At 41.6% G+C, this 288,358-nt stretch overlaps 3 protein-coding genes, 1 long non-coding RNA gene and 2 pseudogenes across 10 annotated transcripts; 4 read left to right on the forward strand and 2 right to left on the reverse strand.

The window, feature by feature from the left end:
• Nucleotides 1–16,403: 16,403 nt before the first annotated feature.
• ATOX1 (antioxidant 1 copper chaperone) lies at nt 16,404–32,194 on the reverse strand. The gene is made up of 4 exons (XM_033180668.1): nt 31,804–32,194; nt 25,268–25,343; nt 19,826–19,996; nt 16,404–16,540 (listed from the first exon to the last, which is right to left on the reverse strand). The coding sequence occupies exons 1-3, from the start codon at nt 31,807–31,809 to the stop codon at nt 19,872–19,874; spliced, it is 207 nt and encodes a 68-aa protein (XP_033036559.1). The 5' UTR covers nt 31,810–32,194; the 3' UTR covers nt 16,404–16,540; nt 19,826–19,871.
• Nucleotides 32,195–50,355: 18,161 nt separating this feature from the next.
• G3BP1 (G3BP stress granule assembly factor 1) lies at nt 50,356–91,823 on the forward strand. Of its 5 annotated transcripts, none has more exons than XM_033180669.1 (12): nt 50,356–50,512; nt 66,297–66,439; nt 70,880–70,961; nt 71,433–71,606; nt 74,727–74,817; nt 76,028–76,124; nt 77,765–77,966; nt 79,753–79,854; nt 80,428–80,539; nt 80,757–80,885; nt 81,302–81,411; nt 84,338–91,823. In XM_033180669.1, the coding sequence occupies exons 2-12, from the start codon at nt 66,345–66,347 to the stop codon at nt 84,542–84,544; spliced, it is 1,401 nt and encodes a 466-aa protein (XP_033036560.1). In that variant the 5' UTR covers nt 50,356–50,512; nt 66,297–66,344; the 3' UTR covers nt 84,545–91,823. The 5 variants fall into 5 exon arrangements, with proteins under 5 accessions (XP_033036560.1, XP_033036561.1, XP_033036562.1 ...); XM_033180670.1 differs by having other exon boundaries at nt 50,362–50,512; nt 66,327–66,439; XM_033180671.1 differs by lacking the exon at nt 50,356–50,512 and adding an exon at nt 50,761–51,155.
• A 4,707-nt stretch (nt 91,824–96,530) lies between these two features.
• Nucleotides 96,531–137,161, forward strand: LOC117065631. Its single transcript, XR_004430006.1, has 3 exons — nt 96,531–96,645; nt 96,925–97,039; nt 137,002–137,161. It is a non-coding gene; the product is annotated as an uncharacterized LOC117065631 (long non-coding RNA).
• Nucleotides 102,958–202,489, reverse strand: GLRA1 (glycine receptor alpha 1). Of its 3 annotated transcripts, none has more exons than XM_033180676.1 (9): nt 202,132–202,489; nt 170,067–170,194; nt 164,492–164,559; nt 139,077–139,300; nt 135,598–135,680; nt 134,340–134,477; nt 130,639–130,853; nt 109,404–109,550; nt 102,958–103,409 (listed from the first exon to the last, which is right to left on the reverse strand). In XM_033180676.1, the coding sequence occupies exons 1-9, from the start codon at nt 202,185–202,187 to the stop codon at nt 103,119–103,121; spliced, it is 1,350 nt and encodes a 449-aa protein (XP_033036567.1). In that variant the 5' UTR covers nt 202,188–202,489; the 3' UTR covers nt 102,958–103,118. The 3 variants fall into 3 exon arrangements, with proteins under 3 accessions (XP_033036567.1, XP_033036566.1, XP_033036568.1); XM_033180675.1 differs by having other exon boundaries at nt 102,958–103,433; XM_033180677.1 differs by lacking the exon at nt 170,067–170,194.
• Nucleotides 128,191–130,161, forward strand: LOC117065630 (annotated as a pseudogene).
• Nucleotides 202,490–249,020: 46,531 nt separating the features above from the next.
• Nucleotides 249,021–249,093, forward strand: LOC117066314 (annotated as a pseudogene).
• Nucleotides 249,094–288,358: the final 39,265 nt, after the last annotated feature.

The raw sequence follows: 288,358 nt of genomic DNA on the forward strand, positions 1-288,358 counted from the left end.
GAGACTCCGTCTCAAAAAAAAAAAAAAAAAAAAAAAGAACGTATTTTTTATTATGCATCCTTTTGAGTTAGCAATATTTTCCATGTTTATATATCAAGTCCTTTTTAAAAAAATCATAAAATATTTTAAACATACAAAGAAACTATAGAAAGAACAAAGTTAATACCCCCTGCCTTTGACAAATCTTAACATTTTGCAATAAATAGTTCAGACAGACCTCTCTCTGTTAATAAACAAAATGTGTGTGTGTGTGTGTATATATATATATATATATATATAATTGAATTGTGTGTATATATATAAAATTGAATTATATATATAATTGAAACCCAGTCCTATTCCTCATTTTCCCATACAAAAAGAAGTAAACAATACCTTACATTTGGAGTTTATCATTCCTATACATATTTTTGTACTTTTAACAAATATGTATGCCTCCCCTAAATGATATATTTAGATTTTAGATTCTGACTGCTGTATTGCCTGATGTATAAATATAGTGTGATATAATTACTGCTTTTATCTTTTCAGTCTCCTTTGGATGGATATTTAGGTTTTTTTTTTTTTTTTTTTACAATTTTATATGTATGCTTTTTTTTTTTTTTTTTGAGACAGAGGCTTGCTGTGTCACCCAGGCTGGAGTGCAATGGCACAGTCTTGGCTCACTGCAGCCTCTCCCTCTCAGGTTCAAGAGATTCTTGTGCCTCAGCCTCTCGAGTAGCTAGGATTACAGGTGTGTGCCACTACACCCAGCTAATATTTGTATTTTTAGTAGAGATGGGGTTTCACCATGTTGACCAGGCTGGTCTCGAACTCCCGACCTCAAGTGATCCATCCATCTCAGCCTCCCAAAGTGCTGGGATTAAAGGTGTGAGCCACCATGCTCGGCCTACATGTATGACTTTTGTGATTAAAAAAATAATGGGTGCTGGCCGGGCGCGGTGGCTCACGCCTGTAATCCCAGCACTTTGGGAGGCCGAGGCGGGCGGATCACAAGGTCAGGAGATCGAGACCATGGTGAAACCCCGTCTCTACCAAAAATACAAAAAATTAGCCGGGCGCGGTGGCGGGCGCTTGTAGTCCCAGCTACTCGGGAGGCTGAGGCAGGAGAATGGCGTGAACCCGGGAGGCGGAGCTTGCAGTGAGCCGAGATCGCGCCACTGCACTCCAGCCTGGGCGACAGAGCCAGACTCTGCCTCAAAAAAAAAAAAAAAAAAAAAATAATGGGTGCAACAATAATCATCAATATCTGCTAAAACCATGAGTTGAAAGCTGATGGGGAGTTTATAATGGATGGACTAGGCTGACAACATCTGAATCCATCCATCCATCTTGATATTACACACAGAAAGACAAGCAGATGTTATGTGCTGCCTGATGTGATATAAAAGGATTTCACAGCACCATCTATGAAAGATTGTCGGCAAAAATCAAAGGTGGTTCTGATGAAGCATAAACCTAACCACCATTTTACAGAAACTTCAGGGGACTGAGGAACACATTGCACTATGGGGTGCACTCAGTAAAATCTAGAATTACAGAAGACCCTCCTGCACAGAAGACCCAACTTCCTCAACAGATAATTTGCAAGGAGAAAAACAAAAAAGGGCAGGAGTAGGGTTGCTACAGACTAAAAGACTTAAGAAACATCAACCAAATGCAATGTATGGACTTTGTTTGCATCCTGATTTGAACAAACCAAGGGCTTAAGAAAAGAATAAATAAATAACAATAGAGGAAATTTGAACACTGGATATTTTATGATATTAAGAGATTTGTATTAACTTTTAGGTGTCATGATGAATAGTTTTTTTGGTTTTTTTAATCCTATCTCTTAGAAGAAATACAATAATACAAAAATTAGCCAGGTGTGGTGGTGCACACCAGTAGCCCCAGCTACTCAGGAGGTTGAGGCAGGAGAATTGCTTGAACCTGGGAGGCAGAGGTTGCAGTGAGCCAAGATCACGCCACTGCACTCCAGTCTGAGCAACAGAGCGAGACTCCGTCTCAAAAAAAAAGAAAAGAAAAAAGAAATACAATAATAAAATGAAATGATGCTGGTGTTTGTTTCAGAATAACCCTGTGGAGGATGGAGGCAGGCAGTGGAAGATGTACCAAAACCGGCTATGAGTTGGTAATTCTTGAAGCTGGGAGATGAGTGTATGGGGCTCATGATATTATTCACTTTCAGATATTTTTGGAAACTTCTATAATAAAATGTTTAAATAAAATGCAGCTAGTTAATTTCTTTTTTTTTTGTTTCTTTGTTGCCCAGGCTGGAGTGCAGTGGTGCGATCTTGGCTCACTGCATCCTCTGCCCTCCCGGGTTCAAGTTATTGTCCTGTCTCAGCCTCTGGAGTAGCTGGGATTACAGGTGCATGCCACCGTGTCTGGCTAATTTTTGTATTTTTAATAGGGACGGGGTTTCATCATGTTGGCCAGGCTTGTCTTGAACTCTTGACCTCAGGTGATCCGCCGCCTTGGCCTCCCAAAGTGCTGGAATTACAGGCGTGGGCCACCGCAACTGGCTTCACCTAGTTAATTTTGACAAATAAGAGGTGTAGTCTTGGTAGGAAGATGCCAGGGGTTGGAGCCCCACTCTCAGTTCCTCCCTTTTCCCTGAGGTACCTTCACAGAACCTTAGGTCTCTGTAGAACAGTTTGAGATCACTGATCTAGACCATGGATTATTGGGGGAACCCGCCCCCAATATTTCAACGTAGGTTTTTTCTATTTTCTCTAAGGGTCAGCCGGTCTTAGAAATAAAGAGAAAGAGTACAAAGAGAGAAATTTTACAGCTGGGCCTCCGGGGGTGCCATCACATATTGGTAGGACTGTGATGGCGACCCTGAGCCACAAAACCAGAAAGTTTTTATTAGGGATTTTAGAAGGGGAGGGGATGTACAAACAAGGAGTAGGTCACAAAGATCACATGCTTCAAAGGGCAATAAAAGAACACAAGGCAAGGGCAAAATTCGAATTACTGATGAGGGTCCGTGTCCCACTGTGCACACATTGTCTTGATAAAAATCTTAACAGGAAACAGGGCTTGAGAGCAGACAACCGGTCCGACTAGAATTCACCAGGCTGAAATTTCCCAATCCTAGGAAGCCTAAGGGCACTGCGGGAGACCAGGGCATAGTTCAGTCCTTATCTCAACCACATAAGACAGACACTCCCAGAGCGGCTGTTCATAGACCTCCTCCTAGGAATGCATTCCTTCCCCAGGGCTATCAATTATTAATATTCCTTGCTGGGGAAAGAATTCAGCAGTATTTCTTCTACTCGCACATCCATCTCTAGGCTTTCTGTGAGAAGAAAAATATGGCTCTATTCTGCCCGACCCTGCAGGCAGTCAGACCTTATGGTTATCTCACTTGTTCCCTGAAAATCGCTGTTATTCTGTTCTTTTTCAGGGTGCACTGATTTCATATTGTTCAAACACACGTTTTATAAACAATTTGTACAGTTAACACAATCATCACAGGGTCCTGAGGTGACGTACATTCTCAGCTTACGAAGATGACAGCATGAAGAGATTAAAGACAGGCATAAGACATTATAAGAGTATTGATTGGGGAAGTGATAAATGTCCATGAAATCTTCAAAACTTATGTTCAGAGACTGCAGTAAAGACAGGCGTAAGAAATTATAAAAGTATTAATTTTGGGAACTGATAAATGTCCATTAAATCTTCACAATTTATGTTCTTCTGCAGTGGCTTCATCCGATCTCTCCGTTCAGGCTCCCTGACTTCCCACAACAATGGATAGACAATTTTCTTCTGAAAAGGGCAAAATAGTAAACATTGCAAGCTAAGTGGGCCATTCTCCAACTCAGCTGTTATAGTGTGGAAGCAGCCACAGATAATACATAAATGAGTATGACTGTGTTTCAATAAAACTTTATTTACAAAAACAGATGGTGGCTTGATTTGGCCTGCAGGCTGTTGTATGTCAATCTTTGATGTAGACCAACCCCTTTCTTTTATTTGTTTTATTATTATTATTATTGTTATTATTAAGAAAAGATCTCACCCTGTCATCCAGGCTGAGTGCAGTGGTGCGATCATAACTTCCCGCAGCCTCAATCTCCTGGGTTCAAGCAATCCTCTCACCTCAGCCTCCTGAGTAGCTAGGACTACAGGCAAGTGCCACCACCTGGCTAATTTTTAAAATTTTTTTAGAGTTGTGGGGGGTCCCACTATGTTGCCCAGGCTGATCTTGAACTCCTGGCCTCAAGCAATCCTTCTGCCTTGGCCTCCCAAAGTGTTGGGATTACAGGTATCAGCCATCATGTCCAGCCTAACCCCTTCCTTTTAAAGTTGTGGAAACTGAGACCCAGAGGGTTAAAGTGGCTCAAGATTGCACGCGCGCACACACACACACACACACACCAAAAAAAAAAAAAAAAAAACAGGACCTTGTGAGAGCAACTGCTGCAGATCCCAGTCTTGACTTTAGGCCTGCGTATCTTGGTACTATGGGCAAATGAAAGCAAGCATATGGCAGGTGGGCAGAAGAAATCAGGGAAGCACAAGTTTATGTATCAGTTAGTGTTAGGTTCAGCTGTATGTATATACCAGTAAGCTCAAAATAACAGTAGCTGTAACAAAAATGAAGGTTATTTCATTCTCACATAGAAACAAAGTCTGGAAATAGACAGTTTAAGGCTCATGTATAGAATCCATCATCTTCTAGCTATGCATGCCTGTAATCTCAGCTACTCTAAAGGCTGAGGCAGGAGGATCGCTTGAGCCCAAGAGTTTGAGGCACTGCACTTTGGCCTGGACAACAGAGTGAGACCCCCACCTCTAAAAAATAATAAATTAATAATAATAATCTTTGGAGACCCAGGTACTATCCTTAGCTCATGGCTTCAAGCGCTAAGGAAAGTGACATCATGGCCCGATATGGCTACTAGATTACATCCTTCTTTCAGGCAGGAGGAAGAATAAAGAATGGTGAGGGCCTTCTAATTGCATCAGCTCATTTTAAGGAGTCTTTCTGGAATTTCTTTGCATCTCGTTAGCCAGAACTTAGTTATATGTCATACTTAGCAGCAAAGGAACCTAGGGAATGTCATCTTTATTTTAGGTTGCAACGTGCCCAGCCATAAATTGGGTTCTATTACTAAGGAAAAGGGGATGAAAGGTTTTTTTTGGTTTTTGTTTTTTGAGATGGAGTCTCGCTCTTGTTGCCCAGGCTGGAGTGCAATGGCGCGATCACGGTTCACCACAACTTCCGCCTCCCAGGTTCAAGCAATTTTCCTGCCTCACCTCCCAAGTAGCGGGGATTATAGGCATGCACCACCACACACAGCTAATTTTGTATTTTTAGTAGAAACGGGGTTTCTCCATGTTGGTCAGACTGGTCTCGAACTCCCAACCTCAGGTGATCTGCCCACCTCAGCTTCCCAAAGTGCTAGGATTACAGGCATGAGCCACAGTGCCCGGCCAAAAGACTTTTGAATAGAAAATTAGCAGTCTCTGTCACAAGTTATTTGAATAGACGTGAGTTGCTCCTTTTCACCTGAAAAACTCCAGGCCCAGGGTGTTTAATGACCATGACAAAGCAGCCTGAATTAATGGAAAGAGCATCCCAAGCTGCTCCCATTTCCCTATGTGAACTCAGACAAGTACTTGCACTTCTCTGTTGTTTCACTTTAGCCATATGCACAATGAAAGGACTCTAACATTCCACTTGTAGGATTTTATTCCTAGGAAATAATGAGTTACCTGATACCAGACAATATACACGTTAATAAGTTCTGGAAACAACCTATTAATAGATCATTCTATCCACCTGAGTTCCGTTGTGGGGCACAGCCACCACCAGAGCTCAGAAAGGGACTTCATCAGGTGCTTACAAAAGGATTGGAAGGGCTGGAGGAAGGGGCTGACTCTCAGAGCAGTGCAGGTGAACTGGCTACCAGAGGGGCAGCCACATTGCCCCATCAGGAGGGCAGGGAAGCAGAGGGTGGCTGCTGGACTATGAAGTTCAAGTATGTACTGCCATGGCTATGATCCAAGGGGTCAGGAAGCCACAGCCACCAGTATCTCTCAACACCTGCGAAACTAGTGACTAGACACAGGAACACTGCTGCCAAATAACCCAATGTCTCCATGCTAGGCTGGAATAGCCAAAATCTGTGGGACAATGGCTCTTCCTGATTTCCACCTTCCAAATGGAGCAGGAGTGAACCTAATCAATGAAACCTAATTTTTTTTTTTTTGGGATGAAGTTCCGCTCCGCGTGCCAGGCTGGAGTGCAGTGGCACGATCTCGGCTCGCTGCAACCTCCATCTCCTGGGTTCAAGTGATTCTCCTGTCTCAGCCTCCCGAGTAGCTGGGATTACAGGCTCATGCCCCCATGCCCAGCTAATTTTTCGTATTTTAGTAGAGATGGGTTACACCATGTTGCCCAGGCTGGTCTCGAACTCCTGAACTCAAGCAATCCACCCTCCTCGGCCTCCCAAAGTGCTAGGATTACAGGCGTGAGCCACGGCGCCTGGCCAGTGAAATCTAATTTTCAATGAGAAACGTAACTACCAGGAAATTAGGTTCACGTGGGGCTTGGCCTTCCAGCCTCACATGTGGGAAAGCACACAGGAAAGAGGTTGGAATTGACGTGTAGTGCCGGTGAACTATATGCATGCACCACTCTGTATAACTTAGCTAAACAAATTAAGGTGCATTCGCACAGTGGAATGCTTTCCAGCCACGAAAATCAGTATTTTTTTTAGCCAATAAATACTTTCCAGTCACTTAAATGGGCAAGAAGGGACAAATCTTAGAATTCCAGACAACGTATTTGTCCCTTCAGGGAGTGGAGTTTATTTCCATATGCACCCTTGAATGTGGCTAGACTTAATTCCTGAGAACAGAGAATGAAAAGGTCAAAATCGTAACTTTCTGGACACAGATCCAATCCAGTGTACCACATCAGGTTTAGTCATCAGGTCTTCTTAATCTTCTCTGATCTTTGAGAGTTTTCCAGGAACCTCACGGCCAGGAGTTTGCCAGGAACCCTAATATCATCAGTAATAGATCATGTCGATATCTATGCACCCCCTGAGATAATGAAATAAGATGGAGACTGTACCTCTGTGTACATTCTTCCCCCAACTGCAGTTTAATCATGAGAAAAATCCCAGACAAACCAAATTAGAGGGACAGGCTATATCATTCTTGGCCAATAGCCTTCACAACTATTAAAGTCATGAAAAACAAGAAATGATTGCTAAACTCTTAAAGATCAGAGGAGATGAAGGAGACCTGATGACTAAAGGCAATGTGGTACACTGGATTGGATCTGTGTCCAGAAAGAGAGCACTTATGAGAAAGCTGGTGAAATCCAAATAACAGCTGGAGTCCAGTTAACACTGTACCAGCCAAACAGTGGCTCATACCTGTCATCCCAGCACTTTGGGAGGCCGAGATGGGCGGATCACCTGAGGTCAGGAGTTTGAGACAAGCCTGGCAAACATGGCAAAGCCCCATCTCTACTAAAAATACAAAAATTAGGTCGGGGCGCGGTGGCTCATGCCTGTAATCCCAGCACTTTGGGAGGCTGAGGTGAGCAGATCACGAGGTCAGGAGATCAAGACCATCCTGACCAACATGGTGAAACCTTGTCTCTACTAAAAATACAAAAATTAGCTGAGCGTGGTGAAGTGTGCCTACAATCCCATCTACTCGGGAAGCTGAGGCAGGAGAATAGCCTGAACCCGGGGGGCGGAGGTTGCAGTGAGCCGAGATGGCGCCACTGCACTCTAGCCTGGCGACAAAGCAAGACCCAGTCTCAAAAAAAAAAAAAAAAAAAAAAAAAAATTAGCCAGGCAGGCTGAGGCAGGAGAATTGCTTGAACCTGGGAGGCAGAGGTTGCAGTGAGCCACAATCACTGTACTGCACCCCAGCCTGGGCAACACAGTGAGACTCCATCTCAAAAAAAAAATGTGCCAAGGAGCTTTGGTACCAATGTACCAGTTAGATCTTAGTTTTGACAAATGTGTCATAGTTATGTAAGACATTAACATCAGAGGAAGCTAAGTGAAGGATATATGGAAACTCTCTGTACTATCTTTCCAAGTTTTCTATAAATCTAAAATTATTCCAAAATAAAATTTGCTGGGTGCAGTGGCTCACACCTGTAATCTCAGCACTTTGCGGGGACATGGAGGGAGGATTGCCTGAGCCCAGGAGCTCAAGACTGGCCTAGGCAACATGGTGAGAGACCCCTTATTGCTACAAAAAAAAAAAAAAAAATTATTAAAAGTTATTTTGTTAAGAAAAGGGGATCGGCCGGGCGCGGTGGCTCAAGCCTGTAATCCCAGCACTTTGGGAGGCCGAGACGGGCGGATCACGAGGTCAGGAGATCGAGACCATCCTGGCTAACACGGTGAAACCCCGTCTCTACTAAAAAAATACAAAAAACTAGCCGGGCGAGGTAGCGGGCGCCTGTAGTCCCAGCTACTCGGGAGGCTGAGGCAGGAGAATGGCGTAAACCCCGGAGGCGGAGCTTGCAGTGAGCTGAGATCCGGCCACTGCACTCCAGCCCGGGTGACAGAGCGAGACTCCGTCTCAAAAAAAGAAAAGGGGATCAATGTTGCTCTGAAATGAAAATAAAACTTGATATGAAAATGCTCCCATTAACTATTCAGTTAGTGAAAGAAGCAGGTAATAAAACATCAATACTAATAAAATGGTTAGTTAGCACTTATTGAGTGCTTACAGCATGCCACCCTCTGTGCAAAATGATTTCTGTGGATTATCTCATTTAATTCTGAGAATCACCCTATGATGTCAATGCTATTATCCTCAATTTACTGTTAGGGAAACAACGGGCTAGATGGTTTACATAACTTGTCAATAAAATATGGTTTTAGTCTAACTCTGGAACCTGAGTTATATGAAACACTACCATATATCACCATTTAGCTTTACTTATGTTGTATATATTTACAGAAGCCTAAAAAGGATATACTCCAAACTGTAAGAGAGAATTTTCTTTGTCATATGGAGACTATGGGGGAGGGTGTCACATAAATAAAATTATTTTAGTTTTTTACAGTTATCCTGTAATATCATAGTAAATTAGGTATTTGCATTAATAACAACAAAAAATGAGGCAGTAGGACTTTTGATTTCAAAAGGACTGTCCAGTTCTAACACTTTAGAATATCCAAGGCCCCTGACATCTCTGGAGGTTTGGTCTGAGGCAGAGGTAGAGGCTTGAGATGGCAGTAGGGGGATTTCTCAGCTCTCAGGGTGGTGGGTGGTGGGGCGTGGTAAATTTGAGATTTTGGAGACTCTGGGCTGTGCTTCTAGCCTTAACCTTCCACCTCCAGCCCTCCTTGCCATCTCAACAGCTTTAGTGACCTCTCTAATTACTAGGAACACAGGGAGAAGCACAGCTTCTGTTTTGGTAAAAAAAGAAGTCATATACCCACAAACCAGTGCTTCAGTGAGGGTTGTCACCAAATTGGACTCTGGAAGTGGTCTGAGGAAAGTGTAGGGGACAGGCTTGATGTTGGAAGTAGCCTGACCTAGCAGGCTCAGTCCTTTTACGAAGTTGTAAGATCCAGGGACCCGTTTTCAAAGGTGTAAAATGGAGAAGCCAGCCCAGGTACGGTGGCTGATGCCTATAATCCTAGCACTTTGAAAAGCTGAGGTGGGATGATTGCTTGAGCCCAGGAGTCTGAGATCAGCCTAGATAACATAAGTAAGACTCCATATCTATAAACAAATTTTAAAATTAGCTAGGTGTGATGGCATGCAGCTATGGTCCCAGCTATTTGGGAGGTTGAGATAGGAAGATCACTTGAGCCCAGGAGGTCAAGGATGTAATGAGTGAGCCATGATCACACCACTGCACTCCAGCCTGGGTGACAGGGTGGGACCCTGTCTCAAAACAAAAACACAACAGAGAAGCCAGGCTTCATTGAGCCCCTACCACGCTGGGTGCTTTATATGCATTACTTCCAATGTAGGTACCATCCAGAGCCACATTCCCCAGATAAGAACAGAGGGAGCAGCCCACCTGGGTTCCTTCTGTGTGATTCCAGGCTGTGCTCCCAGCCTTAACCTTTCACCTCCAGCCATCCTTCAGTAACTTCCCCCAGTAAGCTCTCTCCTTAGGAGTCAGGAACCCTGTGAGCTGGCAGAGGATCAGTGGAGGCCCAGAATGGTTTGGCTTTTCCATGTTTTCTCAGCTTCTACTCTCAAAAAGGCATCAACAAAGGGACTAGTGACCAGGCGGTCATGCTCTTTCAAAACTCTTTCTCCAAGGAATGGCTGAGGAGGGAATTTGGGATTTCCCTTGGGAGGTGGAGCAGAAAGGGAGTAGTAGGGAGGACAAAGGAAAGACCTGCTTCTGAGGAATGACCACAGGGAAGGGCTAGGCTGATGCCCCACATATCAAGACAAACCCAGTTCCAGTCCAGAGAACTGCCAGGGATATAGATAAGGGTGGGTTCAACATCAGAACTTCCCCTAGCAGAGCTGTCCAGAGCAGAGCCAGCAGCTCACAGTGTTCCCTTTCAGGGGCAGGGCTGCCGTGCAGGTGAAGGAAGGCTCATGAACCACCCATCAGAAGGAGGGCATGTGGACATCTGTTCCTAGGATCCTACAATGATAATAAAAACAGCAAAACTGAGCTCCTTCTATGTGCACGTGTCATCTCACTTCACCCTAAGAAGGTATTACTCTCACCTTACAGGTGTGAAAACCGAGGTCCTGGACAGTTCTATTTATTTATTTTTCAGAGATGGTGTCTAGCTCTGTCACACAGGCTGGAATGCAGTGACGTGATCATAGTTCACTGCAGCTATGACCTCCTGGGCTCAAGTGATTCTCCTGCCTCAGCCTCCCAAGCAGCTGAGACTAGAGGCACTTACCACCATGCCCAGCTCATTTGTCCTGGACAGTTAAGCTATTTGCTCAAGCTTACACATCTGGTAAACAGTCTGTTTATCTGCAGAGCCAGCATTCTTATCCAAGATACAGCTTACTTCTAGGCATCAAGGGATTTATGATTCTAAAAGGATTAAGATCCTTGGAGCCCATGATACACAGACCAATGGGAGGTAACATCCTTATTTTTAGAGGCTTTGATTTTATTGCAAAGCCCTGGTTAGTAGTCATGAGATTTACCTAGGGACATGAAGACTTTCCTTCTCTGAGGAAGCAGATTAGAAAACTTGTCTTCTTAAACTAAGTGGACACAGCCCTTAAAGACATGGAAATCTAAAAGAAGCTCTGATGGACACTCCCAAGAAATTACAGACTTGAGTCTTTTAGAGACTGGCACTAATTAAAGGCGAATGTCATGGAGAGGGCGGTGACCTGAACAACCATTCATCTCCCACATGGCACAATCTTGAGGTTCCATTTTACTTTTCGTAATCTGCCAAAGTTGAAATAATCTAGATCTGAAATTTTTCAGACTTCAGTTTTCAAACTTCAAGTCGTATAATTGTGAAACTTTTTGGCCAGACAGAAAGTTTTATTTGTGGAATGCCATTATCAAGAATGAGGCACATGAAGATCTTTAATTCTCACAATGGTCAGAGTAGTTATGACCCCCATTTTCCAGAATAGGCAACTGAGTTGCACAAAAGAATCAGGAACTTTCCCAAGGTCACACAGTTTTTAAGTGGTGAAGGAATTTAAATCCGGATCTGCTGAAGTCCAGAACATGGCTTAGTACCACTGGGGCTGTAGGCGGAAGCCCAGTAGATAAAATTGTGAGTTGGGGCTGGCACAGTGGCTCATGTCTGTAATCCCAGCACTTTGGGAGGCCAACGTGGGATGATCACTTCAACCCAGGAGTTCAAGGCTGCAGCGAGCCGTAATTGCACTGCTGCATTCCAGCCTGGGCCACACAGCAAGGCCCCATCTCTAAACAATAAAAATAAATTAAAAGATACAAATAAAATTATGAGTTGAGCTGCTCTGGTTTGGGTTTGGGTGTGTTGGGTTGGAAGAGGCCAGCTCACTGAGACTTTCCCTTGTGCCCTGTAGGACCCTTGGAAACGTTGATAGCACAAAAGCAGTTAAAAAAAAAAACTGGAAACAAATGTCCTTCAACAGAGGAATGAATCACACCTTCTGGTATATTCATTCAGTGGAATACTTACTACTCAGTGATAAAAAGATAACATTTCAAAATAATTATGCTGAATGAAAAAGCTAGACAAAAATGAGAGCATACTGTGTGACTGCATTTATATAAAACTCTAAAAAATGCAAACTAATCAATAGTGACAGTAAGCAGATCAGTGGTTACTTTGCCTTGTTGACCTACCCATTTGCCTGGTGTTCCCAGTAACCAACCCTTGTTTCTGGGCTTGATGGGGTGAAGCTCCCACCAACTTTGCCTTGTTGACCTACCCATTTGCCTGGTGACCAGAGCCTTGGCTTATCCAGTACCCACGTTACCATGACTGGAGAGAAACCAGTCGTGTGGGGGCAAGGAGAGGGTGGGAGGGATTACCAAGAGGTGCCAGGAAACTTTTTAGGTGATTAATATGGTCACTATCTTGATTGTGGTGATGGTTTCATGAGTGTGTGTGTATGTATGTGTATGTGTTAGATATATATGTATCTTAATTATACACTTTATTCCTTAGGTAGGAGATAGCAAAAAAAGTTTACACTTTAAATATGTGCAGTTTATTGAATGAAATTATACCTCAAAAAAGCAGTTAAAAAAAACTTCAGCTGGGTGTGGTGGCTCATGCCTGTAATCCCAACACTTTGGGAGGCTGAGGCGGACAGATTGCTTGAGCCCAGGAGTTCGAGACCAGCCTGGCAACATGGTGAAACCTTGTCTCTAAAAAAAATATATATATAAAAATTAGTCAGGCATGGTGGTGTGTGCCTGTGGTCCCAGTTACTTGGGAGGCTAAGGTGGGAGGATTGCTTGAGCCTGGGAGATGGAGGTTGCAGTGAGCGGAGACTGTGCCACTGCACTCCAGCCTGAGTAACAGAGATCCTGTCTCAGAAAAAGAAAAACAACGACACACACACACACAAAAGAAAAACAACACACACACACACACACACACCACTTCAAAATTCAAAAGACTTGCTCAAGCTCACTCAGCATGCTGATGGGGAGCCAGGCCAGGCCAGAGCTCCCCCTGTGACTCACACCTATGTGAGGAAGGGAGCCTCCCCCAAATACAGCCCCCAGGCTTCACCCCATACTGAGGGCCAGGGTGGTTTCTCTCCAGTCATGGTAACGTGGGTACTGGACAAGCCAAGGCTCTGGTCACCAGGCAAATGGGTAGGTCAACAAGGCAAAGTTGGTGGGAGCTTCACCCCATCAAGCCCAGAAACAAGGGTTGGTTACTGGGAACACCCTAGGGGAGGCTGTACTCACAACCAGGGATCTTTGACAAAAATAGAAACCTGATAGAAGGATTACAAGAGACAATCTCTTCCTCTGTCAAATTACCTGGGCCAACACCTACTGAGCACCTACCACATGTGAGGGTCTGCCTTAGCTCGCTATCTTATGGAATCTAGGTAAGGATGGAATGATATCAATGCAAGGGCATGACACATTAAACAGGCATCCCCCAAATGGTAGCCGTGACTCATCAAATATTCCCTAAGTGCTTGCTCTGGGTGCAGAGGGAACAGATGCTTGGGCTGATCCTCGAGGCCAGGAAAGATACGTGGACAGAAAGCTTTGCCACAACACCGAAGTTTGTGAGATAAATGCTTTGAGGGCCAAGAGGAGAAATAAATTACTTCCAGCTGTGGAGAGCTTTCATGGAGGCTGTGGTATGTAAAGGAGGGAAAGGAATTTGTATATGGGGACAAGGGAGGCTAGTAGAGATCATTCCACTTACAGGGGGCAGCATGAACAAAAGCAAGGCACCTGAGAAGCGGGCTGGCTGGCTGCAGTGAGGAGTGAGAAAGCCTAGAAGGGTGGGCTAGGGCCAAGTGCACAGGGAAGCCCCAGAGAAATATGTGGACACATCTGCTCCCCACCCCCATTCCTGCAGAAGCCTGAGCTCCGCTGTGTGATTCATTGATTCCGTGGACAGCCAGCTGGGCTGCTGGTAGGCGTGGAAGCTTCCCTAATGCCTCTGTGGCCTTGGAAGAACAGAGCCAAGTGCCTCAGCTAGAAACTTGGATTTCAGCTGGGGATGCTGGTGTAGAGAGAACTCAAAGGAAATGAACCCCTCTGAGAAGCACTCACTCTAAGAAGCACCAGTGTCTCAACTCTTGGGCGTTCCCAATGGGCCAGCCAGTCTGCACCAGACCTCCCAGGGCAATTGAAAATGGAAAAAATCCTCAAGTTTGTTCTCTCAGAGCCCAGAGAAACTTTTCTTTAAAAAGAAACTGTCTTAAACTTCTCTGTGGATGGTCAAGTCCAGGAGACACTGCCATCTGGTGGTCAAGAAACACATTTACCTTATGGGCTGGGAAGGAGTCCCTGAACCCGAGGGGCCACAAAGGCAGAAATGGCCCTGAGATTTGTTTAGTACTTTCATTATGGGATGGAAATTATGCTTGCAATCAGTTTAGAGTTGAAATAAAGTGTTACTTCTGGCTACTAAGTTCCCCGAGGTGCAGGCATTATGCATTGCGCAGATGAGGAAACTGCCCATGAGATAGATGAGGTGGCTGGTCCCATGTCTGAGCTGGTCAAGTGCAGAGCCAGGTCTTATTCCAGTCTCCAGCAGCCCTGGGTCCCCAGTAAGTGCCCAATAAATGGTTAAAGTGGTGATTCTCAACATGTGACCCCCAAGAGCCTTTCAGAAGGCACCTGAGGTTAAATTTAAAAGCTTCTGTAAGATGCCTTTTCCTCCTTAACAATTGTACGGTAAAGTTTTCCAGAGTCTAAATGAATGCAATGACTTCATCTAGTCCCAATGGCTAATGGGATGTGTGCCTGGGTATTTTTGTTTTAAAAATTCCTGTTGTAATTTCTAATGTAGTATAACCCACATAACCAAAACTGTTTGATACATTTTTAATTTTTTTTTTTTTGAGACGGAGTTTCGCTCTTTCGCCCAGGCTGGAGTGAAGTGATGCAGTATCAGTTCACTGCAACCTCCGCCCCCTGGGTTCAAGCGATTCTCCTGTCTCACCCTCCAGAATACATGGGATTACAGGCATGTGCCACCACGCCCGACTAATTTTTGTATTTTTAGTAGAGACGGGGTTTCACCATATTGGCCAGGCTGGTCCCAAACTCTTGACCTGAAGTGATCCACCCGCCTCAGTCTCCCAAAGTGCTAGGATTACAGGTGTGAGCCACTGCACCCGGCCAAGATCCTCAATAATTTTTAAGAGTATATAACATCTACTCAGGAGGCTGTAGCAGGAGGATAGCTTGACCCCAGAAATTAGAGGTTACAGTAAGCTATGATCATGCCACTGCACTCCAACCTGACTAGTTTCAACCTGACTCAGCCTGACTGGAATTCAAATTGCCATTGTGACAGATTTTTGACTAATGAAATATTTTAAAAATGAGTGGCAGCCAGGTGCAGTGGTTCATACCCGTAATCCCAGCACTAAGGGAGGCTGAGGCAGGTGCATCACCTGAGGGCAGGTGTTCAAGGCCACTTTGGGAGGCCAAGGCAGGAGGATTGCTTGAGCTCAGGAGTTCAAGATCAACCTGGGCAACATAGCAACACCCCATTTCTAGAAAAAAACTAAAAAAAAAAAAAAAAAAAAGGTGAACTGGGCATGATGACATGTGCCTGTAGTCCCAGCTACTTGGGAGGCAAGAGTGGGAGTATTGCTTGAGCCCGGGAGGTCAAAGCTGCAGTTAGCCCTGATTGCACCACTGCACTCCAGCCTGGGTGACAGAGTGAAACCCCATCTCAAAACAAACAAACAAAAAGCCAAAAATGAATCACTAATATTTTCTGAATGATTTTTAACCAGCAATCACTGCTCTAATTGATTTACATGTATCACTTCATTTAATCCCCATAACCACCATTTGCAGTAGATGCTATCATCACATTTTATGTCTGTGGACACTGAGAGGTTAAGTGGCCCAGCTGGGAGGTAGTGGAGCTTGAACTCTATCCCAGGCAGTTTGTCTCCACAGCCTCTTCCCACTATTCCACTTGCCTTAACATTTGATAACCTTTTGTGCAATTCACTTGATAGACAAAAGTTTTTCAAAATATGAAATCTACGAAACTTGTGAAAAGAAAGGGGATCACTGTTCTGGGTCAATGCCTCTACTTTATAGGTGAGGAAAAAATGAGGCCCAGAGAGGGGAAGTGATTTGCTAAAGATCACACGGCAAAGAATCAGAATCTACAGGGTGTCTGACTCCCAGGTGGGAACTCTCAAAACTCCAACCCGAGTAAGTGTTAACCACCTACATGTGAGCAAGCAACACCAAGACCAGGCAAGACAACATCTCCAACAAAAGCAGCTTGATTTTATTGCGGGGAAGCTAGGAAGGAATAGGACAACTGAGGGTCTCCACAGGAACACCATTGCCCAGCATAACTGCCAAGTCCCAGGTCTGTCTGGAAGCCAAGGGAGGATCAGCAGCCTAGGAAAGATGGAAAGTTAGGTGGAACAAAGGCGCCATCTGCTGTGGACATAGCGATATTGCAAAGGCAATAAATGCACAAAGAGGCATGGGTGAGGTGGAAAACCCAGGGTGCAGATGCAGGGGCAGGACTAGATCCCCAATGTCCAGCCCTGCACACTGCTCCCATGAAGTCTGTTACACTCCCATGAACCTATTATACTCAGGTTGGCTGGAACGCATTAACCTTGCTAAGCCAATCACTGCCAAAGCCCTCTTCTGGGGAATTTCCAGGACTGCCAGGATACTCAGTCAACAGTTGTTACAGTTTATGTTGGAAAGGCAATGAACAAAATCATGAGCAAATAAATCTGCCAAGAGTCAGATGATTAAGGTGACTTCAAAACCAATAAACACTCTATCTTTGAGGTTCCCAAGCCTGGCTTCAAGTGGGTCACTGAGGAGCCTCAAAGCAGACTTCAAAGACATGTTGCCTGAGCACATGGACTAAAGCTGGCTTATTTGGGTGATTCTTACTGAGTACTGTGCATCTGAATTTCCAGGAGCCTTTCCATACAATACATGGTTACTGAAATACGTACAGATAAGATTGTATGATGTCTAGAAGTTGCTTCAAAATAATCTGGGCAGGAGGGAGTGGGCATGATGTCTGGAATTTGCTTCAAAATAATCTGGGTGTTTCGTCACCCAGATGAAACAATGAGGACAGTGGAGTTTCTAATTCAAGATGTGTGCATTAGGGCTCCCCTACATGGATATAGATAGCTCCAGAAGAGTTTTTTTCCTTCTCTCCCTTCATTCCTTCTTATCACAGAGTGCTTTTATCAAAAAATAACAGGCCTTGGTGAAATAAACACTAATTGTTGGATCTGGGTGACGGGTACTTGGGGATTCATTCTATCACTCTACTTACATATGTTTGAAACTTCCTACCATAAAACATCTAAAATAAATAAAAAGTACCATGAAAATTACTAAGCCATAGGAAGGAATGATTTACAGACATGTGCTATGACTTGAATGAATCTTGAAAACATTACACTACATGGAAAAAGGCAGACACAAAAAGGTCACATATGATGTAATTCCTTGTATATGACCTGTCCAGGGTAGGCAAATCCAGAGTAGTAGAAAGCAAATTAGTGGCTGCCAGGGGATGGAGAAATGGGTAGTGGGGAGTGACTTCTTAATGGATATAGGGTGTGTTTCTGAGATGATGAATAAGTTTTGAAACTAGAGGTGGTGGTCGTACAACATTGTGAATGCAACAAATGCCACTAAATGATAGACTTTAGCCCATTTATGCCTAGTGTTCCATTATTGGAATGCTAAGCTTGTGGGAGTTATTTATATCCTACTGCTCAAGGTCATCACCAAGGTTTGATTTTTCACATAAAAAACTTTGCAATATTCAGCATAAATGGGTTAAAATAGTTAATTATGTCTTGTGAATTTCATCTCAATAAAATAACATGAGAAAACATGTTTTCTATGAGAAAAACACATTAAACTACACATGGTTTACATCCAACAGATATTACTTTTTTAGTTAAAAAAATTCATACGCCCAGGCCTAGAGTTTCTAATCCAAGATGTGTGCATTAGGGCTCCCCCATGTATATAGCTAGTTCAGGAAGAGCTTTTTCTTTTCCTTCTCTCCCTCCATTCCTTCTTGTTACAGAGCATTTTCATAAAATACAATCTTACAGGAAGCCCAATATGGCACAGGGCTGTTTGGGAGCTATGGAGGGTCCAGAGCCCCATCCACTCACCCTCCCTACGAAACCCTGGGTGAGGAATGATGTAAGAAACACTGTTCTTCAACATGATGGAAACAGCTGATGTTTTACTTCCCTAGAGGATAAGCCTTCATATGTGGAGAGATTGCACACCAATCCCCACAAGGCAGAAAAGCAGGTTGGAGGTTTTAGCCCCATTTTACTGATGGGAAGACCAAATCTCTGTAATGTAAAAAGTCCCCAAAGTCAGTGTGAAATGAGGACAGAGTTGGAATCAGAATCCCAGATTCCTCGTTATTCATCCTGGGCTCATTCCTGAATATGCGTTCTATCTATGGATGGAAAGTGCATGACGAAAACAGATGCATCTGACATCTTGTGACTTGCATGTGATGTTACCACATACACAGAACACTGCCATGGCTCAGGTTCCAAATGTATGCCTTTGGGAAGGAGGCTATCCTCAAAGAGGACCTACCAGTCAGTTGTGGCTGGCCTCTGTCTGCGGGGTCTCCGTGGGCCCATTCACAGGGACAATGCCACCAGTAACAGTTACAGAACTCCGATTCAGGATATCTGACTTTCTTCGTGCCTCTGCCACTCACCTCGGTGGACTTTGGTTGAATCACTTCCCCTCTCTTGGCCTCATTTTTCTCAGTCACAGTCAGGGCACCAAACCACATCAGAGATGTGGCGATCATTGTAATTCACGAGTCAAATGTGCTACATGGGCAGTGGCAGCCAGAAGTGCCTTCTGAGACTGGCTGGATCAATGAGTAAGGTCTGCCTGGTTCCAGAATGAAGACTGCTGGCACAGTGCCCCTTACTGCCTCACTGGATTACATAAAAGTGAAGGGAACATCTAGCTCAAACATGCTATTGTTTTTGTACCAGTCTGGACAAAGGGCATGCTCAGGAAGCTGACAACAGTTTCAAGTAAAGAGGGCGGCACAGTCTGAATTAACTCACTTGGTCAGGGCGCAGGAGAATAAGGCCCAAGGCATAAGTGTCAACTCTGATGAGACAGTCAGTTTATCAAAGCCAGAGCCATGCGTGGTGATATGTGCCTATAGCTCCAGCTACTTAGAAGGCTGAGGCAGGAGGATCACTTGAGCCCAGGAGTTAAAGGCTATAGTGCACTATGATCACACCTATGAAGAGTTACTACCCTCCAGCCTGGGCCACACTGTGAAACACCGTCTCAAACAAATGAACAAACAAAGGAGCTAAAATGCACTGCTTAGGGTCATAGACTGTAAACTTAAACCCTGCTATCCATGAACTGCAACCCCTAAGTCCGAAAGAGGCCTCTGGGAGACTTCACAGTGCTCTGTCCACTCACAGGGGCTGTAAGAATTCCCTGAACTTGTGATTTGCATTAGACAATAATAAAATATTTGTAACCACTTCAAAGAAGGTAGACAGTGGATTGAAAAGAACCCAGGGGGCTCTTCTGCTCCACTCAAGCTCTCAAAGGCCAAGGTGTTAGCTCTGATGAGAGGCGTGAGCAGTAGGTTTGTTCAGCAAGTGCTGGGGCCTTACCCACCTGCTCCCTTTGGCCCATCCTGCGGGCTGGGGGGACCAGGTCCCTACTACTCGAGGCCAAGGTAGGAAACAGTCTTTCCTGTTTTCTTCAGGGTTGCAAGCAGAGTGTCCATGCTGTGCTCAGATTCAATGCAGATCTTCTTGTTGGGCAGGTCAATGTCATACTTAACTCCTGCAGGAAGAGGAAATGGGGTATGGGGAAAGGAAGCACAGACCCTCCCAGTTACAGCAAGAAAGAGTTCAGGCTCTAAATTACTATTCACAACCACCCTTGCCCTTTCCTCTAGAGGAGGGATTGGCGAACTTCTTCTGTAATGGGCCAGAAAGTAAATGTTTTAGGCATTGTGGACCACATATGGACTCTGTTGCATATTCTGCGTATTTTTTTATAACTCTATTCTTGAACATACAAAAATAGGCTGTGAGCAGGATTTGGTCCATGGGCTGTAGTGTGCCGATCCCTGCTCTATACTAGGGCTTTTTGAGACAGAGACTCACTCTGTCGCCCAGGCTGGAGTGAAGTGGCACAATCTCAGCTCACTGCAACCTCCACCTCCTGGGTTCAAGTGATTCTCATGCCTCAGCCTCTGGAGTAGCTGGGATTACAGCCATACACCACCACATCTGGCTAATTTTTGTATTTTTAGTAGAGACAGGGTTTTGACATGTTGGCCAGGTTGGTCTCAAACTCCTAATCTCAAGTGATCTGCCCGCCTTGGCCTCCCAAAGTGCTGGGATTACAGGCATGAGCCACCACGCCCAGTCATTTTTTTTTTTTTTTAAATTGCAAAAGTAGTATAGACACTTCTTTGTTTTTCAAAAAAGCGAACATTTCTAAATAAAAGTAGAAGCGGTAAGGCCCCCTAGTGATCCTACCCCTTGAGATCATTGTGAACAGTCCAGCTTCTATCCAGACTTTGTCCCAGATAGACAAATGAAAAATAATTCCTCCAAATGGCATCACACTACATAAACAGGTCTTGCTAATATTTTACTTTTTTCTTTATTTATTACATTTATTTATTTATTTATTTATTTAGAGACAGGGTCTCATTGTGTTATCCAGGCTGGAGTACAGTGGCACAATCACAAATCACTGTATCCCTGAACACCCAGGCTCAAGTGATCCTCCCATCTCAGCCTCCCATGTTGCTGTGACTCCAGGCACATGCCACCATGCCTGGTTAAGTTTTGTATTTTATGCAGAGACAGGGTTTTGCATATTGCATTTGCAGGCTGGTCTTGAACTTCTGGGCTCAAGCTATCTGCCTGCCTTGGCCTCCTGAAGTGCTAGGACTACAGGTGTGAGCGACCGCACCCAGCCCATTTTTTTTTTTTTGAGACAGAGCGCCCAGGCTGGAGTGCAGTGATGTGATCTCAGCTCACTGTAGCCTCTGCCTCCTGGGTTCAAGCGATTCTTCTGCCTCAGCCTCCCGAGTAGCTTGGATTACAGGCATAAGCCACCATGCCTGGCTAATTTTTGTATTTTTAGTAGAGATGGGGTCTTGCCGTGTTGGCCAGGTTGGTCAGTGAATTCACAGAATGGAAATTGTGGGGTGACAGATGTTTGACACATTTTGAATGTTTAATAGACATTGCAAAATCGCCCTCCTAGATGGCTATGCCAATTTATAGCTCCCCAGCAGCACATGAGAGGACCCAGAGTTTTACTCTGACGAAAGAGCACACAGAAAGAAAGGAAAAATCTTGAGAGGTTCTAGGCCTGGCCTCACCATTGACTTGCTAGGTGACCATGGGTGGCAGGGGTGGGGTCCTGCTTCTCACAGGCCTCAGTTACCTCATCTGTACATGAAGGATTCAGGGCTGGCCAGCTCCTGTGGTCTTTCCAGCTCAAGAATGCCATTAATCTGTGATTCCTCAGCCCTAGCACTCTTCTTTTAGGGCCCTAAGCAACTCAAAAAACCCTCCTGACTTTCTCAAGAGGCCATCCAAGTAGGGATAGTAGGAAAAGATGGGGAGAAACCTGCTGAAGCTCAAAGGCAGATCCCCCAGCAAGGGGCCTTAAAAATCATATGGTTGGCTGGGTGTGGTGGCTCATGCCTGTAATCCCAGCACTTTGGGAGTCTGAGGCGAGTGGATCACTTGAGGTCAGGAGTTCGAGACCAGCCTGGCTAACACAGTGAAACCCCATCTCTACTAAAAAGATGAAAATTAGCTCAGTGTGGTGGCGTGTGCCTGTAATTCTAACTACTAGGGAGGCTAGGGCAGGAGAACTGCTTGAACCTGGGAGGCAGAGGTTGCAGTGAGCCGAGATCACGCCACTGCACTCCAGCCTGGGAGACAGAGTGAGACTCCTTCTCAAAAACAAAAACAGGCCGGGCGCGGTGGCTCAAGCCTGTAATCCCAGCACTTTGGGAGGCCGAGACGGGCGGATCACGATGTCAGGAGATCGAGACCATCCTGGCTAACACGGTGAAACCCCGCCTCTACTAAAAAATACAAAAAACTAGCCGGGCGAGGTGGCAGGCGCCTGTAGTCCCAGCTACTCGGGAGGCTGAGGCAGGAGAATGGCATGAACCCAGGAGGCGGAGCTTGCAGTGAGCTGAGATCTGGCCACTACGCTCCAGCCTGGGCAACAGTCCAGCCTGGGCAAAAGAACAAGACTCCGTCTCAAAAAAACCAAAACCAAAACCAAGAACAAAAATCATATGGTTTCCCAGCCTGGGCAACAAAGTGAGATCTTGTCTCTACAAAAAAAAAAAAAATAGCCGGGTGTGATCCTGTAGTCTCAGCTACTCAGAAGGCTGAGGTAGGAGGATCACTTGAGCCTGGGAGGTTGAGGCTGCAGTGAGCTGAGGTCGTGCCACTACACTCCGGCCTGGATGAAGTTCCTGGGGTGGGTAGGTGTCCTTGAGCTGTCAAACAAAATTAGGCCCGTTCCCACTTCATCCAGAGCCTGCTGCTTTGTTTGAGGGGCTCCTGTGCAGTTTCATTTTTAAAGCGTCAACAGGCCGGGCGCAGTGGCTCCTGCCTGTAATCCCAGCATTCTGGGGGGCCAAGGAGAGAGGATCATCTGAGGTCAGGAGTTTGAGACCAGTCTGTCCAACATGGAGAAACCCCGTCTCTACTAAAAACACAAAATTAGCTGGGCGTGGTGGCCCGCGCCTGTAATCCCAGCTACTCGGGAGACTGAGGCAGGAGAACTGCTGGAACCCGGGAGGTGGAGGTTGCGGTGAGCTGAGATCACGACATTGCATTCTGGCCTGGGCAACAAGAGTGAAACTCCATCTCAGAAAAAAAAAAAAAAAAAAATCAGCCAGGCGCGGCGGCAGGCACCTATAATCCCAGCTACTCGGGAGGCTAAGGCAGGAGAATCGCTTGAATCCAGCGGAGGGCGGGTGAAGCAGGTTGTAGCGAGCAGAGATCATGCCACTTCACTCCAGCCTGGGCAAAAGAGGGAAACCCCATCTCAAAAAAAAAAAAGCATCAACAGCAGAAGTTGATACAGATACACAAGATATACATTCCTATACCACAGCTGGGGAAACCCAGGCCTGAGAAACAAGGGCCCACAGTTATGTGGAAAGTCAGCAGCCAGGTTCTTTCCACTGTTTCAGTTTCTTTCAGATTAAGATCCCAGTTTACAGGGCCAGAGATCAGCCACTGACTTGCTGTGGGACTCTGGGCAAGTCACTTAACCTCCTGGGTACTGGCATCAACATCCTCACTCCAAAGATGGAAAGTACAGCTCAGAGGACTGCTAACGAGATCACATCCATGTGGAAGCCATTTGAAAACTTAATGTCATTATTATTTAGGGTTTTAAAAGAGAAAATTTTAGAAGATTGTGTGACAGTTCATGTAGGGGAACAAGAAAAGTCTTAGAAGGCTGACTGAGCACTGGCGTTGCCAAAACTCTGATCACAACTCAGTTATTACCCCATTCAGTCCCAGGACCAGATCCCAGCCCTCTCTGGGCCTCAGTTTCCCCAGCTGTGAAATGACAAGGCTGGATGAGACTGATTGTTGAAAAGAGGTGCTTTAAGGATAGCTGCATGTGGCCAGGTGCAGTGGCTCATGCCTGTAACCCTATCACGTTGGGAGGCCAAAGTGGGCAGATTACTTGAGGTCAGGCGTTCAAGACCAGCCTGGCCAACATGGTGAGACCCCCATCTCTATGAAATATACAAAAAATTTGACAGAAATCGCTTGAACCCAGTAGGCAGAGGTTGCAGCGAGCTAAGATCATGTGCCACTGCACTCTAGCCTGAGCAACACAGCGAGACTCCATCTCAAAAAACAAAACAAACAAAAAAAAGCCTGCATGTGAGCGATTCAAAATTACTTAAAAAATTTTTTTGAAGCAAAGAAATAGAAAAAGACAAAATTTTTAAAAAATTGTTACTTTAAAAAAATGTTTCCTTTTTATTTATTTATTTATTTTGAGACAGGGTGTTGCTCTGTTGCCCCCACTGCAGTGCAGTGGCATGATCTAGGCTCACTGCAGCCTCAACCTCCTGGGCTCAAACGATCTTCCTACCTCAGTCCCCCAAAGTGGCTAGGAGTACAGGCATGTGCCACCATGCCTGGCTAATTTTTCTGGTATTTTTTGTAGAGATAGGGTTTTACCATGTCGCCCAGGCTGGTCTCAAGAACTCCTGAGCTCAGGCAATCCGCCTGCCTCAGCCTTCCAAAATGCTGGGAACACAGGTGTGAGCCACCGTGCCCAGCTCCATTTAAAAAATCTTAATAGCGGCTGGGCAGGGTGGCTCACACCTGTAATCCCAGCACTTTGGGGGGCCGAGGCAGGCAGATCACCTGAGGTCAGGGGTTTGAGACCAGCCGACCAATATGGAGAAACCATATTAAAAATACAAAATAAGCCGGGAATGGTGGCACATGCCTGTAATCCCAGCTACTCGGGAGACTCAGGCAAGAGAATTGCTTGAACCTAGGCGGCAGAGGTTGCGATGAGCCAAGATCACACCACTGCACTCCAGGCTGAGCAAGAAGAGCAAAACTCCACCTCAAAAAAAAAAAAAAATTTTTTTTTTAGCAGAAAATGACACTCAGATGTGTCATGCAGTACACACTGGAGATGACCAACATATTCACGAGTACTGCCATGGTTCCAGAGCTAGTCCTGGCAGTTCTAGTTAATTTGGCTAAATCCCAGCTCTGCCATTTACTGACCATGTGATCCCAGATAAGTTAACGTCTCTGAATTTCAGCTGTCTCCTATTTAACATGGAGCTAGTCAAACAAGCTGTCTGAAATGGCTGTGGTGAGGATTAAATGATGTGATGCACATAATAAACTAACAAGAGTAGTTGGCACGTGCTAAGCCCTCAATACATTTTAGTTTTACTGTTATGATCAGCTTAACCCTAAGCCTCTCCTGCAAACATCTGCATGTATCTGAACATGGCATAAGTGCGTCTGTCTCCTCTATCCCACCCCCAACTGAGGGCCACTCACTCACCTCCAAGCTTATCAAGGACCCGAGAGACAGCTTCAGCACAGCTTCCACAGGTCATGTCCACGGAGAACATGTGCTTCTGAAACAAACAAAGGGGGAGCATGACCCGAGCCCTGCAGAGTGACCCACACACAGTGCCAGCAGACAGGCCCACTCAGGGTCGAGAGAGAAGGCAGAGAGACTGGGTAGGACCTGGTTGGCATCAGACTCATCTGGAGCCTGTTTCTGAGCCCCAGTCTCTTCAACTATAGAGTAGCTAAGAGTTTCTACCTCACAGGTGGTATTCAATGGAATCATCCCCATAAATCCTTTAGCAGTGTCTGGCACATAGTGAATAGAATCACCTGGAGATCTAGTTTAAAATGCTTTTTCCCAGTCCTACCTTCAAAGCACTGATTCTTGAGCTATGAGCTTTGTCTCAGGGCCACCAATAACTCTGACAGGGATGGGCCCCCATACTTCTAACAATGCTGTTCTGGTGGGCCCACTTATGAACCAGAAAATTATTTTCTGCACTAGAGTCACCTGTAGCTTGCAAGAATTACAGGTTCTGGTCAGCAGGTCTGGGCTGGGGAATCTGTTATGTCTAGTCATTATCCCAGGTGATTCTGCTTTCATCCAAGGGCTGCATTCTCAGTGGCAGCATCTGGGTCCAGGGAAGAGAAAGGATTGCCTGGGTTCCCCAGTGGGTTGGAGGCCAGGCAGGAAGGGATCCCCAGCTCCTAGTCTTCATGTAAGCTCTACATTCTACAGTCTCCAGGATATCTAACAGATCAAGGGTCTGAAGGTAAGCACCCAGAAGACAGAGGTTTTGTTCAATTCACTGCTGGATTCCTAATACTTGGAACAGTGCCTGGACACAGTAGGTGCTTAAAACATATTTTTGAGTCAATGGATAATTGACATGGCTGGTTTGAACTTCTGGGTCTTTTGCTTTGCTTTCACACAAGGATTATGTAAACCAATACTTCATTTTAAAATCTCTGGAAATGAGACAATCTGAAATTAGATAAATCTGGCTTCAGATACCAGTTCTGACACTACTAATTGCATGATCATCAATAAGTTACTTCTCTGTGCCTTAGTTTCCACATCTGAACATTGGGGGTAAGAGTCCCTCTCTAGATTTGTGAATGGGATGAATACAGGATTTTAAGTGTGGTAGCCAGCATCCAAGATGGCCTCAATGATCTCTGCCTCTGGTATTTATGTCCTTGAGTAATCCCATTCCAAATGTCTTGGGTTGGTCTGTGTGTCTTATAGAATATGGCTTGAAGTGAGGTTATGTGGCTTCTGAAGATACCACAAATGTCATAAAAGACACTGTGACTTCTGTCTTGTTCTCTTTCAGGGGTCACTTGCACTAGAGGAAGTCAGCTACCAAATCATAAAGATATTCAAGTAACCATAAGGAGAGGTCCACAAAGTGAGAGACCCAACCCTTGAGCTAACAAGCATGTGAGTGAGCCATCTCGAAAGTGGATTCTCCAGCTCCAGTCAAGCCTTCAGATGAATGCAGCTCCAGCCAACATCTCACTCCAACTTTATGAGAGCCTCTGAGCCGGAGCCACTAGGCCAGCCAAGCTGTTCCCAAATTCCTGAGTCTCAGAAACTGTGCGAGTTACTATAAATATATTTGTTGTTTACTACAAAGTTTTGGGATAATTACTAAGGAGCAATAGATAACTAATACATTAAGGAAATTAGAGCCTAGTACTAGGTTCCATTGGGTAAAAAATTAGCTATTGGGTTATTATTAATTTCTTCCATTTGTCTCTCCTGTTTCCCTTCAAAAAAAATGGCTACATTTTTCATGGAGCACTTCAAAATATTTCAAGCCTATTACCTCAATTGGAATTCTGGGTGTAGCGATATATCTTGCTGGAAAACCACAGGCAAAATCTCTGCTCCAGAAGGGCTCCAGTTCCCTAATCTATACCAAAAGGGTATTAGCTAACTCAGTTTTTTTTTCAACTTCAGTGTGCATAGGAAGAATCTGGGGACCTTGTATAAAGTGCGGCTCCCAGACACCTGCCTCAACTGGCTCTGTGGATGTGGAGCAGGTCCTGCCACTCCTCATTTTTAACCTACTGGGGAGAGACAGGGAGGCAAAACTATAGACCTGAAAATAAAGTGGCTAAGTGGCTTCTCAAACTCTTTCCAAGTCTCTAAACACCTCTGAGTCTGGATTGTTATTGTGCTCTACAGAGGAAACCAAGACCAAGAGTTAAACAGCTCGATTTTCCAGTGTAGACTGTATGACCTTTGTGACTAGTAAACTACTACTTTTATTAAGGCCAAATCTGCAAAATCTGCCTTAAAGAAAATGGTCAGTCTTTCCTTTCTTCTAAACATCTCTGATTCTTTCATCTTGTTTCATGACTATTCAAAGACAGCAACAATAACAAATTCTGGAAAGAAGGATTTGCAGTAGGTATTACAAAATCTTGTCTTTAAAATGTGGTCCTCAACTGAACAATATGAGCATCACCTGAGAGCCTGCCAGAAATGCAGAATCTCAGGTCCCTTCCCAGAAGTCCGGAATCAGAATCCTCATTTTAACAAGACACCCAAGTCATTCCTGCCCACATTACAGTCTGAGATGATGCTCTCCTCTATTAAAGAATTTTTTAGGCAGGGCAATGTGGCTCATGCCTATAATCTCAACACTTTGGGAGGTTGAGGCAGGCGCATCACCTGAGGTCAGGAGTTCGAGACCAGTCTGGCCAACATGGTGAAACCTGTCTCTCTACTAAAAATAGAAAAAAATTAGCCAGGCATAGTGGCAGGTGCCTGTAATCCCAGCTACTTGGGAGGCTGAGGCAGGAGAATAGCTTGAACCCAGAAGGCGGAGGCTGCAGTGAGCCAAGATCATGCCACTGCACTCCAGCCTGGGCAACAGAGCAGGACTCTGTCTCAAAAAAAAAAAAAAAAAAAAAATCTAAAGGCTGGGTGCAGTGGCTTGCACCTGTAATCCCAACACTTTGGGAGGCTGAAATGGGAGGATCACCCAGGATTTTGAGACTAGCCTGGGCAATACAGTGAGATCATGGCTTCATTTAATTTAAAACAAAAATATTATTTCAGAAAAAAAAAATGATGATGCTCTAGAACATGGATTGGCACACTACAAGCTACCTGTTTTACAAGGGAAAAGGTTTTGTTAAAACATAGCCAAACTCGGGCCACATGTGGTGGCTCATGCCTGTAATCCCAGCACTTTGGGAGGCAGAGGCAGGAGGATCATGAGGTCAAGAGATTGAGACCATTCTGGCCAACATGGTGAAACTCCGTCTCTACTAAAAATACAAAAATTAGCTGGTAGTGGTGGCGTGCGCCTGTAATCCCAGCTACTCAGGAGGCTGAGGCAGGAGAATCACTTGACCTGGGAGGTGGAGGTTACAGTGAGCTGAGATCATGCCACTGCACTCCAGCCTGCCGAGAGAGCAACACTCCGTCTCAAAAAAAAAAAAAAAAAAAAAAAAAAAAAAAAAAAAAACCAAAACCATAGCCAAGCTCATTTGTTCACTTTTGCACTAGAATGGCAGGGTTGAGTAGTTGTACCAGAGACCCTGTGGTTTGTGAAAACTAAAATGTTTACTATTTGGGCCTTGTAAAAAAAAGTTTGCTGAGTCTTGCTCTAGGATAACCAGTAGAAAATTGATTAATCAGGCCGGGCGCGGTGGCTCAAGCCTGTAATCCCAGCACTTTGGGAGGCCGAGACGGGCGGATCACGAGGTCAGGAGATCGAGACCATCCTGGCTAACACAGTGAAACCCCGTCTCTACTAAAAACACACAAAAAAACTAGCCGGGCGAGGTGGCGGGCGCCTGTAGTCCCAGCTACTCGGGAGGCTGAGGCAGGAGAATGGCGGAAACCCAGGAGGGGGAGCTTGCAGTGAGCTGAGATCTGGCCACTGCACTCCAGTCCGGGCGACAGAGCGAGACTCCGCCTCAAAAAAAAAAAAAAAAAAAAAAAGAAAATTGATTAATCAATGGTTTGCACTTATATACTGAGCCAAAGTTTGGAAGGGTTTGCAAGCTCAACCTAAGAGCTAAATCTACTGATTGTCTATTATATGTCAAATTGTCTTTATGCAGTACCTAAGTTAGTCCTCACTAAGCCTGGAAAGAAAGCTATTTATCTTATCTCACTCAGGAGGAAAGTGAAGTTCCCAAGAGTTCACTAAGTGGCCTGCAGTCATGTGGCAAATACCTACTGAGTATGGAATATGAACCTAGGCTTTCTTCGCTCCAGGGAAACCCTGCTCATTCTGAATAGCAAAGCACACCACCAGCTCTCAGAACCGTGACTCTCAGCAGAAGCTCCGAAACTAGAAATACATTTTTAGGGAGCACAGTTTTTTGCTGCCCAAGGACCTAAAGTCAACAAATACCTGAAACTTTCAGTTGCTGATTACAGGGAGTAGGTCCCATCCCCCACAGTATAAAGGTCAGAAGTGAGAAATCAGCTTCTGGGTATAAAGATTACAGTTCAGTGCTCTCCTCCTCCACCTCTGAGGGGCAAAAATAAATTTGAGGGTGATGGAAAAACTATTTCATGGACAGAGTAATCACTTCTTTATAGGAGAAGCTCAAGATTGGCTCTACTACCGGATGCATAACTAGGTAGTTCTGGTTCCTCATGGCCTCCGGGGTCTTTCATAAAGACTTATAAAATGGGTAGATTTTAAAAGCCAGTAGGTTTAAAGTAGGTTTTAAAAGTCAGTAAGTGGTGGCCGGGCACGGTGGCTCATGCCTGTAATCCCAGCACTTTGGGAGGCCAAGGCAGGCGGATCACAAGGTCAGGAGATCAAGACCATCCTGGCTAACACGGTGAAACCCGTCTGTACCAAAAATACAAAAAAAAAAAAAAAAAAAAAAAAAAATTAGCTGGGCGTGGTGGCAGGCACCTGTAGTCCCAGCTACTCAGGAGGCTGAGGCAGCATGACATGAACCCGGGAGGCGGAGCTTGCAGTGAGCCAAGATCACGCCACTGCACTCCAGCATGGGCGAAGTAAGTGGGACGATTTTTTTTTCTTTTTTTGAGACGGAGTCTCGCACTGCCACCCAGTATATATATATATATAAACATATATATATGTTTTTTTCTTCCCTTTCCAGTTTTAAGGCAGTCCCTTGACTAACACCCTCCTTCCTTCAGCTGCTCATCTTGTGGTACATGGTGCCAGGCGCCCTCCTCATTCCCATCATTTGCTCCAGAGGGTCTTTTGTCAAAATCCCCAGAAGATACAGAATACACTGATGATCAAGCTGGCCTTTTCCTCATTGCCACCCCCCACAAAAAATCCTGGTGACCTTCGCTCTTCAAGTCCCAGGGAGATTAATACTGTCTTTTACCATTGCCACAGGCTGACTTGTTCAACTGGTAGGGCTGATTCTATTAGATTCCTTATCCATACTTTGTTGTTGGAGGATTTGTCTCAAGGCACCTGGCAAGGTCCAAGGAAAATGACACCTGAGATGTTAGTGGCTCTGCCTAGGGGGCGTCAGGCTCACCTCTCAGCTCCCAAAGGACAGGCTGCTAAGACACATGGCATCTGTGGGATACCTCTTGATATCCACCTGGCCCAGAGCCATGAATTACGCACCTCGAAGACAATGCTAAACACCACATGACCCTAACCAAGATGCAATTGAGATCAGACCATCTTCCCAAGCCGGTATGACTGCTTTTGCCAGGCACCTGCGATGTGGTCAGGCCTGGAGAGATGGGGAGCCTGAGGACAAGGAGCTGAATCCTGGCTCTGCCAACTTCAACACGACCTGGAATAAGTTACTGGGTTTTTTACATTTTTATCTGCCAAAGCCCTCAATTCTTTATATAAAAAACGAGGCCACGAGCAACAATATACTGAGTGATCTGCAAAGGCAGGCTAAGACTGACTTCCCAGACTCTGCCAGTGAGCAACTGGTGACTTTGAGGGGGGTTCCTGAATCTCTCTGGGGCTTATGGGTTCAGGCTGACAAAGTGTCTCCATTCAGAGTCGCCCAGAGCTGATTTGAAAAGTAAGCCCTGGTGGGCAGGAAAATTAAGAAAAGCATGAACCTCTGAAAACCTGCCCGGTCCGTGAGGGAATAACCCGGTCCATCCCCTTGCCCAGAGCCTCCCCACCGCCCTCCTTCAGGCCAGCTCCGCGGGCAGGGCAGCCAGGAGGAAGGCTCAGGGACTAGCCGTCTCAGTTCCCGCTGGCCACCAACTCCCCGCGTCCTGCTGAGCGACCCCCTGCTCTCTCTGGGTCTATTTCTCCGTGTACGCAGGAAAGGTGTGGGCTTGTCGCCCCTGGAGGCCTTCCAGCTCCGACGTTTTGAAGCCTAGCTCCTAGATTAAACTCCCTTCGGATCTCATTTTCTGAAGGGTCGCAAAAGCTGGGGGCTGGGTGGGGTAAGCTGGGGGACAACAGCGGCTCCGGCCGCGGCCTGAGCCCTTCAAGAGAAGCATCCGGTCAAGCTGCTGTGCAGCCGAGGAGGAACCCGGGGACTGCAAGTCTGCGTGGCGGGGACGGCGCAACCACTCACCGGCATAACTGAGGCTGCGGCGTGGCGGCGGTGGCGGCAGCAGTGGCAGCAGCGCCTCTCTGGGCTCGGAGGGCGGGTTCGGCTGCGCTTCCGAGAGTGCGCGCTAGAGGCCCCTTCCCGGAAGCCCCACCGCCTCCGGGCCAGGCCGCGAGGGAGGCCCCGCCCCCTCCGGGCCTCCAACCCTGCCGGCCGCACCGCCCCGTTTCCGCTGGCCCAGCTTTTGGTCACCCGGCCTGGACGGAGGGAGGAGGTGAGAGGAGCGCTGCGTTGGCCCCCATCCACTGTCGGCCTTTTTCAGAACGCCTACTTCGGGTCAAGCTTGTGTTAGGGAATACCAGAGAAGGGCACCGCCTTGAATAGGACAGATTCATCCATCCCTAAAAGGACAGTTTCACTCATTTATTCACCGAGTCAATGTTTATTGAGCGCCAGCCAACGAGGACGCAGCGGTTGAAAAGATGTAGCAGGAGGCTGCGAAGGACGCAGGCAGTGATAGTGCAGGGTTAGCAGAGCTGTCGTGGCAGAGGAGGAAGGGCCCTGACTGGAGTGGGGTGGGGGCGGTTGTGGAAGAGAGGCTGCCTAGGGAGGAGGCAATAATCTGGACCTCAGTTAGCCTTTTTCGCCCTATTACAGGCTCTGTCTCTAAATGCAGTCGCATTGGGGGTTAGGGTATCAACATAGGAATTTTGGGGGACACCATTCATGTCCACGTCAGAGTTCAGTCCCTAACAGAGCCATACTGACTAGAGTTTTAATCTCAGCTCTATCATTTACCAGCCGTGTGACCCTGGGCAGATGAACTTACCTAAGCCTCAATATCCTCACGTGTAAGATGGGGACAGTTAAGGTGACTATACAATTTTTTATCTAAACCTTTTGCTAGAGAAAGGAGATGCTATTAATAATTTTGCCAGGACAACAGGCAAACACCATGACTGTTTCAGGCAAACAAGGACACATGGTTCCCTCCAAGAAACCTACTTTGTGGTATTGTTGGAATACATGTAATGTATGCAGACTTCGTAGCACATTGCTTGGCACATGGTAGGCACCAAAATATATAAGTATTCTCTAATTGCTAGGCCCTCGGTTGGCCTCCCTGGCACTGGGTCTTCCCCTGCTCACAAAATACTCCTTAACCATTCATCCCCTACCCAACCTGCCAGGAATTCCCTAAAGATGGAAGGGAAGGGGGCGAGGAGGAGTGGGAAAGAGGGTGCTGGCACATTAGGTCCTGTAGAGGCAAGGCTTAGCATCTTGGTAGTCCTGGGTGCAACTTTGCAGTGGGGCTAGGGATAGCTAGATTGCCATGAGGGAAGGTGGAGGGTAGCCATGAGGGAACGAAATCCTTCCCAAAGGCAACAGTGTACAGGACGAGCCACCCACGGCATGTTTTAGAGAATTAGGGGTAGGAGTTGGGGGTATGGCTAAGCCTAGAGACAGCAATTTAAAGAGAAGACAGCTTTATGACGATCTGTTAAAGATCGCAAATAAAGGCCTATTAAAGAGGAGAAGAAAATGTGCCAGACTGTAGTTCCTGCATAAATATATACATACATTCTGTGTACTTACATAAAAATAAGCCTGAAATCAACTACAGCCAGTGTTACTAGAAGTTATCTTGGATAAGTGTAGGATTTGCAGGTGGAATCCCAATGCGCCTACTGTTTAATTTTCAAATAACACAAAGTAGCATACAGTGAAAAGTAGGTCTCCCTCCTACCCTGACCTCTCCTTCTTAAACAAAAGGCATACTATATACAGTTTTGCACCCTGCTTTTCTCACTTTATAAAATATCTTAGAGATTATTCCTGGGCCAGGTGCAGTGGCTCATACCTGCAATCCCATTGCTTTAAGAGGCCCAGGTGGGAAGATCACTGAACCCCAGGAGTTTAAGACCAGACTGAGCAACATGGTGAAACCCCAGCTCTACAAAAAATACAAAAATTAGCCAGGTGTGGTGGCATATGCCTGTGGTCCCAACTACTCAGGAGACTGAGGTGGGAGCATCACTTGAGCTTAGGAGGTCAAGGCTGCACTAAGCCTGGGTGACAGAATGTGACCCTGCACTCCAGCCTGGGTGACAGAATGTGACCCTGCACTCCAGCCTGGGTGACAGAATGTGACCCTGCACTCCAGCCTGGGTGACAGAATGTGACCCTGTATTTAAAAAAAAAAAAAAGAAAAGAAAAAGAAAAAAAAATTATTCCTTAATAGTACATATCAATCCTTTTCTTTCCTTTTTTTTTTTTTTTCTCTTCGACATGGAGTCTTGCTCTGTCGCCCAGGCTGGAGTGCAGTGACGCCATCTTTGCTCACTGAAACGTCTGCCTCCTGGGTTCAAGCAATTCTCCTGCCTCAGCCTCCCAAGTAGCTGGGATTATAGGCGTGCACCACCCTGCCCGACTAATTTTTGTATTTTTAGTAGAGACGAGGTTTCACCATGTTGGCCAGGCTGGTCTCGAACCAGCCTGACCTTGTTGGCCAGACCTTGTGATCCGCCCACCTTGGCCTCCCAAAGTGCTGGGATTATAGGCAATGAGCCATCTCTAAGCCAGTGAGCCTGGGAAGTGGGCACATAGAATCCCTGCCCTTTCTGGCTGACAATGTTGTTGTGAGGATAGGAATGTACGCGCTGTAGGCATGTATAGATGGTGGGTTCCTCCTGGTATCATCTACCTCTAGACCCAGCCTCCTGGGATGACCCTTTCTTTGACAGATGCTGGGGAGTTTAATTATTTGCAAAGAAAGGTTTTGTAGCTGCTTGTCTGCTCCCTGCTATCCCCACCGCAGGAAACCAAGTGTCTGTTTGTTGTATCATAACACAGGTATACACTATTTGCCTCACTGCTTTATCCATCAAGGAACCCTTTATCTAGGACCAAAGATTGTGAGCTGAAAGGGCCCTCAGAGCAGCCAAGTCATGCATGAGAAGAGAAGGGCTATGAAGTGGAAGCTGAGGGAGCATGGTGTCCTGCAGAGCCGCATGCTGGCAGAACTGGGTCTACAGACACATTTCATTCAGTTCCTAAAGTATTCAAAATATTTTTTGATTAGTTGACAACAGTTAAGAACCCTGAGTATGCTTGTACAACATTGTGAATATACTTAATGCCACTGAATTATACACTTAAAAATGGTTAGAAAGAGGAATTTTATGTTCTGTATGTTTTACCACAATTAAAAAATAGGGCATGGTGGCTCACGCCTGTAATCCCAACACTTTGGGAGTCCCAGGCAGGAGAATTGCTTGAGCCCAGGGGTTCAAGACCAGCCTGGCAACATGGTGAGACTCCGTCTCCACGAAAAATTTAAAATTTAGCCGGACATGGTGTTGTGTGCCTGTAGTCCCAGCTACTTGTGAGGCTGAGGTGGGAGGATCACTTGAGCCCAGGAGGTCAAGGCTGCACTGAGCTGTGACCATGCCACTATACTCTAGCCTATGCGACAGAGCAAGACCCTGTCTCAATATAAAAATAAATAAATTTACTTCTAGACTGACATGTAAAATTAGTTGCTTTCTTATTACAAGCCTAGGAAAAGCATTTTTAAAAATAAAAATTCTAGTTTTTAATTTTTATTTTTTGAGACAGGGTCTTGCTGTGTCACCTAGGCTAGAGTGTGGTAGCGTGAACATGGCACACTGCAGCTGTGACCTCCTGGGCTCAAGCGATCCCCCGACCTCAGCCTCCTGAGTAGCTGGGACCACAGGTGCATGCCACCACACCCAGCTAATTTTTTTTTTTTTTTTTGTATTTTTGTAGAGATGGGGGTCTTGGCATGTTGACCAAGTTGGTCTCATAAGCAATCCTCCTGCTTTGGCCTTCCCAAAGTGTTGGGATTACAGGCGTGAGCCACTGCACCTGGCCTAAAGAAGTTTTTAAAAAGGGTGATGGCCAGGTGCGGTGGGTGGCTCATACCTGTAATCTCAGCACTTTGAGAGGCAGAGGCAGGCAGATCACTTGAGGTCAGGAGTTCAAGACCAGCCTGGCCAACATGGCAAAACCCCATCTCTGCTAAAAGTACAAAAATTAGCTGGGAGTTGTGGTGGGCGCCTGTAATCCCAGCTACTTGGGAGGCTGAGGCAGGAGAATCACTTGAACCCTGGAGGTAGAGGTTGCAGTGAGCTGAGATCGCGCCACTGCATTCAAGCCTGGGCAACAGAGGGAGACTCCATCTCAATAATAATAATATTAATAAAAAGGGTGAAACCTATTCAACTAAAGTCCTCAGAATATTTACATTGTATTTTTTAAGTGAGACCAAAAAGTTTTTGTACTATTAGTAAATGTTTTTTAAAAAAGAACACTGAGTCACATAACCTAGATTTTTAATATCTCCTGAAAAACTGAAAGATCTGGAAACATGTCTATAACTGGCAGGATAGGCCAAGTAATATTATAGTAACAAACAATCCCCAAACCTCAATGGCTTAAAACAACAAAGATTTATTTCTCATGTGATATGCCCATAACTGGCTAAGTGGGTTGAAGTTGGAGGAGTGGCTCTGTGCAAATTGCTTTTGCTCAAGGACCTGGTTTGAGAGAGTCACCATATAGAATGGCACTGATCTGAAAGTGTCCCGCCAAAATTCATATGTTGAAACCTAACTGCCAATGTGATAGTATTAAGAAGTGGGGCCTTTGGGAAGTGATTAAGTAATGAGGGAAGAACCCTCATGGATGGGATTAGAGAATTTATAAAAGACGTTGAACGGAGTACTGTAAGCCCTTTTTGCCCTTCTGCCATGTGAGGGGACAGTGATCATGATAGAAGCCACCATAGTCCCCAGCACTCTTTATGGACTCCCAAAATAGCAGTCAATGGTCAGGGAACATTTGCCATGCTGTCCTCTTCCTCCTTTGTTCTCTGTACCCCTGGGGCTTCAGGTTTCTAAAGATGTGTTTAATGAGACAACCCAGACAAACCTGTGTTCAGTTCCTTGCTGTTTCAGGCATTTAATCTCTCTGACCCTGTCTCTTCTCTTGTAAAATAAAGATAATAATTAGATGTAGCTCATCGTGCTGTGGTGAGCAATAAGAAAACACTCAAAATATTCAGCTCAGGGATATCCCTATCTGTTGAAATGAGCCGTTTGAACATTAGATGAGTTTTTTTTGTTTTTGTTTTTGTTTGTATGGTTTTTCTTTTTAAGACAGTCTCATTCACTCTGTCACCCAGGCTGTAGTGCAGTGGCACAATCTCAGCTCACTGCAACTTTCACCCCTTGGGTTCAAGCGATTCTCCTGCCTCAGCCTCCTGAGTAGCTGGGATTATAGGCATGCGTCACTGCATCGGGCTGTTTTTTGTATTTTTAGTAGAGACGGGGTTTTACCATGTTGGCCAGGCTGGTGTCGAACTCCTGGCCTCAAGTATCTGCCCAACTCAGCCTCCCAAAGTGCTGGGATTACAGGCCTGAACCACTGGGCCTGGCTTCGATTAGGTCTTATGTATATTTTATTCTTGTTTCTTTTTTCCTTATTGGGCTTTGAATTTCAAGTGATAGAAACCTGAGTCTGATTCTGAGCTCTGCCCCTTTCCAGCTATGGGCCAGTCATTTAGCCTTTCTGAGTCATAGTTTCTACATCTGTAAAAGAGTTAATACTTCATAGAGTTTTTGTAAGGATGACTTGAAAAACTGTAACTAGCACTGCGACTGTCACATAATAGGTGCTTGATATATATGCTATGTTAGTTATTCCTCTTCTAAGCCACAGGAGGTGAGGACTTCTAGTATGTGGTACCAGAGTGTGCAGCAAAGAACCTTTTGCAAAGAGCTCTGGCTGCAGATGATCAGGATTTGCCATGGACTCCAGAACTCTCAAATCACTTGGAAATTTGTCTATGCAGCATTATCTGGTGTCATGCCTGAGATATTGAAGAAAAAGCCCCAGCCTTTCAGGGGTATCTGAGAAGACTATGCCCCTTTTCTGTATTTGTAACTGTATCTTCCTTCTCTGGGCAGTATCGACAGTGGGTAAGAGAACATGGACTTGAAGTCAGAGTCCTAGCTTCTAGCCCTAGCTTTGTGACCAAGGGCAAGTTGTTTACCTCTCTGAGCCTGTTTTCGTACTTGAGAAACAGGAAATAGGGATGTTGTGAATATTAAATGAGATCGTTCTTGGAAAGAATATTAGCAAGTTACCTGGCGCATGGTCAGTGCTCCACAGAGTCTGAGGAGGTGAGGTACTTGTCAAGATACAATGTCAAAGAAGGGAGGAATGCAATTAGACATGCCTTTCTAAGCCAGTAAAGGGCCTATTTGGATCTCTGTATGATCTTTTTTTTTTTATTTTTTTGATCCGGAGTCTTGCTGTGTCATCCAGGCTGGAGTGCAGTGGCATGATCTTGGCTCACTGCAACCTCTGCCTCCCGGGTTCCAGCGATTCTCCTGCCTCAGCCTCCCGAATAGCTGTGATTACAGGCACCTGGCTAATTTTTGTATTTTTAGTAGAGGTGGGGTTTCACCATATTGGGCAGGCTGGTCTCACTCCTGGCCTCAAGTGATCCATCCACATCAGCCTCCCAAAGTGCTGGGATTACAGGCATGAGCCAACACACCTGGTCTGGATCTTTGTATGATCTTTGCATGGTAAGGAGCAAGAGGCAAAGAGGTTAGCAGTTTTTGGGGAGGTGAATTAAAACGTGGATGCCTCATTTTCAAAACCTCTTGTAAGGCTGGGTGAAGTGGCTCACGCCTGTAATCCCAGCACTTTGGGAGGCTGAGGTGGGAGGATTGCTTGAGCCCAGGAGTTCAAGACCAGTCTGGACAACACAGTGATACCTTATCTCTACAAAAATTTAAAAAAATTAGCTGGGCTTGGTGATACATACCTGTGGTCCTGGCTACTTGGGAAGCCAAGGTAGGAGGATCACTTGCACTCAGGAGGTTGAGACTGAAGTAAGCTGTGATCTTGCTAGTGCACTTCAGCCTGGGTGACAGAGCGAGACCTTGTCTCAAAAACAAGAAACCAGCCCCCCAAAACACCCCTCTCATATACCTACCTACAAGGGCTAATGTATTACATCCCTTTTGTTTTAAAGATCAAAATTTCTGTATTATAGTTCCTCATATCACTATTAAAATCTATACCTAACACTAATTAAAATAATAATACAGGCTTTTTTTTTTTTTTTTAAATCACACAGCCAGGCATGGTGGCTCACACCTGTAATCCCAGCACTTTTGGAGGCTGAGGCAGGAGCACTACTTGAGGCCAGGAGTTTGACATCAACCTGGGCAACAAACTGAGACCCTGTCTCTACAAAAAAATTAGCTATGTACAATGATGCATACCTGTAGCTACTGGGGAGGCCGAAGCGAGAGAATTGCTTGAGCCCAGCAGTTGGGGGTCACAGCGAGCTATGATTGTGCCACTGAACTCCTGCTGTGTGATGGAGTGAGACCCTGTCTCAAAAAAAAAAAAAAAAAAAAAATCACACAGTACTATAGGGTACACAGAGAAAACTAAGACTCTCTGCTGCCCTAGACAATGTTCGTCTCCCTTAGCAATCATTAATATTCATTAACATTTTCTCGTGACTCCTTCCAGACATAACCTGTGCATGTATAACAGCAAAAACATATGGGAACAAATGTGTAGTGCAGATAACTAAAGCAATACATATGTCTTAATGGACATAATCACCCCATGCTATCCCTCTTCCTTTATTATACCAACCCAAGCATACTTTTCCCATTATTCTGCACTTTGCTTCCTTCACTTACTGATATCTCTTGATGACTGCTCTGTAACTATACAAGTAGATCTACCCCATTTTCTGTATGGCTGCATGACAGTCTACTGTAAGTATACTGTTTTGTAGTACTGTAACCAGTATCATACCTCCAGATATTTCGGTTGTTTTCTGCCTCTTTCTACTACAAACAATTCTGCAATGACTATTAGTAACTCTTCGTTTGCAGAGTATTTTTTTTTTTTTTTTAAAGAAGAAATTCTTTTTGTTTTCCTTTTTTTGAGACAGTCTTACTTTGGTGACCAAGCTGGAGTGCAGATCTCCACTCGCTGCAACCTCTGCCTTCTGAGCTCAAGTGATTTTCCCACCTCAGCTTCCCAAAGTGCTGGGATCACAGGCGTGTACCACCACATCCGGCTAGTTTTTGAATTTTTTTTGTAGAGATGGGGTTTCGCATGTTGCTCAGGCTGGTCGCGCAAACTCCTGACCTCAGGTGATCCACCCACCTCGGCCTCCCAAAATGCTGGGATTACAGGCGTGAGCCACCGCATCCGGCATGCTGCATAACATTCTGTATTACGTGTATATCACTGTTAAGCATCTTATCAGTTGACGAACATTAAGCGTTCGGGTTTTAAATATTCCAGCAATGCTGACAAACCTGCAGTGAAAATCTTGGCACATACCTTTGTAACCAAACATGGCTATCAACCAAGAAGTGACATTGTTTTGGGGGATACACACAATTTTATTCGATCTTTAAATTGCTGCTGGGCACGGTGGCTCACACCTGTTAATCTCAGCACTTTGCAAGGTCGAGGCAGGCGGATCACCTGAGGTCAGGAGTTCAAGACCAGCCTGGCCAACACAGTGAAACCCCATCTCTACTAAAAATACAAAAAAATTAGCCGGGCCTGGTGGCGCACGCCTGTAATCCTGTAGCAGGAAGAGCAGCAGACAAAACTCCTCAGACACCAAGTTAAAGAAGTAAGGGGTTTATTTGGCCGGGGGCACTGGCAAGACTTCTGTCTCAAGAGCCAAGCTCCCCGAGTGAGCAATTCCTGTCCCTTTTAAGGGCTCACAACTCCAAGGGGGTGCACGTGAGAGGGTCGTGATTGATTGAGCAAGCAGGGGGTGTGACTAGCAGCTGCATGCACTGGTAATTAGATGGGAACAAAACAAGATAGGGATTTTCACAGTGTATTCCTATACAATGTCTGTAATCTATAGATAACAGAACCAATTAGGTCAGAGGGTCCATCTTTAACTACCAGGCCCAGGGTGCAGTGCCTGGCTGTCTGCCTGTGGATTTCATTTCTGCCTTTTGGTTTTTACTTCTTTCTTTGGAGGCAGAAATTGGGCATAAGATGATATGAGGGGTAGTCTCCTCCCTTAATCCCCCCTTTTGAGACTCTCATTCATTTTATTAGTGGGAGTTCTCACTTTCATTTTCACTACCCATGTCTTCTTGCAAGACAGATTGATAGTGATTCATATAGCACACTTGTGCATTATAGTGAACTAAGGTAGCGATGAAGCTTTTATCATTCGAAGAAGTACAGGTAGCAAACAAGGGAGCAGTAAGTAGGTTCCTATTACTATTATCACTCTTATTATAAGGGTTTTAAATCCTCCTAGCGCTGGGAGTCATTTTCTAAACATGGCCTCAGGATCAAATCTATGCCACACTCACATGGGCACATGTGCCAGTTTTGTCATATCTCTATGTTTTCAACTACTTGCCCTTGATTATCTATGTGTAGGCAGCAATTAGTAAGGTTAAATTTCCTACAGATCTCTCCTTCAGCTGCTAGCAAGTAGTCGAGAGCTAATCTATTTTGATAGATAGCATTTTTCATCTGGGTTTCTTGCTGGACCAGAATAGTCAAGGTTCTGCCGGTTTTATTAGTGATTATTTTAAGACAGCTTGTAACCGTATGATTCAGTTGATCATGTAAATGGGGGTCCAATATCCCCACGAGCCATCTTGTGCCTAAGTAGCAGGCCTATAATATTGTATGATTCTCTCAGGGGGCCATTTATCATTTTTTTTTTTTCAATTTCTTATAGCTATGCTTCTCTTTTTGCGGGAAGCTAGACAGGGAAGCCCAGGAGTTCACCTGTTTTTATGGGCAATAGGAAGAAAGATGGTTTAATAGTGCCAATAACACAACTACCTGCCCACTGGTCAGGTAATTTGGCATGAGCTCTATGCCCACATACCCAGTATAATCCAGTGGGGACTGTCCAGTCCCTGTGGGACTCCGGGTGGGTCCACACGGTTTGCAACTTTGGGAATTTACTAAATTGATTTCTCTCTGTGTGATTTTTAACTCCACCAAGTGACTGTTTTTGTGGTACCATTATATGGTTTCTGTCTTGGACAACTAAGTCATCCTACAGGGTGAGTTAATTCTTTTTCTTCTTTAGCTATGCAATATTGTCCCATAATTGAGGATTTTAGGACCCAGAAATTATCAGGGTGATTCTTTTGAGCTGGGAATTCATCAGGAACTGGGTCTGTAGGTACTAATTCTCAGGCTTCCTATGGCCATTGATCTCTTATTACAGTTCCTCCACATGCATAACATGAAGTGACATTGAGAGACTGTGCTACATGCTTGGCTAATTGCAAAAACAAATTTCTTGTTTTTCCTGGAATTTCTGGTACTGGCAAATTTAGTTCATCATAGAAAGTTTGAAACACTGGCTCAGGAGAGCATTTGTAAACCTCTCCTTGAACCAAGATATTTACTGGAGGACCCTATCTGGCCCCGTCAATTCCTAAGGTCACACGCTCCTCTTTTTTTCCAGTGAGGATCAAGGGGATTGGTTATTACTAGCTCTAAGGGGTTACATTGACCCTTAGTACAGGAAGGGTCATTTTTTCCTTTCTGAAGGTGGACTGGATCCTTTTCATTATCATTTTTTTTTTAAATCCAAGTGGCCTAAATGACACAAGACCAGTATTTACATTTATTTCCACACAGTCCTAATTTATAACAGATGTACTTATTTTCTGCCATATAGCCTCTTTTCTAATTAAGAGAACCACACCTTATTCCTAACTTATTACTATTAATGACAGCACAGGCATCAAATTTTCAGGTGACTTGTTTGGGCACTTTTTTTTTTTTTTCTCTGTTTTGGCTAACACTGTACTCATATTGTTTATGAGCCCCTACCAGTCTTCAGTTCTTAATCTTATTTTAAAAACTGTGGTCATGGGAGGCTCAGATGGGTCATAACACACATCAGGTTGGTCATTTCCTGGGTTACATACCTTGTATAGAATAATATTATACAAACAAGTTCTTTTTAGAGTTCCAGTACACTTATAACCATAAAATAATAGGACCATAGCAACCTTTTGTCCTACCCTCAGTGACTTGACGTATACACTGGGAACAGCCCTCAGTCTGAGGAAGGACAGTTGAAGTCCTTACTGTACAAGTCCAAATTTTAAGGAAAATGAGTCCCGTGATGAGTTTCCTCATGCTTTGGCCATGCGTGGACCAGTAAGCTTCTGCGTGTGACTGAAGCAGGGCTTGTCGTCTTCTTTAGAGTCACTTTGCAGGGGTTGGTGAAGCTGCTCCCGTCCACATACCACTCACAGTCTACTGATGTTTAAGGATGGTGTTGGAGGTTGGGCCTGCTAGAATAAACTGAGTCCAACACCTCTATACAGTTATGTTCAACTGGGCTCTCTGATACTGGGAGCAAGGTGGTGGGGTTTAGGGTGTTGCAAACTTCAGTGGTTATGTTGGAATTTTCACATAGCAAGCTTTGGTACTTGGTTAATCTAGCATTTGTTAACCAATGATGTCCTTTGGTATTTATTAAAGTTACCACAGCATGGGAGGTCTTTATATTCAGGTTTTGCCTAAGGGTTAGTTTATCTGCTTCTTGTGCTAACAGGGCCTTTGCTGCTAGGGCCCTTACACCTGGGGGCCAGCCTTTGGAAACCTTGTCTAGTTGTTTTTGAAAGATAGGCCACTGGCCTTGGCCAGGACCCCACAGTCTGGGTTAAAACTCCAACTGCCATTTTTTCTCTTTCTGACACAGAGTGTAAAGAGTTTTGTCGGGTCTCAGGGCTGGGGCCGACATGAGTTTTTCTTTTAACTCATGAAAAGCTCATTGCTGTTGGTTGTAAATAGATATAGTTTATCTAATCTACATTTTTGTTAACTGTCACCTACTAAAATATTGACTCAAATCCTGCAGCTATTTGATTTCAAGCTTTAAATTGATCTGGTATTCCTCGTGGGATTCCAGTTGCATCTAAATAGACATGAGAGTCGAAAGACCCATAAGGGGCTTCCCTCACTTTATGATATCTTTTTTTTTTTTTCCTTCTGGTTGATGAAATGCCAGGGTGAAAGGGAGAGCCAACTGGACTAAAGTACAAGTGCCACTACAGTTATTCAGCAGAGTGCCCAGTAAAGGTCCACCACAATACCACCACATATCTGCTCAGGGATGAACAGATGAACAAGGGCTGACTGATTGATAAGCTCTTGAAAATTCTTAAGCTCACTGCATCCTTTCAGGTCTCCAAGGAATGCTAAGTTTCCTCCCTGTCGTGAGAGACACGAAGTGAACTTAATATTGGGAGACGGAAGCTGGATGGCCCTCAGGGGCTGAAACGCTGTGTGCTGGACTTTGAGATATAGCAGAGAGAGAGCTTGGCATGACTTATTACCCCAGGCTGTAGAATCCTGGAAAAGAGCTACCATGCAGCCCACACCTGGTCAACTGGAGGACCACCTTAGTGGAAAGGGGACAATCTGGGCCTCTGGCCTGCCATGTGCACAAGCATAACAATTGCTTTTGTTTAACATGCAGATGGAATATTTGATCCATTTTAACCAGGCATTTACATCTTGGTATCCTGTCTTAATTGCTAAAGTTTAAGTCTTTAACTTCTATGATCCTCTAGTAAAATGAATGTATGGTTTTAGGGAAATTACAAAAACCAGTCAGGGCAGTCCATCCTTGCTCTTTAGTGGTCCACAGAATGTTGGACCAACTATGGCATGAAAGCTCTACATCGGGGGGCAACACTCACGGTTGGCACTGGGGTCTTTATCGAAATCTCCTCAGATTAAATAGTCCTAGTTTACTAATGCCTAGTCTGAGGAGAGTCAGAAGGGACAGAAGTACTTTTCTGAAGTAGAAAGCTGTCTTTCACTTGGCAAGTCCTCACAGGGTATAACAAGGCAAGCATTAAATGCAATAGTTCGTGGCAAAATTGACTTGGTTATATTAATAACCAGATGGTCAGCAACAGAATGAGGAAAGAAGAAAGAGTAATAGAATACACTAAAATAATTAAATTTTTCTTAGCTTTAGTTTGGTAGGGTTTTCCCCTGGGACTATGGCCCACAACTCTGGAGGGGTAGGTGCTTTCTTGACTCGGGTGTGACGAGTCCATCCTTTTTTTGCTGTACGAACAGCAGTCTTGGTGGTTAGCAGCACAAGGTAGGGTCCTTCCCAGGCTGGCTCGAGTTTTTCTTCTTTCCACCTTTCGATGAGAATGTGATCTTCAGGCTGGTGCTGGTTTCCCAGAAATTCTAGGGGTGGTACATGTGCTAAAAGACTTTTAGTTTTTTTTTTTTTTTGCAAGAAAGGAAAGTGGAAGATAAACCAAGTATATAATTTTTGAGAAACTGACCCTTTGTTTTAAATGTGGGGACCTTGGGAGTGGACTTTATAGTCCTTAGTGCCTTTTTACTGAGAAATTTCCTATTTTATTTTAGGTCCTATTTTAGCACCTATTTTTATTAGTTTTTAAACCAAAGAAAGCCAAATACCATTTTACATTTAACAATGCTTCTTGTATGATTTTTACACCAGATAAGCTAAAGGTTATCTTTATATTAGCATGCTATTAATGTTAAACCTAATTTTAATAAAACATTGTAGACATATTTATCTAATTTTTAATGTTTGACCATAAGGTAAGATTTTATAGACTCTTTTTAACCTTTTATAATTTTTACTAAAGAGCAGGTTGGTGCTTTAAGAAAAACCTGTTATGCTTTTACTTTAATGTCCAGTTCACAGAAAAACTGGATGATACTTCTTTAACTTTAGCTAATATGTTTACACACAGAATGTTCTTTACAATTAACGTTTTCAAACTTGCTTAAACCTTCAAAACAAAAAAAATTTTTAAAAACTTTTTAATGTAGGTAAAAATGTACAGTCTTATGCCTCCTTATAATCCTTTTACCAAAGGTATATTTTGCTTTTCTTATACACCTTGCACATAAACTGTTTTTTTTTTCCCCAATAGTTTTACATTCAGGAGGCCTAGTTACTTTTAAATTATAAAACATTTTTTGCATAAATTATTTTTTAACACACTTTTTAAAATAACCTTTTTTCTCCTTCACGACTTTTACAGGCAATTTTTCGACATGCCTTAACTTACTGACTTATTACAAACATTTATTTCTTTAAATAACCAGTTAATTTATTTCAGGACAAGAATTTACCATAAAACACTCCTTTTATATAAATTCCGCCCCCACCCCCCTTTTTCCCCCTTTTTTTCCAAGATGATAACCATTCTTTTCCAAAGCGAACCTTTTTTTATGTCTGTGGACTAGACTGTCTAAGGCCACAAGAGTATAAGTTACTATAATACATGTTACACTGTTAACTTTTAGCAAACTTTACTTTTGTTGAAAACCTTGTAAGTTTGGGATTTTAATTATCCTTTGCTATTCATAAGACCTTGTTTTGTCCAAATTAGAATTGGTATGATGGCTTTTAAAGGAATAGGGTACTTTTTTTTTCTTTTTTCTTAACTACTTATTTCTCTCCTTCTTTCTTTCTTTGACTTTCCTTTTGCCTCTGTCTCTTCCTCTCTCTCTTTGCCTCTGTCTTTCTCCCTCTCTCCTTGACTCCCTCTTTGTCTGTCTCTTCCTCTCTCTGTCTTTGCCTCTTTTCCTCTTTCCTTTCTCTCTGCTGGTCTTTCCCTGCCTCTGCCAGCCGCTTATGCTGCTGTTCTCTCAACCACTGTGCGTTGGGGGTGGGGGTCTAAAACCAGCTGTAACAAAGTGTCTATGTACAAGAACTGGTCTGGGTTCCCTGGCTTACATGTTACCTTGTGCTATACCTTTGAAACAAGGGACCTGTCCAGGCTTCCTTCTAATGGCCAACCTACCTCTAATGCTGGCCAGTCTATCTTACACAAAGTTTTTTTTTTTTTTTTTTTTTGAGACGGAGTCTCGCTCTGTCACCCGGGCTGGAGTGCAGTGGCCGGATCTCAGCTCACTGCAAACTCCGCCTCCGGGGTTTACGCCATTCTCCTGCCTCAGCCTCCCGAATAGCTGGGACTACAGGCGCCCGCTACCTCGCCCGGCTAGTTTTTTGTATTTTTTAGTAGAGACGGGGTTTCACCGTGTTAGCCAGGATGGTCTCGATCTCCTGACCTCGTGATCCGCCCGTCTCGGCCTCCCAATCTTACACAAAGTTTTAAGTTTTCCTGGTGTCATAGTACTCTATAATCTCCCTTAAATCCTTTTTTTTTTGTTGAAATTTTTCAACATAGTTCCTAGTGGGGTGGGCTTACCTTGTGCCTTACCCATGTTTCCTCTAGACAAAACACCACACCAACACCACAGGCACACCACAAAACAAAGAACGGGTAAAAAGGGCACACACACACTTTTGTAGTTTACACCAAACCAAAATAAAAACCAAAATCAGAGTATCCAGGAATCCAAGCCAGGTCAAAACCAAAACCAAAGTATTTGGGAGGCCGAGACGGGCGGATCACGAGGTCAGGAGATCGAGACCATCCTGGCTAATACGGTGAAACCCCGTCTCTACTAAAAATACAAAAACTAGCCGGGCGAGGTGGCGGGCGCCTGTAGTCCCAGCTACTTGGGAGGCTGAGGCAGGAGAATGGCGGAAACCCGGGAGGCGGAGCTTGCAGTGAGCTGAGATCCGGCCACTGCACTCCAGTCCGGGCGACAGAGCGAGACTCCGCCTCAAAAAAAAAAAAAAAAAAAAAAAAAAAACAAAAACCAAAGTGCCGGTACAGGCACACCGTCGGTGATCAGCCCATGCTTCCCCTCAAATGGAGTGGGCAAGTTCCTAAGACTGGTCCTGTCAAGCAATTCAAATCAAAATCAAAACCAAAGTGCCAATAAAAGCACGCCATGGGTGAACAGGCCACACTTCCACTCAAAGGGAGTGGGCAAGTTTCAAAGACTACTCTTACCAAGTTTTAGATGTCGAGACTCCAAGTGCCCGTTCCTTCCTGGTGTTCAGCCACTGTGTTGATCCTCCACGGGGGCCTGCCCCACACTGCTCTGGCGAAGCATACCACCAGGGCAAATGCCTACCCGGGAGCGCTCTCAGCTCTCCTGCTGGTTGGAGTCCCCTGCAGGGATGTTCCACGGGGCAGGCTTAAGCCGCCTAAGAAGCTGCCTTGACCATCCACCATTCACCTCGCTTCCCGGTCAGGGAACCGAGAAATGTAACAGGACGAGCGGCAGACAAAACTCCTCAGACACCGAACTAAAGAAGGAAAGGGTTTATTCGGCCAGGGGCATCAGCAAGACTTCTGTCTCAAGAGCCAAGCTCCCCGAGTGAGCAATTCCTATCCCTTTTAAGGGCTCACAACTCTAAGGGGGTGCACGTGAGAGGGTCGTGATTGATTAGGCAAGCAGGGGGTATGTGATTGGGGGCTGCATTCACTGGTAATTAGATGGGAACAAAACGAGGGATTTTCACAGTGTATTCCTATACAATGTCTGTAATCTATAAATAACAAAATCAATTAGGTCAGGGGTCAAGCTTTACCAGGCTCAGGGTGCTGCGCCGGGCTGGCTGCCTGTGGATTTCTTTCTGCCTTTTAGTTTTTACTTCTTCTTTCTTTGGAGGCAGAAATTGGGCATAAGACGATATGAGGGGTAGTCTCCTCCCTTAATCCCAGCTACTCGGGAGGCTGAGGCAGCAGAATCGCTTGAACTCCGGAGGCGGAGGTCGCAGAGAGCCGAGACCACATCATTGCGCTCCAGCCTGGGCTACAGAGTGAGAATCCATCTCAAAAAAAAAAAAAAAATTGCTTGGCAAAAAGATCTGTATCACTTAAAATTCCCTCCAAAAATGAAGGGTAGCCATGTCCCTCATCGCGGGTCACCTGGGTTAAATTACTAATCTGTAAATGTTAAGTTTTGCCAATCTTCTTAGTATTTCAATTTGAAGAGTCATGTTGTGAAATGCCAATCTCTTAGTCCACCTTTTAAAAAACTTTGCAGGGGTTCTCCACAGCCCTCAGAATGTCCAGATTCCTTTGCAGAACTAACAGGATCTTGGAGATTCCCTGCTCCAGGAAACTTCAGGGGCTTCTCTCCTGGGGCCTGTTCCCTGGTTTTGGGAGCGCCCGGGCAACCGCGAGCCAGGGCAGCGTCTTGCTCAACTCAGACCCAGGCCTGGGGCTCCACTGACTCCGACGGAGCTGGGCTGCTGCAGGAGTGGAGCCCTGAGAGACCAGAAAGGGCTTTCACTTCGCTCCTGGGCGTCCCGAGTTCCAGGCTCGGGCTAGCCAGGCGCACGGAGGCGAGCCGGCCGGCTCCCCACAGGCTGAGGCCAGCGCCCGGCTCCTTTCAGCTTGGCCTCTCTACCCCTACGTAGGCGCTCCACGTGCTTCATTTCCAAAATTCTCAGCGAAACTCCGCGGGAGACCCTCCCGTCTGGTCACCTGCCTGAACGAAAACAAACCCGGGCGTGTCTTTGCCTGACGGCTGGGAAACAAAGCTATTTCCATAGAAAATGCCCACGGCGACGCACGCAGGGCCGGCCAGCCATGAGTTACAGCCCCGCCAGTGCCTTAGACGCCAGGAGGAGGGGATGAGTTGCCCTTTAAAGGCGTAGCGACGAGAATAAGCCCTCATCCACGGCAATTGGAGGCTGAACAATAGTGGCGCGGCTCGGGACGTGGTGCGACGGCCCAAACTACACTGGAGCACGCGCGGACCACCGTGCCTCAGCCGCCACAAAGGTAGTCTCGCCACACGCCCGCGGCCGCCTCGCAGCACCCGCCCGGAAGCGCCTGGCGGAAGGGCGCGCTCCCAGGCGCTTCCACTGGCGACCTTCCGGCGGGAGCCCGCAGGCGGCGCAGGAGCGACTTTCCTTCCTCTGCCCCACAACAGTGCTGAGTAATGATGAGGGCAGCAAGGCCCTTGGCCGTCCTATGTAAGAAAAAAGTTGTAATAAAAAGAAAACAACCCGGGAAACTTTGCCACTTGGTTCCCCACAGGTACCAAACTGTGCAGAAAAGGCGGTGTACACACCTCAGAGCCAGGACCCAGCAAGTCAGGGAAAGAAAGGAAACAGGGCAGAAGCCGCAGCCTGCATAGCCTCACAACCACCCAGAGGGCACCGTCGCCCTGGGGCTCGGTCTCTTCCGAGCAGCGCAACCTCCGTGTCTATCAGCTCCTTCCGGCATTGCGATTGGCCACAGGCTGTCTTGGCCTCTGGGGCGCCCGCCTCCTAGTTGCTAGGGGTTTACTTCCCCAAAGTACACGGGCCCCACCTTGTGGCGCAACCGCTCCTGCATGGAAAACGGATCTCCGCCCAGGAGAAGACGTGTTAACGAATAAGAGCAGCCCCGCATATTTATTGGCTACTCTGGGTATCAGTCAAAGAACTGCTCACCCGCATTTCTATTGTACTTTTCGGTTATTGGTCGCTCTTAGTGCCGATCTGTTACTAGGGAAACGAGATCCTCACAGTCTCATAGGCATGAGTCAAAGCCAATCAAGAGCCACGCCTTCATCCCGAGTAAGTGCCCAATTGCTGTTCGAAGAGCCCAGAGGACGCGGTCGGGATTGGTCATCCCGTCGCCCGACCTGGCCGCAACAAGTTAGGGTGAGTGGCAGCTATATAGACCGGCGGCGGAGCACGCGTGTGTGCGGACGCAGTTGCGTGAGGGGTTCCTGCTATCCTTGGTGCTGCGGGGCAGAGCTAGTTCCTCTCCAGCTCAACCAGGTAGGTACGCAGGGGTGTGGGCGGGGCAGGGCAGCCAGAAGACTAAACCGAGCCGCGGCAGTTGTGAGAGGGAGAAGTCTGAGTGGCGCTCGCCGCGGCCGCGCTAGGCGCGTCCCCTACCCCCACCCCCACCCCCACCCCAACCCCAACGGCCGCAGGCGCGCGCGGCGGACGGGCGGGAGCGCGGCGGCTCCCCGCTCCCCCTCCTCTCCCGACTGGGGCGCGTGGCCGTGTCCGCCGCGTGCGCGTGCTGCATCCAACGGCCACGCGGGGCGGGAGTGAGCCTCGGCCGCCGCCCGGGCCCCAGGGCGGTCTCGGGGGCTAGGGGCTCTGCGCCCAGCGTTTCCCCCCCGCCACCCTCTCCGCCACGCGCCTGCGGAATTTTTTCGTCCCCTGGCCAAGAGATCCAGTGGGTTCGGACCAGAAGGAGGCTTTCATTTAAGGGTGGGTGCAGTACTAAAGTCTGGAATCTTGTGATCCGCGCGCCGCAGAAGTGCCTTCAGTTTTGCTGGGAGGAAAGGGAGCTGCGAGTGCACGGAGTGATAGTAACAACCAATGTTCTTTCCACGCTCTGGGTGTGTGCCCGGCACTGTGCGGAGCCGCTTTTCTGCCTTTCGTTCGATTGTCGCAGTGAACCGGCGAGGTGGGTACGGCTGTCCTCTTTCCGTAGCGGCCCAAGGCAAGGGTCTGGAGAGCGGGGTCACAGGCACGCACGGGAAGGGCGGGGATTTGCTGACGCCGGGCCCTCTGACTCCGAGTTCCCCGCTTCCCAAGCCTGTTTTATTCTTTGCCCCCAGAGCACTTGTCCCTCGGGGCAGCATCAGCCTCAAAAGGCCACCTGCCGAGCAGGCTGCAGCAGCATTTGTACTTGGGCTAGTTCTGGGCTTCCAGGGAGACAAGGGTTGGTAGTGGGAATGTGACAAAGGAAAAGGGTTTGGGCTTCTTTTCTACGTGTATTCGTACAGGCCGTGGGTAGACGTGCCGCCACAGTAACTTCTGGAAAAAAGTAGGGAAAACGATGAGTAAGTGCAAATGAACATGGACTGTGTTCCTCATCGGGTTTGAAACTCAGATTGCTGATGGGAAATTCCCGCCAGCGGGAAGTTAGGCTCCGGTTTTAGACGTTGAATTTTTTTTCTCAATTTTTTTTTTTTTTTTAATTAGAGGAGGCTTTTGGAGAAAGACCTTGAGAAGATTAACTTTATAGTTGAAGGAAGTGAGGTGCAAAGCAACGAGTTTCAGATTTCACTAGCATCTGTGGGTTAAAATACGGAATTGTAATGGAAAGGATGGCGCCCAGTTACGATATACATTTGATCTCTGTGGCGCTTGTCACCCTGGATGAATTACTGGTGTTGGAGATGTCTTCGAAAAAACAACTGTGACAGTCTAGATCAGTGGATGAAAGTTTGTGTACACACTCCGTTTATTTAGCATTTACTCCTGGGTTCCTGTGTATATGCAGAAACAGGATGCTTTTCTTTAGACACTTGAGATTATATTTTTCTAGTAGAGTTACCATATTTTAGATTATTTAAAAGCCAGCAGACTCCTTGGCTTAGTGAAATAAATCTTCCTATGTTATAGAAACGCTTCTATAAACATAAACATTTCCATAAACATGTTCTAGAAACTCTATGTAGAGAAGCTGTTATGCGTTGTAATATAACAATGTTCCAAGTAACATTTACTTGGAACTTTCCTGGTGTAGCAATTCCGGTTACCTGCCCTTACAGACTGGTTAACTATTGAATTAGCATTTTAACTTAGACTTAAAGACGAGCAATCTAAGTTTTCAAATGGAAAAACACTAGAATGATCTGCATTTAAACTGTTAAAGCTTGAGTCCAGCTAATTTTATTACTGCTTGAGGCAAAATAGAATGAAATTACCTTACGCATTATTGAGGGAAAATTTTGTTAGTTTCTACTTAAAATATTAAAAAAAAAATACAGTTCCTGGCCTCAGGCAAATGGTTCACTTGGGCAGGAATATGCAAATTACGTGATTATTTCACAAACTGGTGCTCCAGCTGATCACTTGTGCATTCCTTTATCAGGAACAAGTGAGTTGAAGCAAACTGTGGTAATGTAAGGCTTGGCAAGGCCGCCCTACATCCCTACCAAGTCATACGTCAGTTTTGTTGGAGCTGCTTACCGGTAGAAAAGTCTAAGCTTTTGTATCTCTTACAGGTAGAAAAGTAGACAGTTCTTTGTTTAACTCAGTTTGCTGTTCTCAGCTGACAATCCACCAGGGAACATTAGGAGATTTTGGTAATGTTGATTTGTGACCTACTTAGAGCAGTTTTTCTTTTGTAACTTATGGTTTTTCTTTTTTTCCCACTCGTTGTAGTATTTTGCATAGAAAGTGAACGGCAGAAGGCAGTTTTAAGTTTTTGTAACAGTTTGTGAATTTTATATCCTCCTTAGGACTGATGGGGTTAGTGTTAAAATATAAAATTTAACATAAAGCTTACATTTGTGACTAAAGCCAATTTTATAATTTTTTATTTTTGTCAGTCTGATAAAAGTGCCCACTTGGTCTTTTAACAGTTTGCAAATTGATTTTTTTTTAAGTTTCAGAATTCAAATAGGCATTGTATGTTGTTTGTTTAATTATATTGTGCTTTGGCGTCCTTGGACAAAACTATTACTGACTTTAGGAAGAAGATTGAATAATTGTGGAAGTAGGTAGGTCAAAAAAAAAAAAAAAAAAAGGAAGCCTCGTCCACCCCCCAATAATTTGTCAACAGCAAGTGGGAAAAATCTTTGGTAGTGCAGTACTGCCCTTCCAAGCCCTGGAGTTAAATTTAGATTCAGCAACTGTTATCTTACATGTAGTTGGTGATCACAATGTGGTGGCAAACTAGGTTTATAATTTTACATCTCAGAAATCAGCTATTTACTTTTTTTTTTTTTTAAGTATTCTTGGACATCCTGTCTGTCTTTAGTTGGGAAGGCCAAATTGCAAACCAGGTGATAGGGTTAAGAGTAGGAATAATTCATCCACATGAATAGTGTATTAACACATGAATAGTGTCTTAATATTTTATCTTACAAGGTGGAAAGCAATTTCAAAAAAATTGCCCTCACAGCCTGTAGCTTAGTAAATAAGGTCTTCAGGCGACTTTGTGATAGAGTCCCTCTTCTGTCAGATGGCCAGTCTGTCGTGTAATACGTTTTTGGTATGTGTGTTGTATCTTAGGTACTTAATAAAAAGTAAAGATTAAAGATGATTGAGATAAATTTGGCTTCCTGGATGGTATACACATCTACTTTGTCGGGATGTAATGTTTGGTGGCCATTAACTTCGTTGGCTATATAAAGCATCATTATGTATTTGTGTAACCCTTTGCGTATTTTGAAAGTGCTCTCACACATCTTTGGTATTACCATACTTGTACTAAGAAGTGAATTGGCGCTCTGAAACCGAATTGTCAAAACTGTTTTGAAAAGCATGTGGTACCTAATAGGGTACTATAGCCAACTTATTTCCTTAATTAAAAAAACTTAGAGGGATTTTGAATCTGGAATGTATGAATGTGACACCTACCTGCTCTTGCAGGCTTCTCCCATATGCTGTTTATGCAAAGCTGTAGGCTGTGCCTTAAGTATACCCTTGTTTCTGCACTCTGAGGTTGCCTAGATTTCCCTGGAGTGTATCTACCTGTCTTGATCATCGGTTTAAGAATTTTGCTGATGAGCATTAGTATTAACTGTAACATATATTTTCACTTGATGAGAAAGAATGAAGATTTTTCTTTATGAACCTGAGTAGGTTTTAACTTCAGAGTGGGGAGGGGATACACTAAGATAAAAGATAGTTGTTAAGTATTCTGATTCCTGACGTTTTTTTTCTTTCAGGAAAATGGTATTTTTGAGATAAAATAAGATTTCTGGAAGAGTTGTAATAGAGAGGTCTTACATACCCATTATCCAGTGTTAACATCTTACATAATCAAGGTACATTCAGCAGAACTGAGAAATCGACATCAATAAAATACTGTTAATGAAAGACTTTATTTGGGTTTCCTTAGTTTTTCTAGTAATGTCCTTTTTCTGTTCTAGGATCCAGTTCAAGATGCCACATTGTATGTAGTCTCCTGATCTGTGTCAGTTTGTCTTGCCTCTTGTCTTTCGTGACCATGACACTTGATCTCATTTGGATTTGATGTTATGATTAGACTGAAGTTACGGATTTTTGGGGGAAGAATACCACAGAAATTACCCTTATCACATCATATTGGGTGTCCATAATATATAACTGGTTGAATGAATTTAACGTGATGATTTGGTTAATCTGTCAGGTTAGTATTTTTTCCCCTTTACATACTATTCCTTAGATGCTAGTCACCAAGTCCAGCTCACACTCAAGGAGAGAGGGGAATTAGGCTCTACTTTCTAGAGGGAGGAGAATGTGAATTGGTGGACATATATTGAAGTTACTGTTAGTATTTTGGGGGAGATGCTTTGAAGCCATGCAAATAAAGTTCCCCTCATTAATTTTACCATTTTAATGGATCTTAGACAAGATCCATTATTATTACTGCTATTATTATTGTTGAGTTCTAATAGTGATTTTTTTTTATTTCCCTCATTCCTTCTACAGTATAAATTTCCTGTAAGGAAGATTTGTGTATTCTTCATATTTTTTCACTTTTTCATTTATATCACTATAGACCATCGATATTAATTTTATTCTTTGGGTTGTAATCCACAATTATCCTTGCTGATATTTACTTATTTTTGATTATTTATTTTATATTTTTATAAAATATCGTCCAGGCTGGTTTGGAATTTCTGGGCTCAAGCAATCCTCTTGTCTTGGCCTCTAAAGTGCTGGGATTACAGGTGTGAGCCACTGTGTGGGCCACAGATTATTTTGTTGTTCATGTTGTTCCAGCTTTTTTTTTTTGGCTCTTTTGTCCTTTTGACACTTCCTTGTCTTTTCTGTTTTTTGAAAGCATGTTTTTTTCTTTCATTGATTACCAGGTATTTCAGGCTTATCTTGTATTTTGCATATCTCAGGTCCAGAATTAACCATTTCTTCAGGGAGCTGTCAGGAAGAATTTTGAAGGACGGTGACAGGTGGTAAATGCGAAGAGTTTGGAAAAATAGATTGACAGTAGGCCCAGTGATGTTGATACTTCTCTCACTCTAAGCACAGACATTGGCTTCTGTATTCAGATTACTCTGGTTCTGGGAAAATATTTTGTTTCTAAATTCCTACGATTTAGAGAACCAAATATCAAATTTTTGAATACATAGCATAATCCTGAAACAAAATTTAGAAAAATTTAATATATGCTCAAGTTGGTACACACAAACACTTGCTGTTTTCCTTGATGTTTTTGACAACTTCATTAAAGTAAAAAGACCACTTAAATACTATTGTACTCAGAATTAACATTTGACATTTGCGTTGCCCTTTAAGACTCCTTTTTTTTCTTTTTTTCTTTTTTTTTTTTTTTTTTTTTTGAGACAGAGTCTCGCTCTGTCCCCCTGGCTGGAGGGTCTGTCCCCCTGGCTGGAGGGCAGTGGCGCCATCTTGGCTCACTGCAAGCTCCGCCTCCCGGGTTCCAGCCATTCTCCTGCCTCAGCCTCCTGAGTAGCTGGGACTACAGGCGCCTGCAACCGCACCCGGCTAATTTTTTTGTATTTTTAGTAGAGACGGGTTTTCACCTTAGTCTGGATCTCCTGACCTTGTGATCCGCCCGCCTCGGCCTCCCAAAGTGCTGGGATTACAGGCGTGAGCCACCGCGCCCGGTCGACTCCTTTTTTTTCTATATGGGTTTCCATTCCCTTCCTTCCAGGGATCTTTTTCACATCTTTCCAGGCTGTTTTATTGATGGGGTAATTTTTAAAAATAGCTTTATTGAAGTATAATTGACATAAACTGCATGTTTTTAAAATGTACTGCCTGATAATTTCAGACATCTTTTGTAATCCCAGCCTCTCGAAAGACTGAGGAGGCAGAGAGGATTACTTGAGCCCAGATGTTTGAGGCTGCAGTGACCTATGGTCTTGCCACTGCACTCCAGCCTGGGTGACATAGCAGACTCTTACAAAAACGTATACCCATGAAATGGTCACCACAATCAAGATTGTGAACCTATCCATTACCCCCAGAAGTTTTCTCATATTCCTTTTCCCTCTTTCTTGCTTGTTGCTCCCACCCTTCTTTCTCCTTGCAGGAAATCCTTGATCTTTCTATCACTGTAGATTACTTTGCATTTTTTAGAATTTTTGTGTAAATACATTATGTTCTTTTTTTAATTGCTCAGTGCTAGTCTGTTGTGTAGGTATATCACAATTTTTTGGTTTACTTGTTGGTGGGCATTGAAACACAAAAGCTGTATTTCCAGCTTTTTGACTATTACGAATAAAGCTTCTGAACTTTGTGTACAAGTCTTTGTATGGGTATATGCCTTTATTTCTCTTGGGTAAATGCTTGATAGGGGAATGTTTAGATCATGTAGTAGATGTATGCCCAACTTTTAAAGAAACTCCCTGTTTTCTAAAGTGGTTGTACCATTTTACATTGCCGCCAGCAATGTTTGGAGGGTTTCCGTTCTGCCAGTATGTTGGCTAACAGTGTGTATAGTCAGTCTTTTTAATTTTAGTCATTGTGACAGGTGTTTAGTGGTACCTCACAGGTTTTAATTTGCATTTCTGTAATTGCTAGTGATCAGCATTTTTCATTTGGCATTCATATAATTTCTTTGGCGAAATATCTTTAAGTCTTTTGCTCATATTTTATGGGACTGGTTACTTAATTATTAACTAATTTTTTTTGAGACAGACTTTCGCTCTTGTTGCTTGGGCTGGAGTGCAATGGTGCCATCTCTGCCCACTGCATCCTCTGCCTCCTGGGTTCAGGTGATTCTTCTGTCTCAGCCTCCTGAGTTAGCTGGGATTACAGACATCCCACCACCACTCCCGGCTAAGTTTTGTATTTTTAGTAGAGATGGGGTTTCACCATGTTGGCCAGGCTAGTCTCGAACTGCTGACTTCAGGTGATCTGCCTGCCTTAGCCTCCCAAAGTGCTGGGATTACAGTCATGAGAGTACTTTATATATTCTGGATAGGAGTTTTTTAAAAATTAGAGATAGGGGTTGGGTGCGGTGGTTCACACCTGTAATTCCAGCACTTTGGGAGGCTGAGGCAGGTGGATCTCTTGAGGCCAGGGGTTCGAGACCAGCCTGAGCAACATGGTGAACCCTCATCTCTACTAAAAATACAAAAATTAGTTGGGCGTGGTAGTGGGTGCCTGTAATCCCAGCTGCTTGAGAAGCTGAGGCATGAGAATTGCTTGAATCTGGGAGTGGAGGTTGCAGTGAGCACCACTGCACTCCAGCCCAGGTGACAGTGGAAGATTCCCTCTTAAATAAATAAATAAATAAATAAATCAGATAAATGCTTTGCAAATATTTATTCCTAATTTGTGGCTTGCCTGCTTGCCATTTCATTCTTTTAATGGGGTCTTTGCAGAGCAAATGGTTTTAATTTTGAGTAAGTCTATATGATCAATTTGCTTTCTTCATTTGCTTTTAGTGTGTCTAAAATCTTTGCTTAGTGTCTTGCAAGTTTTCCCTAGAAGTTTAGTTTTGGGTTTTACACTTTTATTACACTGAATCATTTTGAGTTAAATTTTGTATGTGGTGTGAGGCATGAATTGAGGTTCTGGTTTTTGTTTTTGTTTTTTCATATGATATCTAATTGTTTCAATACCAGTTGTTGAAAAGAGTATACTTTTTCCACTGAATTGTCTTTGCAGTTTTTGAAATACAGTTGTCCGTGTGGATATGTTAGTGAACTCCATTCTGTTTCATGGATCCATTTGTCTCTTTATGTCCAGCCTGTGTATCTGTATACGATATCTGGTATTTGCGTATACTAAAAACACTTTTAAATATATGTAATGTTATCACACAGTACATATTTGGGAACTGATTTTTTTTTTTAATAATGTTTTTGAGTTCTGTGCTCACTTTCTGGCAGGCATAAATAGGGTGACATATGTCTTAGTTTGCCAGGGACTCTCCTGATTCACTTCAGTTAACCTGACACAATTAAGAGGAGTTGTTTTCTTTCTTTTTTTTTTTTTTGTTTGAGACGGAGTCTTGCTCTGTCGCCCAGGCTGGAGTGCAGTGGCCGGATCTCGGCTCACTGCAAGCTCCGCCTCCCAGGTTCACGCCATTCTCCTGCCTCAGCCTCCCGAGTAGCTGGGACGACAGGCGCCCGCCACCATGCCCGGCTAATTTTTTTGTATTTTTTAGTAGAGACGGGGTTTCACCGTGTTAGCCAGGATGGTCTCGATCTCCTGACCTCGTGATCCGCCCGTCTCGGCCTCCCAAAGTGCTGGGATTACAGGCTTGAGCCACCGCGCCCGGCTAAAAGGAGTTGTTTTCAATCTTAAAAGTGCCCTCATATGGTTGTCTTAGATATAGAGGTTTCCCTAATGCCAATAAACCACAACTTAATATCCATTCCTTATTTGATGGACATGTAGATTGTTACCAATGTTGTATTTTAGAAATAAGGTGACAGTTACTTGTTTTTGTCTTGTGTGTCTTTGTTTTGTCTTGGGTGAGTTTCTTTTGTATATGTACCTAGAAGAGAACTGCAAGATTTTCATCAGAGTGTTTTTGATTTTTATTAAATAACGGCAAAATTGTTCTCCACTGTGGTTGTACCATTTGAGACTTCATCATCAGCAGTCCTGCAGGCTCTTTTTTTACTTAGTTGCTAATGTTTGGTGTTGACTGAGATTTTAATACTTTGGTGCATGTCTTGTAAGGTATCTCCTGTGAGAAGTGAGAGAATTTATTAATAGCATTTTCCTGGTTACTTACTCTGTTTAGTTTGCTGTCCATTTAGTACTTTCCTGAGAATTGGCAACTCCATTTCATTTACCTATTTTTCTCTTGGGTTATTCTTTTAGTGATTTGTATGCAGTTTTATATACATTTTATATACATACTAATCTCTTATTATATATTTTCTTATTATAAAACTGGCACTAAAAATGGGCTATGAAGGCATTTGGCTACTTTATAGAGTGAGCTTTGCCATTAAAAATGCAGGTGGAGTATTGTCTGCCTTCATGTTTCCCTGCCCATTTGTCTGTTAAAAATTGGAAGATAATGCTCATAGTCCCCCTCTCCCCCCGCCCGCCCAGCTCTTTGTCACCCAGGCTGGAGTGCAGTGGCGCGGTCTTGGCTCACTGCAAGCTCCGCCTCCCAGGTTCATGCCATTCTCCTGCCTCAGCCTCCTGAGTAGCTAGTACTACAGGTGCCCGCCACCATGCCCAGCCAGTTTTTTTGTATTTTTAGTAGAGATGGGGTTTCACTGTGTTAGCCAGGATGGTCTCTATCTCCTGGCCTCATGATCGCCTGCCTCTGCCTCCCAAAGTGATGGGATTACAGGTGTGAGCCACCACGCTTGACTGATAATAATGCTCATAGTTCTTTAGACCCTTAACGTGTTTATGTTAACTTCAGCACAATTATTGATGGGGAGTTTCTTTAAAGTTACTATGCAATCTGGAAACTTGGAATCAAGTGGAAAATTTGAAAGTTCATGTAGTACAGTTGAACCATGAACAAACATGGGTATGAACTGCTCAGGTCCACTTAAGCAGATTTTTTTCAGTGAATATTTTGGAAATTGTTTTTTGGAGATTTGTAACAATTTGAAAAAGCTCACAAACTGAATAGCCTAGAAATAATAAAAAAAATTGAGAGAAAGCTTTGTCATGAATGCATAAAATATATGTGGATGCTGTTATTTACTACCATAAAATATACACAAGTCTATTACAGATCTATTACAGAGTTAAAATGTATCAAAATGAACCCACACAAACACTTGGAGACCATTCAGGGCACCATTTGCAGTCAAGAGAAATGTCAACAAATGTAAAGATACAGTATTAAGTTATAACTGCATAAAATTAACCTTAGTATATACTGTACTATAATTTTTTTCCCTAGCCACCTCCTGTAAATATTGCAATCTGCTTACAGCACTGTGTGATGCTAATCATCTTTATGCGAGCAGTTCTTCTCTCCGGTAAATTTGGATGCAGTGAAAAGTGATTTCTTTTCGTTGAGTATTTCTCATCATGTCTAATACAATACTGAAAGCCTTGAATAACACCATGGGACCCATACGAAGTATCACTAATGATTCTGAAAGCACTCCCAAGAAACAGAAAAATTATGACATTACAGGGAAATATTAAATTGCTTGATTTGTACCATAGGTTGAGGTCTGCAGCTGTGGTTACCTGCCATTTCAGAGAGGTGATTTGTCTTTTAAACAGACAACATAAACATATACAGTACTGTAAATGTATTTTGCATATGATTTTCTTATTTTCTTTAGCTTCATTATAAGAATACAGTATATAATGTAACCTACAAATAGTTAAATGACTCGTTATGTTATTGGTAAGGCTTCTGGTCACCAACGTGCCATTAGTAGTTAAAATTTTGAGGAGTCAGGTCATACACAGATTTTCTTTTTTTTTTTTTTGAGACGGAGTCTCGCTCTGTCGCCCAGGCTGGAGTGCAGTGGCCGGATCTCAGCTCACTGCAAGCTCCGCCTCCCGGCTTTACGCCATTCTCTCGCCTCAGCCTCCCGAGTAGCTGGGACTACAGGCACCCGCCATCTCGCCCGGCTAATTTTTTGTATTTTTTTAGTAGAGACGGGGTTTCACCGTGTTAGCCAGGATGGTCTCGATCTCCTGACCTCGTGATCCGCCCGTCTCGGCCTCCCAAAGTGCTGGGATTACAGGCTTGAGCCACCGCGCCCGGCCCAGATTTTCAATTCTGGGCTATCCATGCCCCTAATTCTCACCTTGTTGAAGGATCAGCTGTAGTTCACCCAAAAGGTAGGTAAAGTTTTATGTTAGATGCTTGGGATTTTTTTTTTTTTTTTGAGACGGAGTCTCGCTCTGCCGCCCAGGCTGGAGTGCAGTGGCCGGATCTCAGCTCACTGCAAGCTCCGCCTCCCGGGTTCACGCCATTCTCCTGCCTCAGCCTCCCGAGTAGCTGGGACTACAGGCGCCCGCCACGTCGCCCGGCTAGTTTTTTGTATTTTTAGTAGAGACGGGGTTTCGCCGTGTTAGCCAGAATGGTCTCGATCTCCTGACCTGGTGATCCGCCCGTCTCGGCCTCCCAAAGTGCTGGGATTACAGGCTTGAGCCACCGCGCCCGGCCGATTTTTTTTTTTTTTTAACTCCTTTAGGAAATACTCTTCTATTTTAATCTCTAGGAGAATAAGGAAAATACCCATCCAGGTGACACAAGAGAGTGGGATATAGAAATGGTTTTCTTCATTATAGTTAATAATTTTAATACTGATAGTAATAATAGCTAACATTTCCTGCTTACTGTCAGACACTTAATTGCTATAATTCTGATTATAATTTTACAGACGTTAGAATTGAGGTGCAGAGAGACTAAGTTACTACCTCAAGGTCACAGCAAGTGAATGGTGTTGGAGAATTTTCCCTAGTGAGAATTGGTTAAATAAATATTGGGGGTTTCCTTTTGTTGTCTTTGAAATGTTTATTCACTATTTAAAAATAATACTCAGTTTCAAAGTTCTTTTGTCATATTTTACTCATGTTAAAGGTGGCCTTTGATAACTCTTAAACTTTGTCTTAAATTTGGATGGTTCAGTTAGAACTGGTAAACTCAAGGTCATGATCTTTGTAGATGTTAATGGTATCAGTGTATATCATTCTTAAGAATATTATTTATATTTCAACATGCATTGGTGTATGCTGTTATATTAGGAACAGCCAAAGTCCATAATTGTAGAAATTTTCAAAACCTCTGTAGAAAAGGACTTAGTATGCTTAGAGTATTTATAAATGAGGGAGAATCTTGGAAATTTTTAGCGTATATTTTCTTTTTTCCCCCTCTGATACTAGCATGTGCTTTCGTTGATAATGCATACATTTTTATTTAAAAATTATTCCCCCCAGAGGTAATTCACAGATTTCATAACATGTCTGTAACAGCGGATTAGTCACTGGCATAACTTTCTTTTCTGTGACTAATCTTTTTTTTTTTTTTAAATGGAGTCTCGTTCTGTCGCCCAGGCTGGAGTGTAGTGGTGTGATCTCGGCTCACTGCAGCCTCTGTCTGCTGGATTCAAGTGATTCTCCTGCATCAGCCTCCCAAGTAGCTGAGATTACGGACGCACGCCACCATGTTTGGCTAATTTTTTGTATTTTTAGTAGAGGCAGCGTTTCGCCATGTTGGTCAGGCTGGTCTCGAACTCCTGACCTTGTGATCTGCCTGCATTGGTCTCCCAAAGTGCTGGTGTTGCAGGTGTGAGCCACCTCGCCTGGCCTTTCTGTGACTTATCTGTTTAAATTTGCTTAATTATTTTTAGATTTGATAGAATTGAGAGTTGATGAACAAGAGTGAGAATTCTTTCTCAAGAGATATTATGTTCACATTTCTCATAGCTTGTGTTTTATTTTTGGGCCAGAAAAGATGAAGATTTCAGAGAGATGGTTTACAATTTTTTAGGATTTATTACACTATATAGATTCAAATTGCCAAAATTTACATTTTCCTTCTTTTTTTTTTTTTTTTTTGCTGTGAATGATCAAATAAACAGATTTTTTTTTTTTTTAAAGGCAGAGTCTTGCTCTGTCACCCAGGCTGGAGTGCAGTGGTGTGATCTTGGCTCACTGCAACCTCTGCCTCACAGGTTCAAGTGATTCTTGTGCTTCAGCCTCCTGAGTTTGCCACCATGCCTGGTTAATTTTTGTATTTTTAGGAGAGGGTCTCACTATGTTGGCCAGGCTCATCTCGAACTCCTGGCCTCGAGTGATCTGTCCGTGTTGGCCTCCCATAGTGCTGGGATTATAGGCGTGAGCCACTAAGTCCAGCCCAGATTTTTTTAAACTGAGAATAACAAAATTATTCACTAAACTTTCAGTGTGTGGTCTTTGATCAGTGAAGAACTTACCTAAACATTCTTTTTTTTTTGATATGGAATCACGCTCTGTCGCCCAGGCTGGAGTGCAGTAGGCAGTAGTGCGATCTCGGCTCACTGCAGCCTCCGCCTCCTGGGTTCAAGCAGTTTTCCTGCCTCAGCCACCCGAATAGCTGGAATTATAGGTACATGCCACCACGGCCGACTAATTTTTGTATTTTTAGTAGAAATGGTGCTTCACCATGTTGGCCAGGATGGTCTCGATCTCTTGATTCTGTGATCCGCTCACTTCGGCCTCTGAAAGTGCTGGAATTACAGGCATGAGCCACCGTGTCTGGCCAGTGTTCTTATATTTATGTTTCTTTTTATACTTTATTTTTTTGAGATGGGGTGTTGCTCTGGCACCCAGGCCGAATTGCAGTGGCGTGATGATAGCTCATTGCAGCCTCAAACTTCTGGGCCCTAGCATTCCTCCTGCCCCAGCCACCTGAGTAGCTGAGACTTACAGTAATGTGCCACTACACTTAACTATTATTTTTTTCTTCATTTTTTCAGAGATAGGGTCTTGCTTTGTTGTTGCCCAGACTCATCTCAAACAACATTTTTTAATAATTAAAGAAACAGTGTTATGTTATCTAAATGCTGGAAAATCTGATAAGTCAGTTTTGTTAGTTAGATGGTCAGAAATCAACTCTGCTAGTATAAAATTCTAACCTGTTCTCTTTGTATGAGAAAGTTGAATAAAAAAATTGTGTCTATTATGTGTCAGACATTAAGTTTTGGGGCCAAAAAGTTGGGTAAGAAATGGTCTCTGCTCTTAAAAAACTTAATATTTGGGAAAAAGTTTGTATTCTTTATTCAGTATGTTTTATCTGACCATGACTAATGTAGAGTTTGTGAAACCTTTGACTATTTTAATTTAGGACTTAGATTTTTTTAAAGCAGTGAAGCAATATAGTTTAATTTTTTTACTAAAAGGAAGTACATATTAAGTCATGTGGAATTAAAAAAAATTCTGCTACTGTTTCCCTTGAGCTCTTTGGTGGATATTTATTATCAATAGATAATATATTTATTTTCATCAAAGGAGTGACTTTAGGAGCCAGCTGCCACTCAAATGGAACTGTTTACAGTGTAAATGGGAAACTGTAAGGGTATTTGAGGCAAATCTAATGTTGAAACTTCAGTACGAGAGTATTGAAAATTTGGTTTGACTAACAGCTGTTGCATGTTTCTGAAGTTGACAGTCTCAACTCAAAGTAGAATCTGTTTGGAAAATTAAATGCTAATTGAGACCCTAGTTTGCAGAATGATGTAAACTGTTAAAATGTTAAGCTAATGACAAAGTGATCCGCCTGCCTCAGCCTCCCAAGGTGCTGGGATTACAGGCGTGAGCCACCGTGGCCAGCCAACTTTTAAAGTACATTAGCCTAAGACTTAGGATCCAGATTCTTCTTACTGATACCCTCAATACACATGCCTGAAGGCGAAATACTCCTAGTATGACTGGGAACCTTCTTCATATTGATATTAGTGGCTGTAGTTTTGGGGACAATAACAGGCATTGGTGAAATAAATACTAATTGGAATAGATATACAAGAATAATGCAAAGATGAACTAGATGAGAGTAAATGTATCTTCACAAATTGCTCGTTTAGAAATGGATCAGTCTATTTTGTCTACCTTGTTTTAAAAAAAGCAGCTAAAATTTTTCTTTTCTGTGGTAATTAAATCTGTACATTATCTCTGTTTGCCTTTATGTTTAAGTTTGGGATAATTTTATCTCTTCTCCCATGAATGAAAAGCTGGGATGATCTCATTTCAGGGTTTTAACTCAAAAAGTGTTTTTTGGTAAGAGCTGACAATAATTGGACTTCTTATGGGACAGGTGCCTTTCTTGGTACTCAAAGGTGTTAGCTTTAAATTATCACAATTTTGATATAGTAGGTATTATTTTGAGTGTAAACATCTTGTTTGCTAACTTCCCCATTTTATTTTGAAAATTTTTTTTATTACATTATAGAATGAAGTAGTAAGCGTATTTAGAATTTTTAGTTTTGTAGTTTCTTTTTAAAAGATGCTGTTCTAAAAGTTTATCTGATTTAGATGGGCCAGAAAATGTGATCGTTTGTCTCTGGATGTCAAAGGAGTGTTGTTTAAGATTATTGCCTTTGAGTCTAATATTGCCTCAAGTAAGAATGTGCTTATAACTTTATAACTGGAACACTGTTATTTGGGTTTAATAACTTAAGAAAATTGCCAGGTGCTGTGGCTCACATCTGTAATCCCAGCACTTTGGGAGGCTGAGGCAGGCAGATCATGCGGTCAGGAGTTTGAGACCAGCCTGGCTAACATAGTGAAACCCCGTCTCTACTGAAAATACAAAAATTAGCTGGGCATGGTGGCATGCACCCGTAGTCCCAGCTACTCGGGAGGCTGAGGCAGGAGAATCACTTGAACCTGGGATGTGGAGGTTGTGGTGAGCTGAGATCAAGCCACTGCACTCCAGCCTGGGCAAACAGAGTGAGACTCTGTCTCAAAAACAAAACAAGAAAATTATAGTGGGATGTAGATTGGAAATACATACCTTTGAGGTTCTTGTATATTGAATATTAGGGATAATGATGAATTTTTCATAATGGTTTCCCCCTTTTGTATTTATATGATTGCAATACCTTTGTATAAAATCTCAACTGGTCTATGGGTTCTGTTTGTTTTTATGATGTTTGTTTGTGTTTTAAACGACTTGCTGAAGTGATCTTGTCTCTGAGTTGGTTTCAGCTAAATGATTAGGTCTTTTCCCCTGTGTTTGATCCTTCAGGTTTGGACATACTTGACTCTTTCCCCCCAGGTTGAATTGACCAAAGCAATGGTGATGGAGAAGCCTAGTCCCCTGCTGGTCGGGCGGGAATTTGTGAGACAATATTACACACTGCTGAACCAGGCCCCAGACATGCTGCATAGGTAAGTAAGACATTTTTCTCCTGCATCATCTAATGCTGTCTTTTAGTATGTGGTACTTATCTTTGAGATTCTCCCACTCATCATCGTATACTTTGTAGGGTTGTTGCATAATACTTATTTGCATATAAATGTCCCCCAATTTTTTTTTTTTTGAGACAGAATCTCACTCTGTTGCCTATACTGGAGTGCAGTGGTACAATCTCGACTGACTGCAACCTTCACCTCCCTAGTTTAAGTGATTCTTCTGCCCCAGCCTCCTGAGTAGCTGGGACTGCAGGCACCCACAACCACGTCCGGCTAATTTTTTTTTTTTTTTTTAGGAGCAATGGGGTTTCACCATGTTGGCCAGGCTGGTCTTGAACTCCTAACCTCAGGTGATTGATCCGCCTCGGCCTCAGAAAGTCCTGGGATTACAGGCATGAGCCACTGCTCCTAGCCCCAAAAATTAATTTTTAAAAGTTAAACTAAGTTACCCAAACTTGTACATTATTGGAAAATAACAGTTGAAATGTAAAGGTATAGTTATGCATTATTGGCTAAGAAAGTATAAAGATTGCTGGAGCTGAGGTGGATGTAAAAAATAAGAATGTATTGAAGACAATCCGTGACTGTTTCTGTAATACCATACTTTTGTGTTGATGTGCTTTAAAAAATTACAGTGTCGGCCGGGCGCGGTGGCTGAAGCCTGTAATCCCAGCTCTTTGGGAGGCCGAGACGGGCGGATCACGAGGTCAGGAGATTGAGACCATCCTGGCTAATACGGTGAAACCCCGTCTCTACTAAAAAATACAAAAAACTAGCCGGGCGAGGTGGCGGGCGCCTGTAGTCCCAGCTACTCGGGAGGCTGAGGCAGGAGAATGGCGTAAACCCGGGGGGCGGAGCTTGCAGTGAGCTGAGATCTGGCCACTGCACTCCAGCCTGGGCGACAGAGCAAGACTCCATCTCCAAAAAAAAAAAAAATTACAGTGTCTTTAGTAGAAATGATGCATGCTTATTGAAAATTAAAACAGGCCGGGCGCGGTGGCTTAAGCCTGTAATCCCAGCACTTTGGGAGGCCGAGATGGGCGGATCACGAGGTCAGGAGATCGAGACCATCCTGGCTAACACAGTGAAACCCCGTCTCTACTAAAAATACAAAAAACTAGCCGGGCGAGATGGCGGGCGCCTGTAGTCCCAGCTACTCGGGAGGCTGAGGCAGGAGAATGCTGTGAACCCGAGAGGCGGAGCTTGCAGTGAGCCAAGACCGCGCCACTGCACTCCAGCCCGGGCGACAGAGCGAGACTCCGCCTCAAAAAAAAAAAAAAAAAAGAAAAGAAAATTAAAACAAATTATGAAAGCAGTAAAACCACAGAAACAATTTTTCTATATATAGAAACATGTTTTAATATACTGTCTTAACTTTCTTACTTGATAATCTGGAATCATCTTTTCAGGGTAATATTTGTATCCCATTAATTTTAGTGGCTACAAAGTTTTTTATGGAGATGTGGTGTACTTTAATCTCCTAGTTGATGGATCTATAGATTGCTTCTATTATTTTCTCTTACAATGTCACTTTATACAAAACTGTCTATTTATGTGGCCTTGTTAGAATAATTTCATAGAAGTTTCAAAATGTGTATTTGCTGGACCAGAACTGTTTTTCCCTTATACCTTGACCAGCTTACATATTGGATACTACATGATTATCAGGTATAAAATAAAATTTATGAATGTTTTCAATGCTGGTTTTGACAGTGCTCTGACAGTGAAATGTGTCTTGTGTGTGTGTGTGTGAGTGTGTGTGTCTTGTGTGAGAGAGAGAGTGAGAGAGTCAATCTCATCTGTCTCCTGGGCTGGAGTGCAGCGGCAAGGTCACAGCTCACTGCAGCCTTGAACTCTCGGGCTCAGACCGTCCTCCCACCTCAGCCTCCTGAGTAGCTGGGACTGAGGTACAATCCACCACAGTCAGCTAATTGTTTTGTAGAGGCAGTTTTACCATGTTGCCCAAGCTGATCTCGAACTCCTGGACTCAAGCAATTAGCTTGCTTCAGCCTTCCAAAATCCTGGGATTACAGGTGTGAGCCACCACCCTTGGGTTTTTTGTTAAGTCTTTCAAATTTCCAGAACATTTTTTCTCATTTCCTCCTGATCATTACAAAAATCTTTAGTGAAGGGTAAGGCATTGTAAGAGAGTTAACTTCATTTTGCAGGTACACTCAGAGGGTTTAAAAATTTGCTAGTACATATGCACGTGACTATTAAGTGGTAGAACAAGTCTCTAAGCTGTTTTTACCCTTCCATCCTTTTCTTTTCTTTTTTTGAGACAGTCTTACTCTGTTGCCCAGGCTGAAGTGCAGTGGTGGCGATCATAGCTTACTGCAGCCGTGACCTCTTGGGCTCAAGTGATCCTCTTGCCTCAGTTTCCTACATAGCTAGGACTACAGGCATGCACTACCATGCCCAGCTAAGTTTGTGTGTGTGTGTGTGTGTGTGTGTATATATATATATATATTTTTTTTTTTTTGGTGGAGTCTCACTCTGTCACCCAGCCTGGAATGCCATGGTGAGATCTCAGCTCACTGTAGCCTCTGCCTCCCAGGTTCCAGTGATCCTCCTGCCTCCACCTCCCAAGTAGTTGGGACCAGGTTGGAGTGCAATGGCGCTATCTTGGCTCACCACAACCTGTGTCTCCCAGGTTTAAGTGGTACTCCTGCCTTAGCCTCCTGAGTAGCTGGGATTACAGGCATGCGCCACCACGCCTGGCTAATTTTGTATTTTTGGTGGACACAGGGTTTCCCTATGTTGGTCAGGCTGGTCTAGAACTTCTGACTTTAGGTGATCCGCCCACCTTGGCCTCCCAAAGTGTTGGGATTACAGGCGTGAGCCATTGTGTCCAGCCTTTTTTTTAAAGTGTTTTTACATTTGGTTAATTTATTTCAACCCCATAGAATAAAACTGACATAAAACATGACAACAAGAAAAAAGTATAGGGCAGGCATGGTGGCTCATGCCTGTAATCCCAGCACTTTGAGAAGCTGAGGTGTGCTAAGAGGCTGAGGTGGACTGAGAGGCTGAGGTGGGCGGATCACTTGAGGTCAAGAGTTCAAAACCAGCCTGGCCAATATGGCGAAACCCTCTCTCTGTACTAAAAATACAAAAAAAGGTGGAGGTTGCAGTGAGCTGAGATTGCGCCATGGCACTCCAGCCTGAGCGACAGCATGAGACTCTGTCTCAAAAAAAAAAAAAAGGCGTTTATCTGGAAGATGGAAGACAAATGTCAAATCTTAATAGTGGTTATCCCTGGGTTAGAGCATTTTGGTGTGTTGCTTTCCTGATGGAATATTGTTTTAATGAAAATGGATCAAAGGAGGACATAGATGGGTGAAAACTATGAGGAATTGACTTTGACATTCTTTTTTTTTTTTTTTTTTGAGATGGAGTCTCGCTCTGTTGCCCAGGCTGGAGTGCAGTGGCTGGATCTCAGCTCACTGCAAGCTCCACCTCCCAGGTTTACACCATTCTCCTGCCTCAGCCTCCTGAGTAGCTGGGACTACAGGCGCCCGCCACCTCGCCCGGCTACTTATTTGTATTTTTTAGTAGAGACGGGGTTTCACTGGGTTAGCCGGGATGGTCTCGATCCCCGACCTCGTGATCCACCCGTCTCGGCCTCCCAAAGTGCTGGGATTACAGGCTTGAGCCACCGCGCCCGGCCCGACTTTGACATTCTTAATTGCATCAGCAAAAGTGATTAAAAAGTACTTCTAAAACCACTTGCATGAACTAGGTGTTTAAGGGAAACTGCTCACATTTATTCTCAGATACATTAATTAAAGGACACTTGAAGTCTGTGGAGAATATAGCTGTTCCAGCCTTACTGCTTATTTTCTTCCTGAGTGAAAATAGGAACTTACGTATTGGTGGCCATCTTGACATGAAACTACAAGATCCTTCCCAACATTATCATCCTGCGCTGAAACCTGGAACCAGATCCATTCCCATTCAGCAGATGTTGATCAAGTGGCATGTAGGGGATAGAGAGATGATTGCATACAAAGATGAAAAAGAAAACACATTTCTGCCAGGGCCAGGTGCGGTGACTGACGCCTATAATTCCAGCACTTTGGAAAGCCAAGGCAGGTAGGATTGTTTGAGTTCGTGAGTTCGAGACCAGCCTGGGCAACATAGTGAGACCTTATTTTTACTTAAATAAAAATAATCAGCCAGGCATGGTGGCATGTGCCTGTAGTTCCAGATACTTGGGGAAGCTGAGGCTAGAGGATCACTTGGCCCTGGCACATAGAAGCTACAGTGAGCTATGATCGCATCACTGCACTCCAGCCTGGGTGACAGAATGAGACCCCATCTCCAAAAAAAGAAATTTGCCAGTATCAAACATGAAAAAAAAAAAAAAAACAAGATATTTGAAGATGACAAGTAAATCATCTTCCCATTTTACAGATTTTATGGAAAGAACTCTTCTTATGTCCATGGGGGATTGGATTCAAATGGAAAGCCAGCAGATGCAGTCTACGGACAGAAAGTAAGCATTTCAAGCCTTATTTAGGCTGTTAAGCAGGTAGAAAATAACTCACAAAAATGAAGTGGATCATACTTAATAGGTTTTGGTGATGAGGATCAAATTTCTCAACTTTTTAGTAAAAGTTGATGTGTTTTATTACTATTTGATTAATATATTTGTTGAAATATTTATGTGATGTCAGATTTGTTAATTTTGCATGATATAAAGCTTGTGTGTGTTGGAAGATAATTGGCTTTAGCATGGGGGTCATGTTTTTTAAACTTTGAAAAGTGTTAATTCAGAACAGTTATTTAAAAAACTCAAGTGTGGTCACTGGGAATAGAGTATACAAAGAAACATCAAAATACAGTCTGCGTTTCCTGTAATTTAAATATGTACATTCTCTTTACCTGTGTTGTGTTGAAAGTATTTTTTTAGTTGGAGGTTATTTAAATTTTAAGGCATTCACAGTTGATTTTTTTTTTTTTTAAGGAAATCCACAGGAAAGTGATGTCACAAAACTTCACCAACTGCCACACCAAGATTCGCCATGTTGACGCTCATGCCACACTAAATGATGGTGTGGTAGTCCAGGTGATGGGGCTTCTCTCTAACAACAACCAGGCTTTGAGGAGATTCATGCAAACGTTTGTCCTTGCTCCTGAGGTATGTATAGGAATGATTATTTTGTAATGATCCAATATATGAAAAAAGAAACAATGAACAGTTGTACATATCTTTAATAACACTTGAAATTTCAGACTTACAGAAAACTTGGAATAATGGTACAATAACTCCTATACACTCCTTACCTAGAGCAGCTGTCACCACTTGCCCCCATGTGTGTAATTCTTTCTCTAAAATACTCAAGTGGGCATTTCCTAAGAATAAAGAATTCTCTTCCATTCTGTAGTACAGTTATCAAATTCAGGAAATGTTGATGCAGTATAATTATTCTATAATCCATATTTAAAATTTGGAAATTATCCCAATAATGTCTTAGAGTTATTTTTTTTCCTTGTCCAACATGGAATCTATAATTGCACATTGCATTTAGCTATCATGTCTCTAGTCTCTTCTAATCTGCAATTGTTCCTTAATCTTTTGGTTTTTTTTTTATTGCATCGACATTTTTGAAGAGCATAATCACTTTTTTTTGTAGGATGCTTTACGTGTGTCATTCATTGCCTCACGTTATAGAGGCACATTATGTCATTAAGTTGTGATATGAATTTTGATTAGTTAGGTTTTGCCACTGTAAAGTTAAATATGTTTTCTCTCTCTCTCTCTTTTGTTTTGGAGACAGAGTCTCACTCTGTCGTCCAGGCTGGAGTTCAGTGGCTCCATCTCTGCTCACTGCAACCTGTGCCTCCTGGGTTCAGGCTATTCTCCTGCCTCAGCCTCCCGAGTAGCTGGGACTAGGAGCGTGCCATCACACTTGACTGATTTTGGTATTTTCAGTAGAAGATGGGGTTTCACCATGTTTGTCAGGCTGGTCTCTAACTCCTGACCTCAAGTGATCCACCTGTCTCAGCCTCCCAAAGTACAGGGATTACAGGTGTGAGCCACTGTGCCCAGCCTTATTTTTTCTCTTTTTGATTTGTAAATAAAGGATGGGAGATTCTCTATCTTTTTATCTTTTTTGAACACTTACGGCATAAGATGTTTCAGGTTCATCTTGCACTGTTCCTCGCCCAGCCCCTATTCTTGAATCACCTGTTCCTTCAAGGAGGCCTGTTTCTTTTTAGTTATACTTTGAAAAGGGTGACGAGTTTATATTGAATGATTGCATTTGTGTTTTCTTCCGGATTGGTCTAGACTGAACAAGGTTAGGAATCCAGTCTGCTTAAGCATGTATATAGAAATGGCATAGTATGAACTTGCTGATTAAATCATTGTTTCTTCTAGCATTAATCTTAAATTTTCTTTTTAGGATAGCAAACCTAAAACGCCTAAAATCTTTTAACCTTTGAATATGAGATAACTTTTTGTCTGTGCAAAATTACACGAAGCCATTACAGTCATAATTTTTAGAGGAAGGCTTAGATTAAAATGTAAAGATGTGGTAGACTTCTAAATATGCGAAGAATCACATGGAGTATGATTGTCAATTATAGGTTTAATTACAGTTTTTTTTTCTTTTAAAGGAAGTATCTAACCTCTCGTTAGTATAATACACTATTATGTAAACTGTCTCATTTAATACACAGAGTATTGAGGCATATGTTTATATCTTTCTTTTCTGTTTTTTGAGATAAGAATCTCACTGTGTTACCCAGGCTGGAGTGCAGTGGTAGGATCATGATGTACTGTAGCCTTGACTGCCTGGGCTGAAATGATAATCCCTCCTGAGCTTCCCAAATAGCTGGGACCGCAAGCACAGGCCACTATTCCTGGCTAATTTTTGTTTTTGTTTTTGTAGAGACACACTCTACAAAAAGTATGTTGCCCAGGCTAGTCTCAAACTCCTGGGCTTAAGCAGTTCTCCTACCTCAGCCATCCAAAGTGTTGGGATTTCAGGAGTTGAGCGAGCCACTGTGCCTAGCTGATACCTCTCTTTTCACAGAGGAGTAACAGCCTTAGAAACTGAATAACTCATAAATTATATAATTGGATCTGCACTCAGGTGTGTCTTATACCTAGTGTGAACAGTCTTTTTCAGACTACACTACTCTTGAGTGTTTATATCAATATTTTTGGATACAGACTTAGGGGAAATACCTGCTGAAGTTAGGAATATGATTGCCTTTTTTTTGTTTTTTTGAGACAAGGTCTCGCTCTGTTGCCCAGGCTGGAGTGCAGAGGTGCAGTCTGGGTTCACTGCACCCTCCACTTCCCGGGTTCAAGTGATCCTCCCACCTCAGCCTCCCTAGCAGCTGAGACTACAGGCGTGGCCCTTTATGTCTGTCTCATTTTTGTATTTTTAGTAGAGATGGGATTTCACCATATTGACCAGAGTGGTCTTGAACTCCTGACCTTAGGTGATCTGCCCGCCTTGGCCTCCCAAAGTGCTGGGATTACAGGCATGAGCCACTGCGCCCATCCAGAATATGATTGCCTTATAATGATTTGAGGTGTGAACTGTGGCATCTTACATACTTAGAACTTTGTCAGTTTCTGCATATTTATCTTGTGGTGAGGTAAAGTGTTTTGAGCAAACAAAATATATGTGAGTGTAGTCTTGTTACTAGCTATTGTAGAGTGGGCATTTTCAGTCTTGGCACTGTTGACATTTTGGATCAACTAATTCTTTGTTGTTGGAGCCTGTCGTGCATTGCAGGAATTTAGCAGCATCCCTAACCTTATAAGTTGTCAGTAGCATTCCCTGTAGTGAATACTGAAATGTCGGCAGGGCATGCTGGCTCATACCCATAATTAAGAACTTTGGGAGACTGAGGCAGGAGGACCACTTGAGCCCAGGAATTAAAGACCAATCAGGGCAGTTTAACAAGATCTCGTCTCTACTCAAAAAAGAAAAAAAAAAAAGAGAAATTAACTTTTCAAGGTGGCACGCCACTATAGTCCTAGCTACTTAGGAGGCTGAGGCAGGAGGATCCCTTGAGCCTGGGATGTCAAGGCTGCAGTGAGCTGTGATGGCCCACTGCACCCCCACCTGGGTGACAGCAAGACCCTGTCTGAAAACCCCACAACAACAAAAACTGAAATGTCTGCAGACATTGCCAGATGTCTCATGGAAGCAGGTGTGTCTCAGTCACCAATGGTGTGGAGTGATTTGACTTTCTAAAAGTCTGTTGAATAAATTAAAACTTTCTGTTGGCATTGCAGGGGTCTGTTGCAAATAAGTTCTATGTTCACAATGATATCTTCAGATACCAAGATGAGGTCTTTGGTGGGTTTGTCACTGAGCCTCAGGAGGGTAAGTAGTGAAATATTTTAAATTACTTGTCTAAGTGTTTTTTAATGGCATCAGATTGCCCTTAAAAGACTATGCGTTTCTTTACTGTTTTCATTACACTCTGTTCTTCATTAATAACTAATTATCATGGCATATGAAGAGTCTAAGGTTTTACTCTACTTGAAGCTGCTAACAGGTTAGCTTATATCGTGGATGTTAGTAGAAGACATAAGACTCTTAGGTCAGAAGGAGACAGGTTAACTCACAGCAAAGGTAGTAGCATTTTTGCCACATTTACCAACAGGATGTCATGAAGAAGGCTAGATGATACTTCTACTGCAGTGGGTTGTGTTAAAGGCATGGGACACTGAGTTTAGGGAACACAGATCTATTACAACAGGCAGTAAACATGCCTACTCTTTGTGCTGGGGGGAGATACTCTTTCAAAGCTGTTTGCTCTATAAATGTTCTTGAAAGACAGTCTAGAAGAAAGGGTAGGCATGAAAGATGTGTAGACACAGAGACTCATGGAAAATTTTCTCCAAAATAATAGAATTTGCATGTTGTTTATTTGGCTGAGAGTATATTTATTTTGTAATATAGTTTTACAGATAAGCAGTTATTTGCCTAGCTAGTAAAGTGGTAGAGCCTGCATTAGATAACTGCCTAATGTAATTTGGCTAATGTAATGTAGCCAGTAAGGTGAAAGCCTGCATTAGGCTCTGTGCTCTTAAAAACCAAGACACTACAGTAGCCTTAAAGTCTATCCTTAAGGCCGGGCGTGGTGGCTTATGCCTGTAATCCCAGCACTTTGGGAGGCCAAGGCAGGTGAATCACGAGGTCAGGAGATCGAGACCATCCTCACTAACATGGTGAAACCTTGTCTCTACTAAAAATAGAAAAAATTAGGCATGGTGGCGGACGCCTAGCTACTCGGGAGACTGAGGCAGGAGAATGGTGTGAACCCAGGAGGTGAAACTTTCAGTGAGCTGAGATTGCGCCACTGCACTCTAGCCTGGGCGACAGAGCGAGACTCCGTCTCAAAAAAAAAAAAGTCTATCCTTAAAAGCCTTAGTTCTGTCCTTAAAGTCAATGCCATGAGTTTTACCAAATTGCCCTGCTTTATTTATATGTGTTTTTCTTCACTGTTGTTTTGTGAACATTGTGAAAGTGAATGTATATGTGAATTCAGTAAGTACAAATAACTTTAAATATCTTTTTCTCACTTAAGAGTCTGAAGAAGAAGTAGAGGAACCTGAAGAAAGACAGCAAACACCTGAGGTGGTACCTGATGATTCTGGAACTTTCTATGATCAGGCAGTTGTCAGGTAAGAAAATTTTGTTCACACGTCCGGGGCTGCATAAGAACTTGCATTGTCTAGTCTTTCCCTTTCTTGGAGGGCATTTACATATTCTGAGAATTACCTCAAAATAATAATTTCTCAGAAGAATGGTTTTGTTTATGGTAATTTTGACTAAACAAAAATATGTAACTTGTTGTTAATAGTAAATTGTACTATGAAGGCAATCTACTATTGCTTAGTTTAAATAATACCGGTTTCTTTTTGGTTTAGTTTTTTCTTGGTGTTAAGTGAAAACTTGCATATTGTTGATCAAGAGTTGAATGTATTGAGGTATTAAATGCTTTGAGGGAATATGAAGTGGACAGACACCTATTAGAGATCGGGCATAAATTGATATAAATACCAGTATGTGAGTTAAGTAGCAATAAAGAATTTCATTACCTTCGTAAGTACATCATTGTACCTTTGGGTTTTTTCCCCCCGTTGTGATTGGAACAGAAATGTGTTTGATAGCAAAAGAAATCCATATTTACTTGTTACCATGTGACACTGAATGTTAATATTCAGTGCCTGAAGGGTGTTTCCAAGTGTTTTTCAAGGTGCGATGAACTAATCAGGTTACTCACTTGGGTTGCTGGTTGAAAATGAAGATTCATGGTCCCACTGCAAACCTACTGAATTAGACTTTCAGGAGGCAAAACATCTGCAATTTTGTTTTTGTTCTTTTGAGACAGTCTCGCTCTCTTACCCAGGCTGGAGTGCAGTGGCATGATCTTGGCTGACTGCAACCTCCGCTTCCTGGATTCAAGCAATCCCCTTGCCTCAGCCTCCTGAGTAGCTGGGACTACAGGCGCATACCACCATGCCCGGCTAATTTTTGTATTTTTGTAGAGATGGGGTTTCGCCATATTGGCCAGGCTGGTCTGGAACTCCTAATCTCAGGTGATCCGCCCACCTTGGCCTCGAAAAGTGCTAGGATTACAGGTGTGTGCCTAGCCCCTCTGCAGTTTTAACAGCATTCCTGGTTTGATTTATGTGGAATTTTAAGAATTGTATTCTGAATCATAACTAATGTATTTTCTCCCCCAAATTCCTTACGTGTTTGAAAGTTTTTGTGTGTTTGTGTTAAAAGCCACATATCATAAAATTTGCCATCTTAACCTTTTTTTCATCTTAACCATTTTTAAGTATAAAGTATAGTAGTGTTAACTGTATAGACACGGTTGTATGACAGATCTCTAGGACTTTTCACCTTACAAATCTTATTGAAGATAACTTTATATACCTTACAGACAGACTGTACCCATTGAATGGCAACCTTCTTTCCCCCCCTCCCCCAGCCTATTTTGAGAGTTTTTCTGATGTTGTATGCTAAATGAATTGTAATGATTGTGGGATTCCAGCCATAAAGTGGTTTGGTTCATTTTGATGTCCTGAATCATTTGCTCATCAGAATTTGTCAAATGGATTCCAATGAAGTTATTGAGTGGCATTTTAAAAATTACTTTTTAAAAACTCAGGTATACGATTCTTAGATTTTTTTTTTTTTTTTTTTTTTTTGATGGAGCTAACTCTGTGTTCTGGTTTCCGGTTAATAAGTGATGGGGAATTTTTTGCGAAATAAATGGTGGCAGAATGATATTTCTCAAATTTTTCCATCAAAGTAATGACATGGAAGAACATTTAGAGGAGCCTGTTGCTGAACCAGAGCCTGATCCTGAACCAGAACCAGAACAAGAACCTGTATCTGAAATCCAAGAGGAAAAGCCTGAGCCAGTATTAGAAGAAACTGCTCCTGAGGATACTCAGAAGAGTTCTTCTCCAGCACCTGCAGACATAGCTCAGACAGTACAGGAAGACTTGAGGGTATGAAACATGTCTTCATTTTTATTCTATTTCTAGTTATTTTTTAAAAAAGAAAAATCTCTGTTCTGTATTGCTGTTTGGTTGACTTTTGTAGATACATTTTCATATTGGTGGTTCATTTCAGGGAAATTTCTTAGATATTGAGCCATGCCTTTGATAAGAGAGAGGTAAGATGTGTATTAGTTTATTTCATCAAAATAAACCACTCCCTTCCCCTAGGTAACTTGAATGCCTGTTAGATTAGAAATTTTAGGTGCCACTGTAGCACCATGTCAGTGATTCCTTATCTTTTTAATATTTAATCTTTTACACTATAAATTATTACATGCTTGTTACTACAAGTGCATAACATCTTTTTAAGAAAAACAACATGGCAGAATATACTTTTCTTTTTCTGTGAAATTTTTTTGAAGATAACTTTATAGTGGAAGTAGAAATGAACTGCTGAAGTAAAATTTCTTTTCTAGTTGGCATACCTGATTTCGGAAGTTTTCAGTTTGTCCTCCTGAGTCTTATTAGGGTGTTGTTAACTGAACTCATGAAACCTTTACATTTGGCGCTCTGGGAAGGAATATAATTTTTAGTGCTGTATTTACAGGCTCAGGGTTATGTCATTTGTTTGTTCAACAATTAATTCAAATTCCTGCTGTGTGTTAGGCATTGTTCAAAGTGTAGGTATTGGCAAAACAGATAGGGGGTGTTGCTCTCTGGCAGCTAATAGGTGAGTAGGAAAGAGCAATGTTGAAATGACTTTAGCTTGCAAGTGCAAAAAATTAGCTGTGCATGGTGATGCCTATGTGTGGTCCCAGCTGCTTGGGAGGCTGAGGTAGGAGGATTGCTTAGCCTGGGAAGTCAAGGCTGCAGTGAGCTATGATTATGTCACTGCATTCCAGCTTGGGAGACAGAGTAAGACCTTGTCACAATAAGAAAACGTTAAGAAGCAAGTGGAAAAGTAGTTTGACTGGACCAGATGACCACTTAGTTGGTTAATATAGTAAACCTAGTGAGAGAGAATGATGGCTTGAATTAGAGTTGTGGCAGTGGAAATGGAAAAGAAATAATTAGGTAGAATAACAGGTTGTGACAATTTTTAAATGTGTGAGAAAAGTGTTGATGATGATTCTACAGTTGATGTAATTGAGTCGATGTTTGTACCATGGATTGGATTGAATCACAGCAGGAAGAGCTGAGCTGATTTTAGAGGAGAGGGAATTTTGTTTGATTCACAAATTTGAATGGAAGTAGCTTTCCTTGGGCCAGGCGTTGTGGCTCACGCACTTAATCCCAGCACTTTGTGAGGCAGAGGGCAGGAGGATTGCTCGAGTTCAGGAGTTAAAGACCAGCTTGGTCAATATAGTGAGACTTCATCTCTGCTAAAAAGAAAAAATAGCTGGATATGGTGGCACATGCCTGTAGTTTCAACTGCTTGGGAAACAGGTGGGAGGATCACTTGAGCGCAGGAGATGGAGGCTGCAGTGAGCTGTGTACATGCCGTTGCATTCCAGCCTGGGCAACAGCTAGATTCTGTCTCAAAAAAAAAAAAAAAAGTGAGTAGTTTCTTGAACCTAAGCCTCTCAGATTTGCCTGGTACTTGATCATCAGTCCCAAGGAATTTCAGTACTAAATTTTGAATAGCTGAAAGAGAGGAATCTTAATATATGTATAAACTCCATCCTGCCTGTGAGAATGTGTTACCATTTGTTGTGTACAGGCAATCAAGAGTTAGTAGCTTTTATATTGTTTTGATACATGGTATAATTATGTAATGTTGGTATTGCTCCCTTAGACGTTTTCTTGGGCATCTGTGACCAGTAAGAACCTTCCACCCAGTGGAGCTGTTCCAGTTACTGGGATACCACCTCATGTTGTTAAAGTACCAGCTTCACAGGTAAGGTCTTAATAAAACTTGTACATTAGGCAAGTGTACTTATATTTTGGTAATTTGATTCAACAGAGGTTTAGAGAATGTGAAAACTGGTCAGGTGCAGTGTGGCTCATGCCTGCAATCCCAGCACTTTAGGAGGCTGAAGCCAGCTGATCACTGGAGCCTAGGAGTTTGAAACCAATTCAGGCAACATAGTGAGACCCTGTCTCTACAAAAAAATAAGAAATTAGCCGGGCATTGTGGCATGCATCTGTAGTCCTAGTTAATTAGGAAGCTGAAGTGGGAGGATTGCTTGAATCCAGGAGGTTGAGGCTGCGGTGAGTCATGATTGTGCCACTGCGCTGCATCGTGGGCGACACATTGAGAATCTGGCTCAAAAAAAAACAACCCCAAATCAATGTAGACACAAAACTGATACATAGGACAGAAGAAAAGGGTATAAGGTGGTTTTTAATGATTTTTCTTGTAAGGGAATTGTCCATTTTCTAGTTTAAAACTTGTTAGCTAAGAAACTTCATTAAGAAAAAGGATAAGCCTGCTTTGTTTTAACACAAAAGTTAACTTAAATTTTTTCAGCCCCGTCCAGAGTCTAAGCCTGAATCTCAGATTCCACCACAGAGACCTCAAAGGGATCAAAGAGTGCGAGAACAGCGAATAAATATTCCTCCCCAAAGGGGACCCAGACCAAGTAAGAGCTCAGAAGGGCGATTTCTCGTTTGGGGGATTTTGAGGTGAGAGCTTATTTTGGGAGGGCAGTTGATATTTATATACTTTAAAATAAAAATATTGTAGGGTTGATGGAATTGCCTGTTTTTAGGGTAGAGGGAAAACTATTGAATGTGAGCAGTCACTGAAAGATGTCTTCTTTCTCTTGCCTTTCATTGATGTTTTTGTCTCCTTTTAAGTCCGTGAGGCTGGAGAGCAAGGTGACATTGAACCCCGAAGAATGGTGAGACACCCTGACAGTCACCAACTCTTCATTGGCAACCTGCCTCATGAAGTGGACAAATCAGAGCTTAAAGATTTCTTTCAAAGTAGGTTATTGAGTTTTGAACACTAAATTCATCCAGTGTCTCTAGCACTGTACAGCAGAAATAGAAAATGAGCCACATGCGTAATTATAAATTTTCTAGTAGTCATGGTAAAAAAAAAAAAAGTAAAAAGAAACTGGATAATTTTAATAACATTTAACTCTTAAGGCATTGTCATTTCAACATGTAAGAATATGGTGAGAGATATTTTACACTTTTCATAATAAATCTTTGAAATCCAAATGTGCCTCCCATAATTTTACACTTATGAGAGGCACATCTCAATTCAGACCAGCTGTATTTATAGTTCAAGTGCTCAGTAGTCATATGCTTCCAGTGGCTACTGTATTGGACTGTGTACATGGAATATTTAAAGGGAATGGTCTAAGTAGTTATCTGAGAATCTGTTTCACTTGCAGATTATGGGAACGTGGTGGAGTTGCGCATTAACAGTGGTGGGAAATTACCCAATTTTGGTTTTGTTGTGTTTGATGATTCTGAGCCTGTTCAGAAGGTCCTTAGCAACAGGGTAAGCAGCTTTTCATCTTGATTTTTTTTTTTTAAAAGGGTTTTGGTTCTTTAGAATATATTTATCTTTACAGCTGGGTCTTTATGTAAAGTGCAGTTTATTCCAACATATTCAGGTAATTTATTCCATTATTTTCAACCATTGTTAAAAGACCTGCCTGGGGGTTTAGAAAAACGAAACTTATGTTTAAATAACTTAGTTTTTGAAAACATGAATTATGAGAATGAGAAAATGAATAGTTATCAGTGCACTGAGATTTATGTAACTACCTTTCCTTGGTGTTGGCTTTTGGTGTACAGGAGTTGAAATACAAACCTACTTTTAACTATTAGATAAGAGCCAGTTTGCCCAGGGCAGTTTTGGTGTACTGCTGTTTTGTAGAGAATAACTATTAAGAACTTCTCCTATAAGTCAATAAGTTGGGTTTGGAAGATAAATTATATAGTCAGAATACTTGGAACCACCCTTACTAACAGCACTCTTACCCTGTAAATTCTAATATTAGAAGAATTTGTAGAATGGAAATCTTACTGTCGTAGCCCCAAAGAAAGCTTCCCCTCCCCTAGCAAAAAACTGCTTTTTGTAGTAGTCGAGAAGAACAAGGGTATAAATAATATTAATTTACTAAGCTATACTTTTTTATTGAGGTGAAATTTACATAACACTTAACCATTTAAAAATGTACAACTTAATTTAGAACACATATTGTGCAACCATTACTTTTAATTCCAAAAGTTTTTTACTAATAGCCATAAGCTCTTTACTCACTAAGTAGTCATTCCTTGTACCTGTCTCCCCAGCCCCTTGCAGCCACTAATCCGCTTTCTGTCCCTGTGGATTAAAATTGTGTACTTTAAACCATGTAATAGAAATATTGCAGATCAGTGATATTCTCCAGAATGCTAATGGGCATACTGCAAGGTTTTTTTTTTATTTGAGACAGAGTCTCGCTCTGCTGCCCAGGCTGGGGTACAATGGTGTGATCTCGGCTCACTGCAACCTCCACCTCCCGGGTTCAAGCAGTTCTCCTGCCTCAGCCTCCTGAGTAGCTGGGATTACAGGTGTCCCTCACCGTGCCCAGCTGATTTTTTTGTATTTTTAGTAGACATGGGGTTTCCCCATATTGGCCAGGCTGGTCTCGAACTCCTGACCTCAGGTGATCCACTGACCTTGGCCTCCCAAAGTGCTGGGATTATAGGTGTGAGCCAGTGCACCTGGCCATACTGCATAGTTTAATGTTGTGGTCATAACATTATGTCAACCTGAGTATGCACATACACATTATCTTTCAAATTATTTTACCACATATTTTTGTGAAGCATCTCCTGCAAAATACTGTTTGAGAAATGAGAGAACAGTGGTTCATCTCACCAAAGCCACTGAAGAACCCAGAAATGTCCAGTAGGCTTTGTAGATAAATCCATCATTCAGCACGTTATTAGGCCTAGTGGCCACCCTTCATTTCATGGTATTGATAGAAGTCTGCTATGCTTCCTTCAGTAATTTTTTGTGTGAGCAGAAATAGCTTATGTAAGACTGACTGCCCTGGTGTATGACATACTGTAGTGTAGCTTAGTGGTTCGAAGCTTATTTTTCCCAGTTTGGAGGTCTTGGTTTACATTTTCCTTTCATCACTCATTAGTGTTGTGACCCATGGGACAAGTTACTTAACCTCCCCAGTCCTTAGTTTGCTAGTCCTTAAAGTATCTACCGTCAGAGGGTTGTTATAAAGGTTAAGTGAGTTAATAAATTTGAATAGAACACTTCCCTGACACATAGTACTGTTAGATGCTCATTTTAAGAAATTAGAAAATTATATTGCTGGTGAAGAGCATAATTGAATATATTGAAATGTTTGGTAACTTTGGCTCTGTTAGGAAACGAAGCCCAAGACTATCCAAACTTCTCAGGAGGTGAAGAACAAGTTAAAGTTTATGTCAGATTAATGAAGTTTTTATTTTAAATATATACGTACTTTGCATAAATATGTACAGTACCATCTTTTCACATTGGCGATGATGAGGTTTTATTCTAAGCCTCCAAATCTATGGGGACGGTGGCAATTCTTTATTCAGTTTATATAATTATATGAGAAAAAATAAGTACGATGAGAGTTAACTTGTGCTGCTGTGCTATTTAAAATGGCTTTTTAAAACTGGTCTGCCTACCTAATCACCTTTCCATGTATTTGTTAATGGTAAATTGTATGTTCTCAGTTAAAAATTGAACTGTTGTAATCCCAGCACTTTGGGAGGCTGAGGCGGGCGGATCACTTGAGGTCAGGAGTTTGAGACCAGCCTAGCCAACATGGCGAAGCCCTGTCTCTACTAAAAATACAAAAATTAGCCAGGTGTGGTGGCGGGTGCCTCTAATCTCAGCTACTCTGGAGGCTGGGGCAGGGAAAATCGCTTGAACCTGGGAGGCAGAAGTTGCCGTGAGCCAAGATCATGCCATTGCACTCCAGTCTGGGTGACAAGTGAAACTGTGTTGCATTAAAAAAACAAACAAAAAACTGAACTGTGAGAATTTAGCTGATTTATAATCTGCTGGTTTTTTTTTTTTTTCTGAGACGGTGTCTCGCTCTGTTTCCCAGACTGGAGTGCAATGGTGCGATCTTGGCTCACTGCAACCTCTGCCTCCCAGATTCAAGTGATTCTCCTGCCTCAGCCTCCTGAGTAGCTGGGACTACAGGCGTGTGCCATCATGCCTGGCTAATTTTTGTATTTTTGTAGTAGAGATGGTGTTTCACCGTGTTGGTCAGGCTGGTCTTGAACTCCTGACCTCGTGATCCACCTGCCTCAGCCTCCCAAAGTGCTGGGATTACAGGTGTGAGCCATTGCCCAGCCTCTGCTGGTTCATTATTATAGCTTTCTTTGATAGTGATAGCTCATCACTACTCTGAGTCTGGTCACCTTGATTCTTACAGCCCATCATGTTCAGAGGTGAGGTCCGTCTGAATGTCGAAGAGAAGAAGACTCGAGCTGCCAGGGAAGGCGACCGACGAGATAATCGCCTTCGGGGACCTGGAGGCCCTCGAGGTGGGCTGGGTGGTGGAATGAGAGGCCCTCCCCGTGGAGGCATGGTGCAGAAACCAGGATTTGGAGTGGGAAGGGGGCTTGCGCCACGGCAGTGAATCTTCATGGATCTTCACGCAGCCATACAAACCCTAGTTCCAGCAGAATGGTGAATTTCTTCAACCAGCCTTTGGTATCTTGGAGTATGACCCCAGTCTGTTATAAACTGCTTAAGTTTGTATAATTTTACTTTTTTTGTGTGTTAATGGTGTGTGCTCCCTCTCCCTCTCTTCCCTTTCCTGACCTTTAGTCTTTCACTTCCAATTTTGTGGAATGATATTTTAGGAATAATGGACTTTTAAAGAAGAAAAAAAAAAAAGACTGAATTTCCTTGCTTACTTTGCATATACAGACTGGATTTTTTTTTTTAACAGCCATTTCCCCAAAGGAATGTCTTGTGTATTACTGACATTTGGTATGTTTCATTCATTGGAATATTTCTTATTTTCTACGTGTTTCAAAAGCCTGTAAGAAATACAGGATTTGGTAATATTTTGAAGGCAGGAAAAACCCAAATTGTTTCTTCTTTGAGAGTCATAACTACCTTCTAGTGTGGAGAAATTGCCATTGGAAAATTTGACAATTTTGATTCTCACTGGTATGTTTAAAAACTGAATAAAAGGAATAGAAATTTTCTTTTGATAAAGGATCACAAAACAATTCTAAAACCTACTGTTTTTACCATTGAAATTTAAATTGTGATAATAGGTTTTAAATGTCTAGAATGCAACTGATAGGCTTTTCTTGAACTGTTGTTTTTTAAAGTAGTTTTTTCATGTTTAATTTGTATTTGTAAAAAAACAAAAAGCAAAAAAATTCCCAAAACTCAGATAACAACCAGAGCAAAACTGTTGTGCCTTCTATTTATCTTTGATTTCAGTCTTGGCAATTGTTTAAACAAAAATAATTTTAAAAAAATCTAGATTTGTTTTATTAGGTCCAGAGTATGTGGGGAGTTACAGAATCCCTCTTTCATCACTTTGTGTATGTCTTTTGTTAACTCGTTATGCCTTATTCTAAAATTGAGTCTCAAACTGGAATGCCTTCGAAGACAGATGCTTCTATAGAGGTTCTTTGACCTAAATAGTTCAGCATTTGTGTTTTTATTCTGGTATCTAATCAGATTCCTAATCATAGCCCGTAAGAAGGAATGTTACTTTAATATTGGACTTTGCTCATGTGCTCGTGTCCGCATTTTTTTTCTTAAAATTATAGCCATATGGTAAATTTTCTATTTTGTTATGGTTCTCTTTTATTGATTGGCATGCAGTGGGTGTTACTTGGAAATGGCCAATTTTTATTAAAATATTTCTGGAAGAAAATTTAATCTGGCAATATAGACTAATACTCGTTTCACATATGTGTTATTTGTTGAGTGCTGTGTGTGAGATGGGTGAAGGTTTTGTTTACACGTGTGAAACAAATTTTGTGTGATTATTTATCATTACTAATTGAAGGGCAACCAGGTTGTAAAATTCAGCGTATTTATTTTCTTAACAGTATTCATCTTTAGGACTGTTGTTTGAAGATAGCATAGGAATATTTGGTTTGTGTTACTGAGAAACTCTAGGTTTGCTGTGATGGTTAAGACCACAGTGAAGTTGGTATTACCAGTTTGGTTTCAGTTCCTCAAATATTTGAAAATTGGCAGCATCTCCTTTACATAAACTTAATGTAACTGAATCACATGGGTTTTTTGTAGGGTTAGTTTTAAGTAACTTTGGTAACCACTTTTGGCCCAGATCAGTGATAACAGGAAGAAATACGACTTATACTTGTGTAGCTTATATTAAGCATATGGTGGGTGGAAAGAAAAGTTTAGTCTGAGTTACTTTGAAAAAACAAATTACTTTGTGGTAACTTCAAGGTAATAAATTATGGATAGCCTAGAAATTATCCTTCACAGGTGAATACTAAATTACACATTTCAAAACAGGAGTTCTTCCTACTTGGAGACTTAACGGCATTAACTAGATGCAGCAGTCCTCAGCTTGGCGTTATCACATCCTAGAGGACATTTAGAAATGTGTGAAATTTGGAAGGTTTGTTGGAGAGACACGCATCTGGCATTTATTGGGTGGGGTCTAAGGATACCAAATGTGTAAAAATGAAGCAACCCCACTGAGAATACTGATAGTCCGTATTCCTGTGGGTGGGTGGAGAGCTGTGGGATTAGAAGAACTGGAATGAAGACTCATTCTTTTGAAACTCAGCCTCAGATAAATAACAAACTAGGAAATGGAAATCTGTTTCAAGAATTACAGTAACGTCTACTCTAAGGAATTAGTAATTTCACTTTTTATTGTCTGTACCAAATGTATGTGTGTGTTGTGTATGTGTGTGTAAATGTGGAGAGGTGGTAGCAATACATGCTGATGCTGCTTGCAATTTGTTGCAGGGAATTACTGCACAATCAGAAAATACAAGGCTTCCCCAGTACTTTCAGTCATCAGAGTTGGGATGATTGTGAGGTTTTGAATGATGGTATTGGACCTAAGAAATAGGATTAGCATGATCAGCACTGTTGAGAATCCTTGTACAATTATGTACATTATTGCATGTAGAGTAAACATGAGAGCTCAGAGATGTATACATTTCCACTACTGGAAAATGATTATGTTAGGGCAACATTTTCTATAGGTGGCAGCAGTAGGAGCTCATCACACTGAACATTTTCAGATTTTAAAATGAAAATTTTCATCCATAGGAATGGCCCAATGTATAGTTATTAGCTACTGAACTTAGAACTCTTGACCCATGAGGTTTTTGTTTTTTAATTTTTATTTTTATAGAGGCAAGGTCTTGCTATGTTGTCAGGCTGGTCTGAAGCTCCTGGCCTTGTCAGTCCTCCTGCCTTCCAAGTAGCCGAAACTACGGGTGTGCACCATTGCACCTGGCCTCATGAGTATTTTAGCTAGATAAGATTTGTTTGGTTCAGTGGGTCTTAGTTTTTTAAGACTTGTTGATGTATAATTAGAGATCTTGGGCCTTAAATTGTATTTTTGTGTTAGTGGTGAGGTTGGGCTTTACTTTGTATATTCCAGTGTTCTCAACTTTGTCAGATATTGCTAGGGACCAGTGAGATCGATAATCCAAAAATAATAATTTGACTTTGGATGAGTATGTCATTACCACAGTGTTAGTTGATTTGCACTTTAGGTTAGAAAAGTTAATTTTCACATCTGTGCTGCGGATTAGGTGATACTGTCCTCAGCACAATAGATGAGGAAGAAACTGAATCAGAGCAGTTAAATGACAGGCTTCCAAGTCATCCATGTAGCAAGGAGCGCATTTGCCTCCCAAACTGATGATTTTTGTCTGGAACCATCATGCCCCCCTAATTACATTTCAGTAACATAGACCGCAATGAACTTCCTACTGTAGGGAGACTTGAGTCTGGAATACATTCAGAACAAGGTTAACATTACAGTTCTTAATTTCCTTTAGGGCAAACAAGATAATTAAAGTTAGATTTTGTGAGTCTTTTTGATTTGCAGATTATATATGGTAACACAATAGTAGTGGTTTTTAAGTTTTTTCTCATCTGATTTGATAATTTAGTGCAAACTTCAAATCTGGATGTGGATAACAATATTGTTATTAGAGCATAATCCAGGTGAGTTTATAGAATTTGTGTTTTGTGCTTATAAACTGTCACCTTCTGATACTTTTCTTCATCCCTCTGTTTGAAAAACCCTCGTAGAACTTAACAATTTAATGGAAAATGTTGCACTTCATAGAAAGCCATTTTAGAACTTACAGGTAACCTTTCTGAAGAGCTTAGATTTGTAGACCACTGTTTTTGCTGAGTGACATTTCTTTTAAATGGTTGCATTTGTCAAATCTATAAAGATGTCTTTTATATTGCAGTTTTCTTTTTGTGCTGCTTAAAGGAATCTTTGCAGTACTGCATACAGATAAGATAATTGTTGACCTTTTTAGTTGAGCCGTTTTTAAACTTGCAAAAGAAGTATCATCAACATTTATTTGAATATCAGGTTTTTTAGCTAACTGCCTAGTGTACCAAAAAAACTTTGCAATGTCTTATGTAGGCTGAGGGGTTGAGTTAAAGTTGCTAATCAAGTAATGGCCATGTGGCACAAGATTCTGGTTCTAAGGGGATTTATATTTGGGATTTATATTTGTTTAATGTTGAGGTTCTGGGGACCATAGGTGGGCCTGTCAACTCTTAACAGACTATAGTAAAGGAGAGATGGTGGCACATGTGAGATAAAACTTGTTTATATTTACATTCTTACTAGTGGATAGATACCACCTCAGAACAACACTGAAATTAAACTGCCTTGTTCATGCTCTCATGTCTCAAATCAAGGCCTGAATGAGTAAAAAGATGATTAGAGGTTACCTAAAACCCTTAACCAGTTTTGGTTTTTGATTATGCGTATGCGTTGACTTGGAATTATTAGGTTTTTAGTTTCTGTTTATGTGACTTAGTTTGAGAACATTGGATTCATCTTCTCTCCACAGTTTCTACTTAAACCTAGTAGCTTATTTTAATTCCCTATAAGTAAGAGGAAAATAATATAGGGAATCTGATCAACTATTTCTTTAATAAATCATGTGACCTGGGCAATTACAGAAATTCATATTTGTTTAGTATTTTGAAATGTGGCCAGTGTCCCAGATTTGTCAGCTACAGTGTGCATACAGTGCATTTTTTTTTAAGTGAATTAAGGATGTTTTGGGATTTTTTTTTTTAAGTGAATTAAGGATGTTTACCAGAAATTATTGATTTACTGAACCAAGTATTTCTTTTCAAGAACTCACTTATGGGGAAAGTTGCCTATATTGGTAGTAATTAGAGGGAAGATTAAATCCTGTTTAACCTGAATAGAAACAGTTTTAACTATTGCTGAAGTTAAAATCACTTTGGGGTGGGTTGGGGTGGCTCATGCCTGTAATCCCAGTGCTTTGAGAGACTGAGGCCAGAGGATTGCTTGAGGCCAGGGATTTGAGACCAGCTTGGGCAACACAGCAAGACCCTGTCTCTACAGATAATTGAAAAGTGAGCCAGACGTGGTGGCGCATTCCTGTAGTCTCGGTCTCTCAGGAGGCTGAGGCAGGATATTGCCTGAGCCCAGGAGTTGGAGACTATAGTGAGTTATGATCGTGCCACTGCACTCTAACCTGGGTGACAGAGTGAGACCCTGTCTCTAAAAAACAAAAAATTAGAAAACAAAAACCACTTTGGTTACTCATTGTCCTTATGTTTTGATGTCAGTTGTTCTCCTAAATTTTAAAATTTTGTTAGGAAGATTGGATGTACACTGATTTGGCCCTTTAAATGACATTATACCAAGAAGTTGGTATAAGGAAGTAGGAGAGGAGAAAACTTTTTGAAAAACCATTTGGTGCATGCTGAGGTAGCTTGTAGGACATGTGGTTTTAAAAAATTCATGAATTTTGAAGAAGGATAGGGTGGAAGTAAAATTTAGCTGATAGCATAGGGATCATTTGTCATTTATATAGAAAATAATTATATTTTTGAGTGAGAAGCATCAGACTTAAATTTTTTTTCTTCTATTTTGATTATTACCACAAAGAACAAAGAAACTCTCAGAATTCTTTGAATCGTAGAATGTTAGTACTGGAAAGGACTAGTAAGTGACCTGTACAACCCCTTCATTTTACAAATGATCAGATAATTGGCTAGTAGAGTCCCAGATCTGCTTCTAGAAGTAATACGGTGATCATCAGTTTAGATTCACTATAGGAAGGCCAGCACTGTTAAAGTTTGTCAGGAGAAAAAGGGAAGGTAATCACTTTTTGTATGTTCGCCCAGTTGCTTCTGTAGTTTTCATACCCCTGTTTTCTCTATTTTCTTAGAACTGTCTTTAATGGCTCAGCTCTACCAGGGCTTGTTGTCTAAGGACATTAACTTGTGCTCCCCTCAGGGATGAGTTTACTACTAGCTGTCAGAAAGCTATTGGGTATCCTAATGTGTTAATAGCTGAAACTCAGCTGTAATTTCTCCTAAATATTTCAGCATTTTGCATTCTGTACATTGTGGTGCTTTTTCCACCTTGTATTGTTGTAATTGTAAGCTCCTAGGGGGCAGCAATTTGGTCTTAGGCGTGTACCCTGTTTAGTGCCTGGCAATGCCATGTTTATATCAAGGTCTTAATATTACTTTTCAGTTATTTTTCCCACTCTTCATGGAAGTGATGCTCCAGCCTTGCTAAAACACTTAGGGTCCTCACGATAAGCCAGGCATTGTGATTCCTTGGCTTCAAGTGCCTTCTCTCTTCCCTGAAGGTCCACTGAGATCTACAGTCTCCCCTTTCCTCCGATCTCTTGCCGTGTAATTTTTTTAAAAAAGATCAGTACAAGAGCTATGTTTTTTCCTAAGAAAACATTGGCAACAGGAATGGGGAGTAGCCCTTTTTGGGGTTGATCTGTCCGAGGAACAAATCCATTCTCATCTACTTTCCACATTGTCCCTCTTGTTTGAGATCCTGTTCCGACCTTCATTTCTAAAACTGTTCTAGAGCACTTTGTCTTTCTCATAGTTCATAACTTACCCCTTCAATCTAGAATTAGAATTACATTATCTATTTTACTACTTTACTAGACTGTAAGCTCCTAGAAGACAAGGACTAGGGAGTTAATCTCTATATTCCACCAGAAGGTACAGTGACTCACAACTAGAGTCTTTAGATGATAACTTACTGAGTTGAATAACTTAATATATTTCTGTTTTCATTCCTAAGGGAGGCATGTCTGGAGATAGACCTTGAATTTAATAAATGTTAGGCACTACACCATTTTAGTGGAGGAAATTGTTGGGAAATTTGGGGGGATGGGTATAGAAGGGGGAGGAAGTCACTGGCCATTTTGAGGTGCTTCCATTGGTCTGGGTAACTAGCCATTCTTCCTGATTATGCCTGGTATATCCCAGGCAGTTTGTTTCTGTGCAGAAGAATTTTATATGAAATTTTCATTTCTTTGCCAAAACTTGTTCCTTCTTTCAGTTCATGACATCATCCATGCTAAAGTCTGAGTCATCTGCTTCCATTTTTGTTATTCCCAATATCCATTCTTCAGCTAAGTCCTGTCAGTTCTACCTCAAGTCTTCCACGTCTGTCTTCCTCACCTATGTAATTTCAGTACTCTCTCACCTTCACTTAACCTCTTCTTACTCCCGCCTACTTTATACACAATGTTAGATTCATCTTACTGAAACATAGCTCTGACCATGTATCCCATGTATGTGTTCTCTCTCCCCTATTAGACTGTAAGCTCCTTATGGGCAGGATCTGTGTCTGAGTCATCTTTGTATCTTGCCTAGCACCTATCAATAAATACTTCTTGAATGAACCAGTGAATTCTCATTTCTCGGCATAAAACCTTGTCTAAAGTGAGATATTTTCTAGGTTATACGTAGGTTTCTCCCTGGGGTAAGTGAAAGTTCTTGCATATAAAGTTGGTTAAATAGTAGTAATTACGAGTTAACCACAGAAAATTTCAGAAAACTTTAATTTTTTTCCATTGGAATCAGCATGGATATGTGTATATGGATGGTTCAATAAATATACTGTTATATACATGTTTCACAGAAATTTTACATTCCATCTTCAGACTGCAGAAATAGATTTTTTTTTTTACAAGCCAAAAAATAACTGCCGTAACTTTTATGACTTCATGCAAAAAAAAAAAAGGGGAAGAGTAAGGGGCAAAAGGGAATTAGTTGTTGAAGGTTGAGTGTCCAGTAAGAAGTAAAAATGTTACATTAAGGAAGCGATTGCTTAATACGCTGCTTAAGGTGGTAGCCAAACAAATCCTTAACTGCAGCATTAAGGCCATACCAAGTTTATACATATATACAAAGAAATTTCCATATAAAAGACATACTATCACATTTTCTTCATGAAGATGAGGAACTTTGTAATTCTGACCTAATTTTCCAGGCCAATTAATTAAATGTCCCCAGGCTGCTTGTTAGAAATACTTTCTACTTTGGCTAGCTGTCAAGAGTTGCTGCTATGTGGGCTTGTGACTTCTGGTCTGGCATGAAAGTATGAATCATCTTGAACCTCTTCCATCATAGCACTGTGTTGCTTAGCTAATTCACGCTGCTCAGCTAATAAGCACATTTTCTGCATCCCCAAAGTATTTGGAATCACAGAATTGTAACTTGTGGTTGTCTTACCTGTAACAGACTCCACAGTCGTGCTGGCATTGTGACCTGAAGAATTACACAGTGCCCTTCTAGATTCTTTGGGGTTACGGTAACTTCTTGAATAATGTACTAGTGAACCTAATGAACCATCTAGTGTTTCAGGAAACATGCCCTAGCTATTGGAAGGTCGTATCTAACTTTTACCCCTTGTAGGTCATGATACATTTAACTTAGTAGCTACATTTTTGGAATAAAGGAAATGTACAATTATTTGCAGAATAATAACCTAGGATTTGCTCTTCTGCCTAAACATCAAACTAGGGAACTTTCAAGACAAAGGGTACACCTTTTGTGCAAGTAAGTGGGCAAAATGGGGAAAACATGAAGGGCAAGTCCTTTGGGGATGACTTCCAGTTAATGCAGAAGTCATTTGCTTTGGCAAGGTTGGGTGGGACTCTACGATTGCACACTATTGCCCTGTTGGCAGAAACTAGCCCATCTTAAGTTAGTCAATGAATCCTGACTCAAAACTAAAAGTTGCTAAATCTAAGATCGAGTGTATAAATAAAGTAACCCCTTCCTCCAGTGACTGCATTTATTTTGTAATCTTAAACTCATTTTGGAATGTTTTAAATTAAAGACAACTTTGCCATTAATGTTGTCTTAGCAATGAATTCTCTCTGTTGTCCTGTTTATCGCCAGTTTTCAAGTATGGCTCCAATGTGTTCACAACTATGGCTGCAAGGTAATTTGGTCTCTTTCTGTAGCTTCCCTAGGCCAGTCAAGTTTGTGAATGAGGTCTCCCTAAATGGCCTCTCCTGGGGGAGAGGACCAAGTGATTTGTGATTTGGAAGCACTATGGTATGTCTGAACACTTGACAAGTTAACGGTCACTGAGTATTCTAATCATGCACCAACCACTCTTCACCCTAAATGCACTACAAATTATTCATTGCAGTAACTTGCATCAGTTCTAGATAGGGTGATTTTTAATGAACAGGTCTACTGTGATGCTGATCTAGACAATGAGAGTGGAATACCCTTTGGCAGTCTTGGAATATCAAGAGGGCTTAAAAAGTATTAGGTTTTTGTATTGGTCACTTTGTGGTTCACTTTGTCCATTTCAAGTCCAAAGCAGTTGAAGACATGTTTTATCCAGTTTGTCAGACATACTTGGAGGCCTCTGAGGTCCCTGCTATGTTTGTTTTGAATTGAAGGTAAAACTCAAGCTGTTTTTCCTTTTTTTAAACATTGCACTAACCTTTTGTCTAATAAGCACAAGGATCACATTGAGTAGGTATTTTATCTATATCCATTCAATATACTAAGCAGGTGGTACCCCCTTGGGATTTAATTTACTCATACCATTTTAACCGTTGTTAGTGCTGAAAATATAATGGCTTAAGTATTGGAAGATTGAGCCATTAAAATATGAAGTAGTATGAATTTAAAATGCTCTGAAGTACCTAGTAGGAACTCAATTTTTTAGCCTTTTCTATACCATTCAGGCTAAATTGACATGTTGAGTATGGTATGCTTTTAGATGAGGTAGAGATACATCTAATGTGGAAAAAGTTGAGTTTAGCAAACTGCTTATTTGATATATAAACACCAATTTTAAAAAAGATTTGAGACAATCTTGTTCTAAAGAATTTGCTTAAGAAATGTAGCTTTGTGAAAGAAACTTCCTTTTCTGTACTTGGACTAGCAATGACTTAATACTAGCAATGACTTAATACCAGCAATGACTTAATACCAGTCAATTACATGTTTGTCTTTATTTTTTCTACTCATATTTGGCTTCTTTTCCCCTCTATACCTTTTTTCTTTGTGGACCTGATTTTCATGCTTTGAATAGAGATGTTCGTTGGGAGAAGTAATTTCAGATGCAACTGAGGGTGTAAAAAAGGACATGCTAGACTATGTTTTCTTCAGGTCTGTTTACTATTTCAGTTAGATCAATAAAAGGTAATAATTTGGATCAAAAACTCTCCTTTAGAAACACCTTCATTGTACTAAGTATTGCCTTGATAATGCATAGAAATAACTTGTTGAGAATCAGTATAGTGAGCTCATAGTAAAACCATGACTTTACCATACCTATCTATCCCCTTTCTAGTGGGTACCTAGCACAAACTAAATGCATAGTACTTACTGGTTCAAACTGACACTCTTGAAGATGTGAATTTCTAGTGGGTACTCTACTTCTGAGACAAAGGAAAAGTTAAGTTCGCTCAAAATAAGTACAGGAAAATCTGAGCTGGACTAAAGGTGTCAGCTAATGGAAAGAAGATAGAAAGCCGCTTTGTTTGTAAAGGAGTACCATTTTGGTTTGCCTTTGAGAACTGCTATACTAAATGAATCCTGACCCTTTAAGCTTTCGATGTACTCTAAATCTATCTTCCCAAACGTGTCTCCCATTGATTACACTTTATCCAAATGGATAATAACCTGGAATGTGCTGTCTATTTTTAATCTCCATATTTTTGCTCATACTGTTCCCTCTCCCTGGAATCTTGTCCTTATCTCTCAAAATCTCATCTATTTAGATTACTGCTCACATTCCGTGATTTAATTTTTGCCCTCTCCATGGGACTTTCCTCCTCCTCTTGTTACTACATCCCACTTTAGTAGTGATATTGGTGCTTTTATTATCCCCTTCTATATTGTAGGAAAAGGGGCTGTGTTTTTACTCTGATGCCCTGCTTTCATGGCATACCGATTTTCCATAATTTAATATATAGCAGGTGGAAAGACATGTATAGGGAAGTTAAAAATCTGAATAGAAAAACTGGAGATTATATATGCATATGATGTTTTATGTAATAAAATATATTCTAGTTCTTCCTGAGCCCATTCTAACACTTTGAAAGAAGATTAAAATGCTTTCTCCTAGCTAAGGAAACATTTCAAAAGTCATCCAAAGACATGTACTTGGACCTGGAGACCCACTAAACCAGACAGACCTGGGGTCACTAAATAGGGACCATTCAAAGAGTGCCACTTTACTGAACAACATCCAGAGCCGACCAGAAGAGGTACTGTGCTGGCCCTTAGAGCAGTAGCTAAGACATTCCTGACATCACTACTGTAGCTCATGGTCCTGTTGTGCCAAAGACCAAGCTAGATGCAACTGAAGAGACAGGTGAGGCCAAGTGGATTCTATGAAGCACAGTCATGGAGGCCTTGTCCAATGAACTCATCTGGCTAGTTTGCACAGACAAAAGGACTTCAACACAAGCAGGACCATCTTTTTGGAGAGGGGCAGCTCTGTTGACACGCTTCCCTTGTAATTTCATTTTCCTACTTAATGTCCAGAGCTTGGGTGGGAGTAAAGAGCCATTAGAAACTCCTCTGCTGGAATGAGACCACAATTACATAAATCCAGATAGTAAACTGCTATGGAAAATAACTTTTGTTTAGAATCTGAGCTCAAATGTCCCATCCTCCAAGAGACTTTGGATTGATTGTCTCGGATTCCATTGATATAAAGCATACATAATATCCCTGTTGAGAAAGAGAGTGTTTTCTGATTATAAGAAGTGTTGAAACCATAGGAGTGCAGAAGCATTTCAGAAACGTTTCCAGTGTGAGGTCTTGTTTGAGGGTGAATATGGAGAGAGCTGGCTCAACTCCAGTCACGTCTGCTATAAATTGCTTTTTATTAGTGTAGTTAATGGTATGAATTTAGACAAACTCTCCAATGGTCTGGAATGGTCCCATCTTTTCTGCTTTAGCTGCACTTAGAGTAACAGGAACACACCAGGGAATACATTGTTCAAATCTTGCTGGAAGTTTCTCACTATGATTACATTGGTGGTGGGGGAGGGGGGAGCAGGGAGGAGTCATTACAGTTATTTCTCTAAGGATATTTCACAAGTTCTGATCTGATTTCTGATTCTTGCAGAGGCTTTGGCAGAGAATTCAGACAACTGCCATGGGAAGTGGGTTACAGCCTTCATAGGATACACGTGCTAAAACATCAGAGTGGAATGTCCTGATGAGTGATGGGATTCTCAGGTGAGAAGCTAGTCTTAGAGGCAAGTCATCCAGTGTTGTGAAATACGTTGACTTTCACGGAAAATGATTAAGATTATAATCTCTTCGAGGGCCAAGACTCACTCTTCTTTTTTTAAATGTTTCCCTACCTACTCACCAGAAGGCCTGAGATGGGGTGCCAAGCCTGATTCTAGAATACAATGAAACATTTTACAACACACCGTATAGCTCTTCTTTTCTTCAACCCATCAAAATATTGTTTGGTTTTGAAGAATCTCCTGCAACTCTCTCTTTTTACAGGAGAGTAAATAGGCCAAGAAAGTGAAACAGCTTATCTATATTCCCATGATGAACCTGAGGTTATACCAGAAGAAGGACCCACACCGCTCCCTGACCTGTCTACTTCAAATGGCAGGTGTGTTTAAATAAGATACTGGGTTTCTGGAGTTGCATAAGGAAACAAGTTAAGTCTGAAGAGGAGGAGGTTAAAAGACAATGCAGGGAATTGTGGAGCCAGGTGGAGGTGGGAATGGGAGACCCATTATGCTTGGAATCAGTATGCAGCCAGCAGATGTCTTTTATCCCCAGGTTGGTTAGCTGCTACTGCTTTGTAGCTGGTTAATGGCCTATGTAGTATATAATTGCCATCACTGGGCTCTCTGAAGAGTATATTCTTGGTTTGCTATTCTCTACATTTTGACTTCTCGACCCAATGTTCCAGTGGAAACTTGGCAGAGCAGTGAAATTTCAAAGTACATGGGCAAGACAATGAACAGAAATTGCAGCCTTAAAGCAAATAAGACAGGAGTTGTTATGTCCATTCTAGTCTACCCTATTTCTCTTGGAAATAAATCAGCATCTTTTAATAGTTCAGTTTCATAAAATAAGAGGCATAAACTGATGAAACGGGATGCTGACAGAAGAGAGGCAGTGGGAGGAGTAGGGGGAAAGCAAAGGAAGGAGAAGTAATGGTCTGTTAGCTGAAGGAGCCTTAGTATTAAAAATTATTGGGCAGTTTCTACTGCCCAATACTTTTCTACTTTGGAACTCATTTTGCTGTTCTAATGAATGACAAAGCACCTTAATTACTGCTTTAAATAGCCACATAGCTCCATCAAAACAACATGAAATAGCACCAACGTATGAGCAAACCTATTTACTGTCTCTACAACTTGAGAAATCCTTAGGAAACAACAGGATGATAATTGGTAGAGGTGTCATCTAGTATGGGCCCTTGCGAATCTAGGTTACTCAGACCTGGGTGAGATGTTTGTAGGAAACCTTTGACATTCTGGGATCCTCAGCTAAGACAATCAGAAAAAAGTTATTGGTTTCATTCTCTTAACACTGGGCTTGGTTGAGGAGGGCTTCATTTCAGGATTTTTTTTTTTTTTAAGTTATTTATTTCTATAGGGATTTCAGCTTACCAAGGATGTTCTCCCTCTGCATTAGGATTTCAGGATACAATAAGGCCAAAGCCTTACCAACATACATGATTTCCCTTACACTGGTGCAAGTAGTTCTCAAGAGCAAGGCAGCTCAATTAAAACAAGTCGTATTTCTCCTACGCCTCCCTTTGGTTAGGATTAGCACTTGTCTCTGGCTTCATAGAACTGCAAGAAAATAGGGAGGTTTTTTTTTTTTTAATTTTTTAATTTTTATTTTTTAAGACAGAGTCTCTTTTCACCCAGCCTGGAGTACAATGGTGCAATCTCGACTCACTGCAACCTCTGCCTCCTGGGTTCATGTGATTCTCCTGCATCAGCCTTCCGAATAGCTGGGATTACAGGCATCCGCCACCACGCCTGGCTAATTTTTGTATTTTTAGTAGAGATGGGACTTCACCATGTTGGCCAGGGTGGTCTCGAACTCCTGACCTCGGGTAATCTGCCCACCTTAGCCTCCCAAAGTGCTGGGATTACAGGCATGAGCTACCTCACCCAGCCAGGGAAGGTTCTTAATTCAAATTTCTGGAGTTGATTTCTGAGAGAAGGAGCTCAGTGGTAGAAAAGAAGCTAAATTATATTTTAAAAACACGCTGTCTGCTTGCCTATTTAGAGAATTTTTGGGTGGGTTGGTTCAAGAAGGAATGATGTCATATATCAAGGGTAGAGGTCGATTCACTCTTTCTCAACATACTTTACCAGCCCCCCAGAGTGCAAGCCACCTAGCCAACCCAGGAAACATAGCCCACAGAGAAAATCTTGTCTGCCTTTTCAGAGTCGGCGTGGAGGGTGGGTAGAATATGCAAAAGGTGCTTGTTGAATAAGATGCTTTCTAGAGTGGTATTCATGGCTCCTTAACTGGGATTCCAGCCAGACTAGGAAACAGCTACAAATCTTAGATCTTGACTTCTGTCCTAAAACTGATACAGATTGTACCACCACCAAGCCTTGTGCTTCCCAGATTCTTCTAGTAAGGAGGCAGTTACTCCAGACATAATAATCACCCCTTCCATTTCAGTGTGTTGCAATTAACTAAGGAATCTAATTTTCACAGAAGACTGTTATCAGTGATGGTACCAGTTTAGGTGGGGCATCAGCCCACTCTATAATCTAATGCAGCCTCACAAAACACCATCTCTATATTTTATGATGCTCATAAAGATGTGTACTTTGAGGGAAAGGAACCATCTCTCATATTTATTTTTCTCCCCAGTATGAACAAAATAGCCTATGAAAAAGATTGGTGAGCTTTTGAGAGGGATTCATTTCTTATTTATTGACAGTTTAGAAGGAATAAATTGGGTCAAAAGACCAATCCTCTTGTTTTTTAGACTCAAACTAAAAATAGAATTAAAATCAAGATATGATATACCCATATACACACAGACATACATTTTTTTTTCCTTTCTATTCATGCCTGTTCTTGTTCATTCCCTAGAGTCTTAGCCAACAATGTTTGAAAGGACTAGAGGGTGTCAAAGTTTAGCCATTTATTTTGACTGTTCTTGAAATGAATGAGATACATTATATAAGCTAATAAGTGAGAATCAATTAAGCAGAAATTTGGTCTGCTTAATTGGTATCTCCTAGATTTGGCTCCTAGGATTGGCTGTAGTTTTGGAGGGTGAAATCACCAATCCTCTATGCCAGTGTCCAATTCTGACCATGTGTAAATACTGGTGTGGTCTAGATAAGCAAAGAGTTTGAAAACTGGTAAACCATTCATTGTACCTAAATCAGTTTTTTTGGCCACCATACCACTTGGCATCTGTAATCCCAAAGCATAGTATCCCCTGTGCTCAAACTGAAGAGGAAATTAAGAAAGTATTGCCCTGTTCATTGGAGCCACTTAAAGTAATTGGCTTAGGCTTATCTGTTTTGATTTTTCCATAAAGATGAAATTCATGTAATTTGTTAAATCCTTACTACATTATACGTTGATGATAATGTCTTTTCCTTGGATATGTTTCCATTCTTAATGCATGATGATGTTTTTGACTTTGTAATGATTCATGTCCTTTCCTCACCACCGTTCACCAAGAGGGGCAAAGAAAAAAGAAATCTGCAAATTTTCCAAAGGCAATAATGTGTGGGTCCATGTGTTTATGCATGTGTATCCACACATTCACCTTGAAGGGTTTAGAAATCAAAGTGACATTAAATTTTTGGTTGTGTGAATTTCCTGTAGACTAGCTTAAACACAGAATCATAGAGCACTTAGAGCTAAGAGGGAGTTTAGATACTATACTACTCTTCATATTGTGTATTTAGAGAAACTAAAGCCTAGTCCTTTACCCAAGGTCACTCAGCCTATTGTAGTGGCAGGACTAAAATCCAGGTTCTTTTCATTGCTATAGTCACTCCACTCATGTTGATTTTCCATAAGGGACACTAGTTTGAAATAGTCTGAAAGAAGATTTCAGTGACATTCCCCCTCTGTGTCTCAAAGAGGTTTTTCAATTGTTTGTTGGCTACTGTCAACCTGGCAGCTCCCAGTGGGCCCACAAGCTATTGAATATGGTGGCAGAAGTTCAAGGACCCAGCAGAGGTTGGGCAAATGGCCCAGTGATTTCTCTCTCTCAGATGGATTCCAGACACTACTTATAAGGAGGCTGGTTTGGAATCTGCAGATTTATCTGTTTTGATTGGAGGCTGAATGTCTTAGAACAACGGCGTTGTCTTTAGTTTCTGCTGGAGCTCTAGCATGATTGTTGCCTGATTCACCAAGACTTCAGACATTCTGAATTTAGTCCAGTAAAGAGTAAAGTAGGAAGAAGGGCTTAATTTTTTTAGATTAAAAAATGATTTTCCCTAAATAAAGTGAATAAAGTGCTAGTGAAAGGGCCTCTCCAAAGACTCATGCACCACTTGAGAATATAGTGCTAATGAAAGGTGCTGACAGCAGCTCCAAGACTGATGTTCTCATCTTGAAGTGTAGTCGTTCAAGTCCCTCTTTTAAACTTTTCCTCCGTTGGACACATGTTTGTGATGGGGGAAAGGGTGGTCTTCGATGAGAGACTTCTACCCACTTGGCTCCCATCTCTCAAGTTTTCTTAGAAAAATAAGATTACAGGTTCTATCATATCATCCAAAGCTGTAATACAGTTTAGCTTTTTGGTCTACACAGGCCAAGAGAAGGGAAGGCAATAATTTATTTTCCCTGGACCTGGATGTAAACACCTTTACCATTCAAGCCTCAAAGCCAAATCCTTTTTTGACTGCATAGTGCATTTTCCTTATGTAAATCTTTTTAGATCTTTGTCTTGACCTGCTGCTTTAGGACTGTATTAGTTATTGTGCCTGGGGGAAGGTGCTTTAGGGAAAAGTTAGGCTTCCAGTGTGTCTTCTCTGCTTACCACTCTTCCTCCATCCTGCCTCAAGTTGGAGATTTTTAAAAGACACATTTGAAACCCCAGGCCTCAGGACATACTGATTGTCAGCTATCTCAACATTCTACCTACACCTTTGATCCAAAGCTCAGACACTAAAGTGCAAAGAAAGAAATGGAACCCCGGTACTCTGGCCATGGGCCAAAGCAGGGAAAATGCTTCAGACAATGATGCCATTATTTCAGGCATAGTGCTGTTGACAGTGGACAGAGGCCTGCTGTCTCCACCTTGCAGACCTCCCATCTGTGATATCCATTTCTGTCAGCAGGACCATGCCCACCCCATCCCCCAAACTAAATTCATCTCCTGGTCCTTCTTTTTTCTGGAGCGCCCTAGCTGTCCCAGGACAATTCTGGCACTTCAGAATTGAAAGAAAAATATTTGTCTAACTTTCCTAAATGTTAAAGCACCTAAAAGGAAAAAAAGAGACTTACAAAAATATAACGGGGTCAGCCCCCAAACTTTGCACATTGTGATATATGATATGTCAAAATATAAAAAACATTTTCTAAACATTACTATCTCTCCCCACCCGTTTATATCTAATCGGCAGCAGACTCAACACTGCCGTTTCACCTCTTAAAACTTTACTCTGTAGGACCACTAGAGAATAATTGTATTTCACACCACTGACCCCACCTTCCCAAACATGCACTGAGTTGCAATTCCAAAGAGACTCTCCAAAAAAATAGACATTTGAAAAAAGTACCTGTTTACACTCAGTCTATCTGCATATTATTTTTCAAGATTTTTTTTTAACCATAAAAAAAGGTTGCATATTGGCAATATAATGAGAAAACCACGTTGGCCATTTCTGGGTGGTGGTGGAGGGTGAGTGGGACATTGTTGAAGCAAAGAAGCAAGAGGGCTCAGAGAGGGACAGTTGTGGCCTTGAGATGTGAGGGCTGAGCTGAGGTTACCTACATTCTCAATCCTTGGCCTCTGAAATGTCTGTCTCTTTAGTCACTCCCTTCTCGTCTCTCTACCTGTCCCTGTTTCCACTACCCTTTCCCATACCACACAGCCTTCTTGAAGCAGAGGCAAAATGGCTTTTTGGCATGTGTCTGCCTGGGTCAGTTTGAAGACGGGTATGGCATTTGGAGGGGTATGATGTGGGACATACACCAGAGCAAGCTTATTTGTGACTGTTTCCACTCTGGGAAAATTTGTCCATTACTTCTGTGACTTTAAAAATTTAAGCAGTTACTAGGCTGATAGGTTAAGAAACAAATATTTTGTTTTTGTGGTTTTGCATTAATATTAAGCATGAATATATATCATATATTACATTGCTTTCTTTCTGCTCTGGGGCAGACTGTGCTCTCCTTCCCAACAGGAAAACTGCACAGCCATGGACTGAGATTTTTGAAAACTTATTTCCCCAATCCCTACCCCTGCCTTTACCCCCTCCCTTCCTCCCAGCCCTCAGTTCCTATATTAGAAAAGTCCCTCCTGACCCCCCGCCCACAGCCCACCCGAGGTTAAATAGTGCCACATTGTAAAATTCATGCATCACTGCATTTTGCTATTGCACATATTATAGAGAGAGTTGTGTTAAGTGTGTCCCCTCCCTCTCTTCCCCTTCTCTTCCTTAGTCTCTCAGATTCCTGTGCTATTCCCATGTTCCCCTCTCCCAGCCTCCCCCAACCTTTCAGACCCTTCACTGGTTGTGGACGTCCTCTCTACGGACAATCTTGTAGATGATCCAGTAGAACATGTTGAAAATTAGAAAGGCCATGGGGAAGCCAATGCGGGATATTTTGTCGATCTTCTTGGCCCTCTGGATGAAGAGTTTTCGCATCTCCTCTGGGGACTTAGATGGTACAGGAGGGGGGTTGGTGGTGTTATTGTTGTTGGCACCCTTGACTGAGATGCCATCCTTGGCCTGCAGACAGGCTGGGCCCATCCCATAGGCAGAGAAGTTAAAGCGGCCTTCTCCAGCTTCATCCTCCTGGAATAGATTCAACATGGGGCTCTACTTAAAATAAGACAGGGGCTAGGCACCCTCCCTGCAAGGCACTCCTTTGGGGGCCAGGCCATGCCCATCTGGTTCTCCTTGCTTTCCAGACTGCATCACTCTAGGTTTTTGGAGGCTTTTTGGCTGGCTGGGGAGTTCTGCCTTATAGAGGGGCGCCACTTGCCTGCTGAAACAGGTGCAAAACAGGGGATAGGAATGTGATTCAGAGTCTGGAGACTTGTGTTCAAGTCCCAGCTGTATAAATTGCTGGCTGTATGACCATAGGCAAGTAATTTCCTTCTGTGAGTCTCGGGAATTTTTATTTCATTTTTTCTTCTACCTGGGGGATAAGATTCTCCCCACTACTCCACAAGTTTCTTTTGACCATCGGAGGTTATAATTGAGAACATATTCAAGGTTGTACTGGGTTTTACTTAGAAATTCGGAGGACAATTTGGAGAGATCCCCTGCTTTGCCTCTGTTGCTTCCTTGCCCTCTTCCCCATCCCATTCCCCAATTAATAGCTTCCAGGAGTGGGTGGTAAGGGGGATGGCTATGGGCCAGGATGGAGCAGGAGCTCTGGGCCTCACTTCCATTCTAGAAGCCAGGGAAGCCACAGCTTCTTCCTGCCTCCACGTTCCCACATCCCTGGCAGTTGTAACTTCAGACAGACCTCTGGATTTTTACTAAGTTTTCTTTCAAGACCTTTCATCATTTGGCTCCAACTTACCTTTGTAGGCCTTCCTTCTCCCCCACCAGATACTTTGCACCCCTCCAGCTTTGTTTGTACATTTTCTCTTGTGCATTCTCATGTCCCTTCCTTATGCTCACTACCAAAATGCCTGCTGCCCTGATCCTTCTAGTTCATCCCTTTCCCAGGTCATGGTGGTCTTGCCCTGGTCTGAATCATGGAGGCCCTATTGTCTGCTCTCCTCATGTCCAGCTTTGTTATCTTTGCATGTGAGCTCTGAGGAGGAATTGAGAGTCTAATGTTTTGGTCTCAACTGAGCTGTTGATTCAGTGTTGGCACTGGGAAGTTTTATCAGCTCACATTGCCCACCTAGATAATGCTTTAAGGAAAGGAACACCATCTTCTGCTTGTTCCCGTGTAGGACCTGGCCAACAGAGAACAAGAAACTCAGTATAGGATCCACTGGTACCTCTCCATCTCTACTGTAGGACAGGCCACCTTCCAGTTTGTTTTGTTTTATTTTGTTTGTAGAGATGGGGGTCTCGCTATGTTACCCAGTCTGGTCTTGAACTCTTGGCGTCAAGAGATCCTCCTACCTCAGCTTCCCAAAGTTCTGGGATTACAGGTGTGAGCCACTGTGTCCAGCCCACCATTGCAACAGCCTCCAATCTGCCCCCACCACCCAACCCATCTGAGTCGTTACAACACAGATCTTGGTCATCTTTTGCTTAGAACCTTTTAATAGGCTGCCACTGACTTCAGGTTAATTACAATCCTGAACATGATAAACAAGGCCTTAGAATCTGGACCCTGCCTGCTTTTCCAGTCTCATCTTGTGCCATTTCTATCTGGTGTCTTTAGTCACTGAAGTATTTCCTTATATTTGAAAATGTCATGGTTCTTTTATTGAGTTCCTTTCTTGCCTTTGTGCAAGTTGTTCTCCCTGCCTAGAACACACTCTCAACCCCATCTCTTGGCTCCAACTCCTCTTTCACCTAATTTTTCCTCAGAAGCCTTCTCTGAGCTCCCAAGTATAGGCTAGCCGTTCCTGCTGTGTGCTCTATAAGTTCTCTGTACATATCTCCGTCTTTTTTTAAAGCTCTTATCACATTGTATGGTAATTTCTTCATTAACATCTGTCTCTTATTAGATTATAAGCTCCATGAAAGTAGAGGCAAAGTCTATCATGTTCACTGCACTCTCAACACTGAACATATGAACATAGTCCCTGGTTCATAAGCTCAAAATTTGGTATATGTTTGTTGAGCAAATGTTTACTTGTATATCTTAACCAGCTTTAGCTTCCTTTTTTGTTGTTGTTTGTTTAAATGGAGTTGTATTTTTAGCACCAGAAGGGTTTGAGACATATGGTAAATGCTTAAGAAATCCTTGGAAAATGAATGAATCTTGTCCAACACCACTGCAGAAGTGAGGAGGAAGAGGATATGCTACATACAGTGCCTGGCAAACAGGTGTTCAGTAAGTACTTGTCTATGAATAGGGCAACAGTAGAAGGTTCAATGCCAGGGCCAAGGAGAGGAGCTGGGGGGAGCTGGCCAAATTGCTGGACCTAGTACTTAGAAGGGGGTCTAAGTCTGACACTATTGCATTTCAATGAAAATCTCCCCTTGCTGGAGCTGGGGTGTTGTTTTTTTTTTATTTTTTATTTTAAACTGGGACCTAGTTAGGTAGGAGGAAGCACCAAATTAACTTTCTATGCTGCTTTAGGTGAATTATTCTTTGCCTTTCATCTGTTAAACATGGGAATGGAAGGAGTAGAGGTTTGGATTGAAGGCCCCATCTAGCTAGAGGATTATCAATTTCATACTGTGTCTGGGAGAAAAATTTCCTAGGAATGACTGGTAAAAGGCTTGCTATTCTTATTGGAACCAGCAGGTGGCAGGAAATGCATGCCCAACTGCATCTAGAGCCGCTTGGAGCTGGAGCAGGGGAAATCTGGTAGTGTACTCTGGAACTCAGGGAGGTTGCTAGTAGTATGCCTGCTGAGTCTGGTGCTCACAGATATGGTTTCCTAATAATTTGCCTAAGGAGGCCAGCCAGAGAATTCGAGAACCAGATGCTTTCTGCACAATAAATGAGGCAACATGGGAAGATGGTGGGAGTTGGGAAAGCTGGCCAAGATCACAGGCTCTGAGAAATTCAGGCATGTAGCTAGTTCTTCTCCAGTCACCATCTGGGACTTAAAATCCTGTCTGCAAACTTCCTGTTAAAGAGAGGTTTCTGCAGAAGAAACTTGTACACTTCTAGTGTACAAATCACTTCCAGAGCGACTTACTCTAAAGGAAACTCTTCTTTATAGTGAGCTTAATTCTGTATCATTGTAATTTCTGGTATTTGGGCCAACTTAAGAGCCCTTATGAATGAGATTACGTTAATTCAAATGCATACAAGGAGGCAGGCAGGAGAAATGTGAGTGGTAAAGTGAGTTGGAGCTGAAAAATGTCCCTGGTTAGAAGGGATAGTATTAACTGGAAAATGCATTCCCTACCTAAAGGCAGTTCCAGTGCACCAGTACCTTATGGGAAGCATACCCAGTGTGGCTGGATGCTGTGATTTTTTTCTAGTGAAGCCAGAAGTGTGATTTTTAAATGCTGACCCCTTAGTCCAGATTTTGAAAACACTCCAGGCCAAAGTAAAGATATTTGCACACCAAATTTGGCCTTCTGGCTACTAGTTTTTGACCTCTGCCTTGGGATGAGGCTTAGTTTTTATTTCAGATCTAGTAAATGCAGGGCCATTTTTATCTGCTTCAGGATGGACACACTGATGAACAGATGAGAACTCATGGTGGTATGGTTAATGTTTGGAGGAGAGTCTCGGGTCTTTCAGCACCTCTCCTGTCTTTGCCAGCAGTGCCTCATGATACTGGTGACTTGGCCTTGCTATTGTGGGTCTCCCTCATCAGCTGCATGGAAGGAGTGGATGGGGTGATTGCTGAGGTATCTTCCAGGAGGGAACTGAGCAGGAGAATCTGATCAAATCTAGCTAGTGGCCTTATTCACACTTTATCTGGCCAGAGAGATAGTGTTTGTTTTCTTCTAGTGTGTCAAACTGGTAGATATTTGGGGAAGGTAGAAGCAGCCTTTGAAAGTACCATAGGCCCACCATACTATATATCTTTAGGAGGCTCCATTCTCATTTTAGTCCATGCAAACAGCATCTACTGGAGCTGTGCAGTGCCCAATCAAAAGGGCTGGTGCTAGTAAAATATCTTGGACATGGTCTTTTCAAATTAGTGTTTTTAACAACTATCTCTAGCAGACAAAATTACAAAAAGCAGCTAGTCTATGGGGGCGGTGGGAGAAAAGGAAAAATAAAATCCCAGAGATAGTTATGTTTGGTCAGTTTCTTTCGTTCTTTCTTTTTTTTCTTTCTTTTCTTTTCTTTTTCTTTCTCTCTCTCTTTTTTTTTTGACAAAGTCACTATGTTGCCCTCATTGGTTTGGAACTCCTGGGCTAAAGCAATCCTCTCACCTCAGCCTTCCTAATAGTTGGGATTATAGGCACAAGCCATCGTGCCAGTTTCTTAATTAGACTTTTTTTTTTTTTTTTAAGCATCAGAGGCTAGGTATTAAATGGACGATATAGAGTAACTAAAACTAGGGGTCATTTAAGAAGTTCTATCTGGCTTGCTGAACCCAAGACAATTTCCTCCTTAATGTAGTTTAGAAGGATGGTGATATCTTAATTCCCATGGACGTCTTCTGTCTTGGAATGTCGGCCTCCTCCCTGTGGTAAACTGCCAGAAGTTAATTGAATCAGATTGCTGATGTTTAAGAAACATACTGATAGAAATGTGTGTATATGTAATCATTTTAATCCTTGGCACTTGTGTGGCAGGAACAAAACTTAAAGCTACTTTGGCATCCCCTGATTTAATTCTCACCAGAGTTTCCCTTTATATGCACTTTGCACATGGAGAACCTGGGCCCAAGAATAGGCTAGCTCGAAGTCACATGCTAAAGAAAACTAAGAGGCAGGGTCCTTTGTCACAGCACATTGCGCTTGGGCAGGCAACTATTTTGTTTTGTTTTATTTTATTTTTGAGCTTTATTGACTAATAGACAATGATTTTAAATAGGTCAGTCTAAAGCTTGTGGGACCTGGCACATTGCAGGTACGTGCTGTGACCTGCAACACTATGACAGGTCATAGTGTGTGGGTCCCTGGTTGCCCTAATCTGTCACTGGAAAAACTTCAGACTCTGTCTGGAGGCTTCTTCTTTATTGCTTTTAATGGCCAAAACTGCAATTATTTTTGCATCAACCTAATCGTTTGTTTATCCCTTTGTTCATTTGTTTAACAAATACTTATTGCATGCTCACTGTATGTTAGGCATTGTGTTAGGCACCAGAGATAGAGCATGGAGCAAAAACAAACACGGTCTCTGCTTTTATGGTGCTTGCGATTTGGTGGAAGAGATTGGCTTTAAAAAATCACATCATTGAATTTATGCTTTTAAATCAGAATACATTTTTAGAAGTTTAGAAATTGAGTTCAATTAGAACATGGCATTTGCTAGGACACACAGTGTACTGGAAGAGCAGTACAGGGAAAGAGAACAAGATATTAAAAGTCCTGTGTGTATGTTTGAAGAACTAAGGAAAAAGCCAGGGTGGTTGGATCTTCTGGTAACTAGTTATGGACCCAGGGTATGGAGCAGTTTGCTCCAGCAGACTGCACGCTCCCCATTAGCATTCTTTGGTCAGTGCACAACCTTGTGAACAGAGGTTGGTAACTTTTCAGAGGTGCCCTGTCAAATATTCCTTTTTTCAATCCCTCATATGGAGAGAGAACCCACTCTGGCGGAGATCTTGCTTGTTGCCTCTTTCCTGGAGGCAGGAAGCAAAGGCCTGAACCTGGGCATTCTACTTTAAGATCTCACCTTTTGTGGTGCAATTGTCTTCTGGAATCAAGCCTATTAAAACAATGTAGGCTTGCAGAAAAAAGCCAACGGACATCTCCCAATCTTTTAGGTTTATAGTTAGTTATTTTCTTGACCCCATCAGCTTCTAATTAATTAGTTCTGCCTTTAGGTATAACTTGATAATTTCTGTAGTGTTGCTGTTACGATTCGAAGAGTGACTGCCTATAGACCCAACTCTAGGGCATTATTTATGGGAGGAAAAGCTGAGACCTCTAGGTCTTTAATTCCTATTTCTAACCTGCCTTGCACATTGAGAAGGGTGGACCATTGAAACAAATAAGACAAGACTGCTTAGAAATCTTTTGTTCACTACCAGCTGTCCCTCCTTAGGCAGTGACCCAAAGGCCTACCTTGTGATGTCTCCGCTTCCTCCTGAATCGGAGCAGCTCTTTATGTTGCCGAGACACAAAGTTAACGGCAGCATATTCTAGTAGGGCTGAGAACACAAAGAGCAGGCAAACTGCCATCCAAATGTCAATGGCTTTCACATAGGACACCTAGAGTGGGGGTGGAGGAGAAACACAGGGAGGTGAGAGCAGGGGAGTGTAAAACATTAAGCTCTTCAGTAATTCCCCACATCACCCACTGCTGTCTGCTCCTCAGCTAGGTTATTAGGGTGGAAGTAGAGAGGAAAACAGAAGAGAAATGCATCAAACAGACTGGAAAGAATATTGGGGTAAATAGATTATGGTACCTATGAGAGTACTAAAGAGAGGACGGTGGTATATTTAGCATTATCACTTAGAACAGAATGCTGTGTTTTGTTTAAGGGTGATCGGAACAAACTGTTGTACTGAGCATTAAAAGTGAATGAAGGATGTCAGCAAAAATCACATCGTAAGGACCTGAAAATTCCTCCAAAAAATTAATGAGAACACTGGAAAAAAATTGTCAGTGCCAACTTTTCAGACCTCCACTAATTACCAAAGGCTTGTATCAGTCCTGTCAACATTTATTCAAGAAAATCAGCTGAATCTTAATAAGAACAGCAAGTTTTGTGGCATTGTCTAAAAGTGTTATTGAGATATAATTCACATACCATACAATTCTCACATTTAAAGTGTACAGTTTAATGATTTTTAGAATATTCACACATGTGTGCAACTATCATCATCAGTCAATTTTAGAACATTTTCATTACCTCAAAAATCTGTTACCGGCCGGGCGCGGTGGCTCAAGCCTGTAATCCCAGCACTTTGGGAGGCCGAGACGGGCGGATCATGAGGTCAGGATATCGAGACCATCCTGGCTAACACGGTGAAACCCCGTCTCTACTAAAAATACAAAAAATTAGCCGGGCGAGGTGGTGGGCGCCTGTGGTCCCAGCTACTCGGGAGGCTGAGGCAGGAAAATGGCATGAACCTGGGAGGCGGAGGTTGCAGTGAGCTGAGATCCGGCCACTGCACTCCAGCCTGGGCGACAGAGCAAGACTCCGTCTCAAAAAAAAAAAAAAAACTGTTACCTTTTAGCTATCACCTCTCTATTCCCCTAGCCATAAACAACCACTAATCCATATCTTATATGAATGAAATAATACAATATGTGGCCTTTTATGATCGGCTTCTTTCACTTAGCATAATATTTTCAAGATTCATTCACATTGTAACATGTATCAGTATTTCATTCCTTTTTATGGCTGAATAATACCCTGTTTTATGGATATACAACATTTTGTTTATCCGTTAATCAGTTAATGGATATTTAAGTTTTCTACCTTTTAGCTACCGTGAGTAATGCTGCTATAAACAACCAAGTACAAGTTTCTGCACTGACATGTATTTTCATTTCCCTTGGAGCTTTGTGGTGTTTTTGCCCTATTCCTATCCTAATCTATCCAGCTCCATGGTAGCCTTGAAAACCAACAGCTGTCTGGAAGCCACTGGATGGAGCAGAACACAGTTGGAGCTTCTTCAATGCCTCATTCCCAGAGAGTTATCATCATTTGATAACCTCATGGTTCCCTGAAAGATGCCACTCATAAGGCTGTCTTTATTTGACCTGATTTGGAGCTGTCCCCGTGTGAACAACCTTTTCTTTGAGGGCATTCATCAAAAGCAATCAATAGTAATTGCTACCTGAGGCAGTTGGGGCAAAATAATACATTAATCAAAAAGCTGAAAAGGAAAAGCTGGGTAATGAGATGTTTATAGGGGGCTCTGGAAAGCTCTGACATATTCTTGGGAAACTGTGTGCAAGCTTAGAGCTGTGTGCATTCCCGGGAAGACCTGAGATGGCTCTAGGCACTCACCTTTGGCTAACCTTGATAGTCTGAGCAAGCAGGAAGTGCAGCCTGAGTCAAAGTTATAAACTGCCTTGCAGAATGTTTAAAATAGAGAGCCCCTTGGCGAAGGCTAGGAGACTTATAGGTTCCAGCTATTTAAGAAACCTTTGTCTGATTTTTAACCTAACTGAGCAGAGACTTCAGTGGTCCTACAAAAATAATACAAACTTTATGGAATTAGTTCAGAAAAGTTACTGAATAACAACAGCAACAAATCCTGAAGAGAGGGGCGAATTGGATTTTCAGAGTTGCCACATTATATTATTAAAATGTCTAAACTTGGCTGGCAAGATGGCCAAATAGGAACAGCTCTGGTCTGCAGCTCCCAGCAAGATCAATGCAGAAGGCTGGTGATTTCTGCATTTCCAACTGAGGTACCCAGCTTATCTCACTGGAACTGGTTAGACAGTGGGTGCAGCCCACAGAAGGTGAGCCGAAGCAGAGTGGGGTGTCGCCTCACCCAGAAAGCGCAAGGGGTTGGGGATCTCCCTCCCCTAGCCAAGGAAAGCCTTGAGGGACTGTGTCGTGAGGGATGGTGCACTCTGGCCCCAGATACTACTCTTTTCCCAGGGTCTTTGCAACCTGCAGACAAGCAGATTCCCTCGGGTGCCTATGCCACCAGGGCCCTGGTTTTCAAGCAGAAAACTGGGCGGCCGTTTGGACAGACACCGAACTAGCTGCGGGAGTTTTATTTTTTCATACCCCAGTGGCACCTGGAACCCCAGCAAGACAGAACCGTTCACTCCCCTGGAAAGGGAGCTGAAGCCAGCGAGCCAAGTGGTTTAGCTCAGCAGATCCCATCCCCACGGAGCCCAGCAAGCTAAGATCCACTGGCTTGAAATTCTCGCTGCCAGCACAGCAGTCTGAAGTCGACCTGGAACCCTTGAGCTTGGTGAGGGGAGGAGTATCCACCATTACTGAGGATTGAGTAGGTGGTTTTCCCCTCACAGTGTAAACAAAGCTGTCGGGAAGTTCAAACTGGGTGGAGCACCCACAGCTCAGCAAAGCCTCTAGCCAGGCTGCCTCTCTAAATCCCTCCTCTCTGGGCAGGGCATCTCTGAAAGAAAAGGAGCAGCCCCAGTCAGGGGCTTATAGATAAAACTACCATCTCCCTGGGACAAAGCACCTGGGGGAAGGGGCGGCTGTGGGAGCAGCTTCAGCAGACTTAATTGTTCCTGTCTGCCAGTTCTGAAGAGAGTAGTGGATCTCCCAGCACAGCACTCGAGGTCTGCTAAGGGACAGACTGCCTCCTCAAGTGGGTCCCTGACCCCCATGCCTCCTGACAGAGAAACACCTCTCAGCAGGGGTTGAAAGACACCTCATAGAGGAGAGCTTCAGCTGGCATCTGGCAGGTGCCCCTCTGGGATGAAGCTTCCAGAGGAAGGAACAGGCAGCAATCTTTGCTGTTCTGCAGTCTCCACTGGTGATAACCAGGAAAACAGGGTCTGGAGTGGACCTCCAGCAAACTCCAGCAGACCTGCAGCTGAGGGGCCTGACTGTTAGAAGGAAAACTAACAAACAGAAAGGAATAGCATCAAAATCAACAAAAAGGACAGCCATACAGAAATCCCATCTGAAGGTCACCAGCATCAAAGACTGAAGGTAGATAAATCCACAAAGAAGAGGAAAAACCAGCACAAAAAGGCTGAAAATTCCAAAAACTGGAATGCCTTTTCTCCTCCAAAGGATCACAACTCCTTGCCAGCAAGGGAACAAAACTGGACAGAGAACGAGTTTGACAAAGTCACAGAAGTAGGCTTCAGAAGGTGGAGAATAACAAACTCCTCTGAGCGAAAGGAGCGTGTTCTAATACAAGACAAGGAAGCTAAGAACCTTGAAAAGAGGTTAGAAGAATTGCTAACTGGAATAACAAGTTTAGAGAAGAACATAAATGACCTGATGGAACTGAAAAACACAGCACAAGAACGTCGTGAAGCATACACAAGTATCAATAGCTGAATTGATCAAGTGGAAGAAAGGATATCAGAGATTGAAGATCAATTTGGTGAAACAAAGCATGAAGACAAGATTAGAGAAAAAAGAATGAAAAGGAACAAAGAAAACCTCCAAGAATTATGGGACTATGTGAAAAGACCAAACCTACGTTCAATTGGTGTACCTGAAAGTGACGGGGAGAATGGAACCAAGTTGGAAAACACTCTTCAGGTATCCAGAACTTCCCCAACCTAGCAAGACAGGCCAACATTCAAATTCAGGAAATACAGAGAATGCCACAAAGATACTCCTTGAGAAGAGCAACCCCAATACACATAATTGTCAGATTCACAAAGGTTGAAATGAAGGAAAAAATGTTAGGGGCAGCCAGAGGGAAAGGTTGGGTTACCCACAAAGGGAAGCCCATCAGACTAACAGCAGATCTCTTGGCAGAAACCCTATAAGCCAGAAGAGACTAGGGGCCAATATTCAACAATCTTAAAGAAAAAAATTTTCAACCCAGAATTTCATATCCAGCCAAACTAAGCTTCATAAGCAAAGGAGAGCTTCATAAACAAAGGAGAACTAAAATCCTTTATAGACAAGCAAATGCTGAGAGATTTCGTCTCCACCAGGCCTGTCTTACAAGAGCTCCTGAAGGAAGCACTAAACATGGAAAGGAACAACTGGTACCAGCCACTGCAAAAACATAACAAATTGTAAAGACCATTGACACTATGAAGAAACCACATCAACTAACGGGCACAATAACCAGCTAGCATCATAATGACAGGATCAAATTCACACATAACAACGTTAATCTTAAATGTAAACAGGCTAAATGCCCCAGTTAAAAGACACAGACTGGCAAATTGGATAAAGAGTCAAGACTCATCAGTGTGCTGTATTTAGAAGACCAGTCTCACCTGCAAAGACACACATAGGCTCAAAATAAAGGGATGGAGGAATGTATGTGTGTGTTTGTGTGAGTGTGTGTGTGTGTGTGTGTGTATGTATAATATATATATTTTTTATTGAGACAGTGTTTTGCTCTTGTTGCCCAAGGTGGAGTGCAATGGCACGATCTCAGCTCACCACATCCTCCGCCTCCTGGGTTCAAGCCATTCTTCTGCCTCAGCCTCCCAAGTAACTGGGATTACAGGCATGCACCACCATGCATGGCTAATTTTGTATTTTTAGTAGAGATGGGGTTTCTTCATGTTGGTCAGGCTGGTCTCGAACTCCTGACCTCAGGTGATCCACCTGCCTCCACGTCCGAAAGTGCTGGGATTACAGGCATGAGCAATCGTGTCTGGCGGGATGGAGGGATATTTACCAAGGAAATGGAAAGAAAAAAAAAATAGCAGGGGTTGCAATCCTAGTTTCTGATAAAACAGACTTTAAACCAACAAAGATCAAAAAAGACAAAGAAGGGCATTACATAATGGTAAAGGGATCAATGAAACAAGAAGACCTAACTATCCTAAATATATATGCACCCCATACAGACCCAGATTCATAAGGCAAGTTCTTAGAGACCTACAAAGAGACATAGACTCCCAAACAATAATAGTGGGAGACTTTAGCACCCCACTGTCAATATTAGATCAACGAGACAGAAATTAACAAGGATATTCACGACGTGAACTCAGCTCTGGACCAAGCAGACCTAAATAGAAATCTACAGAACTCTCCACTCAAAATCAACAAAATATACGTTCTTCTCAGCAACACATCACACTTACTCTAAAACTGACCACATAATTGGAAGTAAAACATTCCTCAGCAAATGCAAAATAATGGAAATCATAACAAACAGTCTCTTAGACCACAGTGCAATCAAACTGGAACTCGGGATTAAGAAATTCACTCAAAACCACACAATTCCATGGAAACTAAACAACCTGCTCCTGAATAACTACTGGGTAAATAACAAAATTAAGGCAGAAATAAGTAATTTATTTGAAACCAATGAGAACAAAGACACAACATACCAGAATCTCTGGGACACATCTAAAGCAGTGTTTAGAGGAAAATTTATAGCACTAAATGCCCACAGAAGAAAGCAGAAAAGATCTAAAATCGACCCCCTAACATCAGAATTAAAAGAACTAGAAAAATAAGAGCAAACAAATTCAAAAGCTAGCAGAAGACAAATAACTAAGATCAGAGCAAAACTGAAGGAGATAGAGACATGAAAAACCTTTCAAAAAATCAATGAATCCAGGGGCTGGCTTTTTGAAGAGTAAGAAAATATATAGACTGCTAGCCAGAATAATAAGAGAGAAGAAGGAAATAGACACAATAAAAACGATAAAAGGGATATCACCACTGATCCCACAGAAATACAAACTACCATCAGAGAATATTATAAACACCTGTATGCAAAAAACTAGAAGATCTAGAAGAAATGGATAAATTCCTGGACACATACACCCTCTCAAGACTAAACCAGGAAGAAGTTGAATCCTGGAACAGGCCAATAACAAGTTCTGAAATTGAGACAGTAATTAATAGCCTACCAACCATAAAAAGCCCAGGACCAGACGGATTCACAGCCAAATTCTACCAGAGGTACAAAAAGGAGCTGGTGCCATTCATCTGAAACTATTCCAAACAATAGAAAAGGAAGGACACCTCCCTAACTCATTTTATGAGGCCAGCATCATCTTGATACCAAAACTCATTTTACGAGGTCAACATCATCCTGATACCAAAACCTGGCAGAGATACAACAAAAAAAAGAGATTTTCAGGCCAATATCCCTGATGAACATTGATGTGAAAATCCTCAATAAAATACTGGCAAACCGAATCCAGCAGCACATCAAAAAGCTTATCCATGACCATCAATTCAGCTTCATCCCTGGGATGCAAGGCTGGTTCAACATATGCAAATCAATAAACATAATCCATCACAAAAACAGAACCAATGACAAAAAACCATGATTAGCTCAAAAGATGTAGAAAAAGCCTTCGATAAAATTCAACGCCCCTTCATGCTAAAAACTCTCAATAAACTGGGTATTGATGGAATGCATCTCAAAATAATAAGAGCTACTTATGACAAACCTACAGCCAATGTCATACGGAATGGGCAAAAGCTGGAAGCATTCCCCTGGAAAGCCGGCACAAGACGAGGATGTCCTCTCTCACCACTCCTATTCAACATAGTGTTAGAAGTGCCGGTCAGGGCAGTTAGGCAAGAGAAAGAAATAAAGCGTATTCAAATAGGAAGAGAGGAAGTCAAATTATCTCTGTTTGCAGATGACATGATTGTATATTTAGAAAACCCCATTGTCTCAGCCCCAAATCTCTTTAAGCTGATAAGCAACTTCAGCAAAGTCTCAGGATACAAAATCAATGTGCAAAAATCACAAGTATTCCTGTACACCAATAATAGACAAACAGAGACCTAAGTAATGAGTGAACTCCCATTCACAACTGCTACAAAATGAATAAAATACTTAGGAATACAACTTACAAAGGATGTGAAGGAACTCTTTAAGGAGAACTACAAACCACTGCTCAAGGAAATAGGAGAAGACACAAACAAATGGAAGAACATTCCATGCTCATGGATAGGAAGAATCAATATTGTGAAAATGGCTATACTTCCCAAAGTAATTTATAGATTCAGTGCTATCCCTATCAAGTTACCACTGACTTTCTTCACAGAAGTAGAAAAAAACTACTTCAAATTTCATATGTAACCAAAAAAGAGCCTGCATAGCCAAGACAATCTTAAGCAAAAAGAACAAAGCTGGAGGCATCATACTACCTGACTTCAAGCTATACTACAAGGCTACAGTAACCAAAACAGCATGGTACTGGTACCAAAACTGATATATAGACCAATGGAACAGAACAGAGGCTTCAGAAATAACGCCATATATCTACAACCATCTGATCTTGACAAAAACAAGCAATGGGGAAAGGAGTCCCTATTTAATAAATGGTGTTGGGAAAATTTGCTAGCCATATGCAGAAAACTGAAACTGCACCCCTTCCTTACACCTTATACAAAAATTAAGATGGATTGAGGACTTAAATGTAAGACCTAAAACCATAAAATCCCTAGAAGAAAACCGAGGCAATACCATTCAGGACATACGCCTGAGCAAAGACTTCATGACTAAAACACCAAAAGCAGTGGCAACAAAAGCCAAAATTGACAAGTGGGATCTAATTAAACTAAAGAGCTTCTGCACAGCAAAAAAAACCCAAACAAACAAACAAAAAAACCAAAAAAACACAACAACAAAAACTATCATCAGAGTGAACAGGCAACCTACAGAATGGGAGAAAATTTTTGCTATCTTTCCATCTGACAAAGTGCTAATATCCAGAATCTGTAAAGAACTTAAACAAATTTATAAGAAAAAGCCCCATCAAAAAGTGGGTGAAGGATATGAACAGACACTTCTCAAAAGAAGACATTTATATGGCCAACAAACATATGAAAAAAAGCTCATCATCACTGGTCATTAGGGAAATGCAAATCAAAACCACAGTGAGACACCATGTCACACCAGTTAGAATGGCCATCATTAAAAAGTCAGGAAATAATGGATGCTGGAGAGGATGTGGAGAAATAGAAATGCTTTTACACTGTTGGTGAGAAAGTAAATTAGTTCAACCATTGTGGAAGACTGTGTGGCAATTCCTCCAGGATCTAGAACTAGAATTTGACCAACAATCCCATTATTGGGTATATAACCAAAGGATTATAAATCATTCTACTATAAAGACACATGTACACATATGTTTATTGCAGTACTGTTCACGATAGCAAAGCCTTGGAGCCAACCCAAATGTCCATCAGTGATAGACTGGATAAAGAAAATGTGTCACATATACACTATGGAATATGATGCAGCCATAAAAAGGATGAGTTCGTATCCTTTGCAGGGACATGGATGAAACTGGAAACCATTATTCTCAACAAACTAACACAAGAACAGAAAACCAAACACTGCATGTTCTCACTTATAAGTGGGAGTTCAACAGTGAGAATACATGGACACAGGGCAGGGAACATCACACACCAGGGCCGATTGGGTGGTGGGGTGCTAGTGGAGGGATAGCATTAGGAGAAATACCTAATGTAGATGATGAGTTGATGGGTGCTGCAAACCACCATGACATATTTATACCTATGTAACAAACCTGCATGTTCTGCACATGTATCCCAGAACTTAAAGTTAAAAAAAAAAAGTCCAGTTTTAACAAAAATTCTAAGACATGCAAAAAAGGGGAAAGTATGACTCATACATAGGGAGAAAAGTAGTCAAAAGAAGCTGACCCTGAGGAAGCCCAGATGCTGGACTTAGTAGACAAAGACTTTAAATCAGTTACTTTAAGTATGTTCAACAAACTAAAGGAAACTATGTCTAAACAGCTAAAGGAAAATATGAGAGCAGTGTCTCACAAATTATAGCATATTAGTAAAGAGAAATGATAGCCTGTAATCCCAACACTTTGCAAGGCTGAGGCGGGTGTATCACCTCAGGTCAGGAGTTTGAGACCAGCCCGGCCAACATGGTGAAATCTCGTCTCTACTAAAAATACAAAAATTATCCAGGCATGGTAGTGGTTGCCTGTAATCCCAGCTTACTCGGGAGGCTGAGATTGGAGAATTGCTTGAACACAGGAGGCAGAGGTTGCAGTGAGCTGAGATCGTATCACCACACTCTAGCCTGGGCAACAGAGCGAGAGTCCATCTCAAGAAAAGAAATGATGAAATAGAAATTCTGGAGTTGAAAAGTAAAATAACTGAAATGAAAACTTCACGAGATGGAATCAACAGTAGATTTAAGAAGACAGAAGAATCAGGAAACTTAAAGAAGAATCAGTGAATTTTAGATTATGTGGTCTGAGGAACAGAATGAAGAAAAATAAACAGCCCCAGAAACCTGTGGGAAACCATGTAATGTACCAACATAATGTTTAATAGGAATCTGCAGTGGAGACAGAAAGAGAAAGAATATTTTAAAAAATAGTGCCTGAAAACTTATCAAATTTGTTGAAAAATAGTAATCTATACATCTAAGAAGCACAGGGAAATCCAAGTAAGATAAACTTAAAGAGCTCCACACCTAGACACATCCTAATCAAAATGTCAGAAGACAAGGTCAGAATCTTTTTTTTTTTTCCAGATGGAGTCTTGCTCTGTCGCCCAAGCTAGAGTGCAATGGCTAGATCTCTTCTCACTGCAATCTCCACCTCCCAGGTTCAAGAAATTATCCTGCAAAGGCAGAATCTTAAAACAGCAAAAGAGAAGCAACTTCTTTTGTACAAGGGATTCTTGATTAACAGTTGTATTCTCATTAATACCATGGGGTACAGAAGACAGTGGGATAACATTTTCAAAGTGCTGAAAGGAAAAGACTGCCAATTTTTCTCAAGAATTCTGTATCCCTTAAAAATGAAAAATATATTTTTAGGTAAACAAAAGCTGAGATACTTCCATTAGCAGATCTGTCCTACAAGAAATACTAAAGGACGTCCTTTAGGCTGAAATAAAAGGATGCTAGACAATAACTCAAATTCATATGAAGAAATAAGGAATATTAGTAAAGGTAACTGCATAGGTAAATATTCAAGACAATATGAAAAAATGTAGTTTTTGTTTGTAACTTTTTTCTCCTATCTGATTTAAAGGACAACTGAGTAAAGCAATGATTATAAACCAGTATGAATCAACATATAATGAAGATGTAATTTGTATGATAATAGCAGTGTAAAGAAAGCTATATAGGAGCAAAGTTTTTTGTGTACTGTTATGAACTGGATGTTTGTGTGCCCCTAAAATTCATATGTTGACGTCCTTACCCCCAATATGACTGTATTTGGAGACAGGGCCTATAAGGAAGTGATTAGGTTAGAGTTAGGGTTGGGGTTAGGGTTAGATCTTAGAGGTGAGATCTTTAGGGTGAGATCTTATAGGTGGGGCCTTAATTCAGTAGGAATTAGAGAGGAAGAGATACTAGAACTCTTTCTCTACCATGTTAGGACAAAGCAAGAAAGTGGTCATCAGCAAACCGGAAAGAGAACCTTCACCAGCAACTGAATTAGCTGCTACCTTGATTTTGGACTTCCCAGGTTTTAGAACTATGAAAAATAATTTTTTATTGTTTAAACCACCAAATCTGTGGCATTTGTTTTAGCAGTCCAAGTAAACTAAGACACTGTTGTGATTAAGTTAGTATTAATAATCTGATTTAGATGTTTCTGAAATAAGATGAAATTATAATCCCCAGGGCAGTCATGAAAAAAATAACTAAAAAAAAAAAAAAAAAAAAATAGTAAAAGAAATGACCAGGGAATTAAGATGACACACTAGAAAATAGTGTTTTTTTTTGTTTGTTTGTTTGTTTGTTTTTGAGACAAGGTCTTGCTTTGTTACCCAGGCTGGAGTGCAGTGTTGCAAGCATGGCTCACTGCAGTCTCAATTTCCAAGGTTCAAGCAATCCTGCCACTTCAGCCTCCTAAGTAGCTAGGACTACAGCTGTATAGCATTCCATCCAGCTATTTTTTAAAAGTATCTTTTGTAAAGGCGGGGTTTCACCATGTTGGCCAGGCTGGTCTTGGACTCCTGAACTCAAGCAACCTACCTGCCTGAGCTTCCCAAAGTGCTGGGATTATAGGCATGAGCAACGGCACTTACAAAAACACATATTTAATGCAAAAAGGCAGTAACGGAGGAACAAAGACACAAAAAGACAAGATATATATAGAAAACAACACAATGGCAGATGTAAATGATACCAAATTGCATTTTTTATTACATTAATTAAATTAAGTGGAAATAGGCTAAACTAATTGAAAGAGATTGTCAGACTCGATTAAAAAATAAAATGCAACTACATACTGTCTATAAAAGACACACTTTAGATTCAAAGACACAAGTAGGATAAAAGTAGAAGAATGGAAAAAAATGTACCATGTAAACACTAACCAAAAGAGGCCTGTAGGTGATTATACCAACATCAGAAAAAAAAAGCCCACAAACAAACCAGTCTTTAGGAAAACAAAATTGTTATTAAGAGATGAAGAGCATTTGATAATAAGAGAGTCAATCCATCAAGAAATATAACAATTATAAACATCTGTGCATCTAACAACAGAGTCCCAAAATGTATGAAGCAAAACTGCCTGAATTGAAGCGATAAATAGATAATTCAGCAATAATACTTGGAGTCTTCAAAACCTTGCTTTTTATAATGAATAGAACAATTAGAAGATTGCCAAGGAAATGAAAAATTTAAATGACACTGTAAACCAACTAGACCTAAGAAACACCTATAGAACACTCCACCCAATAACAGAAGAATATACATTCTTCTGAAGTGCACATGGAATATTTTCAGAATAAACCATATATTATGCATAGAACAAGTCTCAGACTTAAAATAGTTGAAATCATACCAAATATGTTTTCTGATTTCAATGAAATATTAGAAATAAATAACCAAAAGTAAGTTGGAAAACTTACAAAAATGAATTAATGCATCAAAGAATAAATAAAACATAAATTAAGGAATACTCTGAGACGAACTAAAAACACAACATACCAAAACTAATAAGATGCAGCTAAAATCATTTTTAGAGGGAATTGTATAGCTGTAAACACCTGTTTTAAAGAGAGGAAAGGTCCCAAATCAATAACCTAACTTTGCACCTTAAGAAACTAGGAGGGCAAACTAAAGTCAAAGCAAGCAGAAGGAAGAAAATAATAAAGATTAGAATGGCAATAAGTAAAATAGTAGAAAAAGAATAGAGAAAATCAGTGAAATCAAATCTTGATTCTTTGAAAAAATTAGCAAAATTGAATAACTTCTAACTATACCGTTCAAGAAAAAAATGAGAGAAGAATCAAATTACTAAAATAAAGAGTGAAAGAGGGGACATTATCATTGACTTTACAGAAATAAAAAGGATTATAAGGGAATACTTTGAACAACTGTATGCCAATAAATATGATAACCTAAATGAGGTGGTCAAGTTCCTAAAAGAAAAAAAGACACTGACTCAAAAAGAAATAGAGGCCAGGGATGGTGGCTCTTGCCTGTAATCCCAGCACTTTGGGAGGCCAAGATGGGTGGATCACCTGAGGCCAGGAGTTTGAGACCAGCCTGGCCAACATGGCGAAACCCCATCTCTACTAAAAATACAAAAATTAGCCAACCGTGGTGGCGTGCACCTGTAAACCTAGCTACTTGGGAGGCTGAGGCAGGAGAATTGCTTGAACCCAGGAGGCAGAGGTTGCCGTGAGCCAAGATCGTGCCACTGCACTCCAGCCTGGGTGACAACAGCAAAACTCCATCTTAAAAAAGAAAAAGAAAATTTGAATACGCACATAACATGTAACGAGATTAAATTAGTAATAAAAATTCGACAAAGAATTGTCCAGGACCAGATGGCTTCCTTCATTAATTCTACCAAACACTTAAAGAATTAACACAAATCCTTCTTATACTCTCTCAGAGAAGTGGAAGTGGATAGAACATTTCCCAACTCATTCTAAGAAGCTAGTATTATTACCCTGACAACAAAACCAAAGACATCACAATAAAGAAAACTAAATATCAATATTTCTGATGAATATAGACAAAAAAAAAAAAAAACCTCAAGAAAACACTAGCAAACCAAATCCAGTGACATATGAAAAAGGATTACACATTATGAGTGAGTGGGATGTATCCCAGGAATGCAATGTTGGTTGAACATACAAAAATCAGTCACCATATGAATAAAATAAAGGAAAAATATCACATGATCCTCTAAATAGATGCAGAAACAGGATTTGACAAAATTCAACACCTTTCATGGTAAAAATACTCAACAAATTAATAATTGAAAACTTCCTCAAACTGTAAAGGGCATCTATGTAAAACCCACAGCTAAACTCATGCTTAATAGTGAAAAATTGAAAGCTTTCTATGTAAGATCAGGAATGAGACAGGAATATCTGTTCTTACCAGTTCTGTTCTTCATTGTACTGGAAGATCTAGCCAGGGAAATTAGGTGAGAAAAAGAAATAAATGACATCTAGGTGAGAAAGGAAAAAGTAAAGCCATCTCTATTTGTACATCACATGGTCTTGTATAAAGAAAATCCTAAGGATGTATAAAAGACTTAGAGTTAATAAATGAGTTCAGCAAAGTTATTGGATACAAGATGAACATACAAAAATCAATTGTATTTCTATGGACTAGAATTTAAAAATTAAACTTAAAAACAATTCAATTTATATAGCTTAAAAGAATATATCTGTACAACACCTATTATATAATTTAACAAAATAGGTGCAAGACTTGTACACTGAAAACTAGAAATCTTTCTTGAAAGAAATTAAAGATGACCTAAATAAATGGGAAGAAATCCCATGTTGATGGATTGGAAGACATAGTATTGTTAAGATGGCAATACTCCCCTGATGAGTTCATGGATTCAATGCATTCTTTATTAAAACTCCAGCTATTTTTTTCATTTCAAAAATTGACAAGCTGCTTCTAAAATTTATATTTGTGTGCAAATGCAAAAGACAGAGAGTAGCCAAAACAATCTTGAAAAAGTAGAACAAAGTTGGAGGACTCACACTTCCAGATTTTAAAAGTTACTCCAAAGCTACTGTAATCAAAACAGTGTAGTACTGACAAAAGGACCAACATATAGATCAATGGAATAGAATTGAGAGTCCAGAAGTAAGCCAGTCCATTTATGGGTTAATTGATTTTTTTGAGAAGGGTATCAATTCAACAGGGAAAATAATACTCTTCTCAAAAAACGGTGTTGGGACAACTGGATATTCACATGTGAAAGAATGAAGTTGGACTGGTCATGGTGGCTCACACCTGTAATCCTAGTAGTTTGGGAGACCGAGGCAGGCGGATCACCTGGGGTCAGGAGTTTGAGACCAGTCTGACCAACATGGTGAAACCCCATCTCTAGTAAAAATACAAAACTTAGCCAGGTGTGGTGGCACATGCCTGTAATCCCAGCTACTCGGGAGGCTGAGGCAGAAGAATTGCTTGAACCCAGTAGGTGGAGGTTGCAGTGAGTCAAGATCATGCCACTGCACTCTAGCCTGGGTGACAGAGTGAGACTATGTCTCAAAAAAAAAAAAAAAAAAAAAAATGAGGTTGGACCTCTTCCCTCACATCACATATATAAATAAATCTAAATGTGCCAAAGACCTAAACATAAGAGCTAAAGTATGAAACTCTTAGAAGAAAATATAGGTATGAATCTTCATGACCTTGGATTAGGCAATAGTTTCTAAAAAATGATACCAAGGCCAAGAGCAGTGACTCACGCCTGTAATGCCAGCACTTTGGGAGGCTGAGGCAGGCAGATCACTTGAGGTCAGGAGTTTGAGACCAGGCTGGCCAACATGACAAAATCCCATCTCTACTAAAAATATAAACATTAGCCAGGCGTTGTGGCTGGGCGCGGTGGCTCATGCCTGTAATCCCCCAGCACTTTTGGGAGGCTGAGGCGGGCAGATCATGAGGTCAGGAGATCAAGACCATCCTGTGTAACACGGTGAAACCCCGTCTTTACTAAAAATACAAAAATTAGCCGGGCGTGGTGGCGGGTGCCTGTAGTCCCAGCTACTTGGGAGGCTGAGGCAGGAGAATGGCATGAACCTGGGAGGCGGAGCTTGCAGTGAGCCGAGATCGTGCCACTGCACTCCAGCCTGGGCGACAGACAGAGTGAGACTCTGTCTCTAAAAAAAAATAAAAAAATAAAAAAAAAATCAGCCAGGCGTGGTAGTGCATGGCTATAATTTCAGCTACTCGGGAGGCTGAGGCTGGAGAATCGCTTGCACCTGGGAGGGAGAGGTTACAGTGAGCAGCGACTGTGTCACTGCACTCCAGCCTGGGTGATAGGGTGACAGAGCAATACTCCATCTCAAAAAAAAAAAAAAAAAAAAAAGACACCAAAAGCATAAGCAACAAAAGAAAAAAGAGATAAATTAGAATTTATCAAAATTAAAAACCTTTGTGCATAAATGATACTATCAATCAAGTGAAAAGAAAACCCATAGAGTCTTAGTCCATTTTGTGTTACTTCAAAAGAATATCTAAGATGGGATAATTTATAAAGAAAAAACGGTTTATTTGGCTCACAATTCTGATGTCTGGAAAAGTTCAAGATTGGGCATCTGGTGAGGGCCTCAGGCTGCTTCCACTCATGGTAGAAAGTGAAGGGAAGCCATGTACAGAGATCACATGGTGAGAGAGGAAGTAAGAAGTGGATGGGAGATGCCAAGCTCTTGTTTAAAATCATTTTTAAAATTTTTATTTATTTTTTAATTTTACTTTAAGTTTTGGGATACATGTGCAGAACATGCAGGTTTGTTACATAGGTGTATTACCTGTGGCCAGGCTCTTTTTAACAATGAATATAGTGAGAACTCATCCCTGAAAGAAGGCATTAATCTACTCATGAGGAATCCACTCCTATGATACAAACACCTCCATTAGGACCCACCTCCAATGTTAGGGATTAAATTTGAATATATGGTTTGGAAGAGACAAGAATCTAAACCACAGCACATAGAATGAGAGAAAATATGCGCAAATCATCTATCTAACAAAGGTCTAAAATCCAGAATACATAAAGAACTGTTACAACTCAATAATAAGATAAATAACAAAAGTGACCAAAAGATTTTAATGGTGAGTGGAGCAGAAATGCAGACATTTCACCAAAGAAGATATAGAAGTGATCACTAAGCACATGAAATGATGCTCAGCATTATTATTCATTAGCAAAATGCAAATCAAAATCACAATGCAATACCATTTCACATGCACTAAATGGCTACAGTTAAAAAAAAACAGATAATAATATATGTTTGTGAAGATGTGGAGACATTGGAACCCTGGTGGGATCATAAAATGGTATAGCTGCTTTGGAAAACAGTTTGGCAGTTCCTCAAAAAGTTAAGCATGTAGTACATGTGACACAACAGTTTCACTTCTAGTTATATACCTTTAAGAATTAAAAAGAGGTCCACACAAAAACTTGTACACAGATGTTCACAGCAGCGTTATTTATAATAGCCAAAGTGAAAATAAACCAAATGCCTAACTGCTGAATGGATAACAAAATGTGATATCTCTATACTATGGAATATTATTCAGCCATATAAAGGTATGAAGTACTGATGCATTCTACAGCATGGATGAACCTTGAAACACTAAATGAAAAAAGCCAATCATAAAAGGCGACATACTGTATGATTACATTTATACGAGACGTCCAGAAAAGGCAGATTTATACAGGTAGTAAGTATCCATTTATCGTTACCAGAGGCTCTTGGGAGTGGAGAATGAGGAGTGACTGTTGGAGGGTATGGATTTTCTTTCCGGGTGATAAAAATGTTCTGGAATTAGATACTATCTATAGGCAGTTGTATAGATAGGGTTGTACAACTTTGTGAATATACTAAAAGGAACTAAATCTAATACTTAAAAAGGCAAATAAATAAAAAGTATGAATGAAGGGGAAGGTGGAGTTGAGTGTTAATAACATATGGAGCCAAATATTGTTAACCACGAGTGCAGCAGAATGTTGAGTCTAGTGTAAACCATAAGTAGAGAAGAATGTGGCATCAACTATTAATAGTGAGTGGAGCAGAATGTTGAATCTAGCATAAGGAAAAGAAAGCAGAACATTAAGTCTGCTGTTACAATAGCACACAGCAGAATGTGTTGTCAGGTGTTAATAGTGATCAGAGAATGTGGATTCAAGCATTTGTGGTGAATGTAGCAGAATTTGAGGTCTAGTGTGAATGCTGGAGAGAGCATATTGTCAAGTTTTGTTGTAAGGGTGAATAGAGGAGAGTGTGGTGTCTACTGCTGATGGCAGATGAAACAGAATGTTGTGTCTCACATTAAAAGTTAATGGAACAGTCAGTGTCATGAAAAACAAAAAACAGCTAGGAGACTGTTCTAGGTTAAAAGAGACAAAATAGAGCAACCGTGTGCAATATGAATTGGATCCTTGATTGGATCCCTCATCATATTTTCTGATGACTTTTTTGACAACTGGGAGAATTTAAATAAAGGTCCTGTATTAGATGACATTATTGAATTATTTCAAATTGAATTATTTCTAATTCAATAATAACCATTGAATTAATGTTAATTTTTAAAGATGTGATAATGTAATTGTGATTCTCCTTCCTTATTTTGAGGTGAATTGCCATGTCTTTGTTGAATCAGCAAAAATTGCATCTACATACCTACCTGCCTATCTGTCTATCTATTTATCCGTCTGTCTACCTATACTGAGAAAGTGTATGTGGGAAAAGATGACTGGTGAACCTGGGTAAAGGGTGTGAGGGTGTTTATTGTATATTCTTGCAACTTTTCTATGTCAAAACAGAATGTTAAGCAGCATTAATTGGAAATGGTGCAAAACATTATTTCTAGCAGAAGGCTAAAGGAAGCAGAACGTGGTGTCTGGCATTAATAGTAGAGCAGAATATCATGTCTATTTTTGAGTGAGTAGAACAGAATGCGACTGAAACAATAGTAGTGAATGTGGTAGAATGCAGCATGTAACATTAAAAGAGAGTGAAGTAGAATGAAGCATCAATCATTAACAGTGAAAAGCACAGAATGTTGTACCTCAACTAGGGGTGAATGTAGGAGTATATGGTGTCTAGCATTAATAGTAAGTGAAATGGAACATTATGTTTAGCATTAGAACTGAATTAAGTAATCCCAGCACTTTGGGAGGCTAAGGTGGGCGGATCACGAGGTCAGGAGTTCAAGACCAGCCTGGCCAACATAGTGAAACCCCATCTCTACTAAAAATACAAACATTAGCCAGGCATGGCAGCGCATGTCTGTAGTCCCAGCTACCCGGGAGGCTGAGGCGGGAGAATTGCTTGAACCCCCTGATGAGTTAGCCATATCTTCTGAATATGTTGCTGTAATAAATATTAGCTGTGGAGAGCTGAGAATGGGAGAAGAGCGGAGTGTGTGAGCAGCACGTGGCCTCCTCTTCTCTCCTCACTTCACTCTTGTGGCCTACCTTTACCCGCTCGCCTGCTCGGCGCCCAGAACACCTTCCACCATGACCGCCTCAGCACGCTGCCACTTAAACAAAATGCTTAAGCATGTGTACATGTCCCTGTGTCAGGGCGAGAAAGTCCAGGCCATGTATATCTGGATCGATGTTACTAGAGAAGGACTGCGCCGCAAGACCCGGACCTGGGACAGTGAGCCCAAGTGTGTGGAAGAGTTGCCTGAGTGGAATTTCTTCTTTCTCTGTCTTGTCTTGTCTTTTTTCTTCCTTTTCTTTTCTTCTTTCTTTCTTTCTTTCTCCTTCTTTCTTTTTCTTTTCTTTTTTCTCTTTCTTGCCTTTCTTTCTCTCTCTCTCCTTCCTTCCTTCCTTCCTTCCTTCCTTCTCTTTCTCTCTCTTCCTTCCTTCCTTCCCTTCCTTCCTTCCTTTCTCCTTCCTTTCTTTCTTCCCTCCTCTTTCTTTCTTTTCCTTCTTTCTTTGTTTCTCTCTTTCTTTTCTTTCTGACAGAGTTTTCACTCTTGTTGCCCAGGCTGGAGTGCAATGGCACGATTTCAGCTCGCTGCAACCTCGGCCTCCCAGGTTCAAGCGATTCTCCCGCCTCAGCCTCCCAAGTAGCTAGGTTACAGGTGTGTGCGACTACCCCCAGCTAATTTTTTGTATTTTTAGTAGAGATGGGGTTTTACTATGTTGGCCAGGCTGGTCTCCAACTCCTGACCTCAGGTGATCCACCTGCCTCGGCCTCCCAAAGTGCTGGGATTACAGGCATGAGCCACCATGCCTGGCCTGGCATTTTGATGGCTCTAGTATTTTACAGTCTGAAGGCGCCAACAGTGACATGCATTTCATGCCTGCTGCCATGTTTTTGGGATACCTTCAGTAAAGACCCTACAAGCTGGTGTTCTGTGAAGTTTTCAAGTACAACCAAAAGGCTGCAGAGACCAATTTGAGGTGCACCTGTAAGTGGATAACGGACATGGTGAGCAACCAGCTCCCCTGGTTTGGCATGGACCAGGAATATCCCCTCATGGGGACAGATGGGCACCCCTTTGGTTGGCCTTCCAATGGCTTCCCAGGACCGCAGGTCCATATTACTGCAGTGTGGGAGCAGACAAAGCCTATGGTATGGACATTGTGGAGGCCCATTACCAGGCCTGCTTGTATGCTGGAGTCAAGATGGTGGGGACTAATGCTGAGGTCATACCTGCCCAGTGGGAATTTCAAATCAGATGCTGTGAAGGAATCAGCATGGGAGATCATTTCTGAGTGGTCTGTTTCATTTTGCATCATGTATGTGAAGACTTTGGAGTGATAGCAACCTTTGATCCTAAGTCCATTCCTGGGAACTGGAAGGGTACAGGCTGCCATACCAACTTTAGCACCAAGGCCATGTGGGAGGAGAATGGTCTGAAGTACATTGAGGAGGCCATTGAGAAACTAAGCAAGTGGCACCAGTACCACATCCGCACCTATGATCCCAAGGGAGGCCTGGACAAAGCCCAGCACCTAGCTGGATTCCATGAAACCTCCAACATCAACAACTTTTCTGCTGGTGTAGCCAATTGTAGTGCCAACATATGCATTCCCTGGACTGTTGGCCAGCAGAAGAAGGGTTACTTTGAAGACCGTCACCACTCTGCCAACTGCGAACCCTTTTCGGTGACAGAAGCCCTCATCCACATGTGTCTTCCCAATGAAACCGGCAGTGAGCTCTTCCAGTACAAAAACTAAGTGGACTAGGCCTCCAGCCATTGAGCCCCTCCTAGTTCTTCATCCCACTCCAACTCTTCCCCATCTCCCAGTTGTCCCAACTGCAACTCAAAGGGTGGAATATAAAGGCCTTTTTTTATTCAAAAAATTAAAAAATAAATAAATCTTAGCTGCGAATACAACTTTATGCTGAGTCCTGTGAATCTTTCTATCACATCTCTAGATATGGGATTAGTGTTGGAGATCCCTGACACACAGTATTTACTACTAATGGTGAAAAGAGCAGAATGTTGTACTTAGCTCTGAAAGTGAATGGAGGAGAATGTGAAGTTGAGTGTTAACAGTAAATGAAGCAGAATGTGTGTCTGGTGTTGGTAGACAGTGGAGCAGAATGTGATGTCTGGCAACTCGTATTGAACATAATGTTGAGTCTGGTGGAAGGTTTGATGGATCAGAAAAGTGTAGAACCTGTAAAGATCTGCAGGATCTTGCAAAGTATAGTAGATAAATAAGTAGTGAATAATTCCTTTGCTCCCCATGTTTTAGGCAGAACAAGGAAGTAGATGCTGTCCTTATTTGTCCAGATGCTCTGTGCTCTTGAGCAATGGGACTTACCTTGGGCAGAGATGCTCGAGAGCCAGAGCTCTGGGTGGTCATGGTGAGCACCGTGGTGATGCCTAGGCCCACACGAGCAGGTGCAGCATCCATGTTGATCCAGAAGGAGATCCATGAGAGGATGACAATGAGCAGACTGGGAATATACATCTGAATCAGGTAGTAACCCATCTGCCGCTCCAGGTGGAACCGGGCCTCAATGCAGGTGAATTTACCTGCAAGAAATTGCAGTGAGAAGGCAGTGTAGCCTGGTGAATAGGACAAAAGGCTCTAGGGTTAGAACAGCCTCGACTGGAGTCCTGGTTCAGTCTCATACTACCTGTGTCCTTAGACAAGTATTTGAATTGTTCTGTGTATGTTTCCTCATGTATAGTAAACTGGGGATAATAATAATAATACCTGCATCATATAGTTACTTATATGATTAATGTGAGGATAAAATGAGATGATGCCTATGAAAAACTTAGCACAGTCCTCATACATTGTAAATGTTCAGGATGGTCAATTGCCATCATCACCACCACCATCATCATCATCATCATCATCATCATCATCATCAGTATTTTGTTGCTAAGAATGGGCCTGACTAAGTGGCAGTTTCTCTACCTTTCTGCCAGTTATCTTCCCAAAACATGACTTGATCCTGTTATTTTCTCTTTTAAAACCTTTGGTCTCATCCTTCTTTCCTCATACAAGGCAGTTCCCATTACCTACAGGAAAAAGTTCAAACTCTTTAGCCTGCCCTTTATAATCAAGCTCTAACCAGTCTTTCTATCCCCTTCCCCATCTTTCTTCACCCTAATCATGACTCCCTACATGCCACCCCTTGCCTTGAGCATTCCCTGAACTTTCATGTTTCTGAGCTTTTGATCTTGCTCATCCCTTTGCCCAGAATGCCCTTATTCCTTCCCACAACCAGCTAAAGAAATCTTCCTTCTCCTCCATGGCAGTGTAAATGTGAAGATTCTCCCAGGCAGAATGCTGCTTTTTCTGTGTTCCCTGAGCCCTGTTCACATGATCATCAGAGCCTTCAAGACATAATACAGTGAGTGAGGGGGCAAGTCAGTCTCTCTCTCTGTCTTCTGCACTAGACTAGGCAGCTTGTCTCCTCCCTGTCTATGTATCCCTGGAACTGGGATGGGGCCAGTCTTATGGTAGGGCCTTAGTTCCTATCTACTGAAGCACAATAGGGAATTTCCTGGAGTTCCCTGGACTATAAGCTATAGGCAGGGCCTTGTCAGTCTTTTCTTCTTGCATCCATAGGGTCTAGCACGGAGTTCAGCTCTCACTTAAATGAAAATGGTGAAGAGCAAGTCAAATGAATGAGAATATGCTGTGTACATTTAGGTTGTTTCCATATCTTGGCTATTGTGAATATTACTGCAGTGAACGTGGGAGTGCAGATATGCCTTTGAGATACTGGTTTTATTTTCTTTGGCTATGTATCTAGAAGTGGGATTGCTGGACCATGATATATTTCTCAATGGATGAATAGATAAAGAAAATGAAACATTATTCAGCCTTAAAAAAGAAGGAAATTCTGCCATTTGTGACAATGTGGATGAAGCTGAAGGACATTTTTATATTAAGTGAAATAAGCCAGACACAGAAAGACATATATTGTGTGATCTCACTTATATGTGGAATCTAAAATAGTCATACTTATAGAAGCCAAAAGTAGAATGGTGGTTGCTAGAGGCTAAGGGATGGGGGAAATTGGGAGATGTTGGCCAAAGGGTACAGAATTTCAGTTATGCAAGATGAATAAGTTCTGGGGATCTAATGTACAGCAATGTGACTAGAATTAACAGTGGTGTCCTGTGTGCTTGAAATTTGCTAAGAGGGTAGATCTCCTTTTTACTTTTTTTTCTTTTTCTTTTTTGAGATAGAGTCTCACTCTGTCACTCAGGCTGGAGTGCAGTGGCACGATCTCAGCTCACTGCAGCCTCCGTCTCCTGGGTTCAAGGGATCAGGATCCTGTCTCAGCCTCCAGAGTAGTTAGGATTACAGGTATGTGCCACCACGCCCAACTAATTTTTTTTTTTTTTTTGTATTTTTAGTAGAGACAGGGTTTTACCGTGCTAATCAGGCTGGTCTCAAACTCCTGGCCTCAAGTGATCCCCCCGCCTTGGCCTCCCAAAGTCCTGGGATTACAGGCATGAGCCATCGTGCCTGGCCTTTTTTTTTTTTTTCCTCACATTTTAAGAGTTTTAAAATATATTTTGAATATTTGACCCCTATCAGATTTATGATTTGCAAATATTTTCTCCCATTCTGTGGGTTCTTTATCTCCACTATCTTGATAGTGTCCTTTGATGCACTTTTAATATTTATGAAGTCAAATCTATCTATTGTTCTTTCATTATTGCTTGTGTTTTTGGTGTTATATCTAAGAATCTATTGCCAAATCTAAGATTAGGAAGATTTGTCCTCATGTCTTTCTAGAAGTTTTATCATTTTAGCTTAATCTTAAATTTAGGTCTTTAAGAGGGTAGATCTTAAGTGTTCTTACTAGACACACAGACACACATACACACACAATGAGAAGTGTGTGAGTTGATGGATATGTTATTTAGCTTGAGTGTGGTAATTATTTCACAATGCATATTTATATCAGAACATCACGTTGCATATCTTCCATATATACAATTGTTATTGGTCAGTTATACCTTAAGAAAGCTAAAAAGAAAAAAGAAAAGAAAATGCTGCATGAAGAATAAAAGACTTGGTATGTGAGGGTCAGTTGTGGTGATTTGACTTGGGAGTCATTGCTTTCATGGCTGCTATGGGAATGCCATTATGGCTCAAGGGATGAAGAGAGTATCTTTGGAGGTTCTGAAACATCTCTGAGGTGACTCAGAAAGAGGCAGCTGCCCAAGACAGACTGCAGCCCAGGCTGCCTGTACCTTCACTGGGCTTTCTAATTATACCAGAGCCTATGATGGTTTCTCTCAATCCCTCTCTTTCACCTCCTCCTCTTGCTGGCCTGCCATGCCTCTCTACTGTGTGCTTCTGGGTTCAGACCCTAGCTTCCTACCCATCCTTTCAGCTGCTATACCAATTGACTGATTTTCTTCTCCCATGCTTTTATGAGCTTGTTCTCAGCGTGAGACAGGACACGCAAAGCCAGTCTTGAGCTGGCCCCAGTCAGTCATCCAGATATTCAGTCTTCTGACAAAGGCATGGGAGACAGAGAGCTGAGCTACACCATTGTGGCTTCTCTGCCCTCTCATAGCTCACAGGCTAGTGAACCCTTTCTAACTATTTACTAACCTTCAATGACACCTCTCAGCTCCCTCTTGCTGAGGTCTATTGTGAACATTCTCTCTACTTTTGCTCTATTGGAAATGCCAGTTCATCTGTGACAGAGACTACTAGGTGTCTTCCCAATATCAGTTCTTCACTTCTGCCTTAGAAATAGGATCCATTCTGCTACCTGGAATAATGACTGTATTTACCAGCTTCCCTGGTAATTAGGTAGGGCCCAAGCTTAAGTCACTCACTCCAGGACTCACAGGAAGAAAATGTCGGAGCCACTTTTTTGTTTCAAAACCTATTCTTTTAACCAGTAGGTAATAAATAGAGCTGTGCCCATCATGGGTACTTCGTAAGATCTGTTGAATCATTGATTGAATGTGTTTGAAATGACCTCTGGTCCTGGCTGGGGGGTGGGATCTGAGGAGGATGGCCCTTGTACCTACCTGTGTTGTAGTGCTTGGTGCAGTATCTCAAGTCCTTCTCTTCCTTCAAGATAAACTGGGGCAGAGTTAGTCCATCTGCCACCTGCACAGCTCCCTGTTCCTGCCACTCAAAGATGAGGTCATTCATGGTATATCCAACTGGGATGGGATCAGAAGAAGGAGCAGTCACCACTCAGAAGCACTTGTTTGAAGCATGTCAGGGTTGGTTAGGGTTAGAGACTGAGAGAAACATCAGACACTTGATGGAACTTGTGAGACCAGGCTGCTTTTTATTTTCGTCTCAAAAGAGGTAAAAAACAGGTTAATTATTTATATCTACATCAGAGCCCTTCTACCTCTCTTCCCAACCTTCTGCATTAGCTTGTCCTGTTGTTCCCCCTCTTACTCCCATGGTGAAATGCTGTTGACATCTGCTGTTTTCACCTGCACACCATCCTTGTCAGCCTCCTCCTTTGCTCACAGCAGATATTCCTCTGTGGAACAACTCTATTGCATGCTCTCTTGGTGGTACTAACCACTGGCTGGGGTAGAGAGTAGAAAAGTGTGAAATGGTGACTCAAACTAGGCCAGACTGTGCCCCAGCACTTCAGCAACTATTGAGTGAAGTAACAGGAGGTTCAGAGTTGGTTTGTGCTGATTCCCTTCACGGGTAGAACTCCAAGGAAATGGTCCATTAGTTCCTGTTGCCTAAGTGCTCTGCCTTGGTTTCTGTATTTTTAAGTTAGTCAGATTGGTTTCTCTGTTTGCAATCACAGGAGTCAGCTTTCCAATCTGTTAAAATCCCGGTCCTCCATAAAGTCTACTCCAATACCCTCTCTCTTTCTCCATCAGAAGGAAGCACTCTTTCTGCCATGAGGCCACAGTGCTTTGTACTTCTAACAACACACCAATCACTTGCCACCCTTTATTAGAGTTATTTGTGCAGTCAGTTGTTTACTTCCCCTGCTGGAGTGAACATCTTGTGGGTTCAAGGACCATGACTCATTCAAGTCATTTCTCCTCCATTCACATTAACCATAGACATGGGACAATGACCCTTTGGAGAATGCTGCTGGCTCCAAAACATGGTCCTCAGGCAATGTAAGGGGAGTTATATTTCTAATGCATTTTCTAAAAGCAAAGTCCTTCATGGAATATTTTGAATTATTATAGTAATCCTGGGCTCTAGTGGTTAGGACCAGCTATGTGGGAATTTCTGCCTGTCCCATGGGTAAAAGGGAGCCTGGTTCTTTCTAGAGGACTCATGCAAGAGACTCACAGCTTTCCAGTTGCATGATACATGTCTGGACATCCATGGGGAAATTCTTCAAGTCCATGGGGCAGGCCAGTGTCAGGGTGATTCTGGAAAGAGAAGGGAGTTGAATGATGCAGGATCCACACATCAGGGAGGCTGTGCCTCTATTGTAGTTATTGTTAGGAAATCAGTTGTCCAGGGTAGGGAAAGAAGGTCAGGGAACTTGTGTTTTTTGTTTGTTTATTTATTTTTGAGAGATGAGATCTCCCTTTGTGGCCCAGGCTGGAGTGCAATGGTGCAATAATGGCTCACTACAGCCTCAACTTTCTAGGCTCAAGCAGTTCTCCTGCCTCAGCCTCTAGAGTAGATGCGACCATAGGCACGTGCCACCACGCCTGCTAATTTTAAAATTTTTTTTTGTAGAGACAGGGGTCTCGCCATGTTGCCCAAGTTAGTCTCGAACTCCCAGGCTCAAGCAATCCTCTCACATCAGACTCCAAAAGTGCTGGGATTACAGGCGTGAGCCACTGTGCCTGGCCGTGACAAGATTTATATATATAGAAAGCCCTGAAAATTACACACACACACACATACAAACTGTTAATGCAAATTAGAGAATTTAGCAAAACTGAAGGATAAAAAATCCACAAGGAGTTCTGGCAAGAAGCACGGTGGGAAGCAGAGTGCAGCCAGATGCTTTGGGGACCTGCAGGCCCTCTGACCTTGGAGGTGCAGATGAGCTGGGGGCTCGGGCCTGGCGGCAGGCTCTGTCCTCCAGGCTCCCACAGCCCTTGCTGTGGCTCCCACCAGCTGGGCCCAGGCCTGAAGTAGTGACAAACCTCTTTTCCCACCCCACCTCCGGGACCTGGTGGCCATCTGGTCTCCCAGCCAACTTTGCCAAGCCAAGACAAAGCCCCCAATGGCTACTGGGATGCAGCACCTTTGGGTGGTGGCGAGTGTGGATAACTTGTGTGTATTAAATAAGTATGTGTGTTTTTCCAAGTTACTGATTGAAAAATGGAGGCTTAGAGAGGTAAAAGTAGGTTGCCTAAAGTGACACAGAGTCAGGGAACTTCTGGGTGTTTTGGAGTCTATCTGGCCTCTGGAGACCTGTCTTTAGCAAGTTGGCTGGAGGCCAGGGGCTGCCCCCATTCCATACTCTTCTGCATAGCCCTCAAGTAGGGACAGAGCTCAAATTTTAAGTTGAGCAGCACCCATGTGCACCTGCAGCAGGTGTTGCAAGTGGTTCTTGGCTACCTTCTTCACACACAGGGTTCATCAAAGGTTATTTCAAAGAGGCCCTCTGCCTTCTGGGTGTCCAAACACAGTTGACCCACATCAGTAGGCTCATGCTGGGGTCGACTGGAAAGGGGTGGGCTCCTCAGGATTCTGGGCTAGCTGTTTATTTTGGTTGTTCAACCCTCACAGAGGCCACAGACTCAGAACCAGAGGGAGTCCCCTTAACAGAATTTGAGGACTGCAGCTCAAGCTGAGATACAAGACTCCAGCTTGAAAGGCTTTTCCAACATCTGAGTCCCTGCTGCAGGGGACAGAGAAGAAAGGCTTTCAGAGCCCAAAGAGCCTTAGATCATCAAGCCAACTTCCTCATGTGACAGGTGAGAAACCCAGGGTACAGAAAGGGATAGGCTGAGAGTCATCCAAGGTCACACAGCAAGCTGATACATCAGCCAGGACTCAAAACCATGTGTCCTGACCTTTGGATTCTAAGTCCCAGGGTGGGGTTGACTTACGTGTTTGCTGGCAGCACTGCTCTCCTGAAAAGCCAACCCCAATACCCTAAGACACATAATTGGTGGTGTTCTAGTGGAAATGAACTGGCACTTTGGCTACATGTGATGAGGTACACAGCCCTTTGTGAACTTTCTTCCTCCAGCTCACACCCACAGCTCTGGATCTGGGCCCCTTTAAGCATAAGGTTGAAGCAAGTGGGGAAAAATGGAAGGGAGAGGGAGAGGAAGAAGAGGGAAAAGAAGGGAGTGGAAGGAGGGAGACAGTGAAGAGAAAGTGAATGCAGTTGAATTTTTGCAGATAAAAGCTCCAAAGTGGGGCAGCTGTCACATTGGGTTAATTTCCTGAAGTCGAATGACCTTGGAAACATCACTTTCTGCTGATTTGTCCTTCTATCATGCTGTACCATGACTTAGTTTCCTAGAGATAGGAAACTAGCTTGGCAGCAGCAAAATCCAAGCAGGCTGACCTTACCATCCCCCTAGCCAGCCGGACCTGAGTGGCCATTTCCTAAGCCTGTCACTCCTCCAGTCTGGATGTTTACTTGGGGAGATAGGAAGGTGGGCTCCTGAGGGAGGAAGACCACATGAGCAGCGGGTTCCTCCAAGCCTTCTCTTGATGGTGAAGTTCCTAAGCTTCCTCCCCTACCCAGCCTGCTCCTGGGAGAGACTGAGTTTGGTCAAACCTGAGGGTTAGGATCTATACAGCCTTTCCCACAGGCTGGGACAGTTAAGGCTCATCACTCAAAGGAAAGAAAACGTGTTTCCCTGAAGGACTGGAGCAGGAGGGGGAGACATTTAGGACCAGTGCCCTTTGAAGTTCTTTGAAATAAAAACATATTCATATATTGATTAAATATTTGAGTGCCTATTGAATGCCATGCACTGCTGTAGGACTTTGAGAGGGCATCAGATTCACACTAATACAGATTAGAATCTAGGCTCTGCTACTAACAAACTGGAAACTTTGGCAGGTTACTTACATTTTTCTGATTCTCATTTGTCTAATCTGTAAAATGGGCATAGTAAAACCTGCTTCATAGGGTTATTAGGAGGGCTAGATATAACACATGAAAAGTACCCAGCATAGTTAATGAATTCTCATGAATGGTAACTGTTATTATTACATGTGTAAGGTCATTTTTTTTCACCTCTTTGACCTTGGTCATTTTCCTTATGCCTTAGGAGAGGAGATCAGGGACTTGGTGCGGAGGGGTGGCAGCAGACTCTGAAGGCTTTGCCCCTAACCAATATCTCAAGGATACTCCACATCTGGAGAAGGAAATCTAAACTCCTAGACCCAGTGCAAAGTTTGGGGGATAGATTTTGTAGAAGGGATGGAGTAGCCCTGGCCTTGAACGTGAGCAACACCATCCACCTGGCAGGCTCATTTACTTTGAAGTTGCTGTGATTTTCTAGGCTTAGCTCTTGCTATTGGTAATCATGCTTGAATACTCTTTCCTATCTTGTTTGATTGAAATGCTGGGTAACTTAAACCCCACCTTCTCTAGGATGCCTTTCTTGGTCTCCTTGGTTATAATAAATCATTGGCTCCTAGAATAAAATACCCCGTTGTATTTTATTGTTACTTGCTGAGTATAAGTTACAGAGCTGGATCTGCCTATTCTGCAAAGGTGTTGGGTTACCAGGGCCTGTTCACCTCTGTTTAGGCCCCTCTTTTAAGGTCTGTGCCCAGAAGGTAGTGGAGTAAGGCACATTCTGAAGAGGGAGTGGGTGAACCTGGTCAGAACTCACCTGATGCTGTAGAGGACATTCCCATTCCGGGAGATCCTTAACAATTTGTTGTCTGTGGTGATTTCATGGAAGTGGGCCCCCTTCTCGTTGGCAAAGAACAGGTCAGGTTTCCAGATGGAGTCCAGCATGGATGGGTCCAGGTCCAGAGAGTCGTCAGGGTATTCGTTATAGGCCAGGCGGGGGTCGTTCCATTGCTGACGCAGAAAGATGTTGACCCTATAGTCCTACAGCCAGGAAACAACAAGGTGAAGGCAGTGTCAGGCCCAAGGACATCAACTTTTGGAGGACCTGGGTATTTCTGGTTAGTAAAACCTTTTCTGGAGGATGTTATTAAGTGTGGTTGCATCTTATATGGGGGTGAGACATAAAAGGTGTGTATCAGGCAAAAACCATGGGAGTCATAATTACCCCTGAAAATCCTCTAAATTCCCCATGAGGTATATTCAACCCCGAAATGAGATTATGTAAATGTTATTCTTTATTTTGAAAAAAAAAAAACTAAAGAAAAGTTCAAAGACGGATGTAATAAACACTTGTTTTCATCATCCTGTCAATATTTTTTCATGTTTGCTTCATTTTTTTTAAATAAGAGAAAAAATACATTGCATATAAATTGAAGTCCCCCTTTTCCCCTCAACCCCAATAGTACAGTACTTCTTAGGCACACCAAGATTTGAGAGTCATTGGTCTAGACAAATTGAAGGAATGAAAGGATATAATCAAAGCTGATGTCTGAGCATTCAAACTATTCTGCCTAAAGAGAATAATTAATTCTCAAGAAGTGAAGGAGGGATGAGCAGAAGAATTCTGTATCGTTGCTGCTGGTCCTAGGGTTCATCCCATCCTGTTTTAATCCCAGCCTTCTATAACTTACTGTGACATATGTTGATTTGTTTGGAAAGGTTTAATAGATGTCATAGAGTCACATCTTACTAGCTTCTAAACTCAGTGCTTAGTTAATATTTCTCTGATGGGACTGCGGTGTAGTTATTCCACTGAAAGGAAATTCATGAGTCAAATCAATTAGGGAAATGTTAGACCAGATGAAATACAACAGGTTTCTTTATTGCAGGACTTCTCAGAGACCTTAATATGCTGATGAGTTGTGTGCATCTCAAGAAGGGAATAGAACATGGTTTATTTTGGCCATGGAATTCTTATGTTTGTGCATGATGAGTATCTTCTATAGAATATAGGTTAGGAATGGCTGTCCTAGTCAAAACTCCATCCCCACCTCCCACCTTTTTTTTTTTTCCAGATGAAGAAACTAAAGTCCAGGGAGAATTGAGACTGGCTCATTGTCACTCTGAAAATGTAGGTCCAGAGCTGATTCTAGAACCCAAGTGTTCTGACTCCTAGCTAAGAGTTTGCTCAATTGCCTCAGCTGTTCCTAGAGGAAGTGAAAGAGTCCATTCAGTTTCTATTCACAATGTGAGGAGCTGTTATGGTATGGGTAGATCTCAATAGCAGAAAACTGGGTCATGCAGTTAAGAAATATTTCCATTAAGAAAGTTTTCAGTCAGGAGCGATGGCTTATGCCTGTAATCCCAGCACTTTGGGAGGCCAAGTTGGGAGGATTGCTTGAGCCCAGGAGTTTGAGACCAGCCTGGCCAACATGATGAGACCTTGTTTCTACCAGAAAATACAAACGGTAGCCGGGTGTGGTGGCGCATGTAATGGCCTATACAGTAGCCTGTAGTCCCAGTTACTCAGGAGGCTGAGGTCGGAGGATCACCTGAACCCAGGGAGGTCCAGGCTGCAGTGAACCATGATCATGCCAGTGCACTCCAGCCTGGGTGACAGAGTGAGACCCTGTCTCAAACAAACAAACAAACAGAAAAAGAAAGTTTTAAATTTTGTTACAGAGACATTGTAAACCTGGAGTTCATGAATAGATAGCATGACACTACCAGTAGAGTTTAGGGTATATTTGTGTTTCCCAAGCAGGAAGGGCATAGCTCTCTGTGTCGAATCTCCCAAAGGGTCTATAGTTCCCCAAATGATTAATATCCTCAGTTCAAGTCCAGCTTTAAATGCTTTCCTCCAAGGAATAATCTCCACACATGAGGACCTGCTATTGCTTTTTCCCTGAGGGTGCTGGATAAACGAGGTCATGCAATATTTTCTTTTGAAATGCTGCTTGTAAATCCTCATCAGTCTTGATCTGTTATCAGCAGGGATAAACTAAAACAAACAAGCTTCCTCCCCACTCTCACCCTTACCCCTGCTCAATTCCTCCTACCGTGCATGACTTGGTCTGTTTGCCTATAGAAATATCAATAGCTTCATAAAATGTTCTAAGGTATTTTATAGGATTGTTCTATAATTTAATTTCAGCCTCTCTCTCCAGCCCCATAGAAAGTGACATTTGGCCTCATAATCTCACATCTTGTAAGTCCCATGGTGGTGGGAGAACTCCAGGCCCGGCCTCAGTGTTAGCTGTTTGTCCTGATGATGGTAATGGACAGCTCCCAATCTGGTTCCATCTGATCAGGGGATTGGAAATAGTCTCTCCTTCTCCTTCTCCCTTGGATTTTGCATGAAGTGTGTGTGTGTATGTGTGTGTGTGTGTGTGTGTGTGTGTGTGTGTGTGTTATGATGAGGCACTGGGCAAGTCACATCAGAGTGAACAGACTATGAATGGTTGGGCAGAAAAAGCCTTCAGTCCCCAGGCCCCAGCTGTACTCTTGATGTTCTTGCCAGTGACATGTCAAGTCCATTTATGTGGCTAGCAGGAAGAAAAGAAAGTGGCATTTCTTAAAATGGTCTGTTAGGCAGCAGGCACCATTCTAGATACTGTCACATACATTTAATCCTCACAAAACCCCTGCAAGCTAGACATTCAGATTCCCATAGTGAGGGTAAGAAAACAGGTCTGAGAAATGTGTCCAAGGCACAGGGCCAGTGAGTGGCAGAGCTAGGACTGGAATCAGCATCACCCTGAGCCTCTAGTGAGCACTTGTGATTTACGTCACATGGTGTGGACAGCCAACCCTGTGTGAGGGACACTCTCTGTCAGCCTCATTGCTCAGGCAAATTCTGCCTTCTCAGCTTAAGGCTTATCTCTTGCAGGAGCCTTGATGCCCCAGGCTTCCCTGACCTCTTCTTTTTTGATCTCCTAGCAAGACCGAATCACCTGGAACGTTTAATTGAGCACTTCTTCACTGTATATGTCTTATGTCCTCAACTTGATTGGGAGCAATTTGACCGGATGAACCAGACCTTATATTTTCCTGCACCATCTCACCTAGTCACCCAGTCAGTGCATCTATGAGCTACCTAGTACCTATGAGAAGGAAGAGGAGACAAAGTCAGAAAAAGCTGGAACAGAATGTGCTTTTCTTATTTTATATCTGGAAAGACTGAGACCCAGAGGGGAAAGGTACTTCCTAAGATTGCACAGCAATTCAGTAAAGAATCTGGAATTAGAACTTGACTCTGCTTCTCTGAGCCTTACTGTTAAAAGAAGTTAGGCTAGATGGTCTCTAAGAACTTTTCCAAATCTAACAGCTAATTGTGGTTAGTTTTATTTTTTCCAACAATATTTTACTGAACTCTCTTAAGTGCCAGATATTATTCTAGGCACTGAGGAATCCACTGAGGACAAGAAAGATATATTTATTCAGCTCCAGAGCCTCCAGTGTAACATTTGCACCACACTGAGATAAGGGCTGTGATAGGGGTTAAGCGCAGGGTGCTGGGGAATATAGAAGACAGGTTCCCACCTGGACTTGGGGGTGCTGATCAGGGAAGTCTCCAGGTAGAAGTGATATTTAAGGTGAGACTAAATATGGTTGAGCCAAAGAGGAAAAGCATTTTTGGGCAGCTGGAAGTGCATATGTGAAGGCCTAGAGGCAAAGCAAGAGTGGGGCACTTTGGAAAGAAGAGCAAGTGAATGAATAGAGGAGTAGAAGGACACACGCACGGTCTTGCAAGCTGTACTGAGAAATTTGAACTTTTTCCTGATAATAATGTGGAGAGTTTGAAGAATTTTAAGTAAAGATGAACATTATTACATTTGCATTTTATTACTAATATTTAAAAATGTTTTAACTGTTATTTCAGAAGCAATGCAAGTTGACATTTAAAAAATATAAACGTACATCATCTAAAAGGAGAAAAACAAAATAAAACCCATCTCTTTGTATTTCATAATGAGTCTCTCATTATGAAATGACTAATGAAAAGTTTGAGCAGGAGACAGAGAATGTATCTTGGTGTCCTCAGGCAGCTTGACTCCTACTGGCAGCGCCTGCCCTAGCAGCTGCTACCCAAACAAGTTGCTGCCATTGATTTCCTCCCTTAAATTGGCAAACAGCAGTGAGAAATGCAGTTCAGAAAAGATCAATGTAATTGGTGTAATAGGCCGAAAGCTAAAGGCTGTTTTGCTTATTTGGCCATAGCTATACATATGTGGGTTGGTGTTCGTCATGCTGGGGGCCATGTTCAAGTTCAGGGACTGGAGGAGCAGCAATTGAATTCTCCACCCTAGAACCTGAGGTTCCACCTCTGGGAGCTGGTTTCTTGGTCTCAAACTCTCAAGGGTAGCTCACAAACCTGAAGAAGAAGGGGTTTCTCCTTCTGGTTCTGTTGAACCAGAGCTCTGGTTCAACAGTGTTCAGCATCAACTCACCCATCCTGCCTCTCTGATTCCTTGATGATCTAATTTCTGGTAACTGGGCAACTAGCTGCCCTGCTTATGAGACTAAGGTAGAGCATTAACTCATTCATTTATTCATTCATTCATTCCACAGACATTTATTGAGGGCTTCCTATGTGCCACCTGAAGTTGGATCTGTCCCCCACCTCTACCCACACTGTGCCTCATTTCATATTCTAACCTCTCCTAATAAACTCCTCTAAACTCAGTATGGTGGTGAAGTAGGAAGCATGAAGTGTTTTAGTAGGATAGAGCTAAGAGCTTATGCAAGAGTGTTGGTGGCAAGGGTATGTGGAATGCAAGAGGTGGGCCCATTGCAGTCAGAACCAAGAGACATTGCATCAAGAGGTAAACAAAAGAACCAGATTCTTACACCTTTTACAGCCTCATCATTCCAGTTCCCAAGGGGTTATCTCAACTCTAAACTCAATCCAACTCTATTAACGTTTATGAGGCTGATTGGGAGTACAGTGAGGATGGAGGCACAGGGTCTTCATTTCTGTACTTAAAGAACTCAGTTTATCTAGCAAGCAAGATAAGGCATGGACACAAATATCTACCACACAGAATTAAAAGTGAGAGGGTCATAAGAAGTTCTAACAGGCTGCATGTGGTGGCTCATGCCTATAATACCAGCACTTTGGGAGGCCAAAATGGGCAGATTGCTTGAGCCCAGGAGTTTGAGATAAGACTGGGCAATGTGGAAAACTCCATCTCTACAAAAAAAGTAAAAATAAAAAAATTAGCTGGGCATGGTGGTGCATGACTGTAGTCCCAGCTACCTGAGAGGCTGAGGTGGGAGGATCAATTGAGTCCATGAGGTTTAGGCTGTAGTGAGCCATGATTGTGCCGCTGCACTCAGGCCTGGGTGACAGAGCAACACCCTGTCTCCAAAATAAATAAATAAAAATAAATAAATAAATATTTTTAACAAATTGCCATTAGAGATGATTTCCAGCCAAGTTGGGCAAATCTGGAAAAGCTTTTGAGGAGAAGGTAGCATTTGAGGTGGCCCCTTTCAGTTTGTTCCATCCTCCAGAAGTTAGCATCTCTAGATCTAGTATTGTTCTGAGATGTGAACAGTATCTGGTTTCACCTGGAACAAGGCCAGTGATATGCTCTAAGCCTATATTTCTCACATCTGTGAGATAAGGGTAAGACATTAGGACTAGGGCTGCAGCCTCAGAGTATTTGGAAAAAAAATATGTATAATTGGGGGTGAAAGGAATCTCACGTAGAAGGGATAGCACAAGCAGAGGTGTGTAGGCAGGGGCATTCAAACAGTTCAGTTTAGCTCAACCATTAGCAGCATAAATAGTAACAATTGCCCCTTATTCGAGGCCCTATTATACACCAGGCATTATGTCTTAAACATGCCATACATGTCAGCTTATTTTATCTTTAAAACAATCCTATGACTTGGGCATTTTCAACCTAATTTTATAGATGAAGAAGGTACAGGGAGATTAAGTGCTTTGTCTGGATTTATACAGTTAGGAAATAGTGGGGCTGGAGTTCAAATCTGGTTTGTCTGATTACATGAAGTTCATGTTCTTAACTACACTACTGTGATAAGGCTGCAAAATGAATTAATCTGAGACTGTGGATATCTTTAACTGCCAAACCAAGGTGTTTGGATTTTATTTGGTAGCCAATTTAGCACCATTGAAGACTTAAGCAGTGGGGTAATGTCACAGTTTCATTTCAGGAAGATCAGTATGGTAGGAACCACTGTAGACAATTGGAAGCAGGAGAAAACAGGTACAGAAAGACCTGTTTTAAGGCTGTTGTGACAATCCAGTTGGGAGGTAATAAAGGTTCTCAACCAAGATAGCAGGAATGGAGATTGGAGCTAGATGAGAGAATCATTGTTCTTATCATCACTATTTTTATCATCAAATATTACAGCTAGAAAGAACCCACCACTAAGGTGGGACCTGCATGCAGAAATCCTATTGGACAGATGTGAAAACTGGAGCCCTAAAAGCTCAAGTTCCTGCTGCTAGTTACTCGTCATCAGAATTGATAATAACAATGCAAATAATACTAATACACTGAGACTTTATCACATGCAAGAAACTGTGTGAAGACCTTTATGTGTGTTATCTTCACAATAACCCTGTGATGTAGGTTCTATTGTTATTCTCATTTTGCAGGGAAATCAAGGTACAGAGAGATTAATGTTCCACTCATGACATTGCACAACTAGTAAGTGACAAAGCTGGGATTTGAACCCAGGATGTTAAAGTCAGAGCCCAAGCATTTAACCAGTAGACTACACTACCCGTGATATCCCAGATACGCATTGAGTGACAGTTTGATGACACCTCAGTGTCATCAGTACTGCCTCTGGCTGCTAGGATGTACCTGTGGGATTTTAGATGCCCACAACTAACAGGAACTATTGAAAAGGGCAAAGGACAGAAAGCTTCTGCCCTAGATTTAGCAGTCCGCTAGTGCTTTATTTCTGCCTCAAGCCATGGAATTGATCTGCTCTCTGCTGTACACTCAAGTCCAGTGCTTGTGGACTGCCGAGATCCCTGTCTGTAGCCTGCTTGGCCCCAGATGCTTTGTGTCTTGAACTTCTCCTAAGTCACCATGCTGCCTGGTGCATTCTCATTTAGATATCACACAATCAAAGCTACATTTGTTGTAAAGAACTGTAGATTGTTTGGACCAGTGGAGTTTAGCATCTTTATTTGTCTTTAGGGGATCACTAAAGATCAATGTGCATTTAATAATTACATAAAAATATGAATAGCAGTTCTGTTTATTGGGTGTATTGGGTGTCTAACATTTGCTAAAACTTTTTTTTTTTTTTGAGATGGTGTCTCGCTCTGTCGCCCAGGCTGGAGTGCAGTGAGGGGATCTCTGCTCACTACAACCTCCACCTCGCAGGTTCAAGGGGTTCTCCTGCCCTAGCCTTCTGAGTAGCTGGGATTATAGGCATCTACCACCATGCCTGGCTAATTTTTGTATTGTTAGTAGAGACACGGTTTCACCATGTTGGCCAGGCTTGTCTCAAACTCCTGACCTCAAGTGATCCATCCACTTTGGCGTCCCAAAGTGCTGGGATTATAGGCATAAGCCACCGCATAGAACTTGCTAAATTTTTTGGCTGGGTGCAGTGGCTCACACCTGTAATCCCAGCACTTTGGGAGGCCGAAGTGGGTGGATCACCTGAGGTCAGGAGTTTGAGACCAACCTGGCCAATGTGGCGAAACCCCGTCTCTACTAAAAATATAAAAATTATCAAGGCATGGTGGCAAGCGCCTGTAATCCCAGCTACTTGGGAAGCTGAGGCGGGAGAATTGCTTGAACCTGGAAGGTGGTGGTTGCAGTGAGCCAAGATCATGCCACTGCACTCCAGCCTGGGCGACAGAGCGAGATTCTGCCTCAAAAAACAAACAAACAAACAAACAAAAACAATGAACAACAACAAAAAACTTTTCATCAACCTAGCGTACTGGGTATTATTATACTCATTTCACAGGAGAGGAAACCGAAATTTAGAGAGGTTAAATGGAGGTTACGTTTCTTGCCCAAGATCACATAGCTAGTAGGTGCTAGAAACAGAGATATGAATCCAGGACTTCTGGTTTCCAATTTCACACTCTTTTGACAATTATAGGCTATATCTTCCCTTTTAAAAAAAATTTTTAAACCAAGTTCAATTTACTTTATTTTAAACCATAAATGTTTACTTTTAAAATATTTTAAAAGTAAACATTTATTATTAAAATTATTAAATATGTTAAACATATATTTAAACTTTTTATTAAATATTAAATACCATATTTTAGACTATCTATTGGGTAGATCAAGGAAATATAGTAGACGTAGAATACCAGGCCCCCGCTGAGCCCACCTATGTGATGGGTTGGTGCATAAATAACCTTATAATCAGTATCAGGTGAAGAATTTTGGATTGGGATATTAAGCAGTGAAGTAGATTTATGACTGGTTGCCAAAGGGTGCAAATGGAAGGAAGGGTGGATGTTAACCTGGAAAGAGGAAAGCTGATATAGTCGGCAGTGCAGGGCACAATGCTGAGACATGCCACTAACAAACTTGGAAATACGGAAATTAGGGTCACCCTCTGAGAGTGAAAAAAAAAAAAAAAAAAAAAAGAGATGAATATGCAATGGAGGGATTTGCATGTTCAAATCTGAGGCCCAGCATCAATCTGAATGACCTGTGTGTAATCTCAATGACTTAGGATGGGCATGTGCTTGTAATGTAATGAGAAGAACCCTAATTTATTGTATTGCATCTGTTTTGTAAACATATGTGGGATATTCATTCTGTAGCATAAGAAAGGGCAGTTCAAGTAGCAGGAATTTGGCAATTGGTAATCTAACATCCTCCATCACTATATTTGTGGGAACACCAACTTTCTTGCCACTAGAAGGAGGGCTTCTGTGTGGTGACACAGGGATGGCTTCTTAGAACTCTCTCTGGCCTGGATGAAATTTCCCTCAAGACTGTCTACCTCTCTTTTCTACAATTCCAGTTATGTTAAAAGCAACTTTTGCTTGGCTTTCCTGGTATTAGGATAGTGGCAAGGGAGCACACTCCTGGTAGACACGGCATTCTTATTATTACAATAGAAAGTCTTACTGTAAATTGGAACAATTTGGCAGTTTGATTTCCTCACTTCAGTCGTTCATGGGTTTGATGGTCATGAGTCAGCCTTCTGGAATTTGATCTGATGAAGAGTCACGCTCTGGGTAGTCATAAGTTCACTGCTGTGATGCCTCTCCTGGTGTACTGGGAGAGAATCATCCAGCAGATGGTACCAAGACTGCTCATCACCCTGTGCTCTGCTCGTGATAGACTCTAATGGCATTTCTGACGGCTTTCTCCTTGGTCCTCTCTTAGTCTTTTGTTTACTAAAGCTTTGTTGAGTGTGGCACCATATCTAATTGGATAAGAGTGATAGACTTTCTCTTGGATCCCCCAGACCCAAGAAGATAAAAAGGGACCTAGCATAAGCTGTGTAGAGAGACAAAAGTGTAATGGAAAAAGCAACAACAACAGATCTCATGCATAATAGCAACCAACCCCACAAAATATCTATGAATAAACCTAACATGAAATATGTGAGTTGTATATATTAAAAAAAACTCCAAAACTTTACTGAAAGGCATGAAGGAATACCCATACAATTGGAGAGATGTACTATACTTATAAAATATTGTAAAGATGTACTTTATTCCCAAATTAATCTTTAAACTCAATGCAATCCTAATCAAAACCTGAGAGGATTTTTTGTTTTGTTTTGTTTTTGTTTTGAGACAGAGTCTTGCTGTGTCACCCAGGCTGGAGTGCAGTGGCGCGATCTCGGCTCACTGCAAGCTCTGCCTCCCGGGTTCATGGCATTCTCCTGTCACAGGCGCCCGCCACTACGCCCGGCTAATTTTTTTTTTTAATTTAAAAAATTTTTTTTTATTTTTAGTAGAGACGGGATTTCACCGTGTTAGCCAGGATGGTCTCGATCTCCTGACCTCGTGATCCGCTTGCCTCGGCCTCCCAAAGTGCCGGGATTATAGGTGTGAACCACCACGCCCGGCCCTGAGATGATTTTTATAGGCCTCAATAAACTGATTCTCAAGTTCACATGGAAGAAAGAAAGGGCTGAAAGTGTTAAGAAAAGCTTGTAAATGAAGAACAACAGAGGGCTTTCTCTACTAGACATAGAAATATAAGTCATAGAAATTAAAGCAGTGTGATATTGGTATAGAAACAGATAAACAGAACAATGGAGCAATAAACTGAGACTAGAGACTAGAAATGTATACATGGGGATTTAGTTTATGAAAAAGATAGCATTTCAAATCAGTAGAAAAATAGTGACTATTTAAGAAATGGTGTTGGAATAATAGAAACTCGATCAGAGAGAAATAGAGTTAAGTAACCACCAAATTCTTCATATAAAATTAAACTCCAAATGGATTTAGGAGATGCATATAAAAAAAGAAACCTATAATATTATTCAAAATGCCCAGTCAACATATTAAAAGATGCTCAAATTCACTAGGAATCTGAAGTGCAAATTGAAAATGACAATGAGGTACCATTTTGAAAATCCCATTTGGTGAAAATAAAAAAGCTTGATAATATCTTGGGTTGGCAAGGATGAAGAGGAATAAACAGTATTGTAGGGAATGTAAATTACTGAAGCTTTTTTTTTGGAAAGGAATTGGGCAAAATACTTTAAAAAAGTGAATATTCTTTCATTAAAGCAATTCTACTTCTGGAATATATCCTAAAGGAATGCACACAGAGAGTTATGTACAAGAATGCTCATTGTAGCATTGTTTGCAATAGTGTAAAGCTGAAAATACCTAAAATCATGTCAAGAGAAAAGTGGTTAAATACTGTGAAATGATGGTGTCTCCATACCATGGAATTTTACCAGGAGGTTATAAAGCCTGGAAACATAGCATAATTTTGTCATATATTTAATGTAATATTAATAAACAATATATTTGTTCTCCCATGTTTCCAAATTTGGGACTGTGTAGGGAGTTAAAAAGAATGAGGTAGATCTATATGTAGCCATGTGGAGAGAGGCGTCAAGCTGTGGTGGAGTGGAAAAAGCAAATTGTATTGCACAATCTTACTTACACAAATACATGTATATGTACCTAAATGTATGGACAATCAAGGAAAGGGGACTAGTATGGTGTACACTAAATTTTATTTGTAATGGTTAACTCAGGGTAGGACAAAGGGAATTGGAGGGCAAAACACTGGCAATCTTTTTTTTTTTTTTTTTCGAGACGGAGTCTCCCTCTGTTGCCCGGGCTGGAGTGCAGTGGCCAGATCTCAGCTCACTGCAAACTCCACCTCCCGGGTTCACGCCATTCTCCTGCCTCAGCCTCCCGAGTAGCTGGGACTACAGGCGCCCGCCACGGCGCCCGGCTAGTTTTTTGTATTTTTTAGTAGAGACGGGGTTTCACCGTGTTAGCCAGGATGGTCTTGATCTCCTGACCTTGTGATCCGCCCGTCTCGACCTCCCAAAGTGCTGGGATTACAGGCTTGAGCCACCACGCCCGGCCTGCAGGGGCATTCTTATTTCTCGTTCTCGTTTTGTTTTTTATTGAACTGATTACAAAAGCTTGTTTTCATATATTACTAACGCACTTTAAAAATGTTCCATGGTGCTGCTGTCCATAAGCATACTGCAAGTGAACATTGTGACATGGCTCCCGAAATGGGAAGGTCTTTGAGGTGGAATGAGTAGAAATGGATTCTACGGCCTAGAGAAGGTTTTCCAAGGGCTTCCTGGGGGAGGCAGAGGTTGAGAGAGAGGTCAAGAGAATGAGATTCTTGGTTCTCTCTCCACTTCAACCAGAACTACCCATTTAAAAAAATCTGCTTATTAAAGTGCTACATAAGATTTACCTTACAGGCAGGCTCGGTGGCTCATGCCTGTAATTCCAGCACTTTGGGAGGCTGATGGGGTGGATAGCTTGAGGTCAGGAGTTTGAGACCAGCCTGGCCAATATGGTGAAACCCCATCTCTACTAAAAATACAAAAATTAGCTAGGTGTGGTGGCACACACCTGTAATCCCAGCTACTTGGGAGGCTGAGGCACAAGAATTGCTTGAACTTGGGAGATGGAGGTTGCAGTGAGCCGAGATTGAGATTGCACCACTACACTCCAGCCTGGGTGACAGAGCAAGACTCTGTCTTAAAAAAAAAAAAAAAAAAAAAAATTTACCTTAGAAATGAACTAAGGTGGGACTGCTAAAAAACAATGCTTTGAAATTCACTAACCCAGAATAAGGATGGCCCCACTTTGCTCTGCTCAGAACACTGCTTGTGGGGCTGGGTCTATTCTTGTTCTTTTTAAAAAATTGTTATTTTAGATTCACGGGGTATATGTGCAGGCTTGTTACATGGGTATATTGTGTAATGCTGGAGCTTGGGCTTCTTTTGAACCCATCAACTAAATAGTAAACATATTACCCTATAGGCGGTTTATTTCTTGACCTTTCATCTCAAGATGGAAATCAAGCACTGGGTGCACTTTGAGGAGAGCACCCTGGTGGTGAAGGGACTGAAAATTAGAGAGAATGGTTGAGGAAGCCAGGCTTGGGGAGGAACAGGGAGAACCGATCTCAATTATGTGAAGGGTTGTCAGTTGAGTTGGTTGGTTCTGTGTGGCACTAGGGTCAGGACTAAAGCCGTGGGTAAATGGAGATTTCAGAGCTGCCCAAAGATGAAATGGGCAGTCCCTTTACCATCAGATTTAGTTGGTAAATAAATACCATTTATTTACCAATAAATAAATTACTTATTGGTTATTATGTTCACTATTTGGGTGATGGGTTCAATAGAAACCCAAATGCCAACATTACGCAATATATCCATGTAACAAACCTCCGCATGACCCCTTGAATCTAAAATTGGGAGGTAGTAGGTTCCCCATCACTGGAGGTGTACAAGCAAAAAGTACTTGGACATGATGTTTATGGCAACAGATGGGGGTGTGCTTAGAGAACCTTTCACAAATACTGACTGGCTCTTGTGATTTAAGCAATATGGTGGGAACTGGAGATATAGAGGTGATTGAGGGAAATAAGATCCCCACTCTGGATGAAAAAGCCAACAAGGCAACAAACAAACAAGTGAACTTTTACATTTTAGATATTGCTCTGAGGATAATAGAACATGGTGATGTGATAGAGAGTAACTGGAAGAAGGGGATATTTTTAGGTAGGGAGGTGGAGAAGGACCCCGGGAAGCAATGTCTGAGCTGAGACCTGAAGGGTGAGAAGGAGCTAGGCATGCAAAGATCTTTCTGGGCAGAGGGAACAGAATGTGGTAAGAACCTTTGAAACTTATTGCAGGATTGGAAGTAGGAGAATTCCGTGATCCAATTTGCGGTTTAAAATGATTCTTCTAGCAACTATGGGAAGTGGTAAGGGGCATGAGGAGGGGAAGGAAGGAGACCAGTTAGGAGGCCATTTGGTCAAGCAGGAGAGAGATTATGCCAGTTTTAACTAGGAGTTGAGAGCAGCAAAGTGGGAAAAAAGTAGATGGATTTAAGTTTTATTTTTGTGATTCAAAATGTCTGCCTCATTCAATCAACTGATCCCAGGATAGGTTGACTTTGACTTATGACTAAATGACTGCTCCCTAGCCAATGTGTTAATATTTATGGTTGGGTATAAAGGGATTTTTTTTTTTTTTTAAAGATGGGTCTTGCTCTGTTTCCCAGGTTGGAGTACAGTGGCACAATCATAGCTCACTGCATCTTTAAACTCCTGGGCTCAAGTGATCTCCTCTCTCTTCAGCCTCCTGAGTAGCTGGGACTACAGGTGCATGCCAGCATGCCCAGCTGATATTTTAATTTTTTTTGTAGAGATAGGGTCTTACTTTGTTGCCTAGGCTGGTCTTGAACTCTTAGCTTCAAGTGATCCTCTCACCTCAGCTTCCCAAAATGCTAGAGTTATAGCCATGAACCCCCACACCTGGCTATAAAGGGCTTTTGATCTCCCTGTGTGGTAGCTGTTTTCTTGTATCTTGAGGTCTTATTTGCAAATATCCAAAATGATGGATGACCAAGGTTTTCTTGTGACACAAGTCCTTATAGGACTGGACAAATCCTCCCATCTAAGTACTAACCAGGCCTGACCCTGCTTAGCTTCAGAGATTAGACGAGATTGGGTGTGTTCAGGATTGTATGGCCATAGACAAGGACTGCACAAATCCTACTGAGCTTCTTAATGACCAAACCATGCTGCAGAAGACCAGGATGAGGTCATGCCCTCACATGGCCCTGGTGCCCTTGGCTCTGCCACTTCCCACTCCCTCTTTCTTTATGCTCAGCAAATGGAGTAGGCCAAGAACAGGGCCTCAGGAGTCAGGCAGCCTGGGGATCATAAATGGCATAGCCAATTATTGGCTGGAAAAATTTGGGTGAATCAAGCGTCTCTAAACCTGAGTTTCCTTATTTATAAAATGGGATTGTTGTACATAAAATAATTCCCATAATTCACTAACCACAATTACCTGACTTTCAGAAAAGTGCTCACTAAATGACAAACACCGATACTAAAACCTCACATTCTTTTCACAGTAGAGCTTTTTGAAAGACTTATCTTCATGTTGTCTTTGTTTCAACTTATCCTTTGCTTTCTGCATGCCCCTGAAATTGCATTCCCTAATTCTATATACTTACCCTCCCTTCCCCTATCCCCCACTGCCAAAACTACTGGATGATACTTTCTTTTCTTATTTGACTTTTCTTTCCTCTTTTGGTACTATTGGACACACAACAGTTTTTTGAAACCCTTTCATCCTTTGGTTCATCCCTTGAAACTGTTCTCTCCTGGAAGGTTTGAACATGGGGAGTACCATGACCAGATTGTTGCTTTAGAAAAATCACGCAATTTGGCACTGATCAGTTTAGAAAAAAGGAAATAAGAAAAATAACTCAAAAGCACACAACACAACAGTGCCTGGTACACACATATTCAGAGAATTATTATTAATAATTTACAGAGAATTATTATTAACCTCTGTGTTCCACAGCATCCTGGCATAGCTCTGTAATCTCACCCATCCTACTGTGGTATTATCTTGTTTTCTTTGAAATAGACTCCTTGAAAGCAGAGACCTCCTACTCACTGATGTCTGGTTCCTGTTTACTTCTGGTACAGAAGTAAGTCCATGGGAGGATTATACTTCTCTTTGGGCAGTGCCATGTGACTTTCCTTGGATAGCAAAATGCAAGCAGAAGTCACTCCTAGGTGGAACACATTTACTTGCCAGTTGTTATGGACTGAATGTGTCCCTCCAAAATTTATATGTTGAAGCCCTAACCCTCAGAGTGACTGTACTTGAAGATGGAGTCTTTAAGGAGGTGCAATGGAGTCTTTAAGGAGGTGATAAAGGTTAAATGAGGTCATGAGGGTGGGGCCCTAATTCAGTAGTATTTGTGTCCTAATAAGGAGAGAAAGAGGTGCCAGATCTTTCTCTCTCTCTCTCCTTGCACAGAGAAGAAGCTATGTGAGGACACAGTGAGAAGAAGGCTGTCTACAAGCCAGGAAGAGGGCCCTCATTAGAGACCAACTCTGGTGGCACCTTGAGCTTGAACTTCTAGCCTCCAGAACTGTGACACAATAATTTTCTGTTGTTGAAGGCATCCAATCTGTGGTACTTTGTTATGGTAGCACACATTAATACACCAGTGTTCAACCCTTCGGTGTATTGTTCTCTTGCATGGCAAATGTGAAATTGTGTATTGTTATGGAAATGCAATGCTGAGCTACTACCTGGGGAAAAGCAGCCCTGGAGAGCCCCTAGATCTGCAGCAGACTTTAGATGAGCGATAAATGAAACATTATTGTCTAAAGATGTTGAGATTTTGGGGATTTGTTACTGCAGAAAAGCCTAGCTTATAGGACTAAAACAGAACTCTATCTCTAGAGCCGAATGCCAAATTTAGCAAATGTAAGACCTTAATTAATAAATGCAGTGGAAAGAACAAATGAATGAAGAGAGACCAGTAAAAATAAAAATGAGCAAAAAACAAAAGTGAAAACACAACAACAACAACAATAACAACAAAAAACTTCAAAACCCAGAAGGGCATTTCCTTATGTTTGGGTGTTGGTGTCCCCACCCAAATCTAATCTTGAATTCCCATGTGTTATGGGAGGGACCTGTTGGGAGGTAATTGGATTATGAGGGCAGGTCTTTCCCATGCTGTTCTCCTGATAGTGAATAAGTATTACAAGATCTGATAGTTTTAAAAAGAGGAGTTTCCCTGCACAAGTTCTTCTCTTGTCTGCTGCCATGTGAGACGTGCCTTTCACCTTCCACCATGATTGTAAGGCCTCCCCAGTCACATGGAACTGTAAGTCCAATAAAGCTCTTTCTTTTGTAAATGCCCAGTCTCAGGCATATATTTATCAGCAGCGTGAGAATGGACTAATACAGTAAATTGGTATCAGTAGAGTGGGGCGATGCTGAAAAGATACTTGAAAATGTGGAAGTGACTTTGGGCACTGCTGAAAATATACCCAAAAATGTAAAATTAGATAACAGGCAGAGGTTGGAACAGTTTGGAGGACTCAAAAGAAGACAGGAAAATGTGGGAAAGTTTGGAACTTCCTAGAGGCTTGTTGAATGGCTTTGCCCAAAATGCTGATAGTGATATGGACAGTAAAGTCTAGGCTGAGGTGGTCTCAGATGGAGATGAGGAACTTGTTGGGAACTGGAGCGAAGATGACGCTTGTTATGTTTTAGCAAAGAGACTGGAAGCATTTTGCTCCTGACCTAGAGATCTGTGGAACTTTGAACTTCAGAGAGATGATTTAGGGTTCTGGTGGAAGAAATTTCTAAGCAGCAAAGCATTCAAGAGGTTACTTGGGTGCCATTAAAGGCACTCAGTTTTATAAGGGAAGCTGAGCATAAAAGTTTGGAAAATTTGCAGCCTGACAATGTGATAGAAAAGAAAAACCCATTTTCTGAGGAGAAATTGAAGCCGGCTGAAGAAATCTGCATAAGTAAGGAGGAGCCGAATGTTAATCCCCAAGACAATGGGGAAAATGTCTCCAGAGCATGTCAGAGGTCTTACAGCAGCCCCTCCCATCACAGGCCCAAAGGCCCAGGAGAAAATTGTTTCATGGGCCAGGCCCAGGGTCCCTGTGCTGTGTGCAGTCTAGGGACTTGGTGCCCTGTGTCCCAGCGACTCCAGCCATGAGTAAAAGGTGCCAAACTACAACTCGGGTTGTTGCTTCAGAAGGTGGAAGCCCCAAGCCTTGGTGGCTTCCACATGGTGTTGAGCCTGCGGGCACACGGAAGTCAAGAATTGAGGTTTGATAACCTCTGCCTAGATTTCAGAAGACGTATGGAAATGCCTGGATGCCCAGGCAAAAGTCTGCTGCAGGTGTGGGGCGCTCATGGAGAACCTCTGCTAGGGCAGTGCAGAAGGGAAATGTGGGGTTGAAGCCCCCACACAGAGTCCCTACTTTGGCACCTCCTACTGGAGCTGTGAGAAGAGGGTCACCATACTCCAGACCTCAGAATGGTAGATCCACTGACAACTTGCACTGTGAGCCTGGAGAAGCCACAGACACTCAACACTAGCCTATGAAAGCAGCCAGGAGGGAGGCTGTACCCTGTAAAGCCACAGGGGCATAGCTGCCCAAGACCATGGGAACCCACCCCTTGCATCAGCATGACCTGGATGTGAGACGTGGAGTCAAAAGAGATCATTTTGGAGCTTTAAGACTTGACTGTCCCACTGGATTTCAGATTTTCATAGGGTCTGTAGCCCCTTTGTTTTGGTCAATGTCTCCCATTTAGAATGGCTATATTTATCCAATGCCTGTACCCCCATTGTATCTAGGAAGTAACTAACTTGCTTTTTTTTTTTTTTTCCAGATTTTATTTTGTTTATTTACTTATTTTTTTAGACAGAGTCTCACTCTGTTGCCCAGGCTGGAGTGCAGTGGCACCATCATGGCTCACTGCAACTTCTGCCTCCCGGGTTCGAGCAATTCTTCTGTCTCAGCCTCCGAATAGCTGGGACCACAGGCTCGCATCACCATGTCTGGATAATTTTTGTATTTTTAGTAGAGATGAGGTTTCACCATGTTGGCTAGGCTGGTCTTGAACTCTTGACCTAAAGTGATCCACCCACCTTGGCCTCTCAAAGTGTTGGAATTACAGGCATGAACCACTGTGCCTGGCCAACTAACTTGCTTTTGATTTTACAGGCTCATAGGTGGAAGGGACTTCCTTTGTCTTGGATGAGACTTTGGACTGTGAACTTTTGAATTAATGCTGAAATGAGTTAAGCCTTTGGGGGACTGTTGGGAAGGCATGGTTGGTTTTGAAATGTGAGGATGTGAGATTTGGGAGGGGCCAGGAGCGGAATGATATGGCTGTGTCCCCACTGAAATCTCATCTTGAATTTCCATGTGTCATGGGAGGGGCCTGGTGGGAGGTAATTGAATCGTTGGGGCAGGTCTTTCCCAAGCTGTTCTTGTGACAGTGAGTAAGTCTCACGAGATTTGATGTTTATTATAAAGGAGAGTTTTCCTGCTCAAGCTCTCTCTTTGCCTGCTGCCATCCACGTAAGATGTGACTTGTTCTTCCTCGCCTTTCACCATGATTGTAAAGCTTCCCCAGCCATGTAGAACTGTAAGTCCAATTAAAACTTTTCTTTTGTAAATTGCCCGGTCTTGGATATGTCTTTATTAGCAGTGTGAAAATGGACTAATGCAAAGTCTTTGCTTTGGCTGACTAGTTTAGTAGTAAATAATCTTTTATATTTCTATAGCATTTACCAAAGACTTGCATACCTATTACTCTGTGTGATCCTATACACCATTCTTAGAGCCAGGTACCTGGGGGAACTGTATCTCAGAAGTGTTACATGGTGGCAGAGTGAGAACTCAAACCCTGGTCTCCTGACTCCAGGTTCAGGTCTCTGTCCATTGCCCCTTAACGTCAAATAAGGCCAAACTTGTGGACTGTAGTTGCGTAGGCTGTCATCAATCAGCAGGGGTCCTGGCCACCGTGCACCTGTCTTGTGCCAAGCTAGCCTGCTCCTTGGCAAGAGAGGCTGGAACACATGTTCTAATAATGGAAATACTGGGATTCATGCCCAAAGGATGTCAACACACTCTCTCTCTCTCGTGTTTATATACAGTTCTACACAAATTCCAGCAATACATAAGTCCCTTAATGTGCACACATGTATAGTCATACTCCTGTACTGATACATTTAAATACTCTTTTACTTATTCAGTTGTATTCATATGCACCCACATTCACATTCACATGCACATACACACACATAAACATGCCTACTCAAATGCAGATACATACTTAAATATCTTTTTATATATTCACAAATATCCACATACAAATACCCAAAGAAAATAATACACTCCATGCACATTCGTTCTTAAGTACTTTCACGTCTCCCACATATATGCAAACTCACGGATACATGTGTATTCATATGTACGGATTTCCACATATACAAATATAACCACAGAAATACACATATCCATACCTATAGATGATCATACACATTTCTCTTTGAAGTTACATGTCTACACGTGTTCAAATTAGCATCACATATACACATGTCTATGTAAGCCACTGCACAATTCCACAGTCCCACAATATACACCTCCACATACACACTACACAGATCCATAGATGCTCCAGTGCACACACTTATGCACACGTGTCCAGACAAGCTAGAGGTTTTCATCTGAGTTTTAGCTCTTTGTAGACTACCAGAGGGGTTGCTCTAGATCAGGACCCTCTTTCCTCTTTTCCTTTGTACATTTCTTTCTTTTCCTTTTTCCTTTTTTTTTTTTTTTTGAGACAGGGCCTCACCCTGTCTTGGACCCTTGGTACCTTGCCCAGGCTTGAGTGAAGCAGCATGATCACAGCTCACTGCAGCCTTGACCTCCTAAGGCTCAGGTGATCTTCCTGCCTCAGCCCCTGCTCCAGGAGTAGCTGGGACTACAAGCATGTGCCACCATGCCCGGCTAATTTTTTTTTTCTTTTTAGTAGAGACAGGGTTTCACCATTTGCTCAGGCTGGTCTTGAACTCCTGGGCTCAAGCGATCTGCCCACCTCGGCCTCCCAAAGTGCTGGGATTATAGGTATGAGCCACTGTATGTGGCCTCCCTTGTATATTTCTGTTTCAACTTTTACCTTCCTCTTGCTGCACAGACTCAGAGAGAGTCCCGGAGAAGGTCAGATAAAGGACAGGCAGTCTCAGCCCTCTCCTTGTCAGGACTGGATAGAGACCCCTGTTGCTTTGCTGGCTGCCTGTCTGCTCTCAGGTCTGTTAGCTCCGGTGAATAAAGCCAGATCCTGGGAGGCAGGCAGTTAGGCCTGGGGACTCCAGCTGTTTATAGAGCTGCTATGCACTCCTGCTGTTTCTGGAGAACAAACACAGCCTGGAAAGTTTCTGACACCAGGACGATGTCCATATTACCTTGGACCCATGGTACACACTAGCTCTTTGTGTGGTTGGAGAGGCAGAGCCCAGGCTGGAAGTCAGGGAGCCTGGGCTGACCGTGCCACTAATTAGCTGTGTGTGTGTGTGTGTCTATGGGCAAGTGCAATCCTCTCTCTGGCCTCCAGTTTCTATGTCTGTTCAAGCTCAAGTTCCCTTTTGTCTAATTCTCTGTGATAAAAGGAGACAAGGAAGGCCTGAGTAGTCCCAAACATTCAGGAATTAAATATTTACATTTGGCTTAGGAGACCATGCATTGAGTTCAAGTTCTACCCTTGCTACATATTAGGAAAATAACTTAACTTTTCTGATCCTCAGCTTTCTCATCTGTAAACTGGAGAAAACCTTTCCAACTTTATGGGGGTTGTTATCAAGCCTAAATTAGGTGGTGGATACAGAAGTGCTCTGTTCACTGCCTGGTGTGTAGCAGCATATAATAAGTTCTTCAAGAACAAGTTGTTTTTCTTGTTTTCATACTAATATCAGTTTCCCAAAGATACTTTGAGTGACAAGAAAAGAGGCTTGGATGGGAGAGTCATCCAAAAGTTTTGATTGGTGGAATCCAGAGGGAAAAGAAGCTGAAGGGAGGGGAACTAGTGACCACTGCAGACAGCGTCAGACCCGTGTTTCTATCACACCTGTTTCATGCTGTGTGACCTTGCTCAAGTGACCTTACCATTCTAACCATCAGATTCTCTCTCCAGAAAACAGAGAGCCAGACTAGACAATTTCTTAAGTTTTTTTTTTTTTGATTTGAGACTTTTCCCCCATATCATCTGTAAAGTAAGTTAAACACACAAATAATTAAGAAGCCAATGGAAAAAAATCATAGTACATAAGCCTTCATTTAACATCATCGACAGGTTATTAGGAACAGACTTTAAGTGAAATGACATACAGCAGTTTATCAAATAATGTTGTTTTGTTATAATGTTGACGAGAAAATTGGTTGTGTTATAGTCATTTCGTTGAAAGTTGCAGGTTGTAAGAACCTATTGGTGATGTTAAGTGAGATCTTACTAGATTATGAAATGTGCAAGCTTGGAAATAGCACCCTCTGCCCTACTTTGGATTAACTTTAATAAATAGGGAGAAAATTGTGTCATTTATGGTCTACCTTCAAGGCAGCACATCATAACTGATCCTTCATTTCCTGTCAGAAGATTATTTCTACTCCAGGGGACCATCTCTTCTAGGGTCCTTTGTTGATTATCTCCATTATCATTACTTACTATTTTCTCTTGAGGGGAGCTGGGCATGGCATGATATTGGGTTGGGTTTCCACTTTTGATGCACTTAGACTGTTGCTTACATGTACTTTGTAGGTCCTGGTCCTCCAGTTTCTTTAGTTTGTGCTCTTTGGAGTTCGAGCAATGTGGCACGGAACAAACACTTATCTATAGGTTATGAGAACTGGATCTTAATCCTTGCACAGTCACTAAGTAGCTTTGTGATAGGATCTGTACAGATCTCCATTTCCTCAGTTGTAAAAGGGGGAACATAGCATGCCTACTTTACAGAGTGGTTGTAAGACTATATATTTGGTGAAGGAATCACATGAGAGTGTGAAAGTGAAAATGTGCTGAAAATGATAAATGGCATGTAACAATAGCTGGCTCATTGCATGTGCACTTTGTGTCAGGCACTGTGCTTTGCACTTTCCATGCTTTATCTCTTAATACTCACAGCAGGTCATAAGGTGGATGCTACCGGCATCCCTATTTTTAACAGATGAGAAAGCCAACTTTAAAATACCTTGGCCAAGATCACAGAGCTGAGCCTCAAATTTTCTCTGGGCATTGAAGACTGCGTCTAATTACTCTGCTACACTGTTTCTGTAGAAAGCAAAAGGCAGCAGAAGTGAAGTCTGGAAAGACAGTCAGAAGATGTGGGGTGGGAAATGGGGGTTGAGGGTTGTGGGAGTGGGGGTGGAGAGGAGAGGAGGAAGAAACCAAGGCTCAGAGAAGTCTAACGATTGTTCAAGATCACACAGGAAATCATCAATGATAATGTTGGGACTGCAGTGTCCAGAGTCTCCATCATCATCACCATCATCAAAAATGTTTCATGAGCCTTTACAAAGCATATACAATGATAAACATTTTTCTAGGCTGGGAACGGTGGCTCATATCTGCAATCCCGGTGGCTCACATCTGCAATCCCAACACTTTGGGAGGCTGAGGTGGGTGGATCACATGAGGCCAGGAGTTTGAGACCAGCCTGGATGACATGGCAAAACTCCATCTCTATTAAAAATACAAAAATTAGCTGCGCCTGGTGGTGCATGTCTGTAATCCCAGCTACTCAGGAGGCTGAGGCACAAGAATTGCTTGAACCCGGGAGGCGGAGGTTGCAGTGAGCCGAGATCATACCACTGCACTCCAGCCTGGGCAACAGGGTGAAACTCTGTCTCAAAACAAAACAAAACAAAACAACACAAAACCATTTTTCTCTACAAACTACACATAATAACTTAATGATATCAGTATGTTAATTACTATTGGGATTTTACAGATGAAGAAACTGAGGCTTAAAGACGTGAAGCAAATAAGCTCCTCGCAGACAGAGTGAGCTCAGTGTATGTGACTCCAGAGCTGGGCTTTTAGTCACCACAGGAAGTAAGGCTATATCTTTCTTTTTTAGGAATCTGTTTGAAGGAATTAGGTCTGTGTTTGGTCATTATTGGGAAATGAGTGCAGATATGTGCACTTGTCCTCAAATAACCAGGTCCTTTACAGAACCAGGTGGTCCATTCCCTGACTTGGCTTGATAACCATTTACCATTGAGGAAAAAGAGTAGAAGTGTCAACATTTGCTGTACATATTACGATTAATACAAATGTCAACATGCTTCTGATCTTGGAGGAGGGGAAGAAAAGCAGAGGGGCTCATTAAGAGTGCTTGTAAGACATCCATTCAAAGGTGAAAAAAACATGGCTATTTATTTGACCTGGATATCCAGTGAAAAGCACCCATGTTTGTTAGCACCTAGCTAACAAGTGGAACCATCTCCATTTGGAGATAAGAGGCCTGTTACTTTAGGGAGTTTCACCAGTTGTCCTCTGAATGTGGGCATGATCTTCTTGACCATATCAAGACAGGCCTGTTTGCAAAAAGGACAGCTTCTAGACCATTTGCCACCTCATCTTGAACTCAGTGATTTTTGCCAGTCTGGGACCGAAAGGTTGGATGTAATCCCCATAAAGGCTGAGGACCAAATACTGGTTTTAATTGATAAGCAATATAATTGATTTGGTTTATTTATTTTAAAAAAAACTGTTGAGTATCTGTTATTCAATCACTGTGCTAGCTGCTGAGGTTCCCACAGGAAATGAGACAAGATACCAGCCCCCAAAGAACTTATGGTATAGTGACAGGAGGGACACATAAGCTAGTTGGTACAGTGGTAATTGTAAGTGGCAAGTGCTATTGTGGAAATTGTAAAATGTGTCATGGGAATGGACAGAAGGGACCTATCCCAGCCTTGGGTGAAGAGCACACATGAACTCACACACATGACGTGCATGTTAGAGTGGGGAGGCTTTCTGTGGAAATAATTCTAAGCTGAGTCTTAAAGGAGAATAGGAATTGGCAAGGGAAAGGAGGCTGGAGTGGGTGCTCTGGGCAGTGGCCTAGCAGCAATCACCAGAAGCCTGCAAAGCAGAGAGTGAGGGACAACCTGGCTAGAGAGCTGTAAGCAATCGGTGCAGCTAGAGTATGCAGCGGGAGAGGGAGGAGATGGAGCAGGGTTATTCACAGGGAGCCTCCTCAGCTTTGCAACAGAATTTGGGTTTAACACTGAGGGTGATGGGGGACCCATAGGAAGGATTAAAATCGGGGCAGTGGAGTGGTTAGATTTGTGTTTTGGAAAGGCTAGTATGGGAAAAAGTAGACTGGAAGGGGGCAAGTTGGAAGCCAACGAGAACCCTTTACAGTCATGTAAGCAAGCCACGATGGAAGCCTGAACTAGATTAGGGGCGGGTGGATGTCCAGAAATTGATAGGTTAGAGTTAACTTTAGGCTGCCCTGATTATTTTTTTTCACAAGCTAGATCACTTCCTTAACATAAGTACAATTGACTCTTCTGTTGAAAAAGCAAAAAGCAAAAAAGTCTGAGAAAAGTTTTAAAATACCATTATACTTATTCATAATTACTAATGTAATATTCAACCCTTGCAGACATTTGAAAAATATATAAATACTATAGGAAGAAAATAAAATTATTCATAAGTTTATAATTCAGAGATAATCACTGTCACAATTTTGGTATTTTTTTCCTAGGCATTTCTTCTAGTGTAATGGATTTATTTTAAACTTTTTTACTGTGAAAAGTTTTAAATATATTCAACAGTAGAGGAAATGTACAATTAATCCAATATACCCATTTCAGCTTCTATAACCAGCAGTCTTCTGCCATTCTGCAGTTGAATGTTAAACTTAAAAACAGGTCTTCACATTTTCTTTTACTCTAAAAATTTGACTTGTATAATTTTGTTCTTGTAATCCTGGGTGTTTGGCAGGTGCTTACCCTGCTAGCTCTTTGGCAATTTTCAGATGTTATGTATTCACTCAAAACATTTAATGTGACAGTAAAGACATCCAAGCCTCATGGTATACCACTGGAGACTTGAAAAAAACCCAGCTGATTCCCCACCTCCTTGATGGAGACCAATGCAGAGGATAAATATTTCATGGAGAGATATCCCCAGCAGGAACTAACAGCTTGTGTTTTGACTACTCACCATGGTTGTCTCAGCAATGGAACCAAAGCTGTTGATGAAAATGTTGCAGCTCACGTTCACTGGGGGACCTGCCAATCAAGAGAGATTCCTGCTTAACCCCATGGCCATGGAAGAACCCACAGGGTAGGACTCATTCCCAGAACACTGACTTCTGGAATGGATCGCCTTTGGTGGAGGAGATCCTTGCTTACTCTCCACCCCACCCCCAAGCACCTGGGATTCCCAGCTACCATTTAACATCTCTATGCCAGATTTCCTGGTCCCCAAGTGAGCACCAGGTACAGAACACCAGAGGCTGAGCTGAAATGTACTTTCATTAACACAGGATAATTCATCATCCGCCATATGGTTGAAATTCCTTCCCCAAGTCCCATCGGCTGCCTTTCAGCCACAAATTAGTGGCTGAAATATATTTATGGCTACAACATTTGGAGGCCATCTTGGGAATTACAAGGAACAGCAAGCTCCTTGCCTTGAACTTATGAACCAAGAATGCTTGTCTGAAAGGCATTGATGGGAATTACCAGCTGAGGAATTCAGAAGGAACCTCTGGGGAAGTCCACAGACTTTGTTAAATACTTTTCGAGCAAGTCTTCTGAATCCTACTGCAAAGCGTAGGAAAGAAATGGAGGCTTATTCACTGCTTTGCTATCTCATTGCTAGAGGAAATGTTGTCTCATTGAAGCCCAATCTCTTCACTTTATACTATTAATTATAGCAGTTGCCATTTACTAAACATTACAGGGATTACTGCTGTGCTGAGAGTATTGTTAACATCATCTCATTTCATCCTCTCAGCAACTCTAGGAGAAGGTATGGCTATTACCTTCATTTTACAGAAGAGAAAACAGAGGCTCAGAAAGGTTATTTGTTCATGGCTACATAACTAGTAAATGGGTGAGTCAGAGTTTGAGTTCAGATTTGTCTAACTCCAAGGGTGCTCATCTTAATGGTTATTCTGCAGGAAACAGGTTTAGAGGAAGGAAGGGGTATGGTCACGATCACACAGACAGTGGCAGAGTCCAGAATTTTCAGCAAGGGGTTTCCAAATAAGCCGACAAAAAGGACTGACATAAAATAACCAAAGAAAAATGTGAGACCATGGGTAAGAGTGGTAAAAGCAGCAGGAGTCCAGGCAAGAGAAGTTCTGGAGAATGAGGCAGGAAAGACCTCAGAAAGGTGATGACCTGGAGATGACTTTGAAGGTGAATAGGACTTGGATAAATGGTCACAGCCCTTCACATGAAGATTGTAATTTGCAATTTGTGATTTTCTTTTCAGGTCCACTTTCTTGATTCCTATGAGGTACTGAGGTAGGCAGGGCAGAATTTTTGTTCCTACTTGACAAAGGTAGCACCAAGAGTTTTAGTAACTCACCTAGGCTCATTCAACTAACAAGTGGTAGAACCAGGACTTGAACCAAAGTTTTCTCATTGTGGAAAGAAGAAAGTAGATATGTCCTTGTGCCCTCTGGTACCCATTGCATTCTGTCCCTCTTGAAAAAGTAGCCTAAGCATTTTGCTCAACCTAAGCTAGGATCAGAAGTCTTGGCATATAGGAGGGGACTCAGTCTTGGGATGAGAATCTAGGTTTTTCCTTCAAGGGATTATCAGTATCTCTGGGTTTTGGACATAACTCCAGCACTCACTGGTTGTTTGACCTTGGCAATGCCTTTTCTCTGTCCTGGGTCTCAATTTCCTCATCAATCTGGAGAGAGAGTAGCTCTTGATCTAGGCAGTCATTCTCAGCTCAGTGGTGTGGAATTCCTTTATGGAAGCTATCCATTTACATTTCAGGGTTGTAAGATTTTAGGTCTGGAAGGTTTCTTAAAGGTCACCTCATCACTTTCTCCCCAAACTGAAGTGCAGACAGGGTTATCTGCAGTAGAATCATCTGAGAACCTGTTAAACTACAGATTCTTTGGCCCAACCCCATACTAGGTGAAACCAAATCTCTGGAGGTTAGCCCAAGTCTAGTGTTCAGAGAGCTACCTGGGTGAGTCTCATGTACAGCAGGTTTGGGGACCACTGCTGTAGACCAGCTACCCATTCAAGGCTGAGCGCCTGAATACTTCCAGCAGTGGGAAACTCATTTTTTTCTTGAGTAGCCCTTTCCATAGTTGGATAGCTCTGTCTGCTAAAATTTTTTTCCTTGTGCTGAGTGGAAGTCTGCCTCCTTGTCACTTCCACCTAAACAAAGGTCAGGTGGAAAAAACTTGAATGGCCAGAATTTTTCTCCTTCATTTAGACTCAAACCCAGGTTTTTTTTTTTGTTGTTGCCTCATGCCATTAAGATACCCCAAGGAGTTACTACCTATGCCTTGAAATGATGTGCACAGAGTTCCCATCCAGTCCCTGCAAGTGTCTGGCACTGTGACTCCAATATAAATTAGTTTCTGATTTATGTGTGTGAGAGGGCGCCGGCCAAAAGGATCCTATGGAGAAGTGCAGTTCATTGAAATAAATCTGAAATTAAATTATCCTGGAGAAAATTACAATTCAGCTCTTGGCAGCAGGATAATGTATATATTTCATTAAATATTAAAGTTTAATTTTGCTTTTTTTTTGGTATGTATTTGCATTGGGCTGTACCCCTGATCCTAGGAGCCATTATAATAAACAAAGTCATAAAGAAGACACAGAGTAACAGAGCTGGAATGGCCTAGTCCTGCGGGATCATTTTACAGATGCAGAAACAGAGGCTGAGATACAGTAAGTGTCTCATTTGGGGTCATGCCTGTCAGGTAAGTAGAGGGAGGACTGGAATGCTGTTTTAGTGCCCTTTACTTCCACCTCACAGTTTCTTTGCCATTGTACTCTGCAGAGTGTGCTTGGTATTCCCGGCTACCCGTGTTTTCACGAGGGTCAGGAGCAGGGAAAATTTCTAGCACTTAAGGCAGCTGCTAAGTGATGGATCCCTCCGCAGAGTTTTTAAACGATGCCAACCTCTTTCTATCATGTTGGAGTCATAGGGGCCCTGATCCTCAGTGGCCTTTTCAGGAGCTCTATGGTTGTGTGGGGTTTTGGGGACTCTGATTTGTGTCGGTGGAAGCAGGAAAGGCATCAAAGGGCTCAGGGGCAGAAAATCCTCTCGGCAAGTTTTCAGGCCTCAGCACAAAGGAGGGCAGAGAAAACTTCTTAGCTCCTGCGGTGGGGCTCCAGGAAGCTGCACCTCATTCTCGGTCAGGTGGGGGTCGAGGGAGTTAAGGCTAGTGCAGGGTTGGGAGGGGCCTAAAAGATGAACTAGTTCTGTAGATATTGGGCCCAAGTGTTCTGAGTAAGGTTTTCAGAGTGGGAAGGTTGAAAGGGCCTTGATTCAGTGGTCAGGATAAAATTTTATTTCTTAAAAGCGTCCACTGCTAAGTAAGTAAATAAATAAATGAACAAACAAATAAATAAATCACTATTATTAGAAAAAGAATTAAGTTAGAGTAACTGGGTTCACGTCTCTGGTTTTGACAGCATGACTTGAAAAAGTCACTTAACTACTCTAAGCCCTAGCATATTTGTGGGCTCATTTATTTATTTATTCATTCACTTATGAAGGTTTATTGGGGCTTTTCTATGTGTCAAGTACAGTGGTATGCACAAAGAATAACTAATACATAAACTCTGGATGCACCCACGTTCAACAATTGAATGAGTTCCTCTCTCAGAGCAAGACCATGGCGCCTCTACATAGGATGGAGTTCTGAGAGAGCCCACCAGGGGGCGTGGTGGACTGGAATTCCTAAAAGCAGCGAGGGACAGAGGATGCAACCTGGTTGTCAAGGGCCCTAACCAGTTCTTGGAAGTGTTTGATTTGGCCGACAATGTTTTTAAAAGAGGTGATTTAGTTGTCAATTTGCAAGATTTCAGATAAAACTTCAGACTCAAGTCTTGTATTGGAAGGCTTGGCTGTACAGGGTCTGCATTCCTGCCTGATAGCCATCAACAAGAGCTGAGAAGTGGCTACCCTTAGATAAGCCCTATGTTTTCTGGTTTTATTTTCTTGTCTCCACCCTGCTTCATTCATATACTATAGTTGTCTTGCCCCTCTAGGTATCAGAGATTGTGACCCTGGTGAAGGCTTGAGCTGAGTGTGCTGGGGGCAGCAACCTTGTTCTTGACTTACCTGTCCTTGGGGTTATGCTAATTATGCTGGAAGCTATGGCTTCAGGAACAAGGTGCAGGGGGAGTGAAGGAGCCTTGAGGTAAATGGGGGAAAGTGGGCCCAAACAGAGACCTGGGTGCATCTCCCAGAACATTTTCTATTTGCAGAGTTGTGCGGAGCAAGCACTCTGAGAAGGGGACTTGAGAGCAGGGGGCAAAGTGAGCAAATATTAGGAAGCTGTTACCAGCTGTCACATGCCTTGTTTAGTCTTGAACTTGAGCCAAAGGAACAGTGAGGAAGGGCACCTGAAATCAAGGCTTGTCTAGGAAGCTGACTGCAGGTCCTTGGCATAAGATTTTTGCAAGGGTGCTGGGAGGAAAGTCAGAGTGCATAGGCTCCCAAGGAGGTCCTTAAGACTGCACCTGCAGGGTTCTGCTTGGCAGTTTGAGATGGCTGCAACCTCCTGAGGCATCAGTAAACAAAGGGAACTAGTCTCTTGGTTATAGACACTAAGTTCCCATAGGATTGTGAGAGGTAAAAGAACCTTTTCAGATCATCTGGAGTAGAGTTTGTGAACTGGCAACCCATAGGGCATATGTGGGTCACAAACATGTTTTATTTGAATTTACATGTTTTAGGAATTAGGAAGTCTCACAGAGATCTTGGTATCTGGCTCTTCTTGGAATACTTGATGCTCTGGCAACATGGGGCCTACATTTCTGCAGGACAACTGCAGACTGGGGCTAAGGAGAGGCTGCCCCTGTAGAGGAGCCTGTACCTCTATTTCTTCATAGTCTCCACCACTCCCTATTGTCTTACTCTTGGTTTGCCTCACTGATTTAAGTTATCAACCCTGGAAGGCATTTGAAATTATGACTCTGATTTAGACTAAAATTTTTCAAAATTATTTATTAGCCCACGGGAAACTTTCAGCTGAAGAATTTTAGTTGGGACCCCATTATTGAAAATAAAAGTGGAGCTGCTTGGGGAGGAGCAGCGTGGGCTTGCTCATCATGTCCTCTGCTTCTCCTTTGGGGGCACCTGCTGGAAGCCTGAAAGCTCCGTGAAGCATATGTTTAAAAGCTGCCGAAGTAATCAAGCCCATCACTGCACAGATGAAGAAACTGAGGCCCAAAGAAAGGGAGAGACTCATCATCTAAGCTCAGAGAATAAACTCGAGCCCAAACTTGAACCCGTTTCTCCACGTTCCATGTTTATCCTTCTTCCCATTATACAAGAGGTAGCAGATAGTTTTTAATTCACTTTTGGCCTCCTGGAAACCAGAGGTGCTGTTAAATTGAGTCCTCTGAGGCTTTGTCTGGGCTTGGTGGGAGAGAAGACTGAATTGATTAAGAATGTCTGCTTTGGGTAGAGGAAAGAGTCATGAGATTCACACTGTGTATTTACCATCTGCATGCAATACTATGCAGCTTTAATCTGGGAAAACATTTCCCTGTGGGTCTGGAAGGAATGTTTTCTCTACCTTTAAAATTGGGCCTGATCCTGGCATCATATCCGGAGGTTCTCCCCATTAACTTATCCAGGAAATCCGAGGGTGACATAGGCTTGGGTGCGGAGCGAGCAGCTTCAGCCTCCTTAGAAGCAGCAAGGCTAAGGAGGAAGAGAGGAAAGCAAAAGGTTAATGATGGCTCTTTCTCATACTGTGATCAGATCCCAGCCTTGTCCAACCTCTGTAGAACCACAAGAGTGTTCTTAGCTGGAGAAATGAGTAATATGGGTCTTTAATGAGGTAAGGCCCTGGTTAAATTGTTTACCCAGCCCAAATATCAGCCAGCATGGTATCCTGGCAGGCAGCGAAGTGTCTGATTGATGCTGAGAAGTCACTGACATTTTTAGGGCTTCATCTCTGGGATTTTGAGTAACCACACTTGGCAGCTGGGTGTCCCTGGGAGAGAAGAGTGGAGGGTTAGTCTTTTAGTAGACCTAACCCTGTGTTGGGCAACTGCACTCTCGCAGGTCCATAGAGCCACACAGACAGAAAGGATGTTAGAGATCAAATAATTTACCATTTCCTCAAGGTTTATTTTCAGAATCAGAGTCACCAATTTTTTAAAAATTTGCAAAGTCAGATGCATTCTGGAACACAAATTTTATCAGGCATTTTACCTCAAGTCTCCTCAGAAGCTTTGACAAGCTTATGTGCTTGTACTTATGGGATCACTGTCTCAAGAAACACAAACTTCAGAAAATCTCACTTGGGAAATTGAGGCCCAGTTAGCAGAAGGGACAGACGTAGGACCCAGAGTAAATCGGTAGTAGCCTACTTCACTGTATCAAGAGTTAGGTGATTAGAAATCAGACTGTGGGGATGCATCACACTGTTTCTGTCACCCCTCTCCCACCCCACACCCGTTCAACAAAGTGGCTTTAGGGCCCCATTCATACCACAGTATGAATTACTCATGTATTAAGAACATGACTCTCCCTCTGCCAAACTCTTTATTTATTTATTTAATTTTAAGTTCTGGGATACATGTGCAGAATGTGTAGGTTTGTTACATAGGTATACATTTGCCATGGTGGTTTGCTGCACCTATCAACCTGTCATCTAGGTTGTAAGGCCCTCTTGCATTAGGTATTTGTCCTAATGCTCTCGCTTCCCTTGCTCCCCACCACCCGACAGGCCCTGGTGTGTGATATTCCCTTCCCTGTGTCCATGTGTTCTCATTGTTCAACTCCCACTTATGAGTGAGAACATGCAGTGTTTGGTTTTCTGTTCTTGTGTTAGTTTGCTGAGAATGATGGTTTCCAGCTTTATCCATGTCCCTGAAAAGGACATGAACCCATTCTTTTTTATGTCTGCATAGTATTCCATGGTGTATATGTGCCACATTTTCTTTATCCAGTCTATCATTGATGGACATTTGGGTTGGTTCCAAGTCTTTGCTATTGTAAATAGTGCTGCAGTAAACATACATGTGCATGTGTCTTTGTAGTAGAATGATTTATAATCCTTTGGGGTATGTATACCCAGTAATGGGATTGCTGGGTCAAATGGTATTTCTGGTTCTAGATCCTTGGGGAATTGCCACGCTAAACTCTTAAAGCATATAGATTTCAATAAGAGTCAATGTTGAAGTCTCAAATTAGTGCAGAACACTAATTTGGGTTGCTTTGGGCAACTGAGCTTTCCTAGTACTGAAATTATATCCAGGAGATAGTTAGGAGCCATGAGCAGCACTGACATGTGCTTGTGGGACTGGGATGTTGGAGGAAATGCATAGAGATATGAATGTATGTGTGTGTCTGTGTGTGTGTGTAAGGTGGAAGCTTCTGTCACCTAGCCAAGCAGCACATAACGTTCCCCAAGGATTTGTACCCAACCGTCTTGTTCTTCCTCGCAGCTTCTTTTCTGGTCTCATCAGTTGTAACTGTTTAAGCAATCAATTAATAATGGATGACTCTCAAATCCGTCATCACCCTGGCCTCTTCCTTAAAACCCCCTTCCTAATTTGAAAACACCTGTGGGACACGTTTATCTCAATGTTCTGCCAGTGTCTCAAATTCATCTCCTAACCTGAACTCTACAGCTTCCTTCCCAGACTTGCTCCTCTAAATCAGTTTCCCCAGATGACGTCAATATACTTCTGCTCTCTAGGATTAGAAGCCTCAGAGCCGTCTTGTCTCCTTGCTCCTCCACCCCTCCCAACACCCATAAACTCACTCACCAGGTGCTGATGTAGTTATCTGTGTTTGTGTTTTAAGAGCAGGAGTCATGGTGGTTTTATTTATTATTTGTTTGTTTGTTCTTTCATTCCCCACTGTGTCTACCATGGTGTCTCTTACTTAATTGGTGCTCAGTAATTGCACAGCGAATGAATGAATGAATAATGTGCTACTTTAATTAATCAAATATCCTGGCTAGTAAAAAGTGTTCATAAATATTTATATGTGGATTAACAATTTTAAAATAATTAGACTATTATACACAGTAATGGAAAATATTGAAAGCAATCTGGTATTGGTTTGAAGATTCGGAGGGTATTCTAGGACTCTTTAGACACTCTTACTATTGCTTAATAATCTGAAGATCCTTACTCATATCCTGGGGAGCTAATTTTGATGGACAGGGTGAGGAACAAATGCGCTTTAGTTTCTTTGTGTGTGTCTATGGATGTAGGTGAGTTTGTGTGATGTGGGCAGGTTTCTAGGTATGACTGTATACACGTGTTATGTATACAGATGGATGGATGTGTATGGATGTATGTGGGGACTAGAGTGTGCGTGGGGGTGTTTGCAGATGCATAGTGAATTAGGTCACATAGGTTTGTATCTGCAAAATGTGAATTTCTGTGTTCATGTGTATGTATGTCAAGTATCTCATTTAGTATGGGCATTTTTTGTGTATATATGTGAGGTGTCTGTATGTGAGCTGTATATATACATGGGATATAGGCTGTGAATGTGTAAAATGCTTCTGTAGATGTATGTCTGTGATGTGCATATTGCATGTGTTTGTTTTTGAAATGTACTGTGAAACATAATATAGAATAATGCAAAAGAGTGAAAAGAACAGATGATTTGGAATTCATCCTGTTTTAGTCATTTATTAGCTGTGTTACCTTGGGAAAGTTACTTAACCTGTCTGAGGAGCTTTAGTTTTCTTACCTGTCAAATGAGTTTTGCACAAGGAATAACTGAGGTAGCATAGTTAAAAATACCTAGGACTGCTCTTAGAACACAGCAAGTGCTCGATACATTGTTTTTCTCTTTGCGGCATGGTGTGTGTGTGTGTGTGTGTGTGTGTGTGTGTGTGTGTTTGAAGCAGTTCAGAGTGGGTCTGGGGCTGCTCCTTGTCTCACAGCGCTTTCATCTGCACCGTGGAGCCCACATGGCTGGAAGGCCCTCCCAGATGCTTCCCATGGCCCACAGTTGGGGCCACAGTCCATTCAGCACTGGACTCATGGCTGCTGTGTGGCTCTGGTGTAGGCAGAGGGGACCACAGGCACGCAACTAGTGATTTATGACTTTTCTGCTGTTATAATTCACTTCTAGAACCTCTCTAGGAGTGGCAGTTATGAAGCTTTCATAAGCTCCCTTACTCTCTCCAACCCCTCCTCTCTGATAATAAGATTTGGGAACGTAGTACTCCCTCCCAGCAGTTCCTGGAGCACAAGTGATCTCTTGGCCCTTAGGCCTCTCTCATAAGCCTGAATCCTATTAGGCAGTACAGTGGGAGAATGAATTCGCCCCAAATTATCTCATACCATTTGCTATTGCCCTAACATGCCATTTAATACCAGAATCCTCCCCAAAGCTGAAGAGTCTTCTGGTTATTCTAACTTGCATGTCTGCAGTAAGGTATTTGCAGTCTGGTCACCCAGCCACTGGCTCACTTAAAACCTTGGCACTGAGCCGAAGTGGAGGGAATGAAGACTCCGGGGGGTTAAGTTACTGGCCTCGGGTCACACAGCACTTTAAAGACAGAAGGAATTAGAACTTACATTTTCAAGTGTTGACTTATCCAAATGCTACAACGTAAGGGAAAGTCCTTTGTAAATTGTGAAGAGTATAAAATCATGATAGTCATGCTATTATTACGATTTGTTTCTGAAGCTTGTTCTGCCCTGTTATATCCAAGTAAGTCAAAACATGTGTCTGAATTCTAGCAATCTGTATATACACTGCTCTGAATTTGCCACACTTAAAAATGGAGAGGAAATCGTTGTGAACTACCCAGTGATCCTCTGTTTTGTCGAGTGATTCACAATAGCATATTCTGAGAATCTCTAGTCCAGCCTCTCCCATATATTATTTACCAGCTGTTTCCTGTTACCCCTTTCATAATTTTTGCCCTGTTTGTTCACTACCTCTGTCATTCACTTAATTATTTTCATTAAATTGCCTCACTTCTTTTAAGTTTAAACTTACTTAAAAGGAAACTACATTTCACTACTCACAAATAGAAAACTAATATTACTTGCCATAATGGAAGAGAACCATAATAGCAAATACAATGACAACAAGACAAAAAGAGAAGAGTTTACAATTCTAGTGATCTGCTGCTTGCCAATGTTCTGAGCCCAAGGCCTCCTCTAAGTTACAAAGGAAGTGCAGCAAGTGTAGGACAGGCGTTAGAGGCATATTAACATCTAACGAGACTTCCGGAGATAATAAGAAAGATTGGAAGAGAATTGGTGCAATAATGATTTATTGTTATTATGTCAATCACTTCAAATCCTCCTCCTCCCTCACTGTGCCCTAGGCCAAAAGTTCCCAACTCTTTTCCAAATACAAAGGCTCCATATAATGCCAAAGTAGCTGTGCCTCCCTCCACTTGATAATCTTTGTACATTTCTGTCTATATTTAGACAGCACAATTTGAACAGGATTATTCAAAACTCCCCCTCTCCACCCTGGTGAATCTGATGTGCTGTGCATCTGTGTAGAGTAAATATGCATTGGGGAGCTCTTTTAGTACCAACATTCCCAGTTAACTTAAGCATTTGCTTATAGACCATGAGCTGCTGGACGGAAGAGCTGGGAATGAATCTGAGAAATGAAACACTCAATTGTTAAAATTTTCTGACCTTATGACAGTATTTGGAAATGATGCGGTTTTTTTCAGGGATTACTAAAATATGGTGGGTGAATCAGACTCAGTTTAGGCAGATTTGATTAATGGTAATTTTCAGAAAGACAGTGAGGTCTTCTGAGACCAAGTTTTCTATTCCTTACTGAGAAGGCTTATTACGATAGATGCACTGACTATACAAAACATTAGACTATTATACACAGAAATGAAAAATACTGAAAGCAATCTAGTGTTGCTTTGAAAATTCATAGGGTATTCTAGGACTATTTAGACACTCTTGCTTAATAATCTGAAGATCCTTACATCCTGAAGAGCTAGTTTTGATGGACAGGATGAGGAACAAATATATTTTAGTTTCTTTTTGTGTGTCTATGGATGTAGGCGAGTTTGTGTGATGTGAGCAGGTTTCTAGGTATGATGTATTAGGTATGTTATGTATACAAATAGATGGATTTTTTTTTTTTTTTTTTTTTTTTGAGACGGAGTCTGGCTCTGTTACCCGGGCTGGAGTGCAGTGGCCGGATCTCAGCTCACTGTAAGCTCCGCCTCCTGGGTTCCCGCCATTCTCTTGCCTCAGCCTCCGGAGTAGCTGGGACTACAGGCGCCGGCCACCTCGCCCGGCTAGTTTTTTGTATTTTTTTAGTAGAGACAGGGTTTCACCGTGTTAGCCAGGATGGTTTCGATCTCCTGACCTCGTGATCCGCCCGTCTCGGCCTCCCAAAGTGCTGGAATTACAGGCTTGAGCCACCGCGCCCGGCCAAATAGATGGATGTTTATGGTTGTATGTGGGGATTAGAGCATGGACTAGACTTTCCACCACCTTCTGGTCAGGGGATTTGTCACACTAAGAGACTTTGGTACTTAAAGGACCTCGGATGTTACTCCTAATGACAAAGACTATGCAAAGCTCCAGGAGTAGAGTTCAACAGAGGGGTTGGAGGCAGGGTGATGTAATGAAGTGGGGGGCTGTGTGACCTTCAGTGAGTCACTTCCCTTGTTGGCTTTCAGTTTCCCCAGTTATATAATGAAATTAAGATGATCTCTAAGAGCCCTTCCATCCCTGTCATCATTTTATGAGTCTATAATATTCCTTCTTTTTTTTTTTTTTTCATACACCTGGTCTGGGGATCCAGATTTGTCTGGACATCCAGATTTGTCTGGACTTCTTTGGAGGAATGGGATTTTGTATCTTGGTTCTTCCTCACCTAGTCTCAAGACTTTTTTCTCCAAAGGGTCAATCTGTTTCTCAAGGTTTACTTGGAAGAAAGGCCAGATCAATGTTCAGATTCTCATTCTTCAGTTGCAGCATCAATTGCAAATAGGGAATCAATGTAAAACTGTCAATCTGAATTACAAATGAGCTAGAGTTGACAGTAAAACTGGGGAGAAACAATTTCAGCTACATTTTACATGGCACCACACCCCCAAGAACCACTCTGGGTTAGCAGAGGGGATCCCCCTGGTCAATTCCCTCTCCAGTTCACCATGAGCAGAGAAGTTCAGGAGATCAGGATGGAAAAAGGGGAGGAAAGACAAGAAGGGGGCAGAAGAGGGACTAAGAGGCTGAGAGCAACCAAGGGAAGGACCCATACAGCTGGAGGAGGAACTTGGAGGTGCAGATTGAGGACAGGGAGGTGGGAGGTGGAAGAGGAAGAGGACACTGAAAACGAAGGAGTTTGAGGCACGGTCAGCACTATAATTGAGGAATTCAGTAAGCACAGTGGACAGGTACCCAACTACACTTGGTGAGAGGATGAGAAGTCTCCAAGAGGCTTTGTGGAGAAAATGACATTTTAAGTAAAACTTGAAGGTTAGGTATGGAGTTGGCCTGGAAAAATACAGGAGGAAGAGTGTTTGGGGTAGAAGGAACAGGATGTGTAGTTTAGAAGTGAGAGACAACTTGGAGAACTGAAAGAAGAGTTTAGTGTGTGTATGAAGGAGGGAGGGAGAGAAGAGAATGGGAAATGATGAGAAATGAAGATGAAACACTTGTGGGTAGGCTCTGTCTTGTTCAGTGCCTGGCAGGTAGTAGTAATTAAAAATTCGATTTGACTGGCCTTTGCTCTCTAATTATTTATTGTCCAGTAGATAGAATAGTTTAGGTACTTAAGAAATTATAAGAGGCTGCCACTCTGCTTAGGTGGCATAATTGGACTGCTATGGTGGCTCAGTGGTGGAAGGCAGTATTTGGGGGAAAGGCAGGGATTAATTAGAGAAATCATCTGAGTTTTATTAATTATAGCTTCTGTGTGCTTTTAGAAAGACCCAACATTTGCCATTTTCAAATTGTGTATTCACGGGAGAAAGCTTTCTCTTGCCCCATTGCCTGTGGGCTGTCTTTTTCTAAATGAAAAAGAAATGGTGGATGGTGAGGAGGGGTAGGTGGGTGTCCTGGTCTTCTGGGAAGAGGTGGGGCTGAGCTGGGCTGGCACTCTTGGCTTTCTAGGCTGAGCCAGTTTCCTATCCCTGGCTCTGATCCCAAGGCACTTGGGGCTTGTCGTGCAACCTGGGCCCTGCTGGTCACCCTCAGCTTTGCCTGAGTTGGATCATCAGGTCAGCATCTGGCTTCCCCCAGCCAGCTGTGCAATTCTGATTTTATTTGATTGCAGTAAGGGGCTTAGGCTGGCCGGAGAGTGCTTGACATTTTATTACTGTCACTTCATGATCTGCTAAGCACCCCTGGGAACAGAATGTCACTGTTGGCATGCCCTGAGCCCAATTCACCTCAGGGTCTTATGGAACAAGATACCTCTCCCCCTTCCTGTCCTACCTCCCACAGTTATTACTGCCCCCTATAGGGAACCCTTATCTGAATAAGAAACACATGTATTTGCACATGATTTTCTTCTTGTAGCAATGTAAAATCCTGGATTCTTGGAGCTGGACTAAACCTTAAAATCTCATCTGGTTCTGCCTCTGCACCTGAGGAAGTCTGGTCCTCTAGGGATCCCATATACTATGTAGCATCAGTTTCCATGTTTTCCTCTGGATAACCTTCCATCCACTAACTCTCCTGCCTTATCGTATGTATCCCCACAAAGTAGGGCCACCTAGAGAAAGGTGAATGAGGTACCTAGCAAAATTTAAGGAGGCACTCAATCCCAGGGTTTCATAAATGCCAATCCTGCACTTGCAGGAACCAGAGAGTGAGCACCTCCTTAAATTTTGTGCCTCACCCGCTTCACTCTAGTCCTGGCCCTGCTACAACATCCTAAATCCCTGAGCCTGGTCTATAGAGTGGGATTTCCTGTAGTTTATAAAATCTATTCACCCGATGAGGGGGTCTCTTTACCTCTTACAGCATCTCACTTTATTTTCAAAAAGTTTCTCGTTTTTCTTGTTTGGTGGCAAGAAATGACATTAATTGAGCACCTGCTGTTCCCAATGTGGACTCTGAATTGCACATTACATATTTTATCCCGTTTAATCCTCCAAACAGCCTGAGAGGCAGGGATGCCTGTCCCCATTTTACAGGTGAGAAAAGTGAGGCTTAATCAATTTTGTGGCTTGTGACTTGATCTCTCCAGCTCTGGCATTCCACACTGTATTTGCTTACAGTACATTGATGTTTTCTTTTTTCTCATCTTCCTTACTCTATGCACATGTGTGAAGGCTGGAGTCATGACAGCCCTGGTCTTTTCTGGTTCAAGCCAAACTTTCAGCTCTGTAACCTTCTTTTTTCTCAGAATTGGGGCCATCAAGGTGTTATATAGACAAAACCCTGAAATCATGATTTTCACAAATGTCTCTTCAGGCTCTCAATAAACATGGTTTTCATGAAGAGCCTGGCACACAGTTAGAGCTCAATAAATATTTGTTAAATGGATGATATATACCTGAAATTCCAGAGGAAGCTTAATTTAGCTGTGTAACATTATTTGTCATCAGTGATAGGATTTGACTGGAGTCCAAAGAGTCCTAAACTATGGCCCTGATACTCTTAGTCAACCCCTTGGGAAAATATTTAATGTCCTCAGGGAAAATACAAGGCAGAAAAATAAGAGAAAAAGTCATTTCTTTCAGTGGTATTCACATGAAATGTCTTGGACTACTGGCCTAGGTCAAACCTATGTTTACACATAAACCCTACATTCCTGCTTCCTTATGTCGCTATTTATAATTCTACCACAACCATCTCACTTTGCCCCAACTGTATCTATGCGTCTTACTCAGAAGAATTTTCCCGTGCCTCTGACTTTCAGTGTTCTGCAGGCTGGTCCTATGGTGAAAGAATGCTTGGCTTAAGCCTGGGGGCATCGAGTGGCCCTCAGATGAGTTATGGTGTGAAGAATCCAGGGGGATTCTTCAGAGGCTTGAGTGTGGAAGAACAGGCCTATTGGGTTTACTCTGACTGAGGGAAAGCTCTTAGCAGGCCCTACATAATCAGCATGCATCCCACGAGTTGGACAGAAGAGCAAATGGTTCTCATTACCTTCAATGCAGCTTTTTTTAAAATCAGAAATATCTCACTGGAGAAATGTGCCTTTGCGCAGAATGGAGCCCAGGCTTCTGGACAGAAAGTTTTGGGAAAAAAGATTGCATTAATCAGCAGGCATTGGTCATTTGAGGTTGCAAAGGCCTGGGAGTATAGATATTGAGGAGACAGCAACAGGATAAAAACAGATGAAGACATGATATTAGCTACTGACAGTAATGGCTATCATTCATTGATACTTTACATATTTCACTGTATTTAATCTCTTCTCAATACCATGAAGATGACATCATTATCCCCATTTTACAGATGCGGAAGCTGACACTTTCATTTTCAGAAAATTTACCTGAGGTTATGCAGTTTGTAAGTGGTAGCCCCATGAGACAACTGGTCTCTGAAGCCCATGATATTAATCACTATAATTTATTGACTCTTCCGAGTGATAGTGATTTGCAGAGTCCCTCTGAGGAGTCTCTCTGGTTCATGATATAACTGTTTCCTCATAACTCTGGAATTACAACTGGGAATTTTGGAGGTCTGGGAATTGGAAAGTATGGGTTGGGAATAATGTAATTGATAATCACTTGCACACATGTAACACTTTCAGTTTTTATGGCACTTCTAAATCCATCACTACATTTGATCCTCACATCTGCCCTGTGAGAGCATCTCCATGTCCAGGTGATGACACCGAGGCTCGATTGAGAGGTAGGAGGCCTGCTCAGTCTCAGATGGTAGAACCATAACATAACTGGAGGGCTCCAGGTCTGGTCTGGGTTATCCTCTGCTTGACTCCTTGGCCATTCCCCAGAACCAGTCATGATATGGAAAAACCTTCTTGACTGTTTATTACATCATTTCTATCACACTTTAGTTGTAGTCAACTTGCCTTTTGTTTTGCCTTTTTCTCAGTTCACTCATCTTGAAAATAGTACCTGCCTTTACCAACTGCAGGTGTTTGAATGGCAGAAGGTCACAGTACTTTTACGGATGCTGTGGAAATAAACTCTCATTTCTCAGGTTAGTCAACTTTATTCATTAGGTGCTTTTAGATACTGATAAGTTCATTTTAGATAGCATTAGTTTATGATTTCATTTACTTATTTAGTTAAAATAATTAGGAAGTGCCTATTATATTTTCAGAGATTGTACTATGTGTTAGAGGAGGTTACAAATAAAATAATAACAGCCAGCTCTTACTGAGTGGTTATAAAGTACTGTACCAGGCATTACACCAAAAGCTTTATTTGCAATACTTAATCCCCAAGATAACCCTTTGAGTTGGGGTATAATTACCTCTGTTTTTTCTGATGAGAAAAGTGAGGTCCATAGAGATTAAATAATTTATCCAGGTTCACCTGTCCTTACAGACTTCTCTCTTAACTATATCAGTGATGAATGTGCAATAGCTGTTGCTTTCCAGGGGCTCTCAAACTAGTAGAGGAAAACGTATGTGAGAACACATAAGTGCTTTAATATCCAGGGCCTTTAGAAAAAACCATACCACTTTTCCCTTCCAAGTCTATACTAGTTCAAACTCATAGTGGAAAAAAAAAGCCAAGTTGCAATGAACCCATAGGAAATGCATCAGCAAAACTGTAGTATTTATCCCAGAGAAAACAGAGGTTTCATAGGAGTAGAGCTTGGATGTGTGTGATCTTCAAGCATCCAAAGACTATGATTCAAAGGAGGATGTTCAGAAAATAAACAATCCTCACTAGGCACTGAGGAAGAAATGATTTTAAATTGTAGAAAGGGCAATTTGGATTAAAACCTGAAGCTGCCTTTAATAAATGGAGTGACTGGTCTTCAGAAAGTGAACACTTAACTGTGAGTTGGTAGAGTTTAGCTGAAGTGGGTATTTGCATGTAAATACAGAGTTTTAGGGACGCTCCAGGGCTCTAATAATGCTCTCTAAATAGCCTTTGTTGATTCCCCTGAATCCTTTAAGGCAGAGTCAGAGCTGCTGCTATGCTCAGCGGGGTGAAACTTCTTTGTTTCACTCAGCAGGTTCCAAAGTCTTGGGCAAGAAGTGAGTAGCAGGGTCATAGAATTATGAGACCTGGTCATCCTGTGAATTAAAAAAGACATTCACTGATCACCTGCTATAAATTAATAAATGTATATTATACTCCTGCAAGACTATCATCTCCATTTTATAGATAAGAAAACTGACTCAGAGATTAACTGAGAATAGCAAAGGCTACTACCAATGACCAAATACTTTCTAGGTGCCATCCACAAGTTAAGAACTGTTCCATACGGGCATTCTAATCTTCCTCACAACTTTATGAAGCATCAAACATTTTATTTTCTATTTTTCAGATAAGAAAACTGAGACTTGGGGAGATTGACAGACTTAATCAAGGTGAGTTAGTGGCAGAGCTGATACATGAATCTAATTGAGGTGAAATTTTGGCATACGTTTTGGAGCCGCTGTTCAAATCTGCTAAAACAGCTCACTCAATTCAAATATGTATGGTTTTAAGTTTCTACTCTTCTGTGGTTTAGTATAACCTTCCAGAAGGAATATTTACTTAGGAGAATTCAGGAAAAGTATCATTGACACCCTGTGGAACTTAATGAGGTGGAAGGAAGAGTGATGGATGACGAAGAAACGACAAGGCTCTGTGGCCAATGCCCCTTTACTCTTTCAGGATAAAGGAGCTCTAGGGTCCTTGCTGAGGTTTTCTTCTCTTCTTGGGATTTCTGTCCTTTTTACCCTGTACCTTCAAGATCCTCCAGCAGGTCACCTCTTTCTAATGCACAGGGGGACCAAATGGGGTCCTGAGTCCCACTGCCTTCTGCCACTTGTTTCATGTCTCAGAGGCAAAGAGAAGCGACCTTGGAAATGCAACAAGCTGTGGATGTGGAGTCAGAGATTCTGGTTTTGCAGAATTCTACCTGTTGCAATTCTTCCTTGTATGATCTTGGGCAAGTCCTTTACTACATGTAACCTTCAGCTTCCTCATCCATAGTGTGTAGATAGCTCCTGTTCTAACTTTTAAATTACTATTTAAAATAATGTCGAAGAAAGCATAAGAACTTGTTTTCTGGCTGAAACAGGGCGTGCTCCAGGGCTAAGCACATGGACTCTGGCATCAAATCCAGGCTCTGTCTTTTACTAGCTGTGTGGCCTTGGGCAAGTTCCTTATTCTGTCTAAATCTTTGTTTCTGCATCTGTAAAATGAGGGTGATAGTTGTTGCTCATAAGGTTGTAAGGAATAAGCATTTTTTTACAGTGCTTACTTTGGTGCGTGGCACAGTGTACATGTTCGATACAATTTTTATTGATTCAAAGAGAGTTGGCGGATCTAGGCTTTGTGATGGGGGATGAATATATGAACTTCCAGAAGCTTTTTGTGCTTTATATTGGAATCTAGAAGGGCCACCCACTCTGACCCTAGAAGAGTACCACAGCAATCTCAGGTAGTTGTACTATGCTCTTAGTAATTTATCTGTTATGTAGTAAATTAATAGCGTTACTTTGGCATTTCAATCAATAGGATTAAGATGATATGATGGTAACAGAGTAGTAATTGCTGCTGCACATATGGAAACTTTCAAGTGGTAAAAACTATTTTTCACAAGTTGGCTGGTTGCCCTCAGACCAGATTCTTTCAATTCTTGAAAAAAAAAATTCCTCTGATGATTAAAGCAAAAAAATGCACATTGGAAAAATACAATGAGGTTCAAGGAAAAAAATGAAAACCCACCTGGGAATCGCATTATCTAGATATCTACTGTTAACATATTGCTAAATTTCTTCCAGGTCTTTTTTCCCTCTACAGATTACAATCAGTGTTGTTTCCTCTTTTTTTTTGACTGAAGATTCTAAATGAGCATTTTCTATTGCTATTAAACCTTTAGAAACACAATTTTAAATGAGTGCATATGCCAGTGTGTGGCTGGCATATGCACTCATTTAAAATTAGTATTCATTTTGCTCTCCCACAGTTGATAGGCATTTATATTATTTTCAATTTTTAGCTATCATAAATTATGCTGGAAAAACCCCCTTGGTCACAAACCTCTGTTCATGTCCTAGAAGCAAAATTGCTGAGTCAAAGCTAGAAATATTTCTGAGGCAGAAAGGCCATAGCAGAGTAAAGGAGCCCCTCCCAACCCCCCAGGACCAGCAACTTGGCTCTCATTGAAAATTAATTCTTCATAAGGCAGTGTGCTAGGGGCAAGGGCTGAAGGCAATGGCGAGTAAGTAAAAGTTGAAAAGGAGAGAGGTGACTGCTTCCACTTTTTCCCTTTTTCTCCACTGACTCACATTGCCCGTGAAATTGTAGACATTGGAATGTGCTGGAGGGGAGAAAGAGCTCTTAGTGACAGATTGTTCAGAAGCCCAACATCGCTTCGTGCTTTGCATTTCCTTTTCTGTTAAATTGCCCTGCATATGTCTTCTGCCTATGTCATATTCATTTTTTTTTAATCCCTGAAAGTACTTACATTTTGTAAGCATTTCCTAAATGCTCGAAATGGGGGTAGGATAGCATGGTGGACTCAAATCTGATTCTGCCATTTATTAGCTGGTTCTGATTTATTAGCTGTGTGATCATTTAACACTTTCAAATTTGTTTCCTTATCAGTAAAATAAAGGTAATAATAGGGATACTTTCTAAAATTGTTGGACTAAGCAAGAAAATATGTATCAAGTGAGAATTGCAGTGCCAGGCACAGAGGAACTACTGAGTATGTTAGCAATTATTACAAAGAAAAATAAGGTTCAAATAATTGCACTAAAATCTTATGCCAACCTAAGTTTAACCTAATAATTCTTAAGAACTTCAGAAAAATCTGAAGACTGAAGGTGTCAGGAATGCAGGAAATACCGGATGTGGGCTGTACTTCCCATCTTGGCTAATTTATTATATTCAGTTGTAGGTCCTGCATTTTAAGAGGGACATTAACAGGTTGGAGCAGGTCCAAAAGGGAACAACTGGGCTGGTAAACAAACTTGAAATTGACCTGTAAGGAATAATTAAAGACTCTGTGGGTGTTTGGCTCAGAGAAGACTTAGGCAGAAGGGATTGGTCCATTGGGCTGTTAGGGGAAGAGGGACCCAACTTAATAAAATAATGATTTGAGTATTTTTATTTTCCAGACATCTAGCTTTGCAAATAGTATTTACTTTTTCTTCTCCAAAACACTACACGAGGTATGTATTTGTGTTCCTATTGTACAGATGAAGTAACAGGCACAGAGGCAGAAGTGACTTGACAGTTAGTGTGGTTAATAGGTGGAATGGTAGGAATGGAGCCAGGTCTTTCTAATTCTATAGTTTGAGTACCTTCTACAGCCCACTGACTTGTTCCAAGTGACCAGGGAAGGCCTGTCAGACTTTTAAAGAGCAAAGTGGCTGCTGATACATGTGAGGAAAGAATATTTAGACCATTAGAGCCACCCAATAATGAAAGAAGCTGCCTAAGTAGATAATGAGTTTCTTGTCACTGGAAGTATTCAAGGAGAGGCTGAAGTTCTGCTCAGTAGCAAGCTGTAAGGATGACAGCTGAGGAGTGGGCTGAAACTGTGACTTTATTACTTACTTGGATGTTCTTGAAAGTTGCTTAACTTCTCTGAGCCTGTTTCTTCATCTATAAACTGAGAATATAGCCTAATTGTAGAAGACTTACAAAAAAATTATAGATAAATTGTTTAGCCAAGAAGCTGGTATACAGAAGTTGCTCTTTATATATTAAGTGAAAAATTATCTATAATCTTTCTATTTGTATCTGTGGCTCTCATTTATTTGGTGACATTGCCTACTCACTTCTTCATTGGGAAAAATTTTAGACTTGGAGAGGTCACCTCCTGGGTGAGTATTTTACTTCACTTCTGCAGTGGCAGGTACATGCTAATTTCTATCCCCTTAGGCAAATGACAGGTTGGACTTTAAAACATGGGCAGTGGAATAAACAAAAGGAAGAATGTTTAGACTGAAATGTTAAGCAATAGCATAGACATTATTGGGGGAAAGATTAGAACCACACAGCTAATAAACCGTGTCACCCTGTGGATCAAATATTAGATGGGTTCGAGGAGCCCACTATATGCCCAGCACTGTGCCATGTGCATTAGAGTTCAATCAATTGGAGGCACTGTCTTTGTCTACAAAGGTCGCAAGGCCTGGGATGGCTCAGACAGTTGTGAAAAGATTAGCTGATAGGACTGAGTGTTATTCTGTGCTATATCTTTTGGTTTGGATTGCAGCCCCTGGGCAATTAGGGAAGGGACGCTCAGAGGCAAGAGATGGAGAAGATGACCTTGCAAGGTCTCTTTCTTGCCTGGGATTTTCTCCTTTTGATGATTCCCAGGATTCTTTCTAGCAGGCACAATGCTGTAATGTTGCAGTTGTGGCTCCCTTGGGCACATTCACTAGTTGTTTCCCCAGGACTTTCCCAGAGCCTGGGAATATGCTAATAATTGTTGTCATTATCTGACCTGGAGGAGGAAGAGGTAGATGAGGAAAAGGGGGAAGAGGTGAGGAAGAGGAGGAAGGGCTGCCCTTCTGAGGGCTCTCTCAGCAGCCTTCCTTCCTGGGCTTTGAGAACAAGGCAGCATCCTGCCTCCTCCCAGGTATCTACTCAGGCTCCTGTTCTGTAGACATCAGTCTAGGCTCTTACCAACATCAGCCATGGGTCCCACCAGCAAGAAACATGGAGTTAGTTGCATGAAGAGAAAGCTTTTATTGTTGGAATTCTTGATGTGAGGATCCTTCCTTTTCTTTCAACAAGATAAGCAGATTCCAACTGCTTTGGAAAATGTCTTCCTTTCTCTCTCTTGTTTCCTCCTCCTGTCATCATTCCTCCTTAACCTTTGCTTCTTCCCTCCTACATTCTTTTCCCCTTCTGGTTTCTCTACCTTCTTCCTTTTCCTTCATTTGTTTCTGAATCCTGGGATGATGGAGTTAAGAGCGATCTTAGAAGTCCTCTAGTATAGTGTACTAATGCATTTTACAGATGAGAAGAATGCATTTCCAAGAGAGAAAGAGATTCACAGAATGAGTCCTTGGTGGAACCCAGAGTAGACCTGAGTTGAGTGCTCTTCCCTCTTTATTACTCTGCTTATCTCCACATTTCTCTCCCCTTTCTGTTTTTTTTTTTAATTGTTCATTTTATATCTTGCTCAATACTCTTTCTTCTCTTTTGTTTCTTCTTAATCCCATAATGTTAAATGGAAAGAAAATCAGGACTTTGGGTAGAAGAATTGAAAGAGAAGTGTGTTGTCAAGTTCTTTCCATCGTGGCTGTGATTTGGGGTGAGCCCCTCAATTTTCCTCCTCAGCATCTCTATCTACTTTCTCCATCCTACCCTGCCACGTCTTTGGAGGGGTTTGTCCACTGTCTTTCTCCATATGAAGACTTTAAACTTGAATTGCCAAGGTGCCCTAAAGGGGTCCTAGGTTGGTAAGGTCACTGTTTTAGTCCCTTCATCTACAAACTGAGGATGATCATCATACTTTCCTCACAGGGTTGCTATAAAAATGAAATAGTTAATACATATCAAGTTTTTTGAAAAGTTTCTGGCATATAGTAGGTTCTAAATACATGTTATTCATATTTGCTAGTATTATTAATTATAAATATTATTATTTAGAGGGATTTCTGTCCTTAAGCAGAAGGATTGAGAGTCACAGATGTCATTCTAATAAATAAGGAGAGAAAAGAAAATTATGAACATAGCTCAAATAGAGACTCGGCAAATTACACAAAGGGTGACCTGATCTCAGCTGTGCTCTGCTTCCTGAATGTGTCCACTTTTTAACCAAAGGCACCATCTTTTCTCTAACTATTTGATTTCAAATTGTAGCCCATGTCCATGACTTACCCTGAGAAGAAGCTGTTTGGAACTTAAGAGTAAAGTTAGGCCTTGCTCAGAACTGACCTAGTTTAAGAAGTCCTTCTGATACTTTCCATTTTCTCCCAGATAGTGTTTAAGATGTGACGACAGAGTGCTGTATTCTCCAAACCAAAATCACTTGCATATCATATCACAAGTTTTGCCCAATTTATGTACTGTTATTTAATTTATTTTTAGTTTGATTTTTAGTCTTACATGTTATCAATATCACAATGGAATTGGTAAGTTCTGGTCCCTAGTAAAATAAAATAAGAGAACATTATCCTATACCATTATAGTGTATCTTGTACACTATTGGTGTAACTCTGATTTGATTTTAGGGAAAGTTGTCATGGTGATAAGAGACTTGGAATTCTCAGTTCTTGTCTACGCTGGACATTAATTTACTGTTGACTTTGGACAAATCCCTTTCCCTCTGGCCACAGTTACTCCCTGGGAACTGAAGGAATTGGGACATATAATTCTTTCCATCTCTAACTTTTTTTTTTTTTTTGTCATGAGTATTTTATGAAATTGCACAGTGAATTGGGTAGGGCTCCAGTCACCCTGATAAGAGTATGTACCATCAATCACGTTGTTCTGAGTGCCTAATTCTATAATATAACTCTAGCCTTCCATTTTCCAGCGACATTTTTGCTTCCAGCACAATTACTTCTGTGGGAACAGCAACTTCCATTTGTTCAGAAAATTCTTCTAAATACACCAAATAGTTTCAGTCTCTAGGCTGGTTTTTACTTGGAGAAAACACAATCAACATGGCACTGGTTTGGGTGACTCCACATGTCTTTCTTTCCTACCTGGTACAGGTTGCCTTTTGTTAAGGTGGGCTCTAACTTTGATTGAATGCCCATGCTCTCTGGAATCCTCTTTTATTAAAAAATATATTTTCCAGCTTTTCAAAAGTAATATATATTGTTGTAAAACATTCAAGTATTACAGAAATATTTAATGCAGGAAATAAAAGTTCCCCATGGTCTCATTCTCAAGAGATAATAACAACTATAAGCAGTTTTCAGTCCATTTCTGTAAATTTTTTCCCTGTAAGAGAACATTAATACATATAAAAAAATAAAAATGGGATCCTGCTATACAGACTGTTTTGCTATTTGCCTTCCCTTCTCTCTCCACTTCTCGTAATCATTCATCCTGGCCATTTTTGACTTTTCTGCATGGAATGAGGTTGCCTGCCCATGATACTAACTGGCTGTGTGACTTTGAATGTATCATTTTTCCCCCCAGGGTTTCAGTTTCCTCAACTAGAAGAAGAAACAGTCCTCTCCAACCTGCCCATCTCCTATTATATAAGGCTTAAGGGAGATAACAGAGATGTATGAAAGTGTAGGTGTCCTGAGGGTGGATTTGGTAGTAGACTGTTCTCTGTCACCCTCTCCTGCTTTATTGGGTTTAGAGCACTTACTAGGTCCTGCAATTCTATAGTTTCCCAATTTGTCTATTTGTTTGTACCCCCCACTAGTTATTTGTTTTTACCCCCCACTAGAAGTTAAGGTGTGTTAGAGCAGGGACCATGACTCTTCTGTTCCTCAATGTATCTATCCCCAGAACTTAGAACAACTCCTGGTTATTGTAGGAATTAATAAATATTTTTTGGATAATGAACAAATTATCCTCTCTCAGCTGGGCTTCTAATTGATAGAAAGCCCATTGGGAGAGAACAGGGTAGAGCAGGAATGGGACGAGCCAACTTAACGGGGTGGATGCCTGGCCTACCCAGTGGCCTTGAACTCAACATCCTTCAGCTTGACTGTTCTGCAAGCCTTTTTCCTTTGTTTGCTTCACTCTCCTGATACTCTTTGCCTACCTGGTAAATTAGTCATTCTTTATGGCCCAGTTTAATTATCCTGAGTCCTGTGAAATGTCTTCAATTTATACTGTCTCCCACCTCCAGACAGAGTTAACCAGGCTCTTTCGTATGCTCCCACAACACTTTGCACCTATCTTACTTTAATTATAGTAATAGTGGTTTTCCTGCTTTGTACAATTGCTGTGTGCCATATGCAATGCCAACTATCTATATGCCTTCTCCCTTTTCATATGTATGATAATCTGTCCAGAAGAGATAATTATAATTCCCATTTAACAGATGAGGAAAACTGAGACTTAGCAATTTTAAAAATAATCTTACTCCAAGGCATACACATAGCAAGTAGTATAACTAGGATTTTGGAATATGTATGATTGATTCCCAAGCTAGAGTTTTTAACTGCTGGGCCTTCAATATGCCAACTTAATTTAAGAATTAGATAATGACAACTGGAATGACCCATAGTCTTTACATAGTTCCATCTCATTTTAGGCATGGAAAAGCTGAGACTAGTTACAAAGTTAGAGCAGAATTTGCAGCGGAAGGAAAATCTTGCTGTAATATCTAGGCTGTCCAATTTTGGACAGCATGAGGCATTACATTTTTTACTGGGCCGTATCACCTCCTTTTTCAGTAGGCATAGCTTTTTACATTCCAAGACATATTCAATACATTTATTCAAGGCACCCTCTCTCTAGGCATGATGCAGTCTTTTACTTGGCTCCTGTGAAGACTGTTTTTCTTTTCTTTATTCCTACTAGATGTTTTAGGTCACATTGAGGAAACTACCTTTAACTGAGGTAAGTCCATACTTTCTTCATATTTAAAATTATTTTAGAAAGTTTTCCTTGTCTTATGGAAGGGGCTTCTCCACAGGACTTGGTGATGGTGAAGAGCAACCTTGTTTATAATGGCTCAGATGTTTTGAGAGGCCCAGAGTTTGGACATGCCCTGTCAGAGAGCAAGGGTAAGGTTGAGCAAGCAACTCACTGCAACAGCTACGGAGCCAGAGCCGTGCCGCCATATCTAGCTCACACTCTCACTGTGACTCATTTCTTGGAGCAGAAAGGGGTCATGGTGAGATACAGCAGTGCTTTAGGGTTGGTTATTTGGAATCTTTCAGGTCCCGGGATTCTGCAGAGCCAATAGAAGGAGGATGGGAAGAGACACGTGGGGAGAAAGCATTTTGATTTAACAAACACTGAGTGTCTGATATACATGAACCCCTGGGATGACATTATCTATGAGGGGGTAGTGGAGTTAGCTGAAAACTCTGGAAAGCACCAGGGGATGTTTCCCTTTTCTTCTTGTTTGCTTTTCACATGTATCAAGAAATTCATTAAGCGCTAATCTTTGAGGGGCTTACAATCCAACAGGAAAGCTAGAAGGGCACCCAAATGTATGTAAGGTCACTTTAAACAAACTGAGTGCTAAGGATAATGCCAATATTTCCAAGAGGATTTAGGAAGGAGAGTCCGTGCCCAGTCGGGGCTAGGCGTAGAGGCAATCCAGGGACAATTCATGGAGGAAATGACACTAGACATGGGTCTTAAGGCATGGATAGCAACTCAGAGAGGAGAGGAAATTACCATTTGTTAAGGGATTGTGCTCTGATGGGAAAATGTGTTTGAAGTGGGACTTCGTGTATCTATCAGTGAAGTTGTTATTCTCAGTTTTTAAGATGAGGAACTTGAGGCTCAGGAAGATTGAGCAAACTGCCAAGACTATACAGCAAGGAAGTAACATAGGCAGGATTCAAAATCAGGTGAGTTTGAACCTAGAGCTGGTTGGTGTATCTTTTAAGGCAGAGTGAGGGGGGAGCTTTACCAGATTTATGGAGAGTATAGGGTACAACATGAGTTACAATATAGAGGTGAGACTTATGGATGTGCTGCTTATGAACAATGAGAAATCCATTTTGGGTTGGAATTCAGTTTGTGTGAAATAAAGGAGTTGGAAATAGCAGTGGGTGCTGTGCGCAGCAAGCTGAGAGTTTCATATTATATTAAAACCTGGCATTTTCAAGAGAAGGGCAGCACAACTGCAAAAATGCATAAGGTAGATCCATATGCACACTGACAAGGTATTCCTGAGTGATAAAAGAGAAGTTGCCAAACATGGTGTTTAGAATAATCCCATTTTTTTGTAAAACAGAAGCAGCTTACTACAGTAGCACAGCAGCTAAGGGATGTCTGAAGCCACACTTCCTGGATTCCAATCCCACACTGACACTTCCAAGCTGGGTGATCCTAGGAAAATGATTTAACCTCATCTGTACAATGAAATGAATAATAGTATATGATTTATAGGATTGTTCTGAAGGTTACATGGGTTAAGTTCTATCCAGCTCTTAGAAAGGTGTCAGGCACATAGGAAGCACTCATGTTTTTGTTATTATTATGTTATTAAAACCATTTAGGAGGATGAATATCAAGCTGTTAAGTGATTTATCCTAGGAAGTAAGATTTACGTGTATTTTAGTTTCAAACGTATCTCCTTATGCTGTTTAATATTTTACAACAAATACATTTTATAGTGTAAAAAACAAAATAAAGGAAAACAAAATGACAAACTAGCAGGTCTATTTTAAGAGTTGATATTAGGAGACTTTATTTCTACTGTATTCTTTTTCTCTAGTAGCAATAGGGCTGATAGGGACACATTAGAAAATGTCTCTGGTGTCACCCAGAGAGCTACTGAAAACAGATGTCTGAGATTGCATTGCCTGGGTTTCCCACAAGCCATGTCAGGAGTGATGCCGATGGCTATTACAGAGGGCTGGCCCTTTCTGCTCCCCCTGCCTTGTCTGGGCTGGATATGGTTTTCTGGCTTAGAGATGTTATGAAAAGCCTGCTTTGAAGGTCTGCTTTGGGAGTGATAAATCTGGGGCATGTGGTAAGACCTTTAGTGCATGAGGTTGAGCACATACAGAAGGTAAGGGAGACTGGGGAAAGTCCTCTCTGTCTGGGGGTTAGAGAACACAGCTAAAAATGTCTTTGGTCTAAGTAAAAGGAACCAAGATTTAAAAAAATTCTGTTCCTGGGCCAGAGACTATGCTGCCCTTCTTCTTGACCTCCTGACTCAGTCAGAAATTCTCCCCCACCATCCTGGCTAGCTTTCTCAATGAAATGATCTTGGTCACAAGGCAGGTGGGACAAAGGAGAAAGGACCTTCAGTGGCTGACCATCTCTACCCCTTGACAGAGCTCTAACCACACACCTTATGATGGGGGTGGGAGCTAGTGCAATTTCTCTTGTATGTCAAGGATAGAGATTGAAAGCTTGTATCTACTTACAGATGCATGTTAATAACTTTTTAGCTATCCAGAACCACCTGCAAGAGATTAGCTCTTGATTTTCTAGAGAGGCAAATTCATATCTTTCATCTCTCTCATCCAGTCTAGTCTCCTTCCTCCTCTGTGGTTCTTTCTTAGAGTAATAGTGGCAGGGTAATGGTGAAAGGAGTGTTTTCTACAGTCACACCCAATTTTGAATCCTAGCTCTGCCTTTTACTAGTTATCTTACCTTTGGCAAGTTACATAACCTGTTTATGTATCAGTCTTGTCTCCTGTAAAATGGGGATAGAATAGTACTTTTTATAATAGAACGTATTAGTATTTTTTGAGAATTATGAGATGGGGTATATGATGTTGTTAGCTTAGTCTCTAGCATTCAATAAACACTCGGTAAATGCTAATGATTACTTTTAATGAGTTATTGCAGTTAGGGCTGAGATGGGACATCATGAGGGAAGGCGGAAGGGAAGGCTCAGGAAGAAAGGAATATCTGTTTGCAGTTATCTGTTAACATGTAAGGTGCATTTTCTCTGTACCCCAGCAATTTCATTCCTAGTTCTTATTATGCACCTGGAGAAATACCACGTGTTCATAAAGTTGTAGGTACACTGTAATTATTGCAGCACTGATTGCAGTGGGAAAATTAGAAAAAGTATAAGTGTCCATCAATAAGGGATGGCTAGAAAACAACGGGACATCCATAACATAAAATGCTCTGCAGTGGTTAAAAGAATGAAGTAGAACTGTATGCTTCAACAGGTAAGGCTTCCCAAGACATGTTAATATGTGAACAAAACAAACTGCAAATTGTATAGAAAATATGATTCCGTGACATGATTGTATATTTCAATGGTTATATACATGTGTGTATATAATGTATATATAATATATATGAATAAAAAATTATCAAAAAGGATAACAGTTGAAAGGGACCTAGAGGTCATTATCAAAGGGGGCCTCAGGCTTTGGTGTAATATTATAATTTCTTAAAAAGGTAATGTATGCATACATTGTACAATTAAACATGATCAAGGACAGAGAAATAAATGCCTATCTGGCCAAGAGTAGGAAGAATAAGGCTCTGTCAAACCAAAGGCCAATGAAAAATTTCCAGCTCTTTTTTCTAGGCTTCTTTCCACCCCTGTTATCCACTGGTAGATGGAGAGGGTTATTAGACTGACAGCTGTACCAGCTCCAAGGGGCTGCATAAATGTATCTCTGTCTATCTGTCTATCTCTGTATATTGGTATGGTGAGTGAGGTGCAAGGAGATACGTGTTTGAATACTGGTTTTACTCTGAGAATCACAGCATGGTTACCTGCTGTTACCAAAAGGCAAACCACTTGTTTTCTTTAAGCCTCAGTTTTCTCAGCTCTAAAATGGGGATACTAACCATTGTCCTGTATCTAATTTTTAAGGTGATTGGGCAGCTTATATGAGATCGTGGATATAAAACATGCTATAACCTGTGAAGTACTTTTTATAAGACAGTACTGCAAATCTGCCTGGCAGCCAGGGTTGCAGCAGCCTTGCCGCATTCCTCTGGAGCTGGCGAATGTTGCAGAACGGAGCACACAGCAATAAACACGCAGCTCTCAAAAGGCTGAAGATCATAGTAGTTACTCTATTTGGTATATAAAATACTAACATGATTTGCAGAAAGGCTGACAGGTTAAAGGGATAGAGAAAAACGAAGATCATCGTCCTGATGTCAGACAGGTGGTGGAATGTGGCAGTGGTCTCTGAACATCTGGGAGTCCTTAAGCAAGCCTCTAGCTATGCAAAGTTGAGAGTGCAGCATACACAGGAAGACTGGTAAGTGAGATCATCTTTGGAGAAAGAAACCACATACCCTCTCTTTCTGACCATCTTGATTCACCTCCTTTATCAATCCTGACAGACTCTCATTGCTGTGTCCCAGGGCCAGGATTTAAAACTCATTGCCTGGGTGCTCCTTCTCTTTATCTAGTGTCACAAAGAGTTCCCAGCGGTGTGAATGAGAGCTTTTGGTGCACCAGGACTTCAGAGACCAGGCCACCAGTTTGGGGATAGGGATAGCTCCCTGAGAAACCCTCTGGAAGGGTGAATGTGTTTATGAGAAAGGACAGAGTGTGTGAGGACTGAAGGAAAGAAAGTGCGGTGGCAGAGGTAGGGGGTATGGACTCTATAGATGACATGTAGGGGAGTAAGTTTGGAGATTACGTATGGCTTTGGGAGCTCTGTTACCCACTCTGTAAACTTGAGACAGTTATTTATCCCCTCCACATCTACAAAATAAAAGGGTTGATCTATGTCGGGGTTCTCTATCAGAATGATCTAGAGCTTTGCTGTGCAAACCTTTGATCCAAAGAAGCAGCAGCATCAATCTTCTGGACGCTTTAGAAATGCAGACACTCAGGCCTACCCCAGAACTCCTGAGCCAGAATCTGCATCTTAGGAGATCCTCAGGTGATCCTGGACACTGAAGTTTGAAAAGCACTGAATTAGAGACTCTTGTTGACATTATGGATTTCTGGGTCCGCATTCTGAGAGATTCTGTTTCAGTAGTTTGATTTTGAGAAGCTGTATTTAATTTAATTTAATTTTTAAAACCACCTTATTGAGGTGTGATTGACATAAAAAAGCTGTGCATGTTTAGGACTTGATGAGTTTAGAGATAAGTATATGCTCGTGAAACCATCACCATAATCTATGCCATAAACCTATCCATCACCCCCAAAGGTTTCTTCTTGCTCTTTTATATATTTATTATTATTGTTGTTGTTATTTGCAGTAAGAATACTTACTATAAGATCTGTCCTCTTAACAAATGTTTGAGAATCTGTCTTTTTGACAAGCACCTCACAGCTAACTTTGACAGCCATTGAATTCTAAAGCTAAGAGTCCTTCCTACACCAAGATTCCATGATTCTGCTGATACGCAAGACACTCTGAAGGAAAACACGATTCTCTGAGGGTGAACAGTTGGAAGACCTGGGAATGTACTGGTGAGAAAGGAAGCAGAGGCTTGTTCTCTATGTGCCTGTGGGTTGCCCAGAATATGAGGCAAGAGAGCATGCTGCCCAGAGCTGCTGCCCATTTCACGGCTGGGATTAATGATTGTCGGCAGCTCCGTTAAGACGGTAAACTAATTTAGCAATGGACACTGAAAACCAGCCCAATTCAAAGGCAGAGAGTGGTAATCTAATTGCACTGAATTAGCCTCAGGTGGCTTGGACAATATCCACTTCAGAAAACCACAAAGGAATCCTTTGAAAGGAGTTTCAAAAGCTTTGGTGCCTCAGTACTCCTCATAAGAGCTTGCATTACAAAACATAGGCACTGTGTGGATAAGCCCCTCTCCCCAGCATCTCTGGGCATTGTTCCCTTCTAATGTGCTTTCTGAATGAATTTGCTGGCTGGCTGTATGGCATTTTCATTTTATGTGTTAGGCTTTACAGGGAGTTGGTTCAGGGAGACAGCTGGAGTTCAAGGCTGAGAGGCCATCAGTCCTGTGAACACCATTGGTGCCTGTGGCCTTGTCCGTTGGCAAGTGCACTTTCTGATAGTTTTTTTCTGGCTTATTCTGAGGCTCTTCTCATTTCTTAAAACCAGGCTTTTACATAACCGAGGTGATTTCTTTTCAATAATTCTTTGTTGCATGGTGTTTGTATGTTCTTTGTCCAATTTATTAATTATCCAATCCAGTTTTAAAGAGAAACATATCCCCGTTAGTGGGTATTCATGTCATGATTCGAAGAGCTTACAAAGATTAGATGACAATTTGGGTATCGGGAAAGGAGGGAATATAGAATTGCGAAGGATTGTCTCTGACTTGCATTTCATTCACTCTTCTGCAGCAAATTACAAATCTCAATTTGCAAAAGAAGCTTGAATTCCTTCTATGTCTTTCCTGGGAGGTGGACGTCCAGGCTCTCCTTGCACACTTCCACTGACAGATACCATCACTACCACTGAGACAGCCCACAGTACCATTTGAAAGAGCTACCAGAAAGTTCTGATTTATATTTAGTCCGAATTTGTATGTGTGCTTTCAAAAAAAATCTATGAGTTTACTCTGATTTTTCTCTTGGAGCTACATAGAATAAATCAAATCTAATGTTTCCCAATGTGGGGTCCCTGGGTACATAGGAGATTCATGAAATAGTAATGAGGACTCAGAGTGCATTTTAAACATTTCAAAGGCTCTAACAAATTGCATATTTACTTCTGACAAGGCTTTCTGGATTAACTAAAAATAATCACAGATCTTTACTTTTGTTTTTTCTTAGGTCAACCCAGTGTGGCGACATTGCTTATCCCATGGTATTTAGTATTTCTGGCAGTTACATATGCCTTTGATTAATAAAGATGGGAAAAATATGTTAATGATGAATGGTATCTGGTAAACAATTTTTTTTTTAAAAAAACAAAAACAGAAACAAAAAACATAGGCTTTGTGAGGGGAAAAAGAGCCAAACAGAATCATTGATAAAAAGTACAGAAATGTTTGGTCTCTCTTTCTCACACCATTTTTCAGATCTGTGAGTACAGTGATTAGGCCTCATGTTTTCTCATCACAATAAACATTTCCCGCAGAAACTGACATATGTATAGGATCTGTCAATAATCGTGTCTGGGTCAGGATAATTCTCCAAAATGTGAATTGCTTAGTGAGGTCCTCAATTCTTTCAGACCTTTGAGCCTGACTATACCTTGATGTGGCTATTTCTTACAATAGCTGAAATATACTGCAATAGCTGTAACGAAAGCTGTGCTATCATGGAAGAGATCGGGAGAAGATATCCTAAACTGGCACAGCTAAAAGTGATTTTAGAACGCGATTGGCCGAATCTCTTCATTTTACAGCTGAGGAAACTGAGAGCCAGAAAGGTCTTAGAACCCTCTCAAGGTCATGCCACTAGCTAAATTCTGGATCCTAGGTCTCCTTCCCTTTAGGCCAAAGCCTCTTTGTTTAACGCAAACCTGCAGAATAGTTTCAAGATGGCCAGACAGGGAGACAGCGCCATCCATCTTAAAAATCATGCTGGCTTCTGCCAGCTGATGAAGGAAATAAAGTTAATGATGCCCACATAAATGTGATGCTGTCGCAGGATGCACGCACAGGCTGCCTGGAGGGGAGCTCTGTGGGTTCTCTGAAGAAGGAACAAATGATTTTAATGTACCTTTAAAGGGAGCAGTGTCTCCCCTTTCTGCAAGGACAGGGACTGTGGCATCTGTCCCTGCAGAGTGCTTAGTTTTAGACTGGACACGTAAGCACATGATAAACAAGTTCCTAGTGAAGAAATGAAGGCAGCGTCACCACTGGTCAATTCATCCTGAACCTTTGTGGGTATGGACCCCTGCCTTTGATAAATATCTTATCAGGGGCTGGAGAGAGTGTAGAAGTGTCAGATTCAGTCATTTGAGTTGACTGGTAAGAAAATTGAGTCCCCATTAGAGGAAGAGACTTGTTATGCCCATGCTATAGGATGGAAGCAGAGCTGACTCTAGAGGCAGGAGTTCTCAATTTATAGCCCAACTTCTCTTTCCACTGCACCATGGACATGGCCGTAACCTCTTTCATAAGGCAATCTAAAGAAAACAATTTCCTAAATATCTTCTGCTTAGGTCATTACCAGTTTGGCGAATATGCAGAAGTCATGTGCTGATTCATAACTCCATTTACCAGCCTAGGGTCCCTGTCCCACCTGTCCTTCAGGAGCAAAATCACAACATTTTCTTTTCCGTTTTTTTAAGGTTCCTAAGCTCAAAAAGGGAGTAGACTAATTGGCAATTTGATGCTAATACAAACTTGCCCAAGGGACTTCATTCCTTGGGGAAAAGTCCTTGGGCCATGTCAGAAACTCCTAGACACGTTCTGCAGTGCCAAAATGCAGCAGGTAAGATTCAAGGTAGAGTACAGCTCTCTTTCCAGAAGGGAAAAATCAAGACAGTCACCTGCCCTTCTTGACAAGCCTGGAGATGGAGAAGCCACAGGGGCCACCTCAAGGAAAAACCCATTCACCTTTCAACTGGGTAGGTTTTTTCTTTAGGACTGAGATATGAAACAATGTATTTGTCATTTCCTTTTGATCCTAATGTGGATAGAAACATTTTCCCTTCAAGGTTTTGATGACCTTTGTTAGCAGCTGAGTGGCATATTCAGTACAAAATCCAGTGCAAGGAAGCACCTACTGGGATGGAAGAGGGAAGTAGCACATTAAAGAAAAGTTGCTCATCTTTTGGGAAAACCACCCAGGGATTAGATCTGGTTCATCTCCCTGCCTTTATTCTCTTCTCAAGCACATGCTAGGTCCCTTTTTGTTTCATCAGGGTGCTTTGTGTATTTCATGAGGGGCATTTTCTCAAGCAAACTAGACTTTCCTCCTCATCATAATTAGTACATTGGAGCAGCTGATTAAAAATTTGGTCATTCTGTACTGTGGTTTGAAACCTTGGACAATTTTGTCTCCCCTCTGCCCAGGATGTATATTTGGCAATGTCTGGAGACATTTTTTGATGGTCATGACTCAGGGAGGTAGTGCTACTAGCAGCAGGGATGCTGCTAAACATCCCACAATGCCCAGGACAACTTCTATAACAAATAATTATCCAGTTCAAAGTACCAGTAGTGCAGAGCTTGAGAAACATGGGTCTGTTTGAGTTGCTCAGAAGGCAAGAGAATTTTGGGGTCATACTGGGCCTGTCCCAGCCATAAGCCTCTGTAAGGGCTCTGGGGATCAAAGCCAAGTTCCTTTGGGCTTGAAAGGACGTTTGAAAGAAACGTGCTTCTGCCATTAAAAAATTTGCTTATTATTTTTGACCAGTCTGGTTATACGGCCCCATTCTCAATTGAAAATAAGGGAAAACATTTAGGTTATTGACTCTCAGAATGCCAATTATGGAATTTTAGAATCATAGGTTTTAAAAATATCAGATCAGGAACTACAGCCAAATCGCCCGATCTTACTTACGAAGACACAGTTGATGAGCATGCAACGTTTTTTGCCTTCCAGGACCCCATGTCTCCCTTTCTAAGACCTTAGTTCCTCCTCTGTGTTGGTACCATATGGGATTTCTGCCTCACTCACTTGATTTTTGTTTTTTTTTTTTTTGTTTTGCTGTTGTTATTGCCATTTCACTGATTATGTGCTGATGCAGCATGCCTATTATTGAGAGCCTTTCCTAGCCCCCGATTTCCCCAACAAGGTGAGCAGCTGGCATCACTTATTCTAAGGAGTACCTGAGAGCCTGAGATGATTGGATTGGCCATTCCAACACACCACCCATCCCCTGGGGAAGAAGGGGTTATTCAAATGGAACCTGCTAGAGAACTGCCAGCCTCCATTTACCCCCACATACATTCTAGTAAGTCCTCACATTATAATGCTTCTGTATTTTCACCGGGAATTTTAAAAATGAGTGAGTTAGAAATGAAAATACCAATTGAACAAATACAAGCTACTCACTTTACTTCCTCGTGACCTTTTTTAAAATCTCTCTGAAAAATTGCTGAATTTCCTGAGTTCAATTATCTGTAATATGTTTCAAAAATCAACATTTACTCCTCTAATGAAGTAGCCATTCCTATATTTTGAAAGTGCAGTGGTACCACCCACCTTTCCAGCTCTCCACAGTTATAACTCTTCTTTCCTTATAAACACATGGAATTATATTCCACATCCATTGTAGCTCATGTGTGCATTCACACACGTAGGGGGAAAAGATGTAGAATGATGTTTTCTGATAGGCCACCACCAGCTTAGTTGAAGAATTAACACAGTGGATTCATAACCTTATCAAAATGACTACAATGCAGACCTTTTAGACTGAGTCTCCCTTTTGTGAAAGACAATGTCTGGGAGAGGAAAATCAAGCATTGTTCATCAAGAAAAAAAGAGAGTGTGTGTGGGGAGAAAGATGTGCTTGGTTCTATTAATTTGCTGTTTAATCTCTCTGGTTCAGTTCTGTCTCCTGTAAACCAAACAGAGAATCAATTTGCATACAAATGTTACGAAGTATCCAACCTCCATACATTTTATAGTTCTATTAAATAGGCAGGGGAGAAAGGATCTGATATTATTAATAGAATACTTCCTGCCCTTTCCCTCATAAAGTAGCCACATTTTGATACATTTCGTAAGGCCCTGGATTGTTGTACTTTATCATTCTATCTGACTCTCTGACTACTTGCATTCTGATCTGTGGTCAGGACTCTGTGGCCTACAAAATAATTATGTGAACTGGAGATTAGAAGCTTTAGCACTGGGTATCTCAGAGAAGGGGCATGCCTTTTCTTCATCTCAAGAGAAAGACATGAAAAGAGGCTGAAATACAGAAACTTATTATTTAAGGGGAGGTGTCATTCATTTAATAAACCAGCCAAGAGATTAGTCAAACCAGCAATTCCTATGAAGTGTAATAAAACAAAAATTATTTGCTGTTTTATGTTGGGAGAGGATAATATTTGGTGACCACTTGTTTTTAAAAACAATTTGGAATGGGTTTTTCAAATGACTGTTAATCCAATGCCACAGTAAAACATGAGAGGCAGGCATCTAAAATGAGGAAGATTAATGATCCCTGCGTGTCATGGAAGAAGAATAATTTTTTTCAATTCATATAAGTGGAATTTATCATAGCCATCTCTGAAGATAGTATGATTCACCCACTTACAAAAGGACTGTCTGTTTCAATCCTTCTTGAAGAGGTGATTTTTCACTTTTCATTTCTACTAACGTGAGAATGCCAAGCCTTCAGGCAGGAAATTTTAACCTGAGAGACAGTGGATGGGAGAACTCAGCTGTTGAGTCAAATATAAGCATAAATTTAAAAACAAAACAAATGAGGAGTGCTCATGAGTTCAGGATCTTTAGCTAACAGAGTTTGGAAAGGTGGGTTGGGGAAAGAGGCAGTCAAAGTTTCAAAAGGGAAATGTTTTCCAGTATGTTCCTGAATAGATCCACTCTGCACCCAAGTTCAGGGCTTTACACACTGAGGTTATAATACTATTGTTTCCAAGCACTCAGCCTTAGTAACCTCCCTCCCTCCTCACAGGAAAAGAAAACAACAGCAAAAAAGGAGAGAAAATGAAATGCTCTGTGTCCAGCGAGTTTGAATGCAACCTTCCCCGTCACCGCTAGTTGTCACTTGGCTCCCAGACGGGAAAGCTGAGGTTTTCGGCACTGCGGTTAGGGAGAATGCAGTCCTAATTAAACTGAGTAACTCCTAAAGCTTCCCCTTAAAGTCCTCAGCCGAGTGAAAGCCAACATGCAGTGGGGCTGGGGACCAATGGTGGGGGGTGTAGCAGACAGAAGGACAAACAAACCGTAAGAAACAGGCAAACAGCTGCCAGAACAGCGACTGTCTCAGACCTCCACGCACAAGCCAGACACGCTGCGGGCGGGGGTGGGGGGAGGTGGCGGGGGGGGCGGGAGGGGGGAGAAGGGAGACGGGGGATGGAAGGACCCGATTGCAGTGGAATACAGCACCCCTCTTCCCCAAAATGATGGGACCACGGACAAAGGTAGCCTCTGTACTCTTTCCCCCCATTTCCATCAGAGCGATGTGGTCAGTAGAAAATTGCATACCTGAAGAATACAATGGTCTCCCAAAGGTAGAGTCGAAGAGTATTGAAGCTGTACATTTTTCAGGTCCTTGTGCTTTGTAGTCCAAGAGTTATGGGGGCAAAAATGTTTCAAATTGGCACTTACAAAACCAGAAAGCGCTATTGAAAAAAATAATCCAGATGTTAAGGGGAGGCGGGGAACAGGGGCGCGGAGGGAGAGCCCCAGGGGAAGTCGGAGCGAGGGGGCTGTAGATACCACGGACAGCGGCTGCTGCGAGGCGTTTCAGCACCACGGAGAGCGTCCAGCCCTGCTTTTCAGGAGCGCGAAGAGTATTGCTGTTTGTTAAACTCCAGCGTGTCTGTTGGCTCCCTGCGGCGCTGGGGAGGCACGTTTGGGGGTGGGTATATTTCCTTTTTTTCCTTTTTTTTTTTTTACCCCTGTTTTTCTGTTTAAACGGCCAGCTCCATGCAAGGAAAAAAATCTTCTGTGGAGATCAGAGCGTTGGCCTCGGACCGTTGGATTGGGCGAGCATCTTGGGTAAAGAGAACAGAGCTTTATGGCTCTGGGCCGGCTGAGGGGGTTAGAGGCGAGGGGAAAGCGGTTGACAGCGCTGCCTTCAGTTAAATCTCGGAGAGTGTGCCAGGCTGGCGCATCGCAATCCAGTCTCGGAATCTCATTCCCCTGCCTTGGTGCTATTCTGCTGTCGTCTTGCTATTCTTGTTTCCTGGTCCCCGGTCCCTGCCGAATAAGTTATGATCACTGCAGAAAAGGTGTCCCATTGCTTGGGGCCGCAGGCGTCAGAGAGCCCGGGGCAAGTTTCAGGGGCTACCGGGGTCCATGGCTACCCCGCGGGGCTCAGGAGCCCAATGCCTCAGATGCATCTCGGTTTTCTGAGCTCGCTCATCTTCCCTTGGTCAAGACTCCTTCAGATCTTCAGACTTTCTTACTGCATTAATTTAACAAACTGGAGGCATGGGGGATGGGAGGGGTGACAGCCGATGGGAGGGGGTTGAGAGGATAAAAAAAGGGGGGAAACTCCTTAGTATCTTCAAACCCTCCCACTCGAGGTGTTCATTGGCCCGCGGCTACGAAAACCAGATCTTCTCCCGCTATTCGGCCAATAGCCTGTTAGACTCCGTGTTGAATTTAACCCTTGGAGTGCTGGACGAGATCTGCGCAATCCCCCTCCTACCCCCAAGCTTCTTTCCCTGTAAGCGGTAGGGTAAGAGAGGTTATGGAATTAATCTCTCTAGGTCTCTCAAAAGGTTGCCTTGATTTTTAAAGAATGCAGTTGCATGTGAGTAAAACACATGGTTCCTAGTTAAGACGTGCTCTGGGCTCAATTTATCCTTTTAAAAAGGAAGAGTTGAAGCAGATCCCTGATTTTTTAAAAAGAGCTCTGAAGTTATAATATTTGGTCCCAGAAGGAAAGGAGGAATATCCAAAAAGAAGTCTGGTGGATAAAGACCCCCTCAAGGGTCACTGCAGCAGGGAAATACGAGAGAAATTCTTTGAGCAGTTTCCAGGGTTGAGTGGGAGGTGTTGTGGCTGGCACCCTTTTGAGAGGGAATAAAAACACCTTATTCCAACTGGACAGGAGACAGTTTTATTCGCCTTTTATTTGCTGGGGAAACTGAGCCTCACAGAGCTGTGGCTTGCTCCAAATTGATGGCAGAGCCAAGTTGTACACACAGGGATTGTGTTATGACTCACATTCCCTGTTTTTTCTTCAGCTGTTTCCCCACCTTATTTGAATCTTAGAAGCCAGCTATATATTTCACTCTAAAGCCCATCTGGGGAGATGGAGTTAATCAGATTTTCTCCAAGCTACGGGACTGTAGGATAAATACTTTAAAGGATTTTCTGGCTGATTTGAACTCACTGGCACTCTGGAGACTCTCCCTCCCAAGGCTACTGAGAGAGGACAACCCCTTCTCCTTACTCAATAACGTTAGAAACTCCTTTGGTTGGTCTCCCAAGAGTACTCATCAGCTCAGTTCCCTCCAAGGCTAGGCCGTCTCCCAAGCAAAAACTTCTGGAAAGTCTTGTTTACTAGCCTCCTACCAGCAGGATTTTCCCTCCCCTCCCCCTGCACTACAATAGCACATCCCACATTACCAGTTCTGTTATTGGCTCCCACAATCTAGAATTTCCATGATATTCTGAGTAGTGACTAAAAAGGAAATTTTGTTTTGAAGGTGTATATTAATATGAGTTGGATACAAATTTAAATATAATAAATAATATATGTATTTATATATATATTCAAGAGCTAACCTTTATTAGCATGGTTTCTATGTGTCAAGAGCTACTGTGAATTCACATTATCTCATTTACTTTTCACAGTCAGACCTTGAGGTAAATACTATCTTTGTGTATGTGTTTTTGCACATTTGTGAGTATGCTTGGGCAAAACCAGCTTGTATGTTACTGTATATATAAATTTATTTATGATTTGTATCGTGCCTAATTCTGAAGTGGTTTTGATATGCATATGTGTATTTGTACATTTGTGTTTGTAAATGGGTCTTTCTCCACATACACATAGATGTGTATGTATCTATGTGTGTCTCTGTGGTGCTCCTAGAAATACTGAAACAAGCTGTAAGCTGGCAATTTTGTCCTGGTCCCTCATCTGACTAGGAAATACCTGCAAAGCCAGGTGTGGTGCAGTATGTGGAAATTTGTTTTTCTTTTCCTTCAAGGGGTGCTGTGCATGTGTGGCCGTTCATGAGTGTGAGTGGCTCCAAGGCTGTGGCCTGTGCAGGAGGTGAGAGTAATTATTACCTGGGGTGGTGGAGGGGCACCTGTTTGTTAATAGGCCTCTGTTTACTATGAGGCTGATACTTTCATTTAATCAGCACATATGAAAGGAGCATGTGCCAAGTATTGGGGATATGACAGTATATAAGATAAACAGTACAGTATATACTGATAGTGTGTAAAATAAACCGTAAATAAGATAAACTTTTGGAACATGCAGTTGCTTCAGAAGTTCAGTGGGAAGAGTCCCTCAGGTTAGTTAATTTACACTTTTTAGCCTACACATCACACACATCACATATTTATGCCAGGACAGATCTTTCTGTTCTTGTATAGGTCACTATTGAAAATAAATAACTGTGGGCTTGGCAATCAGGGATTTATGTCCTTATTTTATCTCTTCCTCAAAAGGTTGGAAAAATGACTAAACTTCTCCAAGCCTAAGTGAAATGAGGGTAGTAATGCCACTTTTCTCATTGCAAGAAGCTGCATGGAATAAATATTTAAGTCTGATCTTATTGTAGTTTACCATGCTATGAAACAAAAATCTTCAAGGAATGGAATGGATTGGCTTCAGCTAATGATTCATTTCTATTGGTAACTTTTCTGTGTAGTCTGACTCCAGTGTAGTTCTAATACTTGACTGGTCTCTTATAGGTCCTAGTAGCTGGATTTGAACCCTACTAAGTATGAATAAATTTTGACACACAGTGAAACTTATTTTATTACTAGAAAAGGTTCATTATGTTATTCATTCAACAAACATTTATTGAGCATTTACTGTGTATCTGGTACTATTTTTGGCACTGGGGATAAGCAGGGAACAAAACAAGCCAAGAGCCCTATTCTAATGGTATGCATCTTCTATTGGAGGGAGACAGAAGACAAACAAGGAAATATATGGTGAGTTAGGCAGTCATAAGAATTAAAAAGAATAAGGCAGGGCAGAGAGTGGCGTGGAGGTGCTATTTTATGTAAGGTGATTAGATCAGAGAATGGCTCCTGAAAAGGCATTTATGTAATTGAAGGAAGTGAAGGAATGAGTCATGTGAACCTTGGGGGAAGGTGGAGGTAAGGAAAGCTTTCTAAGGAGTGGGAAAAGCAAATGCAGAAGCCCCAAGAGGGGAGTATATTTGCAGTGTACAAGAAACAGCGTGGAGACCAGTGTGCCTGGACAGAGTGAGTGCAGCGAATAGTGGCAGAAGATGAGATTAGAGAGGAAGTTGGGGACTAGAGCAGGTACTACCTCCAAGAAAAGATTTCAGGGATGGCAGGAGCAAAATGAAAGCAGAGAGACTAGTTAGGAGCTACTGAAAAAGTCCATGTGATAAATTCCTTAGGATAGTCTTGTTCAACACTTTCGTGGACAGAAGAGGAAAATTATATACAGAGAGGTTAATAGACTTACCCCTTAGACTCATAGCACAGCTGGGACAAGAACACAAGTACCCTAATTATAGCTAAAGGGTGTTTCAACTATTTTTTTTGTTTGTTTGTTTCAGCTAAGATAAAGGGCATGCAGAAAGAAAGGAAAGTCTGTGAGGGAAGAGACTTGACCTGTTTTTGTTACTGATATATACTGATATATATCACATATCAGTATCAGATACTAAATAATATAGTGTCTGACACATATAAGGGGCTCAGTAAATATTTATTGCAAGGATAAATGAGTGAATAAACAAAAGAACAAAAAAATTCAGGCAGAGGACACAAATACAGGAGAAAGAGAGTAAGGAATATTGTTAATCAGGTGAGATTATGTTGTCCTGAGCCAGCTAATGTAATTAATATAATGCCAAGCCTCTGTCCGTAATGACATTCACAGAGGAGAGTGCTGTATGTTTCAACACTGCTTTGACAGACCTGATTGATACTTTGCAAAGAGAGATATTTGGAACAACTGAGCAGCTTGCCTAATTGTGTTGTAGTATGATGAATAAAGGCCTGAAAATGGTACTGTGGAAGAATCTTTTCTCCAAAGAATTAGAGGCTTGCTGCCAGCTGTTTCTAATCCTAATCCAGGATGCTCTTGTTACTTTTTTTTTGCAAAGCAATTATCTGTTCTTTTTTTTTTTTTTTTTTTTTGAGACGGAGTCTCGCTCTGTCGCCCAGGCTGGAGTGCAGTGGCCGGATCTCGGCTCACTGCAAGCTCCGCCTCCCGGGTTCACGCCATTCTCCTGCCTCAGCCTCCCGAGCAGCTGGGACTACAGGCGCCCACCACCTCGCCCGGCTAATTTTTTGTATTTTTAGTAGAGACGGGGTTTCACCGTGTTAGCCAGGATGGTCTCGATCTCCTGACCTCGTGATCCACCCGTCTCGGCCTCCCAAAGTGCTGGGATTACAGGCTTGAGCCACCGCGCCCGGCCAATTATCTGTTCTTTATGATTTAAAGAAGGGACCCCAGAACTACTTAGGGGATCTCAGTGACACCAGAAGAATTTTAGTTGTAAAGAATAGATGCATAAAATACGAAGAGACCTTTCCTCCCATTTTACTAGCTATTCAGGGTCCGGGAAATGGGAATGATGGGTTTAAGATATCACAACAAAACTAAGTCTAGATTGGAGGACTCTTAATCTTTCAGGTCATGGTTCCCTACCTTTTTTCTGTGAGACCTAAAATAAAAGAAGAGGAGGTACGATCTGTGATGAAAAATGCTTCATATCAAAGCCGACCTGCTCAGAGACCAGAGACTCCCCAGTTTTCTTTTGTAGTCAAGCCTATACTTGTACTTGGTGCCCTAACAGCTTACTGTTCGTAAGAGACTTTTAGTGATCTCCCTGTGCTTCATTTCCATCTTTCTCTCAAACTATCTCTGCCTCTTTTTCCTACTTTCTTCTCATCTGCCCTTACATGTTATTTCATCTTTATTCAGTTAGTTTTTCTTTCTTTCTCTCTCTCTTTTTTTTTTTTTTCTGAGATGGAGCTTTGCTCTTGTTTCCCAGGCTGGAGTGCAGTGGTGTGGTCTCTGCTCACTGCAACCTCCACCTACAAGGTTCAGGCGATTCTCCTGCCTCCAAGTAGCTGGGATTATAGATGTGCATGGCCTTGCCTGGCTAATTTTGTATTTTTAGTAGAGATGGGATTTCAACAGGTTGGCCAGGCTAGTCTCGAATTCCTGACCTCAGGTGATCCACCTGCCTTGGCCTGCCGAAGTGTTGGGATTACGGTGTGAGCCATTGCATCCGGCCCAGTCAGATTTTTCTCATTGGGTCTCTCATCTCCTACTGTGTGCACAAAGACTTTTGCAATTAAGAAGGCTTGACATAGGACACACTTTTACTGATTTTGTTCATTCACTCAAAGCCTTGTTCATTTATTTAAAAAACACATATATCTTGAACACTGGTTGTGTGTCTGACACTGTGCTGAGGTTTTGCATGTCTAAATAAAGATTTGTTCATTCATTCTTTAATAAATATTTGTTAAGTACTGTCTGTGTGCTAGGAACTTTGGAAAATGGTAGCACAAGAAAAGCATAATCAGTGTCATTGAAAGGAAGGAGGTGATAAAGGAGATTCCTGTACTGCATATTTAAAAACCCTTTAATATTGAAATACACATAAATACTTACATTTTGATAAATTATTTACAAAATGAACACTCACATAGAACATTACCAGGACTCTAGAGGCCTGCCTCTTATCTCCTCCCAGTCATTATCTGCCAAAGATATCTATTAATATTATTCTGATTTCTGTTACTTTCATTTTGCTTGCTTATGACTAAATGGAGTAAATAATCTTTGTTCTTGAGGGGGATCGACCTGTAACTTTCCTTATTTAAAAATGCCTTTTTCAGGTTTTGGTATAAAGATTATGGTGGCATTCTCAAGTTGTGAATGTTTTTTCTTTTCTATTCTTTACAAACATCCATGCAAAGTTGTGCTATTTCTTCTTTCAATGTTTGGGAGTGTTCATTGGTGAAGCCATCTGGAAATTTCTTAGTGGAAGGTTTATATTTTAAGGTTCAATTTATTTAATATATATAGAACTATTCTGATTGTACTTGTTCATGTATTGGTTTTAGTAAGTTGTTTTTTTGTAGGTATTTGTCCATTTTATTTAAAATTTACATTTGTATAAAATTTTTTATAATCCTCCTATTTTGTTAGTCTACAGAATCTGCAGTGATGTATTCTTTTTTGTTATATTGGTAATGTGTACTTTTCCTTTTTTATTGATTATCTTTTTGTAGGTCATTAGCCATTGTATTGGTCACTTCATGTAACCAACTTAGAAATTCTTTACTATATTATAAATTTGTTTTCTATTCCATTTATTTTGCTTTCAACTTATGCATTTTTGGGGTGTTTAATTTTGTTACTTTTTTCTGACTTCTTGAGATGGATGCTTAGATAATTAAGTTTCAACCTTCCTTATTTTCATATATATTTTTTTCTGACCTTTGTTCAGCTGCATTCCACAAATTGTGATAAATTTTCAATATTATTCAGTTCAAAATATTTTCTGGTATCCACTCTGCTTTATTCTTTCATTTTAGAGGTATTTAGAAGTATACTGTTGAATAATGTTATCCCATTGTTTTCTGGCTGACATCGTATCTTTGAAAAGTCAGCAGTAGGTCTTATTTTTGATTCTTTTAAGATAATTATTCATTTTTTCCCCCTGGTGGTTTTAAGGATTTTTATGTCTTTGGTTTTTACGAGTTTTATGTGCTATACCTACGTTTGATTTTCTTTATAAAATCTTACTTGGGGCTTATAGAGCTTTTTTGAATTTGTGCCTTGATGTATTTCGTCACTAGTCATCATTTCATTACTACTTTTTCTTTATTCTCTCCTCTCCACTTAGAACTCCAATTGCACATATGTTAGGCTTTTTCCTTGTGTCTTATATGCTGTTAATGTACTTTTCTGCATTTTTTATTATCTTTTCTCCTCTCTGCACCAATCTCGATCTTCTCTACTTTTTCTACTAATCTTCTCTTTTGCTGTGTTTGATCTGATTTTACACTTGTTAAATTGATTTTAATTATTAAATTAATTAAATATTAATTTCAATTGTTTTAATTTCCAGCTCTAGTGTTACCACTTGCTTCTTCTTTTCTTTTCTCTTTAAAATGGATTCTTGTTCTCTGGTGACATTCCTCATCTTTTTACCAATTTTCTGGAGTACATTAATCCTGATTAAGTTTCCTGTCTGATAATTCTAAAATATGGGTCATCTATTGGTATGTTTCTATCGCTTGATTTTTTATCATAGATTTTGTTCATTTGTATCTGTTTACTGATATAGTTGGTATTTTCTGAGTGAATGCCTTACATTGTATATGAAAAATTATAGTGGCACTGGATCATGTTATCTTCTGGGAAAGATTAAACTTCCTTTGGGTTGGCAGAGAGAGTATGGACAGATCACCTTGATTTAATCATGGATTAAGATGATTTTAAGTTGTGTTTCAGGCTTCTTGAGGATGTCTCTTTCTGATTTACCTTATTCCGTGAGCATAGCCTATTAGGGTCTTAATTGAAAGCCAATTCTGTGCCTTTCTCTTTGGTGGGCCCTGACTTCCGATTTCTGTTCCCTGAACTCTGTGAGACTGCCAAAATCATTGCTAAGCTTTTCAATCCTTAGAAGTTGCTTTTTAAAAAATATGTTTATTTTGTCTTGTAATGAAGCTGTCTCTGACCTTCCTCCCTGAAGTATCCCTCCCATCACTGTCATTCATTTTGTTTTATTTTTAGATGTACAGAAAAGTTCTCATATATCCTTCACCCAATTTCTCCTAATGTTAACATCTTATATAATATGGTACATTAGCCAAAATTAAAAAATCGATATTGGGACAGTTTTTTTTTATTGTTTTTCTTACTGTCTTAAGATCAAATGCAGGGTACCACATTACATTTAGTCATTGTTTCTCTGTGGTTTCCTACAAATGGTGACAGGTTATCAGTCTTTCCTTGTTTTTCATGACCTTCAGAGTTTTGAAGAGTGCTGGTCAGGTATTTCATAGAATGACACTCAATTTTGAATTTGGTTTTGTCCGATGATTTTCTTTTGACTAGACTGAGGTTATGAGTTTTTGGAAGAGTATCACAGAGATGAAGTGATATTGTGGGGATACATGACATCAACATAATTTATCACTATTGATGATAAACTTGATCATTTGGTTTAGGTAGTATGTTTGCCAGGTTTCTCTACTATAAACAAAGTTACATTTTTTCTATTCCCATATTCTGTTCTTTTGGAGGTTGAGCCATTAAGTCCAGCTCACATTCAAGGAGAGGCAAATTAGCTCCACCTCCTAGAGGAGGTTATTAGCTATGTTTGCTTGGCTCCTCAGCCTCTGACCACGTGTATGTGCAGCTGAGAATTTGGCAAATGCATTATGAGGAACTGCATGCAGAATGTTGAGCTCACTTTTTCTGTGTGTGTTTTTTTTTTTTTTTGTGGGGGGATATTGGCTCCTCAATTTTTGGCTGCATTTAATTAATTTTTTTGTCTTCCATCCCAGTGAAACTGCTGTGAGATCTAGGCCACTGCTTTCTGTTTTGCCCTTTTGCTCTGTACTGAGGTCAGAAAATGTCCTGAGTGAAGAAAGCACCAATTTAGGATCCACTTTGATGTATTTTCCTTCTCTGTGGCTCTTTAAGTTATGGTTGCTTCCCATTGCCTTCAAACATCTGATTTCATTTTTGATGCGATTGTTATAGTTGTTCTCGATGTTTGTCAGAGCCAAACTACTCCTTCATAGCCAGGAGGCAATGAGGAGACACTGGAAGGTCCCCATTACTCTGCACTATACCCATGGATTCCCTCAACTGGCTCACTTTTGGTCTTTTTGCCTATCTCACCTTATGCTTTCTTCAGGGATCAGCTATTACTTTCTATTCTTTTTCTTCCATCAAGCATTTTTTTCTCTAGCTGTCACTTCTAGTTTTACATCCAACCCATAGTTCATTCTTCACACAGTTAGTGTTTGCATTGAATTGTCTTTATACTTAGAATGAAATACAATTGCCCATAGGATTTATATGCTCAGCCCTGACCCCCCTCTCTGACGACACTTCTTGCCATTCTCCCCATCTCTTACCAAGCCATAGACTTTTGTTCATTCTTGTCTCCAAGCTACAGATACAGATATTCACACAGTTGGTTCTTCTTGTCATTCAGATCTCGGTTAAAATGATACGGCCTCAATAAAACCTCTTACTCTTCTTCCTGAAGTACTTTCCCCATCACTATTATTCATTCTGTTTAATTTTTCTTTACAGCAATCATCCTTACCTAATTTTTGTTCATTTATGTATTTACTTTTTCATTTTAGAATATAAGCAGCACAGTAACAGGGACTTTCTTCTTCCCCAATCTATTACTAGTGTCTGTAGTAGTTCTTGGCACATAGTAAACATTAATGAATGAATGAAATTTTACAAGATTTATTTACACTGTGACTTGCACTGTATTTCATGCTTCTGATACACTCTCTCATGAAATTATGACAATAACTCTATGGAGTAGAGTCTATTATTGTGCCCACTTTATAGAGGAATAATGCTTAAGGCACAGAGAGAGATTGTCTTGTTCAGTTACAGCAGGTAATTGGTGGTATTAAGACTTAACCTCAAGCCTGCACTTTTAATCCTTAACATCATTGTTTTTAGACTTATGATCTGTATTGTACATTTTAGATCATTAGTTATAATTAGATTTTCTATTATTTTACATAGGGCAAATCCTCTCAATTAACGAATAATTTTCTTGATAACAAAATATGATCTTATTGTGGATTTCCTTTTTGGGTTTCCACCGCAAGAGTTTTGAGAATTGACATCTGGATTTTTGTTTTGCTTTTTTTTTTCTCCTAGCATCCACTTGTCATTCTTCTGATAATAGTATCTGGATTTTCCGTGAAGAGCACCCCTCTTTCATCCTCTGTTGGTAGGATTAGCCAAAGATCTCCCGTGCCTGATACAGGACGGCTCAGTCGATATACTCCATCCCCTAAACACCCAATAAACATGTCTATTGCTCAGGAATAAACATGTGACCTGAATCTATCCAATCACAGTTAATTCTGAGTCTTTTGTTGGAAAAAGGTTCACTTTATTTATTTTTCTTTTAAGACTTACCACTTTGAGGATGTAAGTAGGAGAGCCCAGTATTCATAAACCATACCCCCACCCACTGTAAACAAAACAAAAAGGATAAAGCCAATAGTGAGGCACTCAGAATTGGGAGTTGGAGAGAGGTATTAATAGATGCTAGATAATATTGTTTTATTGTTTCAGAACCTGCATCCAGTCGGCCTCAAACCACAATCTCATCTGGCCTTTTTGATTTAATGCACCAATTAATTTATTTTGTGCTTAAGCTAGTTTTAGTTGGATTTGTCTCACCCTTACACCCAAGAGAGCTGTGATTCATACAGTACTTCAGAGATGCCTGTTGATGGTTGATTGACTATGTGGACATGTGACTTGTACAAACCCGAGAGTGTATCTGTGTAGCCTGATGAGAGGTGAAAGGGTGTCTTGCATGACCTTGAAAAAAACCTCACCATGCCCCTCCCCCAGCTCTCTGCTTTGGGCCCTTGACTCTGCATGAGGGCAATCTCTTATTTGTCAGGTGGCGGTAATAACGAGCCAGATGGAATAGTTGCTGATGCTTGGATATCAATTAGTGAAGCTCTAACTGCAGGAAAACCTCTCAGACATGTCCTAAGTGTCTTAATCTCTCAGTGGGCCTTCTCCTCTAAATGCTTAGGTAGCTGGTAATATGTTTGAGCTGTTGATTCTTTCTTTGATCACGTCTTATAGGATTATTCTGAATGAAATGGTGCCGAGGAACTGGGGCTGTTATTTGGTTGTCTTGGCTCACACTTAGGCCATGTTGCTTGGCTATGGCATTTGTTTTTCTTCTTCCTCTGCTTGTGCTGGATTGGAAGGCTCTCACCAAATGTGTGTCTTCTGATTCCCCAGCTCTCATCAAGTTGTGCAAGTGTCACTTCAAGCCTAGTAAAACAGGGTTTAACAATTCCCTCCACACCTGGTAGCAATTCCCTTTCATTGTCATCTTGCACTTCATCCTTATGGCAACTCAAGGATGATCAGGGCAGATGTTACAAGTTTTATTTTTATTTATTTATTTTTTTTGAGACGGGGTCTCGCTCTGTCGCCCAGGCTGGAGTGCAGTGGCCGGATCTCAGCTCACTGCAAGCTCCGCCTCCCGGGTTCATGCCATTCTCCTGCCTCAGCCTCCCGAGTAGCTGGGACTACAGGCGCCTGCCACCTCGCCCGGCTAGTTTTTTGTATTTTTTAGTAGAGACGGTGTTTCACCATGTTAGCCAGGATGGTCTCGATCTCCTGACCTCGCGATCCACCCGTCTCGGCCTCCCAAAGTGCTGGGATTACAGGCTTGAGCCACCGCGCCCGGCCACAAGTTTTATTTTACAGATGAGAGAAATGAGGGGCAGTGAGATATAGCAACAGTGTAGCAGATCCGCTCCAAGGTCAGTGCTCTCATATTATTACAGCGTCTCATAACCCTATGATTATCCAGTTATTTGCTACAACAGATGATCAGTAATATTTCTAATACTTGGCCAGGCATGGTGGCTCATGCCTATAATCCCAGCACTTTGAGAGGCTGAGGTGGGAGGATTGAGGATTGCTTGAAGCCAGGAGTTTGAAACCAGCCTAGGGAGCATAGCAAAACTCCATCTCTAAAATATGTATATCTCATACTTTAAGAGACAGCCCAAACAGCATCTCTTCTATATCATCTGCACATATCACCCAGCTAAAAAAACACTCTCTTCTGAACTTGCATAGTGCTCTTTCCAGTATCCTTACAGTTTTATAAGTTTCTACGTATAATGTAATCATTCGTGTGTATTTTTATTTTCTCTCCTAGAATGACTAGGTAGATACTCAGATAAACCTACCATAAGCGATTCATAATTGTTTATTCAGAGCATGAACAAGTAAGTGAATGCCTTAATTCTTTATTGGGGGGGCGGGGTTAGTGGGAGAAGGTAGAGGTGATATATTTCAAGGGACCAGAATGATTGTTTCCGGAGTACTTAGAGGGCTGCTATGTGGAAGAAGGATTAAATTTGTTATGCGCCATCCAAAGGGCAGATATAAGACCAGTGGGTAGACATTTCAGCTTAATATAGGAATTCCTATAGCCAAAGCTGTTGAAAGGTGAAGGGGATATCTTCTAGGATAGTTAAAATCTGTGTCATTAAAGGTATGGAGGCAAGTATTGAGTGATCACTTGGTAAGAAGAGTTCAGAGGATATTCAATATCTTAGGACAGATCAAACTTCCAGGTCCCTTTCTACTTAGACAGTAGTATTTAAGAGATCTACAGTATAATTGGCTTTTGCTTGCTCATGGAAGCAAAACTTATACTCAAGAGGTAAATCCTCACTCATTTAATAAACATATAGGCAGTGGTGCATAGTGACTAAGAATGTGGGCTCTGGAATTCAAGTTCTGGATTTCTTACTTACTAATGTATGACCTTGACAAAGTTACTGAACATCTCCAAACTTTATTTTCCTTATCTGTAAAATGATGGTAATAGTACCACTACTGGGATGTTGTGAAGTCATGCGCAAGGAACACTTAACATGGTGCCTGGCACAGAGGAAGTACTCAATTGTTACTACTACTAGTTGTTATTGTATTACTACTCAACTGTTGTTACTACTGAGGCTCTACGTCTACTCTTCCTCTCCTACCAGGATCCCTAAACTCTGTCTGTGTCCTGTACTTCCTTGCGGCTGCCAAAATCCTTCCTTCCTGGTAGCATCTTAGGCTTCAGGCAGAAAAGGTCAAGGAGGTCCCCCAGAGACCTTAGAGCTTGTGCCTCTGATCATATAGTTGACAGCTGACTGTGAGACTGGCGATCTGAGCCTTTGAGGCCTCCGGCCACTTTCCAAAGCCAACAATGCAAGATAAAAACACAATATCGTTTCTCCAATCTCTTCTGGGATCCTGGTTGCCGGCACTCATTAAAGGCAGTTTTCTTTTAGATTTCAGAAGCTGTTTTAAAAGCTTGAGTTTAACATTGGGTTCCCCAAAGGCTGACAGTAGTTGCTTCTGTTTTTCCCCCAAATCCCTGACCTGAATTTCCAGTGGCTGGGTTATTAGTGCATCAGCAAAACATGTTTCCTGGGAATAGAAAATCCATTCTTGTGTTTTGGTCATTTGGAGAATGGCAAGGAAAGATGTCAACTCCCCAGCACAACCCTTGATGGAGAGCCAAGTTGCTCCCAGAGTAATTCTTCATTCTACAAGGTTTGAGATTCACTATCAATAGAACAAAATTTACTCAAAAACTTACATAAATTCTTTCTTTATATAAGATCCTTGATAAGAAATTATTACACATGGTCGATACTTAATAAATATATGTTTTGTGCACTTAATATCATCTCCATTTTAAAAAAGAGAAATGAGGTAGTGTTATCATTTTTGCTTTAAAGATGAAGAGACACAGAGGGGCAGTAACTTGCCTGCACCCAGCTAGTAAGGATTAGAGTTGAGATCCCAAGGGAGTTCTATCTGATCCTAAAGTTTGGACCATTTATGGTAAATCATGCTGTCTTCTGTTAGGAGAGCTATAGGGAAGGATTTATTATTTATAGAATAAACTTAATAAATTAACAAAACACAGTTGCAGACAATCCCAGATATGATAACATACACATAGAATGAGCTACTGTATCCATCTTCATATTTAGCACTCAGGCCGACCCTGAGGAGTTAATGTTCATGTCCCTGGTCTTATAGATAGGGAAAAAGACTCCAGGAGGTTAAGGAGTTTGCCCAGGAAGCAAACTAGCCCAGGGAAGGAAAGCTAGGATGCAAATGCTGCTTCTTGAACAATTGACATGGTACTTTTTACCATGTCACAGTTTTAGTTCTATAAGAAATACATTTAAAATATCATCTTCAAAATTCGCCTTTTTAACTTTTTTAAGAGCACTTTCAGAAATCTTGGAGTCTCTTAGCGTTCCAACAAGCTTGGAAGGGCAAGTCTTTGGTGTCTTGTTTTAGCAATGAGAGACCTGAGGCTAGGGTTTGCCTACTGTTCAGCAGTGAGACAAGTGAGCAAGATGAATTAGAACCAGCTCTTCTCACATGAAGCTCAGCTTTGATCCTCTTCCATTTCATTGTTTGTCCTGCCTCAGCTTCCCAATTCCTTCAGTCATTAAGTTTCTTTTGATTACTCAGGATCTACAATCTGGTAATTTCTTGGGTCTATTCTTTCCAGGTGTTCATTCAGTCAACACGCTGTAAGCCAGGTACCATGGCAATTGCAGAGAAAAGAGTTCATAAGAGTTCATCTGAAAACCAGTCATCCTGTTTTACTGTTCACCTCTACACACCTTATCTCTCTCCCCATAGGTGACTATTCTACCTCATCACTCACAAACCAATTGTGTTTTATAGATGCTATGGTAACATAAAGTGTGGCACCCCTGGTGGGAAAAGGTAAATAACAGGTTATTAGAGATAAGAGGAGTGCTTGGTATTGAGATTAAGGGATCTTCGGAGGCAGATAGTATGTTTTCAAGTGTCTGTTTGGTCCCTTGTGAGCTGTATGACTTTAGCCAAGTTGGTTAACTCTTTGGCCTTAGTTTCCTAATCTGTTAGATGTGCCTAATTTATGGGGTTATTGTGAAGATCACAGGAGATGATTAATATAAACTATTTAACAAAATGAACGTACTCTTCCATCATTAACTGGGAAGATAAGATTTACATAAACACAGTAATTAAAATACAAAGCAGGCCCTGTATTTTAACGACTGCAGAATCCCCAGTGCCTATCTCAGTGCCTGGCATACAGTTGAGGTTCAAGGTCCACAGCTATGGGTATCATCTATTGAATGCTTTTATTGCTCTAGGCTTGTGCTAAGAGTTTAGTGTGCATTATGTGATTTAATCTCTACCAACAACTCCTCAGGGAGTATTCTGACTCTCTTGTAGATGTTGCAGATGATGAAGTTGAAGCTGAAGCCTGGAGAGTTCAAGTGACTTACCCAAGGTTACAGGCTATGGAACAGTAGAGTCAGGGTTTGAAACCAGGTGTATCTGACTCCCAAGCCTGTATTCACTCGCATATTCGATTCGTGATTTATTCATTCAGGCAATATTCTTTGAGTATCTCCACTGGGGGAGGTACTGAATCAAGTGCTGGGTATGCAGTAGGGAAGATGGCATAATCCCTGCTCATAAGAAATTCAGCATTTGTTCGTGTCCTTTGCAGGGACATGGATGGAGCTGGAAGCCATTATCCTCAGCAAACTTAAACAGGAACAGAAAACCAAACACTGCATGCTCTCACTTATAAGTGGGAGCTGAATAATGAGAGACCACAGGGACACCGGGAGGGGAACAACACACACTGGAGCCTATTGGCAGGGGGAGGTGCGGGGGGAGGGAAAGCATCAGGAACAAAAGCTAATGCATGCTGGGCTTAATACCGAGGTGATGGGTTGAGAGGTTCAGCAAATCACTATGGCACGCGTTTACCTATGTAACAAACCTGCACATCCCGCACATGTATCCTGGAACTTAAAGTAAAAAAAAAATCAGCATCTGGGAAATATGACATGGGTTGTGGGTGTCAGGGGGAAATGAGTTCAATAAGGGGATCAGTGCAGGGACCATGGCACACTCCTCCCCTGGACTTGCTGCCTCCTCAGTGTTTCCAAGGGGGAGGATGCGAGGTGAGGGATGTGGTCACCATGGCTTGGAATTCAGAAAACACTTTCTAGAGGAGGTGGATCATAGAGAGGAGGGTGTTCTCCAGAATAAGCTTAGCCAGGGCAAACGGGCGGGGGCAGGACTCCCTTAGGAGACAGCTTTTGGGTCTCAGCAGAGGAAGAGTAGTGGGGAAGAAAGCTGGAGAGTAAAGTGAAGACCAGACTTCAGAAAGTGCTGAAGAGCAGTGTGAGGAGGTTGAAGGTAAGGTAGAAGTTAGAAATGAAGACAGGCTTCCATGTGTGGGAGCTCCCATACTCAGAGGGCATTTGCTGTAACATGGCAAGGCCATGATGAATTTGTAGCACTTTTGTTTTTTATAAAATAGTCTTGTGCCAGAGCAGGAAGCTGTGAATTTCAGGTAGGAGGTGAGCAGGGCTAGAAGAGGTTATTTTAGGCAATGGGAGTTTGGGGGTCATCTCAGTTCACTGGGACTCAGGTGTCTTGTTTCACTTCTTGCTCAGGAGATTGGGAACCCTCTGCAAGCCTCAAAGCCCTGAGTGTATTGGGGGTGACTGTCAGCGAGGAGGTACGAGGATGGGCCTTGTTTCCTGGATGATTCTGCGGGGGCCAGTACTGCTGCCTTAATGGGAAATCCTTGCAGAGGCCCTGCTGGGCATTTTCTACAGCTGCATTGCAGCCACCTTGCCTTATACTGTGATTCCACCGACCAATTGTGAGGTTATTGAGTTATTGAACACCCTGGGAACACTGCAGGTGGGAAGCAGCTCCCCCAAACAGCATTTGCTTCTCTGTGATTACATTGCAGTCTATAATGGAAGAACAGTCTTTATATTTATGTATGGGCTTCCAAATGAAGAAGAGAGTAAGCAGTTGAGAGTATGATGCCTTCTTCTTTCTTTCTTTTAAAACATTACAGTCAAGGCTATCTTTTTCCATTTCCATACCAGTTCTGTGTGGTGTAAAATCGTCGGTGGTCCTGGAGAACAGGCCCTGAATTCATACTCGTGTGTGGAGCTAGAACAGGACAATCAGGTTCAGCATTGAGAGTCCTTGATTTGGAGTCAGAGTTCCTCATGACACAGTTGCCCAAACGAGAACACTAATTCCCCTGTCAAGGCTCTTCCTTAACTTCTGGCTGAAACCAGAGCAATTGAGTGCAGTCAGCACCAGTCTCTCAGGATGACTGGGGAGTATGCATGTCAGTGGTCAAGAAAACAGGACAGTCATCAAGACTTAAATCATGCAATTTAGTAGACTGAAATATTTCAAAGTCAGAAATGCACAAGAGTAAATGCAAAATGGATCTTCAGTGGTAGGAAAGTCAAGAACCACCAGTTCTAATAATTCTCTCTGTCCCCATGTCCCCATGGACTGTTCCTTTTTTGAGTTGAAATCTTGCTCTGTCACCCAGGCTGGAGTGCAATGGTGTGATCTTGGCTCACTGCAACCTCCACCTCCTGGGTTCAAGCAATGCTCTTGCCTCAGCCTCCCGAGTAGCTGGGATTACAGGTGCATGCCACCATGCCCGGCTAATTTTTGTATCTTTAGTAGAGATGGGGTTTCATCATGTTGGTCAGGTTGGTCTCAAACTCCTGACTTCAGGTAATCCACCTGCCTCGGCCTCCCAAAGTGCTGGGATTACAGGTATGAGCCACTGTGCCCAGCCCCACCATGGGCCTTTTCTAGAGACCCTAGACTACATCTTCTTATCTCCCTCATGTACAGGAGCCTAAAAATATAACCTTGAGCATCCATTGACTTGGAGAACATTCAAGAAAACAAGAAGGCTTGGATCCAAAGCCCATGGCATGATATTCCAGGCGATTCATGATTTAGAAGCCATATTTCTTTTTGGTCTTATTGCCCACTCACCCCTTTATTCAGCAGTCTGGAATGCTCTTTCTGAATTTCATGCCTAATGAAATCCTAGATACTATTCAAAGTCTCTGAAAGGTCATTTTCTCTTTAAAGTTTTTCTTGCCCTCCACCCAGATGTGTCTCTCCTGCTTGTACAAATCTGTGGCACTTTGCTTGTATTATAGCAGTTTCCAGAGTGTGGGCTTCATGGGTCTTATGGCCTAGAAGATGATTTTACATAGACAAAGACCTGGTATTGAATAGAATTGGATTACATGCTGAGAAAGTTAGTCCCTCTGTATTATTTCTGACTACATCAAGAGGAAGGTGTCATGTTGGTGTCAGTGTGATTTTAAAACACCTTTTTGCCCTTTGCCAGTTTTTTTTTTTTTTTTTTTGAGATGGAGTCTTGCTCTGTCGCCCAGGCTGGAGTGCTGGAGTGCAGTGGCAGGATCTCAGCTCACTGCAAGCTCCGCCTCCCAGGTTCACGCCATTCTTCTGCCTCAGCCTCCCGAGTAGCTGGGACCACAGGCACCTGCCACTACGCCCGGCTAATTTTTTGTATTTTTTAGTAGAGACGGGGTTTCACTGTGTTAGCCAGGATGGTCTCGATCTCCTGACCTCATGATCCGCCCACTTCAGCCTCCCAGAGCGCTGGGAATACAGGCGTGAGCCACTGCGCCCCTCCGCCAGGTTTTGTTTTGTTTTGTTTTTTTTCAAATAAAGGAAGAAGACAAAGCAGGCCTCAGGCCCAATCACTTTGGCAGGTGATTGGGGGTAGTTAGAATTTAATAGCACTCATCTAATTATTTTGTTTTTAATTTTTTGTTTCTTTCCTGTTTTTGGCAAGTAAAATGAGTTTTTTATTTATAAAAGTATGACAACATGTAAAAAGAAACTTATTTAAGTCAAAAAGTCAGACAATGGGAAAAAAGGATAAATAATAGGAGAAAGTTTTTGCAGGTGTGACAAGTATTGTGACGGTTGTATTGCAGTGATTGAAATTTAACTGCAACAAATTCTCTAGAAGTAGAATTGGTTGTGCCTCCTTTGCTCCAAGTCTGTAAGTGCAGGGCTATGCCTCATTCATCTTTAAGCTATTCTAGAACAGGAGTTGGCAATCTACCATCCCCGGGCCAAATCTGGCCTGCTGCCTGTTTTTGTAACCAACCAGCTGAAGATAGTTTCAAATGGTCAAAAAAACCCAAAAGAATAATATTTCATGACACATGAAAGTGACACAAAATTCAAATTTCAGCGTCCATAAATAAAATTTTATTGGAGCATAGTCATGCCCATTTGTTTACATTCATCTATGGCTGCTTTCATGCCACAATGGGCCAGTTGAGAAGTTTTGACAGAGACTGCACGGTCCACAAAGCTGAAAATATTTACTCTCTGGCCCTTGACAGAAAAAATTGCTGTCCCCTAGTCTAGGTCACCAGGCATGGAGTCAGGAGGCCCGAGGTTGATCCCTGGCACTTTCATGTAGTCACTGGTGACTTTGAACAAATCAAATCCTCTCTCCAAGCCTCAGTTTTCCATCTATAAAATGGAGCTAATAGTAATACCTACTTCATAGGGCCATTGTGAGGATGTGATGCATGGGAATCCACTTCATACACATGAAAGCATCATAAAAATTTGTAGAGATTTGTAGTTCCTTCAATAGTTCTAATTTTCATTTTGGAAAAGACACAGTGCTCACCTATACCTGCTATAGCTCTTCACATTTTCTAATAGAATCTGGAGAGCTCTCTTTTATTTTTAAGTAAGGAGAGCTTATTCTTTTTTATTATTATACTTTAATTTCTGGGGTATGTGTGCACAATGTGCAGGTTTGTTACATAGGTGTACATGTGCCATATTGGTTTGCTGCACCCATCAACTTGTCATTTACATTAGGTATTTCTCCCAATGCTATCCCTCCCCCAGTCCTCATCCCCCAACAGGCCCCAGTATGTGATGTTCCCCTCCCTGTGTTCATGTGTTCTCATTGTTCAGCTCCCACTTATGAGTGAGGACATGTGGTGTTTGGTTTTCTGTTCTTGTGATAGTTTGCTGAGAATGATGGTTTCCATCTTCATCCATGTCCCTGCAGAGGACATGAAAGGGAGAGATTATTCTTTATATTTTTCTGCTTCCAACATTTATTATCTATTTTTCACTGTATTCATTCTTTTTTTCCCCTCACCCCACCCTTTCCACTCCCCACCCACCACCATCCCCAACCAACCAACCCTAACACATAACCTTTTTCTTTGGAACTTCCCCATCTTGGCCACTATAATCAATTCTTCCCCAACCCCAGGATTTTTCTTCAAGACCCAGTTGTACTTAAGGACAAACTATCAGATCAGAAGCAAAGTATGTCTATTCAGTATTGTCCTAGATCTGTTGTGTGTTGTATAAACAGTCTTAACTTCTCTTTGCTTTTTTTCAAATAGAATTGGCTCAGGTTGGGCAGGAATATTTGTATACAATTTCAAGTGTATAAGAGATAGTTTTTGGATGAAAGATATTTAAGGAAGTTACTTGGCATTTAGTGAGCATTTACTATGTGCTGGGCAATGTGCTACAACATTTTCTACTCATTGTCTCATTAAATTTTTAAAATAATTTTAAGAGAGAGATCAAATGATCCCCACTTAATAGACTGGGAAACTGAGGCTGAGGGTTGAAGTACCTAGCCCAAGATCTCCCAGCAGAAGAGTGATGGTACTGAGACTGGTCTCCACATGTGATTATATGGAGCTGGCAGACATAGCACTATAAGGCACTGCTACCTTCACCCGGGAAACTTTCCTTGATCTCCTATCTGTGCTCCCAGTGCCATGTGGCTCCCCCATTCCAGGATGTATGACACTATAAGGCAGTTGCTTGTGTAGTCTTCTGCCTCCTCAACTAGACTCTGAGCCAGAGGAAGGCAGGGACTGTGTGTTTCCTGTTCACTGATGTATCATCACACCTGACACAGGACTGATACTGAGTGGGTACCTGCAAATGTCTGTTAACTAAATGAATGAATGAATGAGTATAATGGGCATTTATATGGCTCCAAGCATTCACCTTAAATCTAAGGGGAAGGAAAATGATATTCTTTTCACCAGTAGCAAATTCCTCTGCTACCAAGGAAGACTTGGGAAAAGAAAGGAAAAAGGAAGTGGGAGAGCCTGAGTGGATTTCAATTGGGAAAACAAGGCAACAGGATATATTATGTAATTTGAAAAAGAAGTGGGAAAAAAAGCTGCATGCCATGTATTTGTTTCCAATTAATCCAACATTTATCCAATTTTAGTCTTTTGTATCTTTGTGATTGTTGTCATATCTGTGAGTCACCTATATCATTTGCTTAATATTTTCCTTAACATTGGCCCACCTTTAAAACATACATGTATTTATTTTAAAAGGAATCCTCATAACACTACAATAAATGGGAAGCCATGATCACTTGCTTTAAAAAGTAGATGATGTGAAAATAAGTATAACAAAAACAGAAAAAGTAATTACATTCTAGCAAATACTGTTCCCTGATAAAGGACCAGGGCTGGAGACTGCTTTTTTGTTTAACAAAGATGATTAAGAAAGTGGTAGGACAGGGTTAAAGACACACTAGCACCAAACTGAGGCATATTGGAAGGCAAATATCTTCCTCACTAAATGACTCCGTGAGATTTAATGCATCTGTGTCTTAAAATCATCTCTTGTACCATGTAAAGTCATTGTTATGTTGATTGGAATATGCTGAGTCGGTGGAAGTAGGCCTGCTCTCTCCTTGGGTGTGATATCTTAGACAATTCTGCTAAAAGCTATCTTTCTCTTGAAAAACAGAGGATGGTTTATTTCTTCCTGTCTTTACTCACAGCTCTGTTCCCGTGAGTGAAGGGAGGGAAGAGGACAGAGGCAAGCTGCCAATGGTCAGTGCCCTTCAGTTTGGAGCCACCTCTGCTCCAAGTCTTAAGTTCCCCCTAGGCCATCACCTGGAGGTGAGCAGCAATCCCAGGCTGGAGCAGGTAAATCAGGGGGTCTTGGAACCTCTGCAAACAAAGCAAATCTACTTGAAGTCACCTTTTCAGCCTAGAACATTTTATTCTAGTGAAATCTCTCTCCTGCCCCAATTCACTCACTGCAAAAACCAACATAATTTATCTTCTGGAGGGAAGGGTGCAGACTTCAGCTTGGTTTTTTTTTTTTTTTTTTTTTTGGCTCAAGCAACAGCTCAGCCTAAATTATTGGAAGAAAAAGTGGGGGAAAGAAGGCTGGAGCAAGTTGCCAAATTGCAAGTTTGGAAATAAAAATCAACATGGGCATTATCTTAAAGGTTAGGGAGAAGATGGCCTCAGTGGTCTTGAGAGGCAGGAAAGGTTTCCCTAGCAATGTGCTCTTTGCACCATTTCTTTTGGAATCACAGACTTTTTTTTCTTTTAGGATCAGGAGATCTTGGAGTTATGGATGCCCCCTTTTAGGAAGTAAGGGGGCTAATATTTGCTGAACACTATGTGCCTGGAAGGGTGCAGGGCATGCCTCCCATAGTTCTCATCTCCTCAATAACCCGAAGAGGGAGAGGAAGGGTCAGCCACATCTCACAGATCAGCAACACCTTGTCCAAGGTCACACAGACTCTAAATAGCAGAGCCAAGACTGGACTGAACTATCCTGATTCTGAAACGTATGTTATTTATATTGCTACCCTCCAAGGATCATGGGAATAGAACTAGAGATTTAAAAGGAACATTGATGCCTCTATTTAATGTTCTGTCCACACAGGATCTGCTCCAGGGTCCCAAAAGATTCATCTTCTATGTGACTCATTGTCCTGTGGAGCCAACCCATTTTACTGATGAAGGACATAATTGTTAATGGACTTTTACTGAAGTGAGTGTTACCTCTTTTCTTATGCTCCATGGACATCTCATCAAGGACCCTTGAAGTGAGGTTACCATTCTTAACGCCCACAGCAAAGGGATTCCAGGAGACTGGAGACTGAAGAATCTCATCTTGTATAAAGACCGACCAAGATATATGATGGTTTTCCTTTCAAACCTATAAACCCTATGGGATTCATTTCATTCTTTTCCTGCTGCCAGGATATTTAACGAGTATTTCCCTGACTAAGGAAGACATTCATTGCAGAGCAGATGAGAGGACTCCAAGGTGACTTATTTAGGCCATGCAGGGGTGAAAGGCCTATGTTAGGTCAGGCCAAAGGTGCTCACTCCCTGAGATGGGCAAACAACTTGGCTAAGACACCAAAAGATCACAGCCTTCTCCTTAAGGCTTTGTGCAGATGGTGGCACCCACCCTTCCTGCATGTGGTGTTTGTCTGCAGAGGCTGAGGACATGCTAGGGCAGAAGCCAGATGGCTGGGATTTCCCAGACTGTCTGTCCAGTGAGGAATAGTCCCCTCTCAGGGGCTTCTGGGTGCTGCAGAGGATGTTTCTGGTGAAGAGAGGCTAAAGGGAGGAGACCTGGGTTTTTTGTTCTTTGTGCTAATTTATTCTGTTATCTTGGTCCAGACCTTCCTCTCTCTGGCACTTAGTTTCATTTTCCCTAAGAAGGAGATGTCAGTACTATCTCTTTCAGACTCTGAAAAAAAGAAATACACACTAAGTCTCCACCCTGCCTTGGCTACTTACAATGTGCAGCGTGGGCTAAGCACAGGAGCTGCATGCCCTCCGCTGGAGTGAAGACCATCGTCAGTATTTGCTCCCTGGGGCTTGCCGGCTCCTCTTCCCTGGATCCTGACTGTTAGCTTCAATTCATGGCCACTCTCTGCTCTCCTCCCTGATCCCTGGTGGTGGCCCACGACTACAGTTGTTGATACTAGCTGTGCCGCCTCTGGGAGATATTCTGGTCTTGGTGCTAAGACTTACAAGCTGGGCCTGGGGACTGTTGGACCTGAGATCCTGGAATGACCACTTAGTGGGTGCATTGCTTTAGCAGGTTTCCTAACTTACAGACTTATTGTCTTCTTTTAAGACGTCACTCTTTTTATATCTAAGGGTTGTTGTGAACCTGAACATGAGATGAAAAATGAGGAGGCTGTTTGTAAACAATCCTGAAAATATGAGGCAGTGCAGTGGGGGTGATTAGGAAAGAAGATCTGGCTGGGACAGACTGCCTGGCTTTGAATCTTGTCCCTGTTTCTTCTGAGCTTGTGACTGGGGACAAGTAAACTTACTGTCTGAGTAAGAGGATGCTAGTACTCACCTCACAGGACTTCTGTGAGGATTAACATTTATCTACAGTAAGTACTGAGAACAGAGCTTGACATAGAGCTAGAACTCAATAAAACTGTTCTTGCCCTTACTGTTGTGTTTTTATTACTGCTAGTGTAGGCTGCAGCCTATGTAGAGAGGGAATCTTAAGTGGGGATAGAAAGGATGAAGCAGGCAAGACTTCCTAAAGGAGGGAGGCTTTAGCTGGTTTTTGGAGTCTGGCTAGAGGGAAATTCTAGAGGGAAGGGTGTAAACAAATGCCAAAATTGGAATGTTGGCAGTGTTGGAGAGAGAAAGATGCCCTAGGGAGAAATTTAGCTCAGCAATACTGAGTTATTGAGTGAGTACAGCTTTTCTTCTGGGGCTCACACTTATGTGTGGGATGCTGCTATGGTCTGAATGTGCCTTCCCAAAACTCCTATGTTGAAACTTAATCTTCAGTCTGATAGTATTAAGAGGTTGGGGATTTTGGGAAGTAAGTCATGAGGGCTCTGCCCTCATGCATGGGATTAGCATCCTTTAAAAGAGGCTGAAGGGAGCCTGTTTGTCCCTTCCACCATGTGGGGACACAGCTAGAATGCACTGTCTTTGAAGCACTGAGCAGACCCTCACCAGACACCAAATCTGCTGGTTCCTGGATCTTGGACTTCCCAGCCTCATAACTGTGAGCACTACTTTTCTGTTGTTTATAAGTTACCCAGTCTATGGTAATGCATTATAGCAGGCTAAACAGACTAAGACAGGTGCCTTTTCGCTTTACTCAGTTGAAGTAAAGGGCTTTGCATTCAGACAGACCTAGGTTTGAATGCTGGCTTTGCTCCTCACTGGCAGTCTTTGAGTTAATTATTAACCTTAACCTCCTTGAGTCTCAGTTTTCTCACTTGTAGAGATGTTGAGGGAATTAATTTAAATGAAAAGATTCTTTCTTCCTGCCTTTCCCCCTTCCTCTCTCCCCCCTTCCTTCTTTCTCATCCCCACCTCTCTCCATTCACTCTCTGGGAGAGAGAATCTCTGGCTGCTCCTACAGCTGCCACCTATGAGCACAGCTGGTTGCCAACTCTGGCAGGGTGCCAGGGAGATGGTGCCATGGGAAAAAATTGTAAGTGCCATTGGAACAACGAACATTTCATAGAATTAGAAAGGTCCAAAAGATAGGTTTTTACTATGGGTCATAAGCAGGCAGACTCGTAAGAATTTTGTTTTGCTGTGTTCTTTGTTACACCCTCCCAGAGTTTTAGCCAGGAGACAGTGTGAGCAGCTTAGCAACTTTGCCATCTGCCCACCCATTATGTATGTGTGTAAACTGCCTCAGTCACTTAAATTTGTGCACTCTGATATAGCTCATTCTTCTTATAGACAAGGAAGCTGAGGTTGAGAGAGCAGGAGTGACTTGCCCAAGGCCATGCAGTGGCTGGGCTAGACACCTGCATCCTTAAACCTGAGCTCATTTCCTCACACAGAAAACAGTGTCAAAAGCAGTGGGATAGGTGTTGTGATGTGGGAAGATGCTTTGCAGTGAAAAGGGAATTTGTCTAATAGGTGAGGTCTGTTTTTCTTAGATTGTTTTGACTGTTCAGTCCAGAATGAGAGTTTCTGTTTCGGATCATGTTCATAAAATCCTGCGGATTGGATGATTCTCACTATCCTTTTAGGCTTGATGAAAAAGATAAAAAAAAAAATCACAGGCTCTGAATTTTCCTGAGAAACTGTGGCTTCAGCTCCCCTACCTCCTTCAGGGCCCCTCCCAAGGGTGAGTTTTTAAGCATGATGAATTACTGTGGTCAGCTTCGGCAGCATGCCATGCCCAGGGGAGTGGAGCCCTCAGCTCCTTGGCCAGCCTGCGTCTCTCCAGCAGGGCAGCCTGCTGCACACGTTCCTGCACAGACACTGTCACTGCTGCAGCATTTCCTCTGTCCCAACAGAGGCATCACAAATCTCTGAGAGGAACACGTCCACTTCCTGGCCTGGTAGAGCAGAGAGCAGAGGTGGATATTGCAGATAGTTGGGAGAAATTGCTTCTGGTTGCCTGGAGCTTGAATTACCTCCACCGGACTTGGTTGTTAGGTTTTGCATTGTTTCCTATAGAATGAGCTCAACTGGAGGCCATGCTATAGACACACTTGGTGCTGGTCATTCTGTCCCATAGACACAGCCAATTCTTTGCCATTCATTTAGCAAGTGCTTCTTGAGCCTCTAGTCTCATGCTATATGCTTTGGGGGATACATAATTGGCAGACAAGTTTGTCTTCCATAGTTACCTTCTAGTTGAAGAACATGTACCAAAGTTAAATAATATTATAAGCCTACGGGAGAGACATCGCTAGGTAGACATCAATGTATACAGTAAAAGTTTATTAACTGCCTACTGTATACTGTGAGCTAGGCATTGGTTTATCATTGGCTGAAGTTCACTGATCAGGGTGCACCAGGGTTCTGGGAAAAGGAAAAATCTCAGTGGGGTGCAAAGTTTTATTATTCTAATAGCAGCTAAGATTTATTTATCCCTTGCATTGTATTAAACATATTATGTAGATACCAATATTATCTTGTGGAGGAGGGACAATCACCATCTCACTTTACAGGTGGGCCCAAGAGTCCAAGAACTTCCCATAAGTTGGTGATCCCAGTGATCCAGTGTTGGAATCAAACCCCACATCTATCTGACTTCAAGGTAGCAATCCCTAAAAGCTTGGCTCTTCTAATGGGAATTGAGCAGGAATTTGAAGAAGAAGCAGATCCAAGAAGGAAAGATTCTCATGGGTTGAACAACCTCAGAGCTTTGAACTTTGCTAAATAGTTCAAGGTTGCCTTCAATTCTTAAGATAAAAGAAAACTGGTATCAACATAACCTTCTAAATTGCCCTTCCAGATGGGCCAGCTGTTCAAAGCAAGAACATTACCTCCTCCATTATTACACTTATTCCTGTAGAAGAATAAGCAAGAAGTGACTCCATCTTCCCAAGTGCATTTTCTCTATACACCATATTAGGTCCTGTAGGCTGCCTCCTCCGCACGGGTACTACCTGCATGAACTTGATATGAGCTTTATTAGGACTTAGTTTCTTTATAATTGGGTAGGATAATTACCTTTGAGGTGTTGTGAAGATCAAATAAGATAATATTAAACACACGGTTTCTAGAACAGAGGAAGTACTCAAATAAATTTGCTTTGCTTAGTTATTACTCTGTACATTGTATTTTGCTTATATTTTGACCTCCTTGCCAGACTCTAACCTTCCCGTGGTATTTTTTTTTTAACCTCATGAAATGTAATTTGAGGCCTGAAATACAGTATGAGGCAAAACTGATTGGACATCTAAGAAGGAGTTTTCATATTTACATTGGGTGATGCTGAGTAGGAGTTCAGTTAGCCATTAGCTTCCTGCGTGTCAGTTATGTTTTCATTTGTTCACTTTTACTCTTACCCCCTCTCACCAATAATCAACTCATTTCCTACTAGGGATGAATAATGGTGCCAGGAATTAAAAAGAAGTTATAACGGAGATGCTTAAAACTACAAAAAAGTAGAGAGAATAATATAATACTATTACCCAGTTTTAGCAATTATCAACATTTTGCTAATCTTACTTTAATCATTTTTTTTAAACTGGAGTATTTTAAAGTAAATGCCAGAATCATGTCATTCTACCTATAAATGCTTCATATGTAGCTTTAATTAATAAGGACTTCAGATTCTTTGTGCCTAGCAGCATTTCCAATAATCCTGAATAGCATTGGTAACTAGTCATACTTAACACTTCCCAGATTGATTCGAAAATTGCCTTTTAATAATTGCTTCATTGAAATCAGGATTTAAACAAGGTTCATGCATTGTATTGGGTAATTATGTCTCTTAAGTCTCCTTTATTTTTTAATGGTGTCCCCTTCTCCCCACCTTTTAATACCATTGGCTTGTTAGAGAAATTGGTTCTTTTGTAGATTATGAATTTAGTTGATTACTTCTTCCTGGTGTTATTTAAGTTTTTCTTTTATCCCTTCTTGTTGTTTAAGTTGTTCTTTTATCCCCAGTATTTCCTATAAAGTGGCAGTAAGTTTAGAGTATGATTATATTCAGGTTCCATTTTTTAGCTAGATGACTTTCTACATATTGTGAGTATTGTACTTCCTTTTCTACCACATTCTGGGTGTGTAATTTTAAGTCGTCCTAATCTGCATAATGTCAATCTGGTCCCACCATGGCAAAGTTCTCCAGTCAACCTTTCACCTAATAAGTCTGGCATGCCCTGATCATCCTGTCTAGGTCCATCTTTTCATTAGTGGTTGCAAAATGGTGATTTTTCTAACTCTTTTGTTCTTTCCAGGCCCTTTTTTTTTTCTTTTTTCTATTTTTTCAGGCCATCTTTTGATTTCCTCTTTTATCCTAATCTTTTTTTTCTTCACAGAACTTAGGAACATTCAAATGTGGACATGTATGGGGGCTACCAAATTTAGTTTGTGGATTGGAGCTGAACTGGCTACATGAAAATCAATGTGATGTTTATAAAAATACAGATTTCAGGATTCCACTCCTGTGGATTCTTACTCAAGAGGTGGGGAGAAAGAATAGGAAGGGTTCTTTGTTTTTAAATCAAGTTGATAAAATGTAACCAGTCCAAAAGAGGGGGAGTTTTAAAATCCACCATCTAATATTGCAAGAGATGAAGTTTGCTACCACATTTGCATGTCCTTTCTGAATAGGACACTAGGTTGGGGACAGGAGGGGTGAGAGGAGCTGAAATGAATTGGGAATGTCCCACGGATATTGTGGCCTCCATGCTGCCCCTTTCTTGGAATTTGTAGCTACACTTTGTTTGACTGATCCTGGTCTCCCTCATTGCATGAACCTCAGAAGCTTCAAACTATATCAGTGTATGATTCCTTTGTACCTCTCTCCAGTCTAGATCTAATTACTACAAGCTGTTGGGACTTGAGCATGATGACAGAGGATTTTCTAGGATTATGCTCAACATGTGACATTCAATTACTGCTCCCCAGGAGGGTGGAGGTTAGCCAGGCAGGGACCTGGTAGGAATGGATGGGATTTCCAGATATGGATGGCAAGGGGCTCAATTTCTGGGGACGCTAGAGTCATGCTGACTAAACTTTAGTGCCAGCTTGTTAAAAAGAAAATGCTGGAATCACAAATCTGACCATAGGTTTCAGTATGTCTAGGAAAGAACCCAGGAGTTAGCATTTTTTAACAATCTCAGTATTTAAAAGGATTAAATAAAGACTGCTCTGGTGGAAACAAGGTCATGGAGTTAGTCCATTCAGCATAACCGCTTGCTTCTCTCATCAGACTTTAGGATGCCTGCCTCCCGACATCCAAGCACAGCCGCAAGCTTTCATAAAACCACTTTGAAAACCACTGGGCGGGGTGATGGCTGAAGTTTCTTCCCACTCTGACATTCAGTGATTCTGGGTTTGATCATGTGACAGGGCCATGATAGTGCTCTCATCCTCACCAATACTGCCACATGACTGAGGCTAGGGGAGCAGAGCTCTCCCTCCCCTCATGCACAGTGAGTGGTTCAGAGGAGAGCTTGTAGCCCGGTTTCAGCTTGAGTCTCCTCTAAGAGGAGTAAGAGCCTCTTACTATCTCAGTGTTGTAAGAAGGAGGATCTTAATTGTCCTCGCAGATAAACACGAGCACAAACCCAAATCCTAAGTAGCTCACTTCTAATGAACTTACAGGAGTGAGAATGCTGTAAGACACCTCATCCTGCTGAGATGAAATCTAACCTAAATGCATGTCTGCTGATGGGGTGAGAGGGTGGGGTGGAGCTTTTCACGTTCCTGCTTTAAACAATGCATGGTGCTGGGTGTTATGCAGTAAGGTAGGCACAATTCCTTCTTCAAGGAACTTATTTATTTGGGGAGATTCTGACATATGAAAAATCAATGAATTAATAATATATGGCAGTATGGAGTGCAAAATTGATGTTATAAACAGAGAAGAGACTTTTGAGGAATACACTGATAAAGCTTAAAGAATGGATTGAATTTATTATTGTTCATAAAAAGGGGTATATTATATATATATACACATACATATATATACACACATATGCACACGTAGTTGTTTATTAGAAAACACAGGTGCTGTGTCTCTTACAGAAATTTAATTCACATTAGTATAAGAGGAAATCTATTAGAGCATATGACTGAGAATTTCAGGGATCATTCCAGCTTTAGCCATGGCTGGATCCTGAAGCTCAGTGTCATTAGGGCTCTCTCTTCACTTCCTGGCTCTGTTTTCTGATCTGTCTTGCCTTCATTCTAAGAAAGGATTCCTTCATATACTGGAAGCAGCATAATGAATCTCCCAATAATTCTTGGCTAATTATGGTCTTTTTAGCTTGCCATCCCAGAGGACAAGCAAGCTCCTCTCCCTTACAGTGCTGAGATAGTAAGTCTTAGAGGAGATGAAAGCTCACTTTGGGCCATGAGCTCTCTTCTGAACCATCCACTGTGCATGAGTCATGTGGCAGCATTGGTGGGGATAAGAGCACTATCATGGCCCTGCCACAACTGTTTGGGTGGGATGGATTGTTCCTTAAAGGACAAGTAGCAGGCAGGCATGCAAATTCAATAGCTTTCTTCCCAAAACATGGACATAAGAAGGAACAAAATCACAGGTAATCTAACAGAGAGGAGGTACACACACACACTCACAACACACATACACACACACACCCTTGTGTATATCCAGAAAGATGTTCATGCTACTTGAAGTGAAAAACTATAATAGAAACAGTTTATACAACATCTCATTAAACATTTTAGTGTGTTTATTCTATTTGAATTTGCATAAATATGTATGTGTTGAAAATATAAAACTGAAATGTACTATTTATTGTAAAGAGTTTTCCCCTTGACAATCATGAACGTCATTCCTTGTCATTAAATATCATCCTATGTTACTCTTCTCAGGCCTGTGTTGTGTTAAGTGGTTGTAGGATGATTCGGCTGATACCAGGGTTCATTTAGGAAAGCTGGGCAGCATTGCTAGAGCAGGCGTTGGGATCTGCTGTCCCTGCTTACTTGTACTTTAGGTCAGAGGATGTCTATCTGGCATCTCCTTTCTGGGTCCTTTCCGAAGGGACCCAGCTACTCAGTCCCAGGCAAGGTTGGGGAGTTGAGTAAACAGGAGTATGTCGACTACTTTTGAAATAGGAATCTCAAGGCCCAGGCATTTATATATAGCCTTTGTCTCAGCAGCCCTGTGTGTAGCTGGCATTTCTGGGGTCAAGGCAGAAAAGATCAGGGACAAGTCAAAGCTGCAGGAATTTGTTGAAGGAAAGGAGGTTGTTTCAAAGCTGAGGTTTGGATTTGGGCTTGACGGTAAACTAGCATGACTCTAGAGAAGCTGCGTGTACGCCAAGGCTGCTGTTGTCTCATCTCTCTGGTGGGACTGTTGCAGGTGAAGCAGCTGCAGATGCCATGGATGAGGGGAGGGAAGCACACTTGGGCTGAGATGACTGCCTTTGCAGTGGCCTCGCTGACAGCGCTGCAGCTCCAGTGGAACATCTCCTGGGCACTGTGTTGGTCTAGTGGAGGGCAGAGTTTTGGTGGGTCCCCCCACTTCACTTCTAGGGAAGACTGACCTATTCATTAAGATGCCCTACCCAACACACGCGGCGAGGTGCTTAGAGAAATGAGGGTGCAAATCCCCAACCTCAGAGTAGTGCCTTCCAAACTAAAAAATGTAAAGAAGAAAAGAAAAAACAATAGGTAGGAGGTGGGTCCCTTTCTTTAAAGGAAATTGTACTTGGGTAGAAAAACACAGGGTTGCTGGTAAAGGTCCTGTGGGTAAGTCTACCTGGGTGTGACTCCTGCTCCACTTCCTGCTGGATGGCTTTGAACAAGTGACTTAACCTTTCTAACCCTCAGTTTCCTCATCTCTATAATGGGAAAAAGACTAACAGCTACCTCACAGTCTCTTGGGATTATGAAGTAAGATGATGCACATTAAAAATACTCACATGGAACCTGGTATTAAGTGCTCAATAAATGTTAGCCGATACTATTAACAGATATTAGAGAAAAACACAGACTTGCCTTGATTGGAGCAGAGGTAAGAATCCTGTCTTTTCTTGTCACTGTCACATTTTTGGAGTCTCAGGGATCTAGGGAGTTTGAAAGTTAATTTTTAGAACATTGTATATTATACACGTATAGTTACACATGGAAAGAGGAACAAGCCATACTAGCATGTCATATTAGAAATCGCAACTTGCGCAACATGGTATGATCCCGACTGTACAAAGAAAAAAAAGAAAAAAATTAGCTGGATGTGGTGGCACATGCTTGTAGTCCCAGCTACTTAGGAAGCTGAGGTGGGAGGATCACTGGAGTCTGGGAGGTTGAGGCTGCAGTGAGCTGTGATCAACCACTATACTTTAGCCTGGGTGACAGAGCAGGACCCTGTCAAAAAATAAATAAATAAATAAATAAAAGTGCACTAAACTGGAACTATGCATTGCATTCTAGTCTTGATTCTGTCATAAACTCACTTCAAGACTTTGAGTTACTTCACTTCTCTGGGCCTCAGTTTTCCCATTTGAAAAATGGACTCTTAGGTAGCTGGTCTTTAGACTATATCCTGGTGAACTCAGGTTTCAGAGAGGTACTGGTGATTGCTAGGGGACTGGAGGGGATTATAGGATTACACTAATTATAACCAGCTTTGCTAGCTGTTTTCTGAGGGTTCTTGCATCTCTTGCATGGTACAAAACGAGACTGGGAATCCAGGAGGGCAATTCTGTCTTCTTATCCTAGCATTGTTTTGATGGTGGCTTGTATAATCTCATTTTAAAGATGAGCCACGTCAGACTCAAAGGGCTCAAGCAGTAGCCCCAAAGACCAGTAGCTGGTGCCAAGGCTCAATATGTATTCTGGAAAAACACCTCCTATTCCAGTGCTCATTTCACTCCATTGCTTTACCTTTTGTAACTCCTGGACACTGCGTTTTATAAAATGAGGCTGACACAGGCTGGGTGAATTCAGTGTTCCTGATCAGCCACCCATCTTAAAATAACACCATCTCACTGTGCTCACATCTCAGATACATTTGTCACAAAAGAAGGGCAGATAAACATTCAGCCTTCATTTGACCTTTAAATCACCTCCTTTTTTATCAGCTGTGGCTGATCAGCTGCTCTTTTTGAGAGCAGGTGGGTTGACATAAGATTGATTGGTTTTCTCTGCAGGGGAGTAACTTGGCCCTTTCCAATCCCCTGACCTGCAGAGGCCCTCTGAGCTCTGAGATCCTCAGCAAGAAACAAGAACATGGATTAACAAGGCAGAATGAGGGGACTCTGTGCCTGGATGCAGGACAAGAAGAGAATAACCAGTGAGAACTCAGAAAGAAGACCCATCCTTGGGACCTTGCACAAGTCCCTCAGTTTCTCCTGTCCCCAAATCCTAGGGTGTTTGTGACAATCAAATAAGAAGTTATGTAAGTAGATAGAAACTTGTCAGCCCAGTATGGGCCAATGCGGGAAGTTTTGGACTTGGAAGCCACTGTGTTGTGGTGGAAAAAGTGTGAGCTTTGGATCTAGTACCAAAGATGGGTTTGAATCTCAGCCCTGGTGATATGTTTTGGCTGCGTCCCCACCCAAAGCTCATCTTGAATTGTAGCTCCCACAATCCCCACATGTCGTGGGAGGGACCCAGTGGCAGGTAATTGAATCATGGGGGCATGTCTTTTCTGTGCTGTTCTCGCGATAGTGAATAAGTCGCCTGAGATCTGATGGTTTTATAAGCGGGAGTTGTCCTGCACAAGGTCTCTCTTTGCCTTCTGCCATCTGCGTAAGATGTGACTTGCTCCTCTCCTTCCACCATGATTGTGAGGCCTCCCCAGCCATGAGGAACTGTGAGTCCGTTAAACCTCTTTCCTGTATAAATTACCCAGTCTTGGGTATGTCTTTATTAGCAGCGTGAAAATGGACTAATACACCTGGCACTGACAAGAAAAAAGGTTAAGGCAGTTGTGAACCCTTGAGCAGGTCACTAAACTCCTCTGTGCCTCAGTTTCTTCATCTGGAAAAAGGAAATAATAATAATGCTGAATGTGTAAGATTATCATTAAGTTAGGGTAATCAACTTGCCTGGAGCATTGTCTCAGAGTCAGTGCTTAAAATGGTAGTTTTTGTTACTGACATGGAAATGATTTATAAAACAAAGGCCTTGGGGCTTATAAGGAGCAGTGATTATTGGTGAACAGGATGTTCTATTCCTGTTAGACCAACTGATAACAGTCACTTCATGAAGAAGAAGGATTTTGAGTGGGATAGAACACTGGAGTTTTCTTTGGTGGTTTTGTCTGGCGGGATCTATTTAATTGCATTCTGCTTAGAACCAACTAATTGTTGAACAGTGCAGCTGATCACACACTAGCTAAGAAGGCCATGTGCAAAAATATCTAGAGAGGTCCTAGCTATTTGGGAGCAAACCCATCATAAGCCAATATGTGACCCAGCTGCTGAAACAGATGAGCCACTCTTGGAGCTCATTAACAGAAGTAGCAAGCCTAAAATAAGGGAGGAGATGGTCCTTCTGCATTCTCTTCTGGCTGCGATACACTTAGAAATATGGGTTCGGTTCTCTAAGAGTCTCATCGTCAAACCTGAGTGTGTTCTGAAGAATGTGAGTGACAGAGGAAGGATCTGGAGACCTTGCCATATGGAGAACAAGGAAAAGGATGAGAGACTTTTCCCCGGGAGGTGAGAACATTCACGGTCATCAGTGACTTTAAATTTCTGAAGGGCTGCCACAGGGAAGGAGGAGATGTTGGAACACACCGTGGGTGAGTGGAGGTGGGATCAAAGTCTAGCAAGCTTGTCCAACCCACCTTATTTTGTTGTTCTGTTTTGTTTTGTTTTAGACTTTTAGCAGCCTGAAGCCATGGTTTTTAGTTTTTGTCTCTAGTGAAATGTGGAAAAGAGGGATGAGGAAGGGGTTTTGCTGGCCCAACCAGAATCAGAAACTAAGAACCCATAATTATATTATCTCCGTTGGACACCCCTGGATGTCTTTTGGACAAAGTCACAAGGAGGAATACTCAATTTAGGAAGATGCTGAATTGGGCCATCTTGTGAGGCAGTAAATCCCCTGGCAGCTGAGATATTCAAACAGAGGCTAGCCAAAGTAAAGCAGTAGATGGGGAGGAGGTTGTGGGAACAGGATTTGATGTTAAATCTGGGTTTAAATACTGGTTCCGCTGTGTGGGCAAGAAGTAAACGTCTCTGGATGTACTTGCCTTAGCGATGAAATGGAGACAGAGCTTACACTACTGGATTGTGAGGGGTTAAATGAGATAATATATGTAAAACCCTTAACAGTTGCTCTTAGCATTATTTTGGTTACTTATTAAGGATGAGCTCACCAGGGTTTCCTTCCCACTCTACATTTCGGGATGCTATGAATGAAACAGGCCACTGCATTTCTCCTTGATTGTTCTTTGTTCTCCACTTCGAACCAATTGCCGTTTCATTGCATTTTTTTAATAATATAATTCTAGAGAAAGCTGGTCTGCCATGACTGTTTTTTAGTGTTTCTTCCTCATTAATTTAGATCTTCTCCAGCTAATGAACATTTTTGCTTAGAAGTTCATTAATTCTCCCCTCCCCCACTCATTCCAGCAATGCAATTTAAACAGCCTTAATCCAGTATTTAGTGAGAAAATGGAGTTTTACAATGAGAAACACTCAGTTTGAGACAATCTTTTTTTCTCCTTAAACAACCTTTTAAAAAAATCCTAATTTAATGACGAATTATCATCATTTATGTTGGAAGAAGGTTTGAGAAGAGAGGGAATAACAGATGAGGGTTATGAAATTTTAGAGCCAGACGAACTCTCATCTGGCCTCTCATTTTAAACATGAGGACATGGGTCCCAGAAAGGTTGACTTATGAGCTCCAGGCCACTGAAGACTGAACGGCACAGCTGGATTGTGAACCTCTTCTTGCTGTCCAAGCTACCGTCTGTCTGCTGGGGTGGTGGCAGGCTTGGGTTGTGTTCTGCCACAGTCTAGTCTGAGCTTGGCAAGTTTTTCAGCTTCGGTGAAGCTCAATTTTTTGATCTGTAAACTGCCCATGTAGTAATAGTTCCTCCCTTGTCAGCATTAGGGGTAGGTTAATGTAAGTAAAGCAATTACAAAATTGCTGGATCTGGTAGGTATAGCAAGCCTGTTGAATGAAGAGACAATAATTTAAGGTCATTACTGTTTAGAGTTATAATTTACCTGAGTGCTTCCCGTGTGCTGGGCCTTTGCTGAGCTCTTTCAAACCACCCTATAGATAATGGTTTTCAAGGGCTCTGGCTAGGATATATCCACCCTATGAGGTATTAGAATGGTGCAAAAGTAACTGCTGTTTCTTCTATTACTTTCAATGGCAAAGACCGCAATTACTTTTGCACCAGCTTAATAGTCTAACATATTTCTACTGTTATGAGAACTCTGGAACTTTTATTTCCCCATTCCTGTCTTGTTTGTTATCCCCCAAACCTCATCCATTTCCTACAGGAATTAACAATGAAACCCTTAAAATGGAAAGTTCTCGGCGAGCTGTTTGAGAATAGTGGAGTAGGCAGTTCCTGGGGGAGATGCCTGTTATTTTACAGTGAAGGGTGAAGATAACTCACAGTGTGGGATGGGGCTCGGCAGCTGTGAGAAGCCAAGGGAAGCTGGGTGAATCACTGTGGGTACAGGAGGAGTCTGACTAATCATACCTTATACCAGTGGTTTTCCCCTGGGAGACATTTGACAATGTCTGAAAACATTTTTTGTTTTCATGGGGGATGGGTGATACGTGGGTGTGATACTGGTGTCTAGTGGGTAGAGACCATGGTTGCTGCCACATTCCCTTAAATGCACAGACCAGTCCCCCACAACAAAAATCTATAGCCCAAAATGTCAACAGTGCTGAGGTTGAGATACCCTGTCTTACACACATCCTATGGTTTGGTCTTTATGACAAAGTATAAAGTATAAGGAAGGGAGTCGATATTTAATAAGGGTAATAGGATGTCTTCTGTGCCAGGCATTACATTGGGCTAGAGTCGGGAAGGCAGATTTTAACTGCCTGATAACTTGATCAGTGAGTAGGAGCCTCTTGGATCACTCTATTGACAAGGATGCTGAGGCACAGCAGGGAAGAAGGCTGCAATCAATGGGTTCCAGTGCTGCCACTTTTCAGCTGTGTAACATTGAGCAATTACTTAACCTTTCTGTTCCTCAATTTTCATGTCTGTAAAATGCTGATGATAGGAGTATCTACCTTATTGAGTTGCCATGAGGATCAAATTAATTAATAATTTAAAGAGCTTTTCGAATTATGCCTGCCGTGCAGTTAGTTATCATCATCCTCATTATCAGGAACAAAACAATCTTGCCACATATTTACCATCTTTGTTTTGTTCAAATTATACACAGCCTCATATAAGTAGATATATTAGATATGTGTAATTTAACATGTGTAATTTGCCCCATTTTTAGGATTAGGAAATTTTGTTTCAAATTGGGTAAGAGGACAGAGAACTGATCTAGAATGTTAAACTAGTGGGTGAGCTTTTATAGACAGTGTTGTCCTAGTTCACGAAGTGTTTCTTCAACCAGTTTTATCCCTTGCCTAACCCTGAAATGTGTATATTGACCCTTGGGGGCTGATCTTCATTGAGAATTTGTATTGTTCAGTTTTGTCTTGAGCTGTGTTCTTGTGAGGCAATAAAGATTGCTTTGGCACTTACTAATATGACCTGTCCATGGGACTTTCAGAAAAAGATAGGTGTGGAGTCACAGACCAGGGGCTTACATACAGGCAATCTCCATATGGCATGTTTTGTTCACTCTCACAATTTTTTAAAGTTTGAATTTGTGGCCAACGTTCATAAATCAAAACATAGCACATAAAAATGTAAGATTCCAGTATTTCTGAAAATGAGAATATCTGGTTACCTTGGACCCACATTACAACATGGCAAAAATTGGCTGGGGTAGCCACTCTTCTCCCTTCGGATGCTGAACTTGTTAGTTTGCCCCACTCCCCACCCTGTGTTATTGCATTCTCAGTACTGAGACTGAGCGGTAGCTGCCGTCTGTTCACTCACACTTGGCCTGCTTCACTTGTTCCTATTTCTCGTCTGCCCTGCAAGCACCAGGGTTTGCAGCTGCTTGCACAGAGCTGATTATGCTATCTCGTTACATTCAAAGCACTTTCATACAGGCTGACCTTCTGCTACCTGTGAAGAAGTCAGGGCAGGGATTATTGTGTCCACTTTCTAGTTGTGAAAGTAGAGGCTCAAAATTAAGCAATTTGTCCAGGACCCCACAGCAATTTTAATGCTGAGTTAGGAGTAGAGTAGCTTGATGGCTCCCCAAACTTTGGAACGGGTTTGTAAGAGACTGTAAGAACTTGGAAACATGGTTTTATTCCAGGGTCCTCTAGTCTCACAGTTGTAAAAAGGAAGACTGTAGTTTCAAGACTTTGTGGATTTCTAAAATTTCTAAAAAATTGAGAGAATCCGACACATGCTGTCAAGTTTGGTGTCAATTTTCATTTTTCCAGGTAAGAATATTAAATTCAAGGTAGAAAGCCAACTATCACTATCATTTTATAAAATAAAGGCCATATTATAACTGTAAAAGCAGGAAGAACATAATCTCAGCATAAAGGATGACCTATCTCAGGAAAGATGTGCATACATTTGTATACATACATAGAAATATTATTAAACATTTCCTTTATTTTTTTTTCATGTCAACATGGCACATCCAGGAAGTGGTACTTGGGAATCACACGATTGGGAGATCTTTAAGATTATTTTCAGCTTACTCATTCTAAATATTTTTGTTTGTTTTTGTTTCGGTGCAACAGTTTCGTGACCCAGTCTCCAAACAGAAATCAGAATGTTGACAGGTGTCATGTAGGTCATTTGGGCACAAGCATTTTTGGTCCTCATTTTGCTCCTGCTTCCAGATCACCTGGCTTGGATAAGAGGAAACCAAATTATCTAGTCTTTGTGAAAAAATTATTTAAGAGTTGGGAGTTAATTCCTGACCCCAAGTGGAGCCTCCACCAAGTAAATCCTTGCTAATGGCTCTCCACATAGGTGATGCAAAAGAAGCTGGATATATGGGGTCTGCCTGATCTCAGAAAGCACCAACTCTCTGAAAACACTCTTGGATAAACGGAGAAAGACAGAATGCAAACTAGAGGTTGGGGTTCTAATTTTTCTAGGATTTTTTGTGTAACCTTGGACAAGCTACCTCCCTTCTCTGTGCCTGAATTTCCTTCTCTCTAAGACAAAGAGTAGATTAGATGATATTTAAGTTCCTCTTACTTCTGACATGCTCCAATTCAACCTAATTCAATTCACAAAATCAAAATATAAGCAGGGAAGGCCCTGAAAGGTCATCTAGTAGGAGCACCTTTTTGTTACCTGCTCTATTCAATTCAATGCAAATAAAAAGTACCCAGCCACAAGCTTCAAGGAACACCAGACTGTCCCTTTCATCCGTGAGAGCGGTGCTGTGATCTGAGAGAGGCAGGGCAGCTAAGCCACGGAAGAACCCGACTGCAGTTTTGCTGGAGTAGGAAATGGCCTCATTGTTTCATCTGAGTCCAGCTTTGATCCTGGGCTGAGTGGCTCTCACAATAAGGGAGAGCCTTTTGCTATTGTATTTTTTATGACTGCAGCCCATCTTTCTATTTTCAGCTAGGAGCAAATTATGACAAACCCCGTGGGTGTATTTCCCTGCTAAAATTTTTCCTTTGGAATGTCTAGGGATAAGGGGTGCAAAGAGGGGTCTGTGAACTCACAGGTTCTTAGCCTATTAGGGTGGGCACACACACAGAACAGATGCAGTTTGAAGCTTGATTACTTCCAGGTACTTTCCTATCCACTGTTGTTGTAGCCTGTGCTTGCATACTTACTGTGATGGGTCTCTCACTACCTAAGGGAAACACTTATACTTTGGCCTCTGCTGAGTGATGGTCTTTTTACTGAGGTGAAATCTCTTTCCTCTGTGTTTTACTCATTGTTTCAGGCCCTTCTCTCTGCAGCCACTCAGAAGAAGTTTGTTTCCTTCTCACTTGTCAAGTCAGCCCTGCATCTTTTCTCTTAATTAAGAATTCTCTTCACCCTCAGCCATTTCTCTTGTAATTTCTAGACCTCTCACCATCTAGATTATTGTCCTTGGCCTCATCCTAACTTATTCATTCATTTACTTATTCAACAAATATTTATATAGTACCTACCATGTGCCAGGCTTTGTGCTGCATACTGGTGATGGGGTGTTAAGCAACACCTGATTCCTGGTTTCTGAGTACTATGGAGAAAACATTCATTGAGTAAACAATTCTGAAGACCCACTTGGTGAATTTGAACTGCAGCCCCACCATTTACCTTTTGGAGCTGTTGGGTAAGTTGTTTGACTTTTGTAGCCCAGAGTTCCCCTATCTGCTGAGTGGGGGAGAGGGGAATAATAACAGCTACTTCATTAGGGTTGTTATTAGGAGCTAAAAATGAAAAGTACCTAGAACCAAAGTTGGAATGTCGTAAATACAGAAAATGTTAGCTGCTGTTACTACTACAGTACTACAACTATGACTACAATGGCGCAGAAATAGATGCTCAGGTGCATGGACTGTGGAGTTGTGGAAGCATGGAAATCTCCTCTAAGGAAGTAGCGTTTAAGCTGAGACTTGTAGGGTGAACAGGAGCTGGCCCAGTGAAGAGGGAGAGGAGAGAGGTGAGCAGTCCAAGCAGAGGAAATAGCATGTGCAAAGGTCCTAGGAACAGAAGGTGCTTGGCACATGGTAGGAACAAAAGAAAGTCAGTGTGGGTAGAGCTTAGTGAGGCAATGAGCAGCAGGAGACATACACCAGAATGGTGAATGGGGCTGCATGGTATTGGATCTCACAAGTCATTTGAAAACTTTGGGTTCTGTAAGAGCAACAGCCAGATGCTAAAAGGTGTGAATCAAAAGTATCTGAGACAGGTCTCAATCAATTTAGAAAGTTTATTTTGCCAAGGTTAAGGATGTGTTCCTGACACAGCCTCAGGAGGTCCTAACAACATGTGCCCAAGGTGGTCAGGGTACACCTTGGTTTTATACATTTTAGGGAGACATGAGATATCAATCAATACCTGTAAGATATACATTGGTTCGGTCTGGAAAGGTGGGACAACTTGAAGTGGTGGGGGTGGCGGGGGCAGCTTCCAGGTCATAGGTAGATTTAAAGATTTTCTGATTGGCAATTGGTTGAAAGAGTTATTATCAATAGAAAATAATGGATTACAATAAGGGGTGGTAGAGACCAAAGTTTTATCATGCAGATGAAGCCTTCGGGTAGCAGGGTTCAGAGAGAATAGATTGTAAATATTTCTTATTAGGCATAAAGAGTCTGTTCTATTAGTAATTTTTTTTTTTTTTTGAGACAGAGTCTTGCTCTGTCACCCAGGCTGGAATACAGTGGTGCTATCCTGGTTTACTGCAACCTCTGCCTCCTGGGGTCAAGCGATTCTCCTGCCTCAGCCTCCCAAGTAGCTGGAATTACAGGCACATGCCACCACACCCAGCTAATTTTTGTATTTTTAGTAGAGACATTGTTTCACCGTGTTGCCCAGGCTGGTCTCCAACTCCTGACCTCAAGGGATCCACTCGCCTTGGCCTCCTAAAGCGCAGGGATTACAGGTGCGAGCTACCACGCCTGGTCTCTATCAGTAATTCCAAAAGGGAGGAGGGTATAATGATGCATGTCAGGCTTCCCCTTCCTATCAGGGCCTGAACTAGTTTTTCAGGTTAACTTTGGAATACCCTTGCCAAGGGGAGGGGTTCATTCAGATGATTGGGGGGCTTCAAATTCTATTTTTGGTTTATAAAGGCTTTAAGTTGTGGAGAAGCAAGGCAAAGGTTTGCCTTTTGTGATCACTCTGGCTATTCCATAGGTTCTGAATACATAAAAATCTTTGGAATCATCATCTCCTTTAATTTGTACCCTCTACTCTTATTAACACAACCAAGGATCACATTTGCTCTTTAGGTGGTTTTATAGAACCAGTGGCTCATATCCAGGGTCTCATTCCATAAGGCCTTGCTTTCACTTACTGGTCTTCAAACTCCCTAAAGAATTACACCATAGAAGCTTAAAGTATTATCCCACACAGATGAATGAAAATCCTAAGGCTGGAAATCTTTAGATTACAAGAGCACAAACTCCAATAGCGTGGTTTTAGGCATTGTAACAGGTGGTGGAGTGGCAGCTTCGGGCAGGGGGACCTACATATAGCCCTGAAATCCTGAGTCAATCCTAGCCCTCTATCCCCTAGGCACAGACACCCTATAATTATATGCCATTTTGGGACACCTATGGGGTACAGCGAGACCTTTTAACCAATACTTGGGTGGAGAGACAATCCTTTTTGAGGCACATATCCTAACTCCTTCCCAAGAAGCTGAAGCCTTGCTCTGAGTATCTCTTTCTCTTTTTCATTCGTGACACTAAAATAACAGGGCAAGAGTAGGGTGGATTGTGGATGACCTGCTGACATCAGTGACAGATCAAATAATTGATTTTCTTCTAAATCCGGATTATGCTGCTGTAGCTCCCAGGAACTATTTATAGTGCCCATCAGTCTTATTCTATTGTGAGCATTTGTTGAGGTGTATGCACACACACACACACACACACATGCATGGGCACACACGGAAGCAGATTTGAGCACATACACACAACTTCAATAGCAATATGCCCAGACCCTCAACCCACAATGTCTCAAGTTTATGTACAGACCCACACATTTACTTTTAAAAATTGAGGTATAATTGACAAATAGAAGTTGTATATATTTAAGCGTACTATGCAATGTTTTGGTATCTGTATACATTGTGAAAAGATCACCACAATTGAGCTAATTTATATATTTATCACCTTGCATGGTCATGATTACTTTTTGCGTGGTGAGAACACTGAAGATCTACTCCCTTAGCACATTTCAATTATATAGTACAGTACTGTTAACTACAGTCACATTGCTGGATATTAGGTTTCCAGAACTCATATATAATAACTGAATTTATATAACTGAAGCTTTATATCCTTTAACCAACATCTCCCCATTTCTCCCTCCCTTCAGCCCCTGGCAACTACTGTTCTACTCTGTGCTTCTATGAGTTTCAGTATTTTAGATTTCACATTTAAGTGAGATCATGCAGTATTAGTCTTTCTATGTGTCTGGCTTATTTCACTTTGCATAATGTCCTCCAGGTTCATTCGTGTTGTTGTAAGTAGCAGGATTTCCTTCTTTTTTAAGGCTGAGTAATATTCCATTGCCTATGTACATATACCACAATTTCTTTATCCATTTATCTGTTGATAGACATTTAGGTTTTCATATCTTGGCTATTGTGAATAATGTGGTGTTGAACATGGCAGTGCAAATATCTTTTTAAGATCCTGATTTTATGTCATTTGGATACATACCCAGAAATTGGATTGCTAGATCATATTGATAGTTCTATTTTTATTTTTTTGAGAAACCTCCATACCAGTTCCCATAATGGCTGTGCAATTTACATTCCCACCAACTGTATAAAGGGTTTCTTTTTCTCCACATCCTCACCAGCGACTTGTCTCTTTTTTTGATGATAGCTATTTTAACAGGTGGTCAGACACCCTTTTAACATACCCTTTACAGACCTTCAGATCTGAAGAGGCCATGTGGCCATCCTGAGCTTTCTTTTCATTCCTGGTTAACTGTTTTGTCAGTCTCTGGGATCTTGCTGCTCAAAGAGATGTTGGTGGACCAGCCACAACATCACCGAGGCTGCTAGATATGCAAAATCTCAGGTCCCACCCTAGAACTCCTGAGTCAGAATCTGCCTTTTAACAAGATCCCAGGTGATTTGTATGCATGTTGTAGTCTGAGGAGCCATGGGCTAAAATATTTGCCTCCTTTGGCAAACATAGCAGTGGCTCCAACCAGAGCAGTTCTATTTTTATGCTTGATATTAATGGTTTCTACAGAGGATTTTACTGGAAGAAAAGCTCCCCTGCTAGGACGATGCATGAAAGCTGCTGTACCACACTGTGCTGGCTTTCAAGCTTGGAGGATGTTTCCTCTCAGAACCTCTCGTGTGGCCGCGTTTTTCTATTTGGACACTTCTCATATACTCACCCCATTTCCTAGAATGTTCTCTCCCACATCCCCCCACTTTGCCAGACTAAATCCCATACAACTTTCAGAGGTCTCAGCTTTTAATTGATTCCTCTTGTAGGCTGCAGATGCACAGTGAATGTCTTTTTGCAAATACTGAGCATACTTGGAGTTATATGCATAATATCTACCTTCTCCAAGAAATTGTGAACTCCATAAGGTATTGTTATTTGGTGCTTAATAGACATGCAATAAACAGGCATTGAGAGAATGAAGGATATGGGAAGGTTGCTCAAGGAGGCCTATGAGTAAAGGTCATTCATTCACTCATGCAGAAAGCATTTCTTGAACATCTGCTCTGTGCCAGGCAGGGTATTGAGTCTTGGGGGCATACATAGCTCAGGCCTGGGTCCTGACTGCAGTTGCTCTTAGTGTAGCAGGTGAAGATGGACATGTAAACACCAAGGCACAGGCAGGTGGGAGCCGATATCAGTTCCCATGAGACACAAAAGAAGGGGTGATTGTACCTCATTTCTAAGATAATTTGTTAATATTTCAGCCAGGGCTCTGGGATCTTCTGTTTCTCTCTGTGTGAGGAAGTCGCTGTTCCAAGGAGCTTTCTCAAAAGGAATCCTTGGCTCAGAGGGTATTATGAATCTTGATTTTGATTTTTTCCTAATTTCCATGAGTAAGTTTCCCAGGAACAGACACAGATACTAACTTTTTAATTTTTATTTATTTATTTTTTTGAGACACAGTCTCGCTCTGTTGCCAGGCTGGAGTGCAGTGGCATGATCTCGTCTCACTGCAACCTCTGCCTCTGAGGTTCAAGTGATTCTCCTGCCTTAGCCTCCCGAGTAGCTGGGACTACAGGCACATGCCATCACACCCAGCTAATTTTTGTATTTTTAGTAGAGACAGGGCTTCACCATGTTGGCCAGGATGGTCTCGATCTATTGACATTATGATCTGCCTGCCTTGGCCTCCTAAAGTGCTGGTATTACAGGCTTGAGCCACCACTCCTGGCCTACAGATACTGACTTTTAAAGAATAAATCTTCAGGCTTTAACTTCTCTTTTTAACAATGATCCTCTATTTCAGTTTGTTAGGGGTGGTTCCTTATTTTTCATTTTTTTTCCCCAAAGGCCAGATGAAGAATAAACCCAAATATAAGGAAAAAGCAAGGGCTTGAATAAGGAAAACCTTGGATAGGCAAGGCAGTTTCTTCTTTGCTTCCCTCTTTGTCTCCCTCTGTCCTTCCTGCCTTCCCTCCCTCCTTTCTTCCCTCCTTTGTTAGGTGCTGGGGATTCAGTATAGGCTGTCTCCGCACATGGCTTACCATTTAGTGGAGCAAACAGAGGATTACGCCATCACAGCAAAGTGTGAAATATATTATGATGGGAAGGGCAAGTTGCCCTGGGAGCACGTAGCAGAGATATGCTTTAGTCTAGAATTGCAAAAAGCTTCCTAGAGGAAGTGCTATTGAGGGATGAGTAAGCTTTAGAAGTGTCAGGCTTCAGGCCAGTAGGGTGGAGGGACAGAGGGACAGTCAGGGTGGTGGGGACATTCTGGGTAGGGCACAGCATGTGCAAAGGCCCAGAAATAAGAGGGGGCACAGCACATTGAGGGAACTGAGAGAAGAGCAGCAGGGGCTGGGACATAGGAGCTTGCAGAGAAGAGACTGGGGTAGGAAAGAGGCAGCACCCTCATGGTGCAGGATTCTTTAAGCCTTTAAATAGTTTGAACTTGATCTTGGGGAAATGGAGAGCTAATAAAGGGTTTTAAGTTCAGAACTGAGACAATCAGATTTGAGTATTTGTGAGGTCCCTAGTGTGGAGAGCGTATTCATGGGAAAAGTCTGAAGGTGGGGAAACTGAAAGGGGGCTGTTGTAGCTGCTGAGGTAAAAGATAATGGTATTCTGATAATCCTAGTGAGCTAAGTAGGATGGGTGCTCCTGGGGATTGAGTTTACCAGTGCTAAAGGCCACTTTGACCCTGATCATCACTCAGGCAGCCCTTGTGCCAGGCCTGTGCTAATTACTTAATAATTTCCTTTCATTCAATGCTTGTATAATCTTCCAAGTATGTTTTACCTCTACCTGCCAAAAAGAGACAAGGATCCACCTGTTGTCTTTCTCTGGGGGACCTAGTGACAACTAAAATAAGATCATGTTTAAGAAAGGGTTTTATCGCTTCTCGGCCTTTTGGCTAAGATCAAGTGTAGTAAGAAAGGGTTTTAAAAAGTGTTAGCTATACTCATAAGAATGATTATGAGCTATATTCATAATTCACTGAGAAGTTAGTTAATGATGTAGTACGGCCCTGGGCCAACCTGGAGGAGCTCTCAACATGGGCAAATTGGGAGTGGGTTATGTGGGTGAGGATGTCAGAGACCTCAGAATGGCCCTTGACCCCAAATTAGTTTCTCTGTCATCCTGCAGATATCTAAAATTCTATCATCAAGTTGTTAGTTGAAATGCAAGTCCAAATGAAACTCTACTATTAAATGAAGGGGTAATGAGTATCTTCCACATTACATAAAAACACTGTTCATGCATGGCATTGGTACTGATTTCTTGCCTTGTATTTTTTGCCAATAATATACATTTTCATGTATTTTCTCCCATTGATCTGCAGTCTTCATAAAACCCATAAAAGGTAGATGGAGAAGTCTGGGATGATTATTCTCATTTAATAGATGATAAAACAGAGGAAGGCACTGAGAAGGAAGTGACTTGCTTGCAGTAAATGGCAGAGCTAAACTAGGACCGGGAATCTTTCAACTGCAGGCTGTGAGGCTCAGGCCTAAGCCCAGAGTTACCTGAGACTCAAGATGGGTGAGAGCAGACAGCAGGGAAAAAATGAGAAAAAGGAAGGTGCAGGCATCCCTCAGGTGGGAGTCCATGGGCCTGAACTTTCTGGCAGTCCTTTTAGCTGCAACCTGCTTGCGGTGATGGTTTCTTCTTGTTTCAACCCAGGAACTTTCCTGTATGCTCATTTATCAGGTTCACTTTCTGCTCTGCCAGTGCAGTAGGAAAGTCAAGAAGCATTTGCTGTAGGCTTTCATTTTACTTGTTTTTCAGATGAGTGAGGAATAAAGATAGATCAGGGAGGCCAGGAGTGGGGAGGCAGAGAACATCACTGAGATACTGTTAGCAGACTCTCTTCAAGAGGCTTTTAGTTAAATGAGACAAATAATAATGACATTAAAAATCTTCTGTGTCAGGGAAACTCTTTATGGCTCACAAAATGCTTCTATCTCCATTTATGTCTTAACCCCTTTCTCTAGTGCTTTCCTGCTGGATTTGTTGAGGCAACAAAATGAGATAATGATATAAAGTAGTTAGAAGTACCTAACTATCATGAGCAACTCATGTCCTCCTCTTCCTTCTTTATGCCATTATGCTAGGCACAATATTTAGTGATAACATTAATTATTGCTTCCATTTATTGAGCACTTACAATGAGCCAAGAACTATGCTGAACTCTTTGCAGGCCTTATCCCATTTAATCTTCATAGTAATTCTCCAAGAAAGGAACTATGATTCCACTCTTGTAGATGAGAACATGAAGGTTCAGAGAAGTACACTTGCTTGCTGAATACGCACAGTTTGTATGTGGAAGAACTGGATTTTTGAATCCAGGCTGTCTCCAGACTGCCTGCTCATAATGGCTCAGCCTCCTCAAATCAGTCTGGGTTCCGTCTATTAGCACCCTTTCCCCCAGAACAGTGGCTGTCAGCCTGGGCTACCCAGTGGCTCTCAGCATGGGCTACCCATTGGAATTACCTATTACCTCCAACGGGTAATAGGGAAGCTTTAAGAATGTGGATGCTGGGGTCCCACCCTGAGGCACTGATATGATTGGTCTGGGGTGTGGCCTGAGCCGTGGGGCTTTTGAAAACTCTGCAGGTGGTTCCAATATGCAGCCAGGGTTGAGACTCTGAGTTGCAAAGTGTTAGTATTGTATTTGCCTCTTGTATGTGTCACAGGTTGACTAGGTGTTTGCTTGATCAAGGGAACTCAGAGTCAAATACCTGTGGATCAGGCAGAAATGTAAAAACAGTTTAGTAATTACAAAAATAGAGCTAAAGTGTGATGATTGACTTAAAGTGTGGCAATTGACTTTGACCTCAGCTTTGGGAGGATACTAGGGAGTGGTGGGGCAACAGTAAACTGGAGAGCCCTTGGACATCTAAAGAGGAGCCCCTCGACCCCAATCAGTTATTGCCATCTGGGTCCAGTGTAGTCAAATCTTATTGTTTTCAAAAGAAGATGGAAGTTAATATCTATTAAGGGAAAGCTCCCTGTTTTTAAATGTGGGTAATTACTTTTTAAACAGTTAAACATCATCTGGATTAAAGATGTTTTGTACCTTGTGGGCTACCAGATCATGTTCTCTGTCTTAATTATTTTTCTCTACAAATTACTCAGAACTCTGGTTGTTAAGGTTTATTTATTTGCTTTACCATAAGCTACTGTGTGTTGTTAATTTACATTAAATAACATAATTTTTAAATTGAGAAATGTAACATATGTATTCATTATGGAAAATATAAAACATGCACATTATGAACACATAAAAATTATTGCCTTTCTACTAAGAAATAAACATGCTATATACACTTTCAGTCTTTATTTATCTATCATATACAGATTTTTTTTAGCATATATATTGTTCTCAGCATTTATTAAATGAATAACTATATAGTACTTTTCATTTTGCCTTTCAGGCTATCACGTGTACATGTTCAATTAGCATACTTATCTTGTTAAACTATGCTTAATTTTGTATTCCTGATACTTGTATTAATATATTTTCTGGCACAAGGACAGTACCCAATAACTGCTTTTTGGAATGACTTTGGTTTAAACTTATCCAAAATCTTGTGAGTTTTGTTTACAGTTTTTTCACTAAAGGAATACTAAACTTTCAAACTAAGCGCAAAAGTGGTTATTTTAATTGCCTGAATATTTTTCACACTGTAAAAAAATAGCATAGAATCTTATTTATGCATTGACTTTTCATTTATTCATGTTCAAAGTCATCTCGGTCACAGCTAATTGTTACCATTTATTGAGTGCTCACTGTATACCTGGTAAACATTTTATGAACATGATCATACTTAAGGTACACAATATGTAAGTTGCATATACAGATCTTTATACGTAGAACGTGTTACAAATACACATCCCTGAATCCCACTCTTGGGCTAATTCAGTATGTTTGGAAGTAGGCCTGGGAATCTGAATGTATAACATGTTTTGAGATAATATACAATTATAATTGAGATGCTCTTTTCTTAAAAAATGGTCTTTAAAAGCTTAATCGGTAATGAAAAATTTTTAATGACATTTAATATTCTATATAATTCTTAAAAAATTCATCATTTGAATATATCACAATATAAACAATGTTTTATAAATAATACTGAAATGAACATCCTCTAAGTAGTTTTACATACCCATTTAATTAGGATAAATTTCTACAAGCAGAATTGTTGGATTAAAGAATGTGTACATTTTCAGGTTTCTGATCTAAATGGGCAAATTGCCTTCCAGAAAGGATAAATTTTTTTTTAAAATTACATGCTTATTTTTTGTAGAGATCATCAATTTTTCCATACTCCCAGTAGAACTTGGAATTCTCATCTGAAAGATCAATTTAGTAGCAGCAAATATCTTATTTTCATTTGAATTTACCTGCTGCATGCCAGAGAAGTTTAACATTTTATTTTTAATTTTTGCCATTTTTATTTCTGTTAATGATTGTTCATTTCCTGTTCTTGTTATATTAAGAGTATACCTTTTTCTGTCATGTATATTGAAACTATTTTTTTCCAATTAAAAAATTTGCCTTCCAAAGCCTTTTTTTTTCTTTTTTTTTTTTTTGAGGCGGAGTCTCGCTCTGTCGCCTGGACTGGAGTGCAGTGGCCGGATCTCAGCTCACTGCAAGCTCCGCCTCCTAGGTTTATGCCATTCTCCTGCCTCAGCCTCCCGAGTAGCTGGGACTACAGGCGCCCGCCACCTCGCCCGGCTAGTTTTTTGTATTTTTAGTAGAGACGGGGTTTCACCGTGTTAGCCAGGATGGTCTTGATCTCCTGACCTCGTGATCCACCCTTCTCGGCCTCCCAAAGTGCTGGGATTACAGGCTTGAGCCACCGCGCCCGGCCCAAAGCCTTTTTTATACCAAAGTTCTAATTCAGTATAGTCAAATCTGTAGATGTTTTTCCTTTGTGGATTCTGCATTTACTTATATGTAGGATTGTTGATACAATCTAAGTTAAAAAAATTCATACATTTTCTTCTTCTTTTAAGAATTACATTTTAACTTTAATTTTTTAACCTACTGTAAATTAATTTTGGCATATAATACAAGATGTGGATTGAAATTTTTAATCATTTTTTTCCTGCTATTTAAATAGTCAAGTTTTCAATGTGTCTAAGTAAATTTTAAGTTACTTTTTCCTAGAAAAGAAAATATTTCAGTGATATTTTTCAAATTTGTTAGCCTGGAGTTATGAACAGTATTCTTTATAGTAAAAGAATTATTCTTATTTCCAATATTTTTAATTTGCTTCAGTCTCTTCCTCTGTTAGACATTCTGTAAGTATTTTTAAACATTTAATGGTTCTTTGGGTAACTTAACAATTCATTAATTTTTTGCTTTTGGATTTATTATTTTTGCTTACCTTAGTTTATTCTTTTTCTAACATTGTCTTCAATTCTTACATTTATTTCCACTTTTTCTTGTTGAGTAATGACACATGTGAAGTTTTAAATTTTAATATACATATAGCTTTGACTATCTCACATATATTTTGGAATGTAGTAGCTTCAAATTTTATTGTTCTTGAAATAATTTGTAATAAGGATTTTGATTTCCACTTTCAAAAGTTACTTGGGAGAACATTAATAATTTCTAAGAAGGTGATATATTAAAACTTGAAACTTTAATTTCAAATTTTATTGCATTATGCTCTGAAATGTGATCTGTACATTTATTTTTGTAGCTTATTGAGGTATTCATTGTGGCTTCATAAATGACAGATTTTTATGACTTTTATGAGTGCTAGAAGGAAGATATATTCCCTTATTGTAGAGTATCTAGTTTGTTAAATCAATATAATTAATTTATGTTATTTGTATCCTTTTGTCTTAATTTTTGTTCACCTTTCCAGTCAGATTTAGGTATATTTAATTATCTCACTGCTAATCTTTTCTCCTCTATATCTATATAATGTAATTTATATATATTTCAAAGAAATTTCTTGGTTAATAAAAAACTAATATTTTTCATTATGCATTTTATCCTTTATATATTTTTTTAATTAATTTTTTTTTGAGGTGGGATCTCACTCTGTCACCCAGGCTGGGGTGTAGTGGTGCAATTACAGCTCAATGCAGCCTCGACCTCCCCAGGCTCAGGTGATTCTCCTACCTCAGCCTCCTGGGTAGCTGGGGCCACAGGTGCATGCCACCACACCTGACTTATTTTTGTATTTTTTGTAGTGCCAGGGTTCCACCAGGATGCCCAGGCTGGTTTCAAACTCCTGAACTCAAGTGATCCACCTGCCTTGGCCTCCTCAAGTGCTGGGATTACACCTGTGAGCCACTGTGCCCGGCTAAGGCTTCTTTTTAAAACTTTTTCTGCTTTTTACATAATATTATTGTGAACCTGATTTCCTAATGTTTAGGTGGTCTGTCATGTCTTTCTCCATTTCTCTAGCTTTTAAGCTTTTTTTTTCCCCTTTGGTGTGTGTTACTTGGTTTTAGAGAGATCTCCTTTTAATAGTATGAGTTGTGCGTGTGTTGGGGGAAGTCACTCATTTTGAGAGGTTTTTTTTTTTTTGCCATATAAGAGAGTTGTTAAACTGATTTATATTTATTTCTGAATGTCTATAACTGTCTTATTTATTTTTCTAATGTGAATTATTTATTAGAAAGTACATTTTCTTTTCTGAGAGTGAGACATAAAATAAATCTTTGGGCAAATGAAATAAACTGAGTTTTTGGAATTAATAAATCAATTTGTAAATCTAAGGATTAATAAAATAGAATGTTAATTTTCATGGTTTCTTGATATTTACTAAAATCGTTGAATTTTTTCAAATCTTTTAAATGTATTTTTCTCTTTATCACATTTTTTGGTTATTTTTTCCACAGGTAAAGAAAATTTATTACTATTACTTTTAATTGACACATAATAAGTGAACATATTTATGGAAAGCAGTATGATATTTTGAACATGTATATACTATATAATGATCAAATCAGGGAAGATAGCATATCTATCACTTCAAATATTTATCATTTCTTTGTGCTGGGTACATTCAGAATCTATCTATTTGAAAATATACAATAAATTATTGTTGACTGTAGTCACCTCACAGTGTTAGAGAACACTGGAACTTACTCCTCTTAGCTAGCTGCAATTTTTATCCATTAACCAACCTATCCCTGTTTCCCTGCACCCCTACTCTTCCCAGCCTTTAGTAACCACTATTCTACTTTCTACTTATGTGAAATCAACTTTGTTAGCTTCCACACGTGAGTGAGAACATGTGGTTATTTATCTTTCTGTGACTGGCTTACTGCACTTAATATGATGTCTTCTAGGCTCATCCATGTTGCCATGAATGAGAGTATTTCATTCTTTTAAAATGACTGAATAGTATTCCATTACGTATATATACCACATTTTCTTTGTCCATTCATCTGCTGATGGACACATGTTGATTTCATATCTTGGTTATTGTGAATAGTTCTGAAATAAACATAGAAGGTCAGATATCTCTTCAACATACTGATTTCCTTTTCTCTCTATGTTTACCCAGTGGTGGGATTCCTAGATCATATGGTAGTTCTATTTTCAGTTTTTTAAGCAACCTCCGTTCTGCTTTCCTTAATGGGGGAAATTGCATAAGAAGTTACATTCCATAAGAATTTACATTTTTACCAATAGAATAGTAAGAGTTTTTCTTTCTCTGTGTCATCACCAGCATTTGTTATTTTTTGTCTCTTTGATAATGGCCATTTTAACTGGGGTGAGATGATACCTCATTGTGGTTTTGATTTTCATTTCCCCTCATGATTAATGATGTTAAGCATTTTATTTTTTATTTTTGTCTATTTTTCCATAGGTTATTGGGGTACAGATGGTGGTGTTTGGTTACATGAGTAAGTTTTTTTTTTTTTTTTTTTTTTTTTTTTGAGACGGAGTCTTGCTCTGTCACCCGGGCTGGAGTGCAGTGGAGTAAGTTTTTTAGTGGTGATTTGTGAGATTTTGGTGCACCCATCGCTCAGGTAGTATACGCTGCACTGTATTTGTAGTCTTTTACCCTCGTCCCCCTCCTACCCTTCCTCCCAAGTCCCCAAAGTGCATTGTATCATTCTTATGCCTTTGTGTTCTCATAGCTTAGCTCCCAGATATCAGTGAGAACATATGATGTTTGGTTTTCCATTCTTTTTTTTTTTTTGAGATGGAGTCTTGCTCTGTCGCCCAGGCTGGAGTGCAGTGGCCGGATCTCAGCTCGCTGCAAGCTCCGCCTCCCGGGTTTACGCCATTCTCCTGCCTCAGCCTCCCGAGTAGCTGGGACTACAGGCGCCCGCCACCTCAACCGGATAGGTTTTTTTGTATTTTTTTAGTAGAGACAGGGTTTCACCATATTAGCCAGGATGGTCTTGATCTCCTGACCTCGTGATCCACCCTTCTCGGCCTCCCAAAGTGCTGGAATTACAGGCTTGAGCCACCGCGCCCGGCCGGTTTTCCATTCTTGAATTACTTCACTTAGAATAATGGTCTCCAATCTCATCCAGGTTGCTGTGAATGCCATTAATTCATTCCTTTTTGTGGCTGAGTAGTATTCCATCATAGATATTCCACTCGTTGATTGATGTGCATTTGGGTTGGTTCCACAATTTTGCAATTGTGAATTGTGCTTCTATAAACATGAGTGTGCAAGTATTTTTTTCGTATAATGACTTCTTTTCCTCTGGGTAGATACCCAGTAGTGGGATTGCTGGATCAAATGGTAGTTTTATTTTTAGTTCTTTAAGGAATCTCCACACTGTTTTCCATAGTGGCTATACTAGTTTACATTCCCACCAGCAGTGTAGAAGTGTTCCTTGATTGCTGCATCCATGCCAACATCTATTGTTTTTTGATTTATTGATTATGGCCATTCTTGCAGGAGTCAGTGGTATTGCACTGTGGTTTTGATTTGCATTTCCCTGATCTTTAGTGATGTTGAGCATTTTTTCATGTGTTTGTTGGTCATTTGTATATCTTCTTTTGAGAATTGTTTATTCATGTCCTTAGCTCACGTTTTGATGGGATTTTTTTTTTCTTGCTGATGTGGCTGACTTTGTTGTACATTCTGGATATTAGTCCTTTCTCAGATGTATAGATTGTGAAGATTTTTCTCTCAGTTAGTGGGTTGTCTGTTTAATCTGCTGACAGTTCCTTTTGCCATGCAAAAGTTATTTAGTTCGGCTGGGCATGGTGGCTCATGCCTGTAATCTCAGCACGTTGGGAGACTGAGGCGGGCGGATCACAAGGTCAGGAGATCGAGACCATCATGGCTAACACGGTGAAACCCCGACTCTACTAAAAATATAAAACGGTGAAACCCCGACTCTACTAAAAATATAAAAAATTAGCTGAGTGTGGTAGCAAGTGCCTGTAGTCCCAGCTACTCGGGAGGCTGAGGCAGGAGAATGAACCCAGGAGGTGGAGCTTGCAGTGAGCCGAGATAGTGCCACTGCACTCCAGCCTGGGCGACAGAGCAAGACTCTGTCTCAAAAAAAAAAAAAAAAAAAAAAAAAAAGCTCTTTATTTCAATTCAGTTCCAGCTATTTATCACGGGTTTTATTGTGTTTACTTTTGGGTTCTTGGTCATGAAATCCTTGCCTAAGCCAATATTTAGAAGGGTTTTTCCAGTGTTATCTTCTAGAATTTTTATAGTTTCAAATCTTAGATTTAACTCCTTAATCTATCTTGAGTTGATTTTTGTATAAGTTGAGAGATGAGGATCCAGTTTCATTCTCCTACATATGGCTAGCCAATTATCCCTGCACTGTTTATTGAAAAGGGTGTCCTTTTCCCACTTTTTTTTTTTTTTTTTTTGCTTTGTCAAAGATCAGTCGACTGTAAGTATTTGGGTTTATTTCTGGTTTCTCTATTCTGTTCCATTGGTCTGTGTACCTATTTTTATACCAGTACTATGCTGATTTGGTGTGACTATGGCCTAATAGTATAGTTTGAAATCAAGTAATGTGATGCCTCCGGATTTGTGCTTTTTGCTTAGTCTTGGTTTGGCTATGCAGCTCTTTTTTGGTTTCATATGAATTTTAGAATTGTTTTTATCTAATTCTGTGAAGAATGATGGTGGTATTTTGATGAGGATTGCATTGAATTTGTAGATTGCTTTTGGGAGTATGGTCATTTTCACAATAATAATTCTACCTATCCATGATCATGGGATGTGTTTCCATTTGCTTGTGTCATCTATGCTTTCTTTCAGCAGTGTTTTGGAGTTTTCCTGGTAGAGGTCTTTTGCCTCCTTGGTTAGGTATATTCCTAAGTATTTTATTTTTATTTTTTGCAGTTACTGTAAAAGGAATTGAGATCTTGAATTGATTCTCTGCTTGGTCGATGTTGGTGTATAGAATAGCTACAGATTTATGTACACTAATCTTGTATCTGGAAACTTTGCTGAATTCTTTTATCAGTTCTAGGAGCTTTCTGGAGGAGTCTTTAGGGTTTTCGAGGTAGACAATTATATTGTCAGCAAACAGTGACAGTTTGACCTCCTCTTTACCAATTTGGATGCCCTTTATTTCTTTCTCTTGTCTGATTGCTCTGGTTAGGACCTCCAGTACTGTGTTTTAGAAGAGTGGTGAGAGTGGGCCTCATTTTCTTGTTCCAGTTCTCAGAAGGGATACTTTTAACTTTTCCCCATTCAGTATTATATTGGCTGTGGGTTTATCATAGATGATTTTTATTATATTGAGGTATGTCCCTTGTATGCTGATTTTGCTGAAAGTTTTAATAATAAAGGGATACTGGATTTTGTTGAATGCTTTTTCTGCGTCTATTGGTATGATCATGTAATTTTTGTTTTTAATCCTGTTTATGTGGTGTATCACTTTTATTGACCCCCATATGTTAAACCATCCCTGCATCCCTGGTACAAAACCCACTTGATCATGGTGAATTATCTTTTTGATATGTTGTTGGATTTGTTTGGCTGGTATTTTGTTAAGGATTTTAGCATCTATATTCATCAGGGATATTGGTCTGTAGTTTTCTTTTTTGGTTATATCCTTTCCTGGTTTTGTTATTAGGGTGATGCTGGCTTCATAGAATGAATTAGGGAGGGTTCCTTCTTTCTCTATCTTGTGGAATAGTGTCAAAAGGATTGGTACCAACTCTTCTTTGAATGTCTGGTAGAATTCTGCTGTGAATCCCTCTGGTCCTGGCCTTTTGTTTGTTGGTAATTTTTAAATTGCCATTTCAATCTTGCTGCTTGTTATTTGTCTGTTCAGGGTATCTAATTCTTCCCGATTTAAGCTAGGAGCATTGTATTTTTCCAGGAATTCATTCATCTCGTCTAGGTTTTCTAGTTTATGTGCATAGAGCTGTTCATAGTAGCCTTGAATTATCTTTTGTATTTCTTTGGTATCAGTTGTAATATCTCCCGTTTTCTTACTGTAGTTATTTGGATTTTCTCTCTACTTTTCTTGGTTAATCTTGCTAATGGTCTATCAATTTTATTTATTTTTTCAAAAAACTAGCTTTTTGTTTTATTTATATTTTGTATTTTTTTGTTGTTGTTGTTTCAGTTTCATTTAGTTTTGCTCTGATCTTGGTTATTTTCTTTCTTCTGCTGGGTTTGTGTTTGGGTTTGGTTTGTTCTTGTTTCTTTAGTTCCTTGAGGTGTGACTTAGAATGTCAGTTTGTGCTCTTTCAGTCTTTTTGATGTAGGCATTTAGGACTATGAACTTTCCCCTTAGCATTGTCTTTGCTGTATCTCAGAGATTTTGATAGGTTGTGTCACTATTGTCATTCCATTCAAAGAATTTTTAAATTTCCATCTTGATTTTGTTTTTGACCCAATTCTCATTCAGGAACAGGTTATTTAATTTCCATGTATTTGTGTGGTTTTGAAAGTTCCTTTTGGAGTTGATTTCCAGTTTTATTCCACTGTGGTCTGAGAGAGTGCTTGATATAATTTCGATTTTCTTACATTTATTGAGACTCATTTTGTGGCCCATCATATGGTATGTCTTGGAGAAAGTTCCATGTGCTGTTGAACATAATATATATTCTGCAGTTGTTGGATGAAATGTCCTGTATATATCTGTTAAGTCCATTTGTTTCGAGGCATAGTTTAAATCCATTGTTTCTTTGTTGACTTTCTGTCTTGATGACCTGTCTAATGCTGTCAGTGTAGTATTGAAGTCCCCCACTATTATTGTGTTGTTATCCATCTCATTTCTTGGGTCTATTCATAATCATTTTATAAATTTGAGAGCTCCAGTGTTAGGTGCATATATGTTTAGGATTGTGATATTTTCCTGTTGGACAGGCCTTTTACCATTATATAATGTCCCTCTTTGTCTTTTTTAACTGCTATTGCTTTAAAGTTTGTTTTGTCTGATATAAGAATAGCTACCCCTGCTCACTTTTGGTGTCCATTTGCATGAAATGGCTGGGCGCGGTGGCTCAAGCCTGTAATCCCAGCACTTTGGGAGGCCGAGACGGGCGGATCACGAGATCAGGAGATCGAGACCATCCTGGCTAACACTGTGAAACCCCGTCTCTACAAAAAAATACAAAAAACTAGCCGGGCGAGGTGGCGGGCGCCTGTAGTCCCAGCTACTCCGGAGGCTGAGGCAGGAGAATGGCGTAAACCCGGGAGGCGGAGCTTGCAGTGAGCTGAGATCTGGCCACTGCACTCCAGCCTGGGCCACAGAGCGAGACTCCGTCTCAAAAAAAAAAAAAAAAAAAAAAAGAAATGCCTTTTTCTACCCCTTTACTTTAAGTTTATGTGAGTCCATATGTGTTAGGTGAGCCTCCTGAAGGCAGTATACGGTTGGTGAGTTCTTATCCATTCTGTGGTTCTGTGTCTTTTAAGTGGAGCACGTAGGCAATTTACATTCAATGTTAGTATTGAAATGTGAGGTACCATTCCATTCATCGTGCTATTTGTTGCCTGTGTATCTTGTTTTTTGGTTTTTGCTTTTTAAATTGTATTTTTATATATAGATCCTGTGAGATTTATGCTTTAAAGAAGTTTAGAGTTTCTGTTTTGATGCATTTCCAGGATTTATTTCAACATTTAGAGCTTTTTGTCAGCTCTTGTAGTTGTGGCTTGGTAGTGGCGAATTCTGTCAGCATTTGCTTGTCTGAAAAAGACTATATCTTTCCTTCACATATGATGCTTAGTTTCACTGGATACAACATTCTTGACTGATAATTGTTTTGTTTAAGGAGGCTGAAGATAGGGCCCCAATCCCTTCTAGTTTGTAGGGTTTCGGCTAAGAAATCTGCTGTTAATCTGATAAATTTTCCTTTATAATTATCTGGTGCTTCTGTCTCACAGCTCTTAAGACTCTTTTCTTTGTCTTACCTTTAGATAACCTGATGACAGTGTGCCTAAGCAATCAACTTTTTGTGATGAATTTCCTAGGTGTTCTTTGTGCTTCTTGTATTTGGATGTCTAGCTCTCTATCAAGGCTGGGGAAGTTTTCCTCACTTCTTCCCCCACATATGTTTTTCCAAACTTTTAGATTTATCTTCTTCCTCAGGAGCACCTATTATTCTTAGGTTTGGTGGTTTAACATAATTCCAGACTTCTTGGAAGCTTTGTTTATATTTTCTTATTCTTTTTCTTTTTTGGATTGGGGTAATTCAAAGACCTTGTCTTGGAGCTCTGAATTTCTTTCCTCTACTTGTTCAATTCTATTGCTGAGACTTTCCAGAGCATTTTGCATTTTTATAAGCGTGTCCAATGTTTCCCGAAGTTTTGATTGTTTTTTTTTCTTTATGCTATCTATTTCCTTGAATATTTCTCCTTTTGCTTCTTGTATCATTTTTTGAATTTCCTTACATTGGGCTTCACCTTTCTCTGGTGCCTCCCTGATTAGCTTAACAACTAACCTCCCGAATTCTTTTTCAGGTAAATCAAGGGTTTCTTTTCAGTTTGGATCCATTGCTAGTGAGCTAGTGTGATTCTGGGGAGGTATTAAAGAGCCTTGTTTTGTCATATTACCAGAGTTGGTTTTCTGGTTCCTTCTCATTTGGGTAGGCTTTGTCAGAGGGAAGGTTAGGGTTGAAGGCTGTTGTTCAGATTCTTTTTTTTCCCACAGGATGTTCCCTTGATGTAGTACTCCTCCCTTTTCCTATGGATGTGGCTTCCTGAGAGCCAAGCTGCAGTGATTGTTATCTCTCTTTCAGGTCTAGTCACCCAGCAGATCTACCAGGCTCTGGGCTGGTACAGCGGGGGGGTTGTTTGCACAGAGTCTTGTGATGTGAACTTCTGTGGGTCTCTCAGCCATGGATACCAGCACCTGTTCTGGTGGAGGTGACAGGGGGGTGCAATGGACTCTTTGAGGGTTCTTAGCTTTGGTGGTTTAATGTTCTATTTTTGTGCTGATTGGCCTCCTGCTGGGAGGTGGCACTTTCCAGAGAGTATCAGCTGTGGTAGTTTGGAGAAAAACTGGTGGTGCGCAGGGCCCTAGAACTCCCAAGAGAATATGTCCTTTGTCTTTTTTTTTTTTTTTTTTTTTTCGAGACAGAGTCTCACTGTCACCCAGGCTGGAGTACAGTGGCGCCATCTCAGCTTACTGCAACTTCTGTCTCCTGGGTTCAAGTGATTCTCCTGCCTCAGCCTCTCAAGTAGCTGGGATTACAGATGTCTGCCGCCACACCTGGCTAATTTTTGTATTTTTAGTAGAGATGGGTTTTTGCCATGTTGGCCAGGCTGATCTCCAACTCCTGACCTCAGGTGATCCACCCACCTCAGCTTCTGAAAGTGCTGGGACTACAGGTGTGAGCCACCATGCCCCACACAAGAGTGTATACCCTTTGTCTTCAGCTACCAGGGTGGGTAGGGATTGACCATCAGGTGGCGCAGGGATAGGCATGTCTGAGCTCACTCTCCTTGGGTTGGTCTTGCTGTGGCTGCCGTGGGGGATGAGGGTGAGGTTCCTAGGTCAATGGAGTTATGTTCCTAGGAGTATTATGGCTGCCTCTGCTAAGTCATGCAGCTTTTCAGGGAAATAGAGGAAAGCTGGCAGTCATAGGCCTCATCCAGGTCCCACACAATCCGAAGGGTCAGTCTCACTCCCACCATGGCCCCCCTAACAGCACTGAGTCTGTTTCCAGGCAGTGGGCAAGCTGGGCTGAGAGATTGCCCCAGGCTACCTGCCTCCCAGCTATGAAAGAAAAGGGCTTTAGTTCTTCCCCCAACTTCCCACCCCCGTGCCTCCTCCTGTCCCATACCTGTGGAGTCTGCTCACTGGATTTGTGCCCTCCCCTGAGTTCTGGCCAGGAGGCTTCTCCTAAGGTTCAAATTATTACAAAGTTGAGCTGGAGACTTCCTCCTCCTTGTGGGGTTTTCCCCACCCCTCTGGTCACCTTCCCAAAGGATTCCTATGGTGCCAGGCAGGAATGTCCTGCTTAGGGACCCAGAGAGCTCGTAGGGCATTTTCTACTGCTTCCTCTACCCCCATATTTTGCTCGACTCTGACTCTCTAAATTAACTCAGCTCCAGGTAAGGTCGGAAACTTCTCCTGCAAACTAGACCTTCATTTTCCCCAGTGGGGGTGTGTGTGTTCAGGGGCAGACGATCTCCATTTCCCACTACTGCGGTTTGGGCACTCACACTCCCCGGGTCCTGCAGGAGCAGTCTGCTTGCTTCAGAGGGTCTGTGGGTCCTCTCGGGATTCCTGGTTTGTTCCTGTAGTTGTTCTGGAGCTAAAATTCACAGTGTGAGTCTCTGCATGCTGCTCTGTCCGTCTGAGTTGGAGCTGTAATGTAATCCTGTCTCCCATCCCCATGATGATTCACAAAAGCCAAAGCATTTAAAAAATATTCTTCATATACATATTTTTACATGTCTTCTTTTGAGAAATACTTATTCAGAAGATTTACCCATTTTAAAATCAGATTTTTTTTCCTGCTGTTGTCTTGTTTGAGTTTCTTGTATATTCTGGATATTAATTCTTTGTTGGATAGCTAGCAAATATTTTCTCCCATTCTATAGATTGTCTCTTGACTCTGTTGATTGTTTCCTTTGCTGTGCAGAGGCTTTTTAGTTTGATACAATCCCACTTGTTTATTTTGCTTCTGTTGCTTGTACTTTTGAGCTCTTCTCCATAAAACCTCTGCCCACACTAATGTCCTGAAGCATTTCCCCTGTGTTTTCTTCCTGGAATTTTATAGTTTTAGGTCTTTTTTTTTTTTTATTTTTTTTTATTTTTTTTTTAGTTTTATTTTTTTTATTATACTTTAGTTCTAGGGTACATGTGCATAACTGTTTATATCAGTGAACTCCCCAATGCAATCCCTCCCTCCTCCCCCCTCCCCATGATAGCCCCAGTGTGTGATGTTCCCCTTCCCTAGTCCAGTGATCTCATGTTCAGTTCCCACCTATGAGTGAGAACATGCGGTGTTTGGTTTTCTCTTCTTGTGATAGTTTTGCTAAGAATGATGGTTTCCAGCTGCATCCATGTCCCTACAAAGGACGCAAACTCATCCTTTTTGATGGCTGCATAGTATTCCATGGTATATTGCCACATTTTCTTAATCCAGTCCTGTCACAGATGGACATTTGGGTTGATTCCAAGTCTTGCTATTGTGAATAGTGCGCAATAAACATACTGTGCATGTGTCTTTGTAGTAGAGTATTTATAATCCTTTGGGTATAATACCCAGTTAGTGGGATGGCTGGGTCATATGGTACATCTAGTTCTAGATCCTTGAGGAATCGCCATACTGTTTTCCATAATGGTGAACTAGTTTACAATCCCCCAACAGTGTAATAATACCACACATCTACACAGCCATCTGATCTTTGACAACCTGACAAAAACAAGAAATGGGGAAATGATTCCCTATTTAATAATGTGGGCTGGGAAAATTGGCTAGCCACAAGTAGAAAGCTGAAACTGGATCCTTTCCTTACCCTTATACGAAAATTAATTCAAGGTGATTAGAGACTTAAATTTAGACCTAATACCATAAAAACCCTAGAAGAAAATCTAGTAGTACCATTCAGGACATAGGCATGGTCAAGGACTTCATGTCTAAAACACCAAAAGCAACGGCAGCAAAAGCCAAAATTGACAAATGGGATCTCATTAAACTAAAAGCTTTTGCACAGCAAAAGAAACTACATCAGAGTGAACAGGCAACCTACAGAATGGGAGAAAATTTTTGCAACCTACTCATCTGACAAAGGGCTAATATCCAGAATCTACAAAGAACTCAAACAAATATACAAGAAAAAAACAAACAACCCCATCAAAAAGTGGGGAAAGGATATGAACAGACATTTCTCAAAAGAAGACATCCATACAGCCAACAGACACATGAAAAAAATGCTCCTCATCACTCGCCATCAGAGAAATGCAAATCAAAACCACAATGAGATACCATCTCACACCAGTTAGAATGGCAATCATTAAGAAGTCAGGAAACAATAGATGTTGGAGAGGATGTGGAGAAATAGTTTTAGGTCTTATATTTAAGTCTTCAGTCCATTTTGAGTTGATTTTTGTATATGGTGAGAGAGGGGTCTAGTTCCATTCTTCGTATATGGATATCCAGTTTTCCTAGCACCATTTATTGAAGAGACTTTTCTCTCCCCTTTATGTCCTTGGCATCTTGTCAAAAACCAATTAGCTATAAATATGTGGATTAATTTCTATTTTCTCTGTTCTGTTTCATAGGTCTATGTGTCTGTTATTTTGTTTACTATACTTTGTAGTATATGTTGAAGTTAGGTAATGTGATGCCTCCAGCTTTGATCTTTTTGCTCAGGATTGCTTTGGCTATTTGAAGTCTTTTGTGTTCCCATGCAAATTTTAGGATTTGTTTTTTCTATTTCTATGAAGAATGTATTTTTTTTGAGAGAGAGAGAAAGAGAGAGAGAGAGAGAGAGAGTCTTGCTCTGTTGCCCAGGTTGGAGTACAGTGGCACAAGCACAATCATATTTCACTACAGCCTTGACCTCCCAGGCTCAAACGATCCTCCCACTTAATCCTCCTGAGTAGCTGGGACTACAGGAGTGCACCACACTGCCCAGCTAACTTTTGCTGTGTTGCCCAGGTCTTGCTATGTTGTCTAAGCTGGTCTCAAACTTCTGGGCTGAAGAAATCCTCCTGCCTCAGCCTCCTAAAGTGCTGGGAGTATAGACGTATGTCACTGTACCCAGTCTGTCATTAGTATTTTGATAGGGATTGCATTGAATCTGTAGATTGCTTTGGGTAGAATGGCCATTTGATAATATTTATTATTCTAATCTATGAACATGAGATGTCTTTCAATTTTTTTTTGTTCCCTTCAATTTCTTTTTACCAGTGTTCTGTAGTTTTCATTGTAGAAATCCTTCATCTCCTTGTTAAATTTATTCCTAGGTATTTTTTTCTTTTAGCTATTTTAAATGGGATGCCTTTTTTGATTTCTTTTTCAACTAGTTTGTTATTGGTGCACAGAAATGCTACTAAATTTTGTACCTTGATTTTATATCCTACAACTTTACAGGTTTGTTTATCAGTTCTAAGAGTTGTTTTTGGTAGAATCTTTAGGTTTTTCTTCATGTAAGACCAAGGAAAAGACTTCCTCTTTTCCAATTTGAATATTCTTTATTTCTTTCTCTTTCCTAATTGCTCTGGATAGGATTTTCAGTACTATATTGAATAAGAGTGGTGAAAGTGGGCATTTGTGTCTTGTTCCAGTTCTTGGAGCATTTTCAACTTTTACCCATTCAGTATAATGTTAGCTTTGGATTTGTTGTACTGAGGTACATTTCTTCTATACCTAGTTCATTGCAAGTTTTTAATCATGAAGGGATGTTGAGTTTTATTAAAACTTTTTTTTTTTTTACATCCATACAGATTATCATAAGGTTTTTGTCCTTCATTCTATTGATGTGATTTATCATGTTTATAGATTTGCATATGTTTAGCCATCCTTGCATCTCTGGATATGTCCCACTTGATCATGGTGTATAATCTTTTTAATGTGTTGTTAGATTTAGTTTGCTAGTATTTTGTTGATTTTTTGTGTCTATGTTTATCATAAATATTGACCTGTAATTTTCTTTTTTGTTGCCTCCTTGTCTGGTTTTGGTATCTGAGTGATGCTGGCCTTGTAGAATGACTTTTGAAAAATATCTTCCCCCCACCTGTAATCTTAGCACTTTGGGAGACTGAGGTGGGCAGATCACAAGGTCACAAGTTTGAGAACAGCCTGGCCAATATGGTGAAACCCCGTCTCTACTAAAAATACAAATATTAGCAGGACATGGTGTCGGGCACTTGTAATCCCAGCTACTCGGGAGTCTGAGGAAGGAGAATCACTTGAACCCTGGAGGTGGAAATTGCAGTGAGCCGAGATCATGCCACTGCACTCCAGCCTGGGCAACAGAGTGAGACTTCGTCTTGAAAAAAAGGAAAAATTTATTCCCCCTAATTTTTTTGGAATAGTTTGAGAAGCCTTGGTGTTAGTCCTTAATTAAAGTTTGTTAGAATTCAGCAGTGAAGTCATTGATCCTGGGCTTTGTTTTTCTTGGGAGACATTTTATTACTGATTCAATCTCATGACTCATGATTATCTGTTTAGGTTTTCTCTTTTTTTCCTGGTTCAATCTTGGTAAGTTGTATGGGTCCAGAATTTTTTCCTTTTTCTCTAGGTTTTTCAATTTTTTGGCATTTATTTCTGTAGTATCAGTTTTAATGTCTCCTTTTTTTTTTTGTATCTTATTTTATTTATTCGGGTATTCTCTCATATCTTTTTAGTTACTTGAGCTAACGGTTTGTTGATTTTATCTTTTTAAAAATCAACGTTTTGTTGATCTTTTGTGTTTTTTACACTCTACTTTGTTAATTTCCGCTCTGATCTTTATTATTTCTTTCCTTCTACTAATTTTGGGTTTAATTTGTCTTGCCTTTCTAGTTCCTTCAGTTGCATCATTAGGTTTATTTAAAGTCTTTCTACTGTTTTGGTGTAGGTGTTTATTGCTATAAAATACCCTTTTAGAACTGCTTTTGCTCTATTCCATAGGTGTTGGTATGGTTGTGTTTCCAGTTTCATTTTTCTCAAGAAATTTTAAAATTTTCTTCCTGATTTCTTCATTGACCCATTGGTCATTCAGTAGCATATTGTTTAATTTACATGTATTTGTACAGTTTCCAAAGATTCTCTTTTTTGATGTCTAGTTTAATTTCATTGTGGTTGAAAAGATGGAATTTTGATTTTTTTTAAAAGTAAAGGAATTAAAAAGGGTGGCTACTCCTTAGGCAGAGCAGCCTAATTTTGATTTTTTAAAATTTGTTGAGACCTGTTTTATGCCCTAACGTATGGCCTATCCTGGAGAATGTTCTGTGTGCTGACGAGAAGAATGGTATTCTGCAGTTGTTTGATGAAATGTCCTGCAAATGTCTGTTAGGTCCTTTTGATCTATAATGCAGTTTAAATCTGATGTTTCTTTGTAGATTTTCTGTATAGAAAGAAACTTCCAGTGCTGAGGTGGGGTGTTGAAGTCCCCAACTATTATTATATTGAAGTCTGTCTCTCCCTTTAGATTTAATAATATTTGCTTTGTATAGCTGGATGCTCTGGAGCTGGGTGCACATATGTTTATAGTCATTATATTCTCTAGTTGAAGTGATCCTTTTATCATTATGTAATACCTTCGTTGTCTCTTTTTATAATTTTTGAATTAATGTCTATTTTATCTGATGTAAGTATAGCTACTCTTGTTTGTTTTTGCTTTCCATTTGCATGAAATATCTTTTCCCATTCCTTCACTTTTAGTCTACTGTGTTTTTATAAATGCAGAGTTTCTTGTAGGCAGCATGTAGTTAGGTTTTGTTTTTATAATTCACTCAAGCAATCTGTATCTTTTAACTGGAGATTTAAGCTGCTTATACTCAAGGTTATTATTGGTATGTTAGGACTTACTACTGTCAGTTTGTTAATTGTTTTTTGGTTGTTTTATATATCCTTTGTTCCTTTCTTTCTCTCTTATTATTTATCTTTGTGGCTTAATGATTTTTTTGTAGTGATAAGATTTGATTTCTTTCTGTTTCTAATTTGTGGACCTGCTCTATTAATGAGTTTTATACTTTTGTGTGTTTTCATGATGGCAGATATTGTCTTTTAATTTCCAAATAGAGGACTAACTTGAGCATTTCTTGTAAGGCCATTCTAGTGGTGATAGATTTTCTGTTTTTGCCTGTTTAGGAAAGGCTTTATTTTTATTTTATTTCTAAAAGATAGCTTTGCTGAGTTTAGTATTCTTGAGTGACAGTTGTTTTTCTTTCAGCACTTTGAAAATATTCTGCTTTTCTCTATTGGCCTGTAAGATTTCTGCTGATAAATTTGCTGTTAGTCTAAGGGGGGGTTTCCTAATATTTGATCTGACACTTTTTCTCTTGCTGTTTTTAGAATTTTCTGTCTTTGAATTTTGACACTTGGACCATATTGTGCCTTGAGGAAGAACTGTTTAAGTTGGATCTGTTTGGGACCTTTTGAGTTCCCTGGATCCGAATGTTTACATCTCTACCACAACTTTAAAAACTTCCAGCTATTATTTCATTGAATGAGTTTTCTATGCCCCTTTTTGTCTCTTCTCCTTCTGGTGTTTTCATAATGTGAAAATTTCTTCACTTACTGGTGTCCCATACATCCCATTGTCTGTCTTAATTCTTTTATATTTGATCTGATTGGGTTATTTAAAAATATCTGTCTTCAAGTTCAGATTTTTTTCCTTCTGCTTGATTTAGTCTGTTGAAGTTTTTGGTAGCATTTTAAATTTCCATTTAGTTTTATAATATCTATTTCTATTAAATACCTGATTTAGATAAATTTTTGACTTTGTTGAAACGTCCATCTGTATTATCTTGTATCTCTGTATCTCACTGAGTTTCTTTAACATCATTATTTTGAATTTCTTTCTAGGCATTTCATAGATTTCAATTTTTTTTTGAGATCTGTTTATGGAAACTCATTGTGTTCCTTTAGAGATATCATGTTTTCTTGATTTTTCATGATTCTCTCATCACTGCACTGATATTTGCATGTCTCGGGGAATAGTCGTCTCTTCCTGTTTTGTGGAGTAGCTTTTGTAGGGAAAGATTAATTTCTGTAGATGTGTCCTATGGTGCTGATTGAATAGAGTCCTTTGGCTTTGGTTTTGGGTATGCATAGTAGTGTCTCTGTGTGATTTCTTTGGCTGTAACCAATGTCAGTGGTGTTTAAGAATGGCTCATCGGCCTAGACTTGGGTGTTTGTGAAGGCAGTGGTATGGCCTTGCTGCAGGCAGGGGCCTCCAAGTGGGCTAGTTCTGAGACCCTTAGAGGGGACACACACTGGGCATAGCAGCATTACTGGCAGTGATGGGCATGAGGTGGGCCAGTCCTTGGGCTATGGGGGTAGTGTGTGATGTATGGCATCTCCAACAATGAAGTGGATGGGATTGCTGGTGGTGATGGGACCCAGGTGGGCTGGTCCTTCAGGCCTGGGGATGGGGAATGTATGTGATGGCTTTGACACTTGAGAAAGTAGTTTTCCTGGTGGCAGTGGGTTCTGGGCATGCCAGTCCTTGGGCCCTTAGTGGTGGGTAGATTGATTTTCCCAATTTTAGGGATGGTCTCACCACTCTGCTAGACCACTTCTTTCTTGGGGTGCAGGATACTGCTTGAGCTCAGGTGCTTGGGTCACAGTTGTACCCCTTGGTACACATTTATGTTGGGGTTGTGGCATTGCAGCCCTTTGTATGGGTGTAGTGGAATAATGAGGAGGTCTTAGAGGTGTGAGGCTATTGGTCCCCAGGAAGGATGCGCTTTAGCAGTGGCTCTACTCTCAAAATAGCACTATGCCATGACAGTTTGGGTCCTGGGGAGTGGGATAGACCCAGTGTGAATTCTTTCTCTGGCACAGTTCTGCTGCATGGACTCTGGGCATCTCCCTTTACTGGGCTTAGGACCCATGAGGACTGTTTGGCTCTTCTGCAACTAAGATTGCAGGTGTCTGTGGTGGTAATGGGGATTGCTGGGGACCTCCCACTTACCTTTGCAGCCATTCTGAGTTTCCATGCCTTAGGGGGTTTATATGACTTCCTTGATGCATTCCATTATTCTCTATTATACACTCCACTTGAAGTGTAAGTATTTTTTATTGTTTTGACCCCTCTCTGCAGAAGAAATGAGCATTGGGCACTTGTAGTCAGCTATCTTGATGATGTCTAACTTATTTTCTGCTTTCTTGTTTTACTATTTTCTGTGTCTGATGGAATATATATAATTTTTTTTCCTGGTGTTTTGAATACTTATATTCTATTCATGATTATTTTAAATGTTTTTGAGAGCTATTTTTTTATATAGCTATATAATTTTCAGTCAATAGAAAAATTGTATTAACTTTAAAATATTTAGTACACTTTTAGTAAACTTCTGATTTCCTACAGAATACATATACTCTGATATACTCAGTTTAGATTGCTAGTGTTTACTATCAGTCTTTTTACATCAATCCTGTACTTCTGAGATCTTTTTTTATTTCCTTGCCCTTTGGGGTTATACTTTGACTTCTTTTTCTTTTGGGGATATACTTTTACTTCTTTTTATTCTTGCCTGCTTCATATGGGGGTATACTTTTAAATAACTTTAAAGAAGTGAATATAGGCCAGGTGCAGCGGCTCATCCTGTAATCCCAGCACTTTGGAAGGCTGAGGTGGGAGGATTGCTTGAAGCTAGAAGTTCAAGACAAACCTGGGCAACGTGGCAAAACTTCAGCTCTACAAAAAATAAAAAAAAAAATTAGCTGGGCATTTTGGCACATGCTTGTAGTCCCAGTTACTCAGGAGGCTGAGGTGGAAGGATCGATCGAGTCCAGGAGGTTGGGGCTGCAGTGAGCCATGCTGGCACCACTGCTCTTCAGCCTGGGTAATAGAGGAAGACCCTATCTCAAAAAAAGTGAATATGAATAGTATGTTTTTCTTAGCCCTTGCTTATGTAGTACAAACTGGCTGAGTATATGATTCTTGGGTTATAACTCATTTTAGAGCAAAAATATGAGACCTGCCTGATTATTGTTTCTTCACAGAAATCCCCTTTTTTCTTTAAAAAATCTCTGCATGTGGCCGGGCGCGGTGGCTCAAGCCTGTAATCCCAGCACTTTGGGAGGCCGAGACGGGCGGATCACGAGGTCAGGAGATCGAGACCATCCTGGCTAACACTGTGAAACCCCGTCTCTACTAAAAAATACAAAAAACTAGCCGGGCGAGGTGGCGGGCACCTGTAGTCCCAGCTACTCGGGAGGCTGAGGCAGGAGAATGGCGTAAACCTGGGAGGCGGAGCTTGCAGTGAGCTGAGATCCGGCCACTGCACTCCAGCCCGGGCGACAGAGCGAGACTCCGTCTCAAAAATAAAATAAAATAAAATAAAAAAATCTCTGCATGTATGTAGCATTCCTCCTGTTATAAATCACGTACTTTTTGAAAAGATAATGCTGTTTTTTATGTGAGGGTGGTTTTTAATTGAATTGATCTGGAAATCAGTGGACCCTTTCAATTTGTATATGAATAAGTCTTTTCTATCTGAGTACATTTAATTTATACTATATCTTTGGTTAATGCTTCTTTTTCTTTTGGTTTTGATGACATTTTTAGAAATGCTAAGTATCTTCATATTAGCTTTTGGTTTTTTTTCCAATTTTTTTTTTTTTCATGGTTTTCTTTTTTTCCTTTGCTTTTGTAGTCTGGGAGAATGTCCCACATTACTGTTGTGATTTTATGCTTTATCAGTTTTGCTTATTTACTGCTTCTTTGGTGTATTTTGATTTCACAATTACAGCTATAGTGTTTTTTAATATTTAAAAACTACCTTTTATTTCATCCTTTTATCACATTGAGTCATAATATTTGTTATATTTTCATTTTAGCTATTTGTCCTAATGACTTCCTGCTCATTTCATGGATACCAATTTTTTTTCTTTTGCTCTCTGTTGAGAATACAAAACAGTTTTCTGAAATTTTCTTCTGTATCTTGCAGTAGATTATTTCTGGGACCTTTTGGATAATCTTTATTTTTCTTTATTCTGCATGTTTTCTTTTTTTTTTTGAGTTTTATTTTATTTTATTTTATTTTTATTTTTATTTATTTATTTATTTTAATTATTATACCTTAAGTTCTAGGGTACATGTGCATAACGTGCAGGTTTGTTACATATGTATACTTGTGCCATGTTGGTGTGCTGTACCCATCAACTCGTCAGCACCCATCAGTTCATCATTTATATCAGGTATAACTCCCAATGCAATCCCTCCCCCCTCCCCGCTCCCCATGATAGGCCCTGGTGTGTGATGTTCCCCTTCGCGAGTCCAAGTGATCTCATTGTTCAGTTCCCACCTATGAGTGAGAACATGCGGTGTTTGGTTTTCTGTTCTTGCAATAGTTTGCTAAGAATGATGGTTTCCAGCTGCATCCATGTCCCTACAAAGGACGCAAACTCATCCTTTTTGATGGCTGCATAGTATTCCATGGTGTATATGTGCCACATTTTCTTAATCCAGTCTGTCACAGATGGACATTTGGGTTGATTCCAAGTCTTTGCTATTGTGAATAGTGCCACAATAAACATACGTGTGCATGTGTCTTTATAGGAGCATGATTTATAATCCTTTGGGTATATACCCAGTAGTGGGATGGCTGGGTCATATGGTACATCTAGTTCTAGATCCTTGAGGAATTGCCATACTGTTTTCCATAATGGTTGAACTAGTTTACAATCCCACCAACAGTGTAAAAGTGTTCCTATTTCTCCACATCCTCTCTAGTACCTGTTGTTTCCTGACTTTTTAATGATTGCCATTCTAACTGGTGTGAGATGGTATCTCATTGTGGTTTTGATTTGCATTTCTCTGATGGTGAGTGATGATGAGCATTTTTTCATGTGTCTGTTGGCTGTATGAATGTCTTCTTTTGAGAAATGTCTGTTCATATCCTTTGCCCACTTTTGATGGGGTGTTTGTTTTTTTCTTGTAAATTGTTTGAGTTCTTTGTAGATTCTGGATATTAGCCCTTTGTCAGATGAGTAGATTGCAAAACTTTTCTCCCATTCTGCAGGTTGTCTGTTCACTCTGATGGTAGTTTCTTTTGCTGTGCAGAAGCTCTTTAGTTTAATTAGATCCCATTTGTCAATTTTTGCTTTTGCTGCTGTTGCTTTTGGTGTTTTAGACATGAAGTCCTTGCCCATGCCTATGTCCTGAATGGTACTACCTAGGTTTTCTTCTAGGGTTTTTATGGTATTAGGTCTAACATTTAAGTCTCTAATCCATCTTGAATTAGTTTTCGTATAAGGAGGAAGGAAAGGATCCAGTTTCAGCTTTCTACTTATGGCTAGCCAATCTTCCCAGCACCATTTATTAAATAGGGAATCCTTTCCCCATTTCTTGTTTCTCTCAGGTTTGTCAAAGATCAGATGGCTGTAGATGTGTGGTATTATTCTGAGGACTCTGTTCTGTTCCATTGCTCTATATCTCTGTTTTGGTACCAGTACCATGCTGTTTTGGTTACTGTAGCCTTGTAGTATAGTTTGAAGTCAGGTAGCGTGATGCCTCCAGCTTTGTCCTTTTGACTTAGGATTGTCTTGGCAATGCGGGCTCTTTTTTGGTTCCATATGAACTTTAAAGCAGTTTTTTCCAATTCTGTGAAGAAAGTCATTGGTAGCTTGATGGGGATGGCATTGAATCTATAAATCACCTTGGGCAGTATGGCCATTTTCACGATATTGATTCTTCCTACCCATGAGCATGGTATGTTTTTCCATTTGTTTGTGTCCTCTTTTATTTCACTGAGCAGTGGTTTGTAGTTCTCCTTGAAGAGGTCCTTGACATCCCTTGTAAGTTGGATTTCTAGGTATTTTATTCTCTTTGAAACAATTGTGAATGGAAGTTCATTCCTGATTTGGCTCTCTGTTTGTCTGTTACTGGTGTATAAGAATGCTTGTGATTTTTGCACATTAATTTTGTATGCTGAGACTTTGCTGAAGTTGCTTATCAGCTTAAGGAGATTTTGGGCTGAGACAATGGGGTTTTCTAAATATACAATCATGTCATCTGCAAACAGGGACAATTTGACTTCTTCTTTTCCTAACTGGATACCCTTGATTTCTTTCTCTTGCCTGATTGCCCTAGCCAGAACTTCCAACACTATGTTGAATAGGAGTGGTGAGAGAGGGCATCCCTGTCTTGTGCCAGTTTTCAAAGGGAATTTTTCCAGTTTTTGCCCATTCAGTATGATATTGGCTGTGGTTTTGTCATAAATAGCTCTTATTATTTTGAGGTACATTCCATCAATACCGAATTTATTGAGCGTTTTTAGCATGAAGGGCTGCTGAATTTTGTCAAAAGGCTTTTCTGCATCTATTGAGATAATCATGTGGTTCTTGTCTTTGGTTCTGTTTATATGCTGGATTACGTTTATTGATTTGCGAATGTTGAACCAGCCTTGCATCCCAGGGATGAAGCCCACTTGATCATGGTAGATAAGCTTTTTGATGTGCTGCAGAATCCGGTTTGCCAGTATTTTGTTGAGGATTTTTGCATCGATGTTCATCAGGGATATTGGTCTAAAATTCTCTTTTTTTGTTGTGTCTCTGCCAGGCTTTGGTATCAGGATGATATTGGCCTCATAAAATGAGTTAGGGAGGATTCCCTCTTTTTCTATTGATTGGAATAGTTTCAGAAGGAATGGTACCAGCTCCTCCTGTACCTCTGGTAGAATTCAGCTGTGAATCCATCTGGTCCTGGACTTTTTGTGATTGGTAGGCTATTAATTATTGCCTCAATTTCAGAGCCTGCTATTGGTCTATTCAGGGATTCCACTTCTTCCTGGTTTAGTCTTGGAAGAGTGTAAGTGTCCAGGAAATTATCCATTTCTTCTAGATTTTCCAGTTGATTTGCATAGAGGTGTTTATAGTATTCTCTGATGGTAGTTTGTATTTCTGTGGGGTCGGTGGTGATATCCCCTTTATCATTTTTTATTGCATCTATTTGATTCTTCTCTCTTTTCTTCTTTATTAGTCTAGCTAGCGGTCTGTCAATTTTGTTGATCTTTTCAAAAAACCAACTCCTGGATTCATTGATTTTTTGGAGAGTTTTTTGTGTCTCTATCTCCTTCAGTTCTGCTCTGATCTTAGTTATTTCTTGCCTTCTGCTAGCTTTTGAATGTGTTTGCTCTTGCCTCTCTAGTTGTTTTAATGTGATGTTAGAGTGTCAATTTTAGATCTTTTCAGCTTTCTCTTGTGGGCATTTAGTGCTATAAATTTCCCTCTACACACTGCTTTAAATGTGTCCCAGAGATTCTGGTATGTTGTATCTTTGTTCTCATTGGTTTCAAAGAACATCTTTATTTCTGCCTTCATTTCGTTATGTACCCAGTAGTCATTCAGGAGCAGGTTGTTCAGTTTCCATGTAGTTGAGCGGTTTTGATTGAGTTTCCTAGTCCTGAGTTCTAGTTTGATTGCACTGTGGTCTGAGAGACAGTTTGTTATAATTTCTATTCTTGTACATTTGCTAAGGAGTGCTTTACTTCCAATTATATGGTCAATTTTGGAATAAGTGCGATGTGGTGCTGAGAAGAATGTCTATTCTGTTGATTTGGGGTGGAGAGTTCTATAGATGTCTATTAGGTCCGCTTGGTGCAGAGATGAGTTCAATTCCTGGATATCCTTGTTAACTTTCTGTCTCATTGATCTGTCTAATGTTGACAGTGGAGTGTTGAAGTCTCCCATTATTATTGTATGGGAGTCTAAGTCACTTTGTAAGTCTCTAAGGACTTGCTTTATGAATCTGGGTGCTCCTGTATTGGGTGCATATATATTTAGGATAGTTAGCTCTTCCTATTGAATTGATCCCTTTACCATTATGTAATGGCCTTCTTTGTCTCTTTTGATCTTTGATGGTTTAAAGTCTGTTTTATCAGAGACTAGGATTGCAACCCCTGCTTTTTTTTGTTCTCCATTTGCTTGGTAGATCTTCCTCCATCCCTTTATTTTGAGCCTATGTATGTCTCTGCATGTGAGATGGGTCTCCTGAATACAGCAGACTGATGGGTCTTGACTCTTGATCCAGTTTGCCAGTCTGTGTCTTTTAATTGGATGATTTAGTCCATTTACATTTAAGGTTAATATTGTTATGTGTGAACTTGATCCTGCCATTATGATATTAACTGGTTAATTTGCTCATTAGTTGATACAGTTTCTTCCTAGTCTCGATAGTCTTTACATTTTGGCATGTTTTTGCAATGGCTGGTACCGGTTGTTCCTTTCCATGTTAGGCTTCCTTCAGGGTCTCTTGTAAGGCAGGCCTGGTGGTGACAAAATCTCTAAGCATTTGCTTATCTGTAAAGGATTTTATTTCTCCTTCACTTATGAAACTTAGTTTGGCTGGATATGAAATTCTGGTTGAAAATTCTTTTCTTTAAGAATGTTGAATATTGGCCCCTACTCTCTTCTGGCTTGTAGAGTTTCTGCTGAGAGATCTACTGTTATTCTGATGGGCTTCCCTTTGTGGGTAACCCGACCTTTCTCTCTGGTTTCCCTTAAGATTTTTTCCTTCATTTCAACTTTGGTGAATCTGGCAATTATGTGCCTTGGAATTGCTCTTCTGGAGGAGTATCTTTGTGGTGTTCTCTGTATTTCCTGAATTTGAATGTTGGCCTGCCCTACTAGGTTGGGGAAGTTCTCCTGGATGATATCCTGAAGAGTGTTTTCCAACTTGGTTCCATTTTCCCCCTCACTTTCAGGCACCCCAATCAGACGTAGATTTGGTCTTTTTACATAATCTCATGCTTCATGCAGGCTTTGTTCATTTCTTTTTCTTCTTTTTTCTTTTGGTTTCTCTTCTCGCTTCATTTCATTCATTTGATCCTCAATTGCTGATACTCTTTCTTCCAGTTGATCGAGTCGGTTACTGAAGCTTGTGCGTTTGTCACGTATTTCTCGTGTCATGGTTTTCATCTCTGTCATTTCGTTTATGTCCTTCTCTGCATTAATTATTCTAGCTATCAATTCTTCCACTCTTTTTTCAAGATTTTTAGTTTCTTTGCGCTGGGTACGTAATTCCTCCTTCAGCTCTGAGAAGTTTGATGGACTGAAACCTTCTTCTCTCATCTCGTCAAAGTCATTCTGTGACCAGCTTTGATCCATTGCTGGCGATGAGCTGCGCTCCTTTGCAGGGGGAGATGCGCTCTTATTTTTTGAATTTCCAGCTTTTCTGCCCTGCTTTTCCCCCATCTTTGTGGTTTTATCTGCCTCTGGTCCTTGATGATGGTGACGTACTGATGGGGTTTTGGTATAGGTGTCCTTCTTGTTTGATAGCTTTCCTTCTAACAGTCAGGATCCTCAGCTGTAGGTCTGTTGGAGATTGCTTGAGGTCCACTCCAGACCCTGTTTACCTGGGTATCAGCAGCAGAGGTTGCAGAAGATAGAATATTGCTGAACAGTGAGTGTACCTGTCTGATTCTTACTTTGGAAGCTTTCTCTCAGGGGTGTACTCCACCCTATGAGGTGTGGGGTGTCAGACTGCCCCTAGTGTGGGATGTCTCCCAGTTAGGCTACTCAGGGGGTCAGGGACCCACTTGAGCAGGCAGTCTGTCCCTTCTCAGATCTCAACCTCCGTGTTGGGAGATCCACTGCTCTCTTCAAAGCTGTCAGACAGAGTCGTTTGCGTCTGCAGAGGTTTCTGCTGCTTTTTTTGTTGTTGTTGTTTAGCTGTGCCCTGTTCCCAGAGGTGGAGTCTACAGAGACGGCAAGTTTCCTTGAGCTGCTGTGAGCTCCACCCAGTTTGTGCTTCCCAGTGACTTTGTTTACCTACTAATCCTCAGCAATGGTGGGCACCCCTCCCCCAGCCTCACTGCTGCCTTGTGGTTAGATCGTAGACTGCTGTGCTAGCAATGAGGGAGGCTCCGTGGGTGTGGGACCCTCCCTGCCAGGTGTGGGATATAATCTCCTGGTGTGCCCGTTTGCTTAAAGCACAGTATTGGGGTGGGAGTTACCCGATTTTCCAGGTGTTGTGTGTCTCAGTTCCCCTGGCTAGGAAAAGGGATTCCCTTCCCCCTTGCACTTCCCAGGTGAGGTGATGCCTCGCCCTGCTTCAGCTCTCGCTGGTTGGGCTTAAGCAGCTGACCAGCACCGATTGTCCGGCACTCCCTAGTGAGATGACCCCAGTACCTCAGTTGAAAATGCAGAAATCACCGGTCTTCTGTGTTGCTCGCGCTGGGAGTTGGAGACTGGAGCTGTTCCTATTTGGCCATCTTGCTCCACCCCTATTCTGCATGTTTTCATCTGAAGCTCATGCTAGTTATCTTTCAAAATTTTCAGTTATATCGAAATCTTGAGTTTGTTGATATTTGATGGTCTGACTTCCCTTGGCTTTCACTCAAGGGTATTTACATGATGATAGGTCAGCTTTACAGTTAGATGGCAATGTAATATGAATAGCACACCATATAATTTCCAGTTTCTTTTTTTTTTTTTTTTTATTATACTTTAAGTTCTAGGGTACATGTGCATGACTTTTATATCATGTATAACTCCCCATGCAATCCCTCCCTCCTCCCCCCTCCCCATGATAGGCCCCAGTGTGTGATGTTCCCCTTCCCGAGTCCAAGTGATCTCATTGTTCAGTTCCCACCTATGAGTGAGAACATGCGGTGTTTGGTTTTCTCTTCTTGTGATAGTTTGCTAAGAATGATGGTTTCCAGCTGCATCCATGTCCCTACAAAGGATGCAAACTCATCCTTTTTGATGGCTGCATAGTATTCCATGGTGTATATGTGCCACATTTTCTTAATCCAGTCTGTCACAGATGGACATTTGGGTTGATTCCAGTCTTTGCTATTGTGAATAGTGCCGCAATAAACATAATGTGCATGTGTCTTTGTAGTAGAGTAATTTATAATCCTTTGGGTATATACCCAGTAGTGGGATGGCTGGGTCATATGGTACATCTAGTTCTAGATCCTTGAGGAATCGCCATACTGTTTTCCATAATGGTTGAACTAGTTTACAATCCCACCAACAGTGTAAAAGTGTTCCTATTTCTCCACATCCTCTCCAACACCTGTTGTTTCCTGACTTCTTAATGATTGCCATTCTAACTGGTGTGAGATGGTATCTCATTGTAGTTTTGATTTGCATTTCTCTGATGGCGAGTGATTGAGCATTTTTTCATGTGTCTGTTGGCTGTATGGATGTCTTCTTTTGAGAAATGTCTGTTCATATCCTTTCCCCACTTTTTGATGGGGTTGTTTGTTTTTTCTTGTATATTGTTTGAGTTCTTTGTAGATTCTGGATATTAGCCCTTTGTCAGATGAGTAGGTTGCAAAATTTTTTCCCATTCTGTAGGTTGCCTGTTCACTCTGATGGTAGTTTCTTTAGCTGTGCAAAAGCTCTTTAGTTTAATTAGATCCCATGTGTCAATTTTTGCTTTTGCTGCCGTTGCTTTTGGTGTTTTAGACATGAAGTCCTTGCCCATGCCTATGTCCTGAATGGTACTACCTAGATTTTCTTCTAGGGTTTTTATGGTATTAGGTCTAACATTTAAGTCTCTAATCCATCTTGAATTAATTTTCGTATAAGGGGTAAGGAAAGGATCCAGTTTCAGCTTTCTACTTATGGCTAGCCAATTTTCCAGCAGCATTTATTAAATAGGAATCCTTTCCCATTTCTTGTTTTTGTCAGGTTTGTCAAAGATCAGATGGCTGTAGAGGTGTGGTATTATTTCTGAGGACTCTGTTCTGTTCCATTGGTCTATATCTCTGTTGTGGTACCAGTACCATGCTGTTTTGGTTACTGTAGCCTTGTAGTATAGTTTGAAGTCAGGTAGCGTGACGCCTCCAGCTTTGTCCTTTTGACTTAGGATTGTCTTGGCAATGCGGGCTCTTTTTTGGTTCCATATGAACTTTAAAGCAGTTTTTTCCAATTCTGTGAAGAAAGTCATTGGTAGCTTGAGGGATGGCATTGAATCTATAAATCACCTTGGGCAGTATGGCCATTTTCACGATATTGATTCTTCCTATCCATGAGCATGGTATGTTCTTCCATTTGTTTGTGTCCTCTTTGATTTCACTGAGCAGTGGTTTGTAGTTCTCCTTGAAGAGGTCCTTTACATCCCTGTAAGCTGGATTCTAGGTGTTGATTCTCTTTGAAGCAATTGTGAATGGAATCTTCCTGATTGGCTCTCTGCTTTTCTGTTACTGGTTTATAAGAATGCTTGTGATTTTTGCACATTAATTTTGTATCCTGAGACTTTGCTGAAGTTGCTTATCAGCTTAAGGAGATTTTGGGCTGAGACAATGGGGTTTTCTAAATATACAATCATGTCATCTGCAAACAGGGACATTTGACTTCTTCTTTTCCTAACTGGATACCCTTGATTTCTTTCTCTTGCCTGATTGCCCTAGCCAGAACTTCCAACACTATGTTGAATAGGAGTGGTGAGAGAGGGCATCCCTGTCTTGTGCCAGTTTTCAAAGGGAATTTTTCCAGTTTTTGCCCATTCAGTATGATATTAGCTGGGGTTTGTCATAAATAGCTCTTATTATTTTGAGGTACGTTCCATTAATACCAAATTTATTGAGCGTTTTTAGCATAAAGGGCTGTTGAATTTTGTCAAAAGCCTTTTCTGCATCTATTGAGATAATTATGTGGTTCTTGTCTTTGGTTCTGTTTATATGCTGGATTACGTTTATTGATTTGCGAATGTTGAACCAGCCTTGCATCCCAGGGATGAAGCCCACTTGATCATGGTGGATAAGCTTTTTGATGTGCTGCTGAAGCCGGTTTGCCAGTATTTTATTGAGGAATTTTTCATCGATGTTCATCAGGGATATTGGTCTAAAATCTCTTTTTTTGTTGTGTCTCTGCCAGGCTTTGGTATCAGGATGATGTTGGCCTCATAAAAAGAGTTAGGGAGGATTCCCTCTTTTCTATTGATTGAAATAGTTCAGAAGGAATGGTACCAGCTCCTCCTTGTACCTCTGGTAGAATTCAGCTGTGAATCCATCTGGTCCTGGACTTTTTTTGGTGGGTAGGCTATTAATTGTTGCCTCAATTTCAGAGCCTGCTATTGGTCTATTCAGGGATTCAACTTCTTCCTGGTTTAGTCTTGGGAGAGTGTAAGTGTCCAGGAAATATCCATTTCTTCTAGATTTTCTAGTTGATTTGCGTAGAGGCATTTATAGTATTCTCTGATGGTTGTTTGTATTTCTGTGGGGTCGGTGGTGATATCCCTTTATCATTTTTTATTGCGTCTATTTGATTCTTCTCTCTTTTCTTCTTTATTAGTCTAGCTAGCGGTCTGTCAATTTTGTTATCTTTTCAAAATACCAACTCCTGGATTCATTGATTTTTTGGAGGGTTTTTTGTGTCTCTATCTCCTTCAGTTCTGCTCTGATCTTAGTTATTTCTTGCCTTCTGCTAGCTTTGAATGTGTTTGCTCTTGCCTCTCTAGTTCTTTTAATTGTGATGTTGGAGTGTCAATTTTAGATCTCTCCTGCTTCTCTTGTGGGCATTTAGTGCTATAATTTCCCTCTACACCTGCTTTAAATGTGTCCCAGAGATTCTGGTATGTTGTATCTTTGTTCTCATGGTTTCAAAGAACATCTTTATTTCTGCTTTCATTTCGTTATGTACCCAGTAGTCATTCAGGAGCAGGTTTTGTTCAGTTTCCATGTAGTTGAGCGGTTTTGATTGAGTTTCTTAGTCCTGAGTTCTAGTTTGATTGCACTGTGGTCTGAGAGACAGTTTGTTATAATTTCTATTCTTGTACATTTGCTGAGGAGTGCTTTACTTCCAATTATGTGGTCAATTTTGGAATAAGTGCGATGTGGTGCTGAGAAGAATGTATATTCTGTTGATTGGGGTGGAGAGTTCTATAGATGTCTATTAGGTCCGCTTGGTGCAGAGATGATTCAATTCCTGGATATCCTTGTTAACTTTCTGTCTTGTTGATCTGTCTAATGTTGACAGTGGAGTGTTGAAGTCTCCCATTATTATTGTATGGAGTCTAAGTCTCTTGTAGGTCTCTAAGGACTTGCTTTATGAATCTGGGTGCTCCTGTATTGGGTGCAATATATTTAGGAGAGTTAGCTCTTCCTGTTGAATTGATCCCTTTACCATTATGTAATGGCCTTCTTTGTCTCTTTTGATCTTTGATGGTTTAAAGTCTGTTTTATCAGAGACTAGGATTGCAACCCCTGCTTTTTGTTCTCCTTTTGCTTGGTAGATCTTCCTCCATCCCTTTATTTTGAGCCTATGTATGTCTCTGCATGTGAGATGGGTCTCCTGAATACAGCAGACTGATGGGTCTTGACTCTTGATCCAGTTTGCCAGTCTGTGTCTTTTAATTGGAGCATTTAGTCCATTGACATTTAAGGTTAATATTGTTATGTGTGAACTTGATCCTGTCATTATGATATTAACTGGTTATTTGCTCGTTAGTTGATGCAGTTTCTTCCTAGCCTCGATGGTCTTTACATTTTGGCATGTTTTCGCAATGGCTGGTACGGTTGTTCTTCCATGTTTAGGGCTTCCTTCAGGGTCTCTTGTAAGGCAGGCCTGGTGGTGACAAAATCTCTAAGCATTTGCTTATCTGTAAAGGATTTTATTTCTCCTTCACTGATGAAGCTTAGTTTGGCTGGATATGAAATTCTGGGTGAAAATTCTTTTCTTTAAGAACGTTGAATATTGGCCCCCACTCTCTTCTGGCTTGTAGAGTTTCTGCCGAGAGGTCTGCTGTTATTCTGATGGGCTTCCCTTTGTGGGTAACCCGACCTTTCTCTCTGGCTGCCCTTAAGATTTTTTCCTTCATTTCAACTTTGGTGAATCTGGCAATTATGTGTCTTGGAGTTGCTTTCTGGAGGAGTATCTTTGTGGCGTTCTCTGTATTTCCTGAATTTGAATGTTGGCCTGCCCTACTAGGTTGGGGAAGTTCTCCTGGATGATATCCTGAAGAGTGTTTTCCAACTTGGTTCCATTTCCCCCTCACTTTCAGGCACCCCAATCAGACGTAGATTTGGTCTTTTACATAATCCCATACTTCTTGCAGGCTTTGTTCATTTCTTTTTCTTCTTTTTTCTTTGGTTTCTCTTCTCGCTTCATTTCATTCATTTGATCCTCAACCGCTGATACTCTTTCCTCCAGTGATCAAGTCGGTTACGAAGCTTGTGCATTTGTCACGTATTTCTCGTGTCATGGTTTTCATCTCTGTCATTCGTTTATGATCTTCTCTGCATTAATAGTCTAGCTGTCAATTCTTCCACTTTTTTTTCAAGATTTTTAGTTTCTTTGCGCTGGTACGTAATTCCTCCTTTAGCTCTGAGAGGTTTGATGGACTGAAGCCTTCTTCTCTCATCTCGTCAAAGTCATTCTCTGACCAGCTTTGATCCGTTGCTGGCGATGGGCTGCGCTCCTTTGCAGGGGGAGATGCGCTCTTATTTTTTGAATTTCCAGCTTTTCTGCCCTGCTTCTTCCCCATCTTTGTGGTTTTATCTGTCTCTGGACTTTGATGATGGTGACGTACTGATGGGGTTTTGGTATAGGTGTCCTTCCTGTTTGATAGTTTTCCATCTGACAGTCAGAAGGACTGTCTGTTGGTCTCTTAGAGATTGCTTGAGGTCCACTCCAGACCCTGTTTGCCTGGTATCAGCAGCAGAGGTTGCTGAAGATAGAATATTGCTGAAAGCGAGTGTACCTGTCTGGTTCTTTCTTTGGAAGTTTCCTCTCAGGGGTGACGCCACCCTGTGAGGGTGGGGTATCAGACTGCCCCTAGTGGGGGATGTCTCTCAGCTAGGCTACTCAGGGGTCAGGGACCCACCTGAGCAGGCAGTCTGTCCGTTCTCAGATCTCAACCTCCGCGTTAGGAGATCCACGGCTCTCCCCAAAGCCGTCAGACAGAGTCGTTCGGGTCTGCAGCGGCCCGCTCTTTCCCCTAATGGACTGCAGCTGTGCGCTGTCCGCAGCTGTAGAGTCTACAGAGACAGGCAGGCTTCCTTGAGCTGCTGTGAGCTCCACCCAGTTCGAGCTTCCCAGCGGCTTTGTTTACCTACTTAAGCCTCAGCAATGGCGGGCGCCCCTCCCCCAGCCTCACTGCTGCCTTGCGGATAGATCGCCGCAGACGGCTGTGTTAGCAGTGAGGGAGGCTCCGTGGGCGTGGGACCCTCCCGGCCAGTGTGGGATATATTCTCCTGGTGTGCCTGTTTCCTTAAAGCGCAGTATTGGGGTGGGAGTTACCCGATTTTCCAGGTGGTGTGTGTCTCAGTTCCCCTGGCTAGGAAAAGGGATTTCCTTCCCCCTTGCGCTTCCAGGTGAGGCGATGCCTCGCCCTGCTTCAGCTACGCTGGTCAGGCTGCAGCAGCTGACCCGCACCGATTGTCCGGCACTCCCTAGAGAGATGACCCCAGTACCTCAGTTGAAAATGCAGAAATCACCGGTCGTCTGTGTCGCTCGCGCTGGGAGTTGGAGACTGGAGCTGTTCCTATTCGGCCATCTTGCTCCGCCCCCTAATTTCCAGTTTCTTAAACATTTATCTATGGCAATGGTTCTCAACTGGGAGCAATTTTCCCCCAAGCGACATTAGATAACATCTGGAGACATTTTTGGTTGTTATGACTTGGAGAGGGGTATGTTTGTACTGGTATCTAGTGAATCAAGGCCCGGGATACTGTTAAACACTACAATGCATGGCATACACACTGAACAAAAGAAAATTCTGTGGTCCAAAAGTGCTGAAATTGAGAAACTGATCTATAACATTCCAGTTTGCTAAGATAGCATTTTATCCTAGTTTATCTACATTCTTTATAATACTCTGAATCAATGAAACACATGTAAAATCCAATTTTTAGCATATAGTACTACCAGAAATTATTGTTTTTTCCTTTCCCAGGTTGTATCACTTTATATATAAAGCAATTATACATAAAGACATGTTCTAGGATGCAATTTGCCATTTCCAGCCTGTCTTAGTTAATTTATTGTTGCCAAAACAGAATACCTGAGACTGGGTAGTTTGTAAAGAAAAGAGGTTTATTTAGCTCATGATTCTGGTGACTGGAAAGTTCAAGATTGGGCAGCTGCATCTGATGAGGGCCTTGGGTTGCTTTAATTCATGGCAGAAAGCAGAAAGGAAGCCAATGTGTGCAAGGAGATCACATGATGAGAGAGGAAGCAAGAGAGAGAAACTGAGGGAGACAGACTCTAACAACCCACTATCTCAGGAAGTAATTAATTCCTGTGAGAGCAGAAACTCACTCCTGCAGGAGGGAAATACCTATTCATGAGGGATCCTTCCCCATGAACCAAACACTTCCTACTAGTTTCTGCCTTCCAACACTGCCACATTGGGGATCAAATTTTCACATGCATTTTGGTGGGGCCAAAGAAACTATATCCAAACCATAGCAAGGCACTTCTGCTTCATGCTCAGAGAGTTACGGTCTTGCAAAGGACTTAGAATTAAGACATTAGGAGTAGCTATATGAGAGTGGATGGATAATGGAATAACTTGTTCATTTATTCAGTTAGCAGGAATTGGTTACTGCACACCATGTGTCAAGCCCTGCATTCTGATCCCCTGAGTAAGCAGCATCCATGCTCTAAAAATAGAGCAGTTTTTTGGTTTCTTGGGTTTGAGTTAGTGCAGACAGTGGGTTCTATGAGATGAAACCTGGATAACTTGAGCCAGGCCTTTAAGTTTTCCTATAGGAACACCAGCTGCTTCACAATGAACACACATTTCTACTAGGTTGTCTTTTTGTTTTTTTTCCTTTTTCATTATGTGTTTTTTTGTGTGTGTGTTTATCTCTGTCTTCTGGTTATTTTAGTGGAAAGTTGACAAAGGCTACATTAGGGCTAATAAGCAGATACACCTTAGAGTTCCACTAGATTTTTAATAAGTACATATTATATCTCCCCTTCCAAACTTTTAGCTCCTTGAGAGAAGGCCCTGCATTGTATTTGTTTTTGAACTTCTCTTGAAATCCTGTACATGACGATGTTTGGCAATGACTTGTTAAATGATTAGATTTTATCTGCATTCCTAACCTAAAGACCAGAGACAATTTAACACATATATCATTGGAATTTATAGCATGGCTGGAGTAAGGGTTAGTGAACTGGCTTTAGAGGTGGGGTTTGTAAGAAACTAGGCAATGATGCCTGAGATCTAATGTGGACACTTTGAAAGTGTCTTTGCAGAACACTTTAAGCTGTTTGCTCTAGTATCATTTACAGAAAAGCCTGTATGAGGGCCAACAGCAGTGGCAGTTATAGCTGCTTCCTTTTTGCATTTTACTGGATAGAAATACATTAACTCCAGGACTATCTGGCCAATAAGAACAAACCAAAGTAGACATCATAAATATGGGAATAGATCATTTCTGATAGCCACAGGGTAACTGTTCTCTTTATCTCTTAGCTGTTTCTGGGACTCCCTCTTTTTTTGGGGGTAAGTGCTGTAGCAGTTATACCAATGATATGGACATCTGGAGCACCTCAGGGATGTTGTTATATTGACATTATGTAATGTAATAGCTAGACAGTCTTTTGGGCATGCCTGTGAAGTACCTGGTCACACGAGTGAAGAAAAGATAGCGGAGGGATGGAGGAGCGGATAGACATCTCTCATTCAAGCCAACCTCCTGTGGCTTTGATTTTTAAGCACTGGAGTAATTCGCACATGGTGAGGTGTGAAGGGCAGGAACCATTACAAAGATAATGCCAGAAGGATGATATTATTACATGTTTGAGCATTATAGCAACAGCAGTCATTTATTGAGCACTTACTACATAACAGAGAGAAGACATGAGTGTATACTTTGTTACTCGAAGCAAGACTTTCCTGTACATTTTCCTCTAAGAGGACCTGTTTTAGGACCTGCTGGGCCACTTCTTTGAGCCATAATTTCCATTTCTAGGTACATAGCCTAGTAGATATTACCTTGGACTTGGGGCTAGAAGTCCTCATTCTAGTCCTGGCTGTCACTCATCAGTTGTGTGACTTTGGGTAAGCACCTTTCCCTCTCTGGGTCTTATTTGCCGCATGTGTAAGTAAGGAGATTGGATAGAGAATCCACAAAATTCTTGGGTTTTTGGCCAAAAGCTTTAGCAGGGCTGTTGGGAACTTTGTCATGGTGGTAAACACATTGCAGGCAGGGTCACACCAGCTGCAGAATTCATGTGTGAGAACACACTTCTTTTGCTCTCTGTCTCTCTCTCTTCAACCCCCTT

The sequence above is a fragment of the Trachypithecus francoisi genome, unplaced genomic scaffold, assembly GCF_009764315.1.
Source record: "Trachypithecus francoisi isolate TF-2019V2 unplaced genomic scaffold, Tfra_2.0 Lachesis_group2, whole genome shotgun sequence".
NCBI lineage: Eukaryota > Metazoa > Chordata > Mammalia > Primates > Cercopithecidae > Trachypithecus > Trachypithecus francoisi.

Excerpts from the sequence above, each read along its gene's own strand:
- ATOX1 (XM_033180668.1), bottom strand. Across the intron at positions 19,997-25,267 it reads GGTCCTTGATAAGCTTGGAG|GAGTTAAGTATGACATTGAC; the intron begins GTGAGTGAGTGG and ends CTCTTCCTGCAG.
- GLRA1 (XM_033180675.1), bottom strand. The coding sequence starts at position 202,187 with ATGTACAGCTTCAATACTCTTCGACTCTACCTTTGGGAGACCATTGTA. Across the intron at positions 170,195-202,131 it reads GAGACCATTGTATTCTTCAG|CCTTGCTGCTTCTAAGGAGG; the intron begins GTATGCAATTTT and ends CTTCCTCCTTAG. Across the intron at positions 134,478-135,597 it reads TATCATGCAACTGGAAAGCT|TTGGATATACCATGAATGAC; the intron begins GTGAGTCTCTTG and ends ATCCCATCCCAG.
- G3BP1 (XM_033180669.1), top strand. The coding sequence starts at position 66,345 with ATGGTGATGGAGAAGCCTAGTCCCCTGCTGGTCGGGCGGGAATTTGTG. Across the intron at positions 71,607-74,726 it reads CGTTTGTCCTTGCTCCTGAG|GGGTCTGTTGCAAATAAGTT; the intron begins GTATGTATAGGA and ends TTGGCATTGCAG. Across the intron at positions 81,412-84,337 it reads AGAAGGTCCTTAGCAACAGG|CCCATCATGTTCAGAGGTGA; the intron begins GTAAGCAGCTTT and ends TGATTCTTACAG.